The sequence below is a fragment of the Heteronotia binoei genome, chromosome 2, assembly GCF_032191835.1.
Source record: "Heteronotia binoei isolate CCM8104 ecotype False Entrance Well chromosome 2, APGP_CSIRO_Hbin_v1, whole genome shotgun sequence".
In the NCBI taxonomy this organism is placed as follows: Eukaryota; Metazoa; Chordata; class Lepidosauria; order Squamata; family Gekkonidae; genus Heteronotia; species Heteronotia binoei.
The window spans coordinates 140,754,896-140,999,999 of NC_083224.1; the positions used below are offsets into that span (position 1 = coordinate 140,754,896).

At 43.3% G+C, this 245,104-nt stretch overlaps 1 protein-coding gene across 3 annotated transcripts; it reads right to left on the minus strand.

The window, feature by feature from the left end:
• Positions 1 to 110,344: 110,344 nt before the first annotated feature.
• TTLL7 (tubulin tyrosine ligase like 7) lies at positions 110,345 to 234,373 on the minus strand. 3 transcript variants are annotated; one of them, XM_060232111.1, is made up of 22 exons: positions 207,125 to 207,308; positions 205,659 to 205,758; positions 198,806 to 198,981; positions 198,185 to 198,316; positions 195,603 to 195,724; positions 194,246 to 194,313; positions 188,428 to 188,586; positions 169,448 to 169,664; positions 167,950 to 168,114; positions 167,122 to 167,280; positions 163,332 to 163,426; positions 162,283 to 162,430; positions 162,117 to 162,190; positions 160,362 to 160,497; positions 159,402 to 159,488; positions 154,882 to 155,062; positions 149,868 to 150,052; positions 144,520 to 144,654; positions 141,014 to 141,094; positions 131,847 to 132,007; positions 129,945 to 130,118; positions 110,345 to 111,126 (listed from the first exon to the last, which is right to left on the minus strand). In XM_060232111.1, the coding sequence occupies exons 3-22, from the start codon at positions 198,828 to 198,830 to the stop codon at positions 111,012 to 111,014; spliced, it is 2,619 nt and encodes an 872-aa protein (XP_060088094.1). In that variant the 5' UTR covers positions 198,831 to 198,981; positions 205,659 to 205,758; positions 207,125 to 207,308; the 3' UTR covers positions 110,345 to 111,011. The 3 variants fall into 3 exon arrangements, with proteins under 3 accessions (XP_060088094.1, XP_060088093.1, XP_060088092.1); XM_060232110.1 differs by lacking the exons at positions 205,659 to 205,758; positions 207,125 to 207,308 and adding an exon at positions 234,128 to 234,373 and having other exon boundaries at positions 149,781 to 150,052; XM_060232109.1 differs by lacking the exons at positions 205,659 to 205,758; positions 207,125 to 207,308 and adding an exon at positions 229,542 to 229,743 and having other exon boundaries at positions 149,781 to 150,052.
• Positions 234,374 to 245,104: the final 10,731 nt, after the last annotated feature.

A 245,104-nucleotide genomic window follows, 5' to 3' on the forward strand; every position in this document is an offset into this window, starting at 1 on the left:
GAGAGTCCCCTGCAGGTTCCCTGTAAATTTGGGGGCTCTCCCTCAAACCCCCTCCTTTCCAGGTGGCTTCCAATATGCCCTATTTTGCCATTGATTTCAATGGCCATAGGGTATAATGGGGCCGTATATTCGGAAACAGCCGGACATCTACTGTATTTGCAGCTATTCCAAGTACCAGTATTCGGAAATATACGGTATTCCAAATTTTTTGGCCCTGTATATTTCTGAATCCAATTTTTTCTGAATTTTTTTTTTGCACACTCCTACTGTAAGATGGATTTTATCCACCAGGCTTTTATTTGATCCAATGAGTTTCCCCGGAAGTAATTGCTTCCCCCACACCTTATCAGCACCTTACCATCTAGGTGCTTAAGTTATGTTGGATACTATTTTGCTAATTCTGTGATTCTGTAATTTTACAGATTTTATAATTATGATATTGTCTATTCTGTATATGGGTTGTTTAATATTTCTGTAAGGTTTTTAATGTTGTAAGCTGCCCAGAGCCCGCTTGCGGAATAGGGTGGGGTATAAATCGAAAAATTAAATTAAATTAAATTAATAATTGCTATGGCAAGGAGCTAGCACATGTTTGCCATGCACCGCACCCCTGGTGTGTACGAACAACCTGTGGATGTCATCTATGGAAATATACAACCCAACAGTGGTATATAATTTGTGTGGATAAGCTAGCCTTAAGAAGACATTGCAAAAAATATGTTTCATAAAAGTTCACTTAGGATAGGGTTGCCAAGTCCAATTCAAGAAATATCTGGGGACTTTGGGGGTGGAGCCAGGAGACATCTGGGCAGAGCCAGGAACAAGGGGGTGACAAGCATAATTGAACTCCAAGGGAGTTCTGGCCATCACATTTAAAGGAACCGCACACCTTTTTAAATGTCTTCCTTCCATAGGAAATAATGAAGGATAGGGGCACCTTCTTTTGGGGCTCATAGAATGGGACCCCCTGGTCCAATCGTTTTGAAACTTGGGAGATACTTTGAGGAGAGTCACTAGATACTATACTGAAAATTTGGTGCCTCTACCTCAAAAAACAGCTTCCCCAGAGCCCCCGAAACCTCCAGATCAATTCCCCATTATACCCTATGAGAATCAATCTCCACATAGAGAATAATGCTCAGCAGACGTGAGAGGATGCAAGGACTACAAGTCCCAGCATGCACCTCACAAAGGAAGGCCGGACTGGAGAGAATAGCAGGCCGGCGGTGGGTAGGTCTTTGTGACTCGGAGGAAGGGAGAAGCCAGGCAGGGAAAGAGACACGACGCCATTCCACCCCCCCACCCCCGCTATCAGATTTTTAGGGAATGGGGGATTAGGCTGCTAATCCAGGGGTCCCCCGGCAGGGCGGGGGGGGGGTTGGGAAGCCTAATTTAGGAGCACCCAGTATTACATCTTGTTCAACAACTCCTCCTTTCCATTAAAAATTCCCCCTTCTAAGCCAAGTAATTATCTAAATAACCCATTGACTCTTGCTTCATTTTGCACACTGAACACTACGCAAAAGGGAGTTTAACTCCCTGCTAATAAAAGATAGCACAAATAGCAAGAAAGAAACCTGATTCCTTTTTAGCTCAGTACATGGTATGTTTCAATCTGAAGGAAAGAAGGGAAGCTGTGATATATGATGCTGCAGACACAATCTACATCAGGTCCATATGGTATGTTCTTTAACTGCATAGCACAAACTGATGTAGTACAGTGACAGAGTATGAATGAAGAGCCAGAACAATTTGCTTCAGACACCATCTTTGGGCATGCTATTATCATCTCAGCCTCAGTGCTACTAACTGCAAAGTGGGGATAATATATTAAATCATTATTACCAAATTGATGTATGAGAAGCATTTTGCATTCTTAGGAAAAATACCACATATTATTACAGCCAGGGCTTTTTTTTTTCTTTTTTCTTTTTCTTTTAGAAAAAGCCCAGTAGGACCTCATTTGTATATTTAACCCTCGCAAGGGTGGAAAAAACAGCTATACTACCTCGGTGACCTCATATTATAGCAAAAAGCAATGGAAACCTGATAGCTCTCTCATGGCATTAGCTACTAAGAAAAAAAATAAGGCCTCAAGAATAACTTTCTTCAGAAATGCAGGACAAAGGAGAAACAAATTTGCATTGGGGTCAAAAATACCCCTTACTGAAAACATCAAAAACCCAAAAAACCACAAATGGAGTCAAATTGACCCCACCATTTTTAAAGCAGAAGACATAGTTGAGAATCTATAAAACTATTTTAAAGAAAGCAATCATTGTAACTTTACACACAGGCACATTGCAAATATGTAATGTTCAGAAGGAGACTCAGGGGGTTGGGAAATTTGAAGGTGAACATCTAAGTGCACATATGGTTATGGGTCAACTAGACTAACTTTCCTCTGTAAAGCTGAGATGATCAAATCAGAGGTTTGGAAAATATGAAGACATGCAGCCATGCTTTTAAAAATACTTTATTGTCAAGAAGATTGATAAGAGACAAGAAGGGATAAAAACGGGCAGCCAAAGGGAGGAAGAATTACACAAAATGAGACGAGAAGGGGTAAAAATGAGCTGCTGAAGTAGGGTTGCCACACCCCACTGCCTCTGGCGGGGGGCTATTTTTGCACACAAGTGACGTTATCATGCCAGTGAGGTCACGCACTGGCAACTCTAGGAGCTTCTGGGGAAACTCTATGCAGGCCAGCAGGTTGGGGACCTCCTGAGCAGGAGAACCCCCACCTGGTCCAAGAGCTTGGCAGCCTTATGCTGAAGGGGGGAGGGGGGGAATCACACAAATGGTGAGCACAGAAAATGTGAAAAATAAAATGTGAAGTGCAGAAATGTCAAGCACAAGACAACATTTTTTTCCTTTACAAAAAAATAAAGTTAACTACCACGTATCTTGTTTCAGATCTGGGAAGTTTGTCAATTATTAGACTGAGAACAGCCATATTTGGCCACAGCTCCAAGTGTGCTATCTCATATTCATTATGACACAAAGGATTACAGCTAGAACTGTGATTTTTTTTTTCTGTATATACAGTGCCCACATATGTGTTCTAGAGTTTTCTGACGTTTCTCCTGAACTGTTGACATAGGAAGTAGGGATGTGCAAAAAAAAAAAAAATTGGAATTACACGAATTTGGAAGTATACCGGGGGGGGGGGGGGGCGGGAATTCAGAAACCTGTATATTTCTGAATACCATAGTCGGAATAGCCACATATACGGTAGATGCGCGGCTATTTCCGAATATACGGCCCCATTATACCCTATGGGCCATTGAAATCAATGGCAAATAGGGTATATTTGAAGCTGCCTGGAGGGGAGGGGGTTTGAGGGAGAGCCCCCAAATTTGCAGGGGACCTGCAGGGGACTCTCCCCTACAAACCCCCCAAGTCCCAAAAAGATTGGGCCATGGGGTCCCATTCCAGGGGCACCCAAAGAGGGTCCCCCTATTCCACCATTATGCCCTATGGGCCATTGAAATCAATGGCAAAATAGGGCATAATTAGAGGCTACTGGGGGGCAGGGGGTTTTTGGGCAAGCCCCAAAAACTGCAGGAAACCCGCAGGGGACTCTTCTCTACAAAACTCCCAAGTCCTAAAAAGATTGGGCCACGGGGTCCCTGTCTTTGGGCTCCCCAAAAGGCCCATTGCCAACAAGGATGGGGAAAGCCCAATTAGCCACTTCCTCCACTATAATTGCTGTGGGGAAAGTGGCTCTGGCCAGAGGGGAGTTTGAGAGAGAGGCCCCAAAACTGCAGGGCAGCTTCAGGGGACTCCCCAGCATGCAACCCCCATGGCCCCAAAAGACTGCACCTATCTATGGGCACCCCAAACGGAACACTGCTCCCAATGGTGAGAAAAAACCAATTAGAGCCACTTCCTCACTGTAATTGTCGTGGGAAAAGTGGCTCTGGGGAGCAGGAGGTTTTGAGGAGAGCCCCCCAAACTGCTGTGCAGCTTCAGGGCACTGTCCCACACAAAACCCACAAGGCCAAAAAAAAAATTGGAACAGGGGGTCCAATTCCTGGGACACCCAAAGCCAAACCTAACTTCACACCAGAGAATCTCTATAGGACCCAAATGCACTACATCCCTCTATCTACTCTATGAACCCTGCAGGCCTGGAACCAATATAAACCCAGTTGCCAATGTCACTGCCACACAAAACACAATCTGCTCAAGGTCTGTTCTGCAGACCTGGCTGCAGCAAACCCAGATGCCAGCTCTCCAGCCCTGCCCCAAACAACACGGGGAGAGCTGGCGAAGCAAAACAAGCCTGCTGATTCTGGGTCTCTCGGCCAGGTGCCAGCTTCCCCCACCCCAAAAACCAGAATGAGGAAAAGGGACAACTGGAGAAGGCCAAGAAACTCAACTGTTAAAAAAGTGGCCTTTTAAACAATGAAAATTAGGCCAAACAGCACCCCCCCCCCCCAAGAACCAGAAGAGAAAAGGAGCAACAGCAGCAGAACACAGCAGCAACAAATCAAACACAGAATCCTTTTAAAATAGTAAAAAACTTAACTTTTAACAATACAGGAACTTTACCAACCCCTCCCCCCCCCAAAAAAGTCCTTTTACCAACTAAAATAAAAACAACCCCAAGACTGTCTTACCTTGTCTTCTCTACTCAAGGGAAGCCTGGTAAGGCTGAGAGAGAGAGCAGCAGCAGCTGAGGCCAAAAGCCAGCCAGCAGCAGAGCACAATCTCTCATACCAACACACACCAACACAGCAGCACTGCTCTGTGATTGGCCAGACAAAAGAACAACATTGTTGCTGATGGCTGGAGGATCAGCTACACAAAAGCCCTTCAAAGCACGCATTTGCAATGCATTTTGCAAATGCATGCTTTGGACTGGCTGCTGGGGCTCCTCTTCCCCTCCTCCCCTGATGCCAGGGAGGCTATGGGAGAGGCGGGAAAAGGCTACCAAAGGCGGGAAAGGAGGCAAGCAGCTCCCTTGAGGCTGCAGAAGCCCCTTTCCCACCTTTTGCATTGAATTCCGTATACTTCCGAATATATATATGGAAGTATACAGGGAGCCGTACTTGGCTCCCGCATAATGGGCCCCAATTGGAATCGGCTGCAGGCGATTCCGCATACAGCGGAATCAGTGGTGATTCGGCGGCTGATTCGGTTCGGCTGAACCAAATGCACACCCCTAATAGGAAGGTGTGAGATGATTAAGATCTGTCCTCTTTCCTCGTTGGTACTCACTGTGAATAGTTCTGCTAGGAATTATTCTCCACAACGCATCATGATAGGATGGTACTCAATGGCTGTTTAGCCAAAGAGATAAACTGGAGCTTGGTAGATATTGCAAAGGCAGTATTTTTCCATGATACAATGACATTTATTGCCCACTGAAGACTTTTTAGGCTGGCAAACGCACACATATCACTTCTCTTTTTAAACTGACCCATGGTCACATCATAGTTCTATGTCGCCACATGAAATGTGGGTCTATGGGTGATGTGCCAATAGAATAACAACACTCTGTGACTCTTTTTTAAAAAAGTAATCAAGATCCACCCTTTCCAGATGCAAAATTAAAAATAATTATGTACGTAGGAGGAGATGTCCATAATGCCCTTACATTTATTCCACTTCTCCAGGAGAAAATCTGCCTTGGAAAATGGACTGCATGGCATTATACTCTCCCGAGGTCCTGCCCTCCCAAAACCCCTAAACCCCTCTGTCCTTCAGGTATTTCTGAACCTGGAATTGGCAATCTTAGTCCTGCTACCAAAGGCATGCCCCCAAGTGACCTGAAAGAAAGATTAGAAGAAAGGCTAACTGCTTCAACATTCCTAGGTTCACCCAGGCTGTAAGTGCACCCTTTTAAGGAGCCACTGGGGAGTGAGGGTGGTAAGTGGGCTGGAGATGCCATTGGCACTTAAGCCTGTTGAGTGTAAGGCCCAGCATCAGGAGGGAGAATTGGGGAAATCTGGGTCCCAAGAAGGGCTAAGGAAGAAGACCCATCCACTCCCTAGACTACTAAGGAGAGGTCTATGGCAGGCAGGAGAAAAGGAAGAACTAACCCTCCCACCCCTCCTGACACGTCTGAGGTTCTTCTGGGGCACTACCAGAAAGAAGGGAAACACTGGAGGGTGCCACAGACCTAGACTCCATCCCCTTACCAAAGGAGACAGACACAACTATTATTGTTAACTCTGGAGTACAAATCAGAGGCAACACTGTGTCCGAACAGTCATATCCCTTAAATGTAGAAGTTCTTTGCTATCAGGCATATAACATGCACAAATCCCAATAATGGATCAAAATTATTCTTTCCTAGATCTCATGACCTCTTTCCTAGATCACATGATGCATCCATAATCTTACACAAAGGAGCAGTGTACTACATAGCAGCGATGAAACAAATTGATCTTAGAGATGTGTTTTCCAAACTCCCTGTAATTTCCATTTTTTTCCATATAAGCTTGTCATATATAGAAATCTGCTTTTGCCAACCTAAGCACATTCATGCACAACTTGAAATTACTCCAGATGCAAACTTCCAAAGAGCTACAGGGGAAAAACTGAGATAGGCAAGGTCGAGCAAAAAAAAAAAATAGTTTCCTGATAATATGAGAAATAAAGGAGATTATGTTTGTGGGTTGTTTTGTCTTTTGTGCTTCAGAGAATTCAGGATATGAGAAATAATCTTTTTCTTTCTTTGTTTGACAAAAAACAAAACAAGAAATAGAGAGCTCTCAATATATATCCATCTAGAATGTCTAAGAATAATTCCCAAAATGTGTGTTAAGAAAGGATGCCTGGTGTGTGAGAGAAGGATTAATTAGCTAAATGACGGCTTCTACAAGTCCAAAATTCCAATATTCAGAAGAAGCACAAGGGACAGTGAGGCATAGTGAGTAAAGTGTCAGATTAGGAGACCCAGATTCAAAGCCCCACTCTGCCAGGAAGTTCACTGTGGCCATGGGCTAAATGGCTCAGGTTGCCCTTGCATCTGAGCATGTCACAGCTCCAATCTTGCTTGCTTTCAGTCAGGAGAGAAAGCCAGAATCTTTCATGTAGAAATGTAATCAGTAGGTTCCCCTGGGGGCATGGATTTCTTACTCCTTAAGGTAAATATTTTTTCAGGTGTAAAAATGTGGTATGCCTGGGTCATCCCATTTTAATCCAGAACACAAAGTGTGCCAATGTTAACAGACATTTGAGAAATGTGTTAGCTATGGTTTTACTCGATTTAATTAACTGATTAACCAACAAAACTTTGTTAAGTAAAAAGCATGCCATTTATTATAACAGGCTTTTTCTGATTTTCAGAGAATATTAAAGGTGGACTTTCCTTCTAACACTAAAAAGTAACTTTTGTTTATTAAATGTTATCCTACATTGTCTTCAGTATCTCAACAAGGCACAATGCTGAGGTTTTTCAAGGTCATTTTTAGATTATTTCCAATCTAATTTTAGGCCTGGGTGTGGGACCAAAATAGCTTTGGTGGACAAGCTGTGCCAGAAGATAGACAGAAAGAATGCAATACTGCTGATTCTCCTGGATCTCTCAGCAGCTTTCATTACTATAAGCCCTGGTTTCCATCTTGACTGCCTTTCTGAAATGGGCTATCAAATAACCAACAAAAGTCATAGATTCCAGAATCATCATTGATTATAATAAAAGCTGAATGTGTTGGCTCGATCCTCAATTTTTATTGAAAGTTGTGACTACCACAGGAGTGGCCTTGCACTCTGTCATCACTCCCCCCCTGTCATTAGGTAGCCTTGCTGTGACCCACCTACTGCCAGCCCTGTCAGACTAGAACCCCATCAGTTAGCCTCTGACTGTTGTCTGCTGAGAGGTTCTCCTAGAGCCTTGCTGATTACAACTGCCTTTCCTCAGTCCATCTCCCAGCCCCAAAACAATGCTGCCACCATTTTGCCAGAAGGGGGAACAGAAAGGCAAAAAAAAAAAAAGGAGTTGATTGTAACAAAGTACAGAATGCAAACATTGATCAAAAGAATGAAGAAATAATGATATGATTACTACAAACAATGTGTTAATTTAAAATGCATAACTACAACCATAATTTCAGAGGCTTCCTGGAGAGACTTGGGGCCTAACTGCATTTTATTCTGCTTACGGACAGGTCCACCTATGTCAACCGCAGATATGGTCTGGATATCCCCTGCTTTTAAACTGATCTCAAGATTACAGAGATCCCTTGGAGAAAATGGCTGCTTTGGTGGGTGGATTCTATGACATTGTACCATGCTGAGATCCCTCCCCTCACCCAAGCCACCTTCTCAAGTCCTCACCCCTTCTTCAGGTATCTTCAAGTAGTTCCCAACCCAGAGATGGCAACCCTAGGTCCACTCTGGGTTTTGTCCATCCATTTGTGACTTGGAAGTGTCATGCTGCAATTCAATTCCCAGGAGAAGGGAGAGTGGAATTTGGATTAGAGGGGAATCTTAAACCTTTATCCCCATGTCATTTTCCTGACCTAAAATGGGTCCAGGTGCCACTATTTGTCTCACTGGGGAAACACATTAATATGCATTGTTAAGTTTCAACATGGAACATCCACAGCATAAGGACACCATGAACTGTGTACTGTCTAGTTAAGTCTTCAGAATATGATGTGATGGTAGAAACAAAAGTGTTGTGTGCGGATAAAATAAGGAGAAAGGGAAAGAGAAAGATGTGTAAGAAGAGGGAAAGGAGTCATTTCAGAAAATTCAAGAATGCCTTCTACCTTAAATTAAAGCAAAGTCCAAGTGAAGTGATTTGTTAAAGATTATCATAAATTCACTATCTCATGATGTATCCAGCAATTTCACTATGGATCTGATTAGAATACACATTTACCTCTGGCTGCACATCTGCAACACTTCTGTATTTGTAGTTGCTCTTATAATAACTTCCTTAATTAAAAATGTTGTAGGGTATTTTGCCCCTACATAGCTGCCTTCAATCATCTTTAAGTCCCTTGCCTGCTATTTATGTCAATGTCTGTTGATGGGGTATTTGTAATGTCAATGTGTGTCCTAGTTGATGTTGGTTTCACGTTCACACCACAGATTTGACAAAAGCTACTTTTAAGTCTCATGTGTGAGAACACCCTTAGTTTGAATCTAGGAGGCATATGATGACCTACTTTGAGAACTCTGATCTTGAATGTTTAACAAGGCTAGCCTTTATTTATTTGAAATGTTGTTATTCTGTTGGATTGTGGGTTCCATTAGACAGCTGTTTGAGCTGATATGGAGAGACACACACACCCCATTTGTTGCAAGAAACTGAAGCAGTCCTGGGAATTTCTGCCGCTATAACAAAGGGTTATTGTGCCTCATCTAACCAAGACACATCCAGTTCACCTAGTATACTATAAAGAAAGAGGGGAAAGGTAAAACTTGGAATTTCCCCTGAGCAGTGGTCTGACATCCAGTTCAAACTTTTGCTCCAGCTATTACAGCTCATTATGACTTACAGGCCGTTTTCCCACTCACGTTTTACTGGCGCCACGACCATCCTGACGCCGGCGAATCTGCCTGGATTTCGCAACAGAAGCGCCGGCGCTCCCAGAAGCGCTGGCGCTTTCCGTCGCTAAGCCAGCGCAAACGTTTTCCTGCATCTTTGCGATTTCCGTTTGCGCTGGCTTAGCGACGGAAGTAGCCGGCGCTTCTGGGAGCGCCGGAGCTTCTGATGCGAAATCCAGGCAGATTCGCCGGCGTCAGGATGGTCGTGGCGCCAGTAAAACGTGAGTGGGAAAACGGCCACAGTGTCTCACTGCTACATGATGCATGGCTACTATTAGCGACGGGATTGTAATGTCCTACAGACTATCAATGTTCTGTAAGCTTCCAGTTATGCACTGTTACCAGGCAAAGCTTATTTAGACATCATGAAAGAAGACTGGGGGGGTGGAGGGAGAGAGAGCAGAAATACACTGCTTGCTCTCCATCTAGTAAATAAAAACAAAAAAGCTGCCAGCTACCACCACTGTTAATCTCCTCTACTCAAGAAGACTGAGGGGAAAAGTAATAGAGACTGTAAATTGTTCATCCCAGCTGGAAAGCTCAGTTCAGCTACATTCCATGTCACTTGTGAGGATGTGGTGCGATTTGTTAACAGCCTTTATGGGTTTTGCGAAGAGGTGGGGGGGTCTTTCTCCAGGCAATTCACGGTCACAGATACATCTGGCTGCTTTGCATTCCCACTATTCCTTCGTAAGAGATGCTGTCTGGCCTGTAATCTCTCTCTTCTCAAGTTGCCAAGTGTTTGATGAGGGCCGTCCCTTGTTGAAGCTCACAGAACACAGAAGACACTTTCTCCCCTGCTGAGACACTGCCACTGCCTCAGTCACTGACAGAGTCACAGAAATAAAAGCATATAGTCATGGTCCATTTGCACTAGGCATGAGCCTCCTTTCTGGGATTTGCCTGCAATTGTTGCCATTGACAAGCGCTCGCTGTTGGGAGTGTGTGCAAGTCAATCATCCCAAAGAGCTTATGACTGCCTGTTGCTGCAAAGGTGTCCGCAAAAGGGTTTGGGGCCTCCCACTCAGATGGACTTCAGCAAAAAGGAGCAATTTCATTTATGAGCAATACAGACTAAGGGTTATTTCAGTGCCTGAAATGAAACATAAGGATAATATGGGATCTAGCTGTTTGAAAAATCCTACTATTTAAAATTTATACAACATCACCAGTGTACAGAATATTAAAGTGACACTGTCAGTCCAGACAGCTCATAATTGGCATTGTGTATACACAACACTCTGCAACCAGCATCAGTTGTATACAGTATGCAAGTGTGTGTGTGTGTGTGTGTACTGGCACTTTGCAGAGGATACTCTGGGGTTGGTAGTCATACAATGAAGGCAAAAAGCTACAGGAGCTACTAAAGGTACTAAAGACAGAAGGTACTGAAGGCTGCTACTAGGGTACTGTATGTGTCAGATGAGAGACTGCATATTCTCCAACTGTCCCTGTTTAATCAAGGAACATGCCTGCTTTCTGATCACTATCCCTGGTAAATCTCTACCACACTGTATTGTCTTTGGGGTGTTTTTCCCCCAGAACACCAGTATAGGTGGCTAGATTTGCCATTTCCCTGGCATCAGACCCCTTACCCCTGAGGTAGGCAAGCAGGATGTTTTCATCTTGTCTTGTGCATATGTAAATGTACACAAATGATCATGCAGACACCATGGTAGCCATTTCACACACTACCAAAGCTCATCATAAATTCCTGATAACATAAGACTATTACCGTTTCCTAGCCTATCTTTAACTACTGCCTGGGGTTTAAAGCAGGCCAGGACAGACTATTACACAGTACAGTAGCATAAAACAGAAAGAGAGCCTTCAGAAATCTGTACTGGGAGTGGGGGGAGCTAACTAACTTAGATGACAGCACATCTAGAGAGGGCCTCCAAAGCTGACCAGAGTGGTTGGGTAGGTATTGTATTGCAGGTTCTACGCTTTGAGGAGTCTACGGATCAGTGATAACCAGCTCTTAGTAGCATAGTATACAGCTACATTACAAGGCTGAGGGCCAACTTATATACATCTCTGGATTCCAGTGCAAGCACGTAATTGGGTCATTCAAACCTGTGGGGGCTTGTGATTGGTCCAGGGCTGCAGAGTTTTGGATCCTGCAGCCCATTTTTCCCAAGTCCCCAAGCTCAGTCCGTATGACTCCAATGAGCCAGGCAGGGACACCCAGAGTCGTCCCTTGAGTCCACATACATAACATCCCTCCCTCCTTAGTTCACAAGCCCCTAGTGAACATAGTCTTTTAGGTACATGGGCTTGCATTGCTCTCGCATCGACCGCCTGAGCGCTGGGGTGGGCGGTGACGTGGCTGCTGCTTCAGGCGTGGTGAGTGTAGGGCCAGGTGTTGAGGGGATCTTGGGTGGCTAGACCAGATCCCCAGAGGTCTCTGGCACCAATGGTAGTTCCGGCTGCTTCATGGTCTCTGATGCTGGTAGGGGTGTGGCTGCCGGTCTCTCTGTTTTCTCCGGCTAGTGGGTCGTTGTGTCTGGCGCTGCCGCTGGACCCCTGGGATCTCATCTTTGCCTTCATTTCCAGGTGCCTCACGTGACCATAATTGGTCAATGTGCCACCTCATAGTGAAACCCCCTTCTGACCTCATACATGACGGCACCTAATACTCTGGATATGTATGCTGGTATCCACGCTGCCCCTCCCCCGAAGTTCTTGGCAAACACTAAGGACGTTTTTGCACGTACCTTTTACTGGCGCGACCACCCTCCTCACGCCGGCGGATCTGCAGGGATTTCGCACCAGAAGCGCCGGCGCAGCCAAAAGAGCCGGCAACTTCCGTCGCGGAGCCAGCTCAAACGGAAACCGCCAAGAAGCAGGAAAACGTTTGAGCTGGCTCCGCGACGGAAGTTGCCGGCTCTTTTGGCTGCGCCGGCGCTTCTGGTGCGAAATCCCTGCAGATCCGCCGGCGTGAGGAGGGTGGTCGCGCCAGTAAAAGGTAAGTGCGAAAACGCCCTACGTCTCCTGTATCGAAACCCCGGGGAACCCGGACCGCCACTGGTACCTCCTGTAGGTCTGAGGCACGGTCCAGGTTCATGTGGTCAAGCAGGGTCGACAGCTGCCAGCCTATGAGAAGCTCAGCTGGGCTGCAGCCGGTGATGGTACTGGGGGTGGTATGTTGTGCCAGGAGGCATTCAGTGAGGTGGGCTTCCCACTCCCCATGGATGATGCAACAGAGCGTTTCTTTCATAGCCCGCACCATCCTTTCTGCATGGCCATTGGTGTTTTATTAAATTTCGGCCGCAGAAATCTTGGTCGAGGTGAAGGCCATCCCTTTATCCTACACCAGCATCCCTTTATCCAATACCAGCATGTCGGGGAGGCTGTGTGTGGCAAAAACCCTGCGGAGAGCCCCCAATGTCACCCAGGAGGAGGTGGATGCTACCAGTGCTACCTCCAGCCACTTGGAGTAGGAGTCCACAATAAGAAAGGATATATGCCCCTGGAAAGGCCTTCAAAGTCGAGGTGCAGGTGGGACCACGGGTTGCGGATGGACTCCCACTGTTGGGCTGGGGTGCAGGGCAGCGCCAGATGGGTCTCCTGGCATAGCTGACATTGGGCCACCCAGGACTCAATAGCATTGTCTATTCCTGGCCACCAAACATAGCTGCAGGCCAGCGCCTTCATGCACACAATCCCCAGATGGGTTTCAAGCAGCACTGTTAGGACTCACTGCCACAGTATCAGGGGCACCACCACTCTGCTTCCCCACAACAGACACCCTTTATGCACAGACATTTCATTCCAGCGGGACACAAACGCTGAGAATTCCGAGCCCACCCGGCCCTCAGGCCGCCCCCTCTACACCCAGTCCAGAACCCGGGAGAGGGTTTTGTCCTTTGAGGAACAGCGGGCAATGTCCTTGGTATGAACCGGGTGGTCCAGAAGGGACTCCAGGGACATGATCTGGAATGCCAGGGTTGGATCAGGGTCCGTTGAGGACAGCGGCAGGCAACTCAGAGCGTCGGCATGGCCCATCACCTACCCTGCGCAGTACTTGAGGTCATACTGGTACCCTGCAAGAAAGATGGACCACCACAACACCCATGATGAAAGCATTAGGGGAGTTTGGCGGTCAGGGGCGAACAGGCCCAGCAGGGATTTGTGGTCCGTCAGGATGGTGAAGGGCCAGCCATACAGGTAGTTGTGGAATTTTTTAACCCCCGCCACGAGGGCCAGGCCCTCTTTGTCAATCTGAGCATAGTTTCGCTCTGGCTTTTGCAGAGTCTTTGAATAATATGCTACCAGAACCTTGCGGCCGTCCAGTAACATGTGGGCCAACATGGCACCCACTCCGTATGGCGAAGCATGACATGCCAAAATGACAGGCAGCCACTCATCAAAGTGCACCAGCAAGCTGTTTGAAGTCAAAATGTCCTTCAGTCTGGAAGGCAGCGGCTTGCCAGTGACCCCAAACCCACGGCGCCCTTTTGTCCAACAGTCTGTGTAGGGGCTCCACTACCACCACCTTGTGGGGCAGGAAGACATAGTAGAAGTTGAGGAGGCCCAAGAAGGATTGTAGTTCTGCCTTGTTGGTGGTGGCAGGCACATCACAAATGGCCTTTATTTTGTCTTGGCCCAGGTGAATGCTGCAAGCATCCACCGTATACCCCAGAAAGTCTATGGTGGGCACCCCCAATGCACATTTTCCCTGTTTCACCTTTAACCCCGCCCCATAAAAATGCTGCAACACTGTCCGTAGGCGACTGGCGAATTCTTTGGTGGCCGCTGCTATCAGCACATCGTCGAAGAACAGCTGGAACCCAGGGATACCTTTAAGAAGGGAGTCCATTAAGTTCTGGAAGATTCCAGGGGCCACGCTGACACCAAACTGCAGGTGTTTTACTCTCAAAGTCCCCCAGTGCGTTACAATGGTTTGAGCTTCTGCTGTGGCTGAGTCCACAGGGAGCTGCTGGTATGCCTGTGCCAGATCCAGTTTCCCCCCCAAAAGATTGCCCCCACTAATGAAGCCAACACGTGGCTTATCAATGGAACCGGGTATGCGTGGCCCTGCAGCGCCTTGTTAATTGTACATTTGTAATTGGCACAAATGCAGACGCTGCCATTGAGTTTGATCGGGGTGACTATGGGGGTCTCCCACTTCGCGTTAGGGACTGGCTCCAGAATCCCTTGGGCCATGAGGTGGTCTAGCTCCTCCTCAATCTTGGGTCTCAGAGCAAGGGGCATGTGCCTGGGCTTCAACCTTATGGGTTGCATGTTGAGTTTCAAATGTAATGCTACTGGGGCCCCAGTGTACGTTGCCAAGGTGCCATTGAAAACAGCGGAATTCCTCGCACACCTTTTGAAAGTCTCTTTGGAAAGGGGCATAATGGATACCCGTTACCTGGATTCCCAGGGCCCCAAACCATGACCACCCCAGCAGGCTACACAAATCCCCCTCCACAACAATTAAGGGAAGCTTACCCTTACATTTCCCATATGTAACGTGGACCACCCCCACCCTCAGAACAGCAACCTCCTGCTTCTGAAAATCATGGACTATGAATGGGGACAGATGTAGCTGGGACTCCCCCCCCCCCCCCAACATAGCTCCCTGAACATGTAGGCCAAAATGACCATCTGGCCCGCCCCAGAGTCTACCGCCATTTTTCAGGGCTTGCCTTCAATGAACACAGTCACTTGATATTTGTCCGGGGAGGGTAGGGGCAACTGGCATACCTGGGTCTCTGTAGTGGTGAGTGCCTGGATGTCTTCCACGAGCATGACCTCATGGCAGCTGTCATTTTGTTGTCCTGAAGTTTTCCCCAGGCGCAGCACCAGCGATTGGCAGACACATGCCAGATGCCCAGTCTATCCACATGTGTGGCAAGTTGTGTTCTCGAACCTGCAGGTGCGGCTCTCCACAGCTGGTGCAGGACTTGGGGTTGGTTGGTTCCATCGCCCGTGGCCATGGCTTTTGCTGACCTGCCTGATGCAGCTTGAGCGCATTGCCTCCATTGGAGTTGTCCGTCTCTGCGGCCAGTCGAAGCTGGTGAGCATTGGCATCCGGATGGCAGGCCTGCTCTTTGCATGCATCTTCAGCAGCGGTGGCTATCTACAGAGCCTTCACCAGTGTATCTGTCGCTATCTTCCGACAGGCCTTTGAGTCCCTGAGACCATGAGTGAACTTCACGAGCAGGGCGTTTTCTAGTTGTGTGCCATACTCTGCCTTCATCCCCATGTCGTGCAGGCAGGCGAGGTAGGTCGCTATGGTCTTGTTCGGTTCTTGGTTCCTGTCGAGGAGTAGCAGCTGTCAGGTGAGGCAGGTTGGCTTTGGAATGAAATGGCCAGTCAGCGCCTCGATGATCTTGTTGAAGGATGACAACTCGAGTGTTTCTGCCACGACCAGACCCTCAGCGAGTTGTAGGGTGGCAATGTTGCAGTTGCTCAGCAAGATGGCCTTCTTTATCTCTGGTTCATCCCCCTTGATCCTATGGGCCACGAGGTGGTTCTTGAGTCTTTTGACCCAGGTTTCCCAGGCCTCGGACTGCACTGTGTTGAACTCCGGAATGGAGTTTTATGATCTGGACATGGTGGCCATGGTCGGGCCAGTAGGCAGTGCCGGTTGCGGTGTGGCACTGGAACTCGGTGCGCTGGGCAATGCTGGTTGGGCCTTGCTTTTCCAGATCCCATCCTCGTCGCCACTATTGTATAGTGGGTTCTACATATTGAGGAGTCTCCAGATCAGTGATAACCAGCTCTTTATTAGGAGCAGCATAGTATACGGCTACATTACAAGGCTGAGTGCTGGGGCCACAGGGCCAACTTATATACATCTCTGGATTCCCACGCAAGCACGTAATTGGGTAATTCAAACCTGTAGGGGCATGTGATTGGTCCAGGGCTGCAGAGATTTGAATCCTGCAGCACTTTGTTCCCAAGTCCCCAAACTCAGTCCATATGACTCCAGTGAGCCAGGCAGGGACACCCAAAGTCTTTCCTTGAGTCCACATACATAACAGTAGGTTTATATGGGTGTCCATAAATTATGGTTGTCCCAAGCCATACAGGGCTTTAAGAGTCAATATCAGCACCTTGAATTGGGCCCAGAAGCAATCCATTGCCAGTGCTAATGGAACAAGACTCGAGTGATATGCTCTCTATGACCTACTCAAGCCAGCATTCTCACTGCAGCATTCTCTACCAGTTGTAGTTTGCAGATATTCTTCAAGGGCAGCCCCACATATCGCATGCTACAGTAATTTAATCTATATGTGACCAAGGCATGCATCACACTGGCCAGATCTTTCCTGCCAATGAAGAACCACAGTTGGCTCAGCAGGTAAAACTGGTAAAAGGCATCCCTAGTTACTGCTGTCAGCTGCATATCTAATAGGTGGCCCAGGCCCAGCAGCACTCCCCAATTACAAGCCTGCTCCTTCAGGAGGAATCATAGCGTCGGAAGAGGCCATACAGGCCATCTAGTCCAACTCCCTGCTCAATGCAGGATAGGAAATGCAACTCTATCCAGAACAGGAGACAACTTAGTTTCCAGGTCAGTCATTCTAATCACCAGCAGCCTCTCCACCCTGTCAGGATTAAATTTTAGCCAGGTTTAATCTTTAAGAACCAGAGTTGCTTCACATTTAGCACATTTCTACCATACTTACAGACCAATCCTGTGCATACTTACTCAGCACTAAGACTTGGCAAGTTCAGGGTGACTGCCTTCCCAAGCAATTGTGCATAGTATTGCAGCCTTAATGAGGATCACCTAGTAAGGATGCAATTTTCACTTTTGTTCCTCAATCTACCCAAACTACTGATACAGTCAGTCCTCCCCCCACCCTCTCTCATACACACACACACAGTTTTCAAAGTTAAATGGGATAGGTTGGAGAATTTTTCTTTAACAGAAGACAAATGTGCATAAATTGAACCAAAGCACAACCTGATAAAGTTGTTAAAGCATGGTGGGGGAGGTGAGGTGGCTCCATGAACTGTCTGTTTTCTGTGTTGGTAAGTAGCCAACCTAACCCTGTATTCAGGATAAAGGCAGACTAAATATACAAACTTACATCACAGCTGGATGAGCCCAGCTTTTCAACTGAATGCCAGATGTACATACCAGTGACTCAAATTCTTGATCAGCCATCAATCACCCCCCTCCCATACTTCAGAAATGTTTTTTTAAAAAAATACTTAATGAATGTTCATTCATCAGCTTCTTAGTTTGAAAAAAAAAAGGGCTTTGTTTTAGTGCAAATTTGTTCCAGGGGTTAAAAAGGACTTTTATTTCTGATATCATGGATAACAGCCAGCATTATGCAGACCTTACTTTTCCTTAATACTTGCAGGAACATTTTTCCTCCAGAGAGCAAAGTTAGGTTTGTACTGAATGGAGTTCCACAGCAATAAAAGTTGCCTCTGTCTTCAACTTAAAAATTACCTAGTCTCTTGTAAAAGGTGCCCACAGGTTTCTGGAAAAAGAAAAAGAGGAAGGAAAGAGAATATAAATCATGTCAGATCACAGAATCTGTTGTAGATGCTGCCTTTGTTCTTTTATTTGTTCTGGATTCAGATTAGGGTTGGTTGGTTCAGCTCACATTTTGCTCTTCATTCACAAACAGGGAGCCAATTTTTGGTAGACCCATTCATGCCTGTTCAGCAGGTGGCTTTAACTAGTCCTTTCAACTGTATAATATACTGCAATTGGCTTTTCACAAATGAAAATGTATACAACTTGGTAGAGTTCTATCTCCTACCACCACCATCACCACCATCAGTTATTTCCTGGGTACTGATCTGATTTAACTATGAAATTGTGTGCTGAGCAGGGGTCATTTTATAGAAAAATAGATGTCCCCCCTGCCAAAAGCAATCCGATACAAGAAAGAAGACCCCTGGATGAGCAAGGCCTGCTTGGACTGGCTAGAGATCCAGCCAGCCCAAGCAGGCTCGCTCACTGGAGGCTCTCCTGGGCTGCCCCCCCCCCCCATTCCAGTCAAAAGGCCAGCAAGCCACTCATCACCCAAAATCACATAAGAAGTGGAGAAAGGGTGTGCGGGCTTCTCCAGGGGTTAACGAGGGCTGCTGGGGGCGTGGCAAAGCCCCTGGTGGCTGGCTGGTTGCCCACTCTCCTAATCCAGGGATTATTATGCAGCTACACCTACTATTCAATGGACAAACTAGGTGGGGGGGAGGAGGGGGAAGCATCAGAAAGGTTCAGGAGCTGCACTCTTGTGAGCTCCTGCTGAATCTGAGGCCTGGTGCTGAGCATTCACAAATCATGTGAATCGGTCATAAATAAATGCTGTGATTTAAACAAAAAAAAACATATGGTTTGGTAGTCACCTAAGTAGTAGTTTTCTGAATGACTCTAATTCAGAAATTACCTCTGCTGTTGCAAAATTTTTGTCCACCATTCTCCAACACAACTCTGGCTATGCTTAATTTTATGTCTAACCTAAGTTCAATTCTTGTCTATCCAAATCTTTTTCTGTATTTTATGCTATGCCATTAAAAGTTTGAAATTGAAATTGAAATGCTAAAGGCTGCCAATCTTTTTGGAATGACAGCATTGTCACACATGTGCAGTTTTGCAAAACGCCTTCAATGCAACTCCTGTTGAGCTGGTGTTCAAGGCATTCAGTGTCATACCACATATGGTATGTTCAACATCTTGCAACTGTGGCACCTGCCCTGGTTAAAGTACTATAATCGGGGCTTTTTTCTGGGAAAAAATGGTGCTGGAACTCTCAAGAGGGAAATAGAGGAGAAACACTCAAGTATTCCTCATAAATTTTAAACATTATTTATTATTTATTTAGTACTTTGATTTTCTATCCCACCCTCTCCGCAGGCAGACGGGGCAGCTAACAGACAATTTTGAGAATTTTATTCCCACAAAGAGGTTCTGGAACTCCATTCTGCTGCATTCCCCCAGGAAAAAAGCCCTGACTGTAATGTGGGGCTGCCTTTAAAGACTGTCCAGAAACTATAGTTAGTTCAGAATGCTCCAGCCAGATTGTTTACTGGAGTGGGTTGTAAAGACCATGTCACTCCACTCATGATTGTCCTTTTGTCCTATTTACACTGGTTCCTAATTGCTTCTGGGTCCAATTGAAGGCATTGACTCCGCTATCAAAGGCTAGATGAGTGGCAACCCATGAAAGGGCCTCTCAGCTATGGCACCAAAAACTGCTGCTGGGGCTTCCTAAATGGGAGCACATACAGCCTGGACTGCGCGAGCTGCACTGGCTGCCAGTTATATATTGGGTTCGTTACAAAGTGCTGGTCATTACCTTTAAAGCCCTATATGGTCAAGGACCTGTCTACCTTAGGGACCATCTCTCCCCATATGAACCCCAGAGAGCACTGAGGTCAGCCGGAAAAAACTTGCTGACTACTCCCGGGCCGAGAGAGGTGAAGCTGCAATGTACCCGTAACCGGGCCTTCTCCTCTGTAGCCCCGAGCCTATGGAACCAACTTCCAGAGGAAATGCGGGCCCTGCAGGACCTTGAACAATTCCGCAGGGCCTGCAAGACCTTCCTCTTCCGACTGGCTTTCGCTGACGAAGAAAGAAATTGCTAATGATAACCGCCATCCTAAAAGAACAGTATTAGCACTTTTTATTAACTTAATTAACTAATTTTTAAACTTAATCAGAATTTTAATGCTTAAATGTAATTTTGTGTTTTTTGCTTTCTTTGTATAATTGAAATTTGTATGATATTGTTAGCCGCCCTGAGCCTGCTTCGGCGGGGAGGGCGGGATACAAATAAAATTATCTAATCTAATCTTTGGAACTCCCTTCCAAGGGAGATTCATCTCTCTCCCTCTGCCACTGTCTTCTTACAGCAGGTAAAGAACATTCACCACTAACTGTTATTGACCACCTCCCTGACTATATTGTTATGTGTGTTTATGCATTTGACCAAATTGTTTAAATATTTCATATGTACTTAAATTTTAAATGCTGTTCTGATATCTTTACTTACTTAGTTACTTACTTAAAACTTATATCCCACCCTGCCCACTCTGTGAATGGACTCAGGGTGGCTAACAACAATTTAAAAAGATTACATGTTAAAATCACTAAAACAATGCAGAACTAAAACCTGTAAAATATAACATCTCGATGTCTTAATTTTGAAATTTTTCAATGTTTGCCACCTTGTGGTTTCTGTTTGGGTGGAAAGGCAGCATAGAAATGTTAAATAAGCAATAACAAATTTATTCACCGCAAAATCTATGGCATCCCCTGTTTAGATGACTATGTGGAGGCTGTGGCAATCAGGGTCATTGGACTTGTTACCCACTTCTGTACATTCAAGAGCCCAATTTTTTGACAGAAAGCACATACATACATCCAAGTATGTGTAGGCTCCAGTGTATGTGTAATCTGGTTTCTGCTACTAGTTCATGAACAGTGAGTTCCATGCAAATGAGAGGCTAGAGGTAGGGTCAGCAGGTACAACCCTCATCCAGGCTGGCGATCCCTCAATCACATAGATTGAGGTAGAAGTTTGCATGAAAGCCACCCATTTTTATATACCTAAATCATTTTGGCGGCATTATGACAAGCCACCACAAACCAGCCTATTTTATTTCCACTTGATTAATAAAACATCCACACAGCAACCCTTGAAGTAATGATAGAGGGTAATTTACCACTGTTTTGCCATGAAGGAACAGAAACACAAAATCTATTAGTTAAAAGATACAAATCAAAGAAGCCAGCTGTGTTCTTGCTTTCTCAGCTAGAAACAAGAATAAAATATTGATTTGAATAAAAGATATAAAATAGTATGAGATAGGAGAAATCATTGTTTTGTTTTTCCCCAAAAAACAAATGAAGCCAGGGGGTTCATGTTTAGCAACTTGTGACATGAAATAAGTATCTCTGAACATGCACCATCCCACATGCTGCAGTTTCAAAGTTTGTAAGAAAAAACCAAGACTATATAGCTGAAGAGACCCATGAAAAATTCATACATTTTAATAATTTACCTCATTGGTCTTCTGACCTTAAAGTCTTGTGTTAAAAATTAAGAACCTCATGGAAATATTATTTCATATATTTTGAATTTGACCTTAAATGCATAATGGAGCTCACAAAAATTAAGTTCGCCTTTTGTAATTAGGAAGGAACTGTTTATTGGCCACAATCGCATAAATACATATTATTATCTACTGTGAGTATGCTACCAAGAACACTAAAAGTCATTGAATGGGCTGCCTCATGGAAAACTTAGTAGATAGACAAAAGTTTCAGTGTGAGATGGGGACTAACAGGTAAAAACTACATTGAAACAAATGTATTAACTTGACCTCTCTTGGATGTGTGACATGGAAAACTAGTCCCAAAATTTGCTTTACCCCATTTCCCAATTTGAGTCTGAGTCAGACATTGAGATGAGGAATATAAATGGTTTATTGAAAGTATTTTTGCTCAAACTGAACAACAAATACCAGTTTTCAAGGAAATATTTAAACATGGCTCTTGTCAATCAAAAGAGAAAGGGTAGAGAATATGAGATATAGAGAGATCCACTTTCTCTATATTGTGACTTTTGCAAGGGTTAGAGCCAGGAGCAAATTCTTAAAAATGGTGAACCCTGCTTGAAACTAAACCAGGGCTCTACGATTTTGAAGCATTTGCTACAATTCGATGCTTGCAGCCTGCAGCAATGCTGCTAGGCTGCAGTAGCAAGGTTTACCTCACTGGAAGGGAAGGGAGGATCTACAGCATATTTGGGCACGTATTTGAGGGGGCGAAGCCAGGCCGTTGTAATGGCCAGACCTCCGCTCCCTGCTTCAGTCTCGAGGACGATCAGCTTTGAAGGGTCGATCTTCATAGGCTTGGAGTGCTGACAAGGAGGAGGCCTTGCCTCTTCATCGGAGTTAGCGCTTTCTTGCAGGGATTCAGGAGCCTGAGGCTCGGAAGCTGCATCTGTGGCGGTGGCAGCCGCCTTTGCAGGCAAGGCAAGTCTCTTGGGAGCTGGGCGCTCCCCAGGCTCGGAGGCTGTGTCTGTGGTGGCGGCCAACACCTTTGCAGGCGAGGGAAGTCTCTTGGGAGCTGGGTGCTCCCCAGGCTCGGAGGCTGCATCTGTGGCGGCAGCCACCTTTGCAGGCGAGGGAAGTCTCTTGGGAGCTGGGCACTCCCCAGGCTCGAAGGCTGCATCTGTGGCAGCGGCTGCCTTTTCAGGTGAGCGGAGTCTCGTGGGATCTGGGCACTCCCCAGGCTCAGAGGCTGCGTCTGTGGCGGCAGCCGCCTTTGCAAGTGAGGGAAGTCTCTTGGGAGCTCGACGCTCCCCAGGCTCGGAGGCCGCGTCTGTGGCGGTGGCAGCCATCTTTGCAGGCGAAGGAAGTCATAAGAACATAAGAGAAGCCATGTTGGATCAGGCCAACGGCCCATCCAGTCCAACACTCTGTGTCACACAGTGGCAAAAAAAATTTTATATATACAAACACACTGTGGCTAATAGCCACTGATGGACCTGTGCTCCATATTTTTATCTAAACCCCTCTTGAAGGTGGCTATACTTGTGGCCGCCACCACCTCCTGTGGCAGTGAATTCCACATGTTAATCACCCAGGCTCAGAGGCCACGTCTGTGGCGGCGGCGTCCGCCTTTGCAGGTGAGGGGAGTCTCTTGGGAGCTGGGCGCTCCAGGCTTGGAGGCTGCGTCTTTGGCGGCGGAGGCCGTCTTGATGGGCAAAGGGCCTCTCCTGTGAACTGTGAGCTCTCTTATTTTGGGGCAGTGAGGACGAACGCTGAGGGTCGTCAGCTGTTTGGAGCCAGGATCACGCAAGGCGGTCTTTTTTCTCTTCTTATTGTTGGCGTGCCCAGCCTCCTCCCTCCTTTGACAGGGAAGTGGTTGGGTTTGGTGGTTTTACTTCAGGCAGGCAGGGGGAGGATTACTGTTTTAGCTGCGTCGCCATTTTGCTTCCCTGATATTTTGTAGGTCAGCCATATTGGGTCCCCTTCTTCTTAGTTAAGGGAGGGCGGCCATTTTAGTTGGCATTGTGCAGAAGCCATTTTGAGGGTCTGCTTTAATTATAGAGATGCCTGGAAGAAAGGGGTTGGGGAAGCCAAAAGGGAAGCAGCCGGCGCCAAAGGCCCCTAAGGCCCCTGCTAAGAGGCCTCCATCACAGCTGTCATCTTCTGATGAAGAGGGTGATGAGGCTGTTAATATGAACATTATGCAAAGGCTGCGGGTGCTGGAACAGGGGTCGGACATTTCTCCTTCTGAAGAGGCAGGAGGCGAAAGGGCTTCGAAGAGAGAGTTCCAAGCGAATGTACTAATCAGGTTGTCTGTTCTTGAGGGCAGATCTCGTGCATTCTTCACTGGAAGTGCCATGGGTCTTAGCAGTCCAGACGCGGGATCAGTGTCATCATCTGGAGCTGCGGTAGCTGGGTCAACGGTGGTGCCAGCTGGATCCGTCTGTAAGGCTGGGGACATCTCGCAAGCATATGCAGGGCTGGCTTGGCCTTGGGAGCCTTGGAGTCCGGCTTCGCCTGCAGGGCAGGGCATCCCTGCTGTGAGTATAGGGTTTGCTTCCCTCGCAGGGGTGGGGCCATTAACAAATTGGGCTTAGCCTACTGGGCAATGTTGCCCTGGTGTAGTTTGGCTGGGTGTGGGACAGCAAGGTAGTGCAGGCTCTTTCATCGGGAATTGGGGTGCCCCTTCTCCTTATGGGATGGTTCCTTTTACCGCCTTACCTTTTGGGGAGGTAGCTTTGCCTTTAGGGGATCATTTGTTGCCTGCAACAAAAGATAAGATCTTAAAGGGAGAGTATGTCGATATCTTCTCCCTTCTGTTTCGGGAGTTGGAAAAGAAGGATAAGGAGGATCTGGACAACAAGGAGAAGGAAAAATTGAAGAAGCGCAAGGTGGATTGAACCTGGGCGAATTGGTTGCCAGTGATTTTTTGTTTTTGTTTTTTTAATCTATGCTGGAGTGATTGCATGTGCCCAGTCCTGGAGGGCGGCTGCACTCATCCAGTACTTGGATATAATTTATAAAGGATACACTATGTTTAGTGGGCCTGCCTGGATTCAATAGGACGAGGAATTCAGGATGAGAGCCGCATTGTACCCTTCCCTTCCGTGAGACTGTATTCACCAGCAGCTGTGGCTGCAGGTCATGTCTCCTGCTCGGCCAAATTTAGGTAACCGCTCTGATAGCGGTCATCTGGTGGCCAGGTCGGGTGCTACCTCCTCGGCTTCTGCAGCCTCTTCCCGCAGTTCTGCAGGGCAGGGGGTTCAACCACGCCTGCTTCGTTGGGAGTTTGGTTCTCAGGGAGTGTGTAGCAGAAAGGCTTGTCAGTTCAAGCACGAATGCCCCATGTGTGGCGGGCCTCACTCCTTCAATAACTGCCCTAAAGCCCGGGTGCATAAGAATCAAAAGAAGCCAGAAGGGGGAAGTTATCAGGCTGGAGAAGGGGCCCAGTCCGATAAAGGTGGGTCCTTTTGAGCGCTGGCTGTCCAGGTATCCACGGAGAGTTGACAGCATTTACCTGTTAAATGGTTTCAAGTTTGGTTTTAGGATCCCTTTTCAGGGGCCCCGGGTTCTGTTTTTGTCTGGGAACCTTAGTTCTGTTAAGGGTTTAGAGCAGGTAGTTAAAGCAATGGCAGGTCTACGCTAGCCACAGCGTAGAACACGGGTTACCAGCAGCATGAGGGAAGATTTGGAGGTTTGGCAAGAATTTTTGGAGTCCTTTAATTTATGATAATACTTTGTTGCGACGGGACCTGAGGTTAACTGAGGGTAAGGCGGTCATTACTGTCCGTCGCTCTAAGACGGACCAGTGTCAAAGAGGTATTGTGCTGGAGCTTGGCACCTGCTCTGAGTTGGCACCTGCTCTGAGTTTGAGCTGTGCCCAGTTCTGCTTTGGCTGCTTATTTGGCAGTTCGGGGGCCCAAGGAAGGCTTTTTGTTTTGTCACAATAAGGGTAGCCTGCTGACAAAGCATCAGTTTGGGGCTGTGACGTCATGGGCTTTAGGTGAGCTGGGGTTCTCTGGGGTGCGGTTTGGGACCCACTTCTTTAGAATTGGGGCAGCTTCGACAGCTGCTGCCCTGGGATATCTTTCCTCCTCCATTCAGCTCTTGGGATGTTGGCGCTCATCGGATTACAAATCTTATGTTCAACCGTTGCTCAGTTCCTAGCTTTGCTTGTTTGACTGTAATGTTACTGGCTTATGTTCTTGTTTGACTGTTTTTTCTTTTTAGATGCTGTTGTTCCTGGCCAGAGGAGCCAAGTTCTCATCTGTGGCCATAGCCATGTGTTTTGGGCCGCTCATCAGGCACGGAGAACTTTGTTCAGCTCTCAGCTGGGACTCAGCCAATATTTTTGTGTTGAGTGGCAGGGGTGCCGAGGCCTTCAGTGGCTGGGCCTGCTGCCTTTGTTAGTCCAAGGGAGCATGGGCCTTCCTCCTCAGGTTTTAATTATTCACCTAGGAGGGAATGATCTCGGGCTAGTACAAGGCAAGGCATTATCTTGTAGGCCCGTGAGGATTTTCAGAACATTTGGGAGTGATGGCCTGGGACCATTATAATTTGGTCAGCCATGCTTCCCCGCCTTGTTTGGCACAGTGTGTGGGACCCTGCAGCTATTGAGAGGGCACGCTACAAAGGTAATAAAATAATTAGGAAGCCATTTGAAGGGGGTTTGGGCCACTATCTGCCCCATCTGGATATTTCTACGGAATTTCCTGACCTCTACAGAGGGGATGGGGTACATCTCTCAGCAAAGGGTAATATGCTTTTCTTGAGAGATCTCCAGCAAGGGATGTGGGTAGCGATGGGTGCTAAGCCCTAAGTGGTGGCAGGTTTTTCTGGATTAGGGTACTATGCGGCTAGGGGAGGACCATGAAGCATCCTTTTTGGGGGGAATTTGGGGTCCGGCATGATCAACCTTGGGGTTTGATGACCCGGGGTGGGGAGAATGCAGACTGTCCTGGAGGCTCGACTAAAGGGTGCCTTCCATTGAGACGTGCATCTGGTGGTTGGGCCCTCTGGGGCATGCCTCCCAGCTGGGCCGGCCTGGTGGGAGCTGCGTCACACAGATCCGGCTGGGGGCTGGGTCTCTCGCCCGCGAATGGCAGGGGAGCGGTCTGTTGAGACCCCTAGCCCTGACCAAGCCGCAGTTTGGGTGCCCTTGCCATTTTATTATGATGATTAATAAAGTGGTCCATTATTTATACCAATGCATTGTGTTTGACTCTTCATTCCAACTTGGGGGGCAATTCGATGCTTGCAGCCTGCAGCAATGCTGCTAGGCTGCAGTAGCAAGGTTTGCCTCCCTGGGAGGGAAGGGAGGATCTACAGCCCATTTGGGCATGTATTTGAGGGGGCGGGGCCAGGCCATTGTAACAGCCAGACCTCCGTTCTTTGCTTCAGTCTCGATGATGATCAGCCCTCCCGCCCGCCTTGTTTGTTATGTAAGCGATTACTGGTCTGGTCGTCTCATGTTTGGGGGGGCCAGGTAGGATTTTTTTGCTCCCCAGCTGATTGGCAGTTGCTGGGGTGTTTTTTTTTGCCTACCCTACATGGCAGAACAGTGAATTGTGGATTTGGCTATTGAGAGGTGCAGTTAAATAGGTTGGTCACTTTAGTTTGGCAGGTTTTTCTGGATTACGGTACTATGCGGCTAGGGGAGGACCATGAAGCACCCCCCTTTTGGGGAATTTGGGGTCTGGCATGATCAACCTTGAGGTTTGATGACTCGGGGTGGGGAGAATGCAGACTGTCCTGGAGGCTCAACTAGAGGGTGCCTTCCATTGAGATGTGCATCTGGTGGTTGGGCCCTCTGGGGCATGCCTCCCAGCTGGGCCGGCCTGGCGGGAGCTGTGTCACACAGCTCCAGCTGGGGGCTGGGTCTCTTGCCCATGAATGGCAGGGGAGCGGTCTGTTGAGACCCCTAGCCCTGACCAGGCCGCAGTTTGGGTGCCCTTGCCATTTTATTATGATGATTAATAAAGTGGCCCATTATTTATACCAATGCATTGTGTCCGACTCTTCATTCCAACTTGGGGGGCAACCAAATTCCTCACTTTTCCCTTCTGTTCTTCTTTGCCTCTGATTTCAGATTAAAAACTACTCACAGAATACTCAATGTAAAATCATATTATTGTTTGTCGTCAAGTTGCAGCTGACTTAAGGTGATCCTGTAAGGTTTTCAAGGCAAGAGGTGTTCAGAGGTGGTTTGCCATTGCATGCCTTTATGTCATCATGCTGGTACTCCTTAGAAGCTTCCCATCCAAACACTAGCCATGGCTGACCCTGCTTAGCTTCTAAGATCTGATGAGATAGGGTTAGCCTGGACTATCCATTTTAGCAAATTCATATTAGAAGCCTATTACTCGCAAATTTCATCAGCAACAATAATAATTGCCACATTTTAAACATTTTTGCTGGAAATCATTTTGAGCATCTTTTGGGGTAGAAATGACAGATACTGATATTTAAATAAATTAAATAATTGCAGCACTTCCACCCCTCCTGCTGTGCATGTGATCGCCTGCCAAGAATGCCTTGTAGCAGAATTTACCTTGAAATTGTTGGACTTAAAATCAGTTTCAGCGTCTATAAGAAACCAGAGATAAGTAGGGCCATGATTCACTGTGAGCCCCATTTGCACTTGAGTGAAGGGAGAGCCAACAGGATGGTGGCCATTGTGGCCATGTCCTGTGAAGTGGAACAGGTAGCATGGGCAGTTGAAGGGCCAGGCAGCAGAAGGAAATCTTGACCCTCCCCCTCCAGAGCAGGCCTATGGCTGGGCCTGAACTGGGCTTGAGGGGTGAGAGGGACAACAAGGGGGTTTAAGGTGCTCTGTGCTGCCTGGCCCTCCTCACCTGACTGCATAGGATTGCTTGTCCACCCAGCCCTCCCTATGTGTTAATGCTATATTGAAAATGTTTGTAGGGTTAGCAGGTAGCCCCACTATGGGGTTGGATGTATTAGGGGGTAGTATGGGGTGATGTTCTCATTCTTTATGTTTTCTGCTTCATTTCTTTATCACAACCTTAGGGCAGTATCAGCATGGGACCAGATCCATTTTGGAAAAGCAGCTTGTATGCTGTTTTAATGACATAGACAGGGGAATCCCTATAAAGGATCATGAAGAGAGGATTTCAAGGAGCATGCCCAGCTTGGGGGCTGCCAATGGGGTATCCTCATGCTCAGGTGGCAGGTGAGACCACTTAATGGCAATCATCCTTGTGGAATCCTGAAACCTGTCATTCTGTGGTTTTCCCCATCCCAGTTGGCTGGCTGGCTGGGAAGGGTACATTGACTGGCAGGTGGGATTAGTCAATGCTGGATCTGGTGGACCCATGCTATGCCAATGCTTCTTTGTAACCAATAAAAGCTGTGGGTGTTTTATTCAATATTTTTTTTTCTGGAAAACATTGTGTGATTGTGTTGATGGCAGGTTGCTTTGAAAGGGTCTTTGCCTTCACTGCTGTCTTTCTGAGATTGCAAGTGGTTAATCTTGTAATATTTTTTTACTTCTTTGAGCATTGAAATAGATGTGTCAACTTAATCGCTCTGCCAGATTAAAACATATAGGCTCCCACTGTACCATGACAAGTACAGAATAAAAAGGGCTTTCATACTTTGTACTAATAACTGCTAAGAAGTACTTTGGGGAAATTAATGCTGGTAATCACTTGCATTTTACATGGAAAATGCCTGTGTGAGTGTTAATCAGAAAGACAGAACCAGTACAGTAAAGTGGTAAAAGTGCTGAGCCAGGTTCAAATCCCCACTCAGCCATGAATCTGCTTGATTATGGGCCAATCATTCTCTCTCAGTCTAACCAACCTCACACCATATATATATATATATATATATATATATATATATATATATATATATATATATATATATATATATATATATATATATATGTCTCTGAGCTCCTAAGGGGAAGGGTGGGGTAAAAATATGAGATGAACAAACACAAATTCCTGGATTAAAAGGTCAACCTGTGAGTTGGTGGATGCAGATGGTGGTAATTTGCGATATTTACATAAAAATGAGAGGTGGTGATAGCACAGTTAGATCTGAATTACTACCCATCCCGCTACTGAACACAAATCTATACCATGACAGGGAAAGGGATGGAAGGGACCTAAATATTTTATTGTGGAGAATGTGGCAAACTGCTATACTTTAGACTTGATTAGTAGCACACTTGCAAAAAAAGATAGTCACAAGCTTAGTTCAAGCATAATGCAAAAACCTGGGCTTGGATCTAGGTGAACAATTCTTACTCCTCTACTCCTGTGGTCCCAACCCAGCAAAAATCCTCCCACTTGCAGAAACCTTCTGCTGGATCTAAGCTGTGGTTTATTTTAACTATGTAAACTAATTTTTGGAATCAGAATTTAGGCCATAGATAATCATACAAATGCTAATTTGCCACAAATTAACTTTGCTTTTTCCTTGCAACCTTGCAGAGTTTGAGCTGCTGACCTAACCCATACTATATGTCAGTAGTCATAAACCAATTAAACTAAATATAATGAACAAAGTAATTTCATACCATGGTTTCAGACCCTGGTATGACAGACCCTAACTGCCTGTTCTTAGTGGAGTAGCCAACAACCAGACTATGAAGCTCAAAGGGCCAGAGGGGTGTCCATCTCTTCTCCAAATTGTTAGAGATGAAGCAACACACCAGAACTGTGAAGCTTGTGCTGCGAGCCGGTTTGATGTAGTGGTTAAGTACATGGACTGTAATCTGGGAGAGCTGGGTTTGATTCCCCACTCCTCCACATGAAGCCAGCTGGGTGACCTTGGGTCAGCCACAGTTCTCTCAGAGCTATGCTCTCAAGAGCAGCTCTCTGAGAGTTCTCTCAGCCCCATCTACTTCACGGGGTTTCTGTTGTGGGAGGAGGATGAGATTGTAAACCACTCTGAGACTCGAAGTGAACAGTGAGTATAAATCAAATCTACTCTTCTTCTCGGTACATTTATATTACCAAATCCTGAAGTCAGTCAACACTCTGTGGTTCAGACAGCTCACAGCTCCTCACCTCCACTGGTTTATATCTTGCTGTTAGGGCTACTTTCCCCAGCTGTGTTGGTCTCCCAGGTCCTTAAACTCATACCCTAGCCACTGAACCCTTCCTGCAGAATTATACCTGAATTAGCCCATATGGGTGGGTCAGGTGTGCAAAGATTTTCCTGGCTGTCTTTGAAGCTTCAGGGACATGGTACCTTCTTGTCTGCAGAGACCCAAGCATGCCTGCCCACAGCCTTCACAGATACCCCCTTACCATCTTCTGCTGGGGCCTTTTATCCCTTTTACCTGAGCATTCCTAGTTCCCATTTCCCTGTTTCTACTTCAAGCAAATCAGCCCTCTCAAGGAAGCCTCTATACCAGAGGGGGCTCTACAGGGAGCTTCTAACTGCTCCTCCTTTGTTGTTTCCACCCCACCTGTCCTGCCAATTCTACCACAGAGCTGTTGCCATCCATACAGCAGGGCCCCGACTCCACCCCTTCTTCCCCAGAGATAGGGAGCCCTGGGCTGTGACACAGGCCTTCACACTAATCATAGTTGCTTTATTTAAAAGCATGGGCTCACATGACATGGCAACTGAACCACGTGCATGTAAGTAATATTCTCTTCATGGTTCAAAGTCCAGACTGCCTGTTGGGTTTCACTACATCCAGGTAAAATTAATTATTTTTAAGAGCTATCCCCCTTAATATTTCTTGGAAAGTTTCTTAAGGCAGAACTAGATGTTATCCTTGACAAAAGTATATTCACAGTTCTTAATTTACTGGGGGGGAGGGGGGGACAGAAGAACAGAGAGAGAACTGGTGAGAGAGAAAGGGGTGTGTAACCTCTCTCATTTTTGCTAATTCTCCCGTGTAAATACCGCATTAAGTTATTTTGTTATCAAGGAAGCCTACTTACAGTTCTGTATACTGATCCGACTCAGGGTGGGGAAGGTAGCACACGATTCAGGAGATCAAGAAAAAGTCAAGCACTCCTCTACTGCCCATCAGTTCTCCCTTGCAAATGTTCTTTCTTCCAAATATGTCTTATCTGTGACAAAAAAAAATAATAACAACAGACTTTGTAACAGCAATTCTACCCTGATTGTGTCCTCAGACTTCACCAACAGAATTGTTGCTATCCAGATTCCACATTCAAGAGCCATGGTAGCTTTTCTATTACTGACAGCTGTCAAGTAATGTGACAACCCCAACAGCAGACTAATTACATGTCAATTAGATAGCAGTGAAAATTTGTGTATGAAGGCAAACCCCAAGTATTACTATCTTGCCTGTCAAAAAGTTTATTAGAACCTGTGGGTTTTTAAAATGAATCTATATCCTCTCTGATGTAATCATTTTAAGAGGCCTGGGAAACATTTATCCTGTGTACAGGATCTGCAGAGTCTGGCCTGCCTTATATGGATAGATCTAGCATCCCATACAAAAATAAGGTCACATGTCAGCCTTGCTAAACACAGAGTAAGATCATAGAAGATCTTGCCAGGCTACCTGCTATAACAGGAGGCTTCACATTGGCGAAATCCATTGCTCACTATTCCTCCAATTGGCAGTGGGAGAAATTTTTTAAAAGACAGTGATGTTGCTACATCACTTAAAGTAAAACCAGGAAGTGATAACAGATTGCTCAATTCTGAGGCAGTATAGCCAGGGGTATAGCCCCTTAGTGACATCACAGTTGGTCAATTTTTAACGCTATTGATTTCAAAGGAAGAATTCAGCATATTATGCAAGAGGTCACATTTGACTGTACACCTACTTTATTTTCAGTTTAGATTTCATTGTTTTCCCATCATTTCCTCCTTTACACACACAATAGATAAGGAAGTGCTATAGGAGTATGGTCCCCTCATCAGCTTAAGATCAGTTAATGGTATACTGGTTTACGGGTTCAAAGTATCAGGTGCCAGAAGTCAACCAAGGCAAGGTCAGTCAGTCCAGGGTCAGGAGTCCAGAAGTCAGGCAAGGCAGAGTAATTCAGTCCAAAGACAGGGGTCCAAAAGTCAGGTAAGGCAGTGATTAGCATCTATCATATTTGTTACATCCATGCCTAACAGCCCCATGTCTAAGGATCATGCTTACAGCCTGCTGCTCAGCCTCCTGCAACTACACATCTTTGCTATCAGCAAGCAGATGCTATTGGGCCAGAAGGCATGCACTTTGCCGTTTTGTCTATAGCTGTGTTCTCAGCCTCCATCTGCAGTGCTCTAAGAGTGTGGGTGATACTAGTGGGCTGAAAATGACTAACTAAGATTCACCAGTTGAATCAGCACTGGAGGGTGTCAGTGGCTCTGCACCAGCTGTTAGCTGTGAAACCTGACAAGTCTGCAGCTCATTTTCCTGCTGGTCAGCTTCTATTAACTAAAGAGTGGCTACACGGGCTCCTCTTCTCCTAAGGAGTCCTTGCTATCGCAGAACCCTGACTGACCCGCAACGTTAAGCTTGTTTGTAATTGGCTATGAAGAGCCAAGACTAAGGAACATATGTATTTGGAAAACAAAACACATTTGCAACAGAATGAAACATATGAAGCACATTTATTGTAGTATGGACTGTATTAGATTAAGCCGAAACCTTTTTTTCACATCAAAGTAATCATCACTTGAAAGAAAAACTGGAATAGTCATAAAGCTAAAATTGCACATTCGAAAACAAGGCTTCATTTCTTTCTATATTGGTCTGCCTGCCTATCCCACATCTGCAATAAGAACTGAAATCCTGAAAACCTGGGAATAAGTAGAAACTCACACCTGGTATAGATTGTTCTCTAACTCCTGGTCCCCGCTTTTCCTAAATGAAGCTGGAGCAAAAAGCTGTCTGGCTAATACATACATCTAGAGGGAGATACAGTCAAATAACTAATGCTTTGGTAGCTCAGCTCTATGGATGTTTATTCTTAAAGTATCCCCACTGAGTCCAATGACAGTCTCTCAGATTGTCTGAGATTCTAAGGTTTGACCTGATAATGAGAACCTCATAGACTGAGGCCAAGACTTAACCCAGGAACTGACTACAGACATTCAGATATTAAGCTGTCTTCTGTAACAGAGAAGAATAGCACAACATTAGTCTGTGATTGGAGCAGTATGAAACTTCTTGAGTGGGTAGGCCTAGTAAAAATACTAGATGCCTGGCCTTCTTCTCTTGCAAACACTCTTTATATCTCCCACGTACAGTGATGTGGTGGAAACTCTCATTGGGGACGGGAATAGAATGAATTGTGATTATTTTCAGTATAGTTGCTCTTTTTGTTGACCACAAAACCCAGAAGTATACCCACTGGAATCTGGAGTTAAGAGGCTTATTTTAATCATTAGGCCCTAAACAATTCTACATTCATTATACAACTTTGATCAGCTGAGGTTACCTATCTTAGCACCAAACAAGGATAACAACAAAGATAACACAGAAATATGTTCCCAGGTATTGACCCAGAGATATGGAAACATGCTTCTTTTAGAAGCAGTGCAAATCCTTTCCGTGAAAGATAGTTCTTTCTGTCAGGGCATAAAGCTTTTAACTGGGAAGGAGTGGTTGGTTTTCAGTACACGTTTTCACCTTTATTTTGTTTTACTATGGGATAGTTGCTTAGCGACTTAATAGCCACGTAGCCATCACTATGCCAGGGTATATTTAATTCCCCTCCCCCCAAAATGATAACTGTTGACCTGGGTGGGGAAAGGGATTATAGTCAAGGGAACAACTAGGGTTGGAGCAGAAGCTCAACCATGCCTTTCCCCTAGGGATGCCTATCCCCAGATGGGTCAGGGATCCCCTGATTTTGCAGGCTCCTACCAACTGCAGGCTAGCTGGCCAGTGGGTGACCCCCCCCCCCCGTGAGATTTAAAGGGCTCTCCAGATGATGGGCCACTCTCCAGACATGGCCCACCAGTCAGATGGAGGGCCCTTAAAATCTCAAAGAAGGGGAAGGAGAGGGGTGGCCACTGGCCTGAATGCCAACTGCCCCCTTGCTTCTCACAAAAAGCATTTAAAGGATCCCTTGAGAAGGAGGGCAGGAAAGCAAGCCTGTAGCTAAAATTGTTTGTTTAGGGGCATTCAAATTTCTTAGAAGGCACTGGTTGATCTAATTTAGGGTAATTTAAACAATGCTTCTCCTTTTCTCCCCCTCCTCTCTGCACATGGTGGGGGGGGGGGTGAGATCCAGCCCTGGAGGCCAGGAGAATGCCTCCCCACAAGGCTCTACAGGGCAGTCGCCACTCACCCTTCCTCTTCTGGATCATTGGTAGCCTTTACATGGGGGGGGTCCAAAGTGCATGCTGAGCCACCCAGCTATGGAGCAGATACTGTGTGTGATGCAGCAGTGGGGAAAGGAGGGCGTGGTGGCGGCTGCCGAGGACACTTTGCCTTGCCACTCTGCATTGCCAGGTTCCTCCACCAGGACTCACCTTCCATTGGAAGGATCCTCTCAAGCAGTTTGAAACAGCCTGCCTTGCTTTCCTGGCGCTGCCTCTGCAGCTGGTTGGGGGCCTGGTTGGGGGGACATTTAAAGGGATAACGAAGAGAATCCTTTCCTTGCACCCTCCCAGATGCCCCAGACTCATCTCCCCCTGCAGGAATGGTTGCATCAGTGCTTAGTTCTCATTGCCTTTTTTTACATGCCCAGGGAAATGCTGATCATCACTTTTGGGTCAGGCAACAATTCTTCCCAGGCCAGTTTCTCCAAGCCAAGTTTTTTTGCCATCTTCTGGGCATGGAACAGGGATCACTGGGGGTGGAGGAGGAAGGGTACCTGTGAATTTCCTGCATTGTGCAGAAGGTTGGACTAATTGACCCTGGAGGCCCCTTCCAATTCTATGATTTTATGATTTTTTTTTTTTGCAGGAAGCAGGGAGTGTACATGCCTGAACTCAAGTGGCAAATTCACTGCTTGGAGTTCAAGCAGTGGGGCACCAGTCCCCAATGTGATGACATCACTTCTTTGTGATGTCATCACATTAGGTATATCCCTTACCCCTCCAGAGATGCTCCCCAAAGTCCCCCACCATCAATAAGGAAGGAACTGGGGTCATGATAGATAACTCACTGAAAGTGTCAAGACAGTGTGCGTTTGCAATAAAAAAGGCCAATGCCATGCTGGGAATTATTAGGAAGGGAATTGAAAACAAATCAGCCAGTATCATAATGCCTCTGTATAAATCGATGGTGCGGTCTCATTTGGAGTACTGTGTGCAGTTCTGGTCGCCGCACCTCAAAAAGGATATTATAGCTTTAGAGAAGGTGCAGAGAAGGGCAACTAGAATGATTAAAGGGCTGGAGCACTTTCCCTATGAAGAAAGGTTGAAACGCTTGGGACTCTTTAGCTTGGAGAAACGTCGACTGCGGGGTGACATGATAGAGGTTTACAAGATAATGCATGGAATGGAGAAAGTAGAGAAAGAAGTACTTTTCTCCCTTTCTCACAATACAAGAACTCGTGGGCATTCGATGAAATTGCTGAGCAGACAGGTTAAGACGGATAAAAGGAAGTACTTCTTCACCCAAAGGGTGATTAACATGTGGAATTCACTGCCACAGGAGGTGGTGGCGGCCACAAGTATAGCCACCTTCAAGAGGGGTATAGATAAAAATATGGAGCACAGGTCCATCAGTGGCTATTAGCCACAGTGTATGTGTGTATATAATATTTTTTGCCACTGTGTGACACAGAGTGTTGGACTTGATGGGCCGTTGGCCTGATCCAGCATGGCTTCTCTAAAAAAACTGACAGCTAGGGGTGTGCAAAAAAAAAAAATTGGAATTAATTGGATTCGGAAATATACGGGGCCAAAATATTCAGAATACCGTATATTTCTGAATACCGGTATTCGGAATAGCCATATATACGGGATATATATGGCTATTTCTGAATATACGGCCCCATTATACCCTATGGGCCATTGAAATCAATAGCAAAATAGGGTATATTGCAGGCCACCTGGAGAGGAGGGGGTCTGAGGGAGAGCCCACAAATTTGCAGAGGACCTACAGGGGACTCTCCCCTACGAATCCCCCCAAGTCCCAAAAAGATTGGGCCAGGGGTTTCCTAACCCACCATTATACCCTATGGGCCATTGAACTCAACAGCAACATAGGGCATAATCAGAGGCTACTGGGGGGCAGGGGGCTTGAGGAAGAGCTCCCAAAACGGCATGGAATCCACAGAAAACTCTCCCCTACAAAACTCCCAAGTCCCAAAAAGATTGGGCTAGGGGGTCCCTGTCTTGGGGCTCCCCAAAAGGCCCATTGCCACCAATGCAGGGGAAAGCCCAATTAGCCACTTCCTCCTCTATAATTGCTGTGGGAAAAGTGGCTCTGGCCAGAGGGGGGCTTGAGGGAGAGGCCCCAAAACTGCAGGGCAGCTTCAGGGTAGAGGTATGCATTCAGTTCGGCTGAACCAAAGAAACCTTTGAATCACCCCTGATTTGGAAGTATACGGCGCCGTATCCTTCCGAATCCAATTTGTAGCCATAATACGGGAGCTGTATACGGCTCTCCGTATACTTCTGAATCAATATTCGGAAGTATACGGAAGTTCTCATCCCGAAAGACCCTCGTCTCAGAGACAAAGGCATCCAGGGCTGCTCTCTGCTCCACCATGCACTCCAGCATGGCCCTAACCTGTCCTTCTTTGGGTTGGGGTAGTAATAATCTGGTAAAGTTTAGGAGACTAGGTGATCCTGTCTCTACCTGGCCACAGTTTTTAAAAGGCTACCTTGAGATGAAGGCAATCCTTGTTATATTCTCCTAGTTATACTTCTCCTAACTAGATCCTGGGATAAACCGGATTTCCTTGCAAACTAAAAATCAGGTGTCCCCTATAACTAGGAGAAGCTGTGCTTTACCCTATGGAAATCTAAGGATGCGCCAGCTTTCAGTGGCTGAAAGCAAGATGCACAGCAACCCTAGTCTTTTTAAAAGAGAGCATGATGTGGCCTAGTAGTCACGCTGCCTTTTATGAGAAACCTAAAATCTTTTTAAATCACCCCATCTCACCTAGTTGAATTTTGAAAGAAGATAAAGCCCTAAACTGTATTAATTTTTTTTTAATTTCAAAAAACACAATCCCTAAAAACACCCTTTTTTTTAAAAAAAGAATTTTCTTTTTATTGTTAAACATTTAACATAATCATACACCTTACATACTAAATATATACATTTACATATAACATCAGCATCAACCCACTAACAAGCAACACCTAACAAAAACACCTAACAAACACCTAACGGAGTGTTTGAGTCAATAAAGACTATAACTTTCAGCATTTTCATATCATTTCAAATCCTAATGTTTTAGCCCATAAATACATCGGACTCCAAGTCTCTTTACATTCTTCCATATTTCCTCCTTTCAATCTGCAAGTTAACATGTCCATTTCAGCTGCTTCCATTAATTTGGACAAAAATTCATTCTTGTTTGGCGTTTGCGGCTTTTTCCAGTACTTCGCATACAATATCCTAGCTATAGTTAAGATATGCAGTAACAATCTTTTTATTTTCTTGGGTAATATAATTTGACAAACATTTAATAAATATAGTTCTGGTACATGAGGAATTCTTATTTTTAACATCTTTTGGGTCCAGATAGATATTTGTAACCAATATTTTTTAGCATAATCACATTTCCACCACAAGTGATATAACGAACCCTTTACTTTTGTGCACTTCCAGCATTTGTCTGAGCTATTTGGGAATGCTTTAGAGAGTCTTTCGGGGGTATAGTACCAGCAGTAAACCATTTTGTACAGATTTTCTTTTAATAAAGAGGATTTAAACAGTTTGTTGTTTTCTTTCCATATTTTCTCCCAATTATCTAAGTCAATAGTATAACCGAATTCTTGTAGCCATTTAATCCAACTTTCCTTTACATTTTCCTCTTGCATCTTTGTTTCTAGTAGCCAGGTATAACACTTAGAAATCATTTTTCTGTCGGATTCCAATATAATGCAATCAAATTTGTTCAATTTTTTTGGAAAACCTAACCCCTTATCTGACTTATGCCTGGATTTAACTTGTGTTCTCAACCACCAGTCCATTTTAGAAATTACTTCTATATTCAATTCCTGTCTGACATTTAACAAGCTTTCATAGGTATAATCTTCTTCCCAGTTGAAAAGATTGGGTTGAACTGATGCTTCAACCGGAGAGAGCCATTTAGGAGTATATTTATATATTTGATTTTTAACCTCAGACCAAGTCTTATATAAAGATTTCCTTATTTCGTGTCTCAGGAATCTACTTCCTTTTGCTGGGTGGTCATACCATATAAATGCATGCCACCCTTTAGTCAGGTCAGCCCCTTCCAATGTTAAAAGTCTTTTATTTTTTAGAAGCAGCCAGTCTTTAACCCATGTCAAAATGCAAGCTTTGTGATAAATTTGCCAATCAGGTAAGGCAACCCCCCCCCCCCTTTCTTTACTATCTTGGAGAATTTTTAACTTAATCCGCGGTTTTTTGTTTTGCCAGATAAATCTTGCTACCATTTTATTCAATTGCTTGAAGAAGGATTTGGGTAACATTATCGGTAGCATTTGGAACAAAAATAGTATTCTTGGAAGTATATTCATTTTGACTGATGCTATTCTCCCCGTAAGGGAAATTTGTAGGTCACTCCACCATTCTAAATCTATTTTGACTTCTTTTAAAAAATTTTCATAATTGTCTCTTAAAAGAGTTTTTAGTTCCGATGTTAAATATATACCTAAATATTTGACTTTCCTTTCACAATGAAATCCTGATTTAGCTTCCAATTCTAAGATCTGTTCTTTCGTCATATTTTGGGACAAAAATTTTGTTTTTTGATAATTAACCTTAAAACCCGCCACCTCACCATACTGTTTTAAAGTTTCCTTCAGTTCTCCCATTGAACTATTAGGGTCTTCCAGGGTAACTAATATGTCATCTGCAAAGGCTTGTATTTTGTAAACTTCCTTCCTAATTTTGACACCTCTAATCTCCACATTTTCTCTCATCCTCTGTAATAAGGGTTCTAGTGTCAATACAAAGAGAATAGGGGATAACGGGCAGCCTTGTCTTGTTCCTTGTCCAATCATTATTGGATCTGATACAGACCCATTAACATTAATTCTTGCCTTTTGGTTTGTATAGATTGATTTAACCAATTTCACCAGATTCTCTCCACAACCAATCAGGTTTAGTGTTTTCAGCATAAAAGTCCAATTAACATTATCAAACGCTTTTTCAGCGTCCAATGTTATTGCTGCAAACTGTTTCTCAGGGTGCTCCTTGTAATATTCCAGAATATTCATAATCACTCTTAGATTTTGCCTCATAACTCTCCCAGGTATAAAACCTGACTGATCTTCATGTATTATATCTGGTAAAATTCTTTTCAGCATAGAACAAGAATTTTTAAAAAATTGCTTTCATTTAAAATAGATTCCAAATTGGTAACAAATACAAAACTGATAGCTTGTACAGGTTGGAACCTGTGAATTGCTTTCACTGACAGCAGGGCTTTTCCTTGGTGTAATTAACTTCTTCCACTGGAGGAAAGCTCCACTATCACTGAAATGATAGTGAGAAGGGACAACAGGACAGGATGCAAAACCAACAGCAACAGATTCAAACAAATCCTACTGAGAAAAGGCCAAGAAACTCAACTGTTAAAAAGTGACCTTTTTAACAATAAAAAACCTCAGGCCAAATCAGTAAAAACACCCTTATTAGTGGGGCAGCCAATTTAGTTGCCCTAGGTAAACCGAAAGCACCCTCAGACTCCAAAAATAGCTCTATAAAAACATGAAAGTGACCCACCCCACGCAGTCCACACACCAACCTCCACACCAACCAGAGGTAATTAGAAAAAAACAAAACGTGACAGAAAGAAACTTAACTTTTAACACCCTCCCACCCCCCAAAAAAAACCAGAACCAGGAGAAGGGACAACAGGACAGGATGCAAAACCAACAGCAACAGATTCAAACAAATCCTACTGAGAAAAGGCCAAGAAACTCAACTGTTAAAAAGTGACCTTTTTAACAATAAAAAACCTCAGGCCAAATCAGTAAACACCCCCCTCCCCCCAAAAAAAAATCAGAACCTGCAAAAGGGACAACAGGACAGGATACAAAACCAACAACAACAGATCCAAACAAATCCAACTGAGAAAAGGCCAATAAACTAAACTGTTAAAAAACGGAACTTTTAAACAATAAAAATTAGGTCAAACAGCCCCTCCTCCCAAGAACCAGAGCCAGAAGAGAAAAGGAACAACAGCAGCAGAACACAGCAGCAACAGATCAAACACAGGATCCTTTTAAAACAGTAACAAACTTGACTTTTAACAATACAGGAACTTAACCAACCCCTCCCCCAAAAAAAACCTTCACCCTCACCCCAAGAAATCCAAGACACCCAAATCAGGAAAAGTAAAAGGACACTGCACTTTTAAAAGTCCTCTCACTAAAGTAAGATATAGGCAACCCACCCCCCACCTCAGGCCCCCACCCCCAGCAAAAACCCCTAACCCCAGATAAGCTACCCACCCACCCAAATCTGGATAAGTAAAGGGACTCTGAGTTTTAAAAAGTCCTTTTACTTTTATCCTAACTAAAATAAAAACAAGATCCCCAAGAGTGTCTTACCTTAGATGTCTTCTCCAGGCAGGTCAGGCAAGGCTGAGAGAGAGCAGCAGCAGCTGAGGCCAAAAGCCAGCACAGCACAATCTCTCTCTCGCACCAACACAGCAGCAATGGAATGGAGTCCAGACAGACAGACTCCTTAAAAAGGTTCTCTGGCCCTACACAGAGCAGGTTCAGAAAATACCACTGCTCTGTGATTGGCCAGAGAACACTGTTTACTTGGGCATCCAACAACAATGTTGCTGATGGCTGGGGGATTAGCCCAGCCATCAACTACACAACAGCCCTGCAAAGCATGCATTTACAATGCATTTTGCAAATGCATGCTTTGGATTGGCTGCTGGGGCTCCTCTCCCCCTCCCTCCTTGATCCCAGGGAGGCTATGGGAGAGGCGGGAAAAGGCTTCCAAAGGCGGGAAAGAAGGCAAGCATCTTCCCTGAGGCTGCAGAAGCTCCTTTTCCGTCTTTTACACTGAGTTCCGTATATTTCCGAATATTGATTTGGAAGTATACGGGGAGCCGTATACGGCTCCATATAATACATGCGAGCTTCATCGGAAGTATACGGCGCTGTATACTTCCGAATCAGGGGGTATTCGGCAGTCTATTTGGTTCGGCCAAACCGAATGCACGCCCCTACTGACAACTTTACTTTCCCCAAATACTGGAGATTTCACATGGTAATGAGAACAATTGTTGCCCCTAACGGTTTTCCCCAATGACACCCCTCATGAAACAGAGAAATCAGTGGAATCCACTGAAGTCTCTGAGAAAAGCAGAAGGCTGATGGGAACTGTAAGGGCTTCTGTGCAGGAGAGACTTCATAGAGACCTGTAGTATTACTCCCCAGGACAGTAAGCTGCTCATACTGAGTTTCCTAGAAATCAGCATACATCATAGAAAACCCAAGATGACCAAGGGACAGAGGCAGAACTGGGGGCTGCACATATACTGTTGAGCTACAGTTCTTCCCCTGGTGCCTACCACACTTTTCAGAAAGTGTGCAGGTCCTTGTAAAGAAGGACTTATAACTGGTTGCCCCCATTCAAATGAAAGGGTTTTTCATAGATGCATAGCAGCTGCAGCCACTGGAGGATCAAGAGGGCTGGTAAGTATCTAGGCCAGTGGCTCCATTCACCCTTCAGACTTTCCTTTTTTTAATTCCCTTCTCTCCCCACCCCAGTTCTTCTACACACACAGAGAGAGAGAGAGAGAGAGAGAGAGAAAGCTTTCCTTTGTTTCTTTTTCTTCCACTTCAACAGCTATTTTGCAAAGTGTGGCAGCCATTTTAGTTATGGCTCTGCCTCCTAAAGCAGCCATTTTGGGGTGGCACTCATGAACCCCTTAGTGTTGCCAGTCTCCAGGTGGGGCCTGGAGATCTCCCGCTTTTACAACTGATCTCCAGCTGGCAGAGATCAGCTCCCCTGGAGAAAATGGCTGCTTTGAAGGGTCGACTCTATGGTATTGTAGCATGCTGAGGCCCCTCCCCTCCCCAAACCCTGCCCTCAAAGTCTCCAGGTATTTTCGAACACAGACCTGGCAACTCTAACCCCTCTCAAAATTTCAAAGGTGCTCATAGGCTCAAAAAGATGGGCTACAGGTTATATTTCTGCAACAAAGCAAGTCATTTCAAGTCAGGAAAACCATACAAGTAAGGTCTTAGCCTGCTCTTTCCACACACATGGTACCAGTCCAAATTGATTGGGTTTGTAAGCTTGGAAAGTGCATAATTTCATAACACATTTCTCCATAAAACCTGAGAATGCTCTTGAGAAAAACATAATATGTAGCTAGACCCAGATTGCTGCTTGTTCTAGTAACACTTTTGTATAGAAAGAGACATTCAGAACAGGACAAGATTGTATCATAGTACAGAGCAAGTGTAGTCTTGTTGGATAGCAAGCAAAACTGCACAAAGTGTAGTTTTGTTGGATAGAATGCTCTGCCTTGTTTTCCATATGCTCTATAAATGCTTTTATGGAAGGGCAGTGGTACAAACTGAAAGCTTTGAATCTTAATCTTACTTGGTTTCCTGTTTGCCCTACTTTGATTATTTTTATCTTATATTGCTGTGTAGGTGGCTGCTTACATAAAGAACTTTAGTTCTTAGGAGAAGAAAGCATCATTAAAAAATCCTGCTTGCAAATGAAATACAGGATTACAGGATTAGCATGTTCAGCACTGTCTGTCATAAATGTAAGGGAACTCACAGCAACTGAGGCTGCCAACTATAGGCTGAGAAATTCCTGTAGTTTTGGTGAAGGAGTTGCAGAGGACAGAGTTTGGGAGGAGAGGGACCTCAGCAGGATCATATAATATCATAGAGTTCACCTTCCAAAAGCCATTTTCTCCAGGGGAATTGATCTCTAGTATGGAGAACAGTGGTAATTCTGGGAGATCTCCAGCCTCACCTGAAGGCAGTAACCCAGCACAAAAATGTCACATGTATGAGTTCTGGCACAAGCAGAAATGCAAGAAAAAGTCTGGTTTCAGGCAAGGCTATGGGACAGAGATGGCATTAGCAGCCTTAGCTGATGAGCTCTGGCTAAAAGTAGTCAAGGGCTTTGCCTCTCTGCTGCTCCTACTAAATTTATCAGCAGCCTTTGATATGGTAGACCATATCTAATAATAATAATAAAATTTTATTTATACCCCGCCCTCCCTGCTAAGGCAGGCTTAGGGCAGCTTACAAGTATGGAAAAGCCATTGAACAATAAAACAGTTATACAATTCAATAAAATTACAATTTACTGTTAAATTTTTCATAATCTAAAACAATCTAAAAAACAGTCTAGAATAATCTCTACTCGCTGTTATCTCAGTTATTAGTATTTGTGATGGCGTGTTGTTTATTTCAAGCTCCATCTTGAAAGGCTAGCCGGAAGAGGGCGGTTTTGCACGCCCCACGGAATTGACTAAGGTCCCGTAGGGCCCGCACCTCTTCCGGCAGCTGGTTCCACCATTGGGGTGCTTTTATAGAGAAGGCCTGTTCTCTAGTTATTTTTAGTTTGGCCTCCTTTGGCCCAGGTACTTCCAGAAGATTTTGTGAGCTAGATCGTAGTGCTCTCTGGGGAGCATATGGAGAGAGGCGGTCCCTAAGGTAGACAGGTCCTCGGCCATATAGGGCTTTAAAGGTAATAACCAGCACCTTGTAACGAACTCCGTAAACAATTGGCAGCCAGTGCAGCTCCCGCAGCCTAGCCTGCACATGCTCCCACCGGGGTAGGCCCAATAGCAGTCTGGCTGCTGAGTTCTGCACTAGCTGCAGTTTCCGAGTTCGGCACAGGGGCAGCCCCATGTAGAGGGCATTACAGTAGTCTAGCCTCGAGGTGACCGTTGCATGGATCACTGTTGCCAGGTCACTGCGCTCCAGGAAGGGAGCCAACTGCCTCGCCTGCCTAAGATGAAAAAAGGCGGATTTGGCAGTGGCTGCCACCTGGGCCTCCATTGTCAAGGAAGACTCCAGTAGCATTCCCAAGCTCCTGACCCTGCGCACTGGTACCAGTGACGCACCGTCAAAAGCAGGAAGGGAGATCCCTCCATCCGGAGCACCGCATCCCAGGCACAAGACCTCCATCTTCGCTGGATTCAATTTCAGCCCACTCGACCTGATCCAATCTGCCACGGCTTGCAGCGCCCGGTCCAGATTTATAGGAACATCGACAGCCCGGCCGCCCATCAATAGATAGAGCTGGGTGTCATCAGCGTACTGGTGGCAACCCAGCCCATACTTCCGGGCAATCTGGGCAAGGGGGCGCATGTAGATGTTAAATAACATCGGGGAGAGAACTGCTCCCTGAGGCACCCCACAATTAAGTAGGTGCCTCCGGGACAGCTCCCCCCCAATTGCCACCCTTTGTCCCCGACCCTCCAGGAAAGAGGAAAGCCACTGCAAGGCTAACCCCTGAATCCCTGCGTCGGCGAGGCGGCGGGTCAGCAGCCGGTGGTCGACCATATCGAACGCAGCCGAAAGGTCTAACAACAGCAATACCGCTGCACCGCCTCGGTCCAGATGTCGCCGGAGATCATCCATGAGGGCGACCAGAACCGTTTCTGTCCCATGGCCCGGGCGGAAGCCGGACTGGAATGGATCAAGAGTGGAAGCGTCATCCAGGAAGCTCTGTAGTTGCAGCGCCACAGCCCTCTCTATAACTTTGCCCAAAAAGGGCAGATTTGAGACTGGCCGGTAATGAGCCAATTCGGCCGGGTCTGATGTAGCTTTTTTCAAGAGGGGGCGGACCACTGCCTCCTTCAGAGGGGTTGGAAAAGAACCCTCCAAAAGAGATCTATTTATGATGTCCCGTATAGGACATCTTAGCTCCTCCTGGCAAGCTTTAATTAGCCAGGAGGGGCACGGGTCCAGATCGCAAGTTGTTGGGCATGCAGTAGAGAGGATCCTGTCAACCTCCTCTAGGTTGAGTGGGTCGAAACGGTCCAGAATCAAACCAGAAGACAGGCACGGAGCCTCGAGTTCACATACTGTATCTAATATGGCAGGGCAGTCGCGGCAGAGCGACTGGACTTTGTCTGCAAATAAATTCGCAAATGCCTCACAGCCTATCTCTAATTCCTTAACATTTGGTTTGCCTTGTGGCAATGTGGTAAGGTTCCGAATTATCCTAAACAATTGTGCCAGGCGCGAATTTGCAGACGCAATCTTAGCCGCAAAGTATATTTTCTTTGCAGCCTTGACTGCCATCTCATAGGACCTCATAAACTCTCTATAAGATGTTCTGGCTGCTTCATCACGAGTACGTCGCCATTGCCTCTCTAGCCGTCTGAGGCCCTGTTTCAGCTGGCGTAGTTCCGGGGTATACCATGGCGCCAGCCTAGTTCAGGGTCGCAGAGGGCGTCGGGGTGCGATCTCGTCAATGGCTCTGGAGAGCCGGCTATGCCAGGTCTCAACCAGGTCATCGAGTGAATCGCCAGAGTGCCAGGGATCCCACAGAGCCATTTGGAACTGTTCCGGGTCCATCTGGTTCTGCGGGCGAGCCATAATGCGCTCGTCGCCTAGACAGGTTTGATGTGGAGCATTCACACGAGCCCTAAGGGAGAGGTGGTCCGACCATGGCACCGCTTCTGTGATTATATCGTCCACCATAACCCCGGCCGCAAAGATCAGGTCTAGCGTGTGCCCGGCCTGATGTGTGGGGGCTGTAACAAGTTGAGAGAGCCCTAGTGTCGCCATTGATGACACTAGGTCCGTCGCTGAACTGGAGGCCGGGTCATCAGCATGGACATTGAAGTCACCCAGGATCACCAGCCTTGGGTGCTCCAGAGCCCAGCCTGTCACCGCCTCGAGCAGGGACAGTAAGGCGCCGGCTGGTGCGCTAGGCGAACGGTACACCAGCCAAATCGCCAACTCCTCTCCAACATCCCACGCCAGACCGGAACATTCAATACCTTCGATCTTTGGGGCTGGGAGCACCCTAAAGGAGTAAGCCTCTCGTATGAATAACGCCACTCCTCCCCCCCACCCGCTAGTCTGCGATTGGTGGAAGACTGAGTAACCCGGGGGAGCTGTTTGTGAGAGGGCCAGTGTATCTCCCTCTCTAACCCAGGTCTCAGTCACGCAAGCCAGGTCCATGTCCTGCTCGAGTAAAAACTCTCGAAGGACAGAGGTCTTATTATTGATGGACCTGGCATTGCATAGCACCAATGACGGAGGCAGGTCATCCAAACTGGCCCCACTACCTGTCACCATCGGGATGGGACGCAGGCTGGAAGGTGGTTGAGCACTGACTGGTCTCAGCCCCCTTCCCCTATATCGTTGCCTGTTCCCACCGCCGTACCTCCCCCTCTCCAGGAGCACTGGAATCCCTGGGCCAATCATCTCCGCTGGTGGAGTCGTTGTCAATAGCCGCCGCCTTTAATGCCGACTAGCACTACCCCTAAATCTACCCCTAATATCTATTAGGAAACCAGTTGCCATTTTAGTAGGACCTGCTTTGTGAGGTTCAGTCTTAATTCACATGCTATTTAATCCCTACATAAAGGCTTTAGGAGAAATAATTCAAAGTTCTTGAATAGATTGCCATCAATGTGCCGAGGACATCCATCTCCACATTTCTTTATCCAAATGAACTGGTGATGCTTCAGGGGTCCTGAATGAATGCTTGACTGCTGCAGTTAAATAGCTAAGGGAAAACAAGCTGAAACTGACTCCTGGCAAGACAAAGATAATTTTGGTTAGGAAGGCAGAGGCCCTAAAGGACATGATGCTTCCAACTTTAGAGAGTGTTCAGCTGATGCTCGCTCACTCAGTTAAGAGTCCAGAAGTGATAGTGGCTCCAACTTTATCACTGGAGAAACAAGCTAATGCAGCTACAAATAAAGCATTCTATCAATTTCACTTAGCTTGGGAAATGGCTCCCACTTTGATTCAGCTGATCTGGTGACACAAATCTATGCTAGCTTGAGGCAGTACTATTGTAACACGCTCTTACATGGATCTTCCCTTAAAAACAACTCAAAAACTCCAGTTAGTACAGAATGCCATAGCCCATCTACTCAGGAGCTAAGTGGAATGTGCATTCTAAGGCTGCAATCACTCCACTGGTTACTAACCCATTACTAGGTTCATTTTAAGGTTCTTCTTAAGAATATAACAAGAGTCTGTTGGATCAGACCAATGATCCAACTAGTCCAGCATTCTGCTTCACACAGTGGCCAACCAGTTCCTCTAGACAGCCAACAACAGGAGATAGAGGCTGAGGCCTTCCCCTGATGTTGTATCCTAGCTTTAGGATTCAGAGTCACCATGGCTAGTACCATGGCTAGGGCTGGCAATCCCCAGTTAGGGGCAGGGGTCCCCCAATTTGGAAGCACTCCCCCCACTTCAGGGTCATCAGAAAGCAGGGGGGTGGAGGGAGGGATCTGCTGGGCACTCCATTATTTCCTATAGGGTATAATGGAGAATTGATCTATGGGTATCTGAGACTCTTGGGGACTGTTTTTTTTAGGTAGAGGCACCAAATTTTCAGATTAGCATCCAGTGCCTCCCCTCAAAACACCCTCCAAGAGTCCCAGAAGAAGGTGCCCCTATCCTTCATTATTTCCAGTAGAGGGAAGGCATTTAAAAGGTGTGCAGTCCCTTTAAATGTGATGGCCAGAACTCCCTTTGGAGTTCAATTATTCATGTCACAACCTTGTTCCTGGCTCCACCCCCAAAGTGTCCTGGCTCCGCCCACAAAGTCCCCAGATATTTCTTGAATTGGACCTGGCAACCCTAACCATGATTGACTTATTCTCCATGAATCTATCTAATCTCCTTTTAAAGCTGTTTATTCACTACATCTCTGACAATTCTACATTTTACTCACTCTCTGTGTAAATTAGTATTTTCTATTGTCTGTCCTGAACCTGCTGCCCATCAGCTTCATTAGATGCCCTCAAGTTCTAATATTTTGGGAGAGGGAGGAAAAATTTTCTTTGTCAACTCTCTCAACCCCATGCATAATTTTATAAACATCTCTTATGTCCCTATTAGCTGTTTCTTTTCTAAACTGAAAAGTCCCAGACACATCCTTTTCTCCTTGGGAAGGTGCTTCAACCCCCTAATTATTTTGGTTGCGCTCCTCTGTACTTCTTCCAGCTCTGCAATATCCTTTTTGATATATGAGGATCAGAACTATACACAGTATTCCAAAGCTATATAGGGGTTTTACAATATTGGCCATTTTATTCTCAATCCCTTTCCTAATAATCCCTAACATAGATTTTGCCTTTTTCACCACTGCAGCACAGTGGGTTGACACTATCATTGAGCTATCCACTATGACTCAAAGATCTTTAACCCTCTCAGTCTCAGCAAGTTCAGACCCCATTAGCCTATCCCAAAAATGCATCACCTTACATTTACCAACACTGAACTTCATTTGCCGCATTGCCACCCACTCACCTAGTTTGTGAAGATCCTTTTGGAGGTCTCCACAGTTAGTAGGCTTCCCAACCCCACCCCCTGCCCAGGCAGGGGACCCCCCAATATGCAGCCTCCTCCCCCACTCTCCAAAAATCCAGAAGTGGGGGAAAAATGGTGCCAATTTTGGTGCCACTCTAGGATTTTGTCTCTATGATACCAGAGAGATGCTCTAGGATTTGTCTCTGTGATTCCCTGTGTGTCCCTTGCCGGCGCCGCCCCCAGCCAGCACAAGTCTTTGACTGACAGGGCAGTTTCTAGTTCTGAGAGAAGCGGGCTTCAGTGGGCTTGCCCCGCCCTCCTCTCTTCAGCAGCCGCATTTCCTATCCCAGCAGCCCTCATTTGGTGGGCGTGGGACTTGGGCAAGTTGCTTGGTGGTCGTCTTTGCTTCCTAGCCCCAGCCCGAGGCCTCAGAACAAGCTGAGGCAGCAGGTGCAGCACAGACTGGAGCTGAGCCACAATCTGGAAACAACAGGTAAGGGGGTTTTTTTTCTCCAAAGAAGGACGACCTTGGTGTTATTTTTTTTCCATGCTGCAGGAGGCAGGCCCATGTGGCAGCAGCACATACTGCGCTTTTTGAAGCTGTCATGCTCAGTAGGGGTGGGTGGGTGAGTGAGGGTGGCAGGCCCTCGCAGCCGCTGGCCAGTTTAAAAACCATGTGCAAGGGGATTGTAAAATGTACTTGGGTGTAGGTTGAGGGCGGCGGCAGGCTCTTGTGGCTGCTGGGCAAGTTAGATCTTGCTTTGGAGATATGGGGTTTAAACGCCCATTTGCTTGTGGGGAGGGGGAGCGGGGGGGGGATTGAGGGCAGCCGGCTCTTGAGCAAGGATTAAAATACTCTGGGGGTGAGGGCTGTGGTCTCTGGCCCCCTCCCAGCAGCTATGGGCTTTCTGGGTGGGTGGGTGTGTGTGTGGAGGCCAGCCTTTGCTTCATTCCTGGTTGGGGCTGCCAGCGCAGCTTGCTCTCTGGGCTTTTCTTTTTAAACTGACTTTGCCTCCCTGGGAGGGGGGGAGGGCACTTTTTAACCGGCTTTGCCTCTGGTTCAGAGCTGGGGAGGGGCGGGGGAGGATGCTCTCAGGCTGCTGCTTCCCAACTTACTAGTGGAGCCATCTGCATTCTTGCTCTTTAAAATTATTTTTTAACTAGCTTTGTCTTCCATTCAGGGATTGGGGTGGGGGGAGGATGCTCTCAGGCTGCCTCTGTTATCCAGGTTACATGGGGAGAGTGGAGTCGTCTTCATCAATGCTCTTGGGGGGGGGGTGTTAAATGCCCTGGCTTCACCTGTTTGGGGGTGGGGGAGGAGGGATGCTCTCAGGCTGCTGCCTTGCCCAGCTTACTTGAAAGAGAGTGGAGCCCTCTTCATCCATGCTTGCAGGGTAAAGGAGGGGTGATAAATGTCCTGGCTTTCGCCTCTAATTTGAGAAGGGGGGGGAGGATGCTCTCAGGCTGCTGCCACTAGGCAGCTGGATTGGGTGAGAGTGGAGCCATCTGCATACATGCTGGCAGGTGTGTGTGTTAAATGCCTGGGCTTTACCTTCCATTTGGAGCTGGGGGGATAAAGATGCTCTCAGGCACCTTTCCACTGTTGTGTTCCTTGCCTCAGCTGCCTTCCTGGGACAGCCTAGACCTGTGATTGTCATTCCAGCTCCCATGAAGAGAGAGAGTGTTTTGCTCAATGTGGTCATTGCCCCGTTTGGACTGGCCAGAGCACCTCAAATGACAGAATTCCATGATAGAGCACCTCAAATGACAGAACCTACTGCCAAGCTGGTAGGTTAGGCTGAAAGTGTGTGACTGGTCCAAACTCTCCCAGCAAGCTACCACAGGAAACTGAGATTTTGAACTTTTGTTTGAACATGCTTCCAGTTTGCATAAGAAACTCCAGCAATCACCTCCTGGCTACTGAAGCAAGGGAACATTAGTGACTTACACTAAATTGTAATAATCTCCAGACAGAAGGTCTGGAGTATTTACAGCTGGTTTTAGAAGATAGAATGGAAAGTCAGAAATGTGACAGGAAGCCCACTTGAAATACGCACCACCAACATACACAAACACAAGAGGCAGAAATGATGAGAAGCTAATAGGACAGCAGTTATTGTACAGCTTTTTTATTTATGTTGACAGCTTTAACAACAGTGGTACTATTAAATATACATTGAATCTATATAGGAGGGAGCTGAACTTGGAAGTCTGACTTGCCTAAAGTTTCCAAGCAAGTACATTCATTTCTGAAGAATGATTTTCAGGATATAGTTGTTGGTATGATGCTTAGCTCTAGGGATGCCAGTCTCAAGGTGGGACCTGTGGATCTCCTGAAATTACAACTCACCCAGACTACAGAAGTCAGTTCCACTGGAGAACTGGAGGAGGCGGGGTTTTGGTGCTGGAAGTGACATCATTGGAATGGGTGGAAGTGACATCACTTGACCTTTGACCTAGAAATGACTTCACAAAAGTTTCCTGGCTCCACCCCCAAAGTCCCCAGATATTTCCTGAGTTGGACTTGGCAACCCTAACAGTTAGCCTTGGTTTTCACCATCCTTATAACCTTGAAAGGCCTTGAACTCACATATTTGCAGCATTTCCTCTCCTGCTATATCCCACCATGGCAGTTCTACTTATCTGAGCCAAGTTTTCCAAAGGTAAAACTGGCAATTGCCAATTCATGGACATTCTCTATGGCTCCCACATTGTGAAATAGCTTGTCTGAAGCTATCAGGAAAGAGTCCATGCTTCTATTACTTTGCAAAATGTGCAAAACAGAAATATTCAGAAGGGCATTCTTATAAAGAGATCAAAACTATGTTATAATAAATCAACTCAGCAGGTTGTTTCTGTAAGATATACTACTGTAGTATATTGCAATGTTTTCTGCACGTATCACTACCTTTTACTGCAATTCAATGTCTTCAACCTTAATAGCGGTTTCTTTAGTGTGGTTTGTCAAACCTTAGACAGTTTTCTTGCCTTAGGTAGTTCTTTACCTGCATTGGCTTTTTTGTTGCACTAGGGAGTTTTTAATTATTTGCTTGCATTGTCTTCTAACTCTTTGGTCCTAGCTTATTGCATTGCTTTATTAGAGATCTATGCTGTTTGAATTTTTACCATATTTTGTAGTCTGCCTTGTGGCTTGCCTTGAAATTCATAAAATAAATAAAGCCCATTTATATTTCCCCTTGTGCTTTGCTACAGTTAATCCTTTATGGGCTCCATAAGACCTCAAAAGCCAGTGCGACCTTGTAATGTGGAGATGAGTGACTGGAGGGGAGGGCACTCAGCAGCTCACCTCCCTTACCTGATAAATACATCAATGAGATAGCACCATCTAGTTCACCAGTTGCATTTCTCCAGCTGTGACGGCATGGGTCCAAGAATCTAGGTTGCTCAAGTTCACTTTATTCACTAGTGGCAATCTATCGCTTTCAATAGATTGTTACTCTTTAATTGACTGCTAAATTGCCCACAAAGTTTGTGGACATTGAATCCAAAGGCTAAATAAAAGAGCAACATGACTTCCAGGCTGGCCTTTTAAGATGCCCTCTATCAAAGAGCTTTGGGGACTTAACAGGGATTAAACATCAGAGCCCATCTGTCAGAATGTTATGTAAACAAACTCTGGGCCTTTTCTGCATGTGTGGTCCCCCTAATAACATGGGCAGCTTTGGAGTGCCTTCTAAATAAAATACAGGAAGGTTTTTACATGAGGCTTCCTGAGGCTGAAACTTGGTTGCCTTCAGTAAATAGAGTTGAGGAATTCCCCCAGCCAAGAAAAAAAATGGTGATGGCTTGGAAACACTTGGGTCTGCAACTTGAAGAGTGCACACACTCTCATTGTGTAGGTAACAGATTGTGTGGCAGCCACAGAGCTTAGGGGGCTGGGCTAGTAGAGCTCTAATTTAGAAAACCAGGAGGATCATGAGGGAGTATAAAGAGCTAAAATGAAACATGAAATGGTAATTCACATTATATTGCAGTAATATGCTTAAAAGGCTTTATGTCTCTGCTAATCCTGGGAAGCTTTGGGGGAGAGCAAAAGGCTAAATAATGCTAGTGGACTCCGCTATTTCCAGTGCACATATATTTGACCATTCCCGGCAACATTTCTCACTGTTTGTAGTAAAGGGCATTGGTGTCATTGGAGGGGCTGGGTGCACTCTTTGTGATCTCCCGCTGAGGGCTTGCCAGAACAAAGACAGGTGGCAGGAATGACTTCAGGCACAGCTGACAAGCTGTGGCTTTATTAAAATACTCCTAAGGAAGCAAGCAAGCACCTGCCCTGATACATCACCTGGGACCTTGCAGATTTTGCTGCCTGACTACAGGCTACTTGTTCAGCACAGATAAATCCAGTTCTCAAGCTTCATCATTTTCACAGAATCACATAGGTATTAAAGGTGAAAGGAACCTGGATGTCAGCCAATGCAACTTCCTCCTCCTCCTCCTCTCCTGTAGGAAGGGTGGCTCCTATTGGACCAGCCCCCATTATTCATTCAATTGTGTGCCTCAAGCAGAGAGCAGGACCAAATGGTGAATGACTGGCACCATGTCACAGAGGTCATGGAAATGGAATATATTTAGTATGAATTACTCTAGTGCACACTGCACTTAAATGGAGGCGGGGAGACACCACAAAAAGCTTCATTTTTGTTCATTATATAAACTGTGACATTGCACATTTTGCATAATTTATTCTGCATCCAGTGGTTCTGGGGAGGGAATGAGAACACTGCAGGGCATTGTGAACCTGCTTCAGGACTACTTGAAATATTTTGCAACAGCCTTCTGGGATTTTTTTTTCTCCCACTAGACAGTGCCCACATGCTCTCAAGTATAACTGCAAAACCATATGAGGTAGAACGCTGAATATTTAAGAAATGACGTTAAGATTCTTAGAAGAGTGAATTCAGAGCCTGCTATTGTGTTAAACACTTGTGTAATTACAGCTCACCAACAGCTGTGACATAGAGATTGACTGAAACCAGACAAACATGGTGGACTGGCTATTAGGGTTAACAGACAAACATGGCAGACTGCCATGCCTGGCAACCCAGTGGGAGAATTTGGAGGGTGGGGACAATCTCTTCAGTGTCACAACATCATGTGACATCAGTTCCAGTGAACAAGAAATGTTGTCCTCACATTGGGACAACATTCTAGGATTCACCTAAAACTATTGTAAACCATAATGTTTTGCATGAATCCTAAAGCATCATGCTGATGCAATGGGATCTCTCTTGGTTTTGTGCCTGAAGTGGTATTGCTTGTTGGTGTGATGCCAAAGATTCCCCTCCCCCATTTTTGTCAAGCAGCCTGTCAAGCAGCAGCAAAGAACAGGGGGTCATGGGCCAGGAGATCGCCTACTAGAGGAGGAGAATTGGTCATCCACTGACCATTTAGAAAAAGCTTAGAAAAAATTACAGGAAAATTTACCAGTAGACTACTGGTAGCAAGGAGTAAAGCCCAACCCCAGCAATGCTGCCAGTGCCTTGAGGGACATTTGGGTCTGGCCCTTCAGTGTCAATGACAATTGGTGCCAGTTTACTAGTTGCCTCCTCCTTCACTGCCAACAGTTTGCAGAAAGAGGCCATGGCTGAACCAATGACCATTGTTGGCCCCATTGAGTTAAGCAGCCCTGCAGTGCTGGCTTGTGATGCCACAGGTACCACTCAGCTTGGCTTGCTCCAAGGCCAATTTTACTTCTCAGCCTGCTCCTGCCAATGAGCCACTTTCTGTGGAAATAGAACTTAAAAGAGAATGTGGCCAGTTATATATTGCACAGCTGACGCAATGCTTTAAGAACATAAGAGAAGCCGTGTTGGATCAGGCCAATGGCCCATCCAGTCCAACACTCTGTGTCACACAGTGGCCAATATGTGTGTGTGTGTGTATATTGCAATCGCACACTGTCTTGACATTGTCAGTGAGTTATATACACACACACATATACATACATACATACACACACACACACACATACACACACTGTGGCTAATAGCCACTGATGGCACTCTGTTCCATATTTTTATCCAATCCCCTCTTAAAGCTGGCTATGCTTGTAGCTGCCACCACCTCCTGTGGCAGTGAATTCCACATGTTAATCACCCTTTGGGTGAAGAAGTACTTCCTTTTATCTGTTTTAACCTGACTGCTCAGCAATTTCATTGAATGCCCATGAGTTGTTGTATTGTGAGAAAGGGAGAAAAGTACTTCTTTCTCTACTTTCTCCATCCCATGCATAATCTTGTAAACCTGTATCATGTCACCCCGCAGTCGACATTTCTCCAAGCTAAAGGGCCCCAAGCGTTTTAACCTTTCTTCATAGGGAAAGTGTTTCAAACCTTTAATCATTCTAGTTGCCCTTTTCTGCACTTTTTCCAATGCTATAATATTCTTTTGAGGTGCGGTGACCAGAATTGTACGCAGTATTCCAAATGAGACCGCACCATCGATTTATACAGGGGCATTATGATACTGGCTGATTTGTTTTCAATTCCCTTCCTAATAATTCCCAGCATGGCATTGGCCTTTTTTATTGCAATCGCACACTGTCTTGACATTTTCAGTGAGTTATCTACCATGACCCCAAGATCTCTCTCTTGGTCAATCTCTGCCAGTTCACAACCCATCAACTTGTATTTGTAGCTGGGATTCTTGGCCCCAATGTGCATTACTTTGCACTTGGCCACATTGAACCTCATCTGCCACGTGGACGCCCACTCACCCAGCCTCAACAGATCCCTTTGGAGTGCCTCACAATCCTCTCTGGTTCTCACCACCCTGAACAATTTAGTGTCATCTGCAAACTTGGCCACTTCACTGCTTACTCCCAACTCCAAATAATTAATGAACAAGTTAAAGAGCATGGGACCCATGAGCCCTGCAGCACTCCACTGCTTACCGTCCTCCGCTGTGAAGACTGCCCATTTATACTCACTCTCTGCTTACTATTAATTAGCCAGTTTTTGATCCACAAGAGGACCTTGTCCTTTTACTCCATGACTCTCGAGCTTACTAAGGAGCCTTTGATGAGGAACTTTATCAAAAGCTTTCTGGAAATCAAGGTAAACAGCATCTATTGGGTCCCCTTTGTCCACATGTTTGTTCACCCCCTCAAAGAACTGTAACAGGTTAGTGAGGCAAGATCTTCCCTTACAGAACCCATGCTGATTCTTCCTCAATAACTTGTGTTCATCAATGTGCCTACTCATTCTGTCCTTGATAATGGCTTCTACCAACTTTCCCGGTATTGAAGTCTGACTGACTGGCCTGTAATTTCCTGGATCTCCTCTGGAACCCTTTTTAAAGATGGGGGTGACATTTGCTACCTTCCAGTCCTCAAGAATGGAGGCAGATTTCAATGAAAGATTACATATTTTTGTCAGGAGATCCACAAGTTCAACTTTGAGTTCTTTCAGAACTCTTGGATGTACGCCATTCGGACCTGGTGACTTATCAGTTTTTAATTTGTCAATCATTTGAAGGACCTCCTCTCTTGTCACCTCAATTTGACTCAGGTCTTTCAACACCCCTTCCAAAATTAGTGGTTCTGGAGCAGGCAAGCACTTCTCATCTTCCACAGTGAAGACTGAGGCAAAAATGCATTCAGCTTCTCAGACATTTCCCTATCCTCCTTCAGTAATCCTTTGACCCCTTGGTCATCCAAGGGCCCCACTGCCTCCCTGGCCGGTTTCCTGCTTCTAATATATTTGAAGAAATCTTTATTGTTGGTCTTTATGTTTTTTGCAATATGCTCCTCATAGTCCCTTTTTGCCTGCCTGATCACAGTCTTGCATTTGATTTGCCACAGTCTGTGTTCCCTTTTATTAATCTCACTTGGACTAGCTTTCCACTGCTTAAAGGAGTCCTTCTTACCTTTTACAGCTTCCATTACTTCGTTTGTTAACCATGCAGGTCTTTTCTTATACCTGTTTGTACCTTTCCTAATTTGTGGTATATATTTTTTCTGAGCTTCTAGGATTGTAGTTTTAAATAGCCTCCAAGCTTCCCCAAGGGTTTTGACTGTATTTACCTTTCCTTTCAGTTTCCTCTTCACATGCCTCCTCATCTCAGAGAATTTACCCCTTTTAAAGTTAAATGTGGTTGTGCTGGTCTTTTGGGGCAACTCCCTCTTTATACAAATGGTGAAATCAATAACGTTATGTTCACTGCTCCCAAGCGGTGCGATCACTTTTACATCTCTCACCAAATCTTGGGCATTACTTAGGACCAAATCCAGGATCGCCCCACCCCTGGTAGGTTTTGTGTCCATCTGCTCCATAGCACAGTCCCAAGTCTTTGAATTCCCAAGAGGAAACGTAGGATACAAAAATAATACATACTTAGCATATTCTATCACCTGGCTCTAAATATGCCTTTGTTTTGAAGAACCTCATGAAACTTCATCTCATTCTCATAGACTCTGTTCTTGGCTTGGAGATTAATTAGATAGCCTTTAATCATATTAATGCTCAGTGCAAGAAACATCACAGATGCCAGTCAGCAAGACCTTCCCACATGGCGCTGTCATACCTTTGCTAGGAATAATAGCTTGGTTAGTATTTTCAAGGACAGCACTTTTTCAAAGCTCAACCAGCCGTTTTCTAAATATAAAACTTGCAACAGAAAATAAGCCTACACATTCAATTCTTCAGGATTTTACAGCCTTTTTGGATCCTATTATTGCATCTTACAATTTAAGCAATCAGGGTGGAATGTTAAGGCTGGGTTCTAGTAAAACTGCAAGATCATCTAAGGAATTAATGTGTCTCATAATTATATTTTAAATCTTTTCAGCATTAAGTTGCTAGTACATGACTGGTAATTGAACCTTGATGTGCAAATATATTCCGAACCCTATTAAAGAAAAAAAAAACAGTCTGAGGTTTGCCATGTACCTTTTTCTTTAGCGATCTTTTAAAACTGTAATTGAGGATTAAGTTGGGTCATAGATGCATTTTCCCCTCCCACACCTGTTGTTGACCTGCTTAGTTTCCTTTCTCATACAGCTGAGTGCATTCAGACATTACAATAAACCAAGACACCATAATTAAGGAGGATACATTTACACATCTATCACCAATTTTGACATATTTATTGACTCACTGTTTTCCCCTGGAATTGAATCTAAACAATGGATGACCTTATAAACTTACTTTGTTATTCCTGTTTGCATCTGTTAAAACATTTCTTTTCTCATATTTCTTATAACCACATCTCTTGGTAGATTATTTTTCTTGGCACTCTAAACATATAGTCATACATGCTTCTAGTTCCTTCAGGATCTTCCTCCAAAAATTCTGCAATTATTCTTATTATATATCCTTTCAAATCAGTCTCTTCATCCTCAGGTACTTCTCTCAGACATATCTGGGTTTCCATCAATTTGCAGTCATGAATTGCCACCTTTTCTTGCATTTTTAGTAAGGTGGAATCATGTACTGTCACTCTCTCTTCCAACTCTTGCACTTTCTTTGATGTTACCACAGTCTCATTTCTGAGATCTTCTATATCTTTCCTTAGCTCTTCAATGTCTTTTCTAATTTCTTTTTTTAGAAGCAGTTATCATGTCTCTCACCCCTTTCATCATCCTGGCTTCCATTGCTTCTAATTGCTCTTGCATTTTCTCCATTGAGGCAGTCATTGGATGGGTTAACTTATGCTCTGACATTTAAAAAAACACCAAAAATTTTGACCTCTCCAAATTAAATTTAAACTATCAGGTTTGATAGAGTAAAACTTGCCCTTTTCAATAAGCCTAATTTCGCCATCCTCAGAGCCTCCTGGGCTCAGATATTAATTTTTGAAGTTTCTATTTCTTCCAAAATGGCGGTTGCGACTTTCTGCTTCCCTTTAAAAAAAAATTTCCTTCAAAAGGCTTCTAAAATAATTATCAGCAATAATGTCCAATAGTATTTACCTTATAATTGTCACCTCTGTCAGCTTCACCAATTTTTAATGCCCCGAACACTTTAAAAACTTTGTTTAAATTTTGACCTCCTAGCAATGGCCGCTGATGTTTTTCTATGATATTATAGTCCTAGAGTAGGCTAGCTGCTTCAATGATTTCCCTTTTCCATCCAACACTTCCTGCTTTTCTTGCCACCAAATCCCATTTTCACTGGTAAAAATATCTCGCAATGTTTTATGTATTTCCTGTGTTGACTGTGAAAGCTGCAAATCTGTGACGATGGGGCTTTTTCACCAAAACCACAAGTAGACAAAACAATAAATTCCTTTCCACTTTTTAGCACTGTCCTTTAAATTTACAAAATTCAAATTTCACCTCTTCTCCCCTACTTCTTCCAAGCTTTCTGAATCTCTATTTCCCACCTTCTGATTTTATTTTGTTTAACTTTAAATAGTCCCGGAATGAAGATAGTCGTCAGTACCTTTTTCTGCAGTTATCCAGATCCAACACCAGTCTTGTATAGCTTTAGATGTTTAGCAGTCTCAAAGAAGGTTAGGATCCTGTCGAGCTTATGTCAAATAAATGACTCTGGAAACTTCTGCAGATGATGAATATGCAACTCGTCTCTGGAGACCCCTCAAAGCCTCAAAGGAGCCCCCCCCGGGACTCCCTTTTAGCCAAGGTAAATCTCCTCAGAGTTTCCTGTGCATATCTTGGACTGATCTCTGACTGAGAAAAGTAGGCAGTAGGCATTAAATGGCCCTCCACTACCCCGAACAGAAGCCCCAGCCTGCTCCCCTTCTGAGAAGCAATTCAGCTTGGCATTTTCCAACCCCTGGTTTGATGAACACAGTTTGTGCTTGGAGTCAGAGAGAAGCTAAGATGTAGACAAAAAGAAGGATCAGAAAACTCAGTGCTGACACAATCACCCATCAGACTTCTTGCTTGTACTTGAATTTAGCTTCCACATTGGATTGTTTGGATACTAAATTTGATGCTCGACTCAAACACTGTTCTGAGTCAATTTGCAGCTACACAGCAGCCATTTGGGCTGCAAGCACTTTTGTGCCTTGTTAGGTAAATTCCCCCCCCCCTTTTTTTTTTTTTGTAAGATGCCTTTCAAATTGGAAACTGCCACACCACCACCAAATATTATTATTATTATTATTATTATTATTATTATTATTATTATTATTATTATTATTATTATTATTATTATTATTATTATTATTATTATTATTATTATTATTATTAATATGGTGAAGACAGATGGTAGCTGCAAATTACCAGCATGTAAGCACCCATGTGCAGTCACCTTTCCCCCCGTCAGACATATTAGACCTGTGCAGGTGCAGAGAAACAACCCAAATGTTTAATTCCAGTGGTCACTACAGGCAAGGAGCCAAAGTGGTGGGTAATCAGACCTCCCAGGACCCAATAAGGTTCATGCACAAACCAGGGTATGTTATTTGCCTCTGGTAAACGAATTATTGCATGTTGCTCAGACTACAGTTTGTACAAACAATACTTCTACAGAGAGGTGCAGCGACAGTTGCACACCAGACCATTTTGCTTGGCACCATGAGACATATCTCCATCCAAGCAAACAAGGCACTAGCAGTGCTGCTGGAACCCACAATATGGAAGAAGGCAACAGGCATGGTATCTGCTTTTTATTGCCTCCCAGATCTGCACAGCCACCAGCAGACTCCAATGCAAATCTCTGAGATGCCAGCAGAACCACTGGGTCTTGGCTTTCTTCCAAGTAAGTCCAGCCAAGTATAGACCTCATCTCCACCCCTGTTTCATTTGTCAGCATGCCACCTTTCTCACAGGTAGATGTTGCATGGGCCAAAAATAGGGTTGCCTACCCTGGATTATCATAATATCTGAAGGCAACTGCTACTTCAGTTGGCATGGGGAGCCCCACAGCTGACAAGACTGCTGCTAGTAGTACTAGCAGGGTTTTTTTTTTACTCTGTAACATTCTATGTAGCATACCATAAATTAATTGATTCGCCTGTTTAATTACTGAGGTTCTTCTCTGTGTGCATTCCTCATGGCCTGGGACGCGGCAGCTGATCGCAAAAGTGTTGAAGAAACAACAGCCTGCAAAGACTCTAGTTACTGTAAATATGACCGAAAGAGAAGTTTAGCCCACTTTTATCTGAGAGGGAGCAGTGGTGTTTTCTGTAGTATTCAGAGTGTATGGAATGTTTTCTCTTGCCATTTAGCCTACCGCTTGTTATTTCTCTCTTTGCCGTGTGTTTATATGTTGTAATGCTTGAAATCAGAAGGCCTTTCTGTTGCATTAATGGCCTGCAATCAGTTATTGCCTTTTTTTGCAAAACCTAGTTGCAGTAAAAATCATTGGAAGAAAACTCCAAAGCGTGGATTGGATTATTCCCCAAACTCTGCCAACAAAAAGAAGGAGCCTACTCAACAGGGTGCTCCAGAGCTGCCAAGGGATGTCTGTCATAGTCCTGTTTTTGTCAAGATGTGATTTTATTTTGTTACTGTATTTGTCTTGGTGAATGTGCTTTTCTTTTTTCTGCTTTTTTTAAACTACTCTTGATTGCTTTACATTGTTTTAAATTCTGTGGTAAGCTGCCCTGCAGATCCTGTGTAGGATGGAAACACAGGATATAAAATGCTTCTAACAATGACAACAATACTATTTGTTCTCTTGCAGTTTCCATATGTTATTATTTCCCCACCACCACCTTCCTACAAGCCAAGACACACTCACACACACACACCCCTTTGGGTTGTGAGACAATCCAGCTTTTGAAGGGAGAGTGAGCTGTGCAAAGCTATTCTTTCTCATTTTGGGCTGCATTCAGACATCACAGCAAGCTGTAATTAAACTAGGATTGCACACAAACACAGTTTATTGCTATGCTCAATGCACTTCCCTTTCTCTTTCTTTTTCACACAGAAATTGATTGAAAACTTCCCAGTTAGATCAAGCTCCAATTTACTGTGAAGCCCAACCACAGGCACCTTAACAAATGAGAGCTTGTTAAATCCCTGACTGGAGGAAGTAAACAAAGTCAGTTCACCCCTATATCTACATGTGGAAGTCACAGAGAACTTGAGCTTGATCAGGCTTGGACTTTTTAAAACATGCTTCATCTGTGAGGAGGAGGAAGGAGTATGTACAAGGAGAGAAGGGGAGCCTGTATCTATGTTAATGAAAGGTTCTATTCTAATTTAAGTATTGCTTACTGCAAAATCTGAATGCTGCTTTAGTTTCTTCTATATGACGATTTATAAAACTGAGGCCACTGGAATTAAACAAGACATTATTTGAGATATGGTTCCTAAATTACAAGAGTGCCATGATTGCTGTTGCTCTTCAAATGTGTGAACAATGATAACCACAAGGTAGAGGGTGATTACATGAACGCCATACAGATAATCTGAAACTATCCATGCAAGGAGGGGGAATTGGTGGCATGCAAGCAAGCATCACTCTCAGTTCCAATATGTTGATCATTCCTTGTAGACAAATCTTATGTCTGCACACACAAGAAATAATTAAGTCATGGCAATTAGAGGCAGGATGAGCCAATTTGCACTCTCCTTTTAACCTGTATGCTTAGGCTCTGTCCTGCCAATGAGCAAAGGGCTAGGTATACAACTCTGAGCCTCCTCTCTCATAGATATGTCCCTGGTTTGCAGATGTCTACATAGGACTACAGCTATTTCTCATACTAATAGGAACTGTTCTGTGGAGGGTGTGGGCATGCTGTGAGTTCCTTCCTGGTGTTCTCCAGGGTTACAATGCTGCTGGAGCAGAGTACAGTGTAGCCAGAGGGAGCAGCAATCAGCCAGGTTACCCCCAAACTCTAACAACTGCCCCCCAAAATCACTCCATCAGCCATCACAGAATTATTTCTGCCATCCAAGAGAACAAAAATGTCATTGCAAAATAAGTTCAACACCTTGAAAAGACTACATTTCCACCTTATCTGGAGAAAATCCATTAGCAGATTTGCCTGTTGAAAGGTTGGGAGGGGCGGGTTTTGTTTTGTTTTTCCTGATGAGCAGCAGCCAGGTTTCAAACACGCACATAAGCATGTATCTTAAATGAAATCATAATGAATGAGAAAACGTACATTTTAAAAATCTGAAAGACAAAAATATGATCCATAAAACATACATCATCAACAGCTATAACCCTAACTAATAATTGCATCACATCCATCAAATTCAGAAGCAGGTAAAATAATAACCTTTGAAAACAGAGAACAGCATGTTCCTGCCTCGGATTGGAAATTGCTGCTAACAAGGAAAACCATAAAATGTGCTTAGATTGCTCTCTCTTGGTGAAAGCAGAGTATTGATCCACTCTCTCAGTCATGGAATGTTAGGTCTTTGTTTCCTTTATATTTCATCTGCTCTCTGCTAACCAGATAGAGCATTTAAAAATTAATAGGGTAATGAAAGTTACAATTCCAAAAGGTAAGCTTTCCTTCACATAACTCTTTCCAATTTTACATTTTAAAACGCTGGAAAACCTTTTCCTTTTTTAAAAAAAAAAAGTCTGTGAGCCTATTTTTAGGACAGCAGCCAGAAATATGCACACATACAAATTGGCAGAAGATCCCAGACAAACTGACGCCTCATCTCTTGTGGATGCTACAGTATTGTTTAATCTTTTATTACTTTTTCCCGCTTTAAAAAACCCTCCATTGTAAATATAGTTTTGAAGAAAAGGAGAGAAGGGAATTGAGAATTTTGAATCAGGAGTAGAAAGAGCTGTGCTACTGCTGAGGCAAGAAGAAACAACATGGTGAGTTCTGTAAACAAGAATGATTTTGCAGACGCAGTGTGTACAAGATGTGCCACTTAAATCAAACTGTTCTAAACACTATGCACTACATTGTAGGGTATTTCTCAGCTCTACAGCACTTCCTTCCTAACAGACTCTCTTTTGTGGAGGCTTATGCACTCAGTGCACTTTCCTACTCCCTCACCCAAGACCTCTAGTTCCCTCCCCACACCTACCACTCCCCCAGAATCCTCCATTTGGGATAGACTTTCACATGTGTTCTTCCTAGCATCCTGAGCTATTTTGTCTTCTCTGTGTAAAGCTGTTTGTGTCAACTTTTGCAGCTTGCTGCAAACATTTAAACTTCTCTTGCTGTATGCATCTGCATCAGACAGCCACTACATAGTTCACTGTTGGATTTTAAAAATGTGAAGATCAATTAAGGTGCAGATAGGTTCCATAATTTTTCAAGATTAAAAATCATGCCCATCCCTTCAATGCAGGTCAGCTGAAAGGTACCACAGGGCAGGCCTCCAAGAAAACACTCCTCTTTATTATATTCTCATATCACCACATCTAACCGAAATATGAAAAAGTCACATGACTTGTGTGGTGACCTGTGCTACCTCTCAGTCTTACACTGAAGATAGGGGTTGCCAGGTCCAACTCAGGAAATACCTGGGGACTTAGGGGGTGGCACCTGGAGACTTTCTCATTCCCTAAAAAAATAAATAAAATACAGCAAAGCAGTCTCCATTTCTTCATCCTCTTTTCTTGCCTTCAAAGGGTTTCCCTGCAGCTGCACTTCTGCTAAATGAAAGTGAAATTTGTTACACCCCCACAAGTCCCTTGCAAGGCTTTGGTAACATTTCCAAGCATGGCTTTATTAAGGGGCACATATACTGAAAAAGCTGCCAAAATAAACACAGTTTGCAAGACCACATTTTTGTGATATCACTGGGATAATTTACTCACTGGACTTGCTGACTGTGACAATCTGCTATATTTCAACTGACTTCTTGAGACTAATGCAGGAAAACCAAAGGAAGGAACAGAGTAGTCTAGGGGGTGGAGTTTTTCTCCATCCTATAATCAGGTTCCAGTTAACTCTTTACTATCTGTTTTACTATAAAAATGACTTCTGAAATGAATGCAAAACAAACAGAAGGACTCTGCACTATTCCTTTCTTACAGCTTCACACACTCACCAGAAAGAGCCACGTGGCTCTGTCTACTCACCCCCACACACACCCAATGCAGCTTTCCTCCTGCTGAGATTTAAAGGCAGAGACACATTCCAAAACACAGTTTGCAAGTTTCTTCTAAACCTGTGGAGATTTAAAGACACATCATAGCTACTGGGGTGGAGCTTCCCCTGCCTGCCAGCTGGCTGGTGGCAAGGAGGATCCTGCAAAACCAGGGGATTCCCCCACCCAAACCTGGGAACCAGCAAGCCTAACTGAGGGGGTTGGCATGACTGTTTACCAATCCGAGAATCAATCACACTATCCCAGAATTTATATACATATTAAGATAGCTATAGTTGAAATATTTTCAGACATAGATATTCAAGTAAATATCAGCACTACAGATCTCTAACTATCATGATTTATCCCAAATATTTTGGGGGATTGTAGCTTGGAGACAACGTAGAAAATGCTCTATTAGCAATCTCTAGCTATTCTCTCATGTAAGCATGAGGTTCCACAGTTCTTTGGAGTGATGGAATGTCTGTTAATGGAATTTTCAGTCTGTGGTGTAAATATGCCTCAATGGTAAAGTACTTAGGGCAGATGCAGACTTTGCAGTAGCAGGATTTCATAATAGACACCATTAACATGTCCTGTTAAATGGTATTGGCTTAGCATGCTATTGCCCTATGTTCATAGTTACCAAACCATAGCATCAAGATAGAGCCTAACTCCCACAGCTACACTGGTGATAGACAATGCCATCCAGTCACAACTGACTTATGGCAACTTTGTAGGATTTTCAAGGTGAGAAACATTCAGAGATGGTTTACTATTGCCTGCCTCTACATCACAACCCTGGTATTCCTTGGAATTCTCCCATCCATTTACTACCAGGACCAACCCTGCTTAACTTCCAATAGATCAGGCTACCCTGGACTATCCAGATCAGGGCAATATTAATGGCTACATTCATATCCTGTAATCATGTTGAGAAGAGACCCAGGCTCACAAAGCTACTTGCATTTTCAGAACTGAAGCCTCTTAAATGCCCTGACCCAAACTCATTTTTATTGCTTATCTGCAGTGCTCCCTTGAAGTCATCCAGTCATCTATGCTCTTGCCTTTTTCTACATTTGGAGTCTCTGGGAGCCACCAAAGAGAATGTAGCTTTAAGATTCTGCAGTAGCGACCTTGAACTGCCAAATGTATGGTGTGCACCACCAGTCAGGGCTGGCTTTACTCACCATACCATGTCACTTGTCTCTTGTTGCTATTGCCAGGAGCAGGGCCAGCTCCATGCTGCAGCCACTTGAGGCAGACGATTGCTAGGCTTGCCAGCTCTGGGTTGGGAAATTCCTGGAGATTTGTGAGTAGAATCTGGGGAGAGCAGAATTTGGGAAAAGGAGGGATCGCAGACACATATAAGGTCATAGACTCCACCCTTCAGAGCAGCCATTCACTTCAGTGGAAGTGATGTTTGTAGACTGGAGATCATTTGTAATTCCAAATCTCCAGGCCCCATCTGAAGATTGTCAGCCCCTAAATTCCCCAAGTTACACTTGAAACCAAAGGGCGTGTGTCACTCTATTATGTGGCTCTCTATGCTTGTCCATATCCCCAGCATCCATAACCTGCTATGAATCTAAAAGCTGTCTCTTATTGGTGACTGCCAAATCAGTAGGCATGGACATGTCTTCTTCAAAGTAACCACACATTTATTTTTTATTTATTTTATTACACTTATAGCCCACCCTCCCTTGATGGGCTCAGGGCACCTAACAGCAATTAAAATAACATAGAATTAAATCATTACAATAAAATCCTTTAAACATTCAATTTATGCTTATTCATCTACTTACTTCTTTTATATCCTGCTCTTCTCTGTACTTGGTACCCAGTGTGGTTTATCTCCTCAATCTCACCTCTGCTTTCTTGTCCTCTCTGCAACAACGCTGTGATTAGGCTCAGATTATGTGACAATCCCAAATTTACCCAGCAAGCTTCGATGGCAGAGTGGGGATTCAAACATGCTTGTCCCACGTCTTACACTAACCGCTGTACCACGTGTGTTTATTTTTGAGCCACAATGCAGCCTTATGCTATCTGCTGCTCTCTGCTTAAGGATTCGCCCTACGCCCATGGTTGTAGCATCAAACCCCAATACAAGGCAAACAACTGTGACTTTATACAGTGGTTCCAAACTAAATATTTCTCTCATAGCTCCTTTGGATAAGTAACATTTCCCTGAAGAAGGCTCATACAACCCGAAACACATTGGGATCCCGAGTATATGTATGATTCAATAAATCTTCAGCATATGTTTAATAATGTGCCCGGCAGTTGTTAGAATCATTCTTGTTATGCCTGATCATAAGGAGCTGTAGTTGACATTATCTACTGCACCAATGCATGACTGTTCAGCTGCTTAGTATTCCAGAAGTACTTCCTGCCCCAGGACTCACTTCAAGATATTATTCCGCCATGTGACGATGCTGGTGCTTGAAATTTTAAAATGAATTAATTATTACATATAAATTATAGAGAGAGAGAGATTAATTGAGCCATATTTCAGTCAAATGATCTTGCTGAAGCCATGAACGCTGACAGCATCATGGGGTAATTTATAAACAGCACCAGACCTGTGGGGCAGGAACACAGCCATTTTAATTAATTGCTCCATGTATTTCTTTTCAGACAGACAGTGAAAAGAAATCAAAACAATATTGCATTTTGCATCAAGGGTTGTCAGATAATAATTTCATATTTCCAAATAAAGATTCAGAAAAATTATTAGGAACATTAGGAATTTCTTTAGAACCAACAAAAACTTATATTCAAAGACTCCATATATATTTTAATTCTCTTTGAATTATTAGCATTAGAAACATAAAACCAAAAGTGTTTATTCAGTTTATGAGCTCCAAACCATCCCTCTAGTTGTATCGACATAGTTGACCTGACCTGGATAGCCCTTTGGTGTGCAGGGTTCCCCAAGGGACGATCCTCTCTCTTATGCTGTTGAACATTTATATGCACCAGTTGGTGTGGAGTTTGGGGCCAGGTTGTCTCCATTTCCCTGATGACACCCAACTGTATCTGTTGATGGACAGACAGACAGATACTTCCGCATCTAATTTGTCTGAGGGATTGGAAGCCATGGTTGGATGGTTGAAACGAACTGTCTGGGACTGAATTCTTCAAAGACAGAGGTCCTGTGACTGGATGGGGGCAGCCTGAGGTTGGGGTGTGATCTCCCAACACTATGCCAAGTCAGGAAACTGGCCTCTTCCTCTCTAGTCCTGACCTAGGCACAGTAACCCGTACAATGGTCACCTCAAGGCTGGACTACTGTAACTCGCTCTATGCAGGACTGCTCTTGAAGCTGACCCAGAAATTAAAAGTGGTCCAAAACGTAGTGGCATGGATACTTTCAGGCATTCCAATGACAGCACATATTTAACCAGTGCTTTTCCAGCTGCACTGGCTCCAGGTTTACTGGATCCACTTCAATGTTTTGGTCTTAACCTTTAAGACCCTAAACAGTCTGGGACCAATGTACCTACAGGACTGCCTCTCTCAGTAGGTCCCCTGAAGAGCTGACATCTGCTGGTGATCCCTGGCCTAAAAGATATCTGACTGACAGCTGTCCTCAACCAGAGCCAGAGTTTTTTTGGTGGCCTAGTGCAGTTCTGCAGGGTGTGCAAGACAGAGGTGTTCTGCCAGGCCTATGGTTGAAGATACCAATGATCTCTACCATTCCTGGTCCATGATCCGCCCCCACCCCCCATGAAGGGAGAGAAGCAAAGAATATACGCCATTGATTATTTAGATTATTGATTTTATTCTGTAGTTGATTATTTATTTTATTGCATGCTTTCGACAATGGTTTCGACACTGAGGTTTTTGGAGGGAGGGCAGTTTATAAATTAAATAAATAAAAATAGCCTGATCTCATCAGACCTCAGAAGGTAAGCAGGCTGGCCCTGGTAGTATTTGGATGGGAGACCACCAAGGAATAAAAGAGTCCATAACCAATTTCTCACAAGTATTGTTCCGCCCCCAGGTTTCTGCTTTTCCCCCAGCACAAAAGATCAATTTCCATCAATTGTTCCATTGGCGCATTTTGACACAGGGCTCCCTTCCTCTTTCTGATGTTGTCTTTTAAGGATTAAGAAACTGCAAGGGAAACTGAAGTGATTCTCGCATCAAAATGTGCCTGCGGAGCAACTGGTGGGAAATCAATTGCTTGTGCCAGGGGAAAACAGAAGTCTGGGGGTGGAGCAATGCTAGTGAGAAACTGGTACATATGAAACCACTTCTGAATGTCTCCTGCCCTCAAAACTGTATGGTGTTGAAGAAGAAGAAGAAGATATTGGATTTATATCCCGCCCTCCACTCCGAAGAGTCTCAGAGCGGCTCACAATCTCCTTTACCTTCCTCCCCCACAACAGACACCCTGTGAGGTGGGTGGGGCTGGAGAGGGCTCTCACAGCAGCTGCCCTTTCAAGGACAACCTCTGCCAGGGCTATGGCTGACCCAAGGCCATTCCAGCAGGTACAAGTGGAGGAGTGGGGAATCAAACCCAGTTCTCCCAGATAAGAGTCCGCACACTTAACCACTACACCAAACTGGCTCTCATTTGTGCCACTTGTGTTGGCCACAAGCCAGCTGCACCTTGATGGCAATAAAAAATAATAATAATAAAGTTCTACCCTGAACCAAAGCAAATCTTGTGTAGCCAGATTTGGGAGAAGTTGAGTGGCAGGAGTTTTGGGACACGGTTTTCAACCATTATTGATGTTAATTTTGAAAACTCAATTCAAAAAACTCTTCTTGAAATTGAAGCTATCATGTCACAAATTTAAAAGCCTATTTATTTCGGGGGGGGGGGGTGGAAATGTACAATGAGGTAAATCATTACTTTAGCAGGGTGGTTCACCTATTGATCCTGCTGCCCCCCCCCCCCCCAGAATCTCAGACTATTTTCGCTGTTTTCCTAGGGTCCTGCATGTATGTGTGTGTTAGGACAGGGATCAGTCAAGCCCATGCCAGGACACAGGATGCCACATTGCCTCCAGCTAATTGCACATGCCTGAGATTTCAAAAAGTGAACATATCAACTTTACTAACAGCATCTTGTCCATTTTATGACACCTTTGTCCAGGGATGATACTACGGAGCCAAACACACAGGTGCAAAAACACTCATACAAGGATGTACTAGCAAGCTCAGAAAGCCTATAGAATGCTGAACATGAAGAGGAGATTTTTTCCCCCCCTCAAGATGCACATAAATATACAGAATAGTGCACCTGAACATTAACAGATCTACATATTTCTGATGGTTTCCATAACACATTGCAAAAGTCCAGTTACATTAATATAGTTTGCATCTTTTTGTAAAAACAGCTTCCATGCAGTGAGAAACAATCAGGTTTACCAAATGAATGCTTCCATTAAGATCCCTCTTTTTGCCCCTTGATTTGGACTTGGGAATGAATCTTCTGTTGTATGACATCATCTCAACATCTGCCCAGAGGAAGGTAAGAAATTCAGAGTGCTGTAATGGCAGGTCCTAAACTGATTACTGCTACATCCCAGTACGTATTGATGAATCCCTCACTGTTCCTGCTGTTCACCATACACTGCAAAGTTTTAGAGGGGGGATGACTGGACTTTTGTGATGAAGCACAGGGATGCCTATGTCACAACTGAACCTCTTTGCCTTGCTATCAAATCAAGTCACTTCTTTCTAAAGTTTCTCCCTGCTGCACACAGTAGGGGAACGTCACTTGGTTAATGGAAGAAATGCAGTTTATAGGATGGATGCTCCACATGGAACAAAAGCTTTCTGACTTCTTACTTACAGTGTATGTCCATTACCACTTTACCATTGGTTTATTGGTAGAATTCACAATGCAAGTGCCTCAACAACTGCAGGGGTCACACTTCCATAGCATTACTTAAAACTCATTGTAGTAATCCCGAGAAGATCAAACAGTTTTTCCAAGCAACCCAGGACAATCAGCCTTAAAAGTGAGACAGCAGGTACTCTATGGCTGTTCCCTTCAGAGAGTTTCCTTATTCAACATAACTTTCATTCTCACAGTAGTAGGACAGCCATAGCCAAAATGAAGCTTGGGGAGTCAGAACCTTTTTACACTGCTTAGTTTTAAGCCCTGTGAACATCAATTCATTGTTATTATTGTTATATGGAGGGTAACTGCATGAGCAGTAACTTATCCAGGAAAATACCATTGGATAAGAATTGGATTTATTTTCTCTGGGGAAACAGTGTATGCATTAATACACCCAGAGCAATGGAATTGCTGCAAATCTTTAGCTCACCTTTAATCTCACCGCTGTACAGAAACAACAGTAAAATGATTATGCCCCAGAGTGATTACATCAGATATTACTGCTGTGATAACATCCATAATAAGTATTTGACATCTGTGTCATCTGCACACTGTAATGTAGCCTGACATAATTGCTTTTCATTTGCTCTGCTTTCCCCCATCAAGTCACTGTTTCCCATAAATCCTTAAAAGAAAAGATTAGCCAGAGAACTAAGCTAACAAGAAATTAAACTTTTGTTACATTAGAAAGATAATAACCTACTATCTGCATCCTGTGTCAACAGCAATTGTAAATACAGATCTAGGCCAGCAACCTTGTGTGCAATTGCAGATTAACTCTGGATAGCCAAGTAATATGCATGCACATACATCTATACCTCCCCCCCATTCTTCCATAGGGAACATCACATCGTAATAGGGTTCGATTCATCCCTAAATTGTCAACAGCATCAAAATTCAAATTTCAAATGAATATCAGGATGTGTCATGTTTAGACACCATTCAAATTCCTTTTTATATCATACCCTAATTTTTATGGGGGCAAGGAGAGTTGAAATCCATGCCCAAATTAAAATTCATACAGTTCCATCTACACTCATACCCATCTCTGCTTTATTATCTTGGGTCAGCACCAAATATTGTCAGGCATATTTTTTTATCCAAAGATGCACTGCATCATGAGATTAGTAGTCTTAAAATGATAGAAGCCCACATGAAATCGACACATGTAGAGAAAAAGCAGGCACCAGGGAACGGCCTCCTTTCCCACACAACTGCAAACTCATTAGTATGAAGTCAATGCATCTAGGTATTGTACCATATAGACCCTTTCTCCACAATCAAGAATTTGCTGTTTTAAACATTTCCAATAAGAGGGACAGAGCCTACATACGCATGTTTCCTATGTGCACAGACCCTGTGCTCACAAGCCAACAAGCACATGGGCAATGAGAGGCAGAGCCAGCACACTCATGTCTGCTTCCCTCCACTTGCATAGATTTCAACATGGACAATGCGTGTCTCAGCCTATCCTACCTCATATGGTTGTTATGAGAATCCTTAAAGGCATAAAACATCTTGGGATCAGGGTATTTACTGCCAGGCATCAGAGGCCCTCCTGTCCTTCTGAGAGTAGAGAGATTGTTTCAAGAGACAGGACTTTGCCTGTGGATCATCATCTTCACAGGAGTTGAGGTGCCAGGTGGGGAAAAACTTAATCCCCCCCCGGGGGGTTAGTTCAGTTTTTTGTTTTTAGTGCTTTCATAATCCATGGCTTTTTACTGCTCCTATGTTGTTATATTCCTGCTTTAAGTATTGTCAGATCACTTCACTGTATATCAGTTCTGGCTTTGTATTTCACTTCAAAATGTTGTGAGCTGTCTCAGGTTTGTTTGTTGGGCTTCAATTTAAGAAAAAGCACTCTGTAACTATTTTCAATACAGTAACATAGATAAAAAATAATAGACAAAGTGATGAAGATATGGGTAAAAAAGCAGTGGAGTACCACCAAGTGATCACTTACTAATTATGGCATTTAGTCTCTGGGTTACTAACTGGAACTCCACCCCCTATCCCTCAAAAAAGATACTGTATAGAGTTAGACCTGGCAGTAACACTGTGTATATTATTATTTGTTTTGTATAGCTGTTTTCCAAAAAAAGGTGAAACAGACACAAGTTCTAATAGTTGATCATGTAATAGTCCATCTTCATAAAACATCTGCAATGTCCCTATGGGTGACTTTAATTGCATCATATCACATTGGCTTTTCAACCACCAAAGGCGATCCCAGATTAGCTAGCTAACAAATTAAAAAGTAACACATTGCCGGCTAGGAGAGCATCTGCTTTGCATTCAGAAGAACCCAGGTTCAATCCTCTCTATCTACCTGATCCTTTTGGTAGTAGATGATATAAACAACCTCTTCTTGATAACTTCAGGAGCTGTTGCCAGTCACAATACCATACTAACTTTTGATAGACCAATAGTCTGATTCAGTATAAGGCAGCTTCCTACATTCATATCCTCTGGTCAGCCTTGATACTTGTTAATTCCAATGTTATTAATTACTGACCCAGTAGGTGACCTATCCTGACCTGGATAGCACAGGCTAGCCCAATTTTGTCAGGTCTCAGAAGCTATCTGGTTAGTATTTGGATGGGAGACCACCAAGGAATACCAGGGCCATTTCACAGAGGAAAACAATAGCAAACCACCTCTGAACTTCTCTTGCCTTGAAAACTCTACAGCACCACCATAAGCCAGCTGTGACTTGATGGTAAAAAAAGAAAGTGGCTTAGAAATTAAAATGTTGCCACAACTAGACCACTATCTGCTTTAAGGTTGACTGGATTTGTTTTCCCTGTTCTAAAAAGGCAAAGAATCTAAAAGAGCGGTCTATCCTTGGAGACTTCTGGATTCAGCTACACTCAAGAATGGCATGAGGAATTGTTTCAGTAATTGTGATGACTCTGTTAATGCTCTTGCTTTGCATGGAGTGAGGGACCGATGTTAAATTGACAGGATCCTTCCCAGTTCATGGCCTCTCTCAAAAGCTTACAGCATACTGGAATTCAGATGAGCTGGAGAATATGAAATGGACTGGGAGATGACTGGCAGAAGACTCAGACTAACCTCACAGAGACTATTTGTATGGTGTGCATTTGACAGGAAACAAAAAAAAACCCAAAAAAATTTTCTCTGCCATCACTGTGACAGAAGAATTGCATCTGACAGAACTTCTTCATGTCTATTAAGTCTTAGATTTGAACTCAGGTCAATTGTATAGTATAATTCTTTCCCTGGTTTTCTTACTAATAAAATACACTAAATGCAAGAAACTTTGACTTGGGGCATGACTATGTGTTACAATTATCTTGGCTGTGTCCCTGGGACAGGGTGATCTGGGAGTCCAATGCTTCCCTGGTATACACAGGCCTGATTCAGACTATGGGCCCAGGAATTTCACAGCCTGGAAGGGTCGAGAAATGAGCTAAGATGGTGGGCACAAACATCATGCCAGCATTTGATGTCCTTTCTAGTGCCACAGCAGAAATGATTTCATCAGTGAGGGCAACACTCTAAGATTCGCAAAAAAAAAAAAAAGTTCTATGGTTGTCACTGAGTTTTGGGCAAATCCTAAAGTGCCTCTGATATTATGACATCACTTCCAGTTTGTGCCAAGAGTGACATCACACACTGACAGTGTTAGAGAAGTGACAGCCCACTGAGAGTCCACTTACTGTAAATAAAGGTGAAAGTGTAGTTTAGTCTTCTTGTACCCTAGGGAGAGCTGTGGAGCATTCTCTCGTGTTCAGAATTTATTGAATGTTTTTCTTACAGTTCATCCTACTTCTTGTTGTTTCTCTCTCTGCTGTGTATTAATATGTGTTACTCAGGGGGGGGGGGGTTGTAGAAAAAGTGCAGCAGGAATTCATTTGTATATTATGCCACACCCCCAACATCACCATTGTTTCATACAGAAAAAGCCAAGCAGAAACCCATTTGTATATTAGGCCACACCTGCTGACACCAGGCCAGCTGGAACTGTGTTCCTGTGCATTTCTGCCCAAAGAAAGCCCTGGTGTTAGTGCTTGTACTATGAAGGCCTCACTTTGGCTGCCAAGCCGCAGATCTCCTGCTCCTACTGGGCCAGCCGGGTCACAGGGAGGGGAGGAGTCAAGTCTTCACCAGCGCATTCTTCTAAAGCAGGGCCCCAACACAGCATGCTGTGATCGGGTGGGTAGCAATGGGAAGGGAAGGGGGGGCGCCTCACGGCATGGGGGGTTGGATGGAGCGCAGCTCAGGAAGGGAAAGGAAAGGTGGCGGTGGGGGGTGCACAGGTGGGCGGAGGAGGCAAGCAAACTAGGCGCTTGCCTGTGGCACCGGGAGGGGGGCAGAGGCCAATTTGGCGTCCCACCCTCCTGGTGCCCTAGGCAACTGCCTAGTTTGCCTAGTGGGCAAGCAAGCCCTATGCAGAATGTAAGTAGAGGGGGCCTAAGCCTTCCTCTCCATACATTTTTTTTTACTTTAAACAGCCCAGGGAACTATTTGCAAACGTAACATGTAGGCCATCATCAGCAGAAGCTCACAGGAGTGCAGCTCCTGAGCCGTTCTGAGGGTTCCATCTCTTCCTTCCCACCTTGCCCATTCAATAGTAGGTGCAGCTGCACAACAATCCCTGGATGAGCTCCACCACCTATTTTTCTACAAAATGATCCCTGCCGGTACGCATCTAGGAAGCTTGGAACTCCCAGACCGCATCTTTCAGCCCGACCCAGAAAATGTATAAGGGCCAATTACCAGCAATGTCCAAAGCAGCCATGTATTGCAATTAATTATATAATGTTCAGTCTGTGTGACTGAGGGGGTTAGGCTTCTTGGGGATGTGAAGGCTGCCTCATAGTCAATTGGATCCTTACCATTCATGGCTTATGAAAACATACCATCAAACTTTGGTCAATTTGCTAGAGTTAGTCTCTTGTGGAGGTGGAACAGCACTGGATAGAAATAACTTGGCTAACTGTAGACATGATTGAACATGAGGCAACACAGCCGTCTCCAATATTTCTTAGAGAACACACTTCCTCTGATTCTTTTTAGTCTGGTTTAAGATCTGATTATGGCACAGTCATGGCCTCAGCAGCCCTAATGAATTAACTTTACCTTCATATAGAGAGGAGAAACATTCCCTGACAACAAGCTTTGATCTTACAACAGTTTTCAGTTTGAGTAACCATTCTGTTCCATTAGTTCACCTATTTTATTTATTTTTATTTATATTTACATTTATATCCCGCCCTCCCCGCCTAGGCGGCTCAGGGCGGCTAACAACATTTCACATTTTAACAAGGATAAAACTTTAAAATTTAACAATTAAAGAAATTAAAATAAAAACCAGTTAATTAAGTTAAAATATTTAAAATACATAATTCATTACATAGAATAAATCTGGCAGCAGTAAACTTGTTTGGCGCTGGTTCTGCCAGTTTAGATGGTTCCATAATCGTATAGTAGATGGCGGCTCCTTATTCTTAGCAACTCAGCAGATATCAGCATAGGCTTGCCTAAAAAGAACAGTCTTGCAGGCCCCGCGGAACTGGTCAAGGTTCCGCAGGGCCCGCACTTCCTCCGGGAGCTGATTCCACAGTACAGGAGCCGCGGCTGAGAAGGCCCGAGTTCTGATATTTTGAAGTTTGACCTCTCTCGGCCCAGGGATAGTCAATTTATTTTTGCCCATCGACCTCAGTGCCCTCTGGGGTTCATATGGGGAGAGACGGTCCCTTAGGTAGGCTGGTCCTCGGCCATATAGGGCTTTAAAGGTAATAACCAACACTTTGTACTGGACTCGGTAGGTAATTGGCAGCCAGTGCAGTTCGCGCAGTCCCGGCCGTATGTGCTCCCATTTTGGGAGCCCCAATAATAGCCTGGCCGACGCGTTCTGCACCAGCTGCAGCTTCCGAGTCCGGCACAGAGGTAGCCCCAAGTAGAGGGCATTACAGTAGTCCAGTCTTGAGGTGACCGTTGCATGGATCACTGTTGCGAGGTCGCGACGCTCCAGGAAGGGGGCCAACTGCCTTGCCCGCTTCAGATGGAAGAATGCTGACTTGGCAGTGGCTGCTATCTGGGCCTCCATTGACAATGAAGGCTCCAGTAAAATGCCCAAACTCTTTACCTGGCGCGCGGGTTTCAATAGCGCGCCGTCGAAGGTTGGGAGAGCTATTTCCCCTCCTAGAGCGCCGCGATCCACGCAAAGGACCTCTGTCTTCGCTGGATTCAACTTCAGCCCACTCAACCTGAGCCACGTCGCTACAGCCTGTAAAGCCCGATCCAGATTCCCCGGGGCGGAGTCGGGCCGGCCGTCCATTAGCAGATAGAGCTGGGTGTCATCAGCATATTGATGGCAACCCAGCCCAAACCTCCGGGCAATCTGGGCAAGGGGGCGCATATAAATGTTAAATAACATTGGGGAGAGAACTGCCCCCTGAGGCACCCCACAATCAAGTGTGCGCCTCTGGGATCGCTCCCCCCCAATAGCCACCCTTTGTCCCCGACCGGAGAGGAAGGAGGAAAGCCATTGCAAGGCCAACCCCCCAACCCCTATGTCGGCGAGGCGGCACTTTAGCAACTGATGGTCGACTGTATCAAATGCCGCCGACAGGTCTAGTAGCATCAGTACCGCAGTGCCGCCCCGATCCAGATGTCGCTGGAGGTCATCTACCAAGGCGACCAGCACCGTCTCCGTCCCATGGCCCGGTCGGAACCCAGACTGGCACGGGTCAAGGATGGAAGCGTCATCTAGGAACCTCTGAAGCTGCAACGCCACTGCCCTCTCAATGATTTTACCTAAAAATGGTAAATTGGACACCGGCCGGTAATTCGCCAATTCGGCCGGGTCTGCTGTACATTTTTTTAAAAGAGGGCGAACCAGCGCCTCTTTCAAGGGCGTTGGAAAGTGCCCCTCGGTGAGGGATCTATTTATGATGTCCCGTAAAGGACATCTAAGCTCCCTCTGGCAGGATTTAATCAGCCAAGAGGGGCAAGGATCCAGATCGCATGTTGTTGGGCGAGCAGCAGAGAGGATCCTATCGACTTCCTCCAGGTTGAGTGGGTCGAAATGGTCCAGCACCAAATCCGAAGACAGGCCCGGAGCCTCAATTTCGCTCACTGTATCCAAGGTGGTAGGCAGGTCTTGGCGGAGCAATGAGATTTTATCTGCAAAATATTTCGCAAATGCCTCACAGCCAATCTCCAATTCTCTAATGTTTGGTTTGCCTTGTGGCAATGTTATCAGGTCCCCAATTATTCTAAATAATTGTGCTGGGCGCGAATTTGCAGATGCAATCTTGGTTGCAAAGTAATTTTTCTTTGCAGCCTTGACTGCCATCTCATACGACTTCATAAACGTTCTGTAGGATGTTCTCATTGCTTCGTCCCGAGTATGTCTCCACTGCCTCTCTAGTCGTCTGAGCCCTTGTTTCAGCTGGCGCAATTCCAAGGTGTACCATGGGGCCAGCCTCATACGAGGGCGCAGAGGGCGCCGGGGTGCTATTTCGTCGATGGCCCTGGTTAGCTGGTCTTGCCAGGTTTCCACAAGGCCATCGAGGGAATTGCTAGTGGGCCAGGGATCCCTTAGGGCCGTTTGGAACCGTTCCGGGTCCATCAGGCTCCGAGGGCGAGCCAAAATAGGCTCTCCGCCCATACAGGGTTGGGGCGGCGTCCCCACACGGGCCTTAAGGGCTAGGTGATCCGACCATGGTATCGCTTCTACCGCGATATCGTTCACCAAAATCCCAGACGCAAAGATCAGGTCTAATGTGTGTCCGGCCTGATGCGTGGGAGTCGTAACAAATTGAGAGAGCCCCAGTGTCGCCATGGAAGACACTAGGTCCATCGCCTGAGTGGAGGCCGTGTCGTCGGCATGGACGTTGAAGTCACCCAGGACCATAAGCCCCGGGAACCTCAACGCCCAGCCCGCCACTGCCTCCAATAGTGATGGTAAGGCGCTGGCTGGTGCAGTAGGCGGACGGTACACCAACCAGACTGCCAACCCCTCTCCGACATCCCACGCCAGACCGGCACATTCAATGCCGTCAATCTTTGGGTCCGGGAGGGCCCGAAAGGAGTAACTCTCCCGTATGAGTAGCGCCACTCCTCCCCCCCGCCCGCTAGTCCGTGATTGGTGAAAGACCGAGTATCCCGGGGGGGCCATTTGAGAGAGAGCTACTGTCTCCCCGTCCCTCACCCAGGTCTCGGTCACACCTAAAGTGCAACCCTATACAGAATTATGCCACTCTAAGCCTATTCATTTTAATAGACTAAGACTTATGGTTGCCAAGTCAAATTCAAGAAATATCTGGGGACTTTGGGGGTGGAGACAGGAGACATTGGGGTAGAGCCAGAAGGTTGTGACAAGCATGATTGAACTTCAAAGGGAGCTCTGACCATCACATTTAAAGGGACCGCATACCTTTTAAATGCTTTCCCTCCACTGGAAATAATGAAGGATAGGAGCACCTTCTTTTGGGGCTCCTAGAATTGGAGCCCCTGGTCCAATCTTTATGAAACTTGGGGGGGGGGGGTGTTTTGGGGAGAGGCACTGAATGCTATGCTAAAACTTTGGTGCTTCTACCTCAAAAAACAGGGGAGCCCCCCAGAGCCCCAGATACCCAATTCTCCATTATACCGTATGGGAATCGGTCTCTATAGGGAATAGTGGAGTATCCAGCAGACATCCCCCTCCATGCTTTATGATGACCCTGCAGTGGGGGGACGGCCTCAAAACCAGGGGATCCCCTGCTCCCGCCTGGAGATTGGCAACTCTATTGTCAGAGATTTTGTAGAAATCTCAGGGTTAGCTCCTCCTTTCTGACTGAAAAAGTTATCATTAGCTCAGCCTGGTCTGAGGAAGTTATCATAAGCTCAGCTCCTTAGGCTCGAAGAACCTAGGATTATTCCTCGACTAAGGCCCACATCTTAAAATAGGTGGAAGCAGTAGCCAGGATTACTTTTTACCCTGTTTCCCTCTAATTCACAGTTTTCTAGACAATGTGATCTGACCAACATAATGCATGATTCAGTAAATTTCCATGCTTGACAGTGGTAATAAGCTTTCTGTGGAGCTGCCTTTGCAAAAGTCCCAAGGTACTCAGAATGCTGTCTCCTACTGGCTATCCAGGATACCAGCATCTCCAACCAGTTCTAAACCAGTTGCACCAGTTGGTTAAGTCCTGGGTCAGTTCAGAAGGCTAGCATTAACCTATAGAGCCCTTCAAACCTTGGGTTCCACCTTTCTAAAGAGGGCACCCATCCCCATTTGCCCAGTTCAGCCAACAAAGACCCCTAATAGTTGCTTCTTTCCATTAGGCCAGATTAAAAAATGCAAGGGGTTTTTTTTCCCTGTTGTGGCCCCAAACCTCAAGGACTTACTTCTAGGAATATTTGCAAAATTGCAGATTTTCATAGGGACTGCAAAATGTGTGTTTTAGATTGTTTTTTAAACAAGCCATGTTCTGTGCCCTGCTGAGATGAGCTTCCCTTGTTAATATTGCAGTGTACTTAAATTACTTGGTATTGTTGTTAGGATTTTATTATTAAATTGACTGGTTATTATTGATATTTTAATTTGATTTTAAGAAAAACAGTATGAAAACAAACCTGGGGGATTGTTGTAAACATTTGCCCAGTAGAAATCTAGTAACATAGTCACCACAAATTCAACTATAAATTACTGTTTGTATTTGGAAAACATGTGATGCAGCAACCCTGCAGAAGCTAAATAGGTTGAGGACTAGATGGGGCATGTCCTGGGAACTTCCTGAGTTTCAGGATGTAAGATAGGCAGGGTATAAATGGAATAAATAAGATATAAAAATAATCATGCCATTGTACACTCCTTTAATCCAAAGGAGTTAGCTCCATTGACAACAGATTGTGCTGGCATAAATGTTGTCAGTCTTTAAAGTACCCCTGGACTTCTGTTTCACTTATGAAGCTGTCCTGCCCAGACTCAGGCCACTGATCCTCTGAGCCTAGAGTTGGGAAATACCTGGCAATTGTGGGGGTGGAGCCTGCACTGACTATTACCTGCCTGGCTTGGGAAGGAGCAGAAGCTCAGTGGGTTATAATGCCATAGAGTCCATGCTCCAAAGAAGGCATTTCTCTAGGGGAACTCATATCTGTCACCTGGGTATAAGTTTTAATTTTAGGAGATCTAAAGGTCCTTCTGGGAGGCTGGCAACCTTATCTGAGCCCAGAATTACCAACTTTTACTGGCAGCAGCTCATCAAGTGTAAGACAGGAATGCTTTAACTAGAGATATCCAAGACTGAGCTTTTCCTACAAGGGAGCAGATACAGTTTTGGAAAAAGTCATATTCAGTAAGTATGTTATTGCTTGAGAACTAAAGTAAGCAAGCTAAAGTAGAGGTACGGAATTAGATGCAACATAACCTTTTAAATTAAAAGTAGGCATGAATATTCAGCTTTTCTACTCAACTTTTGTTTCTCTTGATATGGAGACTCCAGCATTAATATTGACCTTGAGACTCAGATCTTGAGCACACTTAGGTAGAAACAAGTTCCACAAAAGGAAGTAGAACTTTCTTTCAAGCATTATTGGAATATTAGTTTCCAGTCTTGATAAGAACTGCTGTTTACTGGTAATTAAAACTTTAAGGGTTTTTTCCCCTTATCTCACTTCTTTAACCCAAGCACATCTGAGCCAAGATTATGTTAACAAAAACAAGAATTGGCTGAGCTTTGCATTTCTTTGAGGTTTTTAATTGCAGTTTTTAGTTTTAAATCAGGTACTGCTTATTTTAAGGAGTTCAGAAGAGGTGTTCCCAACCCAAATGTTAATCACAAAAATATGCAATTTTATACATGTTTAATAAATTGCCTGCTGCTTGTTTCACACAATTAAAAATGCTTTGTTCAGATCTTTCAGCTCATTTTGCCAGGCTGCAACCCAAGGTATAAGTAAACACCTTGAAAAGAACCACAGCTGTTTCTCACCATTTCCTCCCCATCTTCCCCTCCTGATCCAGTACAGGTTGATTTACTGCAGGTGCAGACCGGAAAAGAAATGGGCAGAAGCCAATTCAGATACTTCATCTTTCACATGATTGGTATGTTTACAGTTAAATGCTTTTTCTCCAGGCTACAAACTGGCAGCCCTAATGCACTTCACTTGTGTTTATCCCTATCATGTTAAGGGAACAGAAAAACAATCAAAGATGTCTGGGTACTTCATTAAAAGCTATTTGGAAAATCCAAGGCAAAGCCTGGAATGGCACAATTAAGTAACCAAATGTCTTCATTGTAGCTTGTCTTTGGGGCTAATTCACTCCCTAGCCCTTCAGATAATAGTATTAACTGGCTATTACCTCAAAGCAATATATGTATTGCTTAATCACCATATTGCAAAACTGCTATAAAACTGTTTGAAATGCTTAGTGTGATTCAAACATATGCATATACAAGAACAAAGTTGGAGTCCAGTGGCACCTTTAACCAACAAACGTTTTATTCAAGGTATGAGTTTTCATATGCATGCACATTTCCTCAGCTACATAGACATGGGAGATAACTATTAAAACTTATAGACAAAGGCTGGACAGCAAATTAGCATGTAACATGATGAAGATATTTTAAGATATGCAGAAACAAAACAGGAACAACAAGTTTAAGTTTATAGGGTCAACACTTGTTTGGATTTAATTAAGGGGAAACAACAATGAAGCTATAAATATGCCACTGAACTCTTAACTTTGTTCTACTGCCTCAGACCAACCCAGCTGCCCACCTGGATCTAATACATGTAAAGGGTAACAAATATTTACAATACAGCTTAAATTTTAAAAAGTATGTTTAATTTCTCACACACCTCAACATCTCACATACATCAACATCTATCTGTCTTTTTAGAGGGGTTGCTGTGTTACTCTACTGCAGAAAAACACAAGAGAGTCCCATGGTACCATGAGCATTAACTAGTATATTCTGGCATAACTTTGTGTGCTTGAGTCTATTACATAAAATGCACGACCAAATTTCATGTAACTGATGAAGTGGACTGTAGACCACGAATCCCTTAACAAAATCTGTACATTTTTAAGTGTCTCTTAATCTCATTTTCACATTTCTATGCTAAGCATATCACAATGTCTCTCTCAGTTTGGAACGTCTCTCTTCAAAAAAGCGTAGTCTTCTCTTCAGTCTTCTGTTGCATTCAGAGCTAGATTGATTCCAATACCACTAGTCTTTTGGTATGCAAGCATTCTACACTCTATTATAAGCCATGATGTCAACAGAATTTACTGCACACTGGAAACTTTCAGTCAACTGCATCACAGAATGGGAATACACAGAGCAAACAACGGAAATTCATCTTTCACATCCCACAACTAGCTAATCAAAAATTGTAGATACAGAAATAAGAGAAGTGTAGAGGGAACAGCTGCTCCTAGATCTAAGAACCCTTGACTTTTCATTAGAATTACAGTATCAACATCACATCACTGTCTGATATTATCTGTCAACCTCCTTTTGTTAGCAGTCTGATAGCTTTGGTAGTCACTTACTCTTCCAGGATCTATATAGCTGCCCCCAAAGTATGTCATTTTTAAAATATCTTTACCCTTATGCCCCATTTTACCAAATATCAAATCCATTATTTAGCACATCTTTAGCATCCCCTTCCCCAGTGTATATGGACATGTTTTACAATCCCTATTCATGAACACTGCTGTGGGTAAGTTTCTCAGAGCCACTTTTGGGTTTGCAGTCTGTTAGTTCATTCACAAGTAGGAAATGGTACACTCATGGAGACAGTTGCATGAGAAGATCAGGGGAAAGGCCTTTGACATCCGCTAAGTGCTTTTGTTCATTTTTCAGGTCACTGGCTTCAATAGCCTGTCATCCTTGGGCTGCAGTTATAAGGAGGCAAGGGGATGGGCACATGCCCTTGCTTTTTAAAAAATGCCTTTAGAGCAGCAGATGGGATCACTATTCCTCTGCTCGGAGCTTGGGTTTGCTCCTAGTGTCAAGAGAGGCACTGTTAGCATTTTCACTGCTACTAGAGTGCATACAAAATGCATTTTCTTTGCACCTTTGACCCTTTTAAAGCCATTTTACCCTAATGTTACCAACTGCTCAGTCTTAGCATTATTGCAGCTCAGCAGAGCCTGACTAGACTTGATTCAAGGCATATGTTTTTCCGGCATCCATCATGACAGCTTTCATCACAACCTGCTTGCCTCAGACTGAAGCCTTAAACCCATTCACACCTTCTGCTGAAATTGGGTCATTTTCTACAGCTTAGCTACCTATAGTTTTCACAGCCTCACCAAAGCCATTCAGAGTGACATCACACGGTGACAGCTTTAGAAGGGATTGTGTTACTTTGAGCCATAGGAGGCAGATTGACACTCATTCTACCACTGTGTGCTTCAGTAGAAGGTACTCTTTGGGAAATGGCAAGTTCTAAAAAGCAAACACTGAAAATTTACCTACAAAGCTGCTAGATCTTCCCAAACTAGTCTCCTTTTTTATCCTAATCTTCTTTCATAATGCATATTTCTTGAGGCTATGTTGTCTATGGTGCGTGACTCCAGTTTAAAAGTGAAAATAAAACTGTCTTTGGCTGGACAATGCATATGCATAAAATAACCTTTCTATTGTGCAGCAAATCATATCAGTATGGATGGAGGGGGTGGTGTTTAGACACCCTTTCAGAATAATCACAGTGACTGAAGAGCATACATTTTCAGGACCACCATAGTCGATTCTCCCATCTCTTAACAAAAGCAGCCTAGGCTATGACTTGGCTCCTGGGAGAGGAGAAAAGGGGCATTCATTTCTACATGTGTAGTTTGGAGAGCCAGTTTGGTGTAGTGGTTAAGTGTGCGGACTCTTATCTGGGAGAACCAGGTTTGATTCCCCACTCCTCCACTTGCACCTGCTAGCATGGCCTTGGGTCAGCCATAGCTCTGGCAGAGGTTGTCCTTGAAAGGGCAGCTGCTGTGAGAGCCCTCTCCAGCCCCACCCACCTCACAGGGTGTCTGTTGTGGGGGAGGAAGGTAAAGGAGATTGTAAGCCGCTCTGAGACTCTTCGGAGTGGAGGGCGGGATATAAATCCAATATCTTCTTCTTCTTCTTCTACATATTATTGTAACTAAAAACAGCCATCAGGCAAATGTGGAAACACCTCTGCTTAGCTATAGGAGGTAGTGACTTTGTTCTAGAAGTCTGTACCCTTCCTCTTTGCCAGAGGGTTGAGACACTCCCAGACTAGTAAGGTCCAAAATGCTGTAGTTCATGGGTAAAATGCTGGAAGGGAGGAAAAAAAACCCCAAAACTTACAGAACCATTGCCTGAAATGTTGCAAATGCCATAGCTCAGATAATATAATCCCAATGAAATGAGAATTAGAGCAACTGAACACTGAAGTGCATAAATGGTTTTATGAAACTCTCTATCAAAGAACTAAAATAAGTAGTTACAAAAAGCTCAAAGATTATAATGTATCACATTCTTGTTTTTTTTCCCAGTAGCTGGAGGCCAGACTACCAACCAACTCCTCTCAGGTTGGAAGGAAACATTGCAACAGGATACTGCCAAAAGTCAGCAGTCCTACATTTCATTCTCGCCTAGATATCATTCAAGGTCACTGCACTCAAAGTATCCACAGCTCTTTCAGAAACAGTATCAGGCACAAAACCTTGCAGTGAGATTATGGTACCAGGTCACACATTAAAATTTCTCTAGCAAGTACAGGGGACATACACGTTGGACTGCTAGTTTGGATAGCAGCTCCACATCTACCAGGATGTCTCAGTCAAGACTTAGTCATATGTTCATTAAAGAGGAAATCTTCCTTTTTTGTAAGATATCTATTGAATGTTTTAACACACATGTAGATTTCAAATCTTTGATAAGCGGGCTGATCCAGTGCATAATAATATCCAGACTTTTCACAAGGCTATCTCAGTGCAGGCACATCCTCCAGCACCTTCAGGTTGTCTAACCTGCACATGAAAGTGCTCATGCAGCTCAGTTTCTCATCCCACTGTCTGAACAAGAAAGGCCCTAACCAACTCCCGGGTAGTCTGTTTACTATCAAAAGATGTGTATGCTGTATATATATCAGGTATTTTATATGCCAATGTGAAATTAAATTAATTTTACTCTTGATCAAAAGGCCTGTGTTGTCAACATAAATTAAAGCTACTAGATGCTGACAGAATGCAAAATGAAAACTATACCACTGGCCTTTTAAAACAGGCTCTATTGTAGTCAACACATTAAAAAATCTATCCAATGTTGCTGAGTGAACAGCATTCATAACTAACCCCACCACGGTGTCTCAGGATCTTGCAGGCTGTGAAATATCTTACATCTGCCTAGATGTTTAATTAGTAGGCAAGCATTTTCACTACTAAGAGCAACACAACAGTTTGTAAAACACAAGGCGGCTGTGGTACATTATTTTTCGCTAACTGTATTTTATTATTTCATGCATATCTGAATAATTGAAATAAGCTCTCTTTATAAATCTGTCACATGCAAGGGCCTGTCAGAAACTGTTAATTACATATGAGGCTGACATTTCAAGCATACTCAGAACAACAACATTTGCATTCTGATACCAAGTGGGAAGCTCATGGGAATAGGAAACAGCTTGGCATTAACTGTAAACTCAACCTCTGACTCCACAATAGAACACTTCTTGCGAGGTATGCATTACTTGTTCTATAGACTAGTTTACTTCAGAGGCCTTGTAATGTTTGCTTTCCAAGAAGCAAATTATATCCAGTAAAAGTTGTATCCATGGGGTTTGATCCACTACAAACAGTAGAGCCACTGCTGCAAGGAGACTTCCACTGATGGAAAATGGCACTTCCACAGCAGCATGGCTCCTTGGTTGCTGCTCCAGTAGTAGTCTCTCTTTGTACTGGAGGAAGGCCCCATATTAGTGAAAACACGGTTATACTTACCTGTAACTGTTGTTCATTGAGTGGTCACCTCTGTAGTCCCACATGGGTTCTGCCAATGTTCAGGCCAACCGAAACAGTTTAGAATGCTCCTACAACACAGAGGGTACTCTCTGCCCCCCCCACTTCCTGCCTTTTTTGGCATGAAAGGGAGGGGGAAGGAGCACCCATCCCACAGTTCCTCAAAGCTATCACTAGAGAAAGTTTGCCAGGATGTATAAGCATAAGACAGCTCACACCGGGGCTGGAAGGGAAGGGGGTGACTGCGCAGATGACTGCTTAATGAACCAGAGTTACAGGTAAGTGCAACTATGTTTTCATCACTGTGGTCCCTTTACAGCCCCACAAGGGAGAATAACAAGCTGACTTACCAAGTAAAGGAAAGTGAGTGTGAACTCTAGTTGAATGAAGATGGGAGCACTGCTATTCAAATGGCAACACCTTGCAAAGCATCAAATTCCACTGAATAATGTTTTACAAAAGTGCAAGACCATGTTGCAGCTTTACAGACCACATCAATGGAGAGTCCATGGCAAAAGGCAGTGGAGGTTGTTTGTGCTAAAGCCGAATTGAGATTGAGCAACAGTTGACAGTCTATGGCTACCAGTTGGTAGGAGAGATAAAGGCAGGAGATAATCTACCTAGAAATGGACTGAGAAGAAAAATTTTGACCTATTCTAGGGCCAGTGCAAGACACACAAAGGTTAGGATATTTCCTAATAAACTTTTCTGCTTACAGGAATAGGAACACCAGGTTCATCCCTCCTCCACTGCAGCAGTTTTATTGCTTGAAAAGGTATTGGGGTGAAACAAGAGCACCTGGTTCCACCTCACCACAGACCAAATCAGAATTGGGTCCTTGCAGCATTTTTAAATGATGGGTGTTGAGCTCTAAAATGGTGGTGGCATCCCCATGTTGTTCCCACATGGAACTTCCATAACGTTCAGTCATGCCCTCAGATTTCTAGTGTTAACTGGAGAGGTGAGCAAGACGACACATTACTGAGGTAACTTGGGGAAAGACCCTAAAAGGATTTCATTTTCTTCATGGCAAGAAATTATTGGAACTATAGGTGTAAATAGATAGACATTACATGGGCACTTGCTTAGCAATCTTTTGCAGGATGTCTAACTATATGGAGAATTGGTCAGCCATAGGCTGCAGCCTTTTATGAACTAAGCATTATCTTGGTTTCATTTTAACTTGATTATTGGAAGGTAGAAAACACCTTATCACATATCTGGAACCTACAAACCAAACCCTTAATACAGTTGAAGCCGCTACAAGAGCTATTTTAAAATATCAACTGCACTGTGAAAAGATGGATCAGCATGTTGCTGTTATCAAGTGCTTACATTTATGCATATAGAATTAACAGTGAAGTAAACTAGATACTTTTGCACCTACAGCAACTCCCAGTGACCCATATGGAAACTGACAAACAATTTGTGTTAAGAACAGTTGCACACTGTGAAGGGTACTCCTACTGGAACTCTAAAGTCACACTGCTCAAATAGATGACCCCAACTTGACGCGGAGGGGGGGGCAGGGGAATGCTGCTGGTTGTTGCCATCCACTGCCATGTGTCTGGCCATATTCAAAGGTTGAATGTGCTTTGGTGTTTGGCTTCAGATATAGGAACAATGTGAAGCTGGACACTTCTGACTTTGAGTTGTGTCCCATAGAAACGCCTCACTAACAGTGACACTTTCATCAGGAGAAAATCCTACAACTTGTGGAACAGTTTTTCTTCCTTTTCACTTTATGGGAATAGTTTGATATTGTTTATAGTGAAATTCTATTTCTGTATAGAGGACCAGGACGAAAGTGGTGCAACTGAACTCAAAGTGTGCTTGAAGCTAAATGTAAAGCTCTTTCAGAGACTTAAGAGAATGTTTTCCAAAGGCATCAACCTGTGCATTTTGTATGATACGTTAACACCTCAGTACTGGTATACCAATAAAAAAAGACACGTCACTCAAAAATCTAAGTTGTGAAATAACAATTCAAGCAGAAATAGCATCTTAGCAACAAGATAAATGCCAATATTTTTCTTGACAAGTGACAAATTGGTACTGCTTGTTGAAAGTGAGAAAATAAAGTGGCAGATAAGTCCAACAGTACTAAATGGGCCTCTTAATAAAATGGTTACTAACAAATACAAATTAGTAACAAATGGTTACTAATCAGATACCCTAGACTCACACAATATAGGGCTTTAAAAATCATCATCAGTGTCATGGAATGAAACAACTTGGCAGGCTATATTCAGTGCAATTAAGACTGCACTGCTGTTATATGGTCATTATGTAGCCTTCCCTTTAAGGACCCTTGCAGTTGCATTTTGTGCCAACTGAAGTTTCTAAACCAGGGGTGACCAAAGTTACTTAACGTATGAGCCACACAGAATAAAGTCAGATGTTTGAGGGAGGGAGGGAGGGAAGGAAGGGCAAATAGATGGGAGAGGGCGGGATTGGTGGAAAGAAATCAACTTTAAATGCATTCTCCAAGCCATTGGCTGGCTTGGCTTGGAGAAGTGATATAAAGGGACAAATGCCTTCTCCAAGCCAGCAGATGGGGCTTCAAGAGCCACACAATATGTGCAAAAGAGCCACATGTGGTTCCCAAGCCACAGTTTGGCCACTCTGGCTGTAAACCATCTTCAGAGGCAGTCCCATGTACAACATGTTACAGTAATCTAATCTGGATGTTGCTAAGGAATGTACAGCCGTGGCCAGATTTCTCCAAAAACAGCCCCAGCTAGCAAATTTACCATAGCAGATAAAAGGTAATCCAGACAATTTCTGACACCTGTATGGCAAATGGCTGTGTGGAGTCATTTGAGCACATTTAATTCATATGTGTGTATTTGATGCTATATCTATTTGTCCCATTCCACATACAGTGGAATATTTGATACATACTGTGAAATAATAATCGTAATATAATTCTTAAAACAGTATAATTGTTTTCATTAAGTACTGAATGATATAGAATAATAATATACAATAAATGCATACATTTGTAGCCCAGGTCACTTGTTCAGTATGATGTTTATGGGTCTGCTTTGTCTGCACTTTAATGGGCAGGGTGTATACTGGGAATTTGGGCCTCTTAATTTGTGCTTTCAGTACACTTAGTCTCCTGGTCTTTGACTATGCTACCAAAAGGAGCATCCAGCATTAAGAAGGGTGCTATTTTTCATCAGCCTACAGCTACTAAGCACACTGCAGCCCAGGTTGGGGGACTTTGCACCACTCCTGCAGTACCGCAGGCCAGCACCCAGGCATTGTCAAGTACTCCGTATGGGACTTGTACAGGTTGCAGGTAGCACCTCCAGGGTTAATGGGCCTTGGGGTGGGGTTCCGCCAGCACAATTGACACCAATGACCCCTGTGGATAGTACTGCTATCTTACAGGAGATTTCAAATTTCAGAGCAGATGAAACAGCTTGGAGCTCGAACAGCCCCATCTGAGTAGTCTGCTCATCCCATCCCCAGGAACAGACAGAGACCACATTCACCAGCTGAGTTCCGATCTTCCAGCACCTCCAGAGAGGAGGAGGAGAAGTTGGTGATTGTGGTGATGATATTGGATTTATATCCTGCCCTATACTCTGAATCTTAGAGTCTCAGAGCAGTCACAATCTCCTTTACCTCCCCCCCCCCACCCACAACAGACACCCTGTGAGGTGGGTGGGGCTGAGAGCTCTTGCAGCTGCTGCCCTTTCAAGGACAACTGCCACAAGAGCTATGGCTGACCCAAGGCCATTCCAGCAGCTGCAAGTGAAGGAGGATCACACCGAAAGCCCCACTCACATGCAGACAGCAGCTAAGATTGGAAAGAATGCTAAGAAGGTGAGATCCCTGAGGATCCATGTTTTTCCCCAGTGCGAGGGCCACTGCTGAGCTCACCAACAATCATTAAATAAATTGTCAAAACCCAAACTGCCTGCAGCATTAGAGTGAACTTGCAAAGAATCCCCAAGAGACAGACTTCTTAGCATTCTTTCCACTTAGCTGCTGTCTGCATGTGGTGTGATTTATTTAGAGACAATGCATTCTTTGTGTGTGTGTGTGTGTGTGTGTGTGTGTGTGTGTGTGACAACCAGGGTGCAGCCAGAATCTTTAACTCATGCAGCTTGTATGTAGGTTTCTGTCCACCTGCCTGGTGTCTTAACATATCTTTCTCAGCACAATACATTGCAGGCACCAGTAACAGTATTGTGGATGCCTTGTCTCACTTTCAGGAGGAAAGGGTCTGAGCTCTTGCCTCAAACGTGAGCCAACAAACAGACACCTTCCTGAAACACCTTTCATGTGCATGCCAATGGCTCCTGCTTGTCACTTTTTCAGTTTGTTAGTGTGTTGCATTAACTATATTATCAACATCTGACTCCACAATAGAAGCCTCTCCCCTGGGGACACTCATTCCACATCGGGGCAGCCACACTGGCATCTGAATGGGGTTTCTCATCAGATTATGGAAGGGTCACAGTCCATTGGTGCTCTGTGACATATAAACATATAAACTGTATATACACCCAAGTTTGCTGTACTAATATGCTTATTTTCAGTCCTTCTAGACATGAGAAAAACAGTTTCATCAGGCACAGTATCATGTTCTGGGCAGGCAGTTATGTAGCTTCCTCCAGGTGGGATCCTAATTTGGGTCTCAGTGATAGTCTTTGTATCACCTGGATGGGACACAGAGGAATGAGGTGGCCATCTCTTTGGTCAACTGTATCAAATGAGGCTTTCCTGCCTACCATTTTGGTGTGAGAACCAGTTTGGTGTGGTGGTCAAGTGTGCGGACTCTTATCTGGGAGAACCGGGTTTGATTCCCCGCTCCTCCACTTGCAGCCGTTGGAATGGCCTTGGGTCAGCCATAGTTTCCCAAAAGTTGTCCTTGAAAGGGCTGCTTCTGTGAGAGCTCTCTCAGCCCCACCTACCTCACAGGGTGTCTGTTGTGGGGGAGGAAGGAAAAGGAGATTGTAAGTCACTCTGACACTCTGAGATTCGGAATGAAGAGCGGGGTATAAATCCAATATCATCATCTTTCTAGCATGGCACACCTCTTGCCATATTTCAGCTTGGTGAGAATGATCTTCCATTATAAAAAGGAGTTGCATTGTCACAGACATTCACTGCCAGTCTCAAGACGCTGCATCACAGGCTTCCCAGAACAACACTCGTGGTCTTGTCTGCTTGAACATCACGAGTGGAGAGGGGTGCTGTCACCAGAGAAAGTAAACTTAGCCAGAAGGAAGGATTGCAAGACTCTGACACAAGTTATTAAGAATCTGGATGGGGTAGTTATTGTACAATCGGAGATTTCATTTAGACAATCTGCTCTGTTTAGGTTTGATGGCATCTCAGAGTGGGATAGTTGCATGGAATTAGAGGTGCTTTGTGGTGTTGGCAACAGGCTTAGAAGTGTTGGCAGAAGGGCATGGGTGCTCCCCCATTGACAGATTAGGCATTGGGACAGATCCTTTGGGGAGAGGCTGTGCCTGCATGCCCATCTCCCCCATTTTGGGGGCTCCCTTATGAGGCCTTGGGGGTAGAGCGACGCAGCCTCATGCCCAGGCAGAGGCTTCCAGCTGGCTTCCACCACCAAATGGCAGGGGGAGTGCCCACATTCATCCCAATATTTTGCCATTCCATGGTTTTCCCCCAAGCAGGTGGGCCAGGGGATGGTTTTCATTGGGCAGCAGGCAAGTCACCTGATGCCTTTCTGGCCCCGTGTTGTGCCAATGCCACTTTGTTTGTATTCAATAAACAAGCTGTGGCCCTGTATTTTTGAAAGAATTGGTGTGCTGTGTATTTATGCCTTTAATTGCCTCACCTGTTTCCCTCCTTGAACCCCGCAATAAGTGCTACCACTCAAATTCTCAGGCTGAAATAATTGGAAGGTATCCATATGAACCTAACAAGCAGAAACCTTAGGTGCACTAAGTATACACAGAGCCTATTTTCCACCGGATGTGAGCAATTTTATCATCAATGTTCAGAAAACTTGTTATAACAAGGTGTGACAGGTCTCTCATACCATAAGCAGCATCACTCAGCAACTCTGAGCAGATGTGACAGTGGCAGAGAAGTATTTCTTTTTCCTCACTGTCATAGAAGACTATGAAATAATCTCTAACATGTTCAACTGGAGTCAGCCAGTTTTTTCCCATTGTCCAGTAGCCATCCCAGGCTTTTTAATTTTCCCAGATCACATAAGAATCAGGATGTCAAACAAGGCCCAGTGCAATGGAGAGGACACACTTGGGGGGCAATTGTGTCAACGGATTCTAAAAGCCCACCAATTCTTTGGCGTGGCTGTCAGCCATTTCAGCAGGAAAATCCCCCAGAGTCAGCAGCACACCCTCTAGATCCATCTTTCTCCCATATCTCAGAAACAGATATTGTACTTTAAACTCCATCAGTAGATTCTCCTAATTTGAAATGGTGTGACCAAGCATTCCACAATATTACTATAACAAATATTACTGCTCCTCCTCCCCATGCAGTATTCTTTTTGGATCAAAAGCAAGCCATGGTACATAGGTCTTCACTACAACAGAATTTCTTTCCAATGGGCCTCTTAAAAACATGGCGAAGTACAAGAAGGCTTTAAAAAGCCATGACATGTTTTATGGTTCTCTTTCCTTGTGTTGGGAGAGGCAGGCTACTTGCTAGCTATCACAAAAGCAGTTTTGTGCTGTACTGTAGCTCTGAGTATCTTGCAATTTTTTTTTTTCTCAGAACAGGGCGCTTATCTAGCACATTTTGCTCAGATCACAAAAGGAAATACTGATCAGCTCTGAGTGCAGTGTGGCTTTAGCATCTGCAAAAGAAAGAGGAGCAAATAGGTTAAAGTTTCAAGTGAAGTCCTCCGGGTTATGTCGTCTTGAGCTCAGCAGGGGTCCGCAGATTGTCTCTCCAGCAGCCCCTCTGAATCAAACAGTTGGAGAGGTGCCACAGATGTGGCACCCACAAGGAGACCCTGAAGGGGTTTTCTTTCGGCATGGGACTTTTGCAAGAAGCCAGGGGCATAGCGGTGGCTGTTCCTGTCTTTCTTGTATGCCCCGAAGTTCTACAGCCATGATAGCTAACACAGCAGAAAGAGGTGAACGCCCGACCGCTTGTTTTCTTTTCCCTCAATAAGCTCCTGATGTATTGCTTTCCTACCTCAAGCAATTCTACTTGGCAAGTAAGTGTGTTTTCAATACCACTGGCTAATGGGTCATTTTACATAACAACAAATGGGTCAGTTCCAAGGAAGGGAAAGATTCCACCCCCACTTTCCCTGTGAATGAGGCTTCGAAAAGTTAAAAGAACTTTGAGCACTGGTAACAATCTTAATTCGACTGAATACAGATACCTAAATCGACCTGGATTATAATTGGATATGTGTTAAAGAGGCTATTATCTGGCTGCAATATGGTTTGAACAAAAACGAGATATATTCTAGAGAGATCTTTGTCATCTGATTGCAACTGAAATGGTAACATCCAAAATCACAGCTGGAGGAGTTTTGGAGAGGCAGACTGAGTTACTTTTCAACTTGGATTAATAGACTGAGTTTGTTGACAGAGAAAAATGGCATTACCAAGCAAAATGTTTTATAAAAAAGACATATCACGTAGCATAATTTCTCTGAAGCAGGATCTTGATTCATTAACAGAGTTGATTAAAAAACAAATGGGGTGGTTTTTTACATTAAAGAACAACTTGACCCAAAATTAATCTTTAAAGACAAAGAAGGAAGATACATTGCTGTTGAGGTGACGATAGAGGCGAAAAAAACGTTACTACTAGGACTCTATGCACCCAATGGAGCGAAAGACAAATTCTTTAAAGACATAAATAGACAAATGGACGAAGAGACTTATGACCAGGTATTGATGATGGGCGATTTTAATGGGACAATACAAAATAACCTTGACAGATCAAGTCCAAAGAAGAATGATAAAGAAGGGAAGCTGCCCAATTCTTTCTTTGAGTTGATTAAACAGGAAAATCTAGAAGACATTTGGAGAAAGTTCAACCCTGAGGTAAGAGACTATACATTTTTCTCAGCAAGGCATAATTCTTTTTCCAGAATTGACATGTTGTGGGGTTCCCAAGGCTTGGGCCTCATAACAAAAAAAATTGAGATTCTTCCAAAGGTTTGGGCGGACCATAATCCAATATGCTGGTCAACAAAATTGCAAAGAAAATCAAGAAGATGGAGAATTAATGAGGATTTACTACAAAATAAAGACACTGTATCATTCTTAGAAAAGGAGACTGCAGCATTCTTCCAAATAAATGAAACGGATGATATGGAATATCCAACAGTATGGGATACTTATAAAGCAGTAATGAGGGGTATATTAATTACATTGAATAATAAAGACAAAAGAGCAAGAGAAGAAAGGCTGTCAGCACTGCAAAATGAAATAGATAAAAAAGAAAAGGACTTAAAAAAAAGACCAGGGAAGAAAAAATTAATAAAAGAAATTACGATATTACAATCCCAAGTTAAACATTTGCTGAATAAAGAATTAGAATGGAATTTAAAAAATTTGAAACAGAAATCGTTTGAAAGTGCAAACAAACCTGGTAAATACCTGGCCTGGCAATTAAAAAAAAGGAAAGAAAATAAGACTATAAATAAAATCATGGCAAATGGGAAAACAGTAGTGGATCAAGAAGGAATTAAAAGAGAATTCTTTAAATACTATGCAAATTTATTCAAGGGTGTGAATGTAAGTAAAGAAAAAGTGGAAGAGTATCTACGAAACATTCAGGTGACACCTTTGACGGAACATATGAAAAAGATATTAAATGACCCAATAGAGAAAATTGAAATAGAAGCAGCAATAAAAGCAATGCAAGAGGGTAAAGCTCCAGGGCCAGATGGATTCACGTCAAAATTTTACAAATCTCTCAAGGATGAATTAACACCCAAACTGTTGAAGTTGTTAAACACGATAAGAGAAGAAGGGAAAATCCCAAAGACCTGGAGGGAAGCTGTAATCTCTCTGATTCCTAAGGAAGATAAAGATAGCACAAACGTAAAAAATTATAGACCAATCTCATTGTTGAATAATGACTATAAGATCTATACAAGAATTTTAGCAGAGCGACTGAAACAATACCTGACCAACTTTATAAACAAAGACCAAGCGGGATTTCTTCCTAAAAGACAAATAAGGGACAATGTAAGAGCTGTTATTAATGTTGTGGAATATTATGAAAAGCACCCGGAAAAAGAAGTGGCCTTATTTTTTGTTGACGCAGAGAAAGCCTTCGACAACTTAAATTGGGACTTTATGTTTGCGGTAATGGAAAAAATTAATTTAGGGGAACAATTTATAAAAATGACAAGAGCAATATATACAGATCAGCATGCAAAATTGTGTATAAATGCAGACCTTACCAAAGAATTGAAAGTGAGTAAAGGAACAAGGCAAGGATGCCCGCTATCACCATTGTTGTTTATAATGACTCTTGAAATTTTGTTACAACAAATTCAAAAAGATGAAAAAATAGAAGGTCTAAAAATTAGAAGATTCTCTTATAAATATAAAGCTTTTGCAGATGATATAGTGTTCATAATGGAGAATCCGGTTCAAGTGTCACCACTGCTGTTAGCTAAGATAAAAGAATACGGAGAACTAGCAGGATTATACATAAATAAGGAGAAATCGAAATTCCTCTGTAAAAACATGCAACCAAATAAAACAAACGAACTACAAAAGGTGACAGGTTGTGAAGTCACAACCAAAGTTAGGTACCTTGGAATAGAGATAACAATGAAGAACATTGATTTATACAAAAACAATTATGAAAAACTGTGGTGTAAGATGGACAAAGATTTGATGAAATGGAATAAACTCAACTTGTCCTTACTGGGCAGGATAGCTGCAATCAAAATGAATATTTTGCCAAGGATAATGTATTTGTTTCAAACCATCCCGATTGTAAAAGAAGCAAAACAATTCAACAAATGGCAAAGGAAAATCTCTGATTTCATTTGGGCCGGAAAGAAACCAAGGATAAAGATGAAGATCTTAACGGATGCCAAAGAGAGAGGAGGTTTTCAACTTCCCGATCTAAGACTATACCACGATGCAGTTTGTTTGACATGGATAAAAGATTGGATAATGCTGTTAGATAAAAAACCTTTGTGGTTAGAAGCTCACGGAAATAGATTCGGCTGGCATGCATACATGTACTATGGGAAGAATAAAATGGATGGTTTTTTCTCTCACCACTATGTCAGAAATACATTACTAAATACTTGGATAAAATACAAGAAATACGGGGACGAGAGAAAACCATTATGGATAGTGCCAGCAGAAGTAATAAAAATAACAGCTGATTCTGAAGAAAAAAGAGAAATGTCATATAACCAACTGCTTAAGATTCAAGGAGACAAAATTGAATTAAAAACCTCAGAAGAGCTAAATAACAATTATGATTGGTTTCAAATGCAACAAATTAAAAGTTTGATGGAAAATGACATAAAATCAGAGGGGATTAGACGAGAACAAACAGAACTGGAAAGAGTCCTGTTAGGTGACAATGAAAAATTGATATCAAAAGTATATAAGTTATTATTGAAATGGTCTACAGAAGAAGAAGTAGTAAAGTCTCAAATGGTCAAATGGGCAATTAATGTGAATAGAGAAATACAAATGGAAACATGGGAGCACCTCTGGAAGAACTCAATGAAGATATCAACTTGTCAAAGCATTAAGGAGAACTGTTTTAAAATGATGTATAGGTGGTATATGACTCCGAAAAAATTGGCTAAGATAAGTAAGAAAATGTCGGATAGATGTTGGAAATGTAAAAAACATGAAGGTTCTTTCTTCCATATGTGGTGGACATGTGAAAGAGCGAAAGAATTCTGGAAGATGATACAACAAGAAATCACCAAAATTTTGGGCTATGATTTTAAGAAAATTGCAGAGACGTTTTTACTTGGATTACAATTAGAAAAATACCCAAAAGAAGACAGGACTTTAATTTGGTACCTGTTATCAGCTGCCAGGACTTTGTACGCGCAGCTTTGGAAGCAAGAAAAAATACCAGAGAAATGGGAATGGACCATGAAAGTTTTATCGTGGTGTGAAATGGACAAATTAACCAGAACACTAAGAGACTATGATTTAGAGATATTCAAAAGGGAGTGGAGAAAATTTAAAGGATATATGGAGAAAACTTGGAAAGTAAAGAAATATTGGACATTTTTTTAGTTGTAAGAATATATATACGGAACTTTGAGCAATCAGAAGTGCCTTTAGTATGGATTTGAACTTATAACCTCGGGGAAGTCAACATTGGAGGGAGGGGGGATGGAAATGTCATATGGGTTAATGTGAAAAAAAAAGAAAAAATTAAGAAATAGATAAGCTTTGTAACCATATGCTACCAATAAATTGTTTAAAACTCAAAAAACAAATGGGAGCTTTTATGCTGAAAACTAGTGAAATCTCAAATCTACATGAGCAGAGTGTTAAAGAGATCCTGGCGACATCTGTGGAATTGGAAAGGGAGAGTGATCCACTGGGAAACGAACAAAAGAAAACCAAAATGGAACCTTATGGCGCAGTTAAAAAGGAAGACCGGAAATCGAGACTGATTGAAGTTTTTTCGAGAGGAACAAATGGCATGGAATCCTTCCTATTTTTTCCTATTTTTACCGAGAAGGATGACTGCATTAAGGAGAGAGAAGGTGCACCTCAGCCAAAAAATCAAGATGTGGAAATTTTTCAGAAAGAAGGGTTTTTGAATTGTTTCTCTGTGGGTAGTCGGATATGGAACTCTCAATAAGAACTGATATGCGATCTTAAAAGGCTAAGTGAGACTTTGGGGTTATATGAAGCTATTTCTTCTAGAGTAATATGGATTTAAGAGCTAAAGGATTGAAAAGTTTTGAAAAGAACTTTATGTAAATAAATAGATAACTTGGATTAACTTTTAAGAAGGTAGACAACATAATTATCTTGTAATTTGGTAGATTTGCTCTTAGATAAAGATATTTGTTTTTAGGCTCATTTTAATGACGATATTGTTAAACTAATAAGTTTGTATTTTCAATATGGTTGAGTTAATCAGCAAAAAATCAAGTCGTGGAAATCTTTCAGGAAGAAGGGTCTTTGAACTGTTGTTCCCTCTGTGGGTAATTAGATATGAAATTTTTAATAAAAACTGATACATGATTCTAAAAGGTCAAGTGAGATCTTAAGGATTGAAAGGTTTGGCAAAAATGTTATATAAATAGTTAATTTGGATCAATTGTTAAGAAGGCAGACAGCACAATTATTTAGTAATCTGGTAGATCTGCTGTTAGTATGTTTGTTTGGAGAAACTGTCTATACTGAGACAGATAAACTATTATGTCTTATCTTTAGCTTATTTTTATTTTTCTCTCTATGTTCTTTGGCATTGTAAATTGTTTTTTCCCCCTCTTTCTTTCTGTTTGAATTAAGTTAGTTAGAAGGATAAAGATATTTGTTTCATATGCTTATTTTAATGACAATATTGTTAAACTAACAAGTTAGCCTGTGCTTTCAATATGATTAAGCTTAGCCAGCCAGTTCTGTGTTGAGACAACTCTGACTTTTTATACTTATACGTGCTGAAGAATTGTTTAGACTTGTATTTTAAGTAAAAGTTCAGTAAAAAAAACTATAATGAAAGATAAAGATGGTAAATTATATGGGGAGAACCTCTCACTTGCAGGTAGAAAGAATTGGGTATTTCACTTGGAGGTAGAATTGTAACTGACATATTTGCATTTCTCTTTGTTTCTGTTTTTCTCACTTTGTATCCACCCCTTCCCCTCTTTAATGTATCTATGCTTTTGCCTTTTCTCTTTGTAGTTAAAATCAATAAAAATTATAAAATCAAAAAAAGTTTCAAGTGAAACTTTGTAGAGGGTGAGCAGCCACTTGCTACAACAAACCAAGCGTGAAACCAGGTTTTAATGGTGATGCTGATAAAACTTGGCATGGAAAATTCATTTTTGGCCCTGTAGTATATTATTGTCATTGGGCCATCCTATGATCCAGCGTAAGAGGCCACAGATGTTCTTACTATTGTGAGCAGATGATTCAGTGGAAAAAACCCCAGTAATTCATAAGGTTGGGAACTGCCAAAAAGGAACTAACCTTTTTTTAAAAAAGAGAGTACTATGGAACTGAAAACCCAAAGTTAAGCTTGAAAATGGTACTGAGAAACCATTGGATCTTTCTTCTCATTTTGTGCTATATCTATACTTTGTTTTCAACCTAGATTAGTCCAAACGTGGAGGATCTGAACAAAAATCTGTAATCTTTCATTGAAATCTGCCTCTGTTCCTGAGGACTGGAAGGTAGCAAATGTCACCCCCATCTTTAAAAAAGGGTTCCAGAGGGGATCCAGGAAATTACAGGCCAGTCAGTCTGACTTCAATACCGGGAAAGTTGGTAGAAACCATTATCAAGGACAGAATGGGTAGGCACATTGATGAACACGGTTTATTGAGGAAGACTCAGCATGGGTTCTGTAAGGGAAGATCTTGCCTCACTAACCTGTTACATTTCTTTGAGGGGGTAAACAAACTTGTGGACAAAGGAGACCCGATAGATGTTGTTTACCTTGACTTCCAGAAAGCTTTTGATAAAGTTCCTCATCAAAGACTCCTTAGAAAGCTTGAGAGTCATGGAGTAAAAGGACAGGTCCTCTTGTGGATCAAAAACTGGCTGAGTAATAGGAAGCAGAGAGTGAGTATAAATGGGCAGTCTTCGCAGTGGAGGACGGTAAGCAGTGGGGTGCCGCAGGGCTCGGTACTGGGTCCCATGCTCTTTAACTTGTTCATAAATGATTTAGAGTTGGGAGTGAGCAGTGAAGTGGCCAAATTTGTGGATGACACTAAATTGTTCAGGGTGGTGAGAACCAGAGAGGATTGTGAGGAACTCCAAAGGGATCTGTTGAGGCTGGGTGAGTGGGCGTCAACGTGGCAGATGCGGTTCAATGTGGCCAAGTGCAAAGTAATGCACATTGGGGCCAAGAATCCCAGCTACAAATACAAGTTGATGGGGTGTGAACTGGCAGAGACTGACCAAGAGAGAGATCTTGGGGTCGTGGTAGATAATTCACTGAAAATGTCAAGACAGTGTGCGTTTGCAATAAAAAAGGCCAACGCCATGCTGGGAATTATTAGGAAGGGAATTGAAAACAAATCAGCCAGTATCATAATGCCCCTGTATAAATCGATGGTGCGGTCTCATTTGGAGTACTGTGTGCAGTTCTGGTCGCCGCACCTCAAAAAGGATATTATAGCATTGGAGAAAGTTCAGAAAAGGGCAACTAGAATGATTAAAGGGCTGGAACACCTTCCCTATGAAGAAAGGTTGAAACGCTTAGGGCTCTTTAGCTTGGAGAAACGTCGACTGAGGGGTGACATGATAGAGGTTTACAAGATAATGCATGGGATGGAGAAAGTAGAGAAAGAAGTACTTTTCTCCCTTTCTCACAATACGAGAACTCGTGGGCATTCGATGAAATTGCTGAGCAGACAGGTTAAAACGGATAAAAGGAAGTACTTCTTCACGCAAAGGGTGATTAACATGTGGAATTCACTGCCACAGGAGGTGGTGGTGGCCACAAGCATGGCCACCTTCAAGAGGGGGTTAGATAAAAATATGGAGCAGAGGTCATTCAGTGGCTATGAGCCACAGTGTGTATGTGTGTGTGTGTGTGTGTGTGTGTGTGTGTGTGTATATATATATATATATATATATATATATATATATATATATATATATATATATATATTTGGCCGCTGTGTGACACAGAATGTTGGACTGGATGGGCCATTGGCCTGATCTAACATGGCTTCTCTTATGTTCTTATGACAGAAGGAGAATACTGGAGAGGCAGGCAGAATAGATGGTGAAGATTCCTCTTTCCTTGCAAAAATGGTATAGGAATCAGACTAACCTTTCCTCCCCTTCCCAGATCCAGTGGATCCACAGGCAACTGGATTATCAACCTGGCACTAGAATCAAGCTCTGTTGCAAACCTTGCTGCTATTTCTTACCTGTCATCTACACTAATTACAGCAGTGAGGCAACGATTCACACACCAGAATATCACCAAATGCAGTACAAGAATCACTTGCTAACATCACCCACATATGGGATAAACAGGACTGTCTTTGCATAGAAAAAGGAATGCAAATTGAGCATTAAAATGGCAACAGAGAGAAATGTGTTGAACATTTCATTCTTCTACAGCGTAGAGGCCTACTGGAAATTGAGCACTAAAATGACAACAGAGAGAAATGAGTGTTGAACATTTCATTCTTCTACAACAGTCACTAAACTCAAAGTCTTTACATTCAAGCATTTTTTAAAAGCTAAGCAGATAAAGAACCAAGTGAATTGGACTACCTTAATAGCTTTGACACAATTTATTCAGGCTTGTACCTCTTTCATGCAGTCTTCTATTCAGGCCCAGAGCTAGGGGTGTCTGTGCTCCTAGCCTGAACTGTGCTCCGCCGCCCCCCCTCCTTTTTTTTGCACATGGGCTGATAACATCATGATGACATCACTATCACACACAAGCACATGACTTTGCCAAGGCCTCCTGAGCCTCGGGAGACCTTGGCAAAGTTTGGAAGGGCAGCAGGTGTGCTTAGAGCACACTCACTGCCCTGCCACACACCCCTCCCACTTTGCCACAGCCTCCCAAGCCTCAGGAGACCTCGGCAAAGTTCAGAAGGGCAGTGGACAAGCTTAGAGCATGCTCCCTGCCATGCCCCCACACACACACTTTGCCATGGCCTCCCGCACCTCAGGAGACCTTGGCAAAGTTCGGAAGGGTAGCAGGCATGCTTAGAGTATGCTCGCTGCCCTGCCCCTCCTCACACACACACACTTTGCCACAGCCTCCCAAGCCTCAGGAGACCTCAGCAAAGTTCGGAAGGGCAATGGCACAGCTGCAGGGTGTGGGGAGAGAGGGCACCTCATGTCACCCCTAGGCCAAGTGGTGCCCTAAGCAGCCACCTACTTGGCCTACTCCCACGTGCCGGCCCTGCTTCCACTTAGCATTTTCCCTTAATGTTTGGATCTGCCCCAGGACTTGATTGCATCCATGAATTTGGCAACCCCTTGAGATTCAGTCTTCTTTGTATTAATGGGTTAGCCAGGTGAAATAAAAAAAATTAACACATACCAAAACAAAAATACAATACATAAGTCAAACTAAATAGACACACCCATACACACAGTGGCCCTGTTCACATTATAGTGATTACATAAATAACTTGCCTCTGTTTGTAAGGGAGAGCCAAAGTGTGTACATTTTACATATGAAGCCGGGGACCAGTACGTGGTTATGTTCAGCTGTACATGTGTCAACTGTAACATGGAAATAAACTCAAGTATAAAGAAAAATAAAGTGTACACAAACTGTGTGTTTGCATTCACTGTAACTTGTAAACAGGGTATGACAATGGGGGGAATCCTGACTGCTGCCACCAATTATGACCGGGGGGGGAGGGATTTTGAATCATTCACGACCACTTCCACCAATTATGGAACAGGCATGACCTATTGAACCAGCATTCCATCAAAATCAATTAGCCTGTCAATATTTCTCTTTTAAAAATTTACCCCTCAGAATATGACACAATAGACAAAGGGAAGGATTAAACAAAAATTGGTTTATTAAAACAAAATGGCAGGGTAGGGGATTAATACGTACATATATATAGGTGTCTGGGCTTTAGCAGATGGAAACAGACATTTAAAACTGCCCACCGAACACTTCTGAGGTGACTGGCTACACACAATACAGGGTTTCCCTGAAAGTTGCTTCACTTTCCCTAAAGGTTTCAAATATCTGCCTGATTTAACTTTTGATGACTGGAATATATTTCCAGTTAACATTTTCACTTCACAATCTCACACAAACTTTAAGTACCCTCTGCTTTGTGCAAATGGGTCTCTGCAGTAGATCTTTTCCTGGTGGCATGATTGTTACTATCTGCCCATTCAGACCAGCAACCTGGGCATTTGGCTCCTTTCAAGGACCTTGTACTGTCACCTCAAAATCCCTTTCCAAAGCCAGTCTTTCAGTCTCCCCCCCCCCCCCCCGCTTTGGACACTATGGGCGTTTTCGCACTTACCTTAAGTGCAAAAACCGGTTTTTGGTTTTGTAAACCAAATGTAAACCGGTTTTTGGCGGTTTACATTTGCGCCGCAAAAGCCGCGGGACTTTGCAGCTCTTCCAGGTGCTCCGCAGCAATTAGTGCGAAAACCGTGCAGACACTGCGTGGTGAAGAGGGACGTCGCTCTGGCTTAAGGTAAGTGCGAAAACACCCTAAGCTTCATAAAAGGACTGTTTTCCCCTCAAGTTGTGCTTATTTGATTGACTACATTTCTGAGAGCAGTCTCTCACCAGAGTCTCTACGATTTAAAACCCCACTTCATGGGCTCTGCATTAGACTCTGCCTTGTGACTCTATCACAAACTCAAGAGCATCCCCAAAAGACCTCTGATCTCTTATCCAGTCAGTCTTCCCTCCCTTCAGCTCGGTAACTGATTTTTTCAACTGCCTGCCAGTCTCCTTTGACAGTTTGAAGCAGTCCACTAATGAGAGTGAGTTCTATCAGTTATCACTCAATGGTCCCTATCATGCACATTGCTGCTGTTCATCACACAGGGCTATAGTGAACATGTGTAGTTATGAAGCTGCAGTTGGTACAGCATGCTGTAGCCAGAGTGTTGATGGAGTTGGGTCGCAGAAACTATACCACTCCGGTCTTGTTCCTATTACACTGGTTTCCAGTCTGGTGTATTAGTTAAGAGCGTTGAACTAGAATTCCCTGTCAGATGGATTGTGTTGAGACTGTCGCCCATGTTCTTCTCCAGTGTCCTCTCTATTTGGCGTCTCGCCAGGATCTTTTATACCACATATTGGCCCAAATTTTAGAGACTGTTGATTATTTTAAGGTGCTTTTTTAACTTGATAATTCTGATCCAGAAATAACTGAATTAGTAGCAAAAAAAAATTTCATAGAGCTATGGTTACTCATCCTGATAAATTGTACTATGTGACCGTTTTCGCACACAGCTTACCATGGGGTCACATTCCTGTTCTCTCCACAGCGTCCGTCGGATTTCCCATTATCTGCACCGAAGTTACAGGAAGTGCCGCGGCTTTTGCGTAGCAAACGTAAACCATTAAAACCCAGTTTATGTTTGCTGCACAAAAGCCACGGCACTTCCTGTAACTCCGGCGCAGATAATGGGAAATCCGACAGACGCTGCAGAGAGAACAGGAATGTGACCACGTGGTAAGCTGTGTGCAAAAATGATCTGTATCAGGTTTTACTATGTTGCTACTTTGTTTTTATCTTGTAATCCTAATTTTATTCTGTATGGATTTTGCACTCTTAATCTGTAACCTGGCCAACCCTCTATTTTATATTTTTGTATGTGCCAATAAAGGCTGTCTCGTGTGTGTGAACTAGCATTTGGGAGACCCGTGTTCAAATCCCCACTCATGCTATGGAAGCTTGGGCCAGTCACATTCTCTCAGCCTAACCTACCTGAGTTGGTAGGAAGATAAAATGTAGGAAAGGAGAATGATATAGGCCATTTTGAATCCCCATTAGAGAGAAAGGTGGGGTATAAATGAATTAAATTTGGTTTAAACAAAACAAATATCCAACTGTTGTCAGGCCCAGTGCTAGGGCCTCCTGCACCCCAGGTTGGCATATACCAAACACCCCACCCACCCTGCCCTGCCGTTGCACCCCCAACCCACAGGGAGGGCAGGCTCCAGCCGAGCCTGAGCAGTGTACACTTGGAGGCACAGAGCACCTCCAAGAGCGCACTACAGAGGCCTTCTCTAAGTCAGGCCTCCCTTGCAAGACTCAGAGAAGCCCTGCTCGGATGCTTTCGCCTTCAAGGCAGGAGTAGCCGAACGGGCCATGTCCTCCTCCAAGCTGGGCTTTCCTTGCAGCCCAGGAAGCCAAGAGCAGTGGGGAGGGAGCGCCCCAGGTGCCCCATAGGCAAGGTGGCACCCCAGGCATCTGCCTACCTCACCTACTCCCATATGCCAGTAATGACTGTTGTCCTCTTCGTGTGTCTGATTATATTGTCTACAAATGCTCATGAGGACACTAGACAACATGTGCTTTAGAAATCTATTGGTTTGGCCACAATACATTAGGGTCTAATTTACACAAGTGGCAGAATGACTACTGATGAGGTAGTTACTATTTACGAATGGTCTCCAATTTAAGAATCTTAGAGTTGGAAGGGACCTCCAGGGTCATCTAGTCCAACCTAGATGCAGGAAACACACAAATACCTCTTCCTAAGTTCACAGGTTCATTGCTGTCAGATGGCCATCTAGCTTCTGTTTAAAAACCTCCAAGGAAGGAGAGCCCACCACCTCCCGAGGAAGCCTGTTCCACTGAGGAATCACTCTGTCAGGAAGTTCTTCCTAATGTTGAGCTGGAAACTCTTTTGATTTAATTTCAATCCATTGGTTCTGTCCCACCTTCTGGGGCCACAGAAAACAATTCCACACCATCCTCTATATGACAGCCCTTCAAGTACTTGCAGATGGTGGTCATATCAGCCGCCTCCTCTCCAGGCTAAACATGTCCAGCTCCTTCAACCTTTCCTCATAGGACTTGGACTCCAGACCCCTCACCATCTTCGTCACCCTGTTCCAGTTTGCCTATATTCTTCTTAAAATGTGGTGCCCAAAACTGAACACAGTACTCTAGGTGAGGTCTTACCAGAGCAGAGCGATACTATCGTATCACATTATCTGGACACTATACTTCTATACAGCCCAAAATTGCATTTGCCTTTTTAGCCACTGCTTCACACTGTTAACTCATGTTCAGCGTATTATCCACTAAGACCCCTAGATCCTTTTCGCACATACTACTGCTAAGACAAGTCTCCACCATCCTATAACTATGCATGGGATTTTTCCTACCTAAATGCAGAACTTTACATTTATCCCTGTTAAAATTCATTTTATTGGTTTTAGCCCAGTTTTCCAGCCTGTCAAGGTCATCCTGTATCCTGTTTCTGTCTTCTACTGTGTTTGCAACCCCTCCCAATTTAGTATCATCTGCAAATTTAATAAGCATTCCCTCTATTCCTTCATCTAAATCATTTATAAAGATGTTGAATGAAACAGGCCTCTCCTGTTCTCCAAGAATTCTCAAAAATAATAGCCAGAGGCTTAGAAATTATATCCACAAGCTGTTTTAGAACCCTTGGATGCAGTTCATCTGGCCCTAAGGACTTAAGTTTCATTTAAAGAAACTAGGTGTTTATGTACTACCCCCTATGCTGATCCTAGGTTGGAACTTCATACCTTCCCCTTATATGTTCTGTTTTTGCCATGTTAAGCATCGTTTCCCTCAGAAGAGAAGACTGAGGAAAAGTAGGAATTGAGCAGTTCCGCCCTCTCTTCATTACCTGTTACAATTTCACTTTCCTGCCTTCACAATGGGCCTACCATGTCCCTGCTCTTTTTCTTACTCTGAACATAAGAAAAGAACCCTTTTTTGTTGTTCTTAGCATCTTTGGCCAGTCTAAGCTCATACTTAGCTTTAGATTTTCTAACTTTTTCTCTACAAGCACTGGCGATTTGTTTATATTCATCCTTGGTTATAAGGCCCTCCTTCCAATTCCTAAAGGAGTCTTTTTTATTTCTCAAGTCTTTAGAGAGCTGTTTATGGAGCCAACTCAGCTTCTTTAGGCTTTTTCCATTTTTTCTTCTTCATCTGTGATTGTGCTTTCAGTATTTCGCCTTTAAGAAACTCCCACCCCTCCTGAACCCCCTTCTTCGTAAGTATTTCTGACCATGGGATTTTACCCAGCATAGTTCTAAGTTTATCGAAGTTTCCCTTTCTGAAGTCCAACCTGTAAGTCTGACTACGTATAGCTTTTCCCTTTCCTAAGACTGTAAATTCCAAAATCACATGGTCACTACTGCCCAGGGTGCCCACTATTTCCACTTCTTCAATCAATACTTCCTTGTTGGTGAGAATCAAATCCAAGATAGCAGATCCCCTTGTTTCTTTCCTCACTTTCTGGAAAAGGAAGTTGTCAGGAATCTATTTGACTTTTCATTTTTAGCAGAGTTGGACTTCCAACAAATGTCCAGGTAACTGAAATCTCCCATGATCACTGTACCCCTTCTCTTGGAAAACTTCGCAATCTGTTGTAGGAGTATCTCATCCAAGTCCTCTGCTGGCTTGGTGGTCTATAGCAGACCTCCACAATAATATCAGTTTTTTCTTATTCCTTTTATTTTTACCCAGAGACTCTCAACTGAGCTGCCATGTTCAGATTCACGTATTTCCTCACAAGTAGATACCCCCTTCACATATACTGCTACACCTCTGCCCTTTTTCATTTGCCTGTCCCTTTTAAATAAGTTGTACCCATGAATCCTAATATTCCAGTTGTGAGTGTCATTCCACCAAGTTTCAGTAAGGCCTATTATGTCATAGTCTCATTCTCGTATTAGGACTTCCAGTTCCTCCTGTTAGTTTAAATAAATACATCCTCTGTAAGAACATGCATCCTTTGTACTTTTATACATTCCCCTCTCTCTCTTTCTCCCTTTTTAATAATATAATGGAATACTGTTTGTAATAGAATGCAATATATAGGAATAGGGGTTTTTTTTCAGACACAACACCTCTAAGAACAACATGGTATTTAGAATAACATATAGCGATTGTCACGTTCATGTTTGACGGGAGCAGATGGGCATCATAAAGTACATTTCCCACAATTACACACTTAGCTCCAGTTTGACATATTTATTGCATCAAATGTTCTTTTCCCTCCATGCTGTTGACCCTGTGCACTTGGCTTGTTGTCCCTGCTTTGTCTCAAAATGTTTATATTGTTATATGCTAATTCATTTTTTTCAACTGTCTATAAATTTGAATGTTTTTCTCCCATTTCATTGTATCTGAAGAAGTGTGTGTGTAATACACAAAAGCTTATACCTTGAATAAAACTTTTTTGGTCTTAAAGATGCTACTGGACTCTTATTCTGTTGCCTCAGACCAAAACAGCTACCCACCTGGATCTAGCCTGTGTCCCACTATGCTAATTTTAAAATTTATAGGAAGAATTTTTTTTAAAAAATGGAGGACATTAAAAGTTACACCAACATGAAGCTACACATTTTATGGTCTTCTACCTTGAATATTTTAATAACTTTTCACTTCCTACTGTTCCAAAGGCTTCCTCCCACACCCCATTTATTTTTCTATATAATGTGAGGCTTTCTAAGCAATGCATACACACATGCACAAAATAACAACCCTCTTAGGGGTAGATTAAACACCAGTGATACCTTCTCTGTCTCAAGACTTACCTTTTTTTTCTGTTGCCCAATGTTCTTGTACACTACTGTCTTCCCAATATCTGCTACATGTCTGAAGTTACATGTCATAAGGGTAGTATTCTTTAGCCACTTAGTTCTACACAGCTTGAACAAAGTTTTGATTCTTCCATAATTCATGCTATCGGCTGACTGATGGTAGCTTCCTGTGCACACACAATGCATGTTCGGGAAGAACCTCCCATCTATCCTTCTTCCAACTTTCAGAAGTTTGGTGATCCATATGAAATATTTATTTGAAGACATAACATTTTGCAGTCCACTCTTTGGGAATCAGTGTATTCAATCACAAAACTAATTTGATGGTGAGCAAACAGAAAGAAGAACCAGTATTGCAGTATCATTGGCTCTGCACTAGAACCATTTTGCTATAGACACAAGAAAGTCACTGAAAGGGGCACCCATGTGTCAAGGTCTCCAACCACACACCTTGCTGCAGCATATGAATGGCTGCTGTGATATTTTTAATCCTTGTACAACAATTCCATGTTCCTCTTGGTTCTGGTCCCAGAGATTATCTGCACGATAGTCATCTGCACAGTAAGCTATTCTAAATATGCACAAAAGACAACTTTGTATAGGGATCCCATTTTTAGCAACATTCTCACAGCCAGGAAAACATGTGTCTTGACTATGCTTTAAATCAGGCTGTTTATAAATCAGGCTGTTTTATGGAGCTAGAACTAGCATTTGACTTTGCTGACAGAGGCAAAAATTGAAGAGGTTTGATAGAACTACCGCTGATCATATGCATGCTACTTCCTTTGTGTTGTCACAGACACCTTATAGCTATGTCACGTTCTTGCCAGTTTCCTGGTCTGGAAAACCAATTCTTCCCAACAACAAAAAAAGGCCACTAGATAATTACATTTCCGAACCCATTTTTCATCGTTTCTGAAAGAAAATGCTGCACAGCAGAGGATTCCCTTCACAATACAACAAAATGCACCTCATTGAATACATTATTTCATAAGATCTGGAGATGATATGGTAGCATTACAGTACTTCTGGAAGAGGCCTGTTTTGTCCATTAAGTAGCAGAAAACATGCACAATATCTACAAAGTTGTAAATGGCTGTGCAGTCCCAGAAGGCACCCAAAGTCTCAAGACACAAGAAGGACAGAGGAAGAACCAATGTTAATCATTGCCGTCTGTTTTTATTACAAGGCTCCAGATAGAAACGACGTCAGAACTGACGGTACTGAATAATTTACCCAGTGGATTGTCTTCATTTAAACCAACAGATATTTCAGCATGCCCTTACTGAAAAATAAAAATTACACATTTCTCATAATTTTCTTAATATTAAAAAGATGCCAGAAGGTACATTAGATTTTGGTTTTCACAGGTTTCTCTTTAGATGTGCTATAGAAATCATAATACATAGTAATTATTACTTTATTCAGTCTTCATCACCTATCCTGATGACGTATCAGTACCTATGACAGGACAATAGTAGGCTTTGCATAAATATTTCAAGTCCAAAGTTATTGTGCCTATAAAATAAGTTAGCACTGTAATAGAATCCCCAGATTAATTCTATTTTAGTGATTCTGCAGCAAAAATATTTGTAGTAGGAAGGAATGACTTAAAAACCTAGCAAGATCTGGACATTCATATATCTCTGTAAACATTTTAATAAGATTTATTACATTTCCAGGAAGGTTAAGAGTTTACAGCAGGTTTTTGAGCTACATTTTATATACTATAATAAATATATAACAGTATCTATGTTCAATTCCATCGTACATTGAGGGGAAAAAATAAAAGACATTGCCTCTTATATGTAACATTCCCATTCGCTTCAAGAATGGTCGTATCTAGGTGTAAACAAAATTGAACGAGTCACTCCAGACGAGCCACACCCAAAACCAGCGGAAGGTTTCATGATGAACTGCAAAGGTCCTGGCAGTGAATATCTAAAAGTTATTTAGAAAGGAAAAAAGGAAGGCATAATTTTAAATAGAAGGCAAATATTACTTAAAACTTTGGGTCACACAGATATACATTTCTGGAGGCCAAATTTGTTTCTCTCAACTCCATGGAGATCCTTTCTTGACAAGATCAGTGACACATATACCTCATGTCCCACTGTGATGTCACATTCTGCTCATATTCTGTATCCATACCAGTAGGTTAAATGCTGAGCAGCATGTTTCTCCCAATCCCAATTAATACAGGAACTGTGAACATCTACAAGATATCACTTGATGTTCTTGTCTTACCTTTCAGTGTTCAGGCAGGAGACTCCCCCTACCCCCCAAATTACCACAGAATACATATATGGACCATTGTTTGGGGGCTTTTTAACAACTTAAAGCAATAATCTAAAGGAACAATGGATCAATGAAAACAACTAACAGATCTTGCCCAGCACAAACACTCCCAACCAAAGAAGGTTGATGGGTGCTCTTACAAAGTAATGTAAATCCTACAGTGACACCTAAAGGTAATCTGATTTCCTGAACCACTCTTTGTACATGCACAATCTTTTACATGGGAGGCTGGCAAAGGAATATGCACCACATGTCATTCATGCTACCTTTCTCTCTCTACAAATGTGTATACTCTCTTTCTCTCCCTACAAATGTGTATGTGCTATTCCTCTGGGATTACAGGATCATGATTAGATGGGATGTTTTTGATACTGGCTACCTTCTTCACAGATGTACAATAATAGGCAACGTCCCAGAATCTTGGTGTTTTTCTACATGACCACACACAAACACTCATTTAGAAAAATGAACAGGCCACCAGTATTGTAGTTATGTTTAAGCAAACACTCATACAATGAAAGTGAAGCTCACTGAAACCTCACAGAAATGCTGAAAACAAATGTTTGAAACAAGTACCTCATAGCCCAAGGGGGTGAAGGAACAAAAACTGGAGGATGGTGAGTGGGGAAATGAACCTTGGAGAAGATGCCTGAGTGGACTGGTAACAGGAAAGAAAGAATGGAAATTGCAACTTGGTCACAATCCCCAGGCAGAAGAGCAATCTTATAGCTTGGTTGGAAACCACAACTGACACACTTTCAGGTAAAACAGCCTTAAAAAGACATTCTATACATTATTGAGCTAATACAGCAATGGTGAATCTTAGCCACAGGGCATCCAAGAAAGAAGCCCTGGCCTGGGTGGGCCCCCAGCAGAAGAAGAAGAAAGAAGAAAGGAGGAGGAGGAAGAGATTGGATTTATACTCCGCTTCTCACTACCAGGAGGAGTCTCAGAGCTCCTTTCTTTTCCCCTCCCCACAACAGACACCCTTGTGAGACAGGTGGAGCTGAGAGAGCTCTGACAGAAACTGCTCTCGAAAGGAACAGCTCTGTGAGAACTTGTGATTGACTCAAGGTCACATCAGCAGGTGCAGGTGCAGGAGTGGGGAATCAAACCTGATTCTCCCAGGTAAGAGTCTGTGCACTTAACCACTACACCAAACTGGCTCTCTTGACAGCCCATCACTCTAATGAAGGGGAAGATAAGAGGAAGAGCCTATGGCTGTGCAGCCTCCTAGCATCTTCTAGCCATCTGACTCATCAGCCACCTCACACACATCATCTCCAAGGCCAGCATGGCAGCCAGCAACTTCCTTGCACAGGGCAGGGGCCTTTTCTTAAGCCTGGGTGGCTATTTACACCATAACCACTCAAGTTAGTATGGTACATTTGTGTGCTCTCTTTCTCCCCCTACAAATGTGTATGCATTTATGGCACTTCCTTCCTCTCCAGAGCTCAGAGTAGTAACGTAGGATACACAGAAACAAAATTATCTCATTTTATACTCAACAACCCACTGAGATAGGTTAGACTGAGTGGTGATGATAAGGTCACATAGAGAACTTCATAACCAAGCAACAATGGGAAGCCAGGTCTTCCAAGTCCAGCACACTAACCGTTATATCACACCGACTTGTCTAAAAAAAACATCATGTGAGGAAGCCCGAGGTCAACAGGAATTAAGGGTACACTTAAATGCTTACATTCCATTGATTTCAATAGGACTCTGATATGCCTAAATTTCTCTGGAATGCCTCCAGCTTTGCATCTGATGTCTCTTCTGAGCAAACCATTGGGGAGCACAGGAGGACCAAATAATCTTAGCAAGTTGCAGACGTAAGGAATTTAACATCTCTCACATTTACTGAAGATTAGTTTACACTCACTTGTACATTACTTGTATTCACTTTTACTTTTATTATTTGCAACTGCAAAGCTACTTACACTGTTTGTGTAAACTGCATTTAGTTACATTTGATCTGCAGTGTCATATCAATACAGGCCACTGTGTCTAACCTAGCCTTCTTGTTGCCACGTTGATTTTCTCCATACAGACCATTTTCAGCAAGAGAGGACACTCAAATATACAAATTACCCACCTGAAATTATACAGTCCAGAAGGGCAATATCACATCTACTTACCAGTATGTAATCTCATTAGATCTGATCTGGATACAGTCCAGGGTAGCCCAATCTATTCAAATCTCAGAAGCTAAGCAGAGGAAGGTTTAGTACTTGGGTGGGAGACCACTAAGGAAGTGTGGGGTTGCTCTGCAGAGGCAGACAATGGCAAACTATTACCTCTGTCTGTTTCTTGTTTTGAAAACTCTATGGGGTCACCAAAAGTTGGCTGCAACTTGATGGCAAAAAAGTCATCTACCCTTTGAGAATGATAACCAAAAGTGATATTGGAGAGGGTCAAGAGAGATGAATCAAAGTGGTAGGCCTTGCCTACTTAAGCAGCAGAAAGCGGTGCTAGAATGGAATGTACCAATGTTACATTTCAGTATAGGGTTGCCAAGTCCAATTCAAGAAATACCTGGGGACTTTGGGGATGGAGCCAGGAGACATTGGGGGCGAAGCCAGGAACAACGGTGTGGCAAGCATAATTGAACTCCAAGGGAGTTCTGGCCATCACATTTAAAGGCACACCTTTTTAAATGTCTTCCTTCCATAGGAAATAATGAAGGATGGGGCACCTTCTTTTGGGGCTCATAGAAGTGGACCCCCTGGTCCAATCGTTTTGAAACTTGGGGGGTACTTTGGGGAGAGGCACTAGATACTATACTGAAAATGCAGTGCCTCTACCTCAAAAAACAGCTCCCCCAGAGCCCCCAAAAGCTCCAGATCAATTCCCCATTATACCCTATGAGAATCGATCTCCACATAGGGAATAATGAAGTACTCAGCAGACGTTTCCCTTCCCCGCCCCCTCCCCCCCTGCTGTTTCTGGCGACTCTGAAGCGAGGGAGTGGCCTCTCTACTCATGAGTTGCTGCCAACTTCTTCCAAGTAACACAGACACACCATCCCAAGAGGAAGCCTTTCAATTGGAGACTGAAGCCTCCTGAGGTGGAAAGGCACATGGTCCTCTGGGGGAGGGGCTTCCCCCCGCCGGCCAGCTGACTGGGGGTGGGAAGGAGCCTGGGAAAGCGGAAGAACTCCCGCTGGGACCTGGGGATTGGCAAGCCTATTTCAGTAAGTAATGTCATTTACGGCTGCTACTCTACTTTAACAACTCCTTGCAAGCAGAATGCCAGCTTAGCAGACAAATCAGTGGGCTAAAACATTTCTTCAATATACTAACATTTTGTATGCAGAGGGCATTTTACATAGCTTAGCAATTCCAAAGCACTCTCTCACTACTGACCAGACAATACTAGTCCATTCTCCCACCATCTAATTCCAATGCTTGGGGAGACAAGGCTTCAGTTTTCCTTTGGAGGAGGGAGAATTTTTACAGACATGGTAAAACATGTTTGGTGAATAAATACAGCCTACCTCCATCACTTTACTGTCATTTTGCCATCTGTTATTTACTTCATTTATACCCCACCGTATCCTTCTCTTCCAGTCTCTCCTCATTTTGCCATCTGTTATTTACTTCATTTATACCCCACCGTATCCTTCTCTTCCAGTCTCTCCTCACAACAATTTTGTGAGATAGATCAGGCTGAGAGTGGCAAGGATGCTTGCTGGAGCCAGTCACAGAGTAGGGATTTGAACCTGGGTCTTCCAGGTCCTAGTCTGACACCCTCAATCACTATACCACACTGGCTATTTATTAGTGCTGGCTGAATACATGTTCATACATCTGTAGCCATGCCACTTTAGGTCAGTCTAGTTTTTGGAAACAGCCAGTGTCAACAAGCACACAAAAATGAACTCCTTCAGATACTGGGCATATACAGTAAAACTTGTTCATCTGAAATGGTTTTACCTAAACCCTTCTCTATTCCAGAAATGCTTGTAAAATGCTAAAGTTTTTCCATTTTCAAAACTAATGGCCGGGAGTGATGGCTTGGGTTCACCACATACTACTAATGTTTGCATCATTGATACTGCAGTGAATACAGCAATCCTTTCTCCAGGTGACATCAGTGCTGTGGGAAAATCATCTTATCCCCAGCACTCAAAACAGCAGATTGTGGATTTCTCAAAGATAATACCAGCTTTTCCCTTCCGGACGAGTACACCCAGTGTTATTGTGACTGAGGGACACAATGCGGCTATGAAATTTCTAGAACATTGTTATAACCAATACACCTCTTTGCCTCCATCCTACTACATAGCTGCATAATTCAGCTGCTGCTACTCAAAGGTGAGTTTAAAAAAAAAATCAAAAATCCAAGCCATGTGCCCATTAAGAAGAAAAAAATAAGAAGCAACAAAAGCCTTATAATTAAAAAACCCACCCCTTCCCCAGATCCAACATACACATCTCCCTTATTCTTTTTTAAAGGGCGAACAGCCTTCCAGCTCCTTGCTTCTGCATGGTGAGCCCTACAGCTCCAGGATCAGATCCTAGGGAAGGTGCAACTCTAAAGGCCTAACAGCTTTCATTGCTCAAAAAAAATCACCTGAGCACAAGCTAAGATGTGAAAGTATTGGTAGATCAGACTACACTAGACTGTTATTTAATGAAGCTGTGACATCACCACTGCCTCATTACCATGATATTAGGAAACTACTCTGTGACGGAAAGCAGTGGGTTAAGAATAAACTGAAGGCGCACAGGGCTGCGTCAGGTGACCTGAGGGTGGGGGGGCAGAGTGCTCACAGCTCTCAGGGAGGGAAAAAGTTAGTTCATGACAAGAAACTGCTGAGGCAGGAGCTCAGTCAGGAGTCTGTCAGAGTTGGAGCCTGACAGAAAGACTGAGAGGGTCAGTTGGGGCCTGAGAAGGGCTGAAAAGATAGCTGATCCTGAGTGGAAGCTGGAGACGGAGACGGGGAAGTCTTCCAGAGACTGCCAGCTTGACCTAACCAGCCGAGAGGGCTGTGTGTGTGTGTGAGTCAGTTAAAGACCTGAACGGTCGCAGACACCAGGAAACTACGCTAAAGACCTAGTGAGGAGGTTGAGGGAGTAGATGTGGGTCAGAGACACCAAGAAGGGCTGAGAGAAGAGTCTTCAGTCGAGGGGTGTGACTAGACACATCTATCCCAAGAGGCCAGACCTTGGCTAGAGTGGGAGAGTGAGTTAAAGGTGGACTGTGTAACTGTGCAAGACTCAAGAAAGTAAAAGTAATCGTGAAGCCTGAAACAAAAGATTAAGCCTGTGTAAATATATCCCATATCCCCAGTTCAAGACTGTTAGTAACAATAAATCTGTGGTTTTAAGTTCAAGTTCTCGTGAGCCTATATTGTGTGAGAAAAACTACAAAGCTGCTGTGGTCCCATCCATCTAAACAAGTAAAATACCCCGAAGAGACTGAAATATAGAGATCCAGTGAGGCCGTGAGGCTGGCGCTGCGATAATTGGTTGCCAGCGTCGGGATTTCGAAGAAAAACCCCAAAATAAGTGTCACTAAGACACACAGAAAGTAGAGGGACACTGCAGTGAAGGAATTAAGACAGTTTTGTGAAAAATTCCTGTCAGAAATGGCTCCTCCTAAGAGAACTACCACAGCCACGGGGGATGGGCAGACACAAGAGGAGATTCCTGAGGAGAATCCTACTCATAGCATAGAGGCTATGAAAATACAGTTGGAATTGGCCAGAATAGAAGCAGAAAAACAAATTCAGATGGCCAAAATTCAAGTAGAAAGAGAGGAGAGAGAACACAGAGAAAGGGAAGCGGAAAGAGAGAGAGAGCACAGAGAGAGGGAACATGAAAGAGAAAAAGGAATGGAAATGGCTAGGCTGGAATCAGAGAGAGAACACAGAGAAAGGGAAGCAGAGAGAGAACATGAGGAAAAAATGTACAGGTTGAAACTCCAGGAGATTCAAGGAAGGCCTGAGTCTCAACGTGATACTAGAAGTGAGAGGCGCCTCACAGTAGAACAAAAGAAATTCCCCAAGTATCAAAAAGGGGATGATGTAGAAGCTTTTTTGTTTAATTTTGAAAGAACATGTAAAGATTTAAGAGTTGCTGATGAGGACAGAATGATTTATTTGAGACCTCAGATCTGTGGAGAGTTGAGTGAAATCTACTCTGAACTGAGGGATGAGGAGACTTCTGATTATCAATTGTGTAAGGAAAGGGTCAGAGTCCGCTTTGGCTTAACAGCAGAGCAAAGCAGGAAAAAATTTAGAGAAATCAGAAGGAAGCCTGGAGAAACATACTCTCAACTAGGTTGTCGGTTAGACAGAGCCCTGAACAGATGGGTTGAAGGGAGTAAAGTTTCCACTTTAGAAGACCTGAAAAACTTAGTGGGCTTGGAACAGTTTTATAACCAAGTCCCCTCTCAGTATAGGTGGGTTCTGAGAGACAAGAAGTTGAAAACAGTAGAAGAAGCAGCTATGATTCTAGATGAGATTGAATCAGATCTAGGGAGATCAATGTGGACTGCTCCAACTAAAAAACCCCGAGTCTGGAACTCTCCAGAGAAGTCTGGGGCGGGTAACAACAACCCTGCAAAGCGGTACAGTCCACCTCCATATAGAAGGACCCAGGCTGCTTGCTTCCAATGTGGAGGAATTGGGCACTATGCCAAATTTTGCCCAGAAAAAGGGAAAAAGACCCCACCAGCTAAGACAGTTAAAATAGTGCAAAGTCAAAAGCAAGAAGTAGAAACAAACCCCTCACTTCCAGAGAACACACCACCAGAAAGACCCAATAGTGTTCTGAAAGTGTGGAAGGTGCAGGAGAGCTTGAGTGAGGAATATACTGAGACTGTGACAGTAAATGACGAGGAAGTCAAGGCTTATAGGGACACAGGGGCGCAGGTTTCCCTAGTACAGCCAGAATTAGTAAAAAGTCATCAGTATTTGCCTGGGAAATCTTACACCATAAAGGGCATTAAAGGACCTACATTTGAAGTGGCCCTAGCAGAAGTTCCTATCAAGTATAGAGAGTTCCAAGGTGATTGGATTGTGGGAGTCCTGAGTGACATAGGAACATCGCTTCTATTGGGCAATGATTTAGCTGATGAGTTAAAGAGACAGCAAGCTAATCCTGTCAACATTGTTACAAGAAGCAGGCCAGAAGAAGCAACTACTGAGGTGTGTGTACAGCAACCAGCAGAAGAAGAGGAAACAATGTTGCAGACCATCCCTGCTGCAGGATTCCTCAGAGAGCAGCAACAAGATGACAGCCTGAAGGAACTATGGCAGAGAACTGGGGAGATGACAGAAAAAGAAGGGGAGAGCATGTTTGGCTCTTTGGAACCCTTTGAGGTGGCCCAACCAGTGAGCAGAGGACACAGCCAAGCAACAGAGCAAGAAACCGTCCAGACCAGCAAGCCTTTTCGATCAAAGTCGTTAGTTGGCAGGTGTGCTCCTTTGTCATCCTCTCCCAAGACAACTAATGGAACTGTTGTCCAAGCTAGGAAACCAACTGTCCAAGTTTTGAGCAGTATGGCTTCCCCATCCACAGACCAGCTATGCATCACAACTGATGAAACAGAATTGCAGCGGCTCATTCAGCAGAAGCAAGAACAATGCACCGCTGGAAGAATTGCCAAGCAGATGACGGCTGCTGCAGACAACATGAGAAGGTCGCAACGACGGCAGAAGCAGTGGTACGACTCCAAGTCCAGAGACAGAGAGTTCAAGCCAGGAGACAGAGTACGGGTTTTGAAGCCCAGGAAGAAGAACAAGTTAGATGTGGCCTGGGAGGGACCTTATACCATCGCCCATAAGGTCTCCAACGTGAACTATGTAGTGAACTTAAGTGAAGATGGGGAACAATGTAGGGTGTTCCATGTAAATATGCTAAAACCTTATTTTGACAGGGGTAATTTGGTTTTAGTTGCAAAGAAGGGAGTGAGTGCGGGAACTGAATTGTCGGGTTGGGGGAAAATATCCCAGGAAGAAACCATTAAGGAGGTTCAGTTCGCCCCTTCTCTTAATGGAGAACAGAGAGCCCAATTACAAACGATATTGGGAGGGTACAAGACAATCTTTTCAGATGTACCAGGGAAGACGAACTTAGCGTGTCATAAGATTGACACAGGGGATTCGAGGCCTGTAGCACTCCAACCATACAGAGTGACTGGCCCGAATGCCAAGTATGTACAGCAGGAGGTAGAAGAGATGTTACAACTGGGTTTAATTGTACCATCAGAAAGTCCGTGGGCCTCACCTGTAGTCCTAGTCCCCAAACCAGACAAAACTATGAGGTTTTGTGTAGACTACAGGAGATTGAATAAAATAACAGTACCGGATGTGTATCCAATGCCTCGCATAGACGAGTTAGTCGAGACAATTGGAGCTGCCAATTTTACTACCACCTTAGATTTGACAAAAGGTTATTGGCAGGTAGCTATGGATCCAAAAGATCAACAGAAAACAGCGTTTATAACCAAGGAGGGACTCTTTGAGTTTACTGTGTTACCATTTGGGTTAAGGAATGCTCCATCCACATTCCAGAGAGTAATTGATAAAATGCTAGTAGGACTGAAAGAATTTGCGCTCGCATATATTGATGATATTGCTATTTTCAGTGCTACATGGAAGGAACACTTGCAGCATGTGGCCATTGTATTACAGCGAGTGAAAGATGCGGGTCTCACCATCAAGGCATCTAAGTGTCAACTAGCCATGGCCGAGGTTAAGTATTTAGGGCATGTGCTAGGAGGAGGTAAGATCAAAGCAGATTGGGGAAAGGTGCAAGCCATACATGAGTGGCCTAGACCCCAAACCAAGAAACAAATACGAGCATTTTTAGGTGTAGTAGGATACTACAGGAGGTTTATACCTGAGTTTAGCACGATAGCAGCACCGCTATGTGAGTGCACCAAGAAGAAGAACCCTGATCCAGTAATCTGGAATTCAGAGTGTGAACAAGCGTATGAACATCTGAAAGTGGTTCTGACCACGGAACCGGTGTTGAAAACTCCAGAGTTTTCAAAGGAGTTTACCCTCTTTACTGATGCATCTAATGTTGGGGTTGGTGCAACTTTAAGTCAGCAAGGAGAGGAAGGACTGTATCATCCAGTTCTGTATTTGAGCAGAAAGTTATTGGACCGAGAGCAACACCTCTCAGTAATTGAAAAAGAGTGTTTAGCGATTGTGTGGGCAATAGGTAAATTGAAACCATACCTATGGGGAAGGAAGTTTACACTGTGTACAGATCATTCTCCCCTGAAATGGTTGAACCAAGTTAAAGATACGAACAGCAAACTGATAAGATGGAGTTTACAGCTCCAAGATTACAACTTTGACATCCAGCATATCCCTGGGAAGCAAAATGTGATAGCAGATGCGCTATCAAGAAGAATGTGAATTTTAAAAGTCTGTTTGTATGGTAATGTTAAAAGAAATTAGACTGTATACCTGATGAAGAATGTATATAATTTTGAAGTTGGTATTATGACAAAAGTGTTATAACGTAGTGTAACCCAAGCAAGTGTGCCCATGTCCCATTGCTCAGCAAAAGGCTGAGACCTTTCGCCTTGCGCAATGTCTCAAAAGGGGGAGGGACATGTGACGGAAAGCAGTGGGTTAAGAATAAACTGAAGGCGCACAGGGCTGCGTCAGGTGACCTGAGGGTGGGGGGGCAGAGTGCTCACAGCTCTCAGGGAGGGAAAAAGTTAGTTCATGACAAGAAACTGCTGAGGCAGGAGCTCAGTCAGGAGTCTGTCAGAGTTGGAGCCTGACAGAAAGACTGAGAGGGTCAGTTGGGGCCTGAGAAGGGCTGAAAAGATAGCTGATCCTGAGTGGAAGCTGGAGACGGAGACGGGGAAGTCTTCCAGAGACTGCCAGCTTGACCTAACCAGCCGAGAGGGCTGTGTGTGTGTGTGAGTCAGTTAAAGACCTGAACGGTCGCAGACACCAGGAAACTACGCTAAAGACCTAGTGAGGAGGTTGAGGGAGTAGATGTGGGTCAGAGACACCAAGAAGGGCTGAGAGAAGAGTCTTCAGTCGAGGGGTGTGACTAGACACATCTATCCCAAGAGGCCAGACCTTGGCTAGAGTGGGAGAGTGAGTTAAAGGTGGACTGTGTAACTGTGCAAGACTCAAGAAAGTAAAAGTAATCGTGAAGCCTGAAACAAAAGATTAAGCCTGTGTAAATATATCCCATATCCCCAGTTCAAGACTGTTAGTAACAATAAATCTGTGGTTTTAAGTTCAAGTTCTCGTGAGCCTATATTGTGTGAGAAAAACTACAAAGCTGCTGTGGTCCCATCCATCTAAACAAGTAAAATACCCCGAAGAGACTGAAATATAGAGATCCAGTGAGGCCGTGAGGCTGGCGCTGCGATATACTCATTCACCATTTATCAATGACTCTCTGATTTATTTGCTTAAAAAGCAGGCAATAAGCAGAAGCAGAACTTGAATGAAATCCCACAAACAATAATTTATCATGAATCATCTAATAATCACTCTTTAATCTATCCCCCATTACTGATGTGCTATAATTACTTGCAGTTATTAGATAAATGCTCTAAAAAGTACATTAAAAACAACACCTAAATTAAAAACACCTACATTAAATGGAAATGTGAAACAAGCAATGCATAATGCTGGACTTCATTACAGCTTCAGCACATAATAGAGTGCACTGTTTGAAAAGCGTTACATCATTGCATGGAACTTCATTGATTAATGAAGATGAAACACATCTTGAAACAGCCATTACGATTAGCCCTACAGAATTACTAGGCAATGCCTTGACAGCATATGATAAAGTCAAGTTACTGCCTTCAGACTTCCCATGAATTTATAGCAAACCTGGTCTAGTCTACTGTGATCCTGTGCAGAGTTAGGGTTTCCTTCCTACCAGACCAAGTGTGTAAAATGGCAGTACCAATGCCTAAGGGTATATTTAAATGTCATTAAATACCAAAATAGCCATTGAAAGACACTATTAACTTCAGCATTGCTGGTCATAGGTGAAAATCTAAGCTGTATCAAAAGAAAAGGATCTCTCCATTAAAAAGAAAGGTTGTTTTAAGAAATCTATTATCACAAGGAACAATTTTTATAGGGCTCAGCCAGGCAGAAATTAACAGACCTATTCAAAGATGGAAAGAACACATAGTTTCATTTTTCTACTCCAGAATATTTTTCACAAACTGGATTTTTTCCCCAAAAACTGGAGGAGGGACCCTCCTGTCATGAAATATTTTTGAAATGATGTCATTATTTCTATGTCAAGATTTCATATAATTTCAGCTTCTCTTTACATCTTCACAATGCTTTCTATTAGCATGTAACAATGTAAGGGAAAGCTGTGGCATTATGTTAATTATAATTCCTATATACTAAAAACATATAGGACTGCCTTGCAATGGTTTTCCTCCTTTCTTCAAGGTCATGGACAGAGGGTGGTGCTCAGTGGCTCGGTCTCCCAGGAGCACTCACTGGAATGTGGAGTGCTGCAGTGGGCAATCCTCTCACCAATGCTATTTAACATCTATATGTGCCCCTTTGCCCAGTTGGTATGGAGATATGGGCTGGGATGTCACTAGTATGCAGATGACACCCAGCTCTATCTGTTGATGGATGGCCACCCAGACTCTGCCCAGGCAGATCATGACTGGGTGCTGTGGCTGGGTAGCTCAAACAAGAGTTGGCTGAAACTTAATCTAAGACAGAGGTAGTGTCTGATCTGGGGTGGAGTTGGTTCTGGAATCGGGCTGCTGACCCTCAATGCGGCAGCACAAGTGCCACCAAGAGGGATAGAAGCCTTGGCGTGATCTTGTATGCCTTGCTTTTTATGAAGGCCTAGATCACAGCATTGGTTGCCAGATCTGCTTTCTACCACCTTTGGTAGGTCAGGGAACTGATTCCTTATCCCTCCACTCAGGACCTCGCCAAAGTGACCCATGTGACAGTCACCTCCAGGTTAGATTACCGCAACTTGCTCTACACAGGCTTGACCTTGACTCTGATTCAGAAACTCCAGCTGGTGCAAAACATGGTGGTGTGCCTGCTGACTGCAACACTTATATGGGCATGTATTCAGCTGGTGTTCTGCCAGTTGCATCGGCTACCAGTTGAGTACTGGATCCTTTTTAAGGTACTGGTGTTAACTTTTAAAGCCCTTAACGGCCTGGGACCAGCATATCTTAGGGACCACCTCTCCTTGGGATAGCCAGTTTGGTGTAGTGGTTAAGTGTGCAGACTCTTATCTGGGAGAACCGGGTTTGATTCCCCACTCCTCCACTTGTACCTGCTGAGATGGCCTTGGGTCAGCCATAGCTCTGGCAGAGGTTGTCCTTGAAAGGGCAGCTGCTGTGAGAGTCCTCTCAGCCCCACCCACCTCACAGGGTGTCTGTTGTAGGGGAAGAAGATAAAGGAGATTGTGAGTCGCTCTGAGACTCTGAGATTCAGAGTAGAGGGTGGGATATAATCCGATATAATCTTCTTCCTCATATACTGCCCCCCACCTCCGGAGAGCTCTATGCTCTGCTGAGCAACATATTCTGGTTGTCCCTGGCCCAAAGGATGTCTACTTAGCCTCAACTAGGGCAGGGCTTTTTCCATCCTGGCTCCTAACTGATGAAACCAGCTCCCATTGGAGATCCGGACTCTGCAGAGTCTGTTGCAATTCCACAGGGCCTGTTCAATGGAGCTGTTCTGCCAGGCCTTTAGTTGAGAAGGTAGACATCACTGAACATCAACATGGCCTCCCTGCTGCATGCATTTGTGATGGCCTCCCTGCTGCATGCAGGCCCATTTCTACTTAGAGCAGGAACTGATCTTGACTACTGTCATCTATTTTGTGTGAGCCAGGGTTTAGGTTTCTGACTTGACAGTCATCTGAATTTGTTAATTTGGAAATTGATTGTTTTTAGCTAGTTGTTTGAAAAATAATGTAATTGTTTTATTGCTGTGATGCCCGAAGCCCGTTTTCAGGAAAGGCAGGATAGAAATGCAAATAAATAAACAAACAACATATATCACTTGGATACCCTTACCTGCTTAGGATCCTGCAACACATGAAAGAAACTGGGTTTTGTGTGGAAATATACACACCAACTTGAGAAAAGTGCTCGCATGCTTCAATCCATGCAAAACTTCACTTCTCCACACAGAACAGGAAGCTACTGATCATTCAAAATCTGATTCTGATCAGGATATAGGTACTTGATGATAGTTATTTTGAAGAATACTGAACAATTTATTATTTGTTTAATAATATGGGTTCCGTGTTGCTATTGTTCCCCACGGTTGTTAAGGCTGTATGCAACAAACTGTAAGCAAAACCACAGACTTTTTTTCACACACCCTCCCTTTTCCCCCAGAAGGCTCATCATGTCTCTTACAAAGTTGATGCTGGAGCTGGAAAACTTCTATACATACACCATGGCAATACGGGCTGAAGTATGCAGAGTAAACTAGATGCCATTGCCTCCCCTCACTCTTCCACCAGCAAAGCTTCTGCTGACTCAAAAGCCTTCAAGTGTGCAAGATGAAAGTGCCAATGATGCTATTTTATTCTTCCCCTCCACCACATTCCTCCCCATACTTGTGGCACTTTGTCCACAAGGCTTCTGAGAGTCCGACCACTCCTTTTCTGAGGCCTCAAGGAGCTGCTGGGGAACACAGGAAGTGGGAAAAACCTTTGTTGGCAAGTGGGGGGTGGAGGGGCAGACAGCAAATATCTGCATTCTCACAAGCCATAGCGTATAAACCTTTGACACTGTAGCCCTTTTTAGACTATATGTTGGACCACATGTGCAGGGAGAACATCCTACATACAATCCTCCTGATAAACATGATCATCATTCTGTCTGAAAGGCTTAATGCATGGATTTACACAAAGAATAGTCTCTGTGTGGAAGCTGACTGCTGGATATGCTCGTAGAAATTTTCTTTATCATATCTAACCTAAGCAGGGCTTTTTTTGAGCAGGAACTTACAAGAACACAGTTCCGACTGGCTTGATGTCAGGAGGTGTGGCCTTATATTCAAATGAGTTTCTGCTGGGCTTTTCCTGCCAAAAAGCCCTATATGAAACAATGGTGATATCAGGGGGTGGGGCCTAATATGCAAATGAGTTCCTGTTGGGTTTTTTCTACAAAAAAGCCCTGAACTTAAGTATTGCATGCATTTCAATCCCCTCCCCCCAAATTCTTGCATTTGATTCCTGAAGGTTTCTTTGCCATGAGTTTGAAAACTTCTGAAACTTTTACATCTCTGGATCTTTTCATTCTTTTTGCCAAAAGATGATGCTTAACTGCAGTTTAGAAGACTGATTTGTTTGGTTTGTTCACACCATTTTCAATAACTGAAGTCATTCATTTTAATACAAATAATTGCAAGTTAAGAACAACCTGTCAATATAATTTTGATTAACTGAAAAAGACTATCATTCTACTTTTATATATTAATACTGCACAAGGCTCATTTTGCAGTGTAGTTACCTTGGTTCTATCAATTATTTTTTCAGCTGGTATTAATTTGTGTTAGTCTGTTCTGTGAAATTCATTTGCTGTTTATCACGTAATCCCTTTGTATACACAGAGCTGGTCCACCACCAATTATATACAGTTCTAAAATATCTGATTTAGTTAAATGTTTGCAGTCCTGCTCAGCCAATAGATATAATCTGTAGAAACTGAAGGTTACCTATGAGAATTAAAATCGCAGCCTGTGGGAGCCTTTGGGACAAACAGCCAAGGCAGGAGAAAGGAAAAATAAGATTTAATTATCCATTCCAGCACAAACCACTGTTTCTCTGTACTTTCAGATGCCATAGGCTGTGCTACCCTTTACATCAGGACTTTCATGACTTTGTTTTGACACCTCCACAGTATTCTGTGCATGTTCTGCTTCCTTTTACAACCACAACTTGATATACGTAATATCTGAAAAGTTATGCTGAGGTTTAAGCCAGCTGTGTGACTGGGTGGAAATACTTTTTTTTTGTGGAGGGGGGGGTGTTGAAGAGATAAACTCTATATATAATGTTGTAAAAGGATGCCATTTTGTTCCATTCGTCTACCATTCTTCAGGGGAAGGGTCCTGCGTGAGAGTTGCAGAATTATGGCATTTTCACTAAATAACCACTTCCAATCCACTTTGCAACTAGATTTGACTTTGTGAAATGGCAAAATCCACTTGCAAATGGTTGCTGAAGTGGATTGAACTGTGTTATTTCACATATGTGAAAGCACCCTTACAACTTGAGTCTATCTAGCCTTAGTGTTTGAGTCCATCTAGCCTCAACCAAGAAAATGGATTCTTCTCAAAGCTACTGGTTTTAAGGAAAAAGGAAAGGAAAGGTCCCCTGTGCAAGCACCAATCATTTCCGACTCTGGGGTGATGTTGCTTTCACAATGTTTTCACAGCAGACTTTTTACAGGGTGGTTTGCCATTGCCTTCCCCAGTCATCTGCGCTTTCCCCTCAGCAAGCTGGGTACTCCCTTTGACCAACCTCGGAAGGATAGAAGGCTGAGTCAACCTCAAGCCAGCTACCTGAAAACCCAGCTTCCGCCGGGGATCGAACTCAGGTCGTGAGCAGAGCTTAGGACTGCAGTACTGCAGCTTTAACACTCTGCGCCACAGCTAAGAAGCCTCTTTTGGATTCAGTAGAGTTGTCTGTAAAAAGGGCATCCCTGTTTTCTTCTTTTCCCTCGCTGAGTCCCCGCCAACTTTTATGGCTGTTGGTATGTGTGGGTCCCATGATCCCAGAAATCAGTAAGGGAGGGGAACACAGCAAAACTCCACATCTGCCATAGGCCATTACAAACCAGGATGACTGCTGTTATGTATATGTTTAAATACTATATGGAAATACTAGCGTTTCATGACCAATTTGACCTCTTTGCTTACAAGTTGCAATACCATACATTTCCTGAGGAAAATACAATCTTTGAATTTCCAAAGACTAGTGTTTCGGCCACCATGGATGTGGAAGCTCTGTACACAATATCTCGAATAAAGATGGATTGCAAACCAGAGAAAATTGATTTCTGACAACACCACAGTTGATATTGCCACCAAACGCTGTCATTTTGTTCTCATCCATAACTACTCAAATTTGATAACTTGTACCTTGAGATTAATGGTATAGCCAATGGTACACCTACTTGGCATCATAGTATGCTAACAGCTTCATGGCTGATTTGGAGCAACGCTTCCTAAACTCCTGCTCTTTTCAGGCTCATTCATTTGCTCATCTTCTAACACTATATATGCCATTAAATGCCAACAATTGCCCTTTGGTCCTCTACATAGGACAAACAGGTTAAACCCTATGCCAAGGATAAACTGACACAAATCTGATATCAAAGAAGCACCAGGACATTCAGTGAGTGACCCCAACATAGTTGTTTTCATAGAATCATAGAATTGAAAGAGACTTCCAGGGTCATCTAGTCCAGTCCCCTGCAAATGCAGGGAATTCACAAATACCTCCCTCACACACATACATCCCAAGTGACTCCTGCTTCATGCCCAGAACTTGCCAAAAACCTCCAGGATCTCTTACCAATCTGGCCTGGAGAAAAAAAATCTTTATTGTAAAGGAAATTCAGGAACAGATTAGAAAGGGAAACTGCTGAGTTACACATTATTACAATAGTCAGAACAATGGAATCCCCAGAACGTAACAGAGATATTTCTTGTCTAACTACATATGCTAACCTCATTCAGTCCTTACATCTGGATTCTCACCAATCCAGGCTATACATGCTCTTTATTGTATTTTATTTCTTATTTGGAATGGCAGACTGGAATAGTAGTTGTAATGTAATGTAATCAACAGCAGAATGTAATGTAATTGAGAATGGCAGATTAGAATGTATTTCTCTGGTCTGGGAACAGAGGAGATACTACACAACCAGTGGCCCCACCTCAAAGATGAGGAGGCTGTAAGGTCACCTCCACGCTTGAGAGGAGACAGGCAGAGCATAATGGTAGGGCTGCAGTTAATTATGCTCAGCATTCCACAATTAAGAAGAGTACATCTGCCCATCAATCTCCAATGTTGATATATTTATTTCCTTTGCTATGTTTTCCAGCTTGGTGTAGTGGTAAAGAGTAGCACTCTGAACCTGAGAACTGGGTTTAATTCCTCACTTGAAGCAAGTTAGGCAATTTTAGGCATGTTGAAGCACTCTCAACCTAAAAAAATAAGCACATCTCACCACTAGTGGTGTCAAAAGGGAGCTACAGCTTCAGCAGCCAGACCCTCTGGGATCTCTTGGCTATTCCATACACAATGCCATATGATAATTTCAATTCCCCACATAATTAAGCCCAAACAAATGGCAACCATATAAACTAAGCTTGTTATTCCTGTTTGGCCCTTGAATCTGTTAAACATTTTCATTATGTTATATGCTAATTTGCTGCTCATCCTCTGCCTATATGCATGGAACATTAACTTCTATTTCAGTGTATCTGAAGAAGTATGTGTGCATACCAAAGTTTATCTCTTGAATAAAACTTTGCTGGTTTTAAAGGTGCCACTGGACTTGAACTTTGTTCAGTGTTTTTTTTCTTTTGTGTGTGTGTGTGTGTGTGTCTGTGTACATTTCAATCATACCATGGACACAAACTTCCTGTTCGATGTACATTGTTGAAAAATCAGGATGGCCTTTGCTAGTGTATAAATGGCCCTCAGCTAAACTGGAGATTTTGCAGGGCAAGAGCTTTTTAGAAGGCAGACAGTGAGGAAGCACCTCAAAGAATCAGTCCAGAACATATTAAAGTTTTTGTTAGACCTGGAAGTTCCATTAATGGTACCAAGTTAAAAAGTTGCTTAAATGAAAAAAAAAAATTGGAAATGCATTATGAAATTGTGGAGAATAAGACTAGCAACATTTATCTATTTGGTGGGGAAGAGCAGTTGCCTGAATTTTAGGTTGAATTACTAGTGACCTTAAGTGATTGTTTTTACAAAATGACTCTGACTCCATGTTAACTGAAGGGGTGAAAGAATACCTCCTGTTGACACCGGCTCATCAGAACTCAAAATGGCAGCCATTAACAGCTATAAAAATTTTGTCCTGCGTATCATGCAGTCTACGGAAGTAAATACATGTCCATTTTCAGAGATTAACATTGAGTGTTTAGATGCACATACTGATGGTTGTGTGCATGGAGTTCCACATTTGTTTAGATGGGCCTGATCCACATATGCTGATCCACATCTGTGGATGGAAGATTGGGTGCTCTCACTAATATATGAGTGGGAAGTAGCATCTTTCTGTGCCTGTAAAGAACTGCAGAACTTGGACAAAGTATCTGTGGCTTTTGAATAAAAAATATTTATTTTGGTGAGTTTTGCAACATGAGCCTCCAAAAACAAAATACTCAAGGATAGTGGTAGAACCAAATGCTTGTAATTCTGCATTTCTCTTAATGACAGAATACGGGAAGTCAGAGATGATGCAATATATACCTGGTGTCATCCCAGTCAGGGTTATTTCCAGTGAGGGATCCTCTAGAATCTGTGGAGTATTTGTAAACCACTAGCAGGCACTGTTTACAAAGCTCTACTATTCGCTGGCAGCACTGGAGTTGATCGGCAGTCACTGCTTCTGTGTTTTTACTGAATATTGTCTCCCAGGAGCTCCTGTTGGCATGGAAACAGACATGACCTCACAATTTCTATCACAAATGGCAATCTAAAAGCTTTACTGCTCTACATGAGAGACCTTGCCATGGAGAAGTAAGAAAGAATGCACAACCTTGCCCATTTACAGAAAAATGACAACCATATTTCACTGGCTGCTAGTGGGGAAATATAAAAACACGAATTAAGAAGTTAATCTTCATATTCAAAAAGGCCTCTGAACAGTTATTCACTGAGTGCCTCTATGGCACAATTGTTTATTTAAGCACCAAAAAAGAGCCCTAGTAACATCCTTCTAAAGGGAGTATAAAAAAAATGACACTGACCAAGGCTCAAGCAACCCTCTGAAATTAGTGTCGAAACAACAAATAAATGAAGACATTACCAGAATATTGGTTTTCATATTGAAAAACTTGTATCAGTTATGAAAGAAAAAAAAAATGTGTTATCAATATAAAAGCCCCAAAGTCATGCATCTGACAGATATAACTGCAGTTAGTTTGATTTCCAATAATCCAACATATTATATCTTCTATACACAAATATTTCTCACTAGAAAAACTTCAGATAGCAAAAGAGAATGCTAAGTAATAAGAAAACTGATGAATTCATCTGTTTTTTACAATTTTTAAAAACTTGAATTTCTGTTTTTTATCAACCAAATTCCAGTAAGTTGATCTAATAAGTGGTATAACTGTGTCCACTTTGTTTCTTTCATAAGGTAACACAATGCATTCTTTCCCAGTGTCTCAACATAAAATCATGCTTTCTAAATTCAGTGGGAGGGCTGCTGGGTGGGTGTGAAAGTGTATTGGAGAGGCTCCATAGATTACTTTAAATCACGCGCACAATTTGAGTTGATCATCTTATCTAAAGTCAAAAACAGAATTTATTCCCAGAATATATTTCAAGGTTTGCTACCTTGTCTTATAGTATGCATATTCATAAGGGACTTGGTTTTTTTTCTGATCTGTAAATTGTGGTACATTATAACTAACTTAGAAGGGACAGGGGATTGGCCTGGAATACATGCAGCAGATTATAACTAAACTGGTTTCTTCTGTTCTGCTGATATGAATAGTTTCATTTAACTCTCTATAGTGAACCTAGGGTTTCAGCAGTTGTCTTTTATAAAAGCAAAACGAGGTGGGGGGTGAAGTCTTGTTAAACAAATAACACTGCTACTATCCACAGTCATGTGCTTTCAGGGGTATGGACAGAACAGCCAAAGTTAAAGGTATCTTTGACCAAAATATCAGAAAGCTTTTGAAGTATACAGGGCATTGTACAAAATGGTTGTAGAAGTGAAGCAGCAGAGCAGTAGGGAATGCCAGTCTTTCTAACCTTGACATCGCAATTTACATATTTACAAACAGATTTCAGTAAATATAGTCTGAAAGTTACTGAATTTATCCATTGTCCCAGCTAGATTGAGTCCAGACGCCCCTTGGAGACTAGTAAGTCTCTAATTTGCTGGTCTCTGCACTGCTACTGAACTCCAATCTAGCTGTTCTACTGTAGATCAACATGACTACCCACTGGAACCATCGTTGTCCTGGCACTGAGAACAGGGAAGAAAATATTCTAAGAAATCATTGATTTGTAACTGGAGTTACCAGTACAAAGCGTGTGTGTGTGGGGGGGGGGGAATAACTCCACAGCAGCAGCAAAAACATGTGTTTTCCGTCAAGGAAAAACCACATCAGTTATTATATACATGTGTCTTACCCTGAATTACAGAAACAATTCCACAGGCCCTGTCCATGGCTCCACAGAAGGCGATTAAAGACACGGTTAAAAAGTCGGTACAAATGTAAACATTCAACATCTGAAACTCTCCAGATTCGCTGCAGAACAGAACGAACATTTGCTCTCACAATGTCTAAAACCTAGAAAAGTATTTTAGGTGAAGGGGTGGGGGAGGAAAGGAAATATTGGCAAAAAGTCATCAAGGAAAACAGAACATAATTTTATTAAGAATCTGAGGAAGCAACATTTAAAGGAGGTTTTAAAATTTGATGCATTGCTACATGGTACATATAGTATGTCTTTGACTGAATGTTTTTTTAATGGAACAGTAAGCGCAAATTAAAAAATTATTCTGAATAAGAGATTTTCTCTGGAAATTTCTCAGTTATCAGTTATTCCCCTTAGGGTGCTTGAGACAAACATAATTTGATAAGCTCCCTGTAGAAGCTCTGTTTCTAAACTTAAACATGTAACTTCCATTCAGGATCAATCCCTAAGGAAGCCCTGCTCTTATTTGCAGTCCAAACCCATTATGTGCAGCACTGACTGGACAGCTCCCTGTGATTTAGCTCAAGCCAGCTCCCCTTCACTACCCAACACAGTTTTTCAACTATATAAAAAAAGAATTATTCTGGTGGTGATTTTTTAAAAAATAAAGCAGAAAAAGAATGGAATGAATACAAATGCTGCACTCTAAAAAATAAAAGGAAAAAAAGAGCAGGCAGCCTGCCTGAAACACGAGACAGAGGCCAGAACAATAGAGTTCATCAGTGTTTGGGCTGGTCAATAAGTCTATCGTTAACATTCCAATCACAGCGGGAAGTCAGACTCTCCCTGATGATACACTCTCATACCCCATCCATATGCACATTTACCCAGAAGTATTTAATGGGGCTTACTCCCATGTAATTGTTGATAGTTTTCCAGATTTAATTACCATTTTGCAGAGCCACTACCTACTTATTTTCAAATCTCCTGTACTGTCTTGCCATCTAAAATAGTGCCCAAGGTAGATTAACGGATCAGAACTATTGACTAATGCTGACAAACATTAACTGCCTGCAGCTCACACTGACTTCCCAAAGCCTTACAACAGCAAAGTCTCTTGTGGAGATGGATTTTTAGAGAGACTTCTTCAGTATAATTACACAGAAAGGAAAGCAAGACTAAAAGGCCAACCGATTTCTACTCTTTTTAATGCCCCACTGGGCTTCTATTTGTAACCCCAGAGGCCTCATGGAAGGGGAGAGAAGAACAGTACACAGAAATCATAGCAATAGATCTTAATGAAGATCCTGTTTGATTTTCCACCTGGTGTTTTGAAAATAATTTTATAACTTAATCGAACAAAAAAATTACCATCCATCATTTTTCTTCTTTAGGGGTGTTTGTACAAAGTTATGCAACATAACATCTGTGGTCTATAATCAAATGGCCACTTTAAAGGGCCAGGTGGTGATATGGTTATGGAACTCAGTTATATATAAGAAAATTAAACTTCTACACACATGAAATCCACTCTGCCTGCTTTAAGACAGTAACTACAAACAATGGGGAACCAGTGAATAGAAGTGTGTAACAAGATCAATCACCGGAAAAAATATTACCAATAACCTCTGTGGCCAAGATACTGTATTTGTGTGTGTGTGTATTTATAAATTTAGCATAATTTAGCATATTGTTTGACTGCTGTGAAAATTCATTGCTGGCAGCCTGCAGCAACGCTGCTAGGCTGCTGGGGCAAGCTCTGCCTCCCTGAAAGGGAAGGGAGGATCTGCAGCCAGTTTGGGCGTGTGTTTGAGGGGGCGGGGCTCGGCCATTGTGACAGCCAGACCTCCACTCCCTGCTTCAGTTCCCAGACAAGGATCGGTTTGGGTGGGAACATTTTCTCGCACTCCGGGAAGGTGTGGGGGCTCCTTGACTGCTGTTGAGGCCCCCCTGTCAGTTTTGGCGTTGACATTGCTTATCAGTGATCAGGTCGCTGATAAGCAGGAAAGGAATGGCGTGCTCGAGCGGTTTGCTTTGGCTTTCTGGCTGGGCATTGAGCTTCGTGGGAGGGAAAGGAGCTCTATTGACGGCCAGTGGATCATTTTATTATTGCACCACCACCCCTTTTTTTCACCATAATTGGGTAGCAAGGGTGTTTCTGTGGCTAAAATTGTTTTTTTCCTTTTGCTGAAGGGTGTGGGTGGTTTGTCCTTTTCCTTCTTTTGCAGGGCAAAGGGTTTTTTTGTGGTTGTTTGGATCCCCTGGTGGGTTGGGGGAGGTGATGTTTTAGCAGAGTCAGCAATATTTTGCTTCCCCTTCTTGTTGTGTGGGGCAGCGGCCATTTTTGGTTCCCTTTCTTCTCCGAGGGAAAGCGGCCATTTTAGGGGAATTTTGAGGGGAGGCCATTTTGTGGGTCTGGCCTAGCTTGGGACAGCTTCGCATAGGCAGGCATTTTTTACTGCTTCCAGGGGCTGCTATTTAGTAGTGAGGGGCGGCTTTGGGGGCGCCTTCGTAGGGGGCCACGGGTGTATTTTGTAGGCTCTATTGGCCCTGGGCATTGCAAAGATGTCGGGTAGAAAGGTGTCTGGAAAATCCAAGGGCAAGCAGCCTGCGCCAAAGGCCCCTAAGACTCTGCTGAAGAGGCCACCACCACCCTGAGCTTCTTCCGATGATGAGAGTGAGGAGGAAGTTAATGCTAGCATAATGCAAAGGCTGTTGGTGCTGGAGGAGGCATCTGGTATTCCTTCTTCAGAGAGAGTAGGATTGGGAAAGGCTTCTAAAAGGGCACTCCAGGCGAATATGTTTAACCAGGTTGTCTATTCTCGAGGGTAGGTCTGGTGCATTCATCACTGGCAGTGCCATGGGTCTCGGCAGCCCAGATGGGGGATCAGTGCCATTGTCAGGAGCTGCTGCACCTGGGTCAACACTGGTGCCTATTGGATCTGCTGATAAGGCTGGGGACATTTCACAGGCATATGCTGGGCTGGCTTGGCCTTGGGGTCCATGGGGTCATGCCACGCCTGCCAGGCCTGGCATTTCTGCTGTGAGTTCTGAGTTTTCTCCCCCACAGGTATGGGCTCACAGCCAAATTGGTCTCGGCCAACTGGTCAGTGTGGCCCTTGTGGAGTTTGACCGGGTGTGGGGAAGCAGGGTCTTGCAGGCTCTTTTATGGGGGGTTGGGGCTTCCCTTCTCCTTATGGGGCGGTCCCTTTTTTTTGCCTTACCTTTTGGGGACATAGCATTACCTTAAGGTGATCATTTGTTGCCTGCAACAAAAGATAAGATCCTAAAGGGTGAGTATGTCGATATCTTCTCCCTCCTGTTCCGGCAGTTGGAGAAGAAGGGTAAGGAGGACTTGGACGACACGGAAAAAGAAAAATTGAAGAATCGTAAAGAAGAAGAAGAAGAAGAAGAAGATATTGGATTTATATCCTGCCCTCCACTCCGAAGAGTCTCAGAGCAGCTTACAATCTCCTTTACCTTCCTCCCCCACAACAGTCACCCTGTGAGGTGGGTGGGGCTGGAGAGGGCCCTCACAGCAACTGCCCTTTCAAGGACAACCTCTGCCAGAGCTATGGCTGACCCAAGGCCATGCTAGCAGGTGCAAATGGAGGAGTGGAGAATCAAACCCGGTTCTCCCAGATAAGAGTCCGCACACTTAACCACTACACCAAACCGGCTCTCCGGTAAAGTGGACTGGACTTGGGCCAATTGGCTGCCTGGGGTTTTTATCTATGCTGGAGTGATTGCACGTGTTCAGCCTTGGAGGGCAGCTGTGCTGATCCAATACATGGACATAATTTATAAGGGGTACACAATGTTTAGTGGACCTGCCTGGATTCAATAGAATTCAGGAGGAGGGCTGCATTGTACCCTTCCCTTCAGTGGAATCTCATTCACCAGCAGCTGTGGCTACAAGTCATGTCTCCTACGCGGCCAAATTTGGGTGACTGCTCCGATAGCGGTCATTTGGTGGCCAAGTCAGCGGCAACCTCTTCAGCTTTGGCAGCCTCTTCCCACGGTTCAGTGGGGCAGGTGGTTCAACACTGGCTGTCCAGGTATCTATGAAAGGTTGATAGCGTTTACCTGCTAAAAAGTTTTTAGCATATCCAGGAATCTTAGTTATGTTAAAGGTTTAGAGCAGGTAGTCAAGGATAAGATTGCCAAGGAGTTGGCTGAGGGCAGGATTTTGGGCCCATTTCCCAATCCCCCTGTGCCTAACCTTAGGGTTTCCCCCTTGGGCGTGGTGCCTAAAAAGGCGCTTGGGGAATTTCGTTTGATTCACCATCTATCCTTCCCCAAAGGGAAGTCTATTAATGATGGGATTCCCGAGCACTTATGTTCTGTTAGGTATACCAGCTTCGATCAGGCCATAGCCATGGTTCAAAGCTGCGGTGAGGGGGCATTTCGCCTTTTACCAGTTCATCCTGCTAATTTTGAGCTCTTGGGATTTTCTTTTGGGTGTCAATTGTACATGGAGAGAGCATTGCCAATGGGCTGCTCTGTATCATGTGCAGCTTTTGAGTGTTTCAGCACATTCTTGGAATGGGCTATTAGCAAAAAAGTAGGTTTGCAGGATGTTGTTCATTATTTGGATGACTACTCTTTGTGGGTCCTGCGGGGACTGGACATTGTGCACAGCTGTTGTCTGGCTTTATTGAGCTGGCTGCAGAACTTGGTGTTCCATTGGCTCATGAAAAAACGGAGGGTCCAGCCCAAAAACTGATCTTTTGGGGGATTGAGCTGGATACCCCTGGCGCAACTGTCCAGGATACCTTTCCAAAAAATAGAAGATTTAAGGACTAGGATTCATTCCTTTCTTCTTAAACGGAAGGTCACTTTGATTGAGTTACAGCAGCTGGCCAGGCATCTTAACTTTGCTTGCAAGGTGGTGGCCCTGGGGTGAGCCTTTCTTCGTAGGCTATGTGAAGCTATGGCAGGCCTACGCTTGCCTCAACATAGAACACGGGTTAGCAGCAGCATGAGGGAAGATTTGACGGTTTGGCAAGAATTTTTGGAGTCTTTTAATGGGATCTCCTTTTGGAGAGACGACATGAGGCTTGAAGCTGAGCTCCAGGTCATGTCTGATGCTGCTGGGTCTTTAGGTTTTGTAGTTTATTTCCGCGGGCACTGGTGCGCAGATAGTTGGCCAGACTCCTGGATTCAGGTAGGTGTGAACTGAGATCTTATGTTTCTCGAGTTCTTTCCCATTCTTGTTGTAGCTTGGCTGTGGGGGAACTATATGGCCAATCGCACAGTCCATGTCATTAATTCCCTTTCATCCAAATCTCAACGGGTTATGAGGTTGGTGAGGGCCTTCACTCTGCATTGTCTGTGGCTTAACATATTGTTTTTGGCCAAGCATGTGCCGGCGGTGAATAACGGGGTGGCTGACACTCTCTCTCGTAAACAGATGGAGAGGTTTCATCAGCTGGCCCCAGATGCCGATCGAGAGCCGGCGTCAATGCCCCAGGAGCTATGGCTTATTGGAGAGCTGAGGTCTACAGAGCGATAGGCTTAGCCATTGTGCCTAGCACCAGGAAGTCTTACGAACGTGCTGTACGGCAGTCTGAGGACTTTAGGGCTGAGGTAGGATATCACATTGTTTGGCCCCTCTCGGTGGAGCAGTTGCTCCACTACTGTGTTTCTCTACGAGGTAAGGGACTGGCCATGCGATCCATTAGGGGGCGCCTGTCTGCATTGGCTTTTGCTAGCAAGGCAGTGGGTTGTAAGGAAGAAACAGCTGATTTTCGTCTTCAAAAGATGCTGGAAGGGTGGGCCAGAGAGGCTGGACCTAGGCTGGACACGCGGAAACCTATTTCCCCTTTGATTTTTAGGGGCTTGAAGGGAGTTTGGGGCACAGTGTGTGCTTCATATTTTGAGGCCACTTTGTTTCATGCTGCATCCTTGGTAGCTTTTTTCGGGGCTCTGAGAGTCAGTGAGCTAGTGGCAGGGTAAAGAAACGATGTTTCTGGTAACGCTTTGTTGCTATGGGACCTGAGGGTAAGGCGGACATTACTGTCCATCGCCGTAAGACAGACCAGCGTCAAAAAGGTACCATGCTGGAGCTGGGCACCTGCTCTGAGCTTGAGTTGTGCTCAGTTTCCGCTTTAACTGCTTATTTGGCAGTTTGGGGGCCAATGGAGGGGTTTTTGTTTTGTCACAATAATGGTAGCCCGCTGACAAAGCATCAGTTTTGGGCTGTGACGTCACGGGCTTTAGATGAGCTGGGGTTGTCCGGGGTGCGGTTTGGTACCCACTCCTTTAGAATTGGGGCAGCCTCTACAGCTGCGGCCCTGGGATATCCTTCCTCCTCCAGTCAGCACCTGGGCCGTTGGCGCTCATCGGCCTACAAATCTTATGTTCGACCTTTGTTCAGTTCCTAGCTTTGTTTGCTTGGTTGAAATGTTACTGTTTTTTTGTTTCTAGTTTGGCTGTTTTTTCTTTTTAGATGCTGTTGTTCCTGTTCCTGTTCTCGTCTCTGGCCACAGCTTTGTATTTTGGGCCGCACATCAGGCTCAGAGAACTTTGGTCAGCTCTCAGCTGGGACTCAGCCAATATGTTTCTATCGAGTGAAGGGGCGCCGGAGTCTTCAGTGGTCGGGCTTGCTGCCTTTACTATTCTATGGGGAGGTGGGCCCTCCTCCTCAGGTTCTAATAATTCATCTTGTAGGGAATGATCTCAGGCTAATAAAAGGCAAGGTGTTAGTATTGCAGGCCCGTGAGGATTTTTGGCTTATTAGGGAGAGATGGCCCAGGACCACCTTAATTTGGTCAGCCATGATTCTCCGCCTTGAGTGGCATAGTGCTTGGGACCCTGCAGGTATTGAGAGGGCCCTCTACAAAGCTAACAAGGAAATTAGGAAGGCATTGGATGGGGGGGTTGGGCTACTATCTACCCCATCTGGATATTTCTATGAAATTTCCTGACCTCTACAGAGGGGATGGGGTACATCTCTCTGAAAAGGGTAATATGCTTTTCTTGAGGGATCTCCGGCAAGGGCTGCGGGTAGCCTTGGGCTTCCCAGTGGGTGCTAAGCCCTAAGTAGAGACTTGGCCTTAGTGGTGGCAGGTTTTACTGGGTTTATGGTACTATGCTGCTAGGGGAGGACCATGAAGCATCCCCCTTTTGGGGAGTTAGGGGTCTGGAATAATCAACCTTTGCATTTGATGATCCAGGGTGGGGAAAATGCACTGTCTTGGAGGCTCGACTAGAGGGTGCCTTCCATTGAGATGTGTGTCTGGTGGTTGGGCCCTCTGGGGCGTGCCTCCTTGCTGGGCTGACTTGGCGAGAGCTGTGTCACACAGCTCCAGCTGGGGGCTGGGTCTCTCGCCTGTGAATGGCAGGGGAGCGATCTGTTGAGACCGCCTAGCCCTGACCAGGCAGCAGTTCTGGGTGCCCTTGCTGTTTTTATTATTATGCTTAATAAAGTGGCCCATAGTTATACCAATGCCTTGTGTCCGACTCTTCATTCCAACTTGGGGGGCAAATTATAAGCTGAGGCTACTGTTATGAATGTGAAGGATATCTGAGAGCATTTGGTATTAGCTGGGTGTTTGAATCTGTGTGGGAGACACTCCAAATCTGTGTGAGACGTTCCTGTGCACAGCTATGAAAACTGGTAAATAAATGTACCCATTTAAAATCTGGAGAATACATCAAGTGCTGTTGCTACAGTCCTGTAGCTACTATAAAGTGCTGCTGTTATCAACATGGAGCTTCAGGAGAGCTAGAAGAGACTCCTGGAGAAAGTGTGAATTGCTTCTGTTTGCCAGCATACTGGAATTCTTAAGAGCAAGCTAGAATTCCCATAGGAAGAGCAAGGATTCATTCTTCTTTTCTACCTTAATTCTGGTCACATGGGCTTTCAAACATAAATATATTAACATATTTTAAGTGTTTATTAATATATATATGTATGAAATCTAATTTTGTACAAACATGATACTGTAAGAATATTTATTACAAAAGGAGTAAGTTATGCTAACTTTATAAATACATAAACACACATACACAAATATAAAGTTATCTTGGTCACAGAGGTTACAGCTTTAGGACAGTAGCTCCTTTATTTCAATTCATTTCAGTGTTAACTACAAGTTGCTGGTGCAATTTCTTACTGCAATTAACTTATCAATTCCAATCTTCTGTAAGAGGTTCACAGGCTAAATGGTGGACCAACAGCTTCCACTCAACATCAAAATGTTAAACTGTACATATAAGATGATTGCTGAGACCATTTGTGACTTCAAGGCTAATTATGTACAAATTAAGCTACGGACTGATTTCCAGAGGCACTTATTTAGGAAGCTATACAGCAACAGTGGGTATTATACAGTTTTTTCCTACATACACAAGTACAAATGGAGGCAAGGTATTTATTTTATTTCATTTATATTCTGCAAGCAGGTTCAGGGCAGGTTGCATCATAAAACCACAGAATAAAATCCATTAAGTAATTAAAATCAGAACATCAACATTAAAACTAAATCTGGCTTTCACAGATATCCATCCAATTGGGTCCAAGTAGTCACTCAGACCTGAGGTCCCTGGAGGGTAGGCTGGATTAGAGTGATTGCCCACTGCCTCAACTAAAGGCCTGGCAGAAGAGCTCCATCTTACAGGCACTGCAGAACTATAATACGTCCCACAGGGCCTTGATCTCTAATGGAAGCTCATTCAATCAGAGGGGCCAGGGCTTTTTTGCCTAGTCAAAGCAAGATGGACATCCCTGGGGCCAGAGACCACAGGTGTTGATTTGTAGAGCATAGTCTTATGGGGATCCTATGTGGACAGAGGAGAGATACACACCACTAGTAGTGTGATAATGTAATGCATAAGAAAAGCCACTTCATGAGTTTTACAAGAATATTTTCAGTTACAATCCCCATATTCTCCACAATAAAAATTGACCCTCAAAGTAGATCAATCATAACAGTCTGAAGGAGTATGAAGCAGCAGCAATTGCTGAACCTAAGCAGGTCTGGGTGTACCCAGAGATCACATGGACACCATGTAATAAATAAAATGACCAACATTTTTTAAAAAATCACTGAGGATCTAATGAAAGGCTCAAAATAGGAAAAAGTTAATGACCACTACTCTACTAATATTGTTTCCAATTGCTAACACTCCATGAAAAAAAGAAGACCACTTACCTTTCGCTGTTTGACAGAATCTAGTTTTATCAACCAGTATGAGGCCACTTTTGACTTGTGGTATTTCCAATTATCTATAATCTACACAGAAACCCAAAAACATTATATAAGAATGATGGAACTGTCAAAGAAAATATATTACTGACAAATGGCACAATACAATAGTTGCAGAGGTTAAGACATCTAAGTTAGGGTACTTCTAGCAAACTGTAGTTTCTTTCTGTACCACAAACCAGGATTGAACTGTGGTTTAATAGCCCAGTTTGTAGCCAGGGTCTGTAATGTGTTAAAGCAATCCAACATGGATGCAACAACAAATAGCAGTTAGAGTTCCTAAACCAGGACATGGAAGCTGAAGCAGGAGGGGCAAAATAAAGTTATGTTTATTCTTGTCACAAATGAAGAGTTTATGAAGTGTGAACATAGTTTGGCCTACTTCCATGAGTGGATCTCTTATAAAGAGAATAAAACCAATCCCTTCTGCAGAAGGAATGAACCTTTGACTCCAATACAATGCTTATGTATCCATCACAGAAAGGTGTAGACTTCATTTGCCCGCTTCTCACCTCAATCCTACAGTAGCAAAGTAAGAAGTTTCCCTTAGCTAAAGACCAACCTTCATACTCAGGGAAGGAATTCAGCACTAATTTGACTACCATGGGTAATTCATGGATCATTGTGGAATTCAAAGCTGTAGTCCAGGGAAGGCCAAGTGTGCTTAACGTAAGAGCCACATAGAATAAATGCAAGATGTTTGAAAGCCGCAAGACATGAATGCAAGGGGGAGAAAGTGAGAAAGAAAGGTGGAAAGGAAAGATAGGAAGGAGGTAAGGAGAGGTGGAAAGAAAACAACTTTAATTTTAAATGTGTTCTCCAAGCACCCCTCCCTCCCACATTGGCTGGCTTGGCTTGGAGAAAGGGTTTAAAGAGACAAATGCCTTCTCCAAGCTGGCCAATGGGGCAGTAGGGGCTTCAAGAGCCACACTATATGTGTGAAAGAGCCACATGTGGCTCCTGAGCCACAGTTTGGTCACCCCTGCGATACAAATCCTGCTACTGTTTGGCATCTAATTTATCTCATGATGAAACAAATTGTCCTCGTCATCACTTTCAACTCAATATAGTCTTGACATTCCCCAGACTGAACAAACAGGCCCAAAGTTCAAGCATGTGACCACAATCAATGTGGCCAAATCCATGGATATTTAAATATGGAGACAGGGATCATGGACAGACAAGACGGCTCTTTCTACAAACCTGAGGAAAAAATCTGAAAATAAAATGCATGAGCAGGGTAATAAAACCCAGATGATAAATGGAATGTCTGTAGCTTTTAAAAACAGATACTCTCAGGGGCCATTGCTAAACTACCACAGCAGTGATCAAACCATGCAAACACTTGCCCCAATGTACAGAGAAGCCAAGCTACTTAGTGTTTTTTTGGCCAAACCTACAACTTCTTAATTATGCTCCAAACTCTATTATGGCCATATGAAGCTACGTTTTACTATGCTAAACCCAGCAAAATATTCTCATCAGCTGCTTACTTCCCATTTTGTGTTTTCTAGTACACATTTGTTCATTCCAGGGTTCTAGTTTAAACAGAACATAATTTTGCAGCACAAAAGTTCAACAAGAGTTGGCCATTCTGCTAGATGTTCTTTCCTGCTGTGCCACCAGGTGGCGCAGGAAAATGGTAAAGCAGCACAAAGTCTAGCTAAGGTGGGTAATGGAAAGAGAACAGGGTCTTTTTAAAATCTTCCATTTCCCAATAAAGTAAAGGGAGTTTCATATTACTTTCCTCTCATAAGGATTGTTACCTTCTAAACAACCCAGACAAGGCTCAGATAGTTGACATGCAATACCAAAATACCTTTGCAAGCAATAAGGGAATATAAAATGTACAACTGCTCCAGGATTAAATAATTCAACACTGACATGCTTGTCTGTCAGTGCTACCCCTCAGCAACAACAAAAGGAATTAATAGCCACTGTGATAGACTGAGAAAAAGCCAGTAAGGAGAGGCTCAAACCCTTAATAACATCTGAAAAATGATCCCAAAGCCCAACAGCATTAGTGCACTGGAGCACATGAAAGCCTAGCAAATGTTACCGCAGAATGATTTTGAAGTCTGGAGCCTGCTTTGTTATCTGGAAATTGCATACACCTAACCTTGGAATATTATTTTGTATTTCAGGGTTAATACATGAGGCAATCTTATAACCAGGGTGGAATTCTAGCAGGAGCTCCCTTGCATATTAGACCACATACCCCTGATGTAGCCAATTCTCCAAGAGCTTACAAGGCTCTTTTTTGTAAGCTCTTGGAGGATTGGCTACATCAGGAAGGTGTGGCCTAATATGCAAAGGAGCTCCTGCTAGAATTCCACCCCTGCTTATAACCCACCACCTCACCAATGTGGGATACATGGGACAGCCTTACAGTGGCTTGTCTCTTTTCCCCATGGTCGGGGATGGAGGGTAATGCTTGGGGAAATAGTTTCACTGTGTTACCCTTTGGTGGTGCTCCACAAGGGGCAATTCTTTCCCCCAAATTAACATTTACATGCACCCCCTTGCCCAATTGGTCTGGAGCTTTGGGCTGGGCTGCTGATAACACCCAGCTTATCTGTTAATGGACAGCCAACCAGACTTCACCCTAGAGATCTTGTTTAAAGCTCCAGATTGTATTAATTACAGTGATTAAAACAGAGTTGGCTGAAATTAAAACCCATCAAAGACAGAGGTCCTGTGCCTGGGTTGAAGGCGAGAAGAGAATGGAGATTCAACTCCCATCTCTTGATTGGTTCTGTTAACATCAGCTGCAACTGTCAGGAGTTCTGGTGTGTGGATGCCTTGTTATCCATGGAGGCCCAAGTTATCAATGCTGCCAGGTAGCATTTTTTTCATCTCTATCAGATAAGGCAGCTGGCTCCCTATCTAGCCACAGTGACCCATACAATGGTCACCTCCAAGCTGAACTACCGCAACTCAATCTATTCAGGTCTGTACTCCAGATGGTCCAGAATGCAGTGGCACATGTTCTTACAGAAATACCATTAAGAGAACATATACATTTGGTGCCCCGCCAGCTGCACTGGCTTCCATTTAAATACCAGGTCAGGTTCAAGGTTTTGGTTTTGACCTTTAAAGTCCTATGCAATCTGAAACCAAAATACCTTCAGTTTCATCTCTCCTGGTATGTCCCCAGAAGAGCACTGTGCTTGTTGGACCAAAATCTGCTGATGGTCCCCAGCCCCAAAGATACTTGCCTAGGCTCAACCAGAGACAGAGCCTTTTTGGCTGCGGTGCCAGCCTGGTGGAACACTCACCCTGCTGAGATTCCAGCCCCGCAGGACTTAATGCATAAAACGGAGGCCTATAATTGAGGCAGCAAAGATCTATCTACTTACTTGGCCTCCCCTTTCCCTGCATTGCATAGCACTGAACTGCTTTGCATTGCTTGTTACATGCAACAAGGCTCTTCTTATGGCCTTAATACTTACATCTTCAAGTATTAATTCTGCATCTTCATTTGTTTTCCCTGGAAACCTGATCTTCATATCATTGAAAATGAGCAGAGTCTCCTTGGTTAATGTCTCCTCTTGCTCTTTTGTCTTCTGGTGCAGCAGAGTTTCAGCCTGGGGGGCACAAAATGGAACAAGATCCAATTAGTGAACAGAGGCCCATTACAGTATTTCAGAGGCCTGACACACTGCAAAGTCTCCAATTTTCCTTACAAACACTTTATTAATAAAATAAGGTGGAGCAGGAGGTTTATTCAAGCACAACATACATGACCAAACCCTGATATTAGGCACTCAGTGTTGAATTCAAAATATCTAGAATTATACTGCATGCCCATGATCCAGGGCAGGGGACTATAAGCCTGGTTATTCAGTTCCTGGCTAGAGCTGTGGAAAGAAGTAGCACTGGAAGTAGCATTTAAAAAAGATTTTAACTAGAGTTAACTAACGCAGGCATTCTGTATTAGGAGCAAGTTTCAAACAAGGGCACACGTATCATACTGATCAAAGCTTTAGAAACACAGAGCTGGAAGGGACCTTCCTTCCCGCTATCATATTAGCACATTAATAATAAAATGAATAACATAAATACATTCTTATGCAGCTAAAAGGGGGCTTATCATACAATAAATGACAATGGCTAAAAAAGGAGGAAATGAAAGTTTAGGGTGCACATTTACACTAACTAATACAGAAGCCTGCTGAAACAAGGAACTATTATGAAGTAATACATCATTCTGGACTTAATTAACATTGTATTTGTGACACTATATGTTAATTTTGCTCTAAAATTATGCAAATTTATTCCTTAGACAACTATATCTGCTTTGCTTATATTTCTCTCTCTCTCTCTAGCTTAACAGCTCTGAAGCAATGATTATGCCATCTATATTCACACCACTGTCCTAACTCCTTCGGCTGGGAGGTAAATCCAATCGATCTCAGTGAAACTTACTTCCAAGCAAGCGTGCTTACAAACACAGCGCCTGTTTCTGCTGATTTGTAGAATTAATTCTTAATCCAACAATGGCTCACTAAATCTATTCTCTCACAACTCAATAACACAAGCACCTCATCTTTCCCAAATAATTACTTTTTCAGCATACTAAGAAATTATTGATCTCTATTTTTTTACAGTTGGCCAAATGCAGTGCATTATTTGTGGTTACATAAGCAATATTGCAATGCTATGCACATGAAACATATCCCATACACTTGCCATTAGTTTCTAGCCCTTCTCCTCTGCAGATAATTCTATGCACACTTTTTAAAGAAATAAGATTCCAATTCTATCAAAGACCTGAAGCACATTCTCTCTTTTGAGAGAGACTCTTTTGAGAGTCATGGAGTAAAAGGACAGGTCCTCTTGTGGATCAAAAACTGGCTGAGTAATAGGAAGCAGAGAGTGAGTATAAATGGGCAGTCTTCGCAGTGGAGGACGGTAAGCAGTGGGGTGCCGCAGGGCTCGGTACTGGGTCCCATGCTCTTTAACTTGTTCATAAATGATTTAGAGTTGGGAGTGAGCAGTGAAGTGGCCAAATTTGCGGATGACACTAAATTGTTCAGGGTGGTGAGAACCAGAGAGGATTGTGAGGAACTCCAAAGGGATCTGTTGAGGCTGGGTGAGTGGGCGTCAACGTGGCAGATGCGGTTCAATGTGGCCAAGTGCAAAGTAATGCACATTGGGGCCAAGAATCCCAGCTACAAATACAAGTTGATGGGGTGTGAACTGGCAGAGACTGACCAAGAGAGAGATCTTGGGGTCGTGGTAGATAATTCACTGAAAATGTCAAGGCAGTGTGCATTTGCAATAAAAAAGGCCAACGCCATGCCGGGAATTATTAGGAAGGGAATTGAAAACAAATCAGCCAGTATCATAATGCCCCTGTATAAATCGATGGTGCGGTCTCATTTGGAGTACTGTGTGCAGTTCTGGTCGCCGCACCTCAAAAAGGATATTATAGCATTGGAGAAAGTTCAGAAAAGGGCAACTAGAATGATTAAAGGGCTGGAACACCTTCCCTATGAAGAAAGGTTGAAACGCTTAGGGCTCTTTAGCTTGGAGAAACGTCGACTGAGGGGTGACATGATAGAGGTTTACAAGATAATGCATGGGATGGAGAAAGTAGAGAAAGAAGTACTTTTCTCCCTTTCTCACAATACGAGAACTCGTGGGCATTCGATGAAATTGCTGAGCAGACAGGTTAAAACGGATAAAAGGAAGTACTTCTTCACCCAAAGGGTGATTAACATGTGGAATTCACTGCCACAGGAGGTGGTGGCGGCCACAAGCATGGCCACCTTCAAGAGGGGGTTAGATAAAAATATGGAGCAGAGGTCCATCAGTGGCTATTAGCCACAGTGTGTGTGTGTGTGTATATATTTGGCCGCTGTGTGACACAGAATGTTGGACTGGATGGGCCATTGGCCTGATCTAACATGGCTTCTCTTATGTTCTTATGTTCTTGCAAATGAAAACGTCACAATGCATGAAAAACATGCATTTATGTAAGACACTCCATTTCTAAAATATTTCAACAGTGACAGACTGACTTCACACATATAACTGATACTTTTAAAGTCCTTTTTTAGTTTCACCTAGAAATCCTAAGTGTGCTATATTTCCTATATCAGCAGGTTTGAGGATAGCAATGAATGACAACATTTAAACTGGACTGTGATATTGTTTTAGTGTTACTTTAGCACAGGCCTCAGATTCAGCGGGAGCTCACAGGAGCACAGCTCCTGAACCTTTCTGAGAGTTCCTCCTCCTCCTTCTGAGAGTTCCACCTCCTTGTCCACTGAATACTATGTGCAGCTGTATAACAATCCCTGGATGAGCTCCACCACCTATTTTTCTACAAAATAATCCCTGCTTTAGCAGCTGTTATACATGGCTGCTATCAAGGTTTTTTTGTAGCAGGCACTCCTTTGCATATTAGGCCTCACCCCTGATGTAGCCAATCCTCCTGGAGCTTTCAGTAGATCCTGTATTAAGAGCCCTGTAAGCTCCTGGATGATTGGCTACATCAGGGATGTGTGGCCTAATATGTAAAGGAGTTCCTGCCACAAAAAAGCCCTGCTGCTATCTATTTAATCTTTGCATTTGGTCTTTGCAATTGTATAATGCTGGGTCCTGTTGTTTTTACCATTTTGTAAACCACTCATGGCTCAACTAAGCCATTTTGGTAGGATAAAAATCTCAAGATACAAATCAATACACACACATATGCCTATCTCATTAATTGGTACCATGTGGCTCATGGACTCTGCCAAACAACTGCATCCAACAAAATCAAGTAATAACTTGAAGTGTATGTCAAAACTGCTGGAATGTTAGCATCACTACTAACCAGTTAATATACTTCAGCCAAGATATAGGAACACTGATGTGGAAAGAAGCCATGCCCATACATTATTTAAGTGGCATGGGATAAAGTCACAGCCACTTGGCTCCCTTGCTGAAAATGATTCTTATGCTTCAGTCTATAAAGTGGAAATGGAAAAACCAAGCCCTGCAGTAGCTGCCAGTGGAACCGAACAAAAACAGGCCGCTACCAAGGCAATTTAAGCACTCTCTGGAACATATCACTCTCACAAACCCTAGATCAAGTTGAAAAGCTGATCAAATTGCTCCACCTGTAATGTGTGTATAAGTCAAGACCTCCGTTTTGTCAGAGACTTATTCACTGCCTTAAGAGAAAGGGGCTGGCAAGAAACTGCCAGCCCCTTTCTCTAATATACAAATAGGACATAAGTGTTAAGGTTTGCTGTGGGAATCTTCCCTTTCTGAAAATCTTCTCTTGTTCAAAGGTTTTGCTAATTGTGCTCCAGTCAATCCCTGGATACCTTCCTGGACAGACACTTTCATTACATTCCAAAACATGATCAGAATTCTCCTGGATATTGGCTGTCTTAACACTTTCTCTCATTGGCTATAAGGGATTTCTCTTTGTTGATTTTATATACATCCCCAAGGAAAATGTCTGCATTTAAAAAATATCATTTTAGTAATTTGTTGCTTATAACTTCTCAGTAATATATACAAGTTCATTCTTGTTTTATAATTCATCCTCTTTTAAATTTTTAAGGCTGTGTTTAGGATATTTATAACACTAAGTTACCAATGTTAATATTCAAGCCATGAGACTCGGTTGCTACGCTGTTAATATTGGAGTTTCTTTTCCTCCTTATATAAGAAAATAACATTGTTATCCAGCCCTCTGAGGAATCGTATTAGGGGTGTGAATATCAAAAATTTTGTTTCTATTTCATCTCAATATTTTAAAAATGACACAATTTCCATTGTCGCAAAATCTAGGGAGTACTGATACCATTATGTGAATCCATTCTGGGTGATTTTTTCTGGTTTATGAATATTGGTTATCAGTATACCTGGCCATCTTACTGTCACTCCCATCAAGGACATTAAACATTGTACAGACTTCAGAGGCCAGGTCTACCCATTAAAAACAGTGACTAGATCAACCCGTGTAAATTCCAGCTGAAGCATAAATAATTGGGGGGGGGGGGAGAGAAAGAATCTTGAAATACTGGGATATAAATATTGGGAATCCCAATATTTTTGGAGTGCCTTTTGCCATTTCAGATACACCCATGCCAAAACGAAACAGCAAATGTCAAGCATAATTTTGGCTTCAAAATATCTGACTGCACCCCTCTAAATCACTTAAAGTTGATTTGAAAACCTGACATTCTGGATGATGGAAGTTTTTAGGGTATTTTAATAAGGGGTTTTAAAACAGCCCCTTTTTAAATCTTTGATTAGATCTTTGATTGGCTTCTTTGGAATGACAAGAAGGTTGCAGGAATTCTCTGCCCAATCCCAAAGGCCCATTCTCCACAATCACAACCTAGTTTACTTACATAAGTAGGGGAAATACTCAAGTGCAATAAAAGCCTATGCCCATTATCTAAACCTAAACTAGCTATACTTCTGGATCAAACACACCTTCTGTGCCTTTTTCTGATTTTTGAAAATCTGTAATGTTATACTTGAACAATCTTAAACTGCACCCATAAACTTTATTTCAATAGATTGTTAGCTTTGAATTACTGCTTAGCTTCAGTAGTTGCAGAACTGGAAATATAGGGCTTGGATAGAGAATAACATAGTGGAGCCCAAGTATTCATCTCAAGTCTGTTTGGGTTTTGTTTTATTTTTAATAGTCAGAACACATTGAAAAAAATTGACACCATCATGTTATTTACTAACTTACCACAGAAGAATGTACAGTACCCAGGTTGGCAGTGTGTGACATTTTGACTGCAGATGAACCTCTGTTTAAAGAGTGTGACCTACTCACAGAAGGTGGACAAGAGGTCTGTACCATTGGCTTGGCAGAGAATGGACGGTTTTCAGCAGCTTGGATTTGCATAGACAAGGCTGAAATGGATCGAGGGCAGCTTACAGAACGTCTTATAGGAGCTGATGATGCAGGAGATATGCAAGAAGGAGTCTTTTTTAAGGGTTGTTTCCAGTGCATTCTGCCTATAAACAAATACAGCAAGGTTAATAACCAGTTCCCATAATTTCACAGCACTTTTCCCAAAAATTCCCCAGTACCAACTACTTTTGCTCTCTCAAAAACATGTAAAAAGATACTTCTCCAAACTTCCATGGTCTTGGATGCACTCTGCTTATAAAGTAGGCCTGTTCGTGTGTTTATCGCTTCAAGAAGAATTTGGATGGCTTTGTCCAGTGGGGTGTATTGGTTAATGTCAAGCTATGATCTAGAAGACCCAAGTTCAGATCTGAATTCTGGTCCAAAGTCATCCAGCCAGATTCCGTGGCAGTCACCCACTCTAAGTCTATCCTACCCACAGGGCTGTTATAAAAATAAAATTGAGAGAAGACTGATGTAAAATGCTTTCTGTCTATTGGAGAGAAAGACGGAATAAAAATAAAAAAATTGTGTGACAAATTTGTGTTCAAGAACATTAACCCCAACTTCTTTCTAAAACCTAAATCCTACCTCAATATCCCAGTAGCAATTAATTGTTCAAAAACTGGGGGAGGGGCGGGATCATTAAAGAATTTATGGCAGCAATAACTAAATCAACCACTTAATGAATCAAAGTAACATTTCTGTGCTAAATATCCTAGTGACAGGGCTGTGTTACGCTGATCCAACACACACACACACACACAGCTTAATGGCAATACCTGGAGATTTCTCAGACTCAGAAAGAGCTGCTGAATAAGGTTTCTCATAATTAAGAGTTGGGCTTGCAATTCTCTGAACACTTCCGTATTCAAAGATATGAGGCAGGATATTTTCTAGTGCTTTATTTATCATTATTTCATGAAATCACAACAATGAATTGCCAGCACAAATCATCAGGCAAATGTGGCCATTTCAGAGTCAGAATTGCATGTTTTGCAATTATTACCCCTAGAATTTGTGTGAAAGTGAACAGGCTAGCTTTAAGCAAATTTATTGAACCAATACTAGTTGCAGAATTTCTAATTCAACACAAAGTTATTGTTTTGTTTTATATAATGGAAGTATAAAGTAGACAGTGAACAATTTTTTATCATCAAATCACAGCTGACAACTCTATGAAGTTTTCAAGGCAAGAAGGAACTGAAGGAATAAGGAAAGAACAAACAGAAATGGAAAAAGTTCTGCTTGGAGACAATGAGAAACTAATTTCAAAAGTATATAAATTACTTTTACAATGGTCTACAGAAGATGAAGTAGTGAAATCTCAAATGATAAAATGGGCAATCAAAGAAAATAAAGAAATAAAGATGGAATCTTGGGAACATTTGTGGAAGAACTCTATGAAACTCGCAACATGTCAAAGTATTAAACAAAACTGTTTTAAGATGATGTATAGATGGTATATGACTCCTAAAAAATTAGCAAAGATGAATAACAAGATGCCAGACAGGTGTTGGAAATGTAAAAAGCATAAAGGTTCTTTCTACCATATGTGGTGGACTTGTGAAAGAGCTAAAACGTTTTGGCAGATGATCCAGCAAGAGATGTCTAATATCTTGGGATAGGAGTTTAACAAAGTTGCAGAGACTTTTCTGTTGGGATTACAAATGGAAAAATTTCCAAAAGAAGATAGAACTTTAATCTGGTACTTGCTCTCAGCTGCTAGGACATAGTATGCGCAGTTGTGGAAGCAAGAAAAAATACCAGAGAAATGGGACTGGATTATAAAAGTTATGTCATGGAGTGAAATGGACAAATTAACAAGAATATTAAGAGACTATGATTTAGAACTTTTTAAGTTGGAGTGGAAGAAGTTCAGAAAATACGTAGAAAAAGAGTGGAAAATAAGAGTATAACTTTTGGTTCTTTAATAGTTAAGGGTACCTTTAATATTTGTTTTTCCTTAAGTAAATAACACTGGTGGGGGTCAAGTAATGGGGGGAGGGGTGGGGGAAAAGTAAGATATGGGGTAGATAAATTTTTCTTTTTAAGTTGTAAGATATATAGTTTTGCTACCATATGTTACAAATAAAAATTGTTTATAACTGAAAACTTAATTGAATGCTCATTCTAAAATAACAAACAAGTTAATTTCTCTTCCTTCAGTACAGTACTGCTGAAATACAAAACTGTTTTGCTAGAGGTACTCCTCAATGAGTAGTAAGTATTATTACCCTAGCTATCTGGCACAGAATCGGGCTCCTCCTTCTACCCACATAACCTCATAAGAACATAACAGAAGTCATGTTGGATCAGTCCAACACTCTGTCACACAGTGGCCAAAAAAAAGTGCTATCAGGAGATCCACCAGCAGGACCAGAACACTAGAAGCCCTCCCACTCTTGCCCCCTCCTGCACCAAGAATACAGAGCATCACTGCCCCAGTTAGAGAGTTCCATCTATACCTTGTGGCTAACAGCCACTGATGGACCTCTGCTCCATATGTTAATCCAATCCCCTCTTGAAGCTGTCTATGCATATAGCTGCCACCACCTACTTTGTAGAGAATTCCATGAGTTAATCACCTTTTGGGTGAAGAAGTACTTCTTTTTATCCATTCTAACCTGACAGCTCAGCAATTTCATTGAGTTTCCACAAGTTCTTATATTGTGAGAAAGGGAGAAAAGAACTTCTTTCTCTGCCTTCTCTATCCCATGCATAATCTTGTAAACCTCTATCCAATCACACCTTTATTGGCATAACAAAAAGAGATATACAGAGACTTGCCAACCAAACAACAATCAGATATGTCTGTTCAAAGCATAGAAGGCTAAACTAAGATTAAGATCACAATAAAACCTGCTTAGAATTTTTAACAATTTCAGCCAAGAATTTGGCAACAGCTTTTGTGATATTGATTATGTTGTCATTTAATAGGAAATGGCAATCAATCCTATTTACTTGAATGTAGGACGGTAAGGAAAGACTATCTAACAAAACCTTCCGGAGATTAGTATACAGTTGGCAGTTCAATAAAATATGCTGGATGGAATCCGGCGAGCTTGACCCACATAGACAATGTCTCTCACTAAAGGGGACTTGAAGAAATCTCCCATAAAGAACATTGGAGGAAAATGCATTCATCCTAGCCAGCATAAAAACTCTCCGATGTTGCGGATTATCTAATTCAGATAAATATTTGGCCATTTTCCTGGCCTTCTGATCAGGTCCAAGTGAGGCAGGAGAGCAGGTATAAAATTGGACATGACACAGTTTATGAGATTCTAGATTTAAGATTCTCTGTTTGATAAATCTAAAATTATAAGATTCATCAGATAAAAATAGATCGTCAATTGTAATTCTCATGTGTTTGAGCTTTGACATGATTCCATCTTGCCAAGCAGCATTATAAGGGTCTCTTTTTAGGTAGTTGAGCAAGCTAGCTGGTTCAGCCCTATAAAATATCCGTAACCAATATTTAAAAGTTAGAGTCCAAGCTTTTGTTTCAATCAGAGATTGGCCTGCTTCTGAACAGATTACAAAATAATCTTATTTTTCCTCATTGTAAACCTCTATCATGTCACCCCCTCTGTCATTGATTCTCCAAACTAAAAAGCCCCAAGTGCTTTAATCTTTTTTTACATGAAAAGTGTTCCATTCATTATAGCTGCCCTCTTCTGCTCTTTTTCCAGTGCTATAATATCTTGTTTGAGGCGTGGTGACCAGAATTGTACACAGTACTCTAGATGAGGTTGCACCATCAATTTATACAGGGGCATTATGATACTGGCTGATTTGTTTTCAGCTCCCTTCCTAATAATTGCCAGCATAACGTTGACCTTTTTTTATTGCATTCACACACTATCTCGACATTTTCAGTGACTTATCTACCACAACTCCAAGATCTCTGTCTTGGTCATCTCCACCAGTTCAGACCCTATCAACATGTATTTATAGTTAGGATTTTTGCCCCAATGTGCATCATTTTGCATTTGGCCACCTTGAACCTCATTTGCAACATTGACACCCACTTGCCCAGTCTTGATGGGTTCCATTGGAGTGCCTCACAATCCTCCCTGGTTTTCACCACCCGGAACAATTTAGTGTCATCTGCAAATTTAGCTACTTTGCTGCTTACTCCCAACTCTAAATCATTAATGAATAAGTAAAAAGCATCAGACCCAGAAATGAGCCCTGCAGTACCCCACTGCTTACCACCCTCCACTGCAAAAATTGCCCATTTATACTCACTCTCTGCTTCCTATTAATTAGCCAGTTTTTGATCTACAAGAGGACTTGTCCTTTTACCCCATGACGAGCTTACTTAGGAAAACCTCTGGTCTCCCCAACACTGTTTTGACAGCTCATATGCCTTCAGCAGCACTCAAGATGGAAATATTGATGAATAACAAAAAAACAAGCATGTGGCACCCCTTGACCATCACAGATGCTACCACCTAAGAATATATTTGAGAGATTATGTATTAGAATTTATTCTGCAAATACATGAGCAAAGTGAGAAAATCAGGGTGTGTTAGGCTCTTCAACATTCAGGTGATGTGAAATGAAGGAAAAGTGAGAGGATGAAAGAATAGCTCTCTCTCCACAAGGGAAAAAAGTGTAAATGCTGAACTCTATGGTACCCCACCCCTTCAGCGACCATATTAAATTCCATGGATTATATGTAAAGAATACCTCGTGGCTATTTTGAGATTTATTACATGATTCAACTGTCTGTTATAGAAAGGAAAAACTGGGAAAGTATCCCGAAAAATATAGGGTACAGAACATCTTTTCATACACTTCAGTTCCTCTTCTGAATGGAAAACAATCCACAGTCAAGAACAACTTTTTGGAATCCAGCAATCAGAGGCGCTGCAGTTAAATATTTTTATTGCTTATATTTCATTAACATGGTATTTATTTAACTTACTGGATCGCTCTATTAATTTCCTGTCTTCAAGACCATACGTGACCTTTTTCTCTCTCTTCTCGTTCTGATCTTTTTCACCTTCCTCTTCCCATTCAGAAACATCACTACTGCTTTCACAGCTAGTGCCACTACTGTCATTCTTCTTTAAGAACTGTGCACTCTCTGGCATCGAATAGAGAGGCTAGGACATGAAAAGAAAAACATTAAAAATCACTCTCCCCCCCGCTTTCATCTTAATCTATTTCATCTTGATTATTCTAGCACAGTATGATTTGTTGATTTCTGTATGGCAAGTTGATTGTTATGGTTTTTAGGCATATTGCAAGTGCTTTTTAGGCATATCTGGCTACTATCTTTATTAATGCTACTGGGTTAGATCCAGAGTTTCAGTTATGGTACTGAAGTGTTCCACCACTGAAAGGGACACTGTTCTTTGTGCCACCAGAACAATCCTTGTGCTGATGGAACAGTCTACCAACTGCAGAACAGAAGTGTTGGGTCCAGCCCAGTGGGTATGTACAAATATAGCCAATACTGAAGATGCTTGTTGCATCAACCAGCTTACATTCTGGAGAACTAGGCTGAACACACTGAGTAGTAACTATGGAGAAATGGCAAGAACCAAAATTTGAGATCACTGGGAACATGAGTTTGGATGAAAGCATTTGAGGGTCAAGTTAGTCATTCTTTCTCTTTATCCCACCTCTAAAATATGGATGGATATCCTCAGAGTGTAGTGGTAGGGAGAATAGTGAATGTCCTTCCCAGCTATCTTTACATAAAACTTATTGCTTATTTATGTATACATTTTCTATTTATATCGCACTTTTCTCCCTGATTTGGGATGCAAAGCAGCTTTTCACAGAGATCCCCTCTCTTCTACTTAATGCTCACAACCACCACCATATGAGGGTAGGTTAGGCTGAGAGATGGCAAAAGTTCCAAGGTCATCCTAATCCAACACACTAACCACTATACCATACCATGCACTAAAAAACCCACACATCTTTCGATTAGGGGAGGGATGGTGGCTCAGTGGTAGAGCATCTGCTTGGGAAGCAGAAGGTCCCAGGTTCAATCCCCGGCATCTCCAAAAAAGGGTCCAGGCAAATAGGTGTGAAAAACCTCAGCTTGAGACCCTGGAGAGCCACTGCCAGTCTGAGAAGACAATACAGACTTTGATGGACCAAGGGTCTGATTCAGTATAAGGCAGCTTCATATGTTCATATGTTCAATTGTTTCATCTATATTCTGCTCATTAAAATTATATTCTGAAATAGGCATAATACAAAATATTACAATGCAGGTTTAGGAAGATCTAAAAACACACACATACGGATTAAGCCCTACACAACAGAAACAGGTCTGGGCCTGCTATGTTTCATTCTAATCCCGTATGCACATGGGACGTTATGCAGAGTAGGGGTCATTTATCTTTCACTACAAAGGAAGGAAAAGCAAGAGACTGAGACAAAAAACAGCCACAGGAACAATAGACGAGGTCAGATAATTGTCCTTCTTCCCTCCATAAGGCAGACACAAAGCAGAACATCAGAGTGAACAATTCTCTTGAAACAGATCATTTATTGAAAGACTACAGCCACCCCCACCCCCACCCTCCCCTGACAAGACTGTTAATCTTTTTACCAACAGATAGGTTATGTTTTTATACGCCTGCACTCTAGTGGCTCCTAAGTGGAAAGGAAGTTGCTCAACATAGCGGCCAGTTTGTCTTCCTCTCCCTGAGCAGCTGAGGATATAATGCAACAATGAACAGGACAGTCAGGAACATTTCATGAATTACTGGTGAAGCATGTGTTCCAAGTGGCATATGGTTAATGCTTAGGAATACAGTTCTTTCATGGACTAATTTCCTAATAATTCAAAGACTGCTCCAAAAGCTCCATATAGGGAAGTCCTCAGAGGATAAAGCCCATGTGGTATAGTGGTTAGAGTCTCAGACTAAGATCAAGAGGCTCCAGGTTCAAATCCTACCAGGCATGAAGCTCACTGGGTGACTCTGGGTCAGTTACCACTTCTCAGCTTCTCCTACATCTCACAAAGATGTTGTGCATATAAAATAGAAGCAGGGAAGACAATATACACTGCCCTGAGCTCCTTAGAAGGGAGGTAAAAAATGTAGTATGTAGGAGGGGATAAAAATGTGGTATGTAGATAATCAAATAAAGTTTTAGTTTCCTGGGGGGAGGGAGAGCTAACATATTGCCCTGATTGGTACAATCACTTTTCATGGAAAAGAGCTTAAAGATTTAGAGAACAGGAATATGTGAAAGCAACAGATGAATAATGTATGCACTTTCAATCTTTTCCAATACCAACTCCTCCTTGATGCTCAGGAAATGATAGATAAGTTCTAAACAGCAAGGTGCAGGTGTGTGTGGGGGAGCAGGTATATCTCCTATACATTCAGTCACAGTTCTTACAGAACTCTCTCAGACCCACTTACCTCAGAAAGTGTCTGTTGTGGGCTGAGGAAGGGAATGTGACTGTAGCTGCTTTAAGACTCCTTAAGGTAGAGAAGCAGGACATAAAAAACCGCAATTCTTCTATTGCTGCTTAAAAAATGGCTTGCACTACCATCGTTAGAATATGATTCCATGCCCTACAAAAGGGATAATACCTAACTCCCATTCTTAATGGCCAAGAGGGGATTGTACCACTCTTTGCAAGTTGCTGGAGAAATGTAAAAAGGTTGGGCAGAATGGAGGGGGTTGGATTTCTAGTCATTTGTATTTAAGGAGCAGACAGTCGCTCCACATCAACTCACGCCAATGATTAACAAAAAGTGGCAGCTGAATGTTGCATCATAATCCCTGGATTTGGTGAAATTTTACAATGTTATACATGTTGAGACACATCTACAGACAAAATTTATACATAAAAAATAGAAGCCAAACCACAACCTTCCCCCAAATTTTCAAGGTCACATGGTCCATAAACACATGCTCATTTCATGCTGCCATAGAATGAGAAGTACTTTACTTACATCAGTCATTAGTGCCTCATTTCGAAACGTATCAAAGTGCAGTACATCAAAATTAATACAGTTAACTGATGGCCAAATACTCAAAGGAAGCATCTACATTTTCAGGATATTTTGTGTCCAATATCTACTATATGCTAGCAGACCCAATGGACAGTTTGGTTATTTCTGTTCACCTACTAGTAATCAGTTCACCCAACACATTTCATTGAGATATCTTCATGCACTTTTGACATTCTGGGCTACAAATTTCCTGAAAAATCCCCAACTTCTGCCTCCTGACCCCAAATTATATACGATACACAGGTGAGGGACCTGAACAACCTCAGACAAGAGGGACTGAAGCTTATGTGTATTGCTGCTTGACAGCTCAGGAGGCTTTGAGTTCACAAGCCTATGTCAGTTCAGTTCTCATGAGAGTTGTCAATTACTGTAGAAGAAAGAGGAAAGAGTTGATTGATGTGTGAATAAATCACGACTTTCAGAAAGAGCCTAAGATTTTTTTCATCACACAGAGTCATACTAGGCAAGTGAGAGATCACAGATTCCCCTAAATTTCCAATTTGGACTGAGGCCCAGCAGGGAAAGGAAGTTTTATCCCACACTGGCAGATTCACTAAACAATACTGCTCTCTCCAGCTTCAAACCATTAAACCCTTAAAGGAATGAAGATGGGTACATCTCCTTTATCTTTTAAGAGCTAACAGTAGAGCAAGGAAGAACATTTCAATCTTTTGATGTCTACCTGAGCCTCTTAACACCTGTGCAATACTGAGAACTGTTTTTGCATTAATGTAAAAGTGTCAGCCATGTCCCAAATCCTGTTCCAGACCCTTAATTGTCTGATCATTTGAACCGCTCTACTGTCACACACTCAGAATTGGGGCAGAAGACTAAAGTATCCAGTAAAAAACAAGCAAACAAACAATCCCTAATGTAAAACTTTGCCAAATGTCATTGTCCCAACTTGTCGCATATTTTTACAGATTAATCCTGAATGATAAAATATTCATTGCTTGACTTTAATGGCTTATTAGCTTTTCAAACCCCAGAAATATTTCCACATTGTTGTCTTTAAGACACTACCACTTGGGTGGAGTATACCTCTCTGTGTGTGCATGCACATACACATAAATGTGCACCTATGTTCTTTATTTTCTATGGACATCCAGTACCTAAAAATCCAAGAGTGTGAACATATTTTAACTATTTTAAGCAGAATATGCCATCTAGAGGTCATAACTGGCCAGTTCAGGTCCTCCAAAAATCCAAATTGTAATGGGTAGCTAGCAGTCTTTAGGCTTAGTAAAACACAGACGATATGATCTTTCAACATGGTCTTCTCAGGGCAGGGCATTCTCCCCCTGCCTCATCAAAAGCCATACCTTGTCATCTGAAGCTTGTCAACCCTGTCATCTGCAGCTCTACACAGCAGCCTTGTTGTATAACCAAATTCTACTTATAGCCAGTTTAAATATTTTTAATAAAAAAAGGCACCAAGCAGTCTGTGAAATACCTTCGGTCCACGTGGTCTAACAGATTTTCCCGTTAGCTTTTCATCATCCAGTTCACACTGTTCCAGAAGATCCAGGATGTCTTCTTCCTGAAAAGATAAGTCAAAAGGATCAGCATGAAGGCAGAAAGCATAGGAAAACTATAGTAAAATAAACACAGCATTTGGTTCTCAGCAGGGACTATTATTCTAGAGCCTAATTAAAGTAAACCTAAAGCTTATTGGAAGGAAATGCTTTCTCCTCTATGCATGTCATTCTCTATCAACCACCCTTTAGCCTAAACTTTGCAAACAACATAAGACTAATCAAGGTACCATTACTATACTGGACTTCAATGCAAATGAGATAGAAGAGAAATGCATTTAATAAACATTTCTGTAAAAGGCCTTTATGGAAATGCTTGTTTTTAAATGTTTTCTCTTATCTACTGGTATTTGCAAGAACTCACTGAATCTGTATCTTCACACAGAGATGTAAGAGACATTTGCAAACTTTGCAGTGCTGCGACCAGATGAGATGGAAGAAGACAGTTCCTCCCTTTGGCCATCAAGTCACAGTCAGAGGTGGTTTCCCATAGCCTGCCACTGTGGAGCAACCCCAGTCTTCCTTGAATTAATCAGAACTGACCCTGCTAAGCTTCCGAAATCTGACAAAATCAGGCTCCTTAAGGTAGAAGACAGTGGGATATAAAAACCTGCTCCTCTTCTTCTTATCCAGGTCAGAGCTAAATAGCCCCTAACCCATAGAATCCCCAAGTTTAGGTACGTAAGGGTCACACTGGAACAAGACAGACTGAATGCAAGCAACTTTGAATATACTTTCACTCGCACCCTGGCCTTTTAACACTGCAAAGTGAATCATGAAAAATTCCACAATGATTTTATGATAAGATGTTTATTAAAAGACTCCATAATGTCCAAGGAAGCATCAAACTTGATATCAATAGTTTACTCCACTGGTACCTTCATCTTTTTCAGAGGGTTGTTCATTTCCCGCTGAAGTGAGGCTGCTCTTCCAGCAAGGAATGTCTGAAAGGCAATGGCTAACAAACCTTCATATTTTTCAAGTAGCATCTTGTCATCAGGAGGATAGATTCGTCTACAATTTTTTTAAAAAGCAGAAGAAAGCCATGAAACATAAGCATGGGTTACAATCCAACAAGAGGCTTCACCTGAGCACTTTACAACATTGAAATGAATTGGAGACATACAAGAGCAGAGCTGATCACTATTACTGCTTCCTTTCATGTCAATGAGATGCTCATGTGAACACATGAAACTGCCTTATGCTGAATCAGACCCTTGGTCCATCAAAGTCAGTGCTTCAACTCAGACTGACAGAGGCTCTCCGGGGTCTCATGCAGTGGTCTTTCACATCACCTGCTGCCAGTTCCTCAGCAGATGTTCTACCACTGAGCCACGGTCCTTCCCCTTCCCCCCAGTCTTTGCTCATGTTCAAACAGCAGATCTTCTTCATCATGTTTAACGCATACTGCAAACATACTCATTCTAGTTTAAAGAAACATATGTGTGCCTATTAATTAGGGCAAGTGTGGAGAAGTGCTTATAAAAAAATAAACTCTGCCATCTATGGAAATAAGATTTAGTCTTTGAATAATCATTGAAATGTCAATTTCAGGTGCACATGAGGCATAAAATGTAAACAAAATATTATATTCACAATTCAGAATTATAAAAATTGTTTTTAAGTAATGGGGGGAGTCAATCCTCCTAGCAGTCCCACTTATTTCTTCTTAAAGTAGCTATCAGTCCAGAACTTTTTCTAAGCCCATTCAACTGAGCTGAAGCAACCTGTGATAGATCACCAGAACTCATGTCTAATTGAGGTCTCCATTCCAAATGGGTGGAACAATATAGCCTGCATACAGCTGGAGAAGCCAAAGCAAGAAGTTTCATAGTCTTTGGCAGCGTCTGTCTTTCTGTTATTTACAAAACTTAATATGTACAATGATGCCTATGTATCAGAAAACCAACAATACTAATCTGCTAAGGAATTCCTGTGCATCTATCACAGACTGCCTTGTACTGCTAAGGATTCTCAACATGTTTTAGGGTTCACTGTCAACTCATAGAAAGTGCTGGCTTTGCTAGTTGGGCATTCTGTACCTTGTTTGGACTGAGAAGGTACCTCAGACACACACACAGCCCTGTGTTACAGTTGTGTCTCACAGGGCCTGATCAACTCATGTCTAATTGGAAGCTATGGACAAGCTATCTGATAAGAAAGCCTATATGGCATCACTTAATCTCTGATTGAGGAATTTCCAATAAACTGTTGAGTAAACCCAAAATTCCCTGAAACAAAGCTTAAAACCAGGTCAGAAAAGGCTGGCTCATGTCATTTAGTGTTTCCTCTGAACTGAGTTAGCGTGAGCTAGCTCACAGATTTTATCTCCAGCTCACACATTTTTTGTCTTAGCTCAGGAAAAATGGCCTCAGAACACAATAATTTATGCAGCAGCTCACAACTTTAATACCAGTAGCTCACAAAGTAGAATTTTTGCTCACAAGTCTCTGCAGCTTAGAGGGAACATTGACTACAACTTATGCAAACTGATCCCTAAATTAGTTGGTACCACTTCTGTGTTATACTAATTTGTGCACAAACAGGATTTAAATACAGTCAATGTCATTACTGCTTACAGTAAAGGGCCATCCATGGCCTACTTTGGACAGAAAAGGCAGAATCATAGTTACCTGTAATTTCCCATATGTCTGTTTTCATGTTGTTCTTTGGAGAGCTGCCTGCGTACTTGTGCAAGTCTCTCTTTCTAGAAATCAAGAACATTTAAGAAGTAATCAAACACATTTCTTGTGAAATGACAGAAATTCCTGATTTTTTGTTCTGTTTTGTTTTCAATACCAGTTCCTCTCTCCTCCTCTCCAGTGAGCGGCGCTGTTTCTCCCAGTCAGATGACACTGGTGACAGCCTTTTCATGGAGCCTTGACCATAAAGTCTCTTCTGAGCTTCTGCTTTTTGCTGAGCCAAGTTTTTCCTTTTGTCACTTGTCCTGGAACAAATATTATAGATAGCCAGACATGATTAAAATATGGAAGACAGTAATGTATCCACATTTCACATAATCACTTATATCATGTCAGTACACTGTCGAGTAATTCCATGGTAACATTTGTAGAGATACTACACTGAGAAAATGGCAATCATGTATGGACCCTCCAACAAAATAAAGACTATGTTTGGTTTGCCCATTTTAATGCAGCACAGGTATCTTTGTACCTTGACAGGCTTCTGGCCAGAAAGCTTCTGGTCATTATCCCACAAAATGATCAAGAGATAGCAGAAGGAGTAGAAGCCCACCTAATGTCACATTAAGAATCCCCATTCTTTTTGAAGCCAGGTGTGAGCTACAGATTCCCCTCAACTGACATGTGTGGTACCCAAATTGGATTAGGACCATACCAAGCACGGACAAGGGGCTTCACAGCCTTCCTCACATTCTACCCTCCTGACTTGAAATGGTCCTTCAGGGTGCTATTTGGCCTATAAAGGAAACCCACATCTTCCCTGGGATACATGGGGGTTCCCCTAATAGGGAAAAATGAAAAAATAGTCTTCTAAAATGATCACAAAATGAAACTGTAATATGTCATTCCGCCCTAAGAACCAGAGATTAGTTGATGCCACCTGAAGAAACTGTTCTATAGTAATGCTGGCCTTGGGCTATCTAGAGCTCCAGGGATTTAACCAAATCAGGACTTATCATGTTCTCTAATGTAGTCTCAAAAAAGGTAATGATATTACCAGCTTTGCAGTGCAAACATTGGAGCAGAATCTAAACCTAAGGAGTTTAACACAAATGCTGTTTTCCACAAAGCATTTTCAATGACTTTGGAACATTAAAATATAGTTTTTCCTTATTCATAACTAAAGCAAGAGTCAGATAAATTTACCTTATATTGAGCAGCTTTAATGCATTCAGCAGAACACCTTTTTTCACATCATAGTCAATTTTCTGATCAGTACCAAAGCTTGGGGCACGATTAATCTGAGGAAATCCAGAAAATAGCACAGCGCAGGTTCAGGAATGTTTCGCCCACTGGGTAAAAAGCTGGGAAACAATCTGTCTCCATTTCTCTCTCTCAAGTACTCACATGTGCACACACACACAAAATATTTGGACCAATTTCAGAAACAAAAGTGGCAGTTGTATCCCCCCCATATGTATACACACTCTGCCATGTGCTCATTCTAACCACTTGTGCATTACCTACTTGATTGTAAGTAAAATGCCCCGAAATAGTGGTATTATCAAATACATTCACATTGCGATTGTTTTCTTTTATAATCAGAACATTAGAAAAGTATCTCAGCAGGAGAACTTGTGGGGCAATCTAGTAAGAGTGGATTCCCTTATCTAAACATATATGACAACAAAACATGATTGCACACTGACCATAATAAAGCATGAACCAAACAGGAACACTTACATAAAATTTTATTATGCTAGTGTGCTTTCAATGTACATTGTTTCAGTGCCAAGAAGTAATCATAACTGAAATCATTGGTTTAAGGGGATTTACCTTCCTCTATATTTTTTTGTATTACAAAACACAACTAGAAGGAAGACCCAGGTGCTGTCCATGCACTCTTCGCATTAGGTGCAAACTGAGTATTTAGTCACTACCATAGAGTTCATGCTGGAGCCTATTATTCAGTGAACTGAACCCACTGAATACATTTAGATCCACAAAGGGCTTTTTTTGTAGCAGGAACTCCTTTGCATATTAGGCCACACACCCCTGATGTAGCCAATCCTCCAAGAGATTACAGGGCTCTTAGTACAGGTCCTACTGTAAGCTCCAGAAGGATTGGCTACATCAGGGGTGTGTGGCCTAATATGCAAAGGAGTTCCTGCCACAGAAAAAGCCCTGGATCCACAGGAAGGTTCAAACACCTTTGAGGATAACCACTATTAGTGGGGCCAAGAAATTGTGAGGCACTGATATGGTCAAAGGAGCTAATTTCAACTGGCTCCTAGCCTAGGCTTGAAATATATTTCCTTTATTAGTGCCAGTGGCACGTCACCCAGCCCCACTGAGAAATATATGCTGGAGGACCAATACAAACAAACAAAAAAGAGGTCAATAGCGTCTGATGTTGCTTAAATATGTTATCAGGATGTCTAGGTCCATGTTATCCCAACTCCCTGGGTCCTACCTCAAACCAGAAATTAAAAAGAGAGCAATGGTTATATTCCCCTGCAGTTTTAAAAAACTGATGACAATGGTTTTATGGCACACCATACAACTGTGCTGAAACTAAGCAGGTATGGGTCTAGGTGGTACCTGGATGGAAGATCACTCAGGAACCCTAATAGGGACACTGCTTTGAATTCTGTGATGAAAGAAAGCCAGGGTATAATAAATAATCATGGGAAGGGAGAGAAGTTGGATCAGTGCTATTGCTTTGGGGGAGTTTAGCACTTTCTGTGGCACTATTTCCTCAGTGCAAAGGGTACAAGGGGGGGAACTCCATCCATTTGCCAATGGAGAAGGTGACTGGATCACACATTCTCTCCAAGGCTTTTTTATATAGAAAGCCCAGCAGGAACTTATTTGCACATTAGGCCACACCTCCTTGGCCTGATGCCAAGCCAGCTGGAACTGAGTTCCTGTGCATTCCTGATCAAAAAAGCCGATTCTTTCTGTTATGCTTAGTTTGGCGCTCTGTCAGAAAGTGATAGTTCAATTTTATACACTCCCTTCTGCTGTCTAACCTACAGGCACCAAGGTGTGAACTCTGAGTACCCAACCTTCTGGGCAACTTCTCTTTCGATCTTGCAACAAGGGCTAAGCCACTCCACTCCCAATTAGCTAAGATTCCCTTTCCAAGTATCTTGTTGCCTTTGCAGAACGAAGTCTACTGCTCCTTGAAATGCTGAAATTGAGTTTCCTCAACCCAAGACGTGTTAACTTATATTTGTTCCTCTCACATTTCCAGTCTGATATTTCTGTTTTTCATTCAGTTTCATTTGGAGTTTCTTTTCCTTTTTCTTTCTCTGACCATTCTTTCCAGGATATCCCATAGACTCTTTCTACCTCTTGTCCAGACTCCTCATTAGCTTTTAGCTTCCCCTAGTTCTTCATCCAAACTCACTCTCTGACCCAGTCCCACAATGACCATTACTGCTTCAAGAAATGTGATTCCTCTCATACAGCAATACTTCAGGCAGCAACTTCTGCCATTTGATGCAAAGTTCAGTATCATCCCAGCCCTTTTAAAATTGCTTGGAATTTGACAGCAATTGGGAGAGGTTGAGTGTCTGGAAAAGGCAAGGAGTGCCATGCAGATATGTGTTCTGATCTATTCAGCTGACACCCACAAAAACTGTACTTCTCTATGCACAAATGCACCTATTAATGTACTCAACAAAAAGTGGTGGTTTTCTCATCTGAAAACTGTATAGGAGAAACAAGTCTGACCAGAACAGACTCCTCAGTTTGAAATAAGAATTTTCAACTTCCTTCCACTAGATGGTGCAAGGTGGGCTAATTTAAAATTAGATACTTGCCTATTAGGTGATGGTTCTTGTGCTTGTAGTTTCAGAAACAATCAGTTCAGTCATACATGTTAGAGTCAGGAGAAGAGGGTGTCATTTCTGCTTTGCTGTTAAGTTATGCAACACTAAAATGGCAGCTAACTATTATTCTGCACCATAGAGTATTTTTCACCCCATGTAAGACAGAGACAACTTCTAATTATTTGCTATTTCTACAAGCAAGCACAGGATTGCACACACAAAGCATTACAGTCCTACACTTAATTCCAAGCTATTTTAGAAATGACCCTGAGCTCCAGACTACTCTGAGAGCATCCCCTCCTTAATGTCTAAAAATTATCATGGTGCAAGCCTTGGAAATCATTTTAAATCCCCAGTAGGACAAGGAGCTCATGAGATGCCCTTAAGTAATTCACTACCCCTTAATCCATTCTGCCTCACAAGGCAAACTATTCTGGTCTCCTATGAAATAGAAGAGACCATGGATGACATAAATAAAATGGAAATATGCCAACCTGGGACATTGCTTGGAATTGTGAGAAAGGTTCTAAGAATGGCTAAATTCAAAATCCCCTTTGTTTTGAGATCTGCTAAAAATCAAACATCAGAGGGAACAGCACCACACAGTGGTGTACAACAGAGTACTAATGCCAGTAGGCCATGGTCCATTCAATGATGTATCATATGTTGTAGTCATTTAAGTTTGGCTGTTTTATCAGCATTATAGAAGGTGAACATGAAGCACCAGATTCAAACAACCAACTCACTAGAAGAACTCATGGCAAGTCCAACTTTCAGAGTCAAACAGAGGCAAAGACTTGTTGCTGAGGGATTGCAAATGCAGACTGATTCTGGGAAACCCCCAACAAGGCAGGAGGGTAACAGGGCTACCCCACAGTTGCTAGGGCACAAGCAGGCTTTCAGAAATACACTGCCTTTGAAAACTGAGGTCCCATCTAGCATTCTTATTTATTTTGTTTTATTTTATTGGATTTATATTCTGCCCTCCCTGCAAGCGGGCTCAGCTTTTGTATAAAATATGAACCAGCTATCGGGTCCAAATATTATCTAGTAAGTTCTGAACAATTTTACTTTTTCCTTCACTCTATTACACAGACTGAATATTAGTTTTACTTAATGTTCCTTTCATGTTTTTCCAATTCATTTTAAAAACAACTTACCTCCAAGAGCCATGGCTTGAGTTTTCTATCTAAGAGAATATCAAACCCCAAAACTTCAAAGCAAACACTGTCACTTCCTGGAGACTGTCCTGGTCTACACATTCGGTAAGCATGAAGGACATGTGGCTCTGCTACTATAAGTGTCTTTACCACCAGTTCCTGGGTGGGGGGGAAAGCAAGGATAACAGAATGATGTGTTGTTTTTGAGATCACAGGAAGGTAATAGTCAAATGTAGAAACTGGACTGATCCTACTGAATTTAGAAAATCTAATCAACAGCTGATTTCACTCTAAATCACAATAGCCTAAAAATTAATTTAAAGTTTTAAAGACAATTGCCAACGTGGTATTTTGCTCAGTGCATTTATGAGTTGCCTGGAACAATCTGATTCTTGGTCCATTTTCCACCTTCAAGACATGAAATAATCAATTCCCCGAAAACATGACAGAACTTCCTGTGTTCATGACAAAATACTAGTGTAGTGTAAGATATGAGAGACCAAAACCTGAATCCCCACTCTGCCATAGGAGCTTGTTGGGTGACCTTGGGCCAGTCACATAGACTCAACCTAAAAAAACTTCACAAGATTGTTGTGAGAAAGGGAAGATTTACACCACTTGAGGTCCCCACTGGGGGAAAAGGTGGGATAATATGAATAAATAAATGAAAATAAAAAAACACCTGTATAAAGTCTAGCAAATTTAAGAACTCACGTGCTTAGGCATCAAAACCTGAATTAGATTCCAGATCAAGTTGAGAGGGGAAGAGTACTTCCAATACACTAACATACAAATAAAAACAGCTATTGTGTATTAGTTGTTTCTTACTGAAATATCATTCCAGAATTTGGAAACGTCAAGGTGGTTTGTTTGTAGAAATTCAGTAAACCACTTTATAGAGCGCTTACTGCCTTTGTCTTCGGTTTCATCTCGATCAAAACGTTCATTATGCTTATTTACAGAGTAATTGGTCAGGTGCATATACAGCTGGCTCTAAACGCAAGAGACAGAAAAGAGACTCATCAATAGAAAATGGAGATAAATGTTGTAGATGACATTCTAAAATTGAAGGTGGGGTATGTTTGAGCAGCACCAGGAAAACAGACCAGACCTTTACACTGCTTCATTTATACTTAATGGCTACTAAATAGTAATTTAATAGCCCATTATCAAGGATATCAACACTAAGAAATGTATGGATAGCATGAGTATCATTTCAAAGTTTTGGAGTTATTAGATGAGAGAAGAATTACACAAACAGCGTTCTTGCCTAATCCAGCAAAAGATTAATATATTGGAAGTCAAACTCACACAAATTGAGCTCAGTTTGGGAATTAAGTTCCCACCATGGACCTTCCAGCATATGCTTGATCAATAATCTACAGAGCAGCCATGAGGACTTCAACACATCAATCAGCCCTAAATTGTGAACAACATTTTTAGGATTAAACATCTGATATAATGTGCATTCAGCAAAAACTGAGCTGAATAAATACCCAAATAACACCTTTCTGATATTATTATGGGATTTTCTAAGCCAAATCAGATTCTCATATCTGATTCTGCTACTGATATAGTGAACTTGAATAAAAGCTGAAATTATTAGGCTTTTATTCAGGTCTAATCAATAATACCAAATAGCATCTGACAAGCTAAAATGGCTCCCAACCATTTAAATCTAATTAATCCCAATATAATAGCAATATTGGAATTTGGGAATATTGAAAAATAACAATATTTTTGGGGTTTAATACACCTGAACCTGAAAATACCTTTCTTTCTTTTTTGCACACCCCTACATCCCACAAATATGATCTCACTCACTGAAATAATTTTAAACTCACTTAGTTTCATTCATTCGTTCATGAGGCAAGGTCCCATGTATTAAGCATTCAAAATAGAAACAGATCTGTATACTGAACTCTGGATAAAGATGGTTCTGCACATCTGACTTGCACATTTAGAGGCTTCACTCCCTCTTATGTGGGTCATCTTTAAGAATGTAGGAGTTTTAATTATTAATCTGAACCACATCAAGAGAAGGTTATAGTTGTTGACATGCATCACAGACTCCAATACAGGGTGAAGGGAAAACTATAATACAACTAGAGCTGGAGAAAACTGGAACTACAATTGTTTGCACGAAGCTTCATACCTTTTACCTCAATTCAATAGAAATAAAATACAAAGGCAGATGGTAGCCAAGCCAAAGAAATTTATCTTGAGAGGCTCATTTTACTTCCCTACCATTAAAAGGATTCATTAGTTACTAAAGAGTTCCCTGCTGTAGTATGTGGCATTTCATTTGAACCAGACATTCACTTACCAGATTTGAGTCACTGGGAGTATGATACTTCTCTGTACCCATTCTCACTAGTCCATCATGATATAAAAATATTTTTAATGGATCGCAAGAAGTAACCAGAATGTACACTCTTAAATCAAACTTGTAACCTTCTATGAGAAAGGGCTTCTCAAGGTATTCTTGGACTATCAGGTGTTCTTGAGAATGCAGCTTTTCTCCATTTCTTATAAGAGAGATCCTGGTTTGAAGGGGGGGGGGGGAGAGAACACCACAAGAAGTAAATTAAAATTGAAACCTGAGCTACCCCTTTGGAAATATATTTTCAATTCTGGACTCTTATTGCCCCTTCCTCCCACTCCCCCACCATAGTTCTCCAGCAATCCTTACAGCTATCTCCCTCCCTCCTCTCCACCATCTTATCCTAGAATATAAGAACATGTTGGATCAGGCCAATGGCCCATTCAGTCCAACACTCTGAATCACACAGTGGCCAAAAAAAATTATATATATATACATACACACACACACAGTGGCTAATAGTCACTGATGGACCTCTGCTCCATATTTTTATCTAACCCCCCTCTTGAAGCTGGCTATGCTTGTAGCCACCACCACCTCCTGTGGCAGTGAATTCCACATGTTAATCACCCTTTGGGTGAAGAAGTACTTCCTTTTATCCGTTATAACCTGACTGCTCAGCAATTTCATTGAATGCCCATGAGTTCTTGTATTGTGAGAAAGGGAGAAAGTACTTCTTTCTCTGCTTTCTCCATCCCATGCATAATCTTGTAAACCCCTATCATGTCACCCCGCAGTCGACATTTCTCCAAGCTAAAGAGCCCCAAGCGTTTTAACCTTTCTTCATAGGGAAAGTGTTCCAACCCTTTAATCATTCTAGTTGCCCTTTTCTGGACTTTTTCCAATGCTATAATATCCTTTTTGAGGTGCGATGACCAGAATTGTACACAGTATTCCAAATGAGACCACACCATTGATTTATACAGGGGCATTATGATACTGGCTGATTTGTTTTCAATTCCCTTCCTAATAATTCCCAGCATGATGGCCTTTTTTATTGCAATTGCACACTGTCTTGACATTTTCAGTGAGTTATCTACCATGACCCCAAGATATCTCTCTTGGTCAATCTCTGCCAGTTCATCCTCCTTCCCATCTCTTCCAGTTTGGTGTAGTGGTTAAGTGCGAGGACTCTTATCTGGTAGAAAGCCATAGCTTTCACAGGTCCTTGAAAGGGCAGTTGCTGTAAAAAGCTCTCTCAGCCCCACCTACCTCACAGGGTGTCTGTTGGGGGGGGGGGGAGGTAGAGGATATAGTGGCTGCTCTGAGATTCAGCGTGTACAGTGGAATATAAATCCAGTATCATCATCTTCTTTTTCCCCTGAGCAGTCTCTTTTCTTCCCCCACCTCTTTGATATACCCTTCCCTCCTCTACTTTGTTTGTTTTTGCTTACTTGTTCCTTTCTCTCCAGTTTCACTCTTCTAATCCCATCTCATCTTATACCTTTCAGTTTATTTCCCCCTCCCCCAGTACTGGTACCGAGAATTTTCAGCAAAATTGGAAATTAAGATCTGTGCTGTTTAAACTTTGAACAAAATATGTATTTTCTTTACTTGTATGTATGCTTCAATGAATATTAACATTCCCTTGTCTATTTTCGCTGATGGGCAATAATCAAACAGAGTAGGATGGGTTTATTGGCTTAAGGAAGAATGTCAGAGTATACAGTCATCAGACCACAGCTAGAGCTGCAATGATCTACATAACAGTAGATGATCTAACTGACAGTTGACAGCTGGCAGTCCTCCAGATTGCATCAGCTAGGATGATGTAAGGGGGAAGAGTATAATGACTCAGCACTAAGCTGATTGGATAATAAACTGTGCTGAACTGTAAAAATGTAATGTAGCCCAGTGCTACGAGTGGTGGATGGATGGTGGTTGTATATGCGGAACACTTTGTTAGTCTGTGTAAATATCTGTAAATAAATAGCGTATATAGTTTGCCTAACAGCAGCTGTGTGCAGACTTTATTCCTACGAGTCTCAAGAGACCACACACTAAACGCCAACAGGGTTATGGGCCCAGCACGCTTCCGCTGTGCCTACATACCCTGAGTGGTGGTGGTTCGTTGGAAGGAGATGAAGGAAAGCTTCAGGAGTGAGGGAGAAGGCTGCTTGGAGGAGGAGACCAGCGAGGCTGATAACCAGGTGCAGAGCAGAATGGCTCAGGCTACAGCTACATTGCTGGTGGAGAAGCTAACTCCCGTTAACTACAATGTGTGGGCAGTGTGGATGGAACACTATCTGAAACGAGAAGGGCTGTGGGAATGCATATCCGATCCTCCCGATGAACCCACACCTGCAGAGACCATCTGGGACCAGAAAGCCCTTGCCACCATAATCCTCAGTGTTGCAGATGACCAGTTGGTGCACGTGTCGGGAAAGACGCAGGCGAAGGAGGCCTGGGAAGGTCTGAAGGCCATGTACAAGCAACAGACTGCTGGTTCACTAATTGCCCTGACAAACTGCTCATAAAGGAATGCTGCCAGAGGAGTCAGTGAGAGACCACCTCAATGCCTTGTTTGGTGTGTTTCCAGGAGCTGGAGCAGAGAGGAAAGGTGATTCCTGATGAGGATAAAGTCTACATAATCTTAAGCTCTCTCCATGAGTGGTTTGCAATGCTGCTCATGGCTTTTGATGTGTAGGATGCTGATAAAATCACGTTGAGTTATGTGACCAGGAAGCTCTTAGCCAAGGACCAGCGGCAGAAGGAATGTAGAGAGCAAGCTGCCCACGCTAGTCTCAGCCAGAGGCCCGGGAAAGTGAAAGAACCAGACGAGAGAGGAGTTACGTCCAGCTGGAAGCAGCCAGAGGAGTGAGCTCTGCAAGTAAGAAAATGTTTTTCCTGCGGGTTTGAGAAACATCTGAGAAGAAACTGCCCTGAGATGCAAAGAGGCAAGAAGAAGTTGTCTCAGAGACAGCAGGCTATGCTGGTGAGGACAGACTTGCACTTGCAGCATGCTCCGTGGATTGTGGACTTGGGAGCTACACAGATGTTTTGCTGTGAGAAGAAACTACTCCAAGACATTGTGCCAGCAAGTCTAAAATCTGTCAGTCTTGCAGATGGCAGGACAGCTGAGGTACTGTGCATGGGTAGTGTATATTTCCCAGCAGGTTGAGGAGGCAAGTGTAACTATAAAACAAGAAGCATCCTCTCCGAGAGCAAGACAGAGGTCACAGTCCTCTGAGACTTCAGAGAGTGCAAAACAGGAAATAAGAGTGTCTAGCAGAGTCAATAAAGGCATGCCTCCAGAGAGGTACAGGTTTAGTACAGCTATAAACTATGTGTATTCTAAAGAGCCACAAAACTATGAAGAAGTGCTAGCCTTAGACCGTGAAGAACGGGATGGTTGGCAGAGTGCAATGCAGAAAGAATTTGACTCACTGAAAGAAAACAATGTATTCACACCTGCGGTTCTTCCAGCGGGTAAAACAGTCATCGGCTGTAAGTGGCTGTATAAACTGAAACGCCTGACTGATGGGTCTTTACAGAAAAAGGCGAGGCTGGTAGCTAGAGGGTTTACACAGCTAGAGGGCAGAGATTTTGACAAAAATTTTGTACCTACTGTAAGAATTGAAACACTGAAAGCAACGCTGTGTTAAGCAGGGGTGAGTGGCATGGCAGTACATCATTTTGATGTTACAACCGCATATCTAAATGCCACCATAAAGGAGGAATTATATCTACAGCAAATTCCTGGGTTCCCTAATGCAAATGATTCGCCTGTCCTAAAAATAAACAGAGCCTTGTATGGTCTTAGGCAGTCAGCGAATGAATGGAACAAATGTTTAAGTAAAGCACTGGAGAGTATAGGATTTAGTCAAAGTGTGGCTGACCCTTGTTTATTCAGTCATGAGGTATATGGACAAGAATGTTACATTTTGCTCCATGTAGATGATTTGTGTTTCCTATGTAAAAGCAATAAGCAACTTGAATAGTTTGTGAAAGAAGCCCAAGCTCTGTTTAAAATCAAACACCTGGGGGAGATACAGCACTATCTCGGCATGGAGATTACTAAGAGTGCAGAAGGCCATTACCAATTAAGCCAGGAAAAGAAAATTCAAAAGCTTTTAAAGGTGTATGGGATGTCTGAGTCAAAGGTCATGCAGAGTCCTATGACAACTGGTTATATAAAAGAAGAGGATGATACTGTTCTAGAAAATAAACAAATGTATCAGTGCTTAGTGGGATCACTATAATATTTGGCATGCTGGACCAGCCCCAATATCTGTATGGCCGTACATCTGATAAGTCAAAAATGTGCAGAGCCAAGGCAAGGGGACTGGATTGCAGCCAAACGTGTACTTATGTACCTGAAAGGTACAGCAGGACACAAATTAATGATGAGCACTGACAGTGAACAAGTGCCAATGGCTTACAGTAATGCAAGTTGTGGGGAAAGACCGGACAGGAGGTCTACCTCTGGAAGTGCAATATTCATGTATGGTGCACTAATTAGTTGGAAAGCGCTGAAACAAATGCATATTTCAATGAGCAGCTGTGAAGCAGAATACTCTGCAATAAGTGATACTATCATTCAAATTGAATGGTTAATACAGCTAATGAGGGATCTGGGAATACAAGATCTAACACTGGTGGAGGTGCATTGTGATAGTACGGCTGCTCAGCATCTAGCAGTTGACAGAGGAATAAAAAGCAGGAGTAAGCACATAAATATCCATTACCAAAACGTTAGAGAAGCTGTAAATAACGGAATGGACATTCTTAAACATTGTAAATCTTGTGGTAATGTGGCAGATATATTTACAAAGAATGTAGCAGTGGACAGATTCTTAAAGCTGAGAGAAATGTTGAAGCTAGTGGTCTGAGACATGAGGAGGGGTGTCAGAGTATACAGTTATCAGACCACAGCTAGAGCTGCAATGATCTACATGACAGTAGATGATCTAACTGACAGTTGGCAGCTGGCAGTCCTCCAGATTGCATCAGCTAGGATGATGTAAGGGGGAAGAGTATAATGACTCAGCACTAAGCTGATTGGATAATGAACTGTGCTGAGCTGTATAAATATATTGTAGCCCAGTGCTACGTGTGGTGGATGGATGGTGGTTGTATATGCAGAAAACTTTGTTAGTCTGTGTAAATAGTGTATATAGTTTGCCTAACAGCAGCTGTGTGCAGACTTTATTCCTACGAGCCTCAAGAGACCACACACTAAATGCCAACAAAGAAACGAAGTATTGGCAGGATCTTTTTGTGTCTGTCCTTGATTTTATACTAAATTTAGATATTTATAGTTTTAAATGGCATTTTCTTTTATAATAAAGGTTTCAGTATCACCACTATTTTCAATTCCAACTAGCCATTTCACTAGGACATATTTACATCTGCAATATGCTTCAAGACCAAACTCCACGTTACTTTCAGCCCATTTGCTATGGAGACTTGAAGTTATACTATGGCTGCAAGTTCTTTATGACAACTCCATCTAGAAGCAGCCCAGAGGCCTGAGGGCGAAAGGCTCCTGTTCTCTCAAATTATTTTTCAGAGCCCATATAGTCCTGGAGACCATTATTTGCCCCATCAGGAGCTGCCTACAAGACTGTGTGTAATATATTAACTATCATGACCCTGTGTGGTGAACTGGGTCACCACTTTCACCTTATGGACCTTTTTAGAAAGCTCCAGCTGTGCAGCTGTGTTGGTCTAAAGCAACAGAACAAAGCTGGAGTCCAGTAGCACTTTTAAGAACAACAAAGTTTTATTGAGAATGTAAGTATGGTGAAGTGTGCTTTTAGCACACAAAAGCTTATATTCTCAATAAAATTTTGTTGGTCTTAAAGGTGCTACTAGACTTCAGCTTTGGACCCTTTTAGATCACACTGCTTTCTCTAGCATATCCATCTGTTCTGCTGCTGAAACCATTAATTGTGTTTTCATATCTACCCTAACCAATGCGGTCTATCCCAACTAGTAAAGCTTTCCTTAAGATGGAGAATGGTTTCAACTACCATTATATTTCAGGGGGGGAGGGAATCATTTATTGTTGCTAAACCTTTTGTAAATTATATTAACAATGTTATATACTCTAATATGATAGGGTGAACATGCTGCAGTGGTTAAGAGTGTCAGATTAGAATCTGGAAGACCTAGGTTCAAATTAGGGTTGTCAGCCCCTCCAGTGGAAGTGCAAGTCCCATGCGCCCCTGTCCCCCACTGCCAATCAGCTGGCCAGTGGGGGGACATACCATGAGAAAGAGGAAGGCCCAGGCTATGTTGCATAGGAAGTGATAGTATCATGTCAGCAACATGTTGGCAATGCCATTTTTACCACAGAAACTTTGTCCAAATACCAGAGTGTTGCAGTGACATTGCAGTATGATGACATTGCTTCCTGTGTGATGCTGATGATGTGGCTTGGGCCTTCCTCCTTCTCCAGGTAAGTTCCTCCCCCTTCCTCACCAGTTGCCTGGAGAGGTCTAGCAACCTAGTTCAAATGCCTGGCAAACTGTGACAAAAATCTGCAAACTTCTTGAGTGCTCTCCTAAGGCCGACAGGTGTTCTGGTTAGAAGGACAGCATCGCTGGCATACAATAATACAGAAATCTAGTGGTGGTGTAATTTGGGGGGATGTAAACTGGGAGAGTCCAATTGTTTAACTATGCCATTAATATAGAAGCTACACAGGGAAGGAGCTAGTAGACATCCCGGCCTAACACCTCTAAATGTCATGATGGGGTCTGTTAAATATCCTTTCCTGTTAAGCTTGACCTTTAGGTGTGTATTATCGTGCAAAGCACGCAACAGTAGAAGCAGCCTCCTATCAATACAGGCAGCTTCTAGGCTATCCCATAGCTTCGATCTCGAGATAGAATCAAAGGCTGCTTTCAGATCAACAAATGCAGCATATAGTGATATTGGGCCTTTATGAGAGTATTTTTCAATTAGATGTTGACTAATAAGGCGATGGTCCAGGGTTGATCTGAACTCTCTAAAACTGGCTTCCTCTACTGCTATCATGTCATCTTGGGCCAGCCAATTCTTAAACTTTTCCAAGAGATGTTTGGCATAAAGCTTGCTGCATATGTTTAGGAGACTAATGGGTTGGTAAAAACAGGTTTCCTACCTGTAACTGATGATCTTCGAGTGGTCATCTGTGCAGTCACACCAATGGGAGAGGCGCCGGCGCCGATCACGATCGGTAACTTCAAAGCCGCGGATTTCCGCGCCCCCGCCCCGGTGCGCATGCGCAGGCACCCCTCCCCTGCGCATGCCCAACGGGGCAGGAGCGGACATCCCGCCAGTTCCTTCTGACCGCTGCAGGAGCCCTGGACGGACCCGCAGCAGTGGGGAAGGTGGGCGGGTAGTGTGACTGCACAGATGACCACTCGAAGATCATCAGTTACAGGTAGGAAACCTGTTTATCTTCTTCGTGGTCTCTGTGCATCACACCAATGGGAGAATAGCAAGCTCACCACATACCTGGAGGAGGGTTGCGTGGTCCGTCAATAGGCGAGCGACTGCAGAACTGCACTGCCCACCGACGAACTCTGTCTCCACTGAAGGTCCAGCGCATAGTGTTTGATGAACGTATGCGGGGAGGACCAAGTAGCTGCTTTGCAAATGTCTGGCAAAGGCACCCCCTTCATGAACGCAGCTGAGGTAGCCATTGCCCTCGTGGAGTGAGCTCTGATAGGCCCCGGCAGAGGCCGCTTACGTAGCAAGTAGCACAGCTTAATTGTCTCTGTCAACCACTTGGACAGTCTCTGTGAGGAGATTCTCTGCCCCATAGAGGCCGAGGCATACGAGACGAAGAGCCTGGAGTCCTTGCGCACCGGTCTGATTCTATGTAAATAAAAGGAGAGTGCGCGCTTCACGTCAAGAGCGTGAAAACGTCTTTCCGAAGCCGAAGTGGGGTTCGGGAAATAGACCGGTAAGTAAATCTCCTTGTTTAAATGGAAGGCAGACACCACCTTCGGTAGGAAGGTCACATCTGGTCGCAAACGCACCCCTTCCGTGCTGAACTGCAGATAAGGGTGGTCACATCGCAAAGCCGCCAGTTCTCCCACCCGACGTGCTGAGGTAATGGCCACCAGGAAAGCCGCTTTCCATGAAAGAAGCTGCAGGGAACAAGTGGCCATAGGCTCAAAGGGTTTTCCCATGAGACCCTCCAAAACCCCGGGTAGGTCCCAGGAAGGCAAAGGAGCCCTGACAGAGGGGTACAGCCGCACCAGCCCCTTCAGGAAACTCTTGGTGGTAGGGTGAGTGAACACCGACCTGCCCTCAACTTGCTCATGGTTGGCTGAGATGGCCGCCAGGTACACCCTGATGGAAGAGACCGTCAGTCCCCTGTCTAACAAGGAGACCAAAAAGTCAAGGATGCTAGGGAGGCCCGCCCTCCTTGCGTCACTGCCCCTTTGAGAGGCAAATTTAACGAACTGAGTCCATTTGTAGGCATAGGACTTCCTCGTTGACTCCTTCCTACAATTAAGGATGACGTGTTGCACCCTCTCTGACAGCTCGCTCAGCCGAGCTTCCATGCCGTCAATTTCAGATGCGGGACGTCGTGGTGAACTATCCTGCCCTGCTGGGAGGAAAGTAGGTCCGGCTCCCCTGGGAAGTGGTGAAACCTGCCCTTGGACAACTGTAGCACAGGGGCGAACCAGTGTTGCCTGGGCCACCAGGGGGTGATCAGGATGCCCCTCGGACGCTCTGAGTATAGTTTCTGCACCACCCGTGTGATGAGCGGGATCGGGGGAAACAGATAGAGGTGGAGGCGGTACCAGCGAAGCAGAAGACCGTCCCCCAGCGACAAGGGATCTTTCCCCCCCCGGCAACAAAAGTTCTCGCACTTTCTGTTGTCCCGAGTGGCGAAGACGTCTATCTCCGGAGTCCCCCACTCCTGGAAGACCGGCTGTAGGAAGGTCCAGTTCAATTCCCACTCGTGCAGGGACGCTCCTCCCCTGCTGAGGAAGTCCGCACATACATTTTGCTCGCCCGGGAGGTGAGCTGCAAAGAGGTAAGTGTTCATCTCCATGCAAATCTGCCATACCTGCAATGCTAGAAAACACAACTTGCGAGACACCGTGCCGCCCTGCCTGTTTATATAGGCCAGCGCCGTGGTGTTGTCCGTCAGTATTGCTACAGTTCGGTTTGCCAGCAGTGGCCTGAAAGAGAGGATAGCGTGATGAATCGCCAGAAGTTCTAGGAAGTTGATATGATATTGCAGGTGGTCCCTGGGCCATCTGCTGCCCACGCAAAGACCGTTGACATGTGCCCCCCATCCCCATAGGGATGCGTCTGAGGTCAGAGTCACTGTCGGCTGTGGCCTGTGGAACGGTGCCCCTTGAAGCAAGTTTTGCTTGTGGCACCACCACGTCAGAGACGCCAGGATCTCCTGCGGAATGGAAAACCTGCGTAGCGGAGGGTCTATCCCACAACGGAATCGTCTCAGGAACCACAACTGAAGACTCCTCATGTGCAGCCGTGCAAACGTCAGCACCGCCGTAGTGGCTGCCATTAGTCCCAGCAATCGCAGAATCTGGAGTGCAGTTACGGTTTGGCTTGACCGGAAAATGTGTATTAAGTCTATAATGTCCTTTGCTCTTTTCTCCGGCAGAAATGCCTTGCACTGTTGTGTGTCCAGAATCGCCCCAATGAATTGGATCCTTTGGGATGGATGGAGGAAGGACTTCTTCATATTCACTCGTAACCCCAACTGTTGGAGGAGGTTCAGGGTGGTGGAGATATGCTTCAGGAGGTCGGGTTCGGATCCGGCCACCAGAAGCCAATCGTCGATGTACGGGTATATTGCTATGCCCTGCAATCTGAGGTGGGCCGCCACCACTACCATAGTCTTTGTGAATACCCTTGGGGCTGTTGACAACCCAAAGGGAAGTGCACGGTATTGGAAGTGCGAAGTCCCAATGGCGAACCTTAGAAATTTCCTGTGAGCTGGATGGATGCTTATATGAAAATAAGCATCCTGGAGGTCCAATGTAGCCATCCAGTCTCCAGGGTTTAGCAGAGGAAGTATGTTGGACAGGGATGTCATACGAAACTTTTGGTGTGGTATAAAGTCGTTGAGTCCCCGAAGGTCCATTATGGGCCGCAGGCCCCCATCCCGCTTCGGGACGGTAAAATAGCGGGAGTAGAACCCCATTCGGACTTGGTCTGGCGGAACGGGTTCTATGGCCTTCTTCTCGAGCAAAGTCCTCACCTCCTCTCGGAGGGTGGGAGACGGGGTGGTGTAGACGAATGTTGGAGCCTTCGGCTCCTGTAGAAATTCGATTAGATAGCCCAGCCGGACTATCGACAGCACCCAGTGGTCTGTTGTTATGGACGACCACGCTCGGAAAAAGGGCCAGAGGCGGGGGTGGTCTGAAGAATTGGTGGGGGTGTGGTAAAGGAAGGGGGGGGAGTCAAAGGCCCTGTTTAGCCGGCCTGTTCCCCTTTTGCCTGGAAGACTGGGAGGAGGTAGGCGAGTATTTGGCCTTAGCCCCGTACTGGGACTTGCTGAAGGAGCCCGAGGTCTTGGGCCGCCATTGTTGGTCCCCAGATTGCTTCTGGAAGGGTTTCTTGCTCCATGCCTTGGACCATGGACGCTTGGTTTGCTGCCTGGATGACGCCGGTACCCCCAGATTCCTGGAGGTACGGATGCTTTTGTCCATGTCTTGGAGCACCGTATCGGTGGTGGCGCTGAATAGCCCCTTTCCATCGAAAGGTAAGTCCTCGACATAAGCCTGGGTGTCGGCCTGTAAGGCTGTGGACCTCAGCCATGAGTGTCTCCGAAGAGTCACAGCCGAAGTAAGAGTCTTGGCACCTATATCCCCAGCGTGTTTAGCGGAGTTTAACTGCTGCTTGGCCAATGCCATGCCCTCGTTCTGGATTTTCTTAAGGGCATTTCTGGAGTGTTCTGGAAGCCCTGGGAGTAAGGTGGACACACGATCCCATAGGGCGTATTGATAGCGCCCCATGCAGGCAGCGTAATTGGCGACCTTGAGGCCCAATGCTCCTGCCGTGTAAAAACTTCGCCCCAGACCATCTAGCTTCTTACCCTCCTTGTCTGGAGGGGTGGCGTGGGTCTTCCTGGCCTTGGAGGATGAAGCCACTACGATTGAATTGGGTCGGGGGTGATTGAAGAGAAAGTCCGCTGAGGATTCTTGAATACGGTACATGTGATCAAGCCTGCGCGATGTAATAGGGGTGGAAGCAGGCTTGTCCCATGAAGCTTTTGCAGTGTGTAACATCACCGTTGTCAATGGAAGCGCTACGGCCGTCGATGTATCCATCTGAACGATGTCGAATACACTATCGGTAACGACAGGCACAGGCTGAATGGTCGACAAAGATATAGACTGAGCCATCCTTTTTATCAGTTCCCCATAGGATTTTAAGTCCTCCGAAGGGGAGATGGGCTGGTCTTCTCCGACCTTGTTTGGGGGAGATAGCTCCTCTGAGGACAGCTGCTCCTCTTGGATAGAGCCCTCGGAGGATCTCGGTGAGTCCGGGGACTCCGACTGGTCTGACTGAGCGGGTCGATCGCGAATCGGTTCCGGGGCCACAGTCTCTTCGGTGGAAGGAGACTTCTTCCTCTTTGCCGGTTCCTCGGCCGGAGGCTTCGACATCGACGCCGACGCTTTGCGCTTCGGGGGGCGGTACGATGTCCTCGAACGGTAAGATGCTTCCGAACGTTGGTCCCAATCAGGCTGACGAGGAGGGAACCAGGGAAACATGGACGGCATCGGGCAGGACCCGTAGAGGTATTGCCATTGCCTTTGGTCCCACGAGAGCGGTGGCGGTGTTCACAGTCGTGGGGAAACTTCTCGGTGCCTCCTAGGAGATCGATCCTCCGGAGATCTCTCCTTCGATGACCGACGATCCCGTCGATACCGAGGACTCCAGGATCGGTCCCGTTGGGATGTCTTAAGCTGGTCCGGATGTGGCACCCGTTTCAGTGTTAGAGGGGAGACTCTCTGCGCACTGCGGGATCGATCCCGAGGAGTCGTCTCCGGTCGATCTCGAGAGCTGTCCTTCTCCTCCTGAGTGAGGTCCGAAGGGCTGTCATCGCTCACCAGACGTTGCGCCGATTCCAGATCTCGGTCGGAGTCGGAAGAGATCGCTATCTGCGTCGACATCGATTCGAGCGGCACAGTCGGTCGATGCCGAGCCGGGGAGGCCAGCAACTTTAAAGGCGGTAACACTGGAGTTGTTAGATCGGGCGGCGATGTCGGTGACGAGGTCGCAGGAACCTTCTTATGCTTCTGTTTGTCGGACTTTTTCTTCGACCCCGCAGAAGCTCCTTTATCCTCCTTAGACCTCTTCGCTGGTGTCGAGGTCTCTGATAACGAAGCCGAGCCCGCTCTTTTCAGGGGGCGATCGGCATCGAGGGAGGTTTTGTCGGTATCGACCACCGACGTCGAGGATTTTGGCGCGCTTTCTGATGACGCCATATTCCTCGGAGACAGCGCCTGTTCGACCAAGGCTGCCGCGAGACGAGCCGCTCGGTTTTTGCGGGTTTGTCTGGAAAACCTCGCGCAATGGGTGCAGGAGTCCGGTTTATGTGTCTCTCCTAAACACAGCAAACAAAGGGTATGGCCGTCCGGAGGGGCGATCTTACTGCCACACCGCCTGCACCGTTTGAAGAAGCCCCAGCGCTTTTCCATACGCGAAAGCGTGGGGAGGGTGAGGGGGGGAAGAGGGAAGGGAAGGGAAAGGGATACTGGAGTCAAGGAAAAATAACAAAAATAACACTCCACCCCACTCACGAAATGAAGGAAAGCGATAACGCTAGAAGAATCCGCACTGGAAAGAAAACCAGCAAGGCTGAAGCAAGTAATCCACCGACCGAAGGAAAGATCGACTGATCTCAGCGGCGGTCAGAAGAGAACTGGCGGGATGTCCGCTCCTGCCCCGTTGGGCATGCGCAGGGGAGGGGTGCCTGCGCATGCGCACCGGGGCGGGGGCGCGGAAATCCGCGGCTTTGAAGTTACCGATCGTGATCGGCGCCGGCGCCTCTCCCATTGGTGTGATGCACAGAGACCACGAAGAAGATTTAGCGTAATCCGTACTTAAACCTTTCTTAAAGATTTGAACCACTGTCGCTGTGTTCCAATCATCAGGGATAAATCCCAAAGAATCAATAAAGGTAAATAAGTCTGCAAGAAAAGGTGCCCACCAATCAATATTTTCTTTAAAGACCTCAGATGGCGGTCCATTGAACCCAGTTTTCAATTGGGCAATATATGATTTAATTTCATCTTGTGAAACAGGAGGCCAAGAAGGGAGATCCTTAAAATCATCAATCTATAACTGAGGGCCAAGGAAGGTCTTTATAAAGCTGGATTTAAACAGCAGACCATTTACCAGGTGGAATTGGGGAATCGATTTGGCCCTGCGGAATTTGTTTCTTGCCAGATACCAGGTGCCTGAGCAAAGAAGAATTTTTCTGTTTGGCTGCCAAAATTAGTTCCATCAAAAGCAATTAATATAGATCTTTTTTTCTTTTGGGAAATTAAGTGTTTATAGACCTTTTCTGAGCCCCTAGCTCTTGTTGAATTGCAGATCGCTGATTACTGTTTACTTTCATGAATATACAATGAAGGGCTAATCTTATGCTTGCAGCCTGCAGCATAGCTGCTAGGCTGCATGAGCAGAGGTTGCTGCCCTGGATGGGAAGAGTCAGGGGGCGCCCGTTTCAGCGCACAGAGAAAAAGGCGGGATCTGACAGTCTATCTGTCAGATCTGCACTCCTCATCGGCTCCTTCGTCTTGGCAGACGATCGGCCCTCCCACCCACCCTGCATGTTATGTGGGCAATTGCTGGTTGCCTCCTTGGAGCAGCCGGGTAGGAATTTTTTACACCTTGGCTGACTGGCAGTGGCTGGGGTGCGTTTTTTGCCTACCCTACATAGCAATGCAGTGGATTGAGGATTTGGTTATCGGGAGGCGCTATTAAATAGACGATCACTTTAGCGGCAGGTTTTTGGGGTTTAGGGCACTATGCGGCTAGGGGAGGACTGTGAAGCATCCCCTTTTTGGGGAATTTGGGGTCTGGCATGATCAGCCTTGGGGTTTGAAGACACGGGTTTGGAGAATGCAGACTGTCTGGGAGGGCTTGGCTAGAGGGTGCCTTTCTGGAGAAACGTGCATCTGGGTTTGGGCCCTCTGGTGCGTGCCTCCCTGCTGGGCCTGCCTGGAAGGAGATGAGTAACACTCAGCTCCGGCTGGGGGGCTGGGTCTCTCGCCCATTAATGGCAGGGAAGCGGTCGCAGTGACCCCTAGCCCTGGCCAGGCCGCTGGTGGGGTACCCTTGCTGTTTATTAGAATACTGAATAAAGTGGCCCAATTTTATACCAATACTCTGTGTCTGACTCTTTATTCCATCCTTGGGGAGCAAAAGAGCTTTTCTCGCACTTTTACAGTCAGCATCAAACCAAGATTTACAGTACTTTTTAGAAGTTAAAGAATGGACTTTAGATTCATATAAGATTGTTTGTATTTCTTGTACCACTCTGTTATCCTGCATAAGAGGCTTGCTCTGTATATTAGTTCCCAAATCGTTTATTTTATAAATTTGGGGATCTTCAGCATCAAATACCACTTGGACCCTCTGTTGAAACCACCTCACCCTAAAGTCTTAGTACTTGTGAGTTTTTGTACACAGAAGATTGCTGTGAATCTTGAGTTAAAGAGGCAGTTTTAATCTGCAAAATAAAGGGAAATGATCACTATCATTATAAGGGAGCACTTTAGAGTTGGTTATTTGAAGAATTAGAGAGGCACATGCTAACATGTAATCAATAGTGCTGGAGTGCTGACCAGACATGTAGGTGAATTCAGCAGGGTAATCTTGGGGGCAGGTGCCATTCAGAACATGCAATCCCAGTTTAGAGGCCACTTTAACTAAATATAAACCTGCAAGGTTGGAGGTTGAGTCCTTAAACTGCCTGGGCAGAAGAAAGTATTTACCAAAGTCCTCCAGCACACCAAAAAGTTTGTTATACTTAACTTCAAGACTTATATCATCAGGGCCCAAACGGGCATTAAAATCCCCAAGTAGAAGAATATTCGCCTCAGGGTGGTCTGCTAAAAGATTTACTATATAGTATTCCAATGACTTCCAAGTTTCAACTATCTGGGATGTTAAGGAGAGAGGAGGGATATAAACATTTATTAAAAGTAAGCTATTTGGTTAAGACAGCTTCTTGTATAGATTATATATTTCTTAAAAAATCAAATAATTGGGAGTTGAGGAAAGTAACAACCCATCCAATATGGATCTCAGATCACGCTCCACTAAATATAGAACTGGTGACAAAAAACGAGCAAATTAGAAGGACCTGGAGATTTAACAGTATGGTCTTATTAAAAAAAGAAAATAGACAATATATGGAAAATCAAGTAAAACAATATTTTAGAGAAAATAAGGGAACAGTGGCCACAAATATCTTGTGGGAAGCAGCAAAGGCAGTGTTAAGAGGTCATTGTATGATGGAGAAAGAAATAAAAAAAGAATGGTATGCTAACAAGACACAGAAACTCCAGGAATTAGGTGCACTGCAGAGCAGTCAAGGTATTAGATTCTGCCCTGATAGGAAAAAAAAAGATCGAAGAGATTAGGAAACAATTGGACTTTATGGATTCGAGGGCATTATGGAAAAAACAAACCATGGTAAGAAATGAGTTTCAAAGAGATTCAATAAACTCCGTTAGGAGACTGGCTAATTATCTCAAGACTAGGAAAGAAAAGCAAAAGGTGGAAAGTATAAAGAGACAAGGAAAGGTCACGCAGAACCCGAGAGAAATTAGGCAAGTGTTTCAAGAATTCTACAAAGAGTTATACGTTAGGAGGGATATAACAGAACATATTGAAGAAAGTGGAGAAGTGTTGGAAGACATAGACAAAGAGAGTTTGGAGAAGGAAATAACAGTTCAAGAAATAGAGGAAGTTGTGAACAATTTAAAAGTGGGTAAATTTCCAGGGCCAGACGGCTTTACTGCAGATTTTTATAAGGAGATGAAGGAGTTACTGATCCCCGAATTACAACAAGTGTTTAATGCTATATTGAAGGGAGGGAAAGCTCCCGACTCTTGGAGAATGGCTGAAATAACCGTAATATTAAAACCCCAGAAAGATCCTCGGGAAGTGGGTTCATATAGACCAATAAGTCTACTTAACCAGGACTACAAAATATTCGCTAAAGTTTTAGCAAATAGGTTAAGGAACATATTACCTTATATAATAAAAGAGGATCAATATGGTTTTGTGAAGAATAGGAGTATTGCACATCCTATAAGGAATATATTTAATGTATTGTACCATAAACATTCTGGGCAACTTGCTTTACTTAAATTAGATGTATACCAGGCATTTGATACGCTGTCCCATGAATTCTTATGGTCCATAATGAAGAAATGTAGGATTGGGCCACTATTCTTAAAAGCCATTCAAGAAGTCTATAGGGAGGGGTCAGCAGTGGTAAGAGTAAATAACGAGCATACGGATCAGCTCCCAATTGAGAGAGTTGTGAGGCAGGGGTGTCCACTTTCCCCATCCCTGTTTATAATGGCGATAGAGCAACTAGCAGAAAGGATCAGGAATTCAGGAAGAATAGAAGGCTGTAGAATGGGAAAGGAGGAAATAAAAATCAATTTATTTGCAGATGATATAATCATGACAATATCTAACCCGAAAGAAGCCATTAGGGAAACGAAAATTATTTTAGAGGATTTTGAAGCCGTGTCAGGTTTAAGAATAAATATGGGAAAGTCTGAAACAATGTACTTTAATGTTGGTTTGGAAGAAAGGAAAGAGATTAATAGGATAACTAATATGGGGATGGGAGTTAAGAAATTTAAATATCTAGGGATAGAAATTTATAAAAATATTAACAGGATAGTGGAGGGAAATTATAATAAAATCTTGGAGAAGATAGAGAGGGATATGCAGCAGTGGGGGGAAAGGACGATGAGCCTGACCAATAGAATAAAGAGTGTATCGATGTTTTGGATGCCAAGGTTGTCGTACCTTTTTCAAACGATACCATTGGAGTTAGATAAGCAAAAAATGACTAACTGGAACACTAAAATAAGGGAATGGATATTTTGTAGTAGGAAACTTAGATTCCCAAAAAAATTGGCATACAATCATAAATCGGAACTTGGATGGGGAGTCCCAGATATAGTCAATTATTATGAAGCATTTCAGCTTAAGGCATTATTAGAAATAGAGAAGGAAGGGGATCAGAAATGGATAAGGTTTGAGAATGAAGCTAATAATGGGGTAGGAAAACATGGCATCTTTACGAACATGGGGGCGAAGGAACTTAATTTAAACGTGGGACCAAGGAAAAATGGGCTAAATGTTTGGAAGAAATGGCAACTGAAATGGCTGAATCGGGTATCTAGATGGACGCCATTAGAAATGTTGATGGAAGGAGATAAGGAGCATAGGTGGAGCGAACTACTTAAGGCTAAAGGATTTAGAAGGGTAGAAGATTTGTTAATACTAGATAAGTTAAAACCATGACATGAGTTTCAAGAAGTCGTAGGAATACAATACTGGCTTAAGGCTACAGGATTGCATACTAAAGTTAAGAAGGAAGAGGAGAAGAGTAATTTAAATGAAGAAGAACCTATGGAAAAGTTTTATAAATTAATGGGTAAAACAAAAAAAGGATTAGTAGGCATTCTATACAGGAGTATGAATTCAGGCAACGAAGGAGCAATAAGCTACCTTCAACGGTCATGAAGTTTAGAAGGCCAAATAACGAAACGAACAGGGGAGAAGATAATGGAAGGTTTAAAAAAAGTTAAGATACATAAGGTTAGAGAAATGGAATTGAAATTTTTCACCAAATGGTATAGAACTCCGGCTACTTTAGCCAATATGTTTCCTGGGTTGAGCCCTAAGTGTTGGCACTGTAAGAAAGAAGGGATGGTATTCCCACATGTGGTGGGAGTGTCCTGAGGCCAAGAAACTATGGGATATGGTAGTGGGAATGATAAAGAAATTCTTTCAGGTAGAGCCGAGAATTAACTTTGAACTAATGCAGATGAGTTTATTAGGGAATGAAAAAATAGGGAAGAACAATCAAGATTTACTAAAAGCAATGATATCAGCGGGTAAAGCAGTAATAGCGGCAGGATGGAAGGATAAAAGTAAATGGAAGGAAAGTACTTGGCATAACTACCTCTTTGATTTTGTCCAGTCAGATATAGCTGCTATAATGTCGCAAGAAGAATCATGGAAAGAAAGAAGATCAAGAATTAAAGAAAAGTGGCGGACCTATCTGAAATGGGCGAAGGAAGAAAGGAGAGTGGACATTCAGTGGAAGCTTCAAGTCCTTTGTCCCTGGCTGGAAGAAGAAAAGGATGTATAGACTAAGGGGGGTGGGTTGGGGGAAAATGTAAAATGGATATCAGAAACCATGTAGAGAAACGGATAATGTATAATAATAATAAAAATATACATAGAGAAAAAAAAAGTAAGCTATTTGGTTTATCCCGCAAAACTAAAGCCATAGCCCTAGAGTCTAGGGGAGGTTTCTCTATACATTTAAAATTTAAGATTGCTGGAAGCTTGCTGGGTGACCTTGGACCAGTCACATGCTCTTTGTCTAACCTAAGTCATGGAGTTGAAGTGAGGATAAAATGGAGAAGGGGAGAATGTTGTGCCCCAAACTGGGTCCCTACTGGAGAGAAATAAGATAAATAAAAATTTAACAAATCAACAAAGTCCACGATATAATGCTATTAGCTTGAAATAAAACAAAACCAGTCCACTATTTGGAGATGATTTTTTCCTAAACATTTTACCATTAGATGAACAGCACATGGTATTTTGTTGGTTGCCTTTCAACAGAAAAATACTATACACAAGGTGATAGTTAGAAAAAGAAAATAAAAATGTAAGAACAAGATTAACTAACATGAAAAGAGTCTTATTATTGCACATACCCATGCCCCATGGCGCCATTTGCTGGCTTGATTATGAAGGTTTTCTGTCTGCGCTTTCTCTTGAGTTCTTTTACATAGTTTTGGAATTGTGTATATTCTGCTGGGAAGATCCATGTCCGGGGAATAAAGCTATATTCCTGAGGCTGAGATTTGATCATTCTGAAAAACAAGAAAAACACTAGTATAATATGAATTATACACTATAAAATATGAATCATATACTAATATGAATCTGAGTACTCCATAGAAACCAGTGCCATTACCTTGAAAAGAGATGTACACCAAGTCATTAGAAGGTACACCTGTAATACCTATTATTCCATACAAGTAATGTACATAAAGAGAGCACGTATCTCACACAATAACAGAACCACCACAAAAGAAGAAAACTTGGACAAATGTTTTGCATTAATATTTGCATCTACACACTCACCTGAAACCTTCAATGCAACACATTTAATTTAAATACTTTTTTTGCATGGGAACCTCAAGGAACGGAATTTTCACATGTACTATCACACTGTTTCCCCATGTCCATTAGTTTTTTTAATCCTTTTGTTGGGGGTGGGATACGACAAATCTTACACATTTGTTTACCATTCATTCCATTCATTGAAACTGTCATGTGTAATCCAGCTTTCTTATGTGTCCAGTGTTTGGGGTATTAAAAGAAATGTTCATGTAGAGAAATATTATTAACTACAATGATATATAGAACTCCTACTGCTTCTAAATGTTCATTTTGGTTACAGAAGTTGCATCTGTGAAGGCAGGATTGGTGCCAAGAACATCATGATCTTGGTACAATAGACAGCCTGTTACAAATCCCACTAGCTTACTATTTAACACAAACTTCAGGAAGTACAATAGTCATTGTAGTTTATTACTGTGTTCAAGAATCCTGCACCCCCAAAGTATCTACACTGCATTTAGTATACTGGAATTAAGGCACTACACATACACAAAAAATCCTTATAAAATGAATAATCCTGGGACACTCTTAGGTTCATGTGCCTAAATCATGAATATGCTTCCACGTCAAAGACTCCACTTAGCATGTTTCAAAGTACACTAAGAGATTATACCATATTCACATTTGTTTCACACTTCAGAGAAGATGCCTCTCAAGTGTTAAAAGAATGCTTTTGCAAAGAGAATAGTGCCATAGTTTTCTCTGTGTATATACTATATTTTTTCACCATTCTCAATTGTGTAATCTAGTATTATTGTATTGTTTAATGTGTGCAATACTGCATGCAGTACACTGGCATGGTGTAATGGTTAAAGTGGTTGACTAGGATCTGGGAGACCCAGGTTTGAATCTCCATTCTACCATGGAAGTTTGCTGGGTGACCATGAATCAATTGTACTCAGTCTAACCTACATCACAGGATTGTTCTCTAAAATGGAGAAGGGAAAAATAAAAGGGGTATAAATGAAGTACAGTAAGCAAAAAAAAATGTCTTATGCATGTCTTTATTGCATAGTTTACCATTCTGTAATCTACCCTGTGTCTCAGCAAGAGAAATGCAGATGATAAACTAAATATTATATGCAATAATCCTTAAAATGAAAGCTACATGCAGAATTTATTCACGATTTGCACAAACTTGGTTAATTATAAGGGTAATATGCTTCCTTCTTCCTCCCTCCACACCAAGACTGAAGCCTTTATTCTAACTCCGGTTAGCCATGAAATCCATACGCAGGCACCTTCACCTTGTTTCCTTCCTGATACCTGAGATTCCTAGCAATGGTTTTATCCTAGCTGAGAACACCAGTTACTGGGAAAGTAACAAACCCCAGCTACTGAAGCTGACTGCTTTTGGTGTTATGACTAAGGGTGTGTACTGAGAAAAAATTAGTTATAATTCCTTACCTGGGATGCGAGGGGTAACCTTTACCATGATTGCTGGTATTCAAGTAGGACAATAGTGGTTCGAGATTCAAATCCATGTGTTTTGTTTTCCTTCCAGGTTTCAGCATTTGGGGGGCATTTTTTTTCAATAGGGAACCAATTTGAGGGCCTGCGACAGCTTTTTAAAAATGATGGCATCAAATTTACCCAGAACACAGTATTTCCCCCAATCTAGAGACCCCCTATGGTTCAAACAGAAAGGAAAACACGATTTGATTTTACAGATCCCAAAAGCCAGGTGCCTTTTAGCACAGGGGCACTTCTTTCTACTGCTTCCTATGGGAGGGGAGAAATAGTGTGTGCTGGTCAGGCATTTAAAAAAAAAATTGCCTGCCTCTTTTTTTAATATAATCTTCCAGTGACTGATTTTTAAAAAACTGTTTTACCCAAGCCTCCATCAGGATCTACAACAGCCCAGAACTGAGTACCTGCTTACATATGACTGCAAAAAATGTGTAAAAACATGGGCAGGTTTTCTGGTCATGTATATTAAGGATCCATTTTCAGCCTTCTCTATTCTCGTACCACTTCTAGATCTCTTCTATTACAGTGCTGCTTCAGCAGGCATCATCAGCTTGAAAGTTTTTACTAAAAAGATTTACAAGCACATTGCTGGGTAGAAGAAAACAACTGATCTTTTTCAGACAGGTTTTGTAATGCCCTGCGGACTGTGTGCATGTAAGCAACAGAAGGCTCTCTGTTTGAAATAGGCAAAATCAAAGTTGGTACCTGGGACATAAACAAAGACTACAAGAGGAACAACAGTCTGAGCACCTTGGTCTCCTTGTTCTGCTGCACTGAATTGCATATCTGAACATTTTAACTTTATAAGATAACAGTAGGCAGCAAATGCAACCATAAAAACAAAGGGCAAGACAGCTTGCAGCTGAACCCCATTTTCTGAACTACATGTTCTCAGTCACATTGTCAGAATGTCACTGATTCTCTTTTTCAGTGAAAAGGATGCCTTTAGATAGCATCATTAGGCAAAGAAAAGAGGGAATTTGTCTGGCTACTACTGTAGTAAGCTTCTGGGAACAATCTTGGGCCATGCCAGGCTCTAGGGGAGCGGGTTGAGCTAAGTTCCCTCTGCTTTGTGAGCTTTTATTCATTAAGGTCTAATCCTAATTAACCCCTTTTATTTGTTCCACCTGCCTTTCCCTGACTAATTCTTTTAAGTTTCCTATTCATCATATATTTCCAAATGAGATGCTCTCTCTCACCTAAGAGATGGTTTTATGCTAGAGATTCCTAGGACAGTACCCCACTGTAACGCATCAGAAAATGAGCTACTAAATTTTGTTTATGTACAGATCCCTATCCCACAGTTTGGCTCTTACCACTTGTACACAGTGGGTACAGATCCCTATACCACAGTTTGGCTCTTACCACTTGTACACAGTGGGTATTTGTAAAACAAGAGAAAATTATATTTGCACGGTTAATGCAATCTATATTGATATTATTCTGAACTGTGAAATCTATTCAAAAATTTTCCTGCTTCTTCTTTAGAGCCAAGCTAGATGAGAGAGAAGCAACTCATCGTTTAAATGCCAGTCTACCTTGGTCATGTAGAAAGCTTGGAATGAAGGTCCAACTTTATTATATTTAAAACATTTGTATGCTACCCTTCTAGTCAGGGTCCCCAAGTTGGCTTTCTGTGTGTGTGTACACTTAAAGAGTGAAAGGGGCAAATGAAGTGTGCTGAATCATCTTGGCGACATCAGCGTTTAACCTTCCTATGTTGTCCCCCACCCCCATCACTTTGTCTTTGCTCGGCAACCAGAGTGGGGACCTACCTACAGTGGGGACCCTCAACAGCAATGTATGATGTCACCAGCTACATGCTGACATCAGTCTCCATGTGCCTAGAAGTGATGTTCATTTGTCAGCAGTAGACCACAGCGTTCTGCCTAAATGCAAAGTGCCTCTGGTGATGCACTGACATCACTTCCAAGTATACAGGGAGTGATATCAGTGCATCAGGATGCTGCAGACATTCTAGCCCCCAGTCTGGTTTCCCAGCATATTCTCTTCCCATTGGCCAGTTGAGCAGTGGCAGGGAGTGCTCACTGGCAGCAGGGAATCCCCCACCCCTAGCAAAGGAATTGCAGCCCTACTTCTCACATTCCCAAGCAGCTGATTTACAGAGCAAGATCAGTAGTCTCTGTAGGTCGGTATGGTCTAATCTATCAGAGGCTCTCCAGGATCTTTCACATCACTTCTTGCTGTTGGGGGTTTTTAACCCGGAGACATTCTGAATACACAGTGCTCAATCACTGAGCCACAGCCCCTCCCTCTCAGCTTCCAATACAGGAAAGTAAAGCCAGCTTAGAGAGTCAGATCCCTATCCCACAGTTTGGCTCTTACCACTTGTATATTTTCTCCTGTACCTTTAATCTCAACAAGATGCAAGAGAAATGCTTTCTAGAATGAATTCTCAAGTTAGGCATAGTTCACATATACAAGAGGATGAGGTGAGAATGGACTCTACCATTTCAGACGGCAGACAGTGACACTTCAAATGCCTCTTTGCATAAAAGGCAAATGCAATTTTTAAAAAATAATGCAAATTTTTAAGCAAATGCAATTTAAAAAAAAAAACTATCACAGCGGGAGGAATGTCCTACTCCACTTCATTTGCTTACTGTGCTGGTTTTGCTTTTTTGTAGTTTTTCTTTTAACATAAGGGAACATTCCATCACCTGCAGTATGACGTGGTACAGTATCCTATCACCAGATGCTTTTGTATGTGCAAACTAGGTCTTAATGAGATATACAACAATGGAATGAAAACAAGTGGAGAAATAACCCATTTGGTAGGTCATTGATGAAACAACCATTGTGTGAAGCAAGCACACAAAATAAAGGCACTTTATACTGTGGAGGTGTAGAAAGGGAAGTAAGAAACTGAGCACCGTTAAAACTAAGGAAGAATTAATGTTGTATATACACACATTAGAAAGGAAAAATCAGAAAGATACAAAGCTGTCTTTTGGCTTGCAGGTCACCTCTAGCCATTTGCTGAGCTGATGCCACAGAATATTCATAGAATCACAGAACTCCAGAGTCATCTAGTGTAACCACCTACACAATGCAGGAAACTCACAAATACCTCCCCCTAAATTCACAGGATCCTCATTGCTGTCAGAGGGGCATCTAGCCTCTGTTTAAAAACCTCCAAGGAAGGAGAGCCCACCACCTCCTGAGGAAGCCTGTTCCACTGAGGAACAGTCAGGAAGTTCTTCCTAATATTGAACTGGAAACTCTTTTGGTTTTCAGGAACATTCTAATTGTCACTCCATTTGTTTCATTTATAATGTTTGTACCCAAAGCAACTTCAGTCTGACTTAGAAAACCTCCCAAGGGACTTTGGCACAGGAGAAGCTAGGTGCTAGGATCAAGAAAGCAAGAAGGATAGCAGAAGCTAGACACTGGATAGACAAGGAGTTTAAAGACTTGGAAGTGAACACAGGATATAGTAAAGCTAAAAAATCAGGATTCCAAACGTAGGATGGTAGAAGAGCAGGGTAGGCAGCAAACTGAGAATTGGCAGTCTAGGGAAAATATATGTAGCTCTAAGCAGAAGATTAGCAGAAAAGGCAGAAGCTGAAGAAGGGAGAATAAGAAAGAAACAGCTGAAAACCTTACACAGCCACCTGGGATCAGAGTCTTATGCCTCTTGGTAGGGAATACAATGCAGATAAATAGGCAGAAGAGAAGTAGGAATGAAATGGAGAAACCAGGTAGGAAAACACAGAGAAACTGAAGAGGCAGCAAGTCTGAAAACAGGCTGAGTTGGAGAATGGATGGGAAAAGGGGCAGAAGATGCATGGAGCTGCAGGAATAATGCAAAATCACAAGATGGACCTAGGGACATTGTTTGAGGAAAATAATTACTTGGTCATGTTTCTTGCTAAGAAATCCTTCCTACAGATCTCTCCCATTCCTGGAAAATGGTTGATTCTCTGGAAGACAAAAAAAAAAGGTCAAATTTTTAGCATATTTTAGCAAATATTTTAAAGATTCAAGTAAAGCACTAGTTTAAAGTGCAAAAGCATGCTATGATTAAATATGCTATATTTAATTTTTATATTGTTTTAATCTTACATAAACCACCATGGAGACCATTGGTACAGATATGAAATCTGTTGTTCACAATAAATTAAATTACCCTAAGACCTCCCATACATATGGTGATTACAATGATACGCTTTCCCATTTTAAGACAAACAATCTCACAAGGAAAATGAGCAATATCCTCCTTTGGCAGAAAACCACCTGAAAAATATTTCCTTTTGCAGAAAACCACCTGAGACTGCGAGGAAGACTTGCTCAACAGAATCCAGTGAGTTCAAGCCTCAACGAACAAAGCACGTCGTGTTCTTCAGCCAGGCATTTCTGGGGAGATTCATCTTTTGAATTCCACAGTGCCCATTACATACAGTGGCTTTTAGCTACAGGAATGGTTTTTGGCAAAAAAGATGTATGAGCAAACTGTATCAAGGAGAGTGGTTTGAAGAAATACCACCATTAATTCTAATTCATTTTCTATATACAGCTGATATCCAAAAGTCTGAGTGCATTTGTATGTACTATCCACTTGTATGGAACAGCAAGTTTTAAAGTTGTCCCTTCTGTTTCCAGTCAGCAGGTGCAACATCCCTGAGCAAGTTCCCCTTAAGTATTACACAGCAGCCACATGTAACCAGCACACTCACTCTTGCCTGCTGTTCCCTGTACAAAGGTAATATTTGAAAGCATTCTGAAAAGGACATCACTGAAGATTTTGACTTTTCAAGAAAAAAATCTGAATGATAATTTTCAGGGGGGGGCAGAGAATCACAAAGAAAAGAAGACTGCAGTTTTATCTTTCTGCACCAACATTTTACATTGTGGTAGCTTTAGTTGACAGTCTTAAGTCCCTTGAGATTTACTAAAACGTAGCAGTCAACCGCCCTCCGCCCTCAAACACTGAAAACAAGATCTTCTACACATTAACCTAGAGAATCTTTACTTCAATGTTATCACAACACGAATCAGACACAAATTAAGGCATATCATACTAGAGGTGCTTCCTGAGCTGGTAGATGCCTCAGTTTACTCCTAAAGCTACCAGGGCCTATACAAAGATCAAAACAAATATAAACTCTGCTTGTGGGAATGCAATCTCAATTCTCATTTCATTTATCCTGCTGAAGAATCAGGACAGGCTGACAGTTCACAAAGTGCCTAAAGCCACCCTGTGTTTCCTTACCTGATAATTTCGGAGTTCTGCAATCTTTTCCTGCTGCACAGCAGAATCACTCCAGATAAGGTTTGCAGACTCATCATCATCACGAGCCTTCACATACCCCATTTCTTCTATTACTACACGAACTAGAAATATACATATATATGTATGTAGGTATCACAAGAACTACAGAGTTCAGGACTTTCTAAAGAAAAAATAATTTTAATGTTTTTCATACAGCAATATTCACACATAGAGTATTAAATATTTTGAACTTGACCATGATTCATTTAAACTTGCAGATGTAATTATATCAATTAAAAGCTGGAAGCAAAATGGAACCTGATATGGGAATTAAAAATGAGATTTTCAATTTAATCAAAAATGTTTCCAAAATATGTTAAAATTTGACCTGGATCTCTGAAACAAATCAACTACAGATACCCATGAGGAACGATAAGATTTACTACAAGACAGAAGTGTTCCCTTGGGTGTTTTGGGGATCATTTGTTCCCTACCTCACAGACCTAGAAAATCACCATCTCTGGGTCTGCAATAAACCATGCTTCACTGTTATATCTGAACTTATAAACCATAGCTTGTATTAGCCTTGTAAACCAGGATGCCTCCAAGTAGAGAGTGTTCCCAGTTTGCAATCTCCGTTGCAGGGCTGGCACAAACCAATTTGCCAATTTTCCAGGAGGAGAAACTAACCAACTGGGTATGTTGGCAGTGGGGTGGGAGAAAGACATTTTGAAGGATTTGGAGAGAAGAGGGAAGTGGGTGATCATACAGGTTGTGGGAGACAGAGGAAAACAACCCTTTTGAAGAGTTTGAAAGGTAAGAAGAGATGGAGCAATTGGCGGGGGAGGGAAAGGAGATGAAGCAGAGCAAGATGAGAGAAAGTAGAGGCTACCTAGGGTTGCTAACCTCCAAGTGGTGGCTGGAGATCTCCTGCTACTAGAACTAATCTCCAAGTGACAGAGATCAGTTCACCTGGAGAAAATGGCCACTTTGGAAGGTGGACTCTATGGCATTATATGCCATTGAAGTCCTTCCCTTCCTCCAAACCCCACTTTCTTCAAGCTCCATCCCCAAAATCTCCAGGATTTTTCCCAACACAGAACTGGCAACCCTAATGCTATCAGGGGAGTGGGATTACCCCTCTGTACAAATTACTGTGATTCATTCTTTGTACCCTCCAATAAAGAGCCTGGCATCTGCGCCAAAAATGAAATCAGTGCAAAGTGGTCAGTCACAAAAGAAAGGAAAGGGAAATCAAATACAAAATGAAAAAAAATACTATTTCCCCTCAATGCTTGCTAAAAGAGACAACACACTCCGCCCTTAGAGAAAGAAAGAGGACAGGACTATGCATGTGGGCCACCCTCAGACTGCCACAGAACCTGGGAAACAGGAAGTCACAGCACTGGTGCAAGACCAGACTCTGCCTGGTGGCTGCTAACCTGAAAGGAAGCCAACAGCTTGCTTGCTAGCACTGCCCTCTCTGTGAAGTGTCCCAAACGTTCCTTGGCACTTCTGCCCAAGGACAAACTCTGAGCAATCTCCCTCACAGCACTGAGCCTCAAAGGGACTGGCAGAGAAAGAAGAGCTCCGTTCTCTTTCACCCTCTCTAGAGTCTTAAATCTCCCCCCCACACACAAAAAAATGGAATTACTACAGGAAAATTGACCCACAATAACATGAACAACAGGCCTGTGGGTTTAAGTGCCAATGCAAAATCTGAAATGCATATAAAATTCTCTTAACAGCAAGATGCTTACTGCCCAAACACTCCCACCTCAACAGAGAGCCAAATTCAGCATCTATAAGCAAAGGTTCCTCAATACTGCTAAGATTCATATGGAGCTTTGTCAGGCATCCCAGATATTTAAGAATATTTTATTACAGGTCCCCACTTGTGATGAAATAAAGGGAAATTTCACTTCATGTTAAGAACTTGCACAGGATGGTGCACACACTAAGAGTGCTCACACTCTGAATAATAATTACGGGAGGCATATTCCAATGGCAACATAGGCTATAGTTCCCTTGTAATGCTAGAACACGTTTCCTGTGACTAACTCTGAAGGTAAATGACATTCTCCTGCATGGCAAGACTTAATGCTCATTGGCTTTTTGTAAGTCATGTTCCACACCAATGTGAAATGAAATGATTTTTAAAAATACATTGAGCTTTACGCAATTTGAGTAGTCTTGTTAAATGTTAGATGCTAGAATGATTTAATAGAGACCACTTAAACACACATTTCAACAACTATGTAAGATTTTGCAGACTGAGGCTGCAAAAGATTTTAAGATTTAAGTCTCATGTGACTTTTCAACCTAGTCTAAGAATTTGGGGTTCTAAGGATTGACTTCTAAGCCCCAATGATTCTACTGTAATCATCTGGAAGCACTACAACAACAGTGAAGAGGGGGGGCATGGACCATGTGGTTGTTTCAAACATTTAAATAGCAGAAAGTACTAATATCCTGGTCTACAGGAATTTGATCTGCTGGCTTTTGCAGCTAAATAACTTTTCTTTCCATAGCCACTTTTTTTTATTCTTATCTCATAATAAGTAGAATATGCAGCTTGCTACCAATCTCGTATTTTGTGCCAATGACATTTGCAGTGATGACTCCATGTTTTTTCTTCTCTCTGACTTTTCTCTTGATTGTGCTTTCAAAAGACAGTTCTGAGTTCAACGCTGGAGAAGAGGTCCCTTGATTATCTGGAAAAGTAATATATTTGAAATTATACTAAACCACTACTACAATGTGTGGCAGTGGAAAGTGCCTTAAGTATAAAAGTGAACACGGCACCCCAGATAAAAACAAACAATTCCAGACTTTCTTAAAGACTGGTTTTGGATGATAACATGTTACTAACAAGAAACAAACAATTTCAGTCCTGGTATTACATCACCAACAATGGAGCAGAGAGGCACACACTATTCTCCCAGTTGTACATACAAAAAAATATATTATTATAATACATGTATCAGCATGCAAATAAGCTTGGTTCCTGCCCTTCTTTTGCTCTTTCCCACCTCCTTTTTGAGGTGCTAGCATTGCAAGAATAAGGGGATTGCCTCAATTTTCATGAGGCAGTTACATGAGCAAGCCTATTACCTTGTCCAGTGCCTGGCACTGCCAGGATTTAAAGCAAATAATTACTGGATCAAATAAAGACACAAGTTTCTGTAATAAGGCAAGCCTACCTCCCTCATTGGGCAAAGATGGCATTATCACTTGAACGTTGCAATGGCAGAATCCAAATCCCGTTGCACACTCTGGAAACTTAAGTGGCCTTCCAAGCCAATCCTCTGGAAGCTCTTGTCATACCATGTCAGCTCAATACTGTGGTGAAACTCGGTTACAAAAAAGAAAAAGGGGCCTGTATTTGAAGAGAAATGTGTATCAATTGCAACAGATTATTAAAAACATAAAAACAGGGGCTAGGAAATGTTATTGTTCTGTTGAATGGGGCACAAAACAATATGAAGTCAAAAGAAGAGATGTCAATTTGAAACCGAAAATAAGTTGCAAATTCTTAAGGCATTGGTGCCTAGGCAAGCCCAATTTTGTCAGATCTCAGAAGCTAAGCAAGGTTGACTCTGGCAAGTACTTCAAGGGGAAACCGCCTTGGAGCACCAGGAGCTGGGATGTGGGAGCAGGCTTTATTCAGCTACCTCCTTGAATATTCTACATGCCCCCAGTAGGGGTCAATCACCAGATGTCACCATGACTTTCAGGTGCAAACACACACACAGAGGCACACACATGCACATAACCCCCCCCCCCCCAATAAAAAATGTTTTAAAAACCCAGCCATTGGTGCTTGTAACTATATTGCATTTTTATCTGTTAATTTGTTTTGTTTTTAAAACATTTTGAATAATTATTTGCTTACAGACTCTCCTGTTAGATTAGCGCTGGAATCGTAGCTCTCATCCCATTGTAATTTAAGAGGGTAAAATTACAATTGTGCTTGCAGGTCTCACAAACAGAGTGAAGACTTAGTCCCTCACTAACTACCAGCTACAAGGTCACAACAACCATAGACAAACAAATCAAGAATATTAAATTGCAGTTCTCCAATAAGCTCTTGAACTTTCCACTAAAAGGAGACAGCTAACAAATTTATGCCTTTTGACTTAATCTAGTTTAGGTTACTTTCTATCCCCCCCCCCTTTTTTTTTAGGTAAGCTCTCACAGGTCACTTCCATGACTGGAAACATAGATGTTGCAAGGGTGGGGGGGAGGAGATGTATAATACTTTAATGCTGACATGGCCACATTTAACTGATCCTGAATTCTCAAAAGAGCCCATGTCACTTAAAGAAGAAAACCCTTCAACTGAAGCAGGTACCTGTAGGGCTGCCAACTCTGGGTAGTAAAATTCCTGGTAATTTTGGGGTAGAGACTGGGGAGGGCAGGGTAGGAAGCTCAGCAGGGGGTATAATGTAGGGTTGCCAATCTTTAGGTGATAGCTGGAGATCTCCTAGGATTACAGCTGATCTCCAGGCAGCAGACATTAGTTATACTGGCTTACAGGCTCCAAGTATCAAATGCCAGAAGTCAGGCAAGGCAGAGTTGTTCAGTCCAAGGTCAGGGGTCCAGATGGTGGCAGAGGCAGTGGCTTGGTGTCTATCATATGTATCCACACTTAACAACCCATTTTAGTTGGTTTTTATGGCCCCTTGCCTACGGATGATATTGCAGTCAGTTGCTCAGAAGCAATCCTGCAACTACTTACCTTTATTATCAGCAAGCAGGTGACATCAGGCAAGGAGGTATGCACTTTGCTGCCTTGTCTGTAGCATTGTTCTCAGCCTCCATCTGTGGTGTTCTAAGGGTGTGGGTGATACTGGTGGGCTGGGAATGGCCAGTTAAGGTTCTCTTGCTGAATCAGGGCTGAAGAGTGTGTGGCTCTGCACCAGCTGTTGGCTGTAAATCCTAACAAGACTGCAACTCATTTTCCTGCTGGACATCTTTTCCTTTTAACTAAAGGCTGGCAACACATGGCTCCTCTTCTCCCAAGGAGTCCTCTTCTCCTAAGAAGTCCTCACTATTGCTAAGACCTGGTTGACCCACAACATCATTTCACCCAGGGAAAAATGGCCACTTTGGAAGGTGGATTCTATGGCATTATATCCTTCCCCTCCCCAAACCCCACCTTCCTCAGGCTCCACTCCCCAAATGTCCAGGTATTTCCCAATCCAGAGCTGACAACCCTAGTATAATACTACACAGTCCATCCTCCAAACCAACCATTTTCTCTGGGGAAATGGTCTCTGTTGTCTGGAGGTCAATTGTAATTCAGGAGATCTCTCGGCCCCACCTCGAGGCTGGCTGGCTGCTTTTTGGGGAGTTAATGCCAGAGGCCTTTCAACAAGCAACAGTTCTATCATTATCACCTTTCAAAAGCTTTCAGGGAGATCACTGCATGGTAAATACTGGGGGATCTTTAGGTCCTAAGATCACACAAACTCAGAGACTAGCACATCAAACTGAACAAGTTGGAGGTCCACAATGCATGGGTGGTGGGAGAAAGAGAAAAGAAAAATTGAGCCTTTGCTCACATGAAAAATGCTCTAATCTCTTGATTATGTTGCTTGCTCTCTTTCAAATTTCTTTCAGTGCCCTCTTTTTTGAGATATGACAACTCGATCTGGAATATTTTGCAGTTTAGCATACATCATTGATCCATGTAAGGCACTGCAATATTGGTCCCATTTTATTTTCAGTCCCTTACCTAATAATCCTCAGCATACAGTTCTCCTTTCTCATTATGGCTGAACACTTAGACATTTTCAGTCAGCTATCTGTTACAATCCCAAACTCTTCCACTCCACCAGTTCTTGCACCTCACCAGTTCAGATCTTATTAGCATATGCTTTAAAGTTAGGATTTTCTGTTCCAGTGTGCATCACCTTACACTTATCTGCACTGGCCATACTGCTGCCCACTCACCCAAGAGAGAGAGAGAATCAACAATTGTGTTGGTTTGTACCATCCTGAATAATTTGGTATCACCCAAAGACCTGACCATTATTCACCCCCGATTTCAGGTCGTTTATTTAAAAAATGAAATAATACTGGTCCCAGAACTGACCAGAGAACTCCATAGCAGGAACTGTCTGTTTATTCCTAGTCTTAGTTTCCTGTTACTTAACCTTATTGTTAATCCCTAAGAGGACTCTCACCCCATAACTACTTACTAATGACTCTTTGGTGAAGTACCCTGACAACAGAACAGCCTTCTGAAAGCCCAGTACTTTCTGAACCATCTTTATATATGTTTTCCCCAACCTCAACAAGCTTTGTTCCTCTGTATGCTTAATTCTATCTTTAACAACAGCTTCTACTAAATATACCAAAAACAGATGTTAGACAAACTGATCTGTAATTTCCTAGATCCCTTCTGAAACACTGTTCAGAAATCAGCATAACAATTGCTGCTTTTGAATCCTCCAGTATGGAAGCCAGTTTTAGTAACAGCTGCATACTGAAGTTTGTTTATTTATTTTATTTTATTTATTTTATTCAATTTTTAGCCTGCCCTTCCTGTAGAACAAGCTCAGGGTGGGTTACATTATAAAAGAAGTCAATGAACAGTTAAAACCAATTAAAATATATAAAATCTAAAATTACAGAGTAAACAGTGGAGATTAAACTGATGAATTCTGCCTCACAAACATGGCCAATTGTTCAGGTCCAGCAGGTCCTATAGTACTGGAATGGAATGAAAAGGGGGGGGGGGGAGACCAATAACAAGTGACATCTACTGCCTCAGCTGAACGCCTGGCAAAAGAGCTCCGTTTTACAGGCCCTGTGGAATTGAGGCAAACTCCATAGGGCCCAGATCTCCAAGGGGAGCTCATTCAACCAGGCAGGGACCAGGGCCAAAAAGCCTCTGGCTCTCATCGAAGCCAGTTGGACATCTCTGGGGCCAGGTATCACCAAAAGGTGCTGGGTCACTGATCGTAAAGAGCTATGGGGCTCATACAGGGAGAGCTGGTCCCAAAGGTATGCTGGCCTCTGGCTGTATTGGGCTTTAAAGATAAGTACCAGCATCTTGAACAGGATCCGGTACTCAATAGGTAGCCAGTGCAGTTCATGCAGCAGAGGATGGATCTGTGCCCGCACAGGCAAACATGTTAGCATCTATGCAGCAGCATTCTGCACCAGTTTAAGAACCCTTGGGTGTATGTTAACTGAAGCCCAGAGACCTACTGTTTTTTTTAAATGTAACCCAGGCATTGGAACTAATAGCAAGTTCAAGGCTTAAGGCCTTATTTCTTAAATGTTTTCCCCACATACACTACTCATACACCTTGGCTTAAGCAAAATAACTATTTATTAAAATGGGGGGGGGCAGTTTGCACAATAGGTTATGGTACTCTCCACTCCTAAAACTTTTCTCTTCCCAAACTAAAGGTCCAGAGTCTGAAGATGAGTGATGGCCTATTAACTCAGGGTCTTACTCACTGCTCTTTGAGAATGCAGCTCTCTACTAATGTACCCTTGGGGAAATCTGATTTAGCAGAAACTAGATCCTGTAGTCCTGCAGTCAGTGTCCCTGAAGTGCTGTTTTCTTGCTGAAGCTGGCCAAGCCACAGTTCCTCAGAAGAAGACCTCCAATGTGAACCAAAGTTCTCAGGACCTCCCTTGTCAGCATCCTAGAGAAGAAATCAGCTGAGTTCCAAGAAAGATAGTCTGAGGGTTAACTGATATTGTCAGGTCCCCCTTGACTGCCAGCAGGAGATATGGGGTAGGGTTGCCAGATCCTGGGGAAACTCCTGGATTATGGGGGCAAAGTCTGGGGAGAACTGAAACCTCAGTCAGGGTACAATTCCACAGAGTCCACCCCTCCCTTTATCTACCCTATTCTAATTACGAACTTTGCCAGTGAGTGCCTATCCAAAAAGGCAGCAAAAAACCCTGGGATTCCTGAATACCCAGGGGATTCCTGGCAAGCAGGAATTAAGTTGTAAATTAAAATACCTCTTCCAAAAGAAAACCAGCTTTGTGAAGACGAGGCACCCTCATTGTCTGTAGAATGCTGATAGCCAAAGAAGTGAAAAAAATTCAGGCAATCTGAAAACTGGTCTGTTTACAAGTATGCAGTAGAGATTAACAATATTGTTACAACAGTACTGTACCTTGGAGGCAGATACTGTAGCTATTTATATTTTTATGGTAAAAATCGAAAAGTTTCCTATGAATTCAAACTTGTTTTAACAGTAAAAATTACCCTTGCCTACCAATTCCCTGCTTGCTCAGTGATGGCATCTTGGCACTCTTGTACAACCATCCCAAAGGGCAATGGACATAATGCATTGCGAATGCTGTTCCTGCACAGTAAAAATAAGAGCCCTATCTCAATGGTAGAGCATTTTTAATTTTATTTACTTAATTTCTATCCTGCTTTCTCACTGGGACTCAGTGGCACTTCCTTGAGCACTTGAAAAGGGAGAGGGAACAAGAGCTTCTAGACCTACTGCATGCTCATGGCATTTTTTAACTAACCTAAAAATGGTCGCAATGTCACACCCATGGACACTGCAACATATAGTTTGGCCCTCAGATCATACAATATTGAGCTAGATGGATCTTATTCCATCTAAGGTAGCTTCATGAGTAGTCTCTTCAATCAGTAGAGATAGAAGTCAGTGATATCATCAGGCCAAGCTACTTACAATGAATGGCTTTGCCTATCTCCCTTCTTCCCCATCCTGTTACTTTGTAATGGAAATCTTTAACTGTATGGACCATGACAACTAAAAGCTACGCGTACAAAGCATCTCGTGACACAGACCTCAGTATGAAGGTTCTGACTCTTTTTCTCAGCCTAAGTAGTCTGCTCAGTGGACACTGGATGGGAAGGGAAGATCAGGTCGCTGTGCTGTTAGATGGTTCATTGGGATATACCCAGAACCATTATAGCACAGTGGAAAGACTGAGAATGTACACTGTTCTTGTGGAACAGAATGATGCTGTGGCAGGGCACCAGCTGCTAGGAGCACCTGGCAACTAGTGCACTTGTATGTATGAAAACTCCAAATTTTACTACATACCACTTGTGGGAGAATGTTTATACTCCTTTTCTTTATAACATACTTATTGTTGGAGTGAGCAACTCAGCATGCCTGGACATTTGGGGAGGGGGGTGCTACATCCAAGTGTGAATAAATACCTCCTTGAATGGGATGTCTCTTTCTTTATCTTAACATTGGAGCTGCCCTCTGACCTCTCCTCACTCTGTGTTCTTTGATCTCCTTCACTCTTCACACAGCTCTCCATGGAGTCATACATCTCTACAGGTGTCTCCTGTACAAACAATACCCTCATACTTCCATAAACATGAAGCTGGATTCAGCTGGCCATTTGTGAGAGTGAAAGTACTCATTAGATTAGGCATCTCTCTCTCTCCTTTCCATTGCAACCTGAGTATGAACTAAATCTACTTGAATAAATGTAAGTTTTAGTTTTTCATAATCTATCTTGGCAGATTTATTTTACTGCACTCAGTATCATACTTCTAAGGATAGCTTAGGCTAGCCCAATCTCATCACATCTCAGAAGGGAGCCCACCAAGGAATACCAGGTTTGTGACATAGAGTCAAGCAATGGCAAGCCACCTCTGAACATCTCTTGCCTTGAAAACCCTACAGGGTCACCATAAATCAGCTGTGACTTGACAGAAAGGAAAAAAAGATGCCTGGGCAAACTCTGCTATATTAACCAAATATTAACCAAATATCCCAATATGTAGCTCTAAAAGCATTGTACAAAATGAGTCTGAAATATAAATACTGGTATAATTTACATTTAAGAAATCATTTTAATCTCAAGTAAGAAAATTTCATAGACAGCAAAAAACAAAGACACTTTTTGCCGACAAGATTACATTAATACACATAGCTCAGTGGTGCTCCTAACCAATGCATAATATATGACAACTTAAAAGCAAGGAGGGTAAAATCCATTTCTTCAGCAGCACAATTAAAGTAATAGGTGATGAGATGCATGATTCACTGTTTCCATTTCACAGGTTCAGTCCATTACCATATCTGGAAGAGCTACAGCACTGTTGTGGCCACTTATGGATTGGACTGTATTCACACTTACAGGCCTACCACTTCCCAGCAGATTCTCTGGAAATAAACTAAGACAATTGAGGATGACAAAGAAAAAGCTCTTGGAGAAACATCTCCCAAAAACCTTTAAATTGCTGACAACAAAAATTTGCCTCTCATTTATCTCAATGAGAAAGAATCTGAGTAATTAATAAATTCTATAATAGGAACAACAACAAATCTCAGATAAATAAATAAAACTACAACTGGCAGGAAAGTAGAGCAGTAGAACAGAATAGGAAAGGGTACGAGATTTCATTTTCTCCCCCAACCCTAGAGTTTTTTTTCCAGAGTTGATAGTGATTTGAAACAAAGGTTGTTCTGATGATGAATATACTAATCCACTCCTCTGTGGCAAATTCTGCAGATGTTGTATTATTTCAAAAACATGAAAAACCCAAGATATTTGTTGAAGTGGCCTTTGGTTGAGGCAGCAGACATCCACCAGTTGGCCTCCCTGCTGCAGCTTTAAACTCTACACTGCTACTAATAAGACCTTCATAGCTCAGCTATGGTCCAATCGCTCCCAGCTTTAAGACTGTTGAACTATAATCTGTATAATGTCCACCTTTTTAACTGTTCTAAGTGTTTTAATTATGTTGATATTTAATTTTTATTGTTTTAGTTTTTGTAATTTATTGTTGTGACACATCCTGAGCCCACTTGCGGGAAGCATGGGATATAAATCAAAGGAAATAAATAAATATATGCATACATACACATTATGCAAAGTTATGCCACCCACAAACCACTTTCAGCTCTTAAAAACTATTTCCCCTCTAGCTTTAATAGCTTTTCCCACTGCTGAAGAATGGAAAGCAGTAATGTCAAAATGTCAAGAGACATTTCCACTGTCAACCTGTTTATGAATTCAAAAGCTTTCCATCCCATATTTCAAATTAAATTGCGAAGGTGGAAATCATAAAAAACTAACACAAAAAATAATAAAAGAACAGCATGAATACAGCATCAGTAGTAGTATTAAAACACACAGAACGTAGATAGAGCATGACAAACCACAGTTTGCTGCTTTGCAACCAAGCCTTGGAAAACCTTGGTCTTATGTACTCACTTCCACTTTTACTCCTTCCTCCCCTCACCTGTAGCTTAAAACTAATTGCCTCCACATTAACAAATTTTGGATTAAAATCTCCCCCTCCCTCTTTCTTGTAAACCAAAATTGCAAATCAGGATTAACAAACTGTAATTTGGATGGAATGACAAACTGTGGTTTGTTACAAATGGAAAAGTAATAAATTTATAAGCAGCACAGGACAGGAAGAAAAGGAGGAAGGGGAAGAAGAGGAGTTGGTTTTTATATCCCATTTTTCACTACCTAAAGCAGCCTCAGCGTGGCTTACAAGCGCCTTCCCTTCCTCTCCCCACAACAGTCACCTTGTGATGTAAATGGGGCTCAGAAAGTTCTGAGAGAACTGTGACTGTATGTTGTTGAAGGCTTTCATGGTCGGAGTTCATTAGTTGCAGATTTTCCAGTCTGTATGACCATGCTTTAGCATTGTAGAACTTGACATTTCGCCAGCAGCTGTGACTGGCATCCTCAGAGGTATAACACAGAAGGCTGTGTAAAAGTGAGAAGAAGATGGTAAGCAGGTAATTTATATCTACTCAGGAAGGTCTGAGTCATTATCTTATAGAAGTTTCCCAGGCTGTGACATGATAATGGAGGAGCTTCCCTGAAAAGGTTCTTTTGCTGCAAAAGGAGAGTGGGAGTCTTCTCACAAACTATGCAAAACTGAATTACTCAAGAGGGCTTTTCTACACAAGCAATAGGGTAGCACTGTACAAAATGATTCACAAAGCTATTTGGAAAAATTATTAGGATCTGTGGTCTATACATCGCCCAAACTGTGTAGTTTGTTGTGTGTAGGATCCTGCTATGTAACCTTGAATCATTTTGTTATGTGTGTGGACTCAAGGGAAGTCTTTGGTGTTTCTGCCTGGCTCATTGGAGCCATACGGACTGAGATTGGGGACTTGGAAACAAAAGGCTGTAGGATTCAAACCCCCCGCAGCCCAGGACCAATCACAAGCCCCTGCCGGTTGGAATGACCCAATAACGTGCTTGCATGGGAACTCAGAGATGTATATAAGTTTGACCCGTGGGCCCCAACAGCAGTCTTGTATTGTAACCTTTACTATGTGATTCCTATTAAAGAGCTTGTTATCACTTACTCCAAGACTCTGCCATGCATAGAACCCACTATATGATAGTGGCGACGAGGATGGGATCTGGATGAGTGAGGTCCAGGGAACCCCGGCACCGCCAAACACACCGAGCTCCAGCACTGCCGCGCAACAGGCACCAGCACCCAGCCTGATAATGGCTGCCGCGTTCAAATCATAAAACGCAATCCTGGAGTTCAACACGGCACAACCCGAGGCCTGGGAAGCCTGGGTCAAAAGACTCAAGTCCCACCTCATGGCACAGTGAATCAAGGAGGATCAACACGAAATCAAGAAGGCCATCCTGCTGAGCAACTGCAGCATCGCCACGCTACAGCTAGCAGAGGGCCTGGTCGCACCAGAGATGCTCAAGGCATCTTCCTTTGACAAGATCTAGGCGCTGACCGGCCATTTTGTCGCAAAGCCTACTCTCCTCACCCAGATGCTTCAGTCCCTCGACAGCTTCCAGGAGCCAAATGAGACCGTAGGGACCTTCCTAGCCCACCTGCAAGACGTGGGCAGGAAGGCGGAGTATGGCACACAATTGGAGGAGAACCTGCTCATGAAGTTCACTCACGGCCTCAAGGACAGAAAGGCACGTCGGAAAATTGCAACAGAATCAAAGCTGACCTTAGAGAAAGCCCTACAAATAGCCACCACCGCCAAGGATGAGCACAAAGAAAAGGCCCGCTGCCCAGGGACCAGCGCCCACCAGCTGCAACCGGCCGCAGAATCAGACGACTCAGACGGGGACGATGCCCTCAACCTGCATCAGGCAACCCAACAAAAGCCCAGGACGCGAACAACAGAATTGACCACCCCCAAGACCTGCGCCAGCTGTGGGGAGCCACATGAGCGGCGCACGTGCAAATTCAGGAGCACGACCTGCCATACATGCGGGAAGGCCGGGCACATAGCCCAGGTGTTCCTGTCGGTGGTACTGCACCAAGGAAAACTTCCTTGCCAACAGAATGGCCGCCGCCACGAGGTCGCACTGGTGAATGACATCCAGGCACTCACCACTTCAGGAACCCAGGTATGCCAGTTGCCCATTCCCTCCCCAGATAAATATTACGTGACTGTGTTCATAGAAGGGAAGTCCTGCAAAATGGAGGTAGACTCCAGGGCGGGCCAGACGGTCATTTCGGCCTGCACATTCAGGGAGATGTGCCCTGGGGGGAAAGCTCAATTAAAACCAACCTCATTCCTTGTCCAGGACTTTCAAAAGCAGGAGGTTGCAGTCCAGGGAGTGGGCCTGGTCCACGTTGGGTACAGAAAGTTCAAGGGCGAGCTCCCCCTCATCATGATGAAGGGCGATCTGTGCAGCCTTCTAGGTGGGTCCTGGCTCCAGGCACTGGGCATCCAAGTGACAGGGATCCATTACACCCCCGTTCAAAGGGATTTTCAAAGGGTGTGCAAAGAGCTCCCCGGGGTTTTCGACAGAACTCTGGGAACATACACCGGGGTCCCCGTAGCCTTACAACTAGACCCCAACATGCAGCCCATATGGCTGAAGGCCAGGCGAGTGCCACTAGCTCTCAGGTCCAAGATCGAAGAGGAGCTGACTGCCTCATGGCCCAAGGGGTTCTGGAACTAGTCACTAATGTAAAATGGGAGACTCCCATAGTAACCTCGATCAAACCCAATGGCAGTATACGCATCTGCGCTGACTATAAATGCATGATAAATAAGGCGTTGCAAGGCCATGCATACCCCGTTCCGGTGGTGAGCCATGTGTTAGCATCCCTAACGGGAGCAAAAATCTTTGGGAAACTGGATTTGGTGCAAGCATACCAACAGCTCCCTGTGGACGCAGCCACAGCAGAAGCGCAAACTATCGTAATACACCGGGGGGCCTTCAAGGTTAGACGCTTGCAGTTCAGGGTTAGCATGGCTCCGAGACTGTTTCAGAACTTAATGGATTCCCTTCTTAAAGGCATCCCCGGGGTACAGCTATTCTTCAACGATGTGCTGATTGCCACCAAAGACGAATTAAGCGACCGCCTCCGAATGGTGTTACAGCACTCGAGGGAGCAGGGTTAAAGATAAAACGGGCAAAATGTGTATTGGGGTGCCCACCATAGATTTTCTGGGGTACATGGTGGACGCAAGCAGCATTCATCCAGCCCAGGACAAAATAAAGGCCATTTGTGATGCGCCGGCTCCCACCAACAAGGCTAAGTTACAATCGTTCTTGGGAATTCTCAATTTCTACCATGCCTTTCTTCCCCACAAGGTGACAGTAGCAGAGCCCTTACACAGACTGCTGGACAAAAGGGCACAGTGGGTTTGTGGTCGTCGGCAAGCCGCCACTTTCCAGGCGGTAAAATACATTTTCACTTCTAATAGCTTGCTGGCAAACTTCAACGAGCGGCTATCCGTCGTGCTCACGTGCGATGCCTCACCTTACGGGGTTGGCGCCGTGTTGGCCCACAGGCTGCCGGATGGGTGCGAGGTCCCGGTAGCCTATTATTCAAAGACCTTACAAAAACCAGATACTACGCTCAAATAGACAAAGAGGGCCTGGCTATCGTGGCAGGGATAAAAAAATTCCACGATTACTTGTATGGCCGGCCCTTCACTATCTTGACGGACCACAAGCCCTTGCTGGGCCTGTTCGCCCCCAACCAACAAATGCCCCAAATGCTTTCACCACGGGTGTTGAGGTGGTCCATCTTCCTGGTGGGTTACCTGTACGGCCTTAAGTATCGCCCTGGGGAAGCGATGGGTCACGCTGATGCTCTGAGTTGCCTGCAGCTGCCCTCCATGGACCCAGACCCAGCGTTCCAGATCATGTCACTGGAAGGCCTCCCAGACCATCTGGTACACGTGAAGGACATTGCCCACTGCTCTTCCATGGACAATTCTCTCCTGAGTTCTGAACTGGCCAGAAGGATGGGTGGGCTCGGAATTCTCTGCGTTTGCATCCCGCCGGGACAAACTGTGCATAAGGGGTGCCTGTTGTGGGGAAGTAGGGTGGTGGTTGCCCGGAACTGTGGCAGCGAGTCCTAACAGCGATGCACAAAACCCATCCGGGAATTGTATGCATGAAGGCACTGGCCAGGAATTGACGACAAAATTGAATCCTGGGTGGCCCGATGCCAGCCAAGCCAGGAGACTCATCTGGCACCACCCCGCACCCCGGCCCAACAGTGAGAGTCCACTTGCAACCACCGGTCCTGCCTGCACCTCGACTTCGCAGGGCCCTTCCAGGGACATATATTCTTCCTTATTGTGGACTCCTACTCCAAGTGGCTAGAGGTAGTGCCAGTAGCCTCCACCTCTTCTCGGGCAGCATTAGGGGCGCTACGCAGGGTATTTGCCACACATGGCCTCCCTGACACGTTAGTATCGGATAATGGGACGGCCTTCACCTTAGCCGAGTTTCAAGATTTCTGTGGCCGAAACAAAAGGTCAGCTCCCTTTCATCCAGCCACAAACAGCCAAGCGGAAAGAATGGTGTGGGCTACGAAGGAAATGCTCCGTCGAATCATATGCGGAGAGTGGGAAGCACACCTCGCTGAGTGCCTCTTAGCTCAACATTCCACCCCCAGTACGGTCACCGGCTAAAGCCCAGCAGAGCTTCTCATGGGCCAGTGGCTGACGACCCTCCTGGATCACATGCATCCAGACCGCGCGCCCGACCTACAAGAGGTACCAGAAGTGGTCCGGGCCCCCCAGGGGTTCGACCCAGGGGACTTAGTGCTTGCCAAAAACTTGGGGGGGCAGCATGGATACCAGCGCGAGTATCCCGAGTACTAGGGGTCGTCATGTATGAAGTCACCTCAAGGGGGGATTCACAATAAGGCGACACATTGATCAAATACGTGCATGAGAGGTGCCCAGGGGAAATTATGAGAACGCAACCTCCAAGGCTCCTGCTCGTGGTGAAACACCCCCCGAGCCAGAGGAAGCTGAAGAAACAGCAGCTACACCCATGCCAGAACCAGCAGAATGAACAGGACCACCATCAGCACCAGAAACCTCGGAGGACCCAGTCCAGCCGGTGGATTCCCCCTCAGCACCAGGGCCTCCACCAGCAACATCTGAAGAAGAAACCACGTCACCACCAACCCCTGTATTCAGGTGGTCAACGCAAAAGCACCACAAGCCCGCGTACCTAAAAGACTATGTCCACTAGGGGCTTGCGAACTAAGGGGGGGAGGGATGTTATGTATGTGGACTCAAGGGAAGACTTTGGTGTTTCCACCTGGCTCATTGGAGCCATACGGACTGAGCTTGGGGACTTGGGAACAAAAGGCTGTAGGATTCAAACCCCCCGCAGCCCAGGACCAATCACAAGCCCCTGCCGGTTTGAATGACCCAATAACGTGCTTGCGTGGGAACTCAGAGATGTATATAACTTCGGCCCGTGGGCCCCAACAGCAGTCTTGTATTGTAACCTTTACTATGCGATTCCTATTAAAGAGCTTGTTATCACTTACTCCGAGACTCTGCCATGCATAGAACCCACTATATTATACATTAATATATCATGTTCACACTTATGCTTTGCTTCAAGTTCTTTCTTAGGTTTCTAGTTGGTTCTACTACAACCCAAAGCCTATTTCATTGTTTGCTGATTGTCCCATCCTGTTTATTGTATAACTCACTCTGCGTAATCCACCTGGAATCCTAGTGAGAAAGGCAAACAAGTTCCAAATGTAAAACAGCAATTTTAAATAGTGCAAAAAACAGCATTGCTACTGCAATTTAACTCCAAAAAGTCAAAAAAGCATAGACTTTTTGTTGCATGATCAACTGCAAGCAAGTAATTTCTTATTGACCTCCTAAATACATTTCCTAAAGAGCTCTGTTCCTAACTACTTTGTTAATAATACTCCTCTGAACAAAACAAAACAAAAAAGACCCAGCTCCTTCCACATGGAAGTATAGATGCTGGGCAGAAGGGCTCTTAGTTAACAGGATAGTTTTCTTTGTGGAAGAATTGTTTTCACATTGGGGAGCACCATCATGCAAGACAGCATCTGAGGTATGACATATGTGAGATCTACCTTTTCAGTATATCTCAGTTCCTCAGCTCCATCCTCTGCCCCACATAGCTTTTCTACATAGCCTTTTTAAATGTTCAAAGAAGACTCCACCTTGCTTTCTCATCAGAAGACTGCTGTTTGGATCCAACCTACAGTACAGCCTCAAATTAAAACTGTACTCTTGGCCTTCGCTATCATAGATTGCTAAATGTGTGAGCTAAACTCTCTATGCAATGTACTGAAAAGTAATTAAAAAGAAAAAACAAATTCACAAGTACAGCTTAAAAACTTAAACATATCAACTGTGATATACTGTAGCAACCACTTTCTGTTTAAGTGGCAAATACTGTGAAGGAAGACAACTTCTCCTATAGTTTTATTTTTTGCCACAGCTTCCCTACATCACCATCACCATTCTTAACATGAGCATGTCCACCCCAACATCTTTATTTCACTGATTTTATAATGTGCATTTCCTCTTAAAATGTCACTGGCCTTTAAAGGGTACCCTCCCCACAAGTACAATGTTGCTACCGGAAACTTGCTCTGATTGCTACCAGGAACCAATAAATGTTTAAGCATTTCAAGCAGACAATCTCACAGATTTGGGAGAAAAGGCATCCTACAGCCCTGAAGAAATTCACAGAAAGGAATGTGGTAAATTTATCTTAATTCCCACAGTGAAAACAATGTATATTTATTTTATGTATGTCACACATTCACTGCACTTCACATACATTTTTGGCAATCTTTCCCATTGAAGGAATGTTCCTTAGGCTAGAGAAAGTCTTGAAATTTTGGTTGCTGGACTGGAAGGGTACAGGCTATCATATTCAAATGCTGCAATCATAATGCAAACTATAAAATATTGTTTTATTATTAGCCTGGTTAAGTAAAGAACTACTCAAACACAAATGAAAAACCTATGTACTCAGACATTAGCTAGAATCTACCCAACAAAGACTAAGCAAGCATGTTCTGTTAGCTGAGCTTAGCTATGGGAACCCACCAACAATTAAACAAAACATATCAGAGTGACAAATTCTAGGCCTTCGGGGAATAAGCATGAGAACTGCACAGGCGGAGTGCAACTATTCAAACATTTAGTATTTTCCTGAAAGCAGAGGCTCAGATTGAATGTGCTTTCTCAGCCATAACTCAGTCACCGCAAGCAAAGCCCTGCAATATCCAGTTCCATTTGCAGTCCAACTACATGCTGCCTCCAAGCTACAAGCATGACGACACTGCCAAGGTTCACCGGCTCTCTAATTCCAAGTAAATGCTAACTGTGACCTCAGCCTGCCCATTCTTCTTCCTGCCCTGAAATCTCAATGCCAGAGCTCAGCCACAAAGAAATTTTGCTAGTAGTTCTTGAAAAAGAGCAAACAAAGAGATTTGTCCTTCCCATGTTTACTAAAAATCAGCATTTAAGAACAGACTTTGTGACCAATCCAACAACAGACCTACCAAAATATGGATTTGCTCCATTTCCAGTGAATAAATCAAAGACAGTGTATACTTTGTGATAATTCACACAGCATAGCAGCTTGAGGCATCCCTTTATCTGTCAGACTCAGACCGAGGATTGCCAGCCTCCAGGCAGAGCCTAGAGATCTCCTCCTTTTACAACTGATCTCCAGCTGGCAGATCAGTTGTAAAAGGAGGCAGATCAGCTCCCCTAGAGAAAATGGCTGCTTTGAAGGGTGAATTCTATGGCACTGTACCATGCTGAGGCCCCTCCCCAAACCCCACCCTCTCCTGGATCAACCCCAAAGTCTTCAGGCATCTTCCAGCCCTACTCAGACCTTACTCATATTCCTAATACAGCAACATTATTATCTACATCTTACATAGTTGTAATAAGGGTTTGCTTTTTTTGCTTTGCCATCAAGCCACAGCCAACTTATGGCTGCCTCCTAAGGGTTTCACACCAAGACCTGGTTTGCCATTGCCTGGCACTGTCTCTCATGTAGTAACCCTAGACCTCCGTGGAGATCTCCCCCATCTAAGTACTAACCTGGGCTGGCCCTTCTTAGCTTCCAAGATCTGATGAGGTCAGGCTACCTGGGTTATCCAGATCACAGCTTTGAGGACATAACCCCTATGAAGTATTCTAAAGAGTACTTCAGATATCTTTAAGTCCAACCACAATTTTAAAATCCTTAACAGGCCTAATAGCTACATTCAAATACCATGAAAACACACCTCTCCAACATTCCAATTCTGCTGTAATTTCATAAAAGATATAATTCTTGGTTGGTAACATGACCAAACTTCAACAAGAACAAAATCTTTTATATATGCATATTAAGATTAATTCTGTTTGTGATGAACTGTATATTTTAAAAAGACTACATGAGGTAATGCCAGAGCTCAAACAGAAGTAAATGTTATTAGCAAAGACCTATAATCAGATGGAGTAGTAACTGACATCAAAAGGCTTTCATTGTTCTCACAGATATTGTTCTTTTTAATACTACATTACAGTTGACAAGCACTCGTTATTTTTAAAATGTTAAAGAGATCAAAGCATAGAGTCTCTCCCTTCCTGTGACACCTAGAACTGCTTCATACCCATCCCCACATCTCATAAACAGATTGTCATCAGTAACAATTCTGCTTTGCATATAATTTGTTATATGCATATTATAACCCTTGAAGATGCTATTATAGGAACCAGTTATAGTTTTGAAGGGGTTGCAGAGAATAAGATATAGAACTGTGGCAACATAGTATAAAATCAATCTCATCCTATTTTTAACTTCCATTGCCTTGGTCATATTCTTTTTCTAGTATAAAATGTTAGTTCTTTGGGGGACAAGGATCCATTATGAATAACTGCCCATCATACATACACACACACACACATATAAAGGTTGTACCTGGTGGAAAAGCAAAGGACCAAAGGTATCCAAAGGCTCCTTTTGATCAACCAGAAAACATTTGAAATATATTTCTTCCAATAGTTTAAGCCTTCACAAAATAACTAAGGATAGTCTTGACAGGATTCATGTGCAAAATGACAAGAAACCATCATTATAGCAGCCCAAGGAGAAATTCTAAACATTCAAGCACAGATTGTGGGAAAGACTTTAAAAAACTGGGACAGAGACTTCTCTTCACAGTAAAAGCTCCTATATACATAAAGCACATTACTGAAGAAACTATCCACGTCTGCTTGAATGTAACATAGCAGAACAAAAAATCATGTTTTATTTTTAAAAAATGTCCTCATCTGTATTAATGGCATAACTGCACTCAAAATTTACTTCCAAGTTCTCGCAAGCTAACACTTTCAAGAACACTTTCAAGAACAGTTTTTCTCTTCACTGACTAAATTATAGAACTTCTAGCATCAGGAAGAACACATCAGGAAGCATCTTCTTCCTTCTTAAAACACCAGTTCATTTTAAGCCAGTGACTTTACTTGATTCATGCCTTTATTTTATTTGTTTTCATCTCTGCCTGGTCTGTAAACAGAAAGCACTTCATTCATCACAAAATCAGTAAAACAAAAAACCTTTTACTAAAACTAAACCATGTTCACAATGTAGTATTTGCACTTTCAAGTTACAAAGAACACTTTCTCAGGCTGGACATTCAAAAATAAAAACTGAATGTTATAGATTTGCCCTTTCCACTGTTCCAGAGAGAGATTTTGACCCATCTGAGTCACCAATTCTGACTCAGATCAAGATCAAGCATCATTCTAGCCAAGATCAAGCATCATTCTACTCAGCATCATAACTGCAGCTAGAACTAACTTCAGAATTCCACATAAAGATTTTTATTTTTAAAAAAATAGCAGAAATTACCCCCTTTATTTGTAAAGTCAGTATAGCCCATCCCATTTTTGTGCCCAGTGTGTGTGCATTTTTAATGCGGTTTACCAAAGAGTTTGGTGCTATGAAATATTGTGCAGATAAGAACAAGTGAAAAACCTTGAATCCAAGAAGGAAAGCATCAAAACTTCACTATGGTAGTTAAGACGGCAGTTAATTTCATCACCACCACCACTGCTGTACTACACCATCCAGCTGAGACCTTCAGCAAATAAGGGAACATGTTTCTGGCTCTTGCGTATTCAAACCCTCCCCCTCCCAAAAAAATACAAAAAAATAGCAGGGACTTGTTTCATTTTTCAGATAGGATCACTTGTACTTATTAAGACATGAGCACCACAGTTATTCCAGCTCAATCTCAGAACAGAGTTTACAACCTAGATGTATAGATGAATTTCAGCTGGTAAGGCCTGAAGTCGACAAGTTGCATAGAAGTACATAACCCACACCACATTCTTTGCACAACACTTATCCATCCTATCTAGTGGTATTTTGTTGTAAGAGTTAGCTAAATGGGTCCAGGTTGTTACAAAATGCTTCTCTAAAGGAGGGAGCAGTACCAAAAACCCTGAAGGGAGACCCCTCCAGGAAAACTTTTAACATATCTCCACAAAAAGAATTCCAATGATATTGAGGAATGGACAGTAATATGTGGGAGGCAACAGTACCCTCTGGTGAGCTTTCCTAAATTAAGCACTGAGGTTAAGAGTCAAGGCATACTTACTTGGGTATAAGCCTCTGAGAACAAAGTGAGACTTACTTCCAAGAAAACATGCATAGGATTGTGCTGAAAGTCCCCAAGTGCCTCCATGACAAAACAATCAATGGTGACTTCAAACATTGTAAGAAAAGATTGTGCCACAGACATCACTTCTATAGTCATTTAACATCTGTATGGCAATCACAGAAGTTTGTATGAGCCCAGGGTTTCCTCTGTCATCCTATTATATGCACAACTCACATAAGTGTGTCTAAACAAGTCTTTGAGCTGTGGCTAGTGAACAAGCCTCTGCTTTTCATTCAGAAGATCTCAGGATCAGTCTTCCACACGTGCTGTTCAAAAGACCAGGTGATATAAGATATCTACTTGGAACCCTGGAGAGCTGCTGCCAATAGAAGTACTGACCTTGATGGACTGATGGTCTGATTTAGACTGATTTCTCACTAGCAGTTGCTCCGCTCCCAGGCTTCTGCTTTTCCTGGCTCAAGCATTTTGATCCACGGCTCCCTCCAATTTCCCTTGTGGTTTCGCTCTCCAAAAAACACGATCAAAATGCACCCACACAGCAACTGGTGGGGAACTGATCACTTGAGCCAGGAAAAGCAGAAGCCCAGGTGCAGAGCAACTGCTAGTGAGGAATTGGTCTTAGTATACAACAGCTTCAAGCGTGTACTTGTGAGTACAGCATCACAAGAAATCTCCCAGGAAATCAGCTTGGAGATAAGCAGGGGAAAAGTAAGAGGACCCAACAACATTTCAAAGCCATTCATCACTTCTGTGTTTGCAAACAGCTGTCAAAATACCACTGGTTAGAAAGAGAAGGATGAATGGACAGTAGAGCCACAAAGAAACAGAGAGGTTAGAAAGAAATTTTCACGTCTATTTAGATCTGGTGTAATCCCATAGGGAGGCTTATTTCACATACTGGAAGCCAGGTAGTTACACAGCTACACTCCTTGCTGAAACTAAGCAAGATACACTGAAGATGTCCTAGTGGGTCACTGTAGAGAATTAGGTAACATCATACTATTATTAGGATGGCACAAAAATATTGGGGGAGGCTGAGAAATGACATGGGAGGTAAGTCAGGAATTCAGAAAGGCAATTTGCTGGTTCAGTTCCATGCCAACAATGGTACTTTGCAACAGACAAAACTAAAATAAATATTCAGAGGAGCTGTTTACCCACTCTTGCTCCTAGTAACAGCAAGGACTACACTGAGGAAGGACAGTCATATAACTCAATATTGTAGCACTCTTCCTAGCACTTCTCCACAGAATATTCATAGAGGTATAGAAAGGCAGCTAAATGTCCTAGAGGAATAGCCAATATTCACTTAAATTAACCCACAACTGCAAAAGCAAGCACCAATAATATCAAGACCCCTAGCATTTTCCCACCATATATGAATATGTAAAATTTAAAGCAAATCAAATTTCAGATTGCTATCTTGAACTATTGTCAGGAATTTTTCTATAAACTCAAGTCACACACATAAACAGGAATCTCATCTAGTAGGTTCTGAGAGTTCCATCAAGAGATAACGGACTGGCTTATCATATCAAAGTATTTATATAGAAAATAGCAGCCTTATGATAAATCTTCCTTAAACATGAGATTATTACCTAGATAACTGACCAATTATTTCATCAACAGTTAAGAATCGAAGAAATGCATCTAAAAATATGCCTGATTTGTGCTCATTATCTTTTTCAAGCAAGATCAGAAGGCCAGACTAAAGACAATAAATCTAATATTTCTGCAAATGTTTAATTAACTATCAAAAATAAAAGAAAAATGTATGCAATCAGATCTGACCAATAGATAATCCCAATATGTTCATTTCTACATGAAAACATGCATGATCAGCAAGAAAACCTGTAATATAATCAATATCCTGCTACAGAGGTGATCAGTATCTAATGGCAGACCCAATCCTGTCGTTCACAATTATCACTCTCCCTACTCTCTTACATCAGCTTCCCTGGAGAAGAGACCAGAGCAATAAGGATGGAAAATCAGAAAATGTAATTTAAAAAAAAACCACCAGAATTTCAGAAATGATGCAACTGTTGATAATCACTATTGAGATGGGGAAACTGATGATCCTCTAGTGATAGGTAACATCCCTACATGGATACTAAAAGTCTAGATTGAACAAAAGGATTAAAGGCAAGTCCCTGGGTCTCAACAAAGTTTAAACACCATAGCTTGATTCTCCATTTATTGATGCTATACTTTTAAGTCTTAAACTAGAGCCAGCGAAAACATGTTGCTCTCAAGACTTCCATGATCTTTTCACAAAACAAATACATGCAATAGTGAACCTATACGATTGGGGACATTCACTGTGGAATAACACAGAAGCTTTAAGAACATAAGAGAAGCCATGTTGGATCAGGCCAATGGCCCATCCAGTCCAACACTGTGTCATACAGCAGCAAAAAAACCCAAGTGCCATCAGGAGGTCCACCAGTGGAGCAGTAGGGATATTTCACAATTAGGGGAGGGATGGTGGCTCAGTGGTAGAGCATCTGCTTGGTAAGCAGAAGCTCCCAGGTTCAATCCCCGGCATCTCCAACTAAAAAGGATCCAGGCAGATAGGCGTGAAAAACCTCAGTTTGAGACCCTGGAGAGTCACTGCCAGTCTGAGTAGACAATACTGACTTTAATGGACCAAGGATCTGATTCAGTATAAGGCAGCTTCACATGTTCATATAAGTGTGCTTACTAATAGGTATTAAAAATACAAATGTCACTCCAAAGACAAAGTTGGAAGCAAACCCAAAATAATGAAACCAAATAAGGATATATTGAGGGTGGGGGAGGGTGTTTGTTTTTTCTACTAAGCAAAAATTAAAATAACTTTGTCAATACATAACTGTGCCTAAATCTGCTACACAATACTTTCTATTTCCATACCAGTTCCTTTTTGAGAAGTGCAAAGCTGACAACCTTACTCCTTTCGCAGTTCTAGGTGTTTATTAAAAAGTGAATGCAAAGCAAAAAAACTTCAAATGAAGTTTATAGAATGCTTCAGGTACTCATAAAATATGACATCACACTTCACTTATTATCACGTATATGAAGATTAGGTAGGAATGGCAATGGATGGTGCACTGACCCAGCAGGTACTCATTTGCATATTGAGCCACACCTACACATGCCAAGCCAGCTGGAGCTGTGTTCCAGCTCAAAAAAAGCCCTATAGCTCTTGCTGGAAATACCCTAGCACTGTATTAAGTGTGTATTTGTTGGGATATTCATTTTAAATTAGAGGCAAGGAGTTTGCATAAAGGTGTCAAAGACCATTGCTTATCAAAAGAAATAAAAGTTTACTAGCATAAAACATCAGGACAGGGCCATAGTCAGAAAATTTTAGGGGGGGGGGGAAGCAGGGAATAAAATTTTAGATGGTGGGGCCCCCCGCTCTGGCAGTCCCCACTCTCTCTGCCACCACCACTTTGGTGGCCCCCAATCTCCCCACCACTCTATCAGCCTCCACCCACCTCCGCGGCGCCTCCCCCTCCCACCCACCTGGTAAAGTGCCGGCTCCTGGGGCTTTCAAGGAGCCCATACTCCCGCCAATCAGTGGGGAAAGCGCACTGAGGCCAGCAGGTCTCTGCCGGCTTTCCAGTGCTCTCAGCACGTTCAGCACAGGGGCAACAGGAAGGACCAGCCGGCCTCAACGCCGCTTTTCCTGCCGACCAGCCCTTGAAAGAGCCCTGGGAGTCAGCACTACCAGGTGGATGGGAGGGAGGGGGGAGTTAGTGCAGAGGAGGGCAGGGGTTGACAGAATGGTGGGACCGCCAGAGCAGTGGCGTTGAAGAGGGCAGGGGTCACAAGAGTGGCGGGGGGACGGGGAGAGCAATGGCGGTGGCGGGGAGAAAAGGGCAGCAAAAGGAGAGGCCATATAGTTGGAAGGGGGGTTGGGTGGAGGGGTTTAGCCCCTATCCATGGCTACGAGCCTGCATCAGGAAAAGGTACTTGAGAGTAAAAGAAATAAACACTGCATTCTGCACGATGCATTTGCGACCTAGCTGCTACATGGCTAGTTTATGACTCTTTGTCTCCTGGCTTCTTATTTCCAGAGAACACTGAGATAGGAAATAGGACAATTCAGCTTGCATACAAGATCAAAGTTTCTCACACATAAGGTGCTGGCTGACCAATACAGCATTTACAATTTTCCCAGGCTTAGAAGAGGCAGTTCCTAATTGGGTTTAAGTTACAATATATCACAGCCGTCTTTTCTGGTAAGCAACAACAAACTCTATAATGTCTGAAATGTGCATAGCTTGCTTTCCAACAGTATTGTACCAGTGTAGATAATCCTCATATCTCCCCACACCTTTATCTGACAGTAGCAACATGTATTTTGTACTCAAGGATCCACAAACTCTCATGTGCATAACACTTCAATAATAAAATATGTTGCTGCAAAAGCAAAATAGAACATTTGCAGAATGCATAAAGAATCAATGCAAGAGAAACTTTGACCAATTTCTCACTAGTGTTGCACCACCCCCAGATTTCTGTTTCCCCGATGCAAACAATCAATTTCCCACCAGTTGCTCCAATGGCGCATTTTGACACAGGGTTCCTTCCAATTCCCTGTATGGCATCATAGTCCTTAAAAGACAGCATCAGAAAACCACATAGGAGACTGGAGGGAGCCCCATATCAAAATGCACCCACAGAGCAACTGGTGGGAAATCGATCGCTTGTGCCACGGGAAAACAGAAACCTAGGAACAGAGCAACACTAGTGAGAAATGGGTCTTTCTTTCAAAAGCACAGCAGAATTCATTAGTTGAAGAACAAGAAACAAGCTTGTAACTAGCACAGTCTAATGATAATTTTTGCTTTTTAAAAAGTGTGCCAACTCAGACATTGCATAGCCAAAATTGGATTAAAGACAAATGTAGGACATATGCTGACTACCCTGAAACTTGTTTCCATAGCCTCCGGCAAATTGCACAAATATCACAGCTGTGTTGCTAAAATCTGGAAAGAATTTATGGTGTAGCAAGTGAAGAAAGAACCAACCCCTGGTAAAGTTAGCTATTTTAAAAGAAAAACTGACCAAATGACCGTCCCAGTTCATTCTTCTTGCCAATACTCTCATCTCCCAATATAAAAGATTTGGATTAAATATTAAAGGAAAAAATCAAAAAGTAATGTCGTGACACCTTAAGGTGTAACACCTACTACAGGTGTTAAAATGTCCTTTCTAATTGTATTAGCCCATTTCAGTAGCTTTATTGGTATACAAATTGTGTTAGTCATCAATTACAACTGCTGTGAATTGAAGTCAGCTGAGCAGCCTATAGGAAGTAGAACTAGCGGCCTAAACACCAAGGTCTGGAAGATGTTGCTTTCCCCTGGAGTACCCGCACCCGTGTGAGTGTGTATGTGTGTGTGTAAAGTGTCATCAATTTGCAGCCATCCCAGCAAGCGGTTTTCAAGGCAAGTGCAAAGCAGAGGTGGTTATCATTGACTTCCTCTTCAGAGTCTTCCTTGCTGGTCTCCCTTCCAAGTACTGACCCTGCTCAGCTTCCAAGATCTGACTAAATCAGTCTATACCAGGCTGCCTTCCCTCCCACCCTGACTGTGTGTGTCTGTCTAAAGTGCCATTAGCTCTAGCTAGGAAGGGGCTTTCAGGGTAACTGAGAAAGCAGAGGTGGTTTGCCGGTTAGCTTCCTCCACAACAGGGCCGCCAAGAGACACCATGGACCCCCAGCCTTTTAACCTCACTAATCACAATTTCTCCCATAGATATCTGCAAGTTTAGGATTACTTCATACATCTGATGAAGTAGAGTGCTTATACCACAATTTATCTGTTAGCCTTTGATCTGCCACAAGATCACTTTTTGGGTTTTTGCAACACACCAATATAGCTACCTCTCTGAAACCATAAAGACAAATCAGTAGCAAGAGCCTGGCCACTCAGTAATCAACTATCAAATATCAATCATGATAAATTTCAGAGTTCAGGGAAGTTAGAGGTTTACAAGATTATGCATGGGAAAGAGAAGGCAGAGAAAGAAGCACTTTTCTCCCTTTCTCACACTACAAGAATTTGTGGACACTCAATGAAACTGCTGAGCAATCAGGTTAAAATGGATAAAAGGAAGTACTTCACTCATGACTGACACATCGAAATTCACTGCTACAGGAAGTGGTGGTGGCTACAAGCATAAACAGCTCCAAGAGGGGATTGAATAAACATATGAAGCAAAAGTCCAACAGTGGCTATTAGACACAGCATATTGATTGAACTCTCTATCTGGGGCAGTGATGCTCTGTATTCTTGGTGCTTGAGGGGCAACAGTGGGAGGGCTTCCAAAGTCACTGATGAACCTCTGATGGCATCTGGGGGGGGGGGGGTTGGCCACTGTGTGACACAGGGTGTTGGACTGGATGGGCCATTGGCCTGATCCAACATGGCTTCTCTTATGTTTTTAAGAATCATTCAACAGATAAGAACCACATGTTGAGAAAAGTGTTTTAAAAATTACACTACTGAATAGACAGAAATTATAGAATCATAGAGTTGGAAGGGACCTCCAGAGTCATCTAGTCCAAACTCCTGCACAATGCAGGAAACTCACAAACACCTCCCCCTAAATTCACAGGATCTTCATTGCTATCAGATGGCCATCTAGCCTCTGTTTAAAAACCTCCAAGGAAGGAGAGCCCACCACCTCCCGAGGAAGCCTGTTCCACTGAGGAATCGCTCTGTCAGGAAGTTCCTCCTAATGTTCAGCCAGAAACTCTTATGATTTAATTTTAACCCACTGGTTCTGGTCCTACCTTCTGGGGCCACAGAAAACAATTCCACACCATCCTCTATATGACAGCCTTTCAAATACCTGAAGATGGTGATCATATCACTTCTCAGACACCGCCTCTCCAGGCTAAACATGCCCAGCTCCTTCAACCTTTCTTCATAGGACTTGGTCTCCAGACCCCTCACCATCTTTGTCACCCTCCTCTAGACCTGTTTCAGCTTGTCTATAGCCTTCTTAAAATGTGGTGCCCAAAACTGAGCACAATACTCTAGGTGAGGTCTTTCCAGAGTAGAGTAAAGTGATACCATCACATCACATGATCCAGACACTATACTTCTGTTGATACAGCCCAAAATTGTATTTCCCTTTTTAGCCACCGCATCACACTGTTGACTCATGTTCAGCGTATGATCCACTAAGACCCCTAGATCCTTTTCACACATCCTTTTCGCTAAGACAAGTCCCCCCCATCCTATAACCATGCATTGGATTTTTCTTACCTAAATGCAGAACTTTACATTTATCCCTGTTAAAATTCATTTTGTTGATTTCAGCCCAGTTTTCCAGCCTGTCAAGGTCATCCTGTATACTGTTTCTGTCTTCTACTGTATTTGCAACCCCTCTCAATTTAGTCTCATTGGCAAATTTAATAAACATTCCTCTATTATAAAGATGTTGAATAAAAGAGGTCCCAGGACAGATCCTTGAAGCACTCCACTTGTCACTCCTCTCCAAGACAGGCCAGGCGTGTGGGCGTAGGTCAGGTAGGCCACCGCCTCAGGTGCCACTTGGCCACGGGGGTGGAGAACGGGGGCAGGCACCCCCTCGCCATCTCCGTTCGCGCCAACAGAGCTGCCTGGGAAGAGGCCACCTGCATACTTCTTCCTTCGTTCCGATTTGGAATGGAGGAAAAAGCATGAGAGCGGCAGCTTCCCTGGCAGCTGAGTCCCTCTGAAGGGGGGGAGTGGACTGGACGAGGGGGAAGGAGGAAGAAGCATGCAGGCGGCTGCTTCCCAGGCAGCTCCCTTTGAAAGGGAGGGGCGGGCTGGGCAAGGGTTGGGCCAAGCAAAAATGGCCCGCCCCTCGCCCAGCCCACTCCCCCCCTTCAAAGAGACTGAGCTGCCTGGGAAGCTGCCAGCTGCATGCTTCTTCCTCCGTTTCAAATCGGAACGGAGGAAGAAGCGTGCAGGTGGCCGCTTTCCAGGCTGCTCCCTCTGGAGGGGGTGGGAGAGCTGGGTGAGGAGCGAGCTGAGCAAGAACACTTGGCTTGCCCCTTGCCCAGTCCTCCTGCCCCTTTCAGAGGGAGCTGCCTGGGCCAGCAGAGCATGCCAGCGCAATGATGTCACTTTTGGTGATGTCATTGTGCAGTGCATGCTGCGTGCACACGATTTAAGTCCTTGGGGGGTAGGGGGCAGGGTTCTGCCTGGGGCGGCAGAACCTTTAGCACCGGGCCTGCTCTAAGAGGATGAGGAACCATTCACAAGCACTCTTTGGGTGCGATCTGTCAACCAGTTACAGATCCACCTAACTGTAACAGGATCCAAACCACATTTTACCAACTTGTCAACAAGGACAGTATGTGGAACCTTATCAAAAGCCTTACTGAAGTCAAGATAAACGGTGTCTACAGCATTCCCCTGATCCAGCAAGGTAGTCACTTTCTCAAAAAAAAGAGATCAGGTTAGCCTGACATGACCTGTTCTTGAGAAACCCATGCTGGCTCTTAGTAATCACATCCATTCTTTCTAAATGTTCCAGGACCGATTGTTTGATTATTTGTTCTAAAACTTTTCCAGGTATAGATGTCAAGCTGATGGGTCAGTAGTTACCCAGATCGTCTTTTTTCCCTTCTTGAAGATGGGGACAACATCCACCCGCCCCCAATCTTCTGGTACCTCTCCTGTTCTTCAAGAATTCTCAAAAATGATAGCCAAAAGCTCTGAAATTACAATTATGCACAGATCTATCTAGGACTACTGTACAGAGAATACCTGCTTCTTCTACAGATATTTTTTTAAAAAATGTGTCTGGCTACTCAAGCACAATTAAGTAATCAACTAGTAATTGAGAAAGTAGGGAAATAACCTTCCCTCACTTTTCTAAACAAAGGCTCCCATTCTAGAAAACCCATAAATCAGGAGAAGGCTGTGGCTGCTATCACTGAACTTGTGGAGTTCTGTAATCACTAAATGTCATCACTGCCATAGAAGAAAATGAGTGGAAAGCAGGAGCTTAGAGAAAGTATTCCATTCTCAGTAGCAGTAACATCACACTAGGTTGAAGAAAATTCTCCTTCCAATAACTACTTCTAGACAGAAACCAGTTTTTAAGTGTCAGATTACCCTAGAGAGCTAGTTCGGTGCAGTGTTTAAGTGCGCAGACTCTTATCCGGGAGAACCGGGTTTGATTCCCGACTCCTCCACTTGCAGTTGCTGGAACGGCCTTGGGTCAGCTATAACTCTCATAGGAGTTGTCCTTGAAAGGGCAGCTGCTGTAAGAGCTCTCTCAGCCCCACCTACCTCACAGGTTGTCTGTTGTGTGGGCGGGGGAGAAGGTAAAGGAGTTTGTGACTGAGTATAGGGCAGGATATAAATCGAATTTCTTCTTCTAAGATGGAAAAGTTGAAACTGGAGAATAATTTTCATCAGCTACAGATGTAGCTCATCAGGGAAGAGGATGAGGCTATACAACACAAGCTACAACCCATTAAAAAGAGTAATAAAAATCAATTTCTACATGTATTTTCACCGAAGTGCACAACACACTCCAATGTGCGAAGCCCCACGGAATACAATGTAAATTATTCTTTTATGCAAAAAGGATTATGAGAGATCCAAAAACTGGAGAGACAAGGCGGAAGTTATTCATGTACTTGGAAAACTTGGCTTCAAGTTCCACATGCACTGTGGGCATCACTAACAGTGCCACTCTAAGCCAACTTGAAGTCAATGAGAAGGGTCTTTTCTTGGGGCTGAGCCAAAAGTAAACATTTTAGTTCTTTAGATGCTTAAATGGGCCTAACAGCAACCTACAGTATCTGACACAGATGGGTGGGTTGAATACTGTGAAAAACACTTTGCAAATTAACACGCCATATATAAAACAGTAGTAACAGTCTGCACTGTAATTGCACAAAACAGGGGGGGGGAGTATTTTCCTACCCTTATTTAATGCCCAATAGTTCATTTCATGTCTCCAAGCCACACTGGCACTTGAGCATTTTAAAGGACTAAATGTAAGAAATGAACACCTATGCTTTCTCTCTTTTTCCCCCTACAACACTAGCTGCAAAGCTCTTCTCAGAACCCCTTTTAAATAACCACAGTTCCTCAGCAAATGATACAACAGTATCTCATAAAAACACACACACACTTTCCCCTGCCTGAAACTGCCTTGCCAAATGTCCTGGATAAATGTTATTTCTCTAGCATTCTACAACAACCCATCAGTGCCTCAAAATTTCCACCTCTTAAAATAATCCCATCACACACTGCTGTGTAATCAGCATGACAGGATGCTTGTTCACGAAATAGAAGTCATTTGCTGAGTAACAAACTCATTTGTCCTCTGAAGGGTTATTTGACTTCAATACACTAAACAGGGACACAGAGATGGAGGTCATTTTAACCTCTTTTTTCCTGCACTACAATATTTCTAATAATGCTGGTCCAGTAGACCATCCATGTGTTTCAGAATTCCCCAAATATTGAACACCCTTCACCTTGGCCTGTTTGAATGCCTTATTATCAGCTCTTTTGGAAGGGAGATGTGCATGTATCCATTACTCTCAACATGTTCGCCCCTGTCAAACAGACACAGTCGAAACAGTTGACCATGTGCTACTGTACTACCCTCAGTAAAGCAACATTTGGTTTCTATATATAACTCCAATCTTTCCAAATTTTCCAGGTATATCTGAGAAATTTTATATATTCCTCCTCCTCTCCGCTTGTTCTAATGAGACCCACCTTTAAGGTGGCCAAATTTTGTTCTTCAGCTTATTTAAGAAAGCAGCTAGTTACACATCTGTACTCATGAAATTAGCCTACTACATGGTTCTGAAAAGTTACTGTATGTACATGTGCTGATGACGCCATGCTGGCTGATCTATGATTGCAACAAATGAAGTATAATAGTTTGAACAGCCTGTATATAATTTGTTTTGCCTTAAGGATAGCCTTTTATGTAGAATACTTCTCTATCATTAGAGCAAAAAAAGTTAGCACAGTAAATAAACACATTTATTCCCCACCAACATGCATGTATGTGTGTGTGTGTGTGCACGTGTATCCCACCACCAGATATGCATCTGCTTCTCAACCAGAAGATGAAAGTAAAGACAGAGAAAGAAACAACCCATTCAATTCCCATTGTTCTTCCAAGGATTTCATTTGGGACTACAGCTAATAAGTGTCCTTTTGTAGCCTAGCCTATTTTTATTTGTAGGCATACATCAAGCACTCAGGATTTAGTTTCTCTCACACAGCTGCCTCACCAAAGTAGCAATTCAGCATTATCAATCCAGAGATTTAATTTTTCATGCAAACATTTATCTGAAGATAATCATCTGCATCATTATTCACTTGCCTTCTGTCTTCTAAAAAGAACACAGATCTCAGTATTATTTTCAAATACAACTGAAAGCATTTCCTAAAGACAGCACCTTACAGCATAGGCCTAATGCAATCATTTTAATTGTCCTTGACTTTCTCTCCCAACTCCTACAGTCCCTCACTGTGCAACTGAAGATACTACCATTTCTCAGGCAAGACAGTGCTGCAAGATCATGCCCTTTATCTTCTGCACTACCAGTGAAACCAGCTGGGCTACAAAGCCCTTGAGGATGCTGAACAATGCCATCCGAGAGTTCAATACTTACCGCAAACGAAAATTTAAAAAGGATGGGGGCAGGATGACAGGCGACCAGGGTTTACATGACAACGCAAGCCTGACACTGCAGGTCTTGAAATGTAAGGAAATTAACACCTTCAGGAAAGCACGAAAAAGAGACCTCCCCTGGTGATTTCCTTTCTGACACCCCACCCCCACCCCCCGCTCTCCTGCTTGCAGGGAACGATGCTGAATCATTATCAGCATTGGCTCTTCAACTGGTTTCTCCCCTTGGATACCATACAGCATTGCAGCCCTTTTGCAGGACACAGGCAAAAAGAAAGCGGGCAGGCGAGGAAGACATCCGATGTATTTTAATGCCCACATTGGAAGGGCAAGCTCCGAGGGTGGCGAAAATAAAAGGGCAATGACTCGCTCCCATTTACCTGCAGTCCAAGACAGTCACGCGTCCTCTGGGGCAGTGATTCCCTCGGGAGTGTTCGGATGCCGCCACCTTCTCTAAGCTTAAAAAAAGAAATCGCTGCAGCCCAACCAGACAAATTAGCCTTGTCTGTAGCACCCCTTTCCCCAACTCTGCCCCTGCAGCAGTAGCAGCAGCATCTGCTTCGGCGCTCGCCAGGATTGAACACACTGAAAGGGGGAGTGTTGCAGCAGAGAAGGGAGGCCGGGACGAACTATTGCTAAACGGGGGTGGGGAAAATAGCTGCAACGGGAGGTGAAATTCAGCCAAACGCTCGCTTTCTCTTGCACAGTGAAATAAGGGGACAGGAGGTGAGGAGGCGAAGAACGGCATTTGGCAGCAGGCTGACAGGAATACGAAAGAAGGAGCAGCCCCTTTAGCGGCGTTTCTTACCACACACCCCCTGCTCCCGGCGAAATGCAGAGTCCCGCCTCAAAAGCCTCTACTGGCGCTCAGCCGTAGACGGCAAATTGCTCGGACTCAACAAGGAGGTTGGCACAGACAGCTCGCTGCATTCACCTACGCGATTCTCCTGAGCTAGTTAACTTCGTACAATCCTGGGGATGGTTTTGCACACACATCACTTCACGGCGCGTCTTCCTAAATGAGTTATTAAAACCCTGCTGATTTCCTTCCAAACTAAGCGTGCGGTAAGGCTCAGCTTTTCGTGTGTGCTAGCTCTCTGGCTTACTGAATCACACACGTATATACACTCATAAACTGTATTAGCAATTCTCCAGCTTACATCTCTGTTTCCTTGCTCTCTCACACGGTGACGATCATTGGGGCAGAAAACGGCCTCCTAATGAGTTATAACCTCTTTTTCTTCCCCTATCACCTGTCTCCTTAAATTGTGGCGAGATAATGGGTCTCTGAATCAAAACTGCTCTGTGTGCCACCACCATGTGCTCAGAATACCTAAAGGGGCTCGCCTGCCGTTAATCGTGTCTGATTACCCAGTGCGCGACGCTAGAATTGTCTATCATCAGGCTGCTACACTAAAATGAAAGGGACGACGCAGGAGAGCTTCAAGCATATTATATGCCTTGTACTGCTGTCTCCCTGACTGGTGGTTCTTTAATTTAAATATTTGTATGGAGCCAGGGTGACGCTGAAAAGCAGAACATTTAACATAAATACAATCTAATGAGAAAGAAAAGGTTAGGCAAGTTGGGTCACTTTGCTCCTATGTTTAATCAGTAGTTGCTGAATACATCATCTAGCTTTCTGTTTTCCATTTATGGGTGAGGAGGCGGAACCACTTTGCTGGAATTCTAGTTATTCCGTTGCTAGTAGCTGGTCTGGTGGAGAAGGTGAGGGTGTTACAGATCAAGCTAATTTACTTTGTTGGGCTGCTACAATTTTTTTTTTTTAGCCTAGAGAAGATGATCCCTTTCCAGCCCTCTTCCAGCAGCTCTGGTGGGGAGCCACTCAGAGGTTTAGATACGTGCTGCATGGTCTCCTGCCCTTACCTGTAGCATGATCCTGGCAAGACAAGGGGGGGGGTGGAAGGTGCCACCAAGTCGCAACTGACTTCTGGGGCTACAAGACCTCCACTTCGGATTTCTTCCTGTTAGAGGGCGAGCCAAGGCTGCGCAAGCACAGTTCCCACCCTCGCTCTGGTGGCCAGCAAGACCAGGCCAGAAAACCCCTGCAGGCGAACATCACCTCTCCACTGATCACCAGCCCAGGACTGCAGCCAGGACCTCCACTTGTGTGTGCCAGTCTACCCTACCCTGCCCTGTCTGCAATGGAGCCATCGCCTCCTACCCCCGCCGCCCCACTTGAGGGCCAGAACGGCCTCTTCTTGCAGGTACCCTCTAGTCCAACGTCAGCCCAACATGGGCGCTGAAAGTGCCCAGTTGTTTCTGCTTGCTGGGGGGTCAGAGATTTCTTCCAGCCCCTAAGCAAGCAACATGGAGCTTAACTTTCAGTCCTGGGCACGGAAAGTGCTCCATTGTTTCTGCTTCCTGAGAGGTCAGAGATTTCTTCCAGCCCCTAAGCAAGCAGAAGCAACACGGAGCTTAACTTTCAGTCCTGGGCTCCAAAAGTGCTTCGTTGTTTCTGTTTGCTGAGGGGTCAGAGAATTCTTCTGGCCCCTAAGCAATCAGAAGCAACTGTATATGATCACGTCCCATAAGCAAGCAGAAGCAACAGTGTATGAGGACGGCAGAATGGAGAAGGATGCAGCTGAGGCACTGGAGGCTGGTTAGGGGCCCCAAGTCAGGGGGCCTCGTGGCTATGGGCCTGAAGAGAGGGCAGTCCAGCTGGAATTGCTGTGCCCATGGGGGAGCCCATCACTCCCTGCAGGCACAGCTCTGTGCTGCCTTCTTCCGCTGCCCAGTTTAAACTGGGCTACAGGAGAAACCAAGTCAGCCCCAAGTTCAGCCTGGTATTTTTTTTCCTGCTATTTTCCCGTTTGGGTTTATTGGACCAAAAAAAAAATCAGGATTTCTGCAAAATATCAGATCCAAATACCATACCAGTAGACTCAAACCAGAAAATACTGATTTAAAAAATTGCACATCCCTATAGTAGGCTCATGTCTTATTGATGCACTGCCTATTTATGTATCCTATATTGTTTACTGTAGCTATATACATCTTTCTGATGGTTTTGTAACCATGTCCTTTTGTATATATACATATATCAGATATCTGATTCAGTTTGCTTTTGTAATGTATGATGCATGTGCGCCTTCCAATAAAACCTTTAATTTGTATCAGTAACACTTCAGAGTCTGTGTCTTCCTACTGACAGTCACATACCAACAAAGGTAATATGAGCCTTAGGAACAAAGGTCTCCTGCTTCAGGGGACCAAATTAACAGAAGTATCCTACAAGAAGAAACAAAGCCAAATTGCTTCTGACAAATACCTGAGGCCTAAAAAAGTACAAACCACTGATCACATTAACCAAATCTAGAAAAAAAATTGCAGTGCACAAGTTCTAAACTTAATTGGAAATAGAACTTTCTACTCATCTGTGATTACATTGCTCTGGTGATTTTCTTCTTCTGTATAAACCTCCAACTACTGATACTAACAAGGGGGAACAAATAGTATCTTATTGAAAATATATCACATTTAAAATCCTGAACTAATGATTTTTAAATATGACTATGGTAGATCAATCAAATTAAGAATGCCTGCTAAAAATATCACTGGTAAAACAGTTACGTAAATATTTCAGTTACTCATTATTGTATTTCATTTATTTCCATTAATTTGTACCCTGCCCCTCCACAAATGGCTTGGGGCAGCATCCAACATAGTGCATTCAGATATCATAAACAATAAATACAATAAAATTATAAAATATACCATAAAACAGACATAAAAGCTCTACAGGCTATAGTCAGCAATAGTGGTCATATGATATATCAACACAGATGGTTCTTATTAAAAGTAACAGTAACACCAGCAGGGAGCTAGATCACTCTTGCTGGTGGCCTCAAGATGTTAACCAAAAGCCATCCAGAAAACCTCAGTTTTACAGGCCCTGTGCAACTGTAGCAAGTCCCACAGGGCCCTGATCTCTTCCAGCAGTTCATTCCACAGCTTGGGAGCCAGAGCTGAAAAGTCCCTGGCTCTAGTCGAAGCCCGCCTAACATCTTTCAGGCCAGAAACAGATAAATAATGTTGCAAACTTGACCATAGTGCTCTTTGGAGAACATATGGGGAAAGGCGGTTCCACAGGTATGCTGGCCCCTGGCCATATAGGGCCTTGAAGGTAAGAACTTCAGTTATGATTTCCTGATCAACTTAACAAAGAACCAGCCAGCCATTTTCCTATCTTGTATAATAAAGAATGATGAGGAACCTGAAGAAGATGAGTTGATTTTATAACCTGCTTTTCTCTACCGTAAAGAGTCTCAGAGCAGTTTACATTTGCCTACCCTTCCTTTCCTTACAGCAGTCACCTTGTGAGTTAGGTGGGGTCTCAGAGAGTTCTAAGAGAACTGTGACTGGCCCAAGGTCACCCAGGGCCAGCCAGCATGCTTCATGTAAAGGAGTGGAGAATCAAACCTGGTTTTCCAGATTACAGTCTGCTGCTCTTAACCACTACACCAAACTGGCTGTCTTAACCACTATACTACACTGAAGATTATCCCTAAGAAACAGTGTTATTTGGAAATTTCTTCATCATCCAACAAGGTCTACCATATTATAACTGATCTGGAATACCAAGTATCATGATTGACTGATTTCCAGAAACTGCTACTACAGAATATGCAAGAATATATGAAGAATTTCTTACAGCACTCTCATTGCAGTTATTCTCAGAAGTTTACACATTTACAATGGAGTATGGATTAATAACTTCTTACAGCCAAAGATTCCAAGTGTTTTCCATGATGCCCTATGAGTAATATCTAATTTTCTTTATACCAATATATACTAAGCAGTTGAAATAATACAAAAACAAATCTGGTATACTTTAAAAAGTGGTATATATTCCTCTTCATACACTGAAAGTAAACTCCAAAAGCAGGAAGCAAATAGCATCTAAAGAAACCAAACCACTCTGTCATTTATTGTGAGTACTTACAGTATGATTCAAGAAACTCTGAAATGACCTAACCTTTCCCATCAAGTTCAGTTCCCAGCTTTTTCAGAGGTCACATGTAGGTTCACTAATGTTTACAGAAGTTGTCCTAGGCAACCAAACAGAACATGAAGATTTAAAGGGACCATTTCCCAACTAGATATTATCTTCTACAAATATTTTTTTACAATATGTCTCATTCTTTAGAAAACTGTTACAGGAAATAGATGCTATGAAAACAAACCAACCAACCACACATTCTTTTCTTTCTGCTTCTCCTGAAAAAGAAAAAAAGCAACTCACATTCCATGGGTCAAATATCTTAGTATGACGTTACTTTTCAAAAATAACTGGCTTCAAACCATACTAGCCGTTTAGTCGAAAACTTCCACAATTCATTTTCTCAGTTGTTTTTAATTCCTTCTCCTTCCAGCTTAATGAATGACTTCCTACTCTCTTCCACAGCTGTGGATTCCCTTAGGGCATTCATAAATTATTCTCCTTTTTATTATCATTATTTTGTAATGGAGCTATTAGAATTATAAACAATAAAATAAGATAATGAGCACAAACTTTGACTTCCTACAAAGTAAAAAGCAGCATTTCACATGCTCACGGCCACCAAGAACTGACTATTAACTATTCATCCAGGAGAGCTCTAATGGCTAGCCGTTAGAGAACAGAAAATAATTAATTAGGTTGGAAGCAAAGGAATAAAAAGGGGAGAAGCCGGAGAGGAGCAAGGGTGGGGGGTTATGTTTGACGTAAGCAGACTTCAGAACCTTGCTTATGGGCACTGGGGATAGGGGGTTTGAGGTTCTATCTCAGATGATTCATTTCCATTTGAATGTGGAAAAGGAATCCCTCAGCACCACAAAAGTGCTGTAGCATGAAATCACTCCTGGAATGTGAGCTCTTTGCAACTTAATCAAAATACATTTCACTGTCTGTGTATATTTAGAAAGCCAGATCAGCTCCCTCTAGTGACAAATATTTCATGTGACAATACACTCAAAGGTCACATTCAGGATAAAGGTTTCATTTAGTACTGCCTACTGCAGGTAATAGCGTTTCTGTGAAGAGACTACCATAGCTGCTTGGAAATCCACTAAAGTCAACAAAAAAGGGGCAATATGGGTCCAAACCAAAACTACTGTGACTCCTAGGGAGATACATTTTTGTCATAGGAGCAATGTTTTTAAAATCTGACCAGATTTGTTTCAAGGGAGAGCTGAAATCATAGAATCATGAGTTGGAAGAGAACTCCAGGGTCATCTAGTACAAGCCCCTGCACAATGCAGGAAATTCACAACTACCTCCCCAAAATACACACACAGTGACTCACATATTCCATGCCCAGAAGATGGCAAAAACAAAAACAAAAAAACCTCCAGGATCCTTCCCTTGACATACAGGCGTGGAGAAAAATTGCTGCCTGACCCCAAGATTGCAAACAGCATTTCCCTGGACAGGTAACAAAGAGACAGGACAACTAAGCACTGATGCAACCCTTTCTGCTCTCTCTCTCATGATCTGCCTAAGCTCACAAAATCAGCATTGGTGTCAGATGGCCATCTACCCTTTGTTTAAAAACCTCCAAAGAAGAAGAGCCCACCACCTCCCAAAGAAGCCTGTTCCACTGAGGAACCACTCTGTCAGGAAGTTCTTCATAAAGTTTAGCTAAAAACTCTTTTGATTTAATTTCAACCCATTGATTCTGGTCCAACCTTCTGGGAAAATTAAAAACAACTCCACACCATCCTCTATATGACAACCCTTAAAGTACTAGAAGATCATATCACCTCCCAGTCATCTCCTCTCCAGGCTAAACAAACCCAGCTCCTTCAACCTTTCCTTGTAGGACTTATCTCCAGACCCCTCACTTAACGCTTGCCTCCCTTTTGTGTGGGGATCCTCACAGCGGCTCTTTTTCCTGGATTCTGTATTGGCATCTCTGGAGTGAAGCTGCATGTTCCCTGCTTGCTCCCTGCCCCACACAAACTCGAGAGCTGAGAATGAGATCATGACAAAAGCTAATGAGAAATCAGTCTCGGTGAGGTCTAACCAGAGCAGAATAAAGTGATCACTTGATCTGGACACTATACTTCTGCAGTCCAAAATCGCATTTGCCTTTTTAGCCACTGCATCACACTGCTGACTCATGTCCAATGTATGGTCTACTAAGACTCCTAGATCCTTTTTGCCCATACTACTGCCAAGACAAATCTCCATCCTATAATTATGCATTTGATTTTTCCTAGTTAAATGCTGGACTTTACATTTATCCCCGTTAAAATTAATTTTATTTGTGTTAGCCCAGTTTTCCAGCCTCTCAGGATCATCCTGTATCCTTATTTTGTCTTCTCCTGTACTTGCTAACCCTCCCAATTTAGTATCATCTGCAAATTTAATAAGCATTTCTTCTATACCTTCATCCAAATCATTTATAAAGATGTTGAACAAAACAGGTCCCAGGACAGATCCTTGAGGCTAGGGTTGCCAATCCCCAGGTGGGGGCAGGGGATCCCCCAGTTAGGAGGCCTTCCCCCCACTTCAGAGTCATAAGAAAGCGGGGGAGAGGGGAGGGAAATGTCTGCTGGTCACTCCATTATTCCCTATGATACCAATTCCCATAGGGTATAATAGAGAATTGATCTGTGGGTATCTGGGGCTCTGGGGGGGGGGGACTGAGTTTTGAGGTAGAGACACCAACTTTTCAGCATGGCATTCCCAAGTTTCAAAAAGATTGGACAAGAGGGTCCAATTCTACAAGCCCTTAAAGAAGGTGCCCCTTAAAGAAGGAGCCAGTTTGGTGTAGTGGTTAAGTGTGCGGACTCTTATCTAGGAGAACCGGGTTTGATTCCCCACTCCTCCACTTGCACCTGCTAGCATGGTCTTGGGTCAGCCATAGCTCTGGCAGAGGTTGTCCTTGAAAGGGCAGCTGCTGTGAGAGCCCTCTCCAGCCCCACCCACCTCACAGGGTGTCTGTTGTGGGGGAGGAAGGTAAAGGAGATTGTGAGCCGCTCTGAGACTCTTCGGAGTGGAGGGTGGGATATAAATCCAATATCTTCTTCTTCTCCTTCTCCATTATTTCCTATGGAAGGAAGGCATTTAAAAGGGGCATGATCCCTTTAAATGTGATTTCCAGAATTCCTTTTGGAGTTCAATTGTGCTAGTCACATCCTGGCTCCTGGCTCCACCCCCAAAGTCCCCAGATATTTTTTGAGTCAGACTTGGCAACCCTAGTTAAGGCACTTAGGCAGCTTCCTTGTCACCAGTGTTCCCTCTAAGCTGGTGTGAGCTAGTTCACAGTTTTTTAACCATCTTAAACATTTTTGTCTTAGCTCAGGGAAAATGGCCCCAGAGCTAACTAATTTATGCAGTAGCTCACAACTTTAATGGCAGTAGCTCACCAAGTAGAGTTGTTGCTCACAAGATACAGCTTAGAATATTTCCTGTCATTTAGGAAAAAAATTGTGCTCTTTCTCTAGGAAGCTGCCTAAGGCAAATTACAAATTAAAAATAATAAAAAAATGAAACCATAGTAATTAAAACCCAGCTTTAAAATCTTAGGCGAGCATAAAAACAGACCACTGACAAATTAACAGTTTCAAGATTAAAATTATGTTGAAAGATCAACCCCTTCATTAAAAGCCTGGGTGAAAAGAAATGTTTTGACGTGGCACCTGAAAAAAGCAATGTATGCACCAGGCGAGCTTCAAAGGGGAGGTCATTCTCTAAGCAAGGTGCTGCCACAGAAAAAGCCTGTCTTTAGTTGCCACCTGGATAGGGTTACCAACCTCCTGCCAGGTGATGGCTGGAGATCTCCCACTATTACAACTTATCTCCAGGCAACAGATATCAGTTCACCTGGAGAAATTGGCTGCTTTGGAAGGTAGACTCTACGGCAGTGTTTCTCATTTGCAGGGTCGTGACCTGGTACCAGGGCATGGAAGCCTCATTACCGGGTCACAAAAAAAACCAAAGCTAGCCCTGCCCCGTCTCTATGTTGTGTAGAGGAGCTGGGCTACCTCTTCTTCCATCTCCCCCGCCCCCAGTGTTTGAGAGAAAAGCTAGCATCCACTGGCACTTTAGACCCATGAAGTGTTCTTCAAGGTATGAGCTTTCATATGCCTTGCAGTATGTTCTTTTGGGGAGATTTCTCCGGGAGGCTTGGGCAGCAAAGAGGGGTGTGTGTGTTTTTTCAGCTGGGAAAGGCAGGGAGTGGGCATTCCAGTAGCTATTTTTTTACCAAATGACCCATGGGCAGAATTTTTGCTGGCTATGGTCACCTGATGGTGAGGAAGGCTTTTTTTTCCTTTGCCCCCCTTCTTCCTTCCTTCCTTCCTTCCTTCCTTCCTTCCTTCCTTCCTTCCTTCCTTCCTTCCTTCCTTCCTTCCTTCCTTCCTTCCTTCCTTCCTTCCTTCCTTCCTTCCTTCCTTCCTTCCCTGCAAGTGATGCTCTGTCTGTATTCTTGGTGCTGGGAGTGGGGGGAGCAACTGTGGGAGGGCTTCTAGTACCCTGGCCCCACTGGTGGACATTCTGGTGCTTTTTGGGCATTGTATGAAAAAATTTTGGACTGGATAGTCCACTGGCCTGATCCAACATGGCTCCTCTTATGTTTATGTTCTTTCTTTCCATATCTTTCTTTTCCTTCCATTTCATTCTTTTTCTTTCTTTCTTTCTTTCTTTCTTTCTTTCTTTCTTTCTTTCTTTCTTTCTTTCTTTCTTTCTTTCTTTCTTTCTTTCTTTCTTTCTTTCTTTCTTTCCTTCCTTCCATTTTTACTGGATGAAACTTTTCTCTTCATCATACTGTTGTTGCAGACATAGGAGCTCTGCCAATGAAAAGTTGGCACCCCCAGTTGTAGCCAGCTGGCCTTCTATGAGATTTCTGTTTGAGTGAGTGAGAGTAAGAGGTGTGGGGCAGAAAGAGATTATTGGAGATTACTGTGGTATATCTCAACAGCACTGGAAAAGATGGTACTGGGGTGCTGGCACCATTTTACTGGTCCTGCTTTTAACAGCTGTCTGACACCAAAATTAAACTCCTCCTGTAGATATTAAAAAGGATGAAAGTAGTTCACTGGCTAAATATCTGCACAACAGGTTGCTTTTAAAGGCATGGGAAACACAGCCAGTAAAAAGCTGCAAGCCTTTCATAAATATCCTTTTTGGGATAACTGCAGAAAAGCTTGTATGAACATATAACTTGAAATTAATTCATTGATTGCAGTACAATTCTCTGCTACCTTTCACAGCAATTTCCCTGTGTTTCAACCAAAGAAAAGTATGAAAAATAGCTGTCGAAAAATTTTCTTGAAACCAGTAGTAGCATCTGAAGGAAGGGCCTACTAAATGTGTCAGCATATTTTGAGGTAGAGCAGCTGCCAGGCCCAGTGTGGGTGGTACACAGTGCTGGCATTCCTGATGGCAATGGCAACTGCACTCCCAATTGCATACACTGGCCAGTGCTGTTGAGGAAGGGATGTGTAGGTGGTGCAGGCAATTGAACATGGGCATTAGGAGTGCTTGCAAGCTGGAGAAGAATACACATACAGATAGGTGCATGCAGGTATGGGGGTGAAAAGAAAGGACCGCCCACTTTCCACCCCCGTCTTGGTTCAGCATGAGTTTCAGAGAGATTTTTCTGAAAATGAATTTACTTCCAAAAAAGAGGCAGGTTTGGGGGAGTGCCCTGGAAGTGACATCACAGGAAAAGGTGGAGTTTTGGTTCAGTGTGCCCCAGAAGTGACATTACTTGGTCCTTGACACCACAGGAAATGACATAATTACTGTCTCCCAGCTCCACCCCCAAAGTCTCCTGGCTCCACCTCCAAATTTTAGTGGGCTACGAAGGAGAAGTGTAAAAATAACTGGGCCACGGGAAAGAAAAGTTTGGGAAACCCTGCTCTATGGCATTATATACCCCACTGAAGCTCTTCCATTCCCCAAACCCTGCTAACCCTACCTGTGAAGGCAGCAGCACCAAGAGCAGAGCTTGTAAGGCAGATCTTAACTGAAGGGCTGGACAGCATCACCTGGTACATAGCATCCCCTTAAGCCTATTAAGACACATGAATACATGAAGCTGCCTTATATGAAACAGACTCTTGGTCCATCACAGTCAGTGCTGTTTACTCTAGTTGGCATAATGCGATTGATTCTCCAAGGTCTCAGGCAGAGGTCTTTCAGTTCACCTTCTTACATATCATTTAACTGGAGATACCAGGGATTGAACCTGGAACCTTCTGCATGCCACTGAGATGGTCTACAGCCACAGCGCCTCCAGGAGAGGGGATATCCAACATCCCTAATTGTTCGTTTTTGTGGATTTTTGAGGTGAATTTGTGAGTCACCCTAGCTAGGTCTCTGGATTGGCAACATATACATTTTCCAGATAAACAAACTCCTCAGTTTATTAAAACTGTAAATTGCCTAAACTTCACCACTCAGATCCATCAGGCTCAGCTCTACTCTTTCCCCCATTAAGCCCCTCCCCTGACACGGTTTCACCCAGGAGTCCAGTAATTTTTTTAGTCAAATGGTACTTCGCCTTCAGTATCATGAATCACTAGTAAAGCAATGTTTGTAGCTGAATACAAAAGCTGAAACCTGCATAGAACTGCATAGAGGCGCACAACTAGCTCACCATTAGCTAGCAATCCACATGGTCAAGTTTTCACAGCAGCTTTAATGCACCCAGGTCATAATCTGCATAAGCCAGAGGTAGTTTGTTATGGCATGAGCCTCAGGGAGCAGTTCTCTCCCCGATGTTATTTAACATCTACATGCGCCCCCTTGCCCAGATTGCCCGGAAGTATGGGCTGGGTTGTCTCCAGTACGCGGATGACACCCAGCTCTATCTATTGATGGACAGCTGGGCTGCCGATGTTCCTATAAATCTGGACTGGGCGTTACAAGCCGTGGCAGTCTGGATCAGGTCGAGTGGGCTGAAACTGAATCCAGCGAAGACAGAGGTCCTTTGTCTAGGGTGTGGTGGTCCGGAGGGAGGGATCTCCCTTCCAGCTTTTGATGGTGCGTCACTGATACCAGTGCGCAGGGTCAGGAGCTTGGGAGTGCTACTGGAGTCTTCCTTGACAATGGAGGCCCAGATAGCAGCCACTGCCAAATCCGCCTTTTTTCACCTTAGGCGGGCGAGGCAGTTGGCTCCCTTCCTGGAGCGCAATGACCTGGCAACAGTGATCCTTGCAACGGTCACCTCGAGGCTAGACTACTGTAATGCCCTCTACATGGGGCTGCCCCTGTGCTGAACCCGGAAACTGCAGCTAGTGCAGAATGCAGCAGCCAGACTGCTATTGGGCCTACCTCGATGGGAACATGTGCGGGCTGGGCTGCGGGAGCTGCATTGGCTGCCAGTTATTTACCGAGTTTGTTACAAGGTGCTGGTTATTACCTTTAAAGCCCTATATGGCCGAGGACCTGTTTACCTTAGGGACCGCCTCTCTCCATATGTTCCCCAGAGAGCACTGCGATCCAGCTCACAAAACCTTCTGGAAGTACCTGGGCCAAAGGAGGCCAAATTAAAAATAACCAGAGAACAGGCCTTCTCTATAAAAGCACGCCAATGGTGGAACCAGCTGCCGGAAGAGGTGCGGGCCCTACGGGACATTAGCCAATTCCGTAGGGCGTGCAAAACCGCCCTCCGGCTAGCCTTCCAAGATGGAACCTGAAATGAACACCATGCCATCACTAACATCAACAATCGAGATAGCAATAAGATGAGATTATTTTAGATTGATTTTAGACTTTTATATCATGTAAATTTAATGGTAAATTTTAAATGGTATAGAAATGTATAATTGTTTTATTGTTTAACATGGCTTTTGCCACACTCTGTAAGCCGCCCTGAGCCTGCCTCGGCGGGGAGGGCGGGGTATAAATAAATTTATTATTATTATTATTATTATTATTATTATTATTATTATTATTATTATTATTATTATTACCACCTAGGGCTCACCAGTCCATAGTGGATAATAATGACATTTTTCTTTCACAGGCCTTGGATGGCAGACCTTTCCTTGTTTACAGCTTGTGTACTTCTCTGCTGTTTGACCCAACAGGACCCTTAAGGCAGCTTCCAATAATTACTATAAGCCCAGGCAATGTTTTTGTATGTCATCATTCAAGCAAGTTTCTGGAGAGTCCATTCTTGTGACAAATTGTTCATGTGACTTTCCCCCACCTTTCAGCTATTTGGAATCCAGACTGGAAACAACGAGGCTTGCCCCCCCGCACAATGGTTGTGTAATTTGGCTTTCTGAGAGTCCTTGGGGAGCAGAAGATACGAGTAAGCGGCTCTATGTTCCAAGCACAGGCAAACCTCTCTCATACCCCAGCATAAATATTTTACTCTGTTCCATTTTCCTGTCATCTGTGAATTCTACTTTGTCTCTCTCTCTTTTTGGAAAGCATCATCCATATAGGAAAGATGAAAGGGGGGTGATTTATGTTCCGCAGCAATGGCTACAGGACATAATTTCTTAATATCTCAAAACAAACCAACCCTTGGTACTTGGACATCATCTTATTAGATGACTATCCCTTTTAGATTCTTAATGTGGCTTTGTGCTTCTCTGCTTACTTGTATTTAGAGAAGTGTACATTTACTCATTTCCTTGATTTACAGGGCAACTCTGTTGTTTAAAAGGGTGAAGGGTATCATCTAAAACTGTACTTGAATTATACCATTAATGCCCTGTAAAACAGCCTTTGTCCCACAGTACTTAGCTTCTAAGACCATAAGGAAAAATATGCTATGGTGTGAGCTCTGTTAAATACAGTTTGTTCAGGCCATGGGTAAAAATGGACATTTGTTTTCCCAGCAAATGAGTCTAAGTGGCAGAAGACATTAATAATTTACATGTTTAGCCCATCGATTCTGTCTCCAGTCAGTTGTCCTATTCTGCTTGTCAGGAAGAATTTATTCTCCCCTTTATCTACAGGCATTCATGTTCCTCTCCAACACTTTTTTCTTGAAAAGAAAAATAATGTATGTGGGAAACAAAACAATGCCATTTAAATCCATTCTTTCTCTGTAGGGCATAGTTGTAGGGGGTTTTTTTTAAGCAAAATGGAATGTATTCAAGGAAAAAAAACCAGCACATGATTTTTCAGTGAAAGCCTCTTATTACCTGGCAAGCTTGTTTATACATGCTGTTGCTTGCTTGACCTCTTGCAAAGCACGTACAGTTTTTGGTGTTATAGAAATAAATAATTTAATGTATACATTAGGGTTGTCAGGTCCAACTCAGAAAATATCTGGTGACTTTGGAGGTGGAGCCAGGAGACATTCTCATTCCCTAAAATAAATAAATAAATAAAAATACCACAGTGCAGTTCCCCTGAATATAGTCTTCATTTCCATGTTCCCCAGCAGCTCCATTTCCACTAAATGAAAGTGAAAACATACACTCTCAGAAAGCAGCCAAAATAAACACAGTTAGCATGCACACAATTTTGTGATCTCACTTGGGACAATTTACTCACAGGAGTTTCTGAATGTAACCATCTGCTGTATTTCAACCAACTTCTTCAGACTAACAGGAAAATGAAAGTAAAGAACAAAACAGTCTAGGAGTGGAGTATTCCTCCAAACAAACAGAGGGATTCTGCTTGCTTCTCTTCCTTTCTCACATGCTTCACACTCAAGGAGAAGACCCACATGGCTCTGCCTACTCATCCCCCTCATTCAACTTTCTTCTTGCTCAGGTTTGAAGGTACACATACTCAGGGCTGGACCTAGGGCACATGGCACCCCAGGCAGCCTTGCTGCCCACCGCTCCCTGTGCCATGCCATGCCATGCCACACCACTCCCACCCCCATCCATGGTGCCTCCCCTTCCCTCCCACCCTCCCAATTTTAATGTCCGGGTGAAGCGCAGTGAAGTGCCACACTCCCAGGGCTCTTTCAAGGCCGCCCCCCTGCCGATCAGCTGATCAGTTGGCAACCCTGGTTCCATGCCAGTATGGAAACTTGACATGGTACCTCAACAGCAAAACATCAATGCTATGCAGTGTGTTACTGAATTGTGGGGGTAAAGTAACAATTGATACTTTTCCAGTACCAAGCTAGAAAGTTCAATGGCAGCTGAGAAGTACAGCTGAGGAAAAAGGATAGAAACTACAGTGATGGGGTATGGAGAAAAAGCTAGCTAGTTATATGGAAAATGTTTATTAATGCAATTATTTGTTCATTAGAGGTACGGAGAAAAAACTCACCAAAGTTAATGACCGATTTTACCACAAATATGATCTTTTTCACTCTGAAAGTATCCAGTGAGTAAAAAAAAAATATGGTACTGTTATGCAATAAAGCCATGTACTGAGAATGGTGCCAAAATCACTGAAGGTGCACTGTGAATTTGACTGTGAGGAATAAGAAAAGATAGATTTTGTGAAATTTCTCAGAGAAGAGGTGGCAAAAAGAAAAATGTTCTCACCTACACATAAAGTTTATTTATGAATAAAACAGCTTCTGAAGGTTCATAAACATAATGGTTTCGGGTAGGTACAGTTCTTTTCTAAATTTCTTTAAATAAACCTGCCCACAAACAGACCTGGCGCTAGAGTTTCCAGCACCCCAGGCTGGATCTCGCTCCTCCGCCCTCCCAGGGCTAAATTCACATGTGCACCGATGACATCACTATGATGTCACTGTCACGTACCCCCTTCCCTCACTTTGCAGAGGCTGCTTGAGCCTCAGGAGGTCTCCAAAAGTCTCAGAGCGCATTCACTACCCCCTGACTTTGCGGAGGCCTCCTGAGCCTCGGGAAGCCTTGGCAAAGTCCTGAAGGCAGCGGGTGCATTTAGAGTGCGGTGGCTGCCATGTCCCCCGACTTTGCTGAGGCCGCCCGATTCTCCTGAATCCTTGGCATAGTCAGGACAGCAATGGGGCATGGGGAGAGGGGGCGCCTTGTGGCACCCCTAGGCCAAGTGGCTCCCCAGGCAGTCACCTAC

Bases quoted from the DNA above. Each gene is read 5' to 3' on its own strand.
- TTLL7 (XM_060232110.1), bottom strand. From the start codon at position 198,830: ATGCCATCTTTGCCCAATGAGGGAG. The intron at 162,191-162,282 runs GTATTGAAAACA...CTTGATTTCTAG, and splicing joins AGAGGAGGAGAGAGGAACTG to AAAGAGAGACTTGCACAAGT. The intron at 141,095-144,519 runs GTAAGTATTAAG...GTTTCTGTGTAG, and splicing joins CAGAATTAATACTTGAAGAT to ATTATAGATAATTGGAAATA.